At 43.1% G+C, this 262,213-nt stretch overlaps 4 protein-coding genes across 5 annotated transcripts in view; 2 read left to right on the forward strand and 2 right to left on the reverse strand.

Annotated features, from left to right (window-relative positions):
- Positions 1-119,185: 119,185 nt before the first annotated feature.
- LOC104841408 (urea transporter 2-like) lies at positions 119,186-154,787 on the forward strand. Its single transcript, XM_010583075.1, has 18 exons — positions 119,186-119,351; positions 121,650-121,839; positions 122,324-122,452; positions 124,919-125,111; positions 125,547-125,694; positions 127,248-127,382; positions 128,380-128,429; positions 129,863-130,123; positions 130,177-130,305; positions 145,431-145,544; positions 147,801-147,963; positions 148,672-148,861; positions 149,213-149,341; positions 150,447-150,639; positions 151,957-152,104; positions 152,716-152,850; positions 153,809-153,858; positions 154,548-154,787. The coding sequence occupies exons 1-18, from the start codon at positions 119,186-119,188 to the stop codon at positions 154,722-154,724; spliced, it is 2,700 nt and encodes an 899-aa protein (XP_010581377.1). The 3' UTR covers positions 154,725-154,787.
- A 21,857-nt stretch (positions 154,788-176,644) lies between these two features.
- Positions 176,645-180,143, forward strand: SIGLEC15 (sialic acid binding Ig-like lectin 15; the record flags this gene model as incomplete). The annotated part of the gene is made up of 2 exons (XM_010583076.1): positions 176,645-177,068; positions 179,176-180,143. Coding segments are annotated over 2 exons (810 nt in total), but the record flags the coding sequence as incomplete, so codon positions are not given.
- Positions 180,144-185,240: 5,097 nt separating this feature from the next.
- On the reverse strand, positions 185,241-243,429 carry EPG5 (ectopic P-granules autophagy protein 5 homolog (C. elegans)). Its single transcript, XM_010582968.1, has 44 exons — positions 243,342-243,429; positions 238,948-239,886; positions 236,892-237,135; positions 235,902-236,038; positions 235,210-235,317; positions 234,095-234,168; positions 231,578-231,686; positions 230,929-231,043; positions 230,163-230,313; positions 229,000-229,155; positions 228,490-228,647; positions 225,016-225,170; positions 224,293-224,433; positions 223,920-224,084; positions 222,575-222,697; positions 220,726-220,985; positions 218,939-219,079; positions 218,082-218,226; positions 217,048-217,245; positions 216,413-216,523; positions 215,505-215,624; positions 213,714-213,880; positions 213,286-213,513; positions 211,304-211,427; positions 210,263-210,404; positions 210,012-210,183; positions 208,891-209,053; positions 208,160-208,302; positions 206,432-206,588; positions 204,663-204,857; positions 203,391-203,604; positions 202,441-202,601; positions 202,114-202,321; positions 201,369-201,444; positions 200,406-200,509; positions 199,332-199,507; positions 198,414-198,599; positions 195,381-195,590; positions 195,102-195,246; positions 192,693-192,935; positions 191,678-191,897; positions 189,971-190,186; positions 188,883-188,997; positions 185,241-187,786 (listed from the first exon to the last, which is right to left on the reverse strand). The coding sequence occupies exons 1-44, from the start codon at positions 243,393-243,395 to the stop codon at positions 187,604-187,606; spliced, it is 7,752 nt and encodes a 2,583-aa protein (XP_010581270.1). The 5' UTR covers positions 243,396-243,429; the 3' UTR covers positions 185,241-187,603.
- Positions 243,430-246,746: 3,317 nt separating this feature from the next.
- PSTPIP2 (proline-serine-threonine phosphatase interacting protein 2) overlaps positions 246,747-262,213 on the reverse strand; it is a 20,562-nt gene continuing 5,095 nt past the window's right edge. Inside the window, exons 2-15 of one of the 2 annotated variants that reach the window (XM_010582972.1) lie at positions 259,341-259,441; positions 257,053-257,130; positions 256,083-256,117; positions 254,381-254,487; positions 252,666-252,728; positions 252,104-252,202; positions 251,864-251,909; positions 251,424-251,503; positions 249,765-249,863; positions 249,138-249,234; positions 248,775-248,856; positions 247,691-247,725; positions 247,102-247,159; positions 246,747-246,904 (exon numbers count right to left, since the gene is read on the reverse strand). In XM_010582972.1, coding sequence (XP_010581274.1) covers positions 247,110-247,159; positions 247,691-247,725; positions 248,775-248,856; positions 249,138-249,234; positions 249,765-249,863; positions 251,424-251,503; positions 251,864-251,909; positions 252,104-252,202; positions 252,666-252,728; positions 254,381-254,487; positions 256,083-256,117; positions 257,053-257,130; positions 259,341-259,441 — 972 coding nt within the window. In that variant the 3' untranslated portion in view covers positions 246,747-246,904; positions 247,102-247,109. Of the gene's footprint in view, positions 246,905-247,024; positions 247,160-247,690; positions 247,726-248,774; positions 248,857-249,137; positions 249,235-249,764; positions 249,864-251,423; positions 251,504-251,863; positions 251,910-252,103; positions 252,203-252,665; positions 252,729-254,380; positions 254,488-256,082; positions 256,118-257,052; positions 257,131-259,340; positions 259,442-262,213 lie in introns of those variants that run through there. The other variant, XM_010582971.1, reaches the window with a different exon arrangement.

The raw sequence follows: 262,213 nt of genomic DNA on the forward strand, positions 1-262,213 counted from the left end.
TGTGTTAGATTTACATATAAAGAATATATCCACAGTGCAGGTCTGCTGGCATAGGGACATCTAATCCTGTTCTTCACTGGTGAAAGAAGTTCAGGTCACTGTGTCCCTTGGAGACTTGGTGAAGAGCATCGCAGAGAACAACATTGGTGATGAATGGATAGAGTGATGGTGTAATTAAATCTGACATATGTTGTTATAAATCAAAACTGACAGAAGTCCCAGAATTATTTTAGAAAGATCTGTGCAGGCTGGAATGTCCAAGTCTTTCAAGCAAAACATAAAACCAAAATCCTGACCCTTCTTGTCTTTAATGAGCTTACAACCATATTTTAAATAACTGAGCTGAGCATGTGAGGACTGAGGGCAAAGCATTTCTTGATCGAGGGCAGCAAGATACACATTAAAAAGAGTGGGTAGATCGAGGTTTTCCCTCCCCTAAGGATGCAATATAAAGCTTTCATCTAAAAAGTGACTCTCATCATTAGGTGTATAAAGCTGGCACCTGAACTTATTTCTCTGCTCCCAGCAACAAGATAAGAGGATGCTGATCAGATCGTTCAAAAATATATATCTTTAAAAAAAAAAAAAAAAAAAAAAGGGAAAAAAAAAACCCCACCCCTTCCAGAACTTTTATGTCAAGAAGATGGAAAATCTGGAGACCCTGTGAAATCTGTTAGGGACTTTGCTGATGTCGCTGGTTCTCCGTGGAAGCTGTTCACATTCTGTGCTGAAAACTGGGAGAATAAAATTCATAGGCAGGCAGGCTGTCTAGAAGTCAGATCATGACCTCCTTCCTGCCCTGATTTCCCCACAGTTTTGATTGGAAATAGGATTATGCAGTGCTTCCTGCTCTGAGGGGAGGGTGGGATTAGGTGACCTCCAGAGGTCCCTTCCACAAAATTACTGCAAGATTCCACGATTCCCTCCTAAACAGTTGTGTAATAGCAAGAAGCATCCATCATACTTGGCCATAATTCAGTTTATGCTTTTTTTTCCTAGCAAAGATTGAACTAAAGAATGATACAATTTTGCAATTAAAATAAGAAGCTTTAATTAAATTGTGTTCTCTCCTTTCTCCTGAGACTACACATTCTTTGAGTTTCCACTGACAATATTTCACACTGATACACCACAGGGATTTATTCTTAGAATTTTTTTTATTCTAGTTCTAAATGCTCCATGAGAAGAAAGGAGCGGCTTCAAAGTGAGCTTTTCTATGTTTCCTGAAGTTTTAATCTACTGAGATTTCCAGTCACTTATTAGCTATATGAGATGAAAACAGGAAAGCCTAATGGCAAGATTTATAAAATCAACCCAACATTGACTTGCAGAAAATTAGTAGTCCATAAACCAAGAGAACTTCATCAGAATGCATATGCTTTCCTTTAGCCATTTCCCCTATTTTTCCACGATGACCAGAAATGCTACAGTATCTTCTTGTTTTTAATTACATTTTTGCTGACAAAACAAGGCAGTGGTTTACAAACATTGTCTCTCTCCAGTTAAGTCATGAAGACCTATCCTGTCACTTTTCTCTAACGAACCGATCGTCTTCCTGAGTTGGCAAGAGCTGAACATTTTTTACCAGGCCTGCATGTGTAACTGCCTTACAAAGTACTTAGGATTGGGTATCAGTCAAAACAAGCATATGTGAAAATTTACCATTTTAGCAGATGGAGTCAGAACAGCTCACTTGCATACAGTAAAAGCCTTAATATTTCCACAGCTGGCAAGTTTCCTGTGGTCTAAAGGATTGGAGCTTTTGCTTTTTGAGACAGAAGAGCTAAATCAAGCTTTAATTCAGAAAACATTTTGTGTTTAAAATCTCAAGATGCTTTAGAGCTCTTCCCCCCACCCCAGAAGACAAAACCAAAAGCTTAGGCTATTTGGGGGGAAAGTGTAGCTTTCCTCCTCTGCCCCATCCATCCTGAAGTGAAAGCAGTGATATGGTAAAAGTTCAGTTTTGGCTTCTGCACCTTTTTTTTTTACGATCAGGCTTTTCTTGATGCTGCTCTTTGGCCAGAGATCTCACCTCTTGCCTCTCCTGGCCAATATAAGTGTGTCAACAGAAGTCTACAGTACAGAGATCAACTTCTGAATTTTATTGTGTTGCTTCTGTGAAGTCCAGTGTAACAGGAGAGTGTGTTATGAAACCAGCCATTAATATTACACAGTTATGAGTCACTTAATACACACTGATTTTGTCAAGAGCAAAAACCCTTTCTTGGAAACACTTTCTGTTGGAAAAAGTTAACTATTTCTGATAGCAAGTTCTTAGACTAGAATTGTCTTGTCCAAGAGGAAGTCAAAATCCTTTTATAACACAATGTAAGTTAAAGCTCATATTTGTTCACACATTATGGGGCTGCACTAGTTTCAAAGGACATTAGAAAGGAAGGGCTAATGCTTCTCCCACTCTGCATGGTTTGCTGTAGGCACCGACATGAGGTTTAGAACTGTGGGCTTTGAATTTTTGCCCTGGCACAGAGGTGGATGAAGAATGGACAAATCCTGTTCAGAACCAGAAAGAATAAAGTCCTGAAAATTTGTCCCATATCTGTGTTTTAGCTACAGACCACCATGTCTCCTTAAACTATAAGGTTCAGTTTTCCTTCAGAAAGTTGCCAACTCCATGCTGAAGAAGTCAAATCTCATGTTTTCTTCCCAATGGGACCTTCCTTTAAAGCAGAAAAATACTGAAATTGAGAAAGTTGCCTTGAAACGGATCTGTCACTATCCAGTCCCCTCTATTTGAGTACGAGTCTTGGGTTCTGGTCCCAACAGTTACCACAATGATGTTTTTCCTGCTACAAAAAAAAGCCGAATCATGTTTGCCCACCTTTTATGGCTGCTAGAGCTAGGTGTTGTTCAGAGGGTGCTTTGACACTTCCAGCCATATGTTTAATTATCCAAAAGCAGTATTTCAAAGCAAAATGGCTTTCAGTTGTCCATCTTCCCTGTTTTCTGCTGGCTGCTGTTGTACTGCTGTTATGCCGTGTAAAATCTCTGGTTATACTGCTCTCTGGCTAAATAAAAAAGATTTGTCCCACTGACTGTATGTTGAAACTACAGTTGTAAGATCACTTGACTAAAGTCTAGCCATATTCTGGCAAATAAGCGACCGGGTTTCACAGACGCTATCCATGTATACGCTCACATTCTAGATATGGTAGTTAATACTTCTTAAATATAGTAACCAGAGAAAACCCCACCTGGATTTTTGTGTTTGCTTTATACAGTCCTGAAGTGTTTTGTCTAATGCACTGGGTACATTACACCATCTATGCAAGTGGACAGTTTTGGCCCTCTGTATAGATAGCAGCTTGTGAAAGCTTTGGAAATATCAATCACTTCTCTCTACAGCAGTCCAGCTGACATACTTACTGGGACTCACGATGTGAAGATTCAAGGCTCCCAATGGACTCAAACCTTGCTTCTTTACTATCACGGCCATCTAAATCATGGTGATTGCATGGTCCCAGCTACACAGGGAAGATGGTGCCTTTCATCCCAAATTGCATGGATGTAAATGAACCAAGCATTCAGATCTGTTGTGTCACGTCTGCTTCATCTTCAGTATTCATACTGTACTTTTTTTTTTTTTGCCACTCTTTTCCATTTAATTGTGGGACATTAAAAACAAAACCACAAAATCAAATTGATTTTAAATTTGTTCTTAGCAAAAGGAGGCTGAAATAAAAAAACTGAAGATCTGAGCCCTTGCTGAGCACAGTCCCTGCTAAACCAGGACCACCTGCCTTCATCCTAGATTCACTCTGGCCACTCCTGCTTTCCCACCACCTCTTGCTAATAGCGTTAGATATCAGACACCTTCTTAAATTTCCACAGATCTCCTGTTTCTTTTCTTTAAAGAAAGCACCCATTGATGCAGACAGCATTTTTCCCTCTGGCTAGATTACACAGGACGCAATGGTGAACCTCCAGAGAGCACTGGCTTGACGGGGAGCTGGTTCCTCATACAATATTTTAACAGAGAAACATGCAAGGAAAAAAAAAAAAAAAGGACAGTTATCCTGTGTAATGAAAGCTCAATGATTTAAAAAGCAGCAGTGTGTGCGTGAGGGAAGGAAGGGAGGCTGGGGGATGGGATGGCAGATTTCACTTGCCAGACCAGGGGTAACAAAAAATTATCCTGATCCAATAGAGCATGTGAAAGGATATTACCAGGGTATGAAAAAATTCTTTCGGGGGGACAGAATTTATTTTTTCTGCCCTTTCTCTAAAGCCCTGTTATTTTGCTGTTCTTTGCTTGCATCTGTTAAATGCTGGAATGTCTGCAGGGACGTTTTGAAAAGCTGCACAATGTCAATTAAATTTGCCGAGCAGTATATCTTTTTGGAGTACGTGTGACCTTTTCTGTTTGTCATTTCCTGGGCATCACACCAAGTGATCCTCTTAGGATGCTGGCTTTGTGGAGCAAGCCCACAGCAGCAGGACTGCAGGAACTGCAGGTTTCTGGGACCGCTGCCAACCTCCGGATAATTGCCATCAGCAGGAAAGAGCTAGAAAAGCTTGGCTGAGTCCATCTTTTACAGATAGATTGACCCCTTTCTGCCACTGCAGAATCACAGTCAGAGAGAAACACATATCCAAAAAGAGAGAGAAGGGAGGGGAGGAGGGGGAGAGAGGAATGATTACAGCAGGAAGGCTACATCTGATCTGAACAGGGGAGATTTGGAGGTTACACTCGCTGCTTCACCATCGCCAATATTTTTAACATCTTCTGTTCTAAGGCAGACGAATCTAAGAATGAAGCTTAAATGCTGAGCTCTGTTATAATAAAACCGGTGCTCCTGTGAGAGCAGAGTCAGTGCTCTGAGGGAAGGGTGGGAATTCAATACCTTCGTGCCATACATCTGATGGGAAATAACAATTTGAACATATATGCAGCAAGCAAAAGAGAGAGAATGAATGCATGCTGAAAGCCACTGCAGGTGCTTGGAAAGGAGAGGGGGGACAGCAAAAGGAAGGACAAAGACGCTGCGTGGCCACCGTTCGGTAGCTAAGCTGAGATGCTTTGAAAAACAGGGAGAGCCACAACTGCACCGTATGAAAACTGGGAGTGGAAAGCAGTGCCCTTAATATATCCAGGTCCAGCAAGTGGCTGAGGGGGGTAGGTGGTGGTGACACGACCAGGCAGTGATTTCAGCAACCAAGACTTCAGATGCATCGCTTCCTCCGCATGCTCACCCACCTCAGAACTACCCGTGGGGGTCAGCTTTGGTGCTGCTAGCGAATACCAGCAGTGACCACAGCGCAGGAGCCCACGAGCTCTGCGTGGGAATTTCCAGGCGGGTGCTGGGTTCCCCACCTGAGAAGATCTCGGTAGAGCTGGGTCAAGCAATGGCTAAAGTCCGGCTGAAGTATCAAGCCTGCCTTAAGCAATCCCAAACCGTGAGGTCCAAGCCCAGTTCTAACTCCACTTGGGAATGGAAAGAGGGGAATGGGTTAAAAAGGTGAACAGTTGTCCCTTCACTGCAGTTGTGTGTCCTCCTAGGTAGGGGCACTGCAATTCTGCCACCTCGCCTCTCCTGGAGGAAAATCCTTCCATCGCTCACTGAAGTGGAGTTGTCATGCAGAAAAGAGCATGTCTGAGCCACAAAAATGTATAAAAGTATGTGCGAGCTGTGAAAATCAAGATCTCTCTGGAAAATAAAGCTTCTGGGGCAGAATCTCTCTGCTGTGTGTTTAGGTCAGTACAGCCTCTATTAATATTAAGATATTTGATGCTATAAAGGACATAACACCCAAATTCATTCACTAGCAATGCTTCTTTTTCTCTTTTTTCACGCATGATCTATCTCTCAGTTGCCAACATAAATAATACTTGGGTTACAGTAATGTCCTGTGGCTCCAGACTGGGAGAGCTTCAATGCATAAGGTGCTGAGCAAACATGTATGGAGGCATAATCCTGTCAAATGTTATCCAGGTCATATAATCTGTAGCTATATTCCTCCCTCTAGAGAACACACTCAGCTTGGCAAATGCTTGGCCTGCTTCTGTATGTGACACTCAATGTCAGTGAGTGACATCTCTCAGATGATACTTTATTGGTAGAGCAGGTGTGGGTGGTGAGGACTATATTTATAAAGCAGAGGTCTAAAAATGGCTTCGCAAGCCTCTGTGCCTAACAGGTCTCAATCATTTCCAGATCAGATTTGATTCTTTCACAAGATCTTTCTCCCCTTCCTCCGCTGCTCACAAACTCTTACCAGAATGAGAAAGCCAAGGGGTGCTTCCCCAGATTACCAGCAGAAAAGCCACACAAACTGGGATACAAAATCCGTATCATTCATATGAAAGAAGATGTGCATGTCAGAGGAGTTTCCAAAGCCATACATTACGGGGAATTTTTTTTTTTACAGAAAAGAATGCAAATTCCCTGTAAGGTTAGCATTGCAGCAGCTACTATCTGTCATAGCCCCAAAGTTACTGTAGACGAGGGCAGATGAACACATCACCATGAACTAAGCAACAGTGCATTTATGGCATGTCACCCATTCTGTGGTATCTCTTCTTATACGTAACCAGTCCTGAGGAAAATGTGAGATAACCTGCTCCTGGACTAGCATGAGTAAGAGCATGTGTGTGGTGCTCTCCAGAGGATAACTGGACTACCCTGGGGTCACTTGTCGGTTTGCCCTTGTCCTGCCACATTTTTACTGATAAGCCCCCAAAGCTGTTGAAGCTGTCTGCCACTCTAAGCAATAAGGATGGTTCTGAGAGCCAGAGGGTAATTTAGGGCTGTTCGAATAATGTCCAACCACCAGCGCACCATCTGCAATGTTTGGGAATTGATGGCTGCCCTTAAAACTGCACTTCTGTATGAAGATCCTTCCAACTATTAAGATTCAACAGCATGTTCAGAGGTTAAGTATGGGTTTACACAGAGGACATCCTAGACAAGGCAGAAAAGCAGTTTAGGCATTTTATTTTGTGCCCAGGATGCAAGTTTGAATTTTTTCTGGAGGTAGCCTCCATTTGATCCTCCTGTGGATACGTGCTGGGTGCAAGAGAAGGTGATGAGATGCTGGTCTGCTGGCCACAAAAACTGGTGCTCTCTGCTCAAGTTAACTTGAAAAGCTTTGCCAGACCTCAGCTTGTAATATGCTATTCAATTACACTTTCCACGTGCTGCTTAGAGTAATCCTAGTCTGAGTGTGGTCCCTGGTAAATATACGAGAACAAACTTTAAATTTAAGATGTCTGGAAACCCATTTGTTTATTCCTTGGAAATTAAACAAGTGGGGTTTTTTAATAAATATACGTTAAGAAATTATATATTGTGGCCGGAGGTCCTGTCACCATCAACAAAGTCATTCACTCCTGTGGGCAACATGTAAAAAGGAAAACACCTCTATATTTCATTTTGTTTCCATTTGTCACCTCCATTTACAACGGAGGCATGTAAATTATTTGAATAGTCTCACTGAAATCAGGAGGACGACTCATGGGCTTTACCAAGTCACCCTCCAACACCAGATGCTGGAAGACACAGTGTTGGTAGCTGTTGGCAGCTGACCTGAAGAAGTTAAGCTTAGCAGTGAATGGAGCCCCCAGGCTCTGCAGCTCAGCTTCGTTTCCTCTTTTTAGCACAAAATATTTTAAAAGAAACTGAGACCAACAGCTTTTCCCAAGCCAACAAAAACAAAAACGCTTGCAAGCAGGTGAGGTGCAGCATGCCTGCTTAACTCCAGGCTGCTCTGCCAGGGAATCGGGGGGACGGATGGTGGATCGACAGCAATGGAAAGGTGGGCGCAGGGCAATGACACCATGGCTGAGATTCAAACCTGGAGCAACAAAGCATCCATGAGAACGATTGCAATTGTCGACAGTGGAGAAATGGAATTTGTGTTTTTCAAATGCAGCCTAGCTCCTTAAAATAAAACAAAAAATGTCACACACAGGCAAATCCCTCAGTTCTTTTAGCTACCTGGCCAGTGAATAGCTGCCCATGAGCCTGCTATATAATGATATAAACCCCGCAGCTCAGGCAAGATCCCCTGGATGGGTTTGATTAAGGACTAGTGCATCTTTATGAAAGTGAGTCAGCTGGACACAGATGTTTTCATTCTTTGGTGTTGTAGAAGCAAAAGTCTCTCCCCTCCCTTCTCTTTCTGCCTCCTCCAATCTTCAGCTACATTTTTAATACTTTTTTTCATCTCATTTTATTTGTGCGTATTAAAGGGACCTGCTGTAGACTCCTAAACTGGGGGGAGAAGAAAGAGAGGAAATGCCAACACATCAGTCCACATACAGGCAAGCCGCTTACAAACTTGCTCATAAATAAACTACTCTCAGAAAACTTCCCTCCTCGGTGGAAATCCGAGGCTCACCCACTTAAATCCTTTCCAAAAGCAATGCAGTTTGCACTGCATTCTGCTTATGTTAACAAATTTAGGTTGTCCCAGGCCAAGAAAGAGGAAAAAAAAAAAACCTTACAGCCCTTCAGAGAAAGTGCCCCTCTTGGAGCTCCCTTAATGTCAAGAAAGGGGGACCCAGTCTAGAGGCACTTGAGTTACACTCTGCTGCAGCAGGCAAGTCTGGCATAGAGTAGACCCCTGAGACAGTGAAAAGTCACCTGGGACTGTTTTCTTTTTAAAATTATTTAGGAGAAAAAGTGTATGTGTGTGTGTGTGTGTGTCTTCTCCCCACAATTCTCTGGCAGGTTCCTCTCTGCAAGACCATCCAGACAAGCACCATCAACCTACCCTACAGCCCCTCCTGCTCTGGTCCTCTTCCAGATAGGACATTCTCCCAAGCTGGTTTCTGCTGACACACCCAACCTACCTGAGATACTGAATCACCCCCAGTGATTCTGCTTTAGTGCTGTTTTTGCATCGAATTCCCCATAGTCACTTGTGCAGATCCTCCAGTGCTATCATGTGCTCTCATAACTCCTCCGGCATGCAGGATGACAAGTCACTCACCCTTTTTCATCCAAATTCCTGCTTACTGCTCACTCTGTCATTATTTGTTTCACCAAAGGAAGGAAATGAAAGATCATCCTATTGTTTCCACTGTCCTAAACCTCCCTTCGGCCTCTCCATCTTTTCTTAAAATTTCTTATATTGTTGGGTCTAAAATGAGAAAGCTTTGGATTTCTCCCACACAGTAGAAAAGACACTCCCAAAACCAACACAAAAAAAGAAATCTACAGTAGTACTGACTTCCACTCCATTGATTTTCAGGTGCTTCTTCTTGAGCACCTTTGTACAGCCCAACTACTCAAAACATCGAGTACTCCGTATTCTGCAGAGTGCCTTGCAGACCTGGCATGTTGGTAGTCCCAGAGCTGGGGCACCCGACATCACCAGTTACTTTGCAAGAGCTACACCAGTAGCAATGATACCCATATACCTTCCCTTTCCAGCATACAGTTTCCCTCTTTGGGCAAACGGTTGTTTCAATTTTAAGCTCAAATCTGGTGCTGAGCTGTATGTGTGAGCGGAGCATCATTTATGGGTTTGGATCCTGCATGTTTTGAGATAGAGCTGCATGGACGTGCAGGAATACAGGGTGCTATGATGGATTGCATCTGGCATATTTTCTTATTGTAAGTTACGGTCATGAAGAGTTGTTCCTGGGAAGCAAAAAAAGCAAGCTGCTTATTCACATTTTTCCCAGTTGCTGCAGAAATAGAAATCTGGGAGGCAGGAGAGGCTGTGGTCTCCCTAAGGAGCTCAGAGCATGTTCATCTGTGAGATCTGTAGTGCAAGGGAGGGATGCAAAACACCCAGCAAGAAGGAGGTCTGCAGAAAAAAACAGGTCTAGGCAGAACACCAGGCTTCAGATGTGAAGAACAGGAAAAGGCTTGTCCTAGGGTCTGGCAGGGCTGACGCAGAATTTGTCACCACTCAGGAGGCCACTAAGGGTGACTGGATTGAGGAAAATACCACCCATGCGTGACAATTTGTTAAAGAGCTCTGTTGTTAGGAAGAAAAATTATTATGAAGAAGAGTTATAAGATGTGTGACCTATTCCCACAACTATCTACATCCTTTTCCTCATGCCACCACTTGTGTCTGATGTTGGGATCAAAATATCGTCACAGCCCCGTACACACACAAGTTATCCATAGCTCCGACTCGAGTCACTCAGTCGCTGTTAACTCCCTGGAAACTCTTGAGAAGAGACCTATTGGTGCCCAGGAAACTTTTGGTGGGTTTACATTGAGCTTCAAGGTTACAAGAAAACCAGAAATCAAGCAAGTCGTTTGTGACTTCGCAGCATAAGTGTCACACGGGAAATATCCTATTCTCGCCTCTGTTTTGGGGTGCCTTTTTTTTCTCTTTTAAATAAGACAGACACAAATAAGTTATCATTTTATTCCTTCTTTTCAAGGGAACTTGGCTGATGAGAACTGAATTAATTTACAAAATAGTGAAATGTTTCTTTCTCACTCATCCTGGGCTAGGTGTGAAGCTCTTACCTTCTAGTTCTCAGCTACCAGGTACCTCCTTTTCTCACGCAATAAATGAACAAACAAAAAACCTACCTGTTACCTCTCTCCCCTTTGAATTTCTCTGCAATTTAGGAGAGGCAAATAATGACCTACTGCAAAAGCGGGAAATAAATTATAGCCAAAATGCTAAAAGCAAAATATTTCTCCTCTAAACATGTTGTTTTTTACTTTGTATGTCTTGGCAGCCTAACCTTCTGAAAACACCCACCTGAATTCTCTGCACTCAACAGAGCAGCCCAAGGATAAACCCTCCAGTAAATCCTGTGTGACTGAAGCTATAGGAGCCTGACTGTGAGTAAAAACATTTTAAATATGATTGCTATACCTGTTAGTAACCAAAGAGCTCTTTTAGAGCAAATAATTTCCTTGGAAACATCTGAATCCAATCATCGAAGCCTGGGAGCCCACGTCTATGTAATACCACTGCTCTCATCTCCACATTGTCCGTCCCCTGCCTCAAAAGAAAAGACTTTACCCTGTCCATCTATCATTTAAATGGTAATGAGCTAAATGAATTCCACCTCACTTCTGAGCTTCAGAGTAAGCTTGGGTTTATTTATTCATTTAAACGCACGGGAACAAGTTTGACATTGCTGAACGTGCCCCAGATTTATGGAAAATAAAACTGTACTAATCTAGTGCGTTTATTAGCTTTTCTGTCGGATGCCTCCATGAGTATCCAGAGATGTGAGTTTGCCCTACAGTTCTGTTCGGACTGGAACAGCATCTCCTGAAATGTAAATGTTATCTTAAGGTCATATGCTGATGAAAACCACTGTTTTGCCAAACTCTAATTTCTTGGTCATTTGACAAAGCAGCTGCTGTGCAGTTATATGGCACAAAGAAAGCTATTAAAGATGGATGAGTTACATGTTTGATTTGGCATATATTAAACTGCTTCTGAAGATAAAAATTAAGATAGATGATTATTTTTCTTGATTTAACTGAATAAATAAAAGACCTCTCACAAATATACATACAGGAATGATACTTCTAAATGAAATTGTTCATCTATACCTTATGTAATCTTCTGAGTGCTTCTGTGAATGCATTTTAAAGGACAAAACAAATATCCTAATGTCTGATATAATTAATTTGTAGCATCATAGAATGGTATTGAGAAAATTTCCTGATTTGGAGGAGAATGCAGAGATTAGACAATTGTATATGTCGTGACAGTAAGCTGTGCAGCTGATGTACATTAACGAAAATAAAAATTACAAGGTTTAGGTAATCAACAGCTGGTGTCAGCTGGTACGGTACCACATCAGTGCCTCCAAGGTCTGTGAAGATTATTTTTTACCATCTGGAGGATATCTAGCATTGGCCAATGTCAGAAGTACAATACTGGAGGCTGCTGCCGCTGCTTTGGCAACCCAGTACGAATGCTCACTTGTACAAGTGGGGAACATACAGTGTGGAGTCAAGAAAGACGATAATATGACATATTTTAGGAGGTGGTGCTGTCATAGCTAGTCGTTCAAGGCTTTTTCAGTATGTGAGAAAGCTCTGACAGGGAAATCATGCTGCAGGGATGTAAGTTTGGGGTTACATGAAGCTCCATGTCCAGAAAGAGCTGGAGTGTTGGAGTTGTAGCAGGATTTGGTTTCCACGTTTGAGCTCTGAGAAGTTCTAGAAGCAGAGATGTTCCTGGGAGCTCAACCTCTGGTGATGGGTGGAGAAGGAAGGGTTGCCCAGCACATCGTTTGACCTTCATCTTGCAAGAAGAAAGGTCAATTATTCTCCAAAACATATCAGCAGTGTTTTCTCTCACTAAAAGTTCCTCTAGTTCAGGAATACTTTTGGTACTTTGCAACAAAGAATTAAAAAACCCTAGAGTTTGGGATTTCTGTGGCCTCTTCTTTTCTGTTTTCTTTTCCTCCCTTTTTAGTTACGAAGTTCAGAGAGGTTTCAAGTGAGGAAGATAATTTAGCATTAGGATAAGAATTTGCTTATGCAGTACATGCAGCAGTCATTTACACATTAACCCTCACATAGCCAGGGAGGTAGGAAAGTTGTCCCAGTGAGAAATAAGCATGAATAATAATGAAGGACTGGCATTCAGATAAGAAATCCAACTCAGAAAGAGTGAAATTCATCAATATTCAAGACAATGAAAGTTATGTTTCTCTAAAACTTTTTCTAGTAGGCTGGCAAGGGATCTCCCTCTCCTGCTGACAACTTTGATAGGTCACATCTCAAAACTTAGTTTCCAGATCAAGATCTGGGATCAAAAAAGCCTTCTGGATGTATTTTAAATAGGAGGGAAATGTGAATCTTGTGTTTAGTCATTGCACCATACATTTCAGGGGTGTGTGGTCCATGCAGCCAGCTGCAGGCAAGGAGGGATTTCCCTGCTTTGGGACAAAAGAGACTTTTTCTGCTAGGGATTGTGTGGGACTTCATTTTTTCTCATAGAAGCCTGCCCTGTTTTGTTGTGAAAGCCACTAGTCTACTAAAAGACCTCAGAAATAGCAACACACCTTGCTCTGTGCCTCAGTTTCCTAAAACAGGATTGTTTACCTTCCTTATAAACCACTTTTTTGTTTACCAATGAAAGCTATTTATTAATATCTTGCAGCTCCAGCTGTCAGCCCAGCCAGTTGACCTGCTGCAGTCTCCATGGGATGGGAACTGTGTTGCACTGCATTGCCTCCGCGCATTGCCTGGTGCAGCAGTTCTTTATGTCAGTAGAGACCTCTACCACGATGAGAACATATTGCACTTTGTGTGTGTCTTAGAAAATTCAATTCACATGCTGAGGTTTCCTGCTCTTGCAATTTACTTCTTTGAATTAGCTAAGATACCTCCCTATGACACATAATTCTTGTGAAACTTGTTAGCTCTCTTTAAAATAAGTAAATAAATAAGTAAGCAGGCTGGAATTCATTACTGAAATCGAGTAACAGCCCAGCAGAAAATTCAACAATAAAATATCCGTGTCGTAAAACATCAATATTTGCAATAAACCATGAGCTGAGAGAAGGCATGGTAAAATAGCTTCTTCCACTCATGAAATACCACATCCTCATGACAAAAACACAGCAAGACACAAACTGAGCTAAAAGGGAATTACCAGTGCTGCAAGGTACCTGCACAGCACCATGTCCTTGCTTAATGGAATTTCTCCTTGGGCAGAGCACATTCCTTCCCCAGAGCTCGAAGTATGAAAAGGAGAGATCATAAAAGGAGCCCAGTAATGCAGTAAGGCTTATGTGCATCTACTCTGTGTACAAAGTCTTTATGCCACCCTCGTGGTCCCAAAACGTCCACTTAACATCCAGCTGACATTTAGGTGTAAAAACAAGTGATATGGCACTCCTTGTCCTAGCTGCTTGGACCTAATTGCTCTGTCCCTCCAGTATTTACACCCTGGTTATGTTTCCATTGCTATATAGGGCTCTGTTCTTCACCATCACTAAGATGCAGGGATTTTAAGGCCAAAGGATCATCTTGCTTAGATCACCTATGTCACAGGTTATTATGTTTCACCCAGCTGCCCCCAAGATTGATCCCAGTAATTGATGTTCAGTGAAAATTCTCTTCCAGAGAGACAGCCAGCTTTGATTTGCAGGAAGGGTGAAATGGAGAACCCTCCACTTTCCTTAGCAGTTTGTTCTGGCTTGTAATCCTCCTCAGCAAAAAGTTAATCTCATTCTAAATCACACTGGTCCCTCTCGTGCTTTCCTCTGTCTGATTAAAGAGCCTTTTTCCACATGGGTTCTTCTCTCCACACAAATATTTCTCCAGTAGTCAAATTACCTCTCCATCTTCTCCTTGTCCAAGTAAGCAGGATGAGTTTGAAAAGTCTCTTGTTCTCAGGAATTTTCTCCTGCCCTTGTCTGGCTCTTTTCTGAGATTTCTCCTTTTTTTTTTTTTTTTCTCTTTTCATTCTTGAAAGCAAGCAAACGGGGATGCATGCAGTATTACCATCTCACTCACCCTGATTTTGTATGCAGGTGCAGGGCTGCAATCAGATTCTACTGAAGTGGGAATACATATATAAGAACGAACTGTGACTTTTAACACTAAAGACCCTGAAGTACAGCATACGGAGTATTTAATGCAATACATATAGCATATATACATACAGATAAATACCTATAGATTTAGATGCATCTTGACTCTGCAGACAGTAATAGAAGTAACTATTCTGTAGTAGTGTGAGTTGTGCCTTCAGGTGACAAATGCCAGTAAGGGAAACACAGGTGGAAAGAAGTCAGAAGTGGGATGTGTCAGAAACAAGAAATGAATCAGGGTCTTGCATAGGCAGGAGAGTGTAATAAGCATGGCCTCTAATAACAAGTTAGGTAGATTTGCTTGCCTTATCTAGATTGAAATTAGTGTTCAGCTATTAGTGGAGACCTCCTGCCCTGAACTCATGGTCAGAGGTTTCTGTCTGCTCCAAGATCTTTGCTGAAAATTTGGTCTCTGGATCACAGGCACTTAAGTAAAACTCCGTTCCATGCAGGCTGGGCTTCTTAGTATTACCTATTGCAGAGACTTCAATTCTTTGTAAATTGTGTCATCTGTATCTTCTAAGCAATATCATTCATACTCACCCATTTAGGAATTCATCATGTCATATTTATATCACGTTCCTCGTTTGCTGACTATATCATTTAGTCAAAATTAAAATACTTTCAGAGGTATTGCTGTGAAGGCACAGCTTCTTTGGCTTGAGCTCCTTAGTTCTCATTTCCCAGCTCTTGCCTGGAGAACAACACAGCACTACTCCTGATGATGGGAGGCTGAAAGCTACCCCTCGGACCAAGGTCAGCCCCCTCTGCTGGGACATCCCTCCTGCCGTTCGCAGCAGTCGTCCCTCTCCAGTCAGGCATCGCTCCGTGTCCTGGAACAACCAGGAATGCTGAGTGTCTCAGCACAACGTGAAGCTCAGGTTGAGTTACTCACCCATCATGACCTCTCCCGTATAAACATCCCTCACATTCCTTGCCTGCAGGAAGGTTGTCCCTTTCCAATGTATGAAATTTGGTAACTATGTGATCGGAACAAAGTATGCATTCTGTGTTTCCGCGTGGACTGCATTGCATTTGGCTGCATTAAAACATGTTTTGCTTGAATAAGCCAAGCTTCACCAGTGATCTTGCTTACACTGTCCCTGCAGTTATTTATACTTCTACCAATCTTCATCAGCTGCAAATTCTGTCAGTGGTGACTTTATATCTAATTCTAGATTACTGATGAATACATCTGGTAGCCCGAAGCATGGGACTGATTCTGTGGAGACACTGCTCAGAATGCCCCTAGTTGATGATGATTTATCTGAATTTTCAGACCTGTCATTTATCCTTTTGTCAGCTGATATCATTCTATGTGGCTTTTTTTTCCCCTTGCCTTCCCTTGCCTTTTCCTTTGAAAACTAAAACTGTGATATTCAGCAATGTTCTTTTCTATATCAGCTTGCTGGCAGCTCTGTTAGGAGTAGTGGGTTCTTATCCATGGGAAAGCATGTGACTATGTTGAGCCACAATGTAAATTGAAAGGTAGAGGCCATTTCCTATGTTCTGACATAAATACAATCCATGAGAATAAAATGTAAATACAGGAGTATATATAAGCTAGTTCATAAAAACTTGTCGGTTTTTTACAAGTTTTGGATATACATTGCAGATAGGTTTGGGGCTTATGTTTGTTTTATTTTTTAGTACTGTTCTTAAATAAATGGATTGGTTCCGTCTATGCGTTTTGCTTTAGCAGTGTGGCGTTAAACACATCCAAAATGTTTCAGTCAAGTAAAAAGATTTACTTTGTCCAAAAAAACCCCAACCCACAGAACTGTAGAAACAGCCAGGCATTGTAGCCATTCCCCAAATAGGGTGTTAGGATTTGGCTATAAACCTAATCTGTTTAATATGGTTTGGGTTTATGCAGTAGGTCATGGTGGTTAATGTTTAGTGAGCTGAAACAAGAATGGAAGAAAACAATAATGGAGAAGCTTGGTTTTAAAAAACAACTCTTCATAGATGGCTATAAGGGGGATGATTGGACTCATGGTGTGTATCACACATATTTTGGCTAAGCTGGGCTTTGAAAGCCTTTCAGCTGAGATAAGCATGATCATCCGAGCAGAGCTTTTTAGCTCAAAACACTCCTAATGTTGGACTATTGGCATGAGGTGGTGACAGCTGCAGAAGACAGAGGGGGAGAAAGCTGTAGCATTATGTCTTTGTTATGGAGAACAGCAGCACAGGAGATGCAACATTGCCTAAATTAGTCTTGTGTGATTTGGGGATGGGGGTCACGATGGCGTGGTCCAATTCTGACCATGAGTCCTCAGCACTGGCACCCCTCCCTCTCCTCTTACCTGCTGCCTACCAGCAGTTTTTTACCATTTCAGGGCCAGGACAGCCAGGGTCCTGTCTCCACCATGCCAAGACACCAGCTTTGGACCCTGAAAGCATGACAGTCAGGGCAATATGGTGATATGAGTAGACTAATTAACCCCAGGGCACTAATTAGCCGAGATGCAGCTGCTGGTTCTGGAGCTAGCTTGGTTATTCTCTCTACCAATCTCCAAAGGGTCCATATGTAGACAGGTCCTAGAAAACAGTGCACCAGTTTTTGTCCTGTTCATAAAGCCTCTAAGGGCATTCAGCCTTATTAGTCCTCCTCCAGACAGCCCATAGAAGCCTTCTTTGTAGTCTTAATGTAGAAATAATGGTCTTTTATAGACACCCCTGCAGGCTTGGTCATGGGGGAGAACCCAAACCATCCTCCCCATATAAAATGCAGAGAAGACGATGTGACCCAAATGGTGATAAATATGCCTGCAAACCAATCTGGCGTAATTCTCCTAAGATTTCGTGTGCCCGTCTGTCACCACATCGACCGCTCTGTTCTCATGTGCCTTCGAACAACCCAACGTTTGTGTGCGGTGGCCAGGGGACAATCTGCTCCCAGATACTGCCTTGAGCTTTGGCCCCGACTTCGTGGGACCCTCCAGGAGGTCCTACGGTGGGAAAGGGGCTGAACGGTGAGGGTGGGATCAACCTCGCTAGGCTGGGTTTGAGCTGGGCTGAACTCCAGCCAGCTCTCAGATTTAGGGATAAGTTGGGAGAGGTTGAAAAAAAGAGTCTTGTGAACTCAATGCATAAAATTTGGGAGGAACAACAACTGTGAAATTCCATTTTAAGTTACTTTCAGAGCAAACTGGCTACCAAAGAAACAGTGTTCTTATATTCCGATGTCACCTCCATGCAAACGCTTTTCCACAGACTGTTTTCTGCTGGAGGGAGGACCTCAGGGGAAAACACCTGAGAAAGTGCAAGAATCACTTTCTCTGACTCCATCTTCTGCATTGGCACTTATGTGCTAAATTCCCTCTAAGCACAGCAGAATTGTTTTCAAGGCTCTGGAGAAAAACATCATTTTTAAGACAATCAGTGCCTGCTCATCACAGCCTCTTCAAATGTGCTTTTCATCTGGCACCTGGAACACCTAAGAGGGAGGTGGGTAATTTCAAATAATATCTGTAGTTAATGGTCTAACAAAGCCCTGATGCGCTAGACCTGAGATAACATCTCAGGACCTGAATTTTTTGAGGTACAGATGCATGTTGAGTCCCACAAGTGTCTGGGCTATTATTTTTACTAACAAGCCTCATCATCCCCTTGACATGGTGCAAGCATGAACTGGTTTCCCCTCTTTGGTTTGTCGTGAGGCCTCCTTCCACTTTAGAAATTGCTTGGAGAGCTGTTACTAAAAAGCAGCACCCTACCAGTGGTGAGGACATGGCTCCCACCTCCTTCAAATCCCCTTTCTACCTTCCCTTCCTTATTCGCTCTGACAGCATTTGACTGTGTCAAAAGCCCAAGTTTTAGCTACACAATTTCCTTTCCCCTTGAATATTTCAGTGGAGGAACAGCTTTGCTGTTATAAAGACGTGCAGTTTAGTCTTCAAGTCATTGAGGAATATCATCGGCATCTCAGCTGCGGCATCCCCCCTCCGAGCCAGCAGCAATGTGTTGGAGAGGCTGTTAGCCCATCATATGTTCCTTGATGTTCTGGGCTCGTTCTCTCAGGGGAACCCATTAGCATTTACACTTGGAGGCAGTTCTCTCCTCCCCCGTTAATAATTATCCAGGGAGGGGGTAATTAAAATAGGTTCTGAGGCTATGAAGGACCTCTGTCCGCTTTCCCTACTTATGGAGCCAAATGAGAACTTTAATGTAGATTTGGAGATAACTCCTGAAGGGTTTTGCACCTTTGCCATGTTCTTGTTGTCATTAAGTGTGATCTAATCCTCCATTTCATTTCATTAACCTGAACAGGGGCAAATTTTGAAATGTGACTGCAGCACAGCACCAGTAAAATTCCCCTAGACACCCAAGAAAGCTCTATTAGTATAAAATGGATAATTTCACAGGGATGGACAAGAACACAGGAATTAAGGACTGGTTAGCACAGATTTCCTGTGTGATTCTATCCAAATCACTGAGTTTCTGTATCTTGATTTTTATCACATAAAATAAAAAGGCTTCTTTCATCTAGCCTCTGAATTAGTGAGATTTTCAGAAGGCATATGGCTTCTTCCAGTGCATTTGTCCCGTGCTGCAAGCAGCCGATAGCAGCACCAAGAAAACCACCTCTAAAACCTAGCCCTGTTGTCTGTGCAAGGCAGGAATACATGCAGGCTAATGAGCTGGACGAGACGTATTTCAGCAAGACTCCCTGGATTGAGAGCCATCAATGGCACTGCTCATAATTGCATGGTGTGAGTATGCCCGCAGTGATCTCTGCTGATGGCCTCTCGACACTCTTGCAAAATAATACTAGTAGTCAGTGTTACTAGTACATGAGCATTGCAGCAAAAGGTATAGGCAGTCTCGTGAAATTTTAGGCAGAATTTATTTCAGTGCGTGCTCCAAGAGCTTCACGGTCTGTCCTCTCCTAATCTGATCTGAGATGACTTGCGCTGGGTTTGTACTACCAATTGCTCTCTCAGAGAGTGCCTGGGATCCGCAATGGGAGCGAGGGGACACAGGCAATGCACTGTGCACAGCCTGGCCCCTGGATTGGAAATCTTTGGCCTGTCTCCCTTAACAGCTGTCATTCAATTTGCCTTAAAAAAGAAGAGCAGATGAAGCAATGGAAAATAAATATGCCTCCCATTTTTCAAATCTTGATGTTTTTTAACTAAACCTTATATTATTCATATGCTGTATATTTTATTACTGTTAGTTTCAAAGCTGTTGGAAACCACAGATCAGTTCCTCAACCACAATGTCTTTATTATGCGTACATAAATCATGCATGGAAGGGCCCTGACAGTTGACGACATAAACTCTCAGGAAGCAAAGCCCCTAAGCCATGTAAAAAATGTATGTCACGGGCGAAGAAGTATGTCATCTCTATTTCCTTTTTATGGATATTCTTGTCTTGTCATTATCAAGGAAGATTTTTTTTTTCTTCCCTTTATTTCCTATTTAAATGTAGTTAGCGCTGAGGTAATTTGCAATGGTGTTTCAATGAGACAAATGGAGTACACTTCCCCACATCTGCCTGCATCTTCAAGGATGAGTGTGTTGTAATTATACTGTTCCAGTTTCATTAACAGCTCTGCTGTACCCAATATGGTTCATAAGTATTCTGGTGAAATGCAGGACAAAGTTCATTGAATTGACAGGAGCATCTGGGTGATATTGGACTCATGTAAATTACATTAGAATTGGGTTGTTTTGAAGTCATAGGTTGGTTGCAAGAGTTGGTCAGAATATTTTTAGTAGGAAAAACTAAAAGCCAAGGATTCCTCATTGTTCTAAGCTGAAAATGAGAAAAAAGATGCTCAAAAGTGGAAATGCTCAGCTAAGAATGGCAAAAAAAATAAAAGCGGTTGAATTTGCAGTTGACATTTTCAGTTTCTCAGTCAAAGGTGTTTTTCTGTTCATTTGCTTGATTCTTTGTTCAGGGCAGCAGTTCAGCGAATTTGCCTCTTTAAGAAAAAAAATATGTTTTTGATGAAAAGTTTTGCTTAGTCATAAGCAGCAAATTGTAGCAGATAAAAACCGAAGTAAATCTTTTGGTCGGAAAGTAAAGAATAACCATCCAAACAGGAAATTGGAGAAAATGTGCCTAACAGAGCACTGGACAATGAATATTTCTCTGTATATTGTGGGCTAACTCTGTGACAGACCAAAAAATAATTGACTCATTCCTGCTACACACATGCATACATTGAGCTTTCAGAAGCAGGGCACTGCAGACAGACTGGTGAGCCCTCATTTCATCACCTGAAGAGCAGTGAACATCTAACAGCTACCCGCCCTTTTTGCTATATTTACTGAAGTTAGACGTGCAAATCAGCCTAGTTCTTGTCCTGCGTGTTGTCACTGTCTGGTGAAAAGGGACCTCTGAACTGACTGTGAAAAACAACGCGCTTTTTCCTCAAGCAACGCATCCGCTTTGAGCTGCTCTTCTTGCGCATCCTCCCCTGTTCACATCCATCTTCCAGATTTACTGCTGTGTGATGCCTCCCATTTATTGAGCAACTAAGACTAATTTACTCTAGCTGCAGGATAAGACAGGCACGTACATACACATCAAGAGGGAAAAAAAGCTCATCCTTCCTCCTCCGTTCCCTCTCAACAGCTTGTGACATTGCTGATATCTCCTCCTCAGTTCCTCCTCATTGCTCCAGCGCCCGGTGGTTGTGATGGGGGCTTCATCAGAGCAAACGTCCGCTGGGCTAAATAGCTCTTGTTAGGACACAATTCATCTCATTTCAGGCCTTTACTTCTGATGAAGTCCCTCTTTCTCTGCAGTAGCTCAGCTCTAGACACTTTTGCTCAGAGAAATCCTACCCACCATGTCTCAGCGCACTGGGGAATCCACTTTTTTGCTGGGCGTAACTTGGGGTGCCACTAAAAAGAATCAAGAGCAGCGAGCGAACACCGTGCTGCCTGCTTCCTGAGACAAGCACACACAGAAAGGAACAACAGACATATAATTCTGTCTGGGGGGGAAATTCAGAACCAGCCGAGCTGTTTGTTACTGCTTTTATCCTCTTGCCTATGCAAATTAGTGGGGTTCAGAGCTTAATATAAATGTGTTAAAAGGAAACCTGAAAGGGGGATCTGTTTCATACGCTAGTTCTGCTCTCTTCCTTTGGAAAGACACCTGTGGATACATTTTCATTAATAATTTTGCCCTATCTCTTCTCTGATGTAAATTTACAAGCCAGAAGCAGGAATAATGCCAAATCAAATGTTGCAGGCTGACTGGTAAGATAATGAGCATATGATGCATAAGAAAGAAGAATCCCAAGAAGCAAAGCTCGAAGTACATGTATCTATTTGCGACAGTATTTGGGGGAAGTTTCAATTCACTGAGGATCAGCTGTGTTTGCATTTTGCTCTTTCCTTCTCTCAGTTAGCGAATGTCTCCTAGGAATGCCCTTTTTCCACGAGCTTTCTAACTGATGAAGTAGCTGCAGGAAAGAGGAAAGAAAAGCAACTTAAAAATAGATAAGCTGCTTATCTCTTTAGCTGACTTGAATTTGCTGCTGTGTGGAGGAGGATGCTATCAAAAACAGAAGTTTAGAAGTTCGCAATGCTGGAAAAGTTTCTAGATGTGCATCACCAGTACATAATTCATGCTGCACATTATTCTGTAAGTTGCTTATAAATCACTGTTAGAGATAAGATTAATCCAGGTACGTTGAATTTCATTTTTCAAAAGTTAATCATGGTCTTTAGCTTGAGAAAACAGGGCTTGTGTGATCATGCTTTGTGCCTGTCCAGCCATCTGCCAGTCTCTTTCAATAACCTGTAAACCCACTGATCAACTTTGACAGAAGGCTAGAGGTCTCAATGATATTAAATTCCAGTGTTTTCCATGAAAATCAGTAGCTTTTCTGTTCAGTTTTAGCTGCCAGCTGGCCTTTATGCTTGAGACTACTGGTCACTAATCAGCATATGCATTTCTGAGAGCCACAAGTGCTGCTTTTTGCTAATTGAGACTCAGAGGAAGGATCAGATCGTGTCTACGAGGACAGGAATTGGGGATGTACATGGAGATTGCATCCCCTTGGCAGCACCTGGTGGACAGAAACAGCTCAGAAAGCTGAGGTTATCCCAGTGGGGTGGAAGGAAAAGAGGACACAAATCCAGAAGAAACTGCACTTTCTTAGTTCTTCAGTTCATCCAGCAACTCCTTTTTCCTGAGGCATTTCATTCAAGATCTGTGAATATTAAAGGAAAAATTCCTATTGACTTCTGGGGGGGAATTTCTGGGATCTGATCAGGGCTGGGGAAAGATTTATGAAAACAGCAACCATTCATAAAAGAAGAATTTTGAGAGATGCTCAGTGCTGACATTGTGATTTGGTTTATTGTACAAATGGATGGTTATTTGAAAAAGAGGGCCATCTTTGGACTTCAACAGGAAACAAAATTCTATATTTGAGGCAGATAAGATAGATTCCAGCTTACTGTCACAGCCAAACCTGAATAGCAAATATTGCATTTTAATGATCCTTATTTTAAATGGGGCCTTTGATTTGGTGTCTTTCTGTATTTTTCTATGGTTTTAAAAAAAGAAAATCTGTTTTAGAAGACAAAAGGCCACTTACTGTGCTTTGAATACAGATGAGATCCAACACTAACCTATTGCCTTCCAAGAGCAACTGTACTGTTTGTATGAAGAGTAACACAATCTCTGCCTAAATCTTCCACTTCTGCTTGGCCATTCTCAGTGGTTTTCTTGTAAAACTCCAATTTCTTCTAGCCTTGACAGCAGATCCAGCTCCTCTCGTACGCTGCTGGAAGTGAGCTGAACCAACCTCGCTCCTTCTGACCATGAATCTTGAATTCTTTCCTACACCACTTTACACACTATGGTTACAGCAGTTTCCTGAGAGGCCAAAAAGAGGGATTTGACACCCTCATGGAGGGAAAGGGTTGGGTGTGGATATCCCCTTTGTGCATGAGTGCTGTTGTATGACTGAAGGGTCTCCCTTCTGGTGTTTTAAAAAATGGCAAAAGTCAAAAACCCTGGCCTTGGAGGTAATCTGAGAAAACCCATTGACTCATGCTTCTCAGGGGGGAAAACCAAAGTCATTGTTGATTTCTGGAAATTTATTGGGAGTGAGAAAAAACTTCAGGCATCTGGAAAAATTAAGCATAAAAACCTGAGGTACCGCTGAAATGTGGGGCTAAATAACAGCTGAATCAGCATCGTTATTTTGGATTTAGGTACTTAAAAAATCATACTTGAAGCACCTCCAACTTTTCCCACGCTCTGGCCTTCCTGCTTTATGACAGCAGAGGTAGCTACAGCCCATTTGGTGTGCACCAACCAGCTGCACCAAGGCAGCACACGGGAGCTCCTGGGCTGTAAATCCTCCCTCCTGCTCCTGGGCTTGCTGCACACAACCTTCCTTTTTGAAAAGAGACCACTTGAGTTCCCATACAGCCTTCCAGATCTCATTCTGCTCCATAGCTGGCTGTCTTCTGGTTCTGGACTGGTTTTTTATGCAGGAAGTGTTCATCGCTCTGCTATGATTCATGGGGTTTAAGGTCAGAAGAGACCAACAGGATCACCGAAGTCTGACCTGCTGCCCAGCGCAGACCATACATTTCACCCGGTGATTCTTGCATCTAGCTCAACAAAGCAGGGCTATGAATCTGCGGTATATTTATTGCATGGCAGAGGTTTCAGGGTGATAGTGTTGGCTACTGAAAATCTCTACTCAGCAGGTACACTACTGTGGAGAAAGCTCTCTCCGAGCACTACCCACTGTCCTAGTTATCTCAGATCATAAGCTTTGGTTGCTGTCAATTTGATATGTCTTTAAAAAGAAAGAAGGGTTTGCCGCCCCTCATTAATAATCCGAGCCATAAATTTCTCATCTAGTCTTTATTTTATTTTTACATTTTTGTGTCCTTTGTGTCATGCTGGAGGCTATTGCGTGCACAAAGTCAGGCTCTAAAATAGTATCAGTATTGTTTCCTTTGTGCCAACTTCACTCTGCTTCAAATTTCTTATACTGAAATTTTGGAAATATTAGGGTACCTTAAAATATGAGCCACCTTTTGAGAGAGTTAATTTTTCAAGGTGCTCTCAGTCACGCGCTCTGCTCTTTCTACAGTGTAAATACCCCAGTTCTCTCCTAAAATATTCTTCTGTCTCTACGTTGAAATTTTGTCCTTAAAGAATCCTTGTTCTCACTGCTCAGAAGAGGCACTTGACGTTGGACAAGAGGAATGTTTCAAACCTGTCAGTTCAGACTCAGTGTTGTGCTATTTTGGTGATGCCCAAAGTTGCTATGCCCGAGTGAGTTTATGTCTGCTTCACATCACGGTAACTAGCACATCTCAGAAGATGCAGCCTTGAACAATGCAGGTAACTCTTTGCATGACTGCACTGCAAATGAGCTGTAATTGCAGCTCATGTAAATGCACCCACCGCTTCAAATTAGCTCGTTTGAGTAGCAGGAGCAGAGCAGACAGCGAGCTCACCTTTTGCCCAAAATGCTGGGTGAACCCCTAAGCAATTGATTCGTGTGGATTCAACTAAATCGCAGTGGTAGCAATGTTTTCAACGTCAAGCCAATCCCATTATTCCCACACAAGGTACCATCCCACCTTTGACCATAGTGCGGACATATCTTTTGAACCTGTGAGGGCTCCCTATTTATTTTTTAACAATAACTGTACGGTTGAAAGCATACCCTTTAACTTTGAGGAAGCAGTCATTTTGCTACCGTCAGCTAGAGAAGACCTTTGCTGATCCTTCAGAAAGGTCTCCTACCTGTAGTTGATGTTTTCCTAGTCTAAGCAAGTCATTTGTGACTTAGAAAAGATAACCAAAACACACAAATGGAAACCTACAGGTCTCAAAAGTACCACCTTCTTTAGACTTTCAGCCTGTCCAGGATCCTGAAAGCAGATTCAGAAAGCACAATTCCTATATCTTTTATATCAGGCAATAGGCACCCCAGTCCCATCTTTGTGCTTTCTATAAGAAAACATTTTTGTCTCTTCTGAATGCTCTGTGATATTCCATAAATCCTGCACCATGGGAAGAGTGGGCACTATGTAGCCCAAAAAGACCCTGCCCACTTTCATACATCTACTGGGAACAGTGGTCAGCGGACCGAGGAGATGATTTGTTGAAATTTAGCCACCGAAGAAGCACTGCAAGGAAAACATCAAAAGCAACTGCTTTGTCCCCCCCACCTTCCTCCCCAGCCCAGCTGCAAAGTTTCGCAGGCAGCTGGGGGGCCCGTAAACCAGCTTTCACTTGGAAAACGCTTCAATTCAGGAACAATCAAGGAAAGTGGACTACGAAAGGAAGACATAAACTACAGTCTCACCCTGAGCTGGATATTCTCCATGAGCTGGCTCCACCCAGCCTGTGGCAATGATTCTGGCTCTGCACACACACACACACACAAACACAAAAAAAAAAAAAAAAAAAAAAAGAAAGCCCAGCTCCCAAGCTCAGCCCTTGCACGGGCCGTGTCTGAAGCGTGCTTTTCCTGCGCTTCTCATATAACCACAGCCAGGCATAATGCAAAAGGAAGCAACAGAAATTCTGTGCTGGAGGCTCAGCTCCCCCGATGCTTTCCCCCCCACCAAATCAAAAACCTCTCTGTGGACCTCTGCAGTGCACCTCCAGGCATGGTCAGCACCTAATTGTCCCCGTAGCATCTTAAAACTGATAAAGCAAACTTTGGGCTGGCCACGTGTACCTGTCCACGTGACCACTCATGAGCTTTCTGGGGAGTTTTGTCCCGTTCAGCAAACACCATACACCAACGTTACAAGCCAACCAACAGTGAGTATCTTCCTATAAGGAGTAGCAGAAGCCTGTAGGTGGGAAGTATTTTTTACAGCCAGTTCGTGGTTCACCTGGCAGTTGGATATTGGCCAGCAAGCTACGTTCCCCAAGACCTGTTGCTGCTCCTCTAGTCCTCTATGCCTTTTTCTTTTGCATCAATGGTGTTGATAGGCCTTGTGATGCTCACAGGGTGGTGAGCAGAAATAGGGTGGGAGAGGAGGAAAGGGTAGACATAGTAGCCGGAGAGGAAAAAAGGGGAAAAAAAAGGTCAAGAGAAAGCAGAACTGCCCTATACGCATAAATGAATCAGAAGGATACATGCATTGGGGAAAAAAAGAAGAGGTGGCAAATACTTCAAGGAGAAAACTGGAGGAAAGGAAACATTAAAAAAAGAAAGACAAACACAGCTGGGTGGGGGTTCTTTATAGTTTAATACCAAAAATGTGCAAACAAAGCAATGTAAAGGCTGCCGTGTTATTTGAGTACATAATGGCAGCAGCTGTTGGAAGGAGTCAGGTCCTCACCTGCAGCAAGCGCGCACAGCCCCACTGGAGCAATATGGCCCACATCCCCCAGGAGCCAATTCAGTTACAAAACTGGTACATGATATACAAAGGATTATAAACTTGAGCAGGTGAGGTATTTTCCAAATCCCAGCTGATATTTCTGCCTAGTTGAGCACCAGTCAAAACAGCTTAAAAAAAGAAAAAAAAAAAAAAAGAAAAACCCTGACCTGAAAAAGCATTCTGGTAGAGGGAAGAGTTTGGTTGCACAGCTTGGATGGATAGACCTTGTGTGTAACAAGTAGGTCCCTGTCTTTGCTCATGCTGGGCACAGCAATAAGGTGGTTTTTGAGTTTGGTGAAGTGAGGTAAAATTGGAAGGAGGGCAGGGCAGCTCCAGAGCTTTACATATCCAGAAAAATATGGTTAATTATCATTTTCTGAGAGGAAAAATGTTATCTGGGTTGGATACATACAGATCTGCTTGGATATCTTCATTTTTTCATAAATGAATTTAGACTCTTGGGGGTAAAAGTTTTTTCAGCACTAATAACACACACACATGTGCATTAGCGGATTTCACTTATTTTTTTAAACAAGCTCCTCTTTCCTTACACCATCTGTCTCTTCTTGTATCCTTCGGAAATAGCTTAGCTGGGAAAATAGATGCAGCTTTTCATATGAAACCAGAATTCTTTACATGAGATTTCCTTGACTTTTATAGCCAAATTTTTCTGCCTGGACTCTCAAACTGCCATGTCCTGACATCACCATTAAAAACAAGGAAACTCTGCATAGTTTGCAGATATTCTAGTATCTGTCTGATCTTCTTTTGATTTTACAGTGCAAATCTGATGTCATTTATTGAAATGAATGCCCAAAAGTGCAGCACAGACCTACTGTTTCAAACTCTCAGCAAACTCAGGTAGACTTGGTTGAACTGATGACATCTCTCTGATGCTTTAAAAATAATTTTTTTTTCTGGACCAGGAGAGCTACAGGACTGAGACACTGCCAATTTAATAAGGATTTGGGGAGTCATGTGAGGCTTTTGCTGCCAGATAATCAGGACAACACGAGCTGCATCAGGCAATGTTAAATGAGGAGTGAAAGGCAGCCTGTCCTTAGACTCCCTTCGCCACAAGAAACTTGTTTTGAACTATGGAACAGAGAATTGCCCTTATTTCTTACACCAGCCCAACTTTGAACCCTGCAAAGATAAGCAGCTTATAGCAAGTTAGCAGCACAATTTCAAATCTAAATTTACACTCAGTACAGGTACAATTTAGGTCTGTATTAGCTGTTGGTGACTAACACTACCCCTGTCTCTTGGGCCTGATTTAATGGATATTGAGCAGAGCTCTTCTTACAAAATATATGATAGTTTGCTATGCTAAGCCATTACAGCTTTGTTGCAGGCAATGTCTCGCCAGCTTCAGTGGGCCTTTCTTGGCACAAGGAGGCATACAAGCACTGCCAAAATAGAGAACACCTCTGCCCTTTCTTAAAGTAAAAGCCAAAGTGTTTGGAGGACTGCCACTCATTTAACTAGACTCCCCAATTGCATCATTAATTGCAATTTATGGAATTCATTTATTGCTGGGAGATAGGGACAATAACCTTTCATGGTTGGTTTGTAGTAGAGTATCTCTCCACAATCTGTAACTCTAAGTAAAAGCATCTCCAGAGAAGAATGTAATAGTCCATCCTGTGTTTAACAAACAAACGAAAGCTTAAAGAGCTTAATTCTCAACAGTGTATGAGAACTGAAAAGGAAACTATTGTTTCTGGAGCAGATCAAAGGTTTCAACCATTATTCCAGTATTTTAGTCCTGAAAGTTATTTTCCTGGGGAAATAGCTCTAGGAGTGCTCTGACAGGTCTGTCATGCTGGGGAAGGTACCCAGCAGACCTCCCCAGCTAAGCCTGGATAAACTTTATGAGTAGGTAGATGGCAGATGCTGGCACTGGTGATTCAGTTGCTGGATCTCTTCCACCTGACTCAGTATTGAACCAGTGCCCACATGGATGCCACTGGAGAGGCCATCTCTCAGAAGAGCAGAAAGCCAAGACTACTTTGTCAGTCATTAGAGGTTACCTGGGCACTTTTTGCATCATCAGAGGAATTTATAGGTGTCTGTGCAAAGTAAAGCCTGGGTCGGTACATGGTTTGTTTGAACTGCATTGAGAGGTAATGGGTTTATGATGGTTCCCAGCATGAGGCAAAGCGCTGAAGCCAGGACAAGAAACTCAGTTCTGATGGTACACAAAGGGTGCATAGCATGAAGGAGAAAAAAGATTTTAGGTGTTTTTTCCAAGCTTTCTTACCCTCACCAGGAGTGAGTCCTGGCTCTGTGACACACACTATCCATCGGATTGTAAAGTGCAGCCCATAGCACGCACCAATCTCAGCTCTCCACCACATTTATTCTTGGTTTGCTTCAAACCAGTCTTCTGGGAGCAGAGTAACTTATTTTCACTGCAGGCAGTCAAGGGTCCTGAAAAAAAAAGAAAAAAAAAAGAAAAGGAGAATCAAAGCAACCTAAACCTTTAGGAAGTGGTATTCAGACTGATTTTCCAGCTCCACCATGGGTTTTAAGTACTTGCCACAGTTCGGATTCTGAGTCAGCAGGTTTCAAACCTGCTGAATGGATGATGGCAACAAGTTTGGGGGAGATTCATTAGCAGAATGGTGCTAAAATCCCATGCCACTGTCTCAGCTTCCCCATTTCAAGGTTATTTCTTTTTTAGCTGCTCTTGGCAGTTAGCAGTGTTTTTATTGCTAGGGTCATGTAGTAAGTACAGAGGCATGGAATGATTGCCATGCTACATGGCAGCTTGGCCATGCATTAAAGCTGGTTGTTAATCAAGCTCCTAACAAGACCGTTAGCTCTGTTCTCTCCAATAGGCCAAACATTCATCGAACGAAGGCAGTGTCAAATGAAGACAGTGCCTCAAGTGTCAAGTCTCCGATTTCGACTGTCATATTTATGAGTTGTATTCAAAAAGACATCACTCAAGAGTGTGGTTTGGTTAAAATTTACCTGGTATCTGTTTTTCTGTGAAGTTGATGCTCATGATGCAGGAAAAGAGTGAGATTTAAATGGCTCGCTTCATTTTTCCTCAAAATTTATCTCCACAGATTTTAGAGAAAACTGCAGCTGATAGGAATATCTGTGACTTCACCATGATTTCAGATGAATGGTCCCCCTCTGCAAGCAGAACAGAAAGAAAGACCTAAAGGGATATTTTGCCTTTGAGCATACCCAGAAAAGGGGTCCTACGACTACCTGAGCCACGAGAGTCGAGACCCCAAGTGAGGCCCTAATGCAGTCTCCCCATTTAACTGGCATTTCAGATGCATTTAAAATAGGTTTGATGGCTCAAGCTTAGCTATGGCCTACCGTGACTGGATGGCCCCCAGACCCAAGCAAGCTCCTGCCCTGAAAACCTGCACTTCTCTGAACCAAATTACATTTTAGGTCTGGGGCTGCTCATGAAAGGGACATTCAGTCTGTCTGTATCCATCAGCATAAACATGTCACGAGACTCTCCATGGAAATTCCTCCCGTAGGAGTACAATTCTTTCTCTCTCTTTTATTCTCCTTTTCATTTATCTTCCTTTCCTCCATTCTGTGGATATCACTTGGGCCGGACAAGGAATTAATTCTTCAGTTTGGCTGGAAAAGCAGAAAACACAGACTAAAAGTAACAGAGCTATAAACAAAATAAAGCTGCTCACTTTTTCTCAACAAAACAGAGATATCCCCCAAAGATGCTGTTTCAGCCAGACTGTTTTCAGATGGTTCTACCAGAAGCTCAGAGAACAAAGAGCCAAACTCACAAAACAGCATCAACATCTGTTCCTGGTCCCCTATCTCCCAGCAGCCCGCTCGGGAGCGGGCTGAGTGTGGTGATCTTCTTTGCCCAGGGATCTGCAGGCATTTACCTGGAGACATCTTATTTCAGATCCATTCTGTCTCAGTGACAGGAGAGAGAGGAGTGAAAAGCTTTCACCCTTTAAGGACAGGCTCCTCACCACCAACTCTGCAGCACGCAGGAGGACGAGCGTTCAGGTAGGGCAAGACTGAGGTTAAATGTGTTGCAGTCCTAATTAAATGTCCCCAGAAAAACACCTTCGGGGGTAACTAGAGCATGCACTTCCTCAGTCCTTGACTGAAACCAGCTGAAATTTTTACACTGGTGAAAAGGCATTTCAGCAAGAAAGACACATCACATTACTCGGTGGATGTTGTATTCCCCTTTTAGGCTCAAGACTCTACAATCATTAACTTCTTTGTATCTTTTTCAAAATCTCCTCACTTTCTCCTTCTATCACTGTCTTTTAATATGAACAAAAAATTTTCTTCAGCGATACATTTGGAGGTGGTGACATCTGACTGCAATAGAAAACAACAATTCATACGCAGAGACAAAAAGATGTTTGTAGGGAAATGAAGATAAAGATGAATCTACATCACGCACCAGCTCAGGGAAAATAAAGGGAAAAGCAAACTTATAACAGACCTAGAGCTCATCTACGGCTGTGGTCCTTCATCCTTAGGAATGCCTTCTTGATAACTGGATGCTTTCTCTGTCTTCCTTTATCTTTCTTACTGGATTTCTGTATGCGACAGCATCCACAATAAGCAAGTGGTCACTATTCATGTAGGCATTAATGTGTCCTGCTTCTCTCTGGGTTAATCCACGGTGAATATCGCTAACTTTCTGGGAAAAGAAAAACCACACTTCTTTTACAAAAATAGGGAGACTGCTTTTTACAGTCTTCTTAAGACTGTGCTTAAGACATGGACATTGCAGAAGCTGTAGGACAAATTCCGAATTTGACTACAGCATGTTTATCCATCTCTAATTTTTATTGTTAAACTAATAATGATCTGTGACGAATTAATAAAACATACTAATGGTATGTCAAGACAGTTATTCACCAGATTTTGTGGATTAGCAGTCTGGTGGCCAACAAAGACAGCCTTTCTCAGGAGCACGTCAGAGCTTTTGCTAATTTGATAATGAAGCCTTCAGGGTTCCTGGCTGCGTTTTGAGCTGTCTGGAAGGAGTCAGCTGGTCCCACAGGTTGTATAGCTGTGTTAATAGCTGAGTCGAGACTGAGTCTGTTTGTCTGCATCGCCTTTGACCACTGCGCTTGTATATTGTTATTTTTATCTAACAATCATGCGGCCAAGGGCAGTGTGGGCTCAGACTCACAGTATCATATCTTAAATTCCATTGGAATGAACTAATCCTGCCTAACTTTAGACATCAACAAAATAGATGCTTACATCTGAGCTAGTTCTCTAGACTCCCCAAAAAGGTGTTGGAAAGAAATAACACTTCTGGGACATGATTCATCTTTTCTGCAGTAGGCATCTAAAGCAGGTCAGTTGAATTCTGCCTTACAAGTGTCTATATGTACTAGCTATAAAAGGAGTTGGGAGCTACAGAGCTACCCATGCCTTTGGTACAGGGGTATATTGTAAAAGCTGATGATCGCTTTTGTCTCACCTGAGATGGGGTAACTCACTGAGATGTACGCGCTGAGACCATGCCGTATATGAAGAGACGTTTTAAGTCTCAGGAAAAGGGTATTCACACAGGCATTTATGGCAACACAGCTCACTTGCTCTCAGGCCATTACAACTTGAAGGTGAGTTTGGTTCCTCTGGCCAGTGCAGGGTGAAGACTAAAACATGCATCACTTCTACTCCAAAGAGTCGTCAGAGAGCAGCAGCTGTCTTTCAAGACCAGTGTAGACTAGACCAGCAAAGTGAGCATTCACTAGAGATGAAGGTGTGAAACTGTGGCTAAACAACACCCTCCTGTTCCTCTTGATTTCATCTGAAAATCATACACATTTAACACTTCTAAAAATCACAGCTCAGACTGCTACATTTCGAGAGTTCTAAATCAGGATGTCGTTTCCTTGCAGATTAATTCTTTCTGAATTTTTTTTAAGAAGTTTAGATAAATTTGCAGATGAGATTTTATTGCCACCTATGTAAATGACCTTAGAAAAATAAGCTTGGGTGACCACACTTAAGATAATTCACACCTATAAGGGCTAAACACTGACTCCTAAGTATTGTCTTCCTATGTCTGTTTGCGGTGGAGCATTTTAGGACTTAAGTGAAAAATAACCATCGTGGTTTCATAGTTGGAGATGCTCAAATGGCTTTTCCAGTGAGAGGGCTTCAATTACCAAACTATCTACTCAGCAAGAAGCATTTCACCTCTGGGAGGTGTAAGAGCATGCCAGCTCATGCAAATTCTTCCATACGCCTTCATGGTGCAGAGCTGAGTTACCACATCACCTCTGCTTCTTGAGAGAAGAGCAAGGAGTCTACTCCCCAAAAACCCTACATGATCTCGATCAAAACTGTGCAGTTTGAGTAGCTCTGCCTTATACTATTTGCAAAGGAGTTTAAAATCAAGCCTATTTAAGGTTTTTAGGTACTTATTATAGATTAATTTTGCACAACTGAATCTCTGCTACCCCAGCTCGGTAGGTGTTTACCTCTTTTTCAGTGCTCCCTGATATACCACAGTGTGTTATTACCAGCTGACATTTCACAAAAGCTGTTCTTCCTACTCTGGATTCAGCACTCCCTCTGTGATCAGGTAGTGTTCGGAGATGTTCATATGTGGCTCGACAGTGTTGTACAACATTCAAAATCTTCCCTGAGCTTTTGTTGAGCCTTTTACTGACTTAACCTTTCTCTTAGAAAGGGTAGGGAGGGGCTTATTCTTATGCAATTTGGAGTGCTTTTTTGTTGTTCTAATATTCCAGCTAAATTGCATTCCCATGCAAAGAAAGAGAGAAATATGTATTTTCTTGACTGAAGGGTAAAATCTTTAGCAAAGTTTTGAAATTTCAAGGCAGGGGAACACATTCCCCTTTTTGAGGAGAGACTGTAACAACAGAGATGTAAATATTGTCTGCAAGACCACCATACCAACCCCTACCATTTGTAATCAAAAGGCAATCACTTCTGAGAGGTGCACGGAAAAACCAACAGGACTCTGAGCCCCAGGTGAGGAAATATCCGAGGGTTTGTCAAAACCAGCTTAAGGATTTGATCTGTGTGCTCATACACAAGGTTGACACTGGAGGACCTTTTGTCAACCAGTCAAGCATCCTCCTGAAATATTGCTAAATACAGATATCTACTGAATGGACTGGCAGAGATATCTATTGAATAGATCAGTGGATTGTCAAGTATTTTGTGCACAAAAGCACTAGCTGAAACTTCCAGAAAAGGCTGCCAGTTACCTGCAAGCAGACTTCAGTAGTGATTAGCAGATTTCCTTCTTTTACTTAATTCTACTTCGGTTTAAGCATGCAAGCTGCTGGGTTCTTCCTTCACTGCTACAAAATAAGTTGTTAGAAATTCTACTGACATACCATGTCACGTTACATCAACATCACCATGTAATCATGGGATTACACAGTCTGAGAGAAAAACCTGGTGAGACCGGTGAGGAAATTTGGAAGTGTTTTTCCATGCAGAAGTCAGCCATACTAATTGCAGAGGGAAAAGCATCGTCCTCTTTAAGCAGGCAGATTTCAGTTGCTTTCAAGCCATGGTTTTTCAGTCAAGGGCTCCAAAAAGGTTAGGCAAACTTTACTTAGTAAATTCTTATCACCAGAGGAATTTTTGGAACAAAATGCTTTGTCATCAACAAATGTTAGTTTGATAGAAACAAAATTGTTCAGAGGAACGCATATGGTTTAGATTTTTTTTCTCAAGAGGCATTTCCAATCAATGTGACAGCTACAGAATAGGAGGCTCCTCCCAAGCACCTAAAAACATGGGCTTTGAAATTCTGTGAAGTCCCACGTTATAATCTAAGAGTGAGGTAACTGGCTGTTTTGAGGATAGGTGTCTCCTATTTCCCATGAACTTTTCCAAAGACCTCAATTTGGAATGTAATAGTATTTTTTTTAATATCAGTTTCTTAGTCGAGGAAAAAAATGCTTCCCACGCAACTCTGGTTATATCATCCCAATAGATGTGATTCCCCCGTGCCAAAGAAAGACATTTTAGTCATGGGAGGTTTACACAGTTCAGAGGAAGTGACAAAAATAGAAGTCGCAACCAAAATGTCCTCTGCTCTGTCTGTCTGTCTGTCTGCTGTGTAATCTGAAAAGCCAAAGGGGAGGAGAGATCCCATTTCAGTAGGAGGTTCCAGTCCAGAACATCTGGAAAAATCTGGGGCAAAACAATTCATTTCTCCTTTTTCAGTAAAACATTTAAAACAGAACTTGATCTTTGGCTGGCACAAATCAGTTCAGCCACATTAACCTCACCAGACCTATACTAATCTATACTGACTGAGGGCCATAAGAATATCCCCAATATCTCCTGATGAATTATAATCCTCGGGCTTTAGGAAAAGAGTTTTGGTTAACCCCATATTATGCATGCATTCTCCATTTTGCAAACATTCAACAAAGTTTAGGAAAAAAAATAAAGGTAGAGCAAATCCCATGTGTGAGCTACAGCTTCCCAGCTTGCTGGGAAATTCAGCATGGCTCTTCCAAGCTGTCATTCAAGCAAGGTTGCATGTGTGTTTTGTTTGGTCCAATTCCCAGATGACTTTTGCAAATTGTCCATCAACTCAGCCTCTCCGAGGGTGCCTGTTCATCACTGACGAATTCTTCTTCTTACGTTTGAATTTCACATGGCTCCCATGAGTAGTTTCTAGGCCATGAAGTAGCTTGTTTCCAGCTATGCTGGCTTTGTGCTGAGCCGTGGAGACGAGCAGAAGTTCCCTTTTCCTCTCACAGACATTTCCGTGATAACACACAAATGAAAATCATGTGATTGACTCTTTTCCCCATCTGCATAGTTTTTCCCCCACCATACAGGATCACCATGAAGCTTATTATAGAGAGATGATCTCTGTGAGAAACAACATTTTCCAGCCGTAATATCTTTGAAACAGGCTGTTCTTCGCTGGGTTTGGCCCATTCTCTTCTAGACTTTAAGTAAACAGAAAAAGTATATTACACCCTGTCAATCCTCCACAGTTTATGCAGAACTGTCCAAGTCAGCACAATCTCGCACATCATATTTTTGGGAAGAGCCATCTGTCATAAACAAAACGTGGCCATGTGTGGCTCACTACCGTGCACTACAATGTGGAATCCCGGAGCAGGATTTCTAATGACTCTGGTGCTTCAACCACCAGGTTTTGGGGTGAACAATTGGTGCAGGATGAGGAGCACCCAGTCTCCAGCCAGGAGCTTCAGGTAGCTGGATTTTCCTTTGCCTGTAGTTTACTATGATTATTCATATCTATGCGTAAAATGTAATCTTGCTGACTTAGCATATTTTTTCTACAATTCTTGTAGTTTTCACAGAATTTTAACTCATGATTGAAATTGCAGATTCAGAGTCAGTCATGAGGGTATGCATGGCAAAGGAAGGCATTGGATCAGATTGTAGCTGGACATAGCTGAGGATCTGGACCTAATGCACACAAATTTAAATGTAGTTGGCTTTATCTGTGGCTGTTTCAACCAGCAAATACATATAATTGAGTTGGTACTACAAGTGTCCAGAAATTCAAACTTCTGTGAGTGCTGTGAACAAGCTGAGACCATGTTTGCCCATTGAACTGGAGAAAAAAAATAGAAACTTTTAAAGAGAAACTATCAGAGCACAGGAATTCTGAAAATCCACATGGAGAAGTATTGCTGTGCTATTTTGGAAAAGTAGAAATGCCTCATTGTTATAATGTTGAAAAACACTGTAATGAAATATTGAATATAATACACTATATTAAACTACATGATGAAATCAGTAGATGCTATAAGTCAAAACAAAACAACATGGTAAACTCAAAAATGCATTTTTTGTTTCGTCAAAACTAATCATTTCTACATTAGTGGCACAAATAAGAAAATCAAAGCAATTCGCTGAGACATTTTCCCATAGAAAATGTCATTGAAATAGTCACATTCCTACAAAATATTCGAGTTTCAATGAGCCTTCATTTTAAACATAAAATTGTTCTATCAAAAATGTTTTCACTGGATTTACTCCACATACATCATATGTTATGAAGTTTATATTTCTATTTGATTTTGCTTTTGTATGATGTTCTGAGACAGGTTACTGAAAGAAACTTGTATTAGCAAGCTGTTATAAAGTCAAGGGACAGATTTTTGAGCAGTGTAAATACACAAGACCATACCGGCAGAGTAATTGGCTTTGTGTTTTGAATTATTGTCATATAAAATTTAGCTTCAACACATCTGATATAGATAAAATCCATAGTATTAAAAATATGACATTTGGCATTCCATAGGGCCCACTCTGTATTAAATATGAAGAATCAGCAGGGTGGTTAAGCACATTCTTATTTAGTGTATGAAAAATCTCACCAAAGGCCCTGAGATGATAATTCTAATACCGAAGGCAGTTGTGTGCTTAAGTATCTCACCGAATCATGACCACACACTTTGGGAAGACACAATTGCTGCCCTTCAGGGGTTGACCCAAAGCTTATTGAAGTCAGTGAAAGTTTTCCATTTAGTTCAGAGGTCTTTGGATGAGACCCAAAGAAGACAAATAATGTATGAAAAAGGCAGAGGGGAAAGTTGATATGTATTGCACTTGTTTATTTTATCCTCAGGAATATCTACAGCTGGGATCTACAGATACAATCTCCACATATTTCTTCATCTCTAACAATATTTGTTGCTGATTTCTTGTAAGCTTTTCTGTAGAACAGTGTTGACCACTGGGAATTTAACCATTCCCTTGAACATACCCATCAAGCTCCAGTAACTTAAATAAAGTTGATAGTAACTTAAATCAGCCTTGAGGACGAGCGCATGGATTCAAGTAGCAAAGTCAGTAAACCGGGAGCCGAACGTTCGGTTCAAAGATGTATGAACACAGCGTGGATTTAACACAGGATAAGTGGCAAGGGGTTTAAGGCAGTCGTTCCCAAAACAGAGTAATTCTCTAGAAACACAAAAAATAAAATTTAGTTTGGAACTCAGACCCTCACGCTGAGATCTATTAGGTAATAAAATTGTCTCTCAAGGGAAGTGGCTGGAGCCTCGCTGTTTTGAGACATTAAATGCTTGACCGGAGAGGGCCTCAGAAAGTATGTTGGAGGGAACAATTCTACACTTATAAAGAGAAGCCAGGATTTCCTAATAGATCTCTTGTACCTCTCATATCAGTGATTTAGTGATAAACCTATGCCTGACCTTACCAAGAACACAGGGGGAAGGCAGTAGTTTCACTGTTATCTATCAGGACTAATCAGATTTCTAATCTTTTCTTCTTTTTTTTTTTTTTTTTAACTGCACAGCATTGTGAGGAAAATGAGATTACAATTAAAAAATCTTTTGGATAACTCCTAGTTAGCCATTCCTTTTACTTTGTTTCCTCAGCATAACCCTTTATATCCTACAAGAGGATGCCTTGATCATTTCTATCTGATTGGAAGCTTTGACCATGTAGTGTTTTAACGAGCAGACTTTTAGCATGTGAATATGTATGTTTAATATTGTGGGGAAGGTTTATGGGAAATTAGTAAGAGAGAAGCACATGTTCCATTTTGAAACTTAATTATTGATTAGAGAGATAAGTTTTCCTAGCTACAGTAACTCTCAGAGCTCTGAGTGGTAACAAAATTTACATGTATCTGTCTCACTTTCCAGCCCAAACTGGTCCTGTATTTAACTTAGCAAGTTTCCCTTAGAGAACAGAAATGAACACACATAATTTCTTTTCCCCGACCAGTTTTTGGTAAGAGTTACATCATGTGTTCCTTCTGGGCATTAGAGGGCAACATGTAGAGAAGAAATTCAGGGTCCTGCAATTATGATTGATTGTATGGTGAGTCATTTATGGTTTTGAAGGCAGGCCATTTGAATATATTTACTGAAAGCAAATGACATGGTGAATTTTAATGCAATGTAGAGGAGCCCAGAGCTTTGGACTAATGCCTGTTATTGTTAAAAATTCAATGAGAGAAAGGAAATAAATGAGTAGCCAAGACCAATGTGACCTTTACTAGTATTCAAAAGGAAAAGGGTGCACAAAGTCTGACTACAAAAATGCTCCTGAAACTGGCATGTAGCAAACGCTTATGTCTGCCAACTACAAAACCAGATAGAGCTCAACATGACTGTGGTTTTACACCAGGTTTCTTATTTTGGGGTCGGATGTGGACACTAGAATAAATCCTGGGGGACTGCTTAAGGTCTGCCCTGAAGATTAGCTGCCAGTCTCTGCAGACAGTTATGCATCATCCCACCAACACTGGCGGGACGTGAGCTGGCTTTACAGCAGGGGCTATTTTGGTATGTTGGACCTGGTTCATGACAGTCCGGAGCAGGGACAGCGTAGCAGGATGACTTCTTGAACCTGACTGTATGGATATGGCCAGAAAACCCCAAAGTCACTGCAAAATACTGGACTCACCCACCTGCAGGACTGCAATGGTGAACTCAAATCACCTAAGCACATAAGTACCCTCACTGTAAAAATAGGCCCAGGGAGGGTTTTGTAGTTGGTTTTTGATTGAACTTATGTTTCAATGCACGTGAGCCACTAAATAAGGAGGATTTCTAGGGAAAAACAGAACTCAAATTAGGTTCATCTCCCCGTATGATATAATTAGTGTCTCTATCATACAGGCGTGGGGACTATGAAGAGATCTCTCATGTTGGGAGGTGTTAAACTCCTAGCTGCAACTTTTAAAAATGATTTCTTCTAACTTTCTTTTAGAGGCAGGATTGGAGAGTAAATAGATAGTCGGGCTTTAATGATGCAGCCATCCTTAACTGCTGTCTCACCTGCAGAGAAAGTATCATTCAGAAGGGCACCAGCTCCACTCCAGATAATCACGTCAGAGAACTTGGGCACAGTGAGCAACACCGGAATGTTTAACATTTCTGTATTGCGTTTTGTGGCTGAGGAATGATCAGTACTAGAGTAAGATAAATTACCTCCTTTCTCAACTTCTTGTAGGATCCTGGGGTTTTTAGCATTTATGTAACTCCAAGTCTATAACATTCCCACGCTCAGCCTGATGGTAACAAGATGATGGCTTCAACTTTGGCAGCAGATAACCAAGTGATACTGAGGTGTCTTAAAGATGCTCTTTGACTTTGTATTAAGGCTCAGTAATCTTTGGATGCTGTGCTGTACTTTGGTATGAAGAACTACCAGCTTTTAAATCATTCTAGGGGTTCTCAGGTGCTTAGGGGACATTATTATACTCCATGGAGTAAAATCACACTTCCTAAACCAGTTTCACAGAGATGAGTAGTTTATTTCCAGCAAGCTGCTACATGTGCTTGTCATACTCACTTCCAGTTGTTTAGCCACCGTCATCAACACACACAATTATGCAATCACCATCAAAACATTTTCCTTGCTGACTCTGGCCTTGACTGCAATATATAACACAACACCACGCAGAGGTCCCAACCAAGCTAGTACTGTAGCCAAAAGCATTTGTGCTGTATCAGCTCAGTGATAATTAATCCCGCTGAAAGGCCAGGCTAATTAGCAGGCTACTCAGCCCAGGCCACTGCACGACTCTACTTCCAGGACCTCAGCTGCTGCCTTTGCACGAGGGCAGGAGCCGTGTGGTCAAGACGTACCCCATAGTGGGAGCTCGCTCAGGTTTCTTCAGTGCAGGTGAGCCCCAAACACTTACGCCTTGGATGGTTTCCACTCTTCCCACTGGCTAAATATTAGTGTGGAGGAGTCTTTCTAGCGAGATGAACTTTACTTTTGAATCTACGCAGGAAGCATAACCTGATTTTCCCAAATGGCCATCAGAAGGCAAATCCCTGAAGAGTAACATGACCAGGGTGGAAGGCAACAACACGAAGCACCCGTTGGCACCCAACGGCTAATGGGTATCCAGCCCGGGGCAGGACATGCCACCTTTCCAGCTTCTGCTTCGTTTTATTTGAAGGCATTTTACCAGGGGCTTGATGCAACTATAGGCTTGTATTTGAGTTATCCTCCTGGGGCCGGCAGACACGAAGCCAGCCTTATGGGAGACTTGACTGATTTTGGCATCTGGAGACCAGACATGAAACCCCTCAGTGTCTAAAACAACACTAAGGTGCTTGTGGTTGAGCAACTGAACCCCATCACAGATGGCCATAAGGCTACCAGCACAGTGGGCCAGTTTAATGGTTTTTTCAGGTCTGTGTTAAAAATGACAGTAATTAGTTACCAGTAGAAAATCCCAAACAAAAAGACTTTTGCTGTGAAAACAGAAATGCTGACAGCATTTGAAAGTTAGAATTCAATGAATCGGCAGTCATTGATTCTCGGTGCACAGTGGGATTCATCTCCCCCATTTTAGCTGTCTACAATTCATAGTCTTGCTGAAGCTTTTTTCTAGGTTTCCTAAATGGAGAGAGAGACAGAGAGAGAAGCACCTCCAGGAAATGATTCATCTTCTCCTAAGATAGATGTCTGTAATATGTGGGATGAATCACAGTTGAAAGGGGATTATCTTTCTTCTTTGGCATAAAGGGGAACTAGATGACCTGCTGAAACCTGCTGAAGTACACAGTCCCACCATGAGGGACTTCAGCTGTGTTTTCTAGCTAAAGCCTGAAAAAATATGGGACTGCAAAAACTGGCTAAAGGACCAATTGTGGATTAATTCTCATTTCTGAGCTAACTCTCAAGCAGACGGTGGTTTTGGTGGGAGCAGATATAGGCCAACAAGGGCTGCTTTTGAAAAAATATCCTTCACAATGGCCTGACTTTAGGGAAGAAAACCCTCACTGAAGCCTGTTGGGGCTGCTGACAGTTCAGCACCTGTTTTTTTTTAAAAAAGCAATCATTTATCTGGATGGCTAAATACACACTTAGCAGTGCAGCTTTGGCCACCTTTATTCAGAGACATCAGCCAGTGCTACGAGGTTGGCAAAGAAAATTAACATGAGCATCTCTGTTCACTCCAGGGGTAACAGGAGGGAGAGAAAGATGCCCACCTCCAGAGCAGCAATAGATGCCAAACTGGAAGGCTTCCAGCTCAGTGGCATGCAAGAAATATAATACATGATTTCAATGCAAGCATTTGGGTTTATTTGGGGAATCAATTAACAATAAGTGCATACACCCATTTACAAAATGGTAGTCTACCAGACACATACACACACAAGTTGTAATTGAAAACTGAAATAACACCAGGAGGAATAATCATTAAAGCAAAACAAAAAACATCTCCAAAAAGCCAAGAATAATATTTAATAAAATAAAATAATTCATCCATCTGCAGTTATATCCTCAAGGGGAGGCCACAGACTAACAAGCAAACAAATCTAGATAGAAATGAAAATAATGTTGTGAAGGCAATGGAAGGAACAAGGGAGAGATTTCTTTGCAGATTAGCTGCTTATGAACCAAAAGTATTTCAATTTGATCACTTGTTTGTAGATATGTTTATCAGAGGATGGGGAATTCCATCATATGTTCCTACCATCCTGAAGAATAATTATTCTTCTCCTCTTCAGACATTTTACTACCACTATTTATTGGCACAGCCACAGAATTCAGGAGCTCTCGTCAAAGGTACCAGCTGAGGTCTCAAGAGCCTCCTTTCTTTCCTTAAACCATAGGAATCCCAAAGGTTAATCAAATGGGGTTCTCTTCATCTTTGCTGTGAATGTGTACCATCTGAGGGACCTAGGTACCAAAGAGCCACTGAAAAGCACCTAATGGGCACCTAACACCCTCAGAGAAGTCGGACGCCCTACAGACCTTGAGATGTGTTGGTCTCTAACTCAGTTCCCTTAATATTACCTTGTATGCTGGGGTTTATAGTCTTTAATTACAGATTTTCAAATAAATTAAAAAAAAAAGGGAGGAAAAAGCAATTCTGTCTTCTGTAAATCTGGCCATACGCTACATAGCCAAATAGGCCTCAGTGGATGAAGTCTCAGGGGGCCTATAATTAAGGCAGTGTTTTTGTGGGAGATGTTTATTGACTATCAACCACTGCACTTCCATTAACTGCTTGCAGGTAGGCTAGCCTGCAAAACAGCCAGTACACTACAGCTTCCTGCTTTTGTTTGGATCTTTTTCCTTTTCCCAAGAATGCCATTCATAGAAATTAAACTTCTGTTCTTATTGAAATGCATATAACCTGCAGGAGATATGATTTTTTTCCATACCATATGAGTCAGAAATGGAAAAGATTTGCTAAGATATAGGAAGACCGGAGCTGGATCCAATTAGCAATGCTTTTAATCCAGTATCCTTCCTCCAAGCGTTCCTCAGAGGAAGACACAAGAATCCCCTTTGAGCAACTATGGACTAATTTTGCCATATAAGCCTGTCAGCAGTTAATGATTGTATACCCTAAAGTATGAGTTTACATTACATTGTATTTCCATTACACATCTATCCTCTGTGAGATAACTCAGAGTATTCCCAACTATATCTTCCTCCTGCTAAATTGCATGCCCAGTAATACTTTATAGTAGTCAGTTCCAGAGATCAATTAAGCACTGTAGGAGAAAAAAGTCTTTGTTTACAATAATGAAAAATGTTTCTCCCTATAGACCAGTATCTGACTCACTGTGTCCTTATCAGGCCTTTGCCACGGTCTGTCGTCTAACGCTTCAACTCCATGGCTGTACTTAAACTCACCAACGTACCTCACCGCCATCCCTGCGTAACTTTGTCATCTCCAAACCATGCCTTTCCTTTCCTACAGTCCACTGCTTTCTTATAAGACACATTAAATTAATTCATCTCTTGCCAAACCCTTCTTGAACCTTATCCCATTAGAAGCCATCTACTTGCTCTTTGGTAGCTTACACAGCTCCCGGTCACAAATGAGGGGTGAGTGAGGGATGTCCTAAGGTGGTCTGTCCGTCTGTCCTTTATCACGTCACCCTTTGGGCAGTGTGCAAAGAAGAGTGGAGCTAGGCACACAGAGTTTCAAATTGTTTCACATGTTTTAACCAACTTATTTGACCACTAACAAGTTCCTAAAAGTAGAGTTTTCCTCCTGCTGTAACAGCATATGACAGGTATTGCATAGCCCTGACTTGCTTCCCCTTGCAATTAATCTCTGTTGACTGGTGGTTTAATTCTAGGTGTTAATCTTTTTAATTCCTCATTCCCCCCCTCTCTCAGATCTTTCTGTGATTTTTCTGTCTCTCCAGTCATGTATCACTCCATCTTGGTAAGCAGTTGCAGTCTTGATGGCTCATCTGATTGCTCAGAGCTGGTCCCAGTTAATCCCCACGTAGTCAGAGCAGGGGGTTGGAAGCTTTTTTAGTAATCCTTGGCAAAGCCTACAGGGACTGGGAAAAGCTTAGGGTGTAGGACATTGCTTGACAGGGTCACTGTAGGCATGGCAGGGGAAGAACCAATGCTAAGGAGAGATGCAGCTAGCATGCTATCTGGGAAGACAGCTCAAAAAAAAAGAGTGAAAACATGGCACCAGCTTTGATAATGCTGAGGAAAGCAAGAGACAATGTGAAGGGTCGTTCACAGCCTGAAGGTTAATCTTCTTAAAAAGACCTTGGACTGCAGCTGGAAAGCCCCACAGCCTTGCCTTGCCTTGCTTTCCTTTTCCCACTCTTTCAGGCTCTTGTGGTCCAGCGGTGAATGCCTGCTGAGAGACAGTTCTCTCCACCAAGGTTGTCCAGGCTGATGCATCCCACTCAGGCTTTCCAAACACACTTTGTTTTTATTACATCCACCAGTTCATTTGGAGCTGGGTCTCGAGCCAACAAGACCTCCGTGTGCCAACTGGCCAAACTACCTCGGTCTTGTTTGAAGTGATGGTCACTACCTGATGTTCATAGCCACTCTTAGCACTTGCTCCTGTTGGAAATCCAGGCACCATGCATTTCTGTGTCATATCAAGACTCTCAATACAGGAAACACATCAACTGAACAATCCCAGGATCATAGTGTACCTTCGCATTTTTTGGCTTTTCCCCATGTAGTGACAGATCAGAGGTCTTCATGCCTGAAAAGCACAAGCCGCCCTTCCTTCATCCCTTCCAATGGATGGCACCAACTTGCAGAAATTGTATTATTTTCCTCTAAAGCCAGATGTGATTCATTTTGCAATATGTAGATGAGTACAGTTCATGCATCTGTGCCTGACCCAGACACCTTATGGAGTCCTCACCTTCAAGAGTGAGTGATAGCTATGCTTAGTGTAAAGTCCTTTAGCTGTATCCTAGGTATCTATTTTAGGAAGACATGGATAGTATGTTTAAAGTGCTTTTGTCACTACTAACAGTAAAGAGAACTCATGGTGAGTAAGTCCTCCATAGAAATTTACATTTAGACTGCCACCATAGGTGGACAACCTACATTTTGTACTACTGAACCTTGCCAGATTTCTATGACTTACAATTTTCTATTGCATTGATAGTGTCCTCTAACTTCATGTCACCAGCAGATTTCATCAGTCTACTCCTCCTCTGTGTACATATTAAATCAGTTCAGTGAGATGAGAAAATCCACCAGCAGCTTCCCTCCATGTGAACAATCAACCTCTCACTGAGACTCGATGCAATTTCCCATGCAGCCAGTTTTATCAGTCATCTGTCGGTTCCTGCATCTCCTCTTTAATGAATAAATTGTTACATGGCAACATGCAAAATGCTTGAATGCAGCTGAGGCTTTTATTTTTAAAGGACTTTATTCTAAGACGAGAGGATAACAACTCTCTGTTCCTCCAGGTAGCTACAACGCAGCAGTATTCATTGTCTGCAGAGCTGTTTCATATAAAGAGGCAATTGATTATGTGTGTTTAACAGATGCCTTGTGATATCAATCCCATCCATGCATGTGTTTTATCTTCTATTTTTTTTTTTCCTGTTGCATGATTCTTGGCTCTGTTTCACTGTACTGTAAGCATGCTCATATCACGGCAAACAAAAATGGTATCAGCAGGAGTGACAGTTGCACCTTGAGATCATCAGGACTGAAGCACATACCACTGAGGCCACCTGGTGTACAGAGCAGAGCTGCAGTCCACTCTGCCTGCTCCTTCAGCTTAGCCTATCGAAGATAATTAAACCAAAAAAAAAGAAAAAAAAAACTCACTGTGTTTAGTAAGAGCCTAGTTTGACTCCTCAAAGGCAGAGCTGAGGCTAGCTGTCCTTGCTCTGCAAAGGAATGTGTGTGGTTACACCGATGAGCCTGTCACAAATGAGTGATTTAGATCACTTAGAGAATCACCATCAAAGGTATTAGCAGAAGTGATTGTAATGTGAATTTGTAAAAGTGCGACTTAGCAAAGTTCGATGGCAAGGTTCACTCTATTACTTACTACATGGAAGAAACATACAAAGGGAAATTGAGTTCGAATGGATTTAGAATGATCTACACAGAGACCAGAGATGCAAATGGGTAAAGGAGACCTTCCCATTGAGACATGAGGTTCAGAGTGGACCCCCTTCCTTTCTAAACTCCTGATGGAGCTTAGGTGCAGCTAGATCCAATCTTAGTCCCAGACTTGGTCAATGGTTTATGCCTAGTGGAAGGGATACAAAGGGTAAGGATAAACCTCTCGTTGAGTTACTACACCAATTTGTCGGGGAATGAGTGATTATGGATCCTACACAACTTTGAGGTAGCAGTAATTCAAGATTTATTAGAACTATGATGGTAAATCACAAGATTAGGTCATATGATTTTTAACGATACTTAATAATCAGCCAATTATCAGAGTGATTTAAAAAAATTTGCTATAATCAACACTATGGAGTTTCCTAAATTGAATCGTGCACACACACATATAAAGAGAGCTTAAGCTATGATCAAGATTTTTCTCTCTTTGCCAACCATAGTAAATGATTGGTACCAAACGTTCTTTAAAACTTCGCGAAACCTAATTGTAGTGAATTATTGACTATTCTCCTTCATCAGCATTTGCCAGCAGATGATCTTTGACCCCTTCTTCTTCGTTAGCATCTATCAGTGGATGATCTTGGAAATCCTTGTGAAATCTACTCTTCAAAATCCTTGCAAAATCTACCCTGAGAGGTGTCCCAACTCAGGGGGAGATACTGGGTCACAGCCTGCTGCGATCCCTGAGAGCTCAAAGGGTCTCACTTAGGATCGCTATTTATAGCATCGTGAGATGATTGACTTTGGTCAGTATATTTCCATTTTGGCCACAATTCTTGCCAGGTAATTCTGGCACCTTCCAGGACAGGCCACCATAGAGGCAGCAGGAGTTCCAGGTATGGTTAGGCAGTGCCTAATTGTCCTAACTCACTGTACCGTAACCAGGACAAAAAAGTACCAGATTGTCCCAACTCCCTGCGCTTGTAGCCAAAACAAGAACACAATGTTGGCTGGTCCTGACGTCGCAACGTCGCCCAAGGGGGCTGCACCACCACGGAGCCTTAAGAGTAAGAGCATTTACTGGTGTGGGAGGGAGTAGACCTATAAAGCACACAGGCCACCACAGCAGAAAAAGCTCATTTTGCAAAATGGGTTGGCTCTGCAGTGCTACCAGCACTGGCTGGCCTAGGGACAGAGCAGGACAAGAGTCAGTGGAGATGGGATCAGCCTTGCTCTTCCTCTTGTGTCCCACGTGTCCTCATTTGAGACATGGAAAAAGCATCCCTTCAGCGTTGGACCCTTGCATGATGTCCACTTCCAGCACCGGTGGATAAATCTGAGTGTCATGTTCTTTTATTTTTCCTCTTTTTTTTTTTTTTCCTTTTTTCCGCCTATCTTGAAAAGCATTTTGTTTGGCCACTTGGGTGTGAGAACAGCCTCAGTAAAGAGAAAACAAACCATGCCATGAAATTAGGATTTGGAATGACTCCAGTGCTGCAAATGAATGAAATGTCACAGGGCTGGTCAAGGGAGAGGAAATGGGCATCAAATATATGAGATTCTCTCTGACTCAAACAAAAAATAGCATAATCAAGTTAGAAATTATTTGAAATATAACCAGAGCCCTTAGAGAAGTAAGCCTGCATAGAAAGTTCATGGAAAAACCATGCAGTCTCCATGAATGTGAAGTAGATTATTTTTGCTAAATCAAAGACAGAGTGCTGTATTTGTCACCCATCTGCTGCAGTTTGGCTTGTACAAAAAATCCTGTCCATACACCTTCCATATGTTAAAAGGTAATTTCGATGTCTGAAAGTTAGTCACAGAGATAAGAGAGAAATGCAGTGTCATCTCCAACCAGGGCACGACTGCTCCCTGCAATACATTCCACAGCAGAGATGGATTTTTTTTTTTTTTTTTTTTTTTTTTTTCAGTGGCCTAAAAGAAACCCAGGAGAAAATCCTGGGCAGGTCTACTAGAAAATATGTTCAGGATTTGCAACTAGGCAAAAAAAAGCATAATAACCAACTTCATTTGGGGGCAACTTGAAGGAATTTGTTCACTCCAAAAATAAATATCTTCTTACGTGCTGAGAGTATTTAGGGATTTTTTTTTATTCAACCTTTTTTTTTCTCCTTTTCACTGTAGTCAATTTTTAAATTAAAAAAAAATGTTTTGAAACAAAAGTCAAAATATTCCTTAAAAAAATACTGACTTGAATTGCTTTGGCATTTCCTGAAATGAAATATTTCACGTGGAAAAGCATTTCAGTGTGAAACACTTTCAAAAATTGTGCTTCTTTTGGATAAAAGAATTTGCTGAAATGGACCCAGATTCATAAACAAGCTCCCCCACAACTCCACATCTTTACTTCCAAGTAATGCTAATTGGGGGATACCAGAAAGTCCCCCATTTATATTGCAACTGCTGCACAGCAAATCTCATTGTTAGGAATTAAATTTCACTTGCATCTCTCTGGCTCGATTTTCTCATTCCCTGAGAATATCTTTACCAATTTTCCAACAGAGGCTCTCTGCTGACACAGCCACTTTCAAGCATCCCAATGCCTACTAGCACAATAGAGGCATAAATGGCTTTTTAGGGGCCAAACACTCAGCAAGTAGACAACACATCAACAACTTTTGCTCCCTCATGATCAGACGCTAGAAAAAAAATTAAACAAGCAAAGAGAGTATCTCCTGCAGTGTCCCATCTGTATGAATTTCGGATACCTTTATACCCTGAGCCTCAGCTAGGGCTAGGTCTGGCCTGGAGGTAATGCTGAGTCTAGATGGGCTATTATTGCGACTGCGCAGCGACAGCCAAGGCAGGTGTGTTTGTGGGTAGAGTTGATTTTTGTGTGTTTGTCATAGTGCATGGCCATTTACTGCAGAAAAGTAATAACTGACCCACCAAAGATAAATGAACCGCAATATCCTAGTCATTATTAAAGGGATTTATACTGTAGAAGCCATCACACATCAGGAAGCAGAATTCAAAATGACAGAATTTAGGTAGAGGAGAAACCGGTTAGACCATCCAAGCAATTCTCTTGCTCTTGTGAGAGTTATTGCCAGAATATTTGCTGATGTTCTGTTTCGCCTGGCTTAAAACCTTTCTTTTCAGGGATTTCAAATTATTCCATACCCCCATAGGTCTCTTTCTCAGAAAATTTTCCTGTAAGGTCTGCCCAAATTTCACATTTTCTCTGTCTTAATTGAATCCTCTTGCTGCTAGCTTTACCCTGGGTATCACGCCAAATAATTGCTGTTCTCTTTCTTTGTTAACAATCTCTTGAAGTTTGGCTTTTCGTAACTCCTCTTAATTGCCTCTTCCACTGTATGCATATAGATATGTTTCTTTTAATTCTGCCTATAAACCCATGCCTCCAGCCTTCTGATCAGAGGAGAGCAACTAAAATGAAGTGATTCTGCTTCTCAACAACTTGCTGGCAATACAGAGCTATTAATCAAATGCAGTTTTCCAGCCACAGTTGAATCATACATAAATGGAGGCAGACGGTGCAGGTCAGAGCTGCAGTGATTTATTTTGGCATACTCACCTATCTTTACACTTCTAGAAATTAGATGTCTAATCTACCTCAGCATATGGCCTTCTTTTAAAAACACATGAGAGGGAGATACAAAGCTCTGGATGTCTTGCAGGCAGCTTTGAGCCATCCTCCAAGGGAAGAACTTTTCTCTCTCCACGTAGGAAAGTTGGAGAAGTCCCTTGGGTACAAGGCAAAGATGCTGACGATTAAGAGTGCGTACATAGGTGTCCACGTGTGAGTTGGATGTCTACATTCCCTGTCAACAGAGGCTTTCTGAGTTTAGTCAATGAAACCTAGAGAGGGATTTAGCTGACCAAGTGTAGGTGTTCTGGAAGAGCAGAACTGGTTTCTGTCATCCCGTCAGTGCGTTACCTGGGTGGTCACTGACTGCAATGGGAGCTGAGATGTACACGGGTGAATTCTTTAATTTCAGAGTTTTACTGTGCAAGCTGAATCCCACCGCAGGCATCTGATTTTCATACTGGGAGAGATGTATCCTCTCCTAACTACTTTTTCAACTTCAGAGACAGAGAAGGGTCTCCTTCTGACTGCGGAAAAGTGCTTTGTTCCAAATGTCAAACAGACCACATGTCCATCTTTATTCCCAGCTTTATAAGTCAAGTTCTTCTCTTGGTATTGTTGTCAAAGGTTGTCCCACGGTGTCAGAGAAAAAACTGAGTTCATTCAGGTGTAACTTAGGGATCCTTATATCTCAAAGGGTTTTCATCTACATTCATCAGGCCGTAAGAACTAAATCTAGGAACTATTTTGTAGAATAAACTTTATTTGAGTTCATTAAGGATTACCTTGTATTGATACTTATCTAACCATTGAGATTATTTCTCTTGGTGACACCATAACACTTGTGTTTCCAGAATGTAAAAAAATCTGATCCTTTAATTAAGGGCTGTATTCAGAGAAAGAAAGGGATAGCTCTTTCTACTTCCTTGCAGTTGCATAAGCCACACTATTAGAGTCCAAGCCTTTTAATGATGGTTGATGGTTTTCTCTCTTGTCTGCTCAACCTGAAACACTTAAATGGCACCTGATTTTCAGAAGATATTCATGTCCTTTCTGCTTAAAATCAGGCTGCTCTGATGAAAGGTGTCATAGAAGTGTCCCTGTATTAGTATTACTTGGCATATTTTGTGGACTTACTCAAACTTTAGCCCAATTTATGACCCCTGAAGAAATAATTGTGTTTTGTAGCCGGGCTCCTGTAAGGTTATGTCAGGTTGTGAGAGGGGAGATCTTCCAACCAGGCAAAGACATTTGAATTGCACAGCCCTGAGGAACAGCCAGCCTTCTCTGTGGAGTGAGGCAATGAAAAGATGGAGTCCCCTCACTGAACAAAAGTAATTTCAAAACTGAGATTTATTATAATCATCAGTATCATCACCTATTGCTACACAGTTTCCCTTAACCTAGTCCAGGCATTGCCATTATTTCAGCTGGAATGAGAGACAGTTGGGTAGCTTTTCTCCTGAGAAACAAGAACGTGTTTATTCAACTAAAATCCCAGAATCTCATAGAGCTGCATTAGGTGCTACCCTAAGGCGTAGACAGTAGAGTTTTTCCTTAATCAGTTCATTGTCCATCTATTGATTTGGGGCTCTTAAGTGTCTGGCTGGCTCCCCCTCATCACAGACCCAGGCTGTGTTGGCTGAGCAGGACCTGTGACGGTGACAGAGCAGAGTTCCACACTGCTCCTGTGAAAGACTCCCATCCAAGGCAGGAGTCAGCAGATGTACATTCATCACGTGTATATAGGTTAATATACAGGAATTGTCTGACCAGCTAACTTTTACCCAATAATTACATGCATCTGTTCCAGCAGTATTTCAAACCAGAACTGCTCCACGGAAAGCAAGAAGGACATCAGTAGCTGAGCAATGCTGCTGTGCAATAAGACCACTGTGGTCTGATCGCTCTCTTGACTGTTTAGTTAAAGGCAAGACTTTGGCAGCTCAGCCTGTTTTTCTTTTACTGGGAAAGAAAGGGAGAGACTCATAGGATCTGTCAAGGTGCATTTATCTCAATAATAAGTCCTCTTAATACTCATCAAAACTCATTCTGTTCTATTCTCTGTCCTATGGGCACTCCGACCCTACTTTGGATTGCAGAGGGAGAGCAGTTTCCTGGGGCTCCTGCAGTTAGGTCAGATGATCCTGTCACAGGAACATTGGTGAGGGCATGCTGGAGACACAATGGACCAAAGCATTCATTTTTGAGAGCAGAAGTTAAAACCCGCAAAGTTTGCCCACCCAGAACATCTTGCCTAACAAATAGCTACAAGGACCATGCTAGCATCATGGATTTATTGCTAAATAACAATAACAACAGCAAAGTTTTCCTTTCCAAGAAAGTCCATCAAGAGGGGAGCCTGTCCGTGTTTGCATGTTCCCTGCTGACAGACCTTTCTCCTCTTATCACTGATTTCTTGTAGCATCAGGAATTATTTTGAAAATCTGGCAGTGATGGGAATTGGCCTGAGGAAGGTAGTTTTGGATTGCTTCCCAGATCCTGATAAGTCATCAGGAGTGTGAGCTGTCGCCCAGGTCACCTGTTCACTTTCTTAAAACAATTTGGTGTAGGCAGACTTCAAAATGTACTGGCTTCCAGCTACAACCACCACATCAGCATCCATTACCTGTATCAGAGCCTCCCATGTAGGGAAGTATGGAGCTCAGCATTTTTGTTTCATAGGAGTGTTGAGTGAAGTTGTTGAACTGAGTTGAGTTGAGTTGAGTTGAGTTGAGTTGAGCTGAGCTGAGCTGTGTTGTTTTGTTTTCCTCCTTGCCTGGCACTGAAACCCAACCGTTTCTCTTGGAGCATCTGGCTATGATGCCCCAGTCTGAAATCCAGGACTTTCTGCAGCATGGAAGTTGCTACCTTTCAGAGACAACTCAGCAAGAGTCAACAAACAGGCCATCAGGGCAGTGCCCATGGTCCCTGAGTCCACCTCCTTGTAGTCTCTCAAAATGTGTGTCTTAAAGCCAACACATTGCTGCAAGCAAACCCATAACAAAGTGAAACAGAGTGGATTTAGTGGACTTTGGGCAAAGGCAGCAAACCATCCTCGTCTTGACCAGGACTCCCAAAAGGTTCTCTTGTCTCCAGCTTGCTAGAAGATGCCCAAAACTGATATATACTTTCGGAATAATCAGCTTGGGTTTTTGACTGTGTTAACTGTGTCAGCCTCCTAAGTAATAATACCTCTGTGGAGCTTGGTTCTCAGCCCGTGCTTCCTCTGGGAGTACATTCTCACAGCTCTTTCCAATGCTGCAGCTAGACAATATCATGCCCATTATCAGTAAAAAGTAATAGATATAGAGCCTGGTCTTAGAGAGGAGCATTACGATCATCTAGTCTGACTACCTTTGTAACTTCCATTGCAAGTCCCACTTAAGTTATAACATCTCCGTCTAAATCCAAATATTTTTAGGGATGGAGAAGCCACTGTAGCCTCACATAAAGTGTTCCTGCTTTCATGGTTACAAATTCGACCATTTTTCTTCCTAACCTAAACTTGTATAATTTCAGCTTCTGATCAGGTGACTTTAAGAGTGAAAAAGGTTGACTATTAAACTACCAGGTGACTCCTCCACTACAGGCATCTCTTAACCTTTTCCTAGGTAAATGGCTGGATGTTCTTAAACCCACTACAGTACAAATAATAAATAATAGCCCAACTATTATAATTCGGATTTGCCACTGCTTTGATTTGCCTGAGACTCTATAAGTTCATGTACATTCTAAAGAGAAAACCAAAATAGAAGATAAGTCCATATTAAGCAGAAACCTAAATAACTTAAATTCTCAAAGCCTTTTTCATTAGCATTTAAAGCAGTACCTGGAAATGAGGCCATTTATTTGCATCTCAGATTTCATTTATCAGGTCTATCCTGTAGGCATTGCTAGTTCTGATTCCTTAAATTAAGGCAAATACTGGCCATTATGTTCGATGTTAAAGAATGACCAAACTGATGGTCTGTCAGATTCCTAGACATTAAATAAGCATGCATAAGGTACACAGAGCTTTGTAGAAAGTCATAGACATGCATCATACCTGGACATGTTTGACTCCGTAGCCACACACCAGATTATAAATGCATTGGCAGCCTTCAAAAAAACCTCTGTATCCATAGCAAAGTTTCTTAACTCTCTTTCTACCACACCCCAACTGAGATTCAAGTCCACTGATGTCGGTCTGCTTAGGACACAGGAACTTATTTGGACACATGCCTTTTCCTAAACATCATTAGATGGGAATGTTCTTGGTTGGTGTTTTGTTTTGTTTATTTCTTTTGGAGACAAATAGGTCAAAGCATTCAGTTTAGGAAAAACAAGCCCATCCTGCAAAGTCAGTAAGTACTGGAGATTGATGCTGATGTTCTTCAAGTGCTGGAATTCATTTTGCAGAGTTTGTCACTTTTCTAATTGAAAAAGCTGTCTCTGCAACATTTAGCAACTAAAAATATCGAGTGATGAAGCACAAGGAGGGGAAAAAAAATAAAAAGCCAAGCACTCAGCAGCAGACATCTGCCACCCTGAGTTCCAGGCCTTACAGCAAGGACACTGAGAGATGGAGCACTGAGGCATTCCCATCAGCACATCTCCAGGAGCAATGCATCCTGCAGTGGGACGTGCATTTTTTCAACAAAGAAAAACAAGCAAAATCTTATAATCAGCGAATGACTGTAGGTGTGTGAATAAAGATTTTCTTAGCACCGACATTAATTCTGCATCTAAATGACAGGCAGCTAGATGCAAGACTGCAGATCTTAAATAAAGATAGGTTCAGCCTCAGAAACTGAATTCTGCCTCTGTGCGTTCTCCCTCCCGCTCTGTCTCTTGTTTTGTGGCAAAATTTCTGGGCAAACAAATCTGGGAACCAAGTTCTCAATTCACCTCTGCAGAACAAGAAAAATCAGGTTCCAGATCTTCAAAAGTTACCCTGAAAACCAGCTGAAGTCACAAAATTAAGTTAGTGATTATTTTTTTCACTACTGGGTTTGGGGGGGGGGAGGTCTTGCATTTATTTATTTGGTTGGTTGGTTTGGGGTTTTTTTGGTGCTTGTGTGTGTGTGTAAAATGGATCTGCTGAATGAAAGCTTCAGCATCAATATTTCTCATTGAGAAAAATTCTACTTGAATTAGCACGTGGACATGAACACAAGCTTCCCAAACCTCAGGGCTAAGGATCTGCTAGGTACTCTGAGTTCTTTTTTACACCCATTACTGTTATGACAAATTTGGAAATCTGTCCAATTCATTCTGATGTAGGATTGCCAAAAATTTCTGAAACTCAGTATTTCTTATGAAACAAAATTCTTACCTTCTGGTGAAGTTGGTAGTCAAGAAACAAGTAAGTTTCTCATTTCCCTCACTGAGAAAATTCAATAACTTAGCAATGAAAACTACATTTAAAGAATCTTTAAACTTCAGCTGCTGCCAAATATATTCCAGCATACAAAAGCAACAAAAATTGTGTTTGCCTCTGTCTGATCTGATTGTCCATTGTACTTTGCACACAGAATAGAAATAATTCCTGCATCCACAAATTTTTAATGCCACCCTAACTTTAACCATGTAAAAGCTGGGGCTTAATCTAAACTATATGAGCTCTTCTTGTAGTAGGTGTAGAGAAAGACCGTCCAGAGAACCACACAGAGCATGTGGGACAGTTGTCCAAGATGAATAATACCATTAACCAGAAGATGCTTCTCTGTTACCTATAACTTAGACAACATTAAAACATCTACATTTTGTATGACTAAACTGAGGCCACAGAAATCCTACTCTTTGGATCTCAAATTGCTCTTAGCAGTTTTTGTAAGCTGGCACTGTATTTCGATGGGTTTCAAAGTGAGAAATGTAACTGTGATGCTTCACCAGTATCAACACCAAAGCACAAAATGCTGACTACGAAGAAGACCTTGGCAGCATTTCTGTAAACAGATACTTGAATACATGGAGAAGCAAAGGAAATTGAAGGCTAAAAGGAGCTGTGTTTATCTCCCGACATTAATGATCTAAGACAGGATGACCCCAAAATTTCCAGATATATTTGTAATAGATAACAAACTCAGAGACCTCATACACAGAAAAAGGCATCATTCCTGAACTGTAGGTAGAAATTGGAGCTGAGGACATTGCATCCAATGGAAAAGCAATATAGCTGAAATGCACTGATGTAATCATTCTGCCCAGTCAAAGGGGATAGCACTGCAATACCAGGCACACTTCAGGAAAATTTCAGTTCTGTAGAAATTTAAGAAAATACATTATCCCCGTAAGGCTTCACTTAAGATTTGCCTCCGTCCCAGCCACCGCCACCGAGTTCAAGAACTTAGAACATCTCCTTCATCTTACCTTGTCCTGTGCAATTTCACCCAAAGACACCTTAGTGTCACCTCACACACAAAAAACAATCCCTGCAAAATTTTCCAAGAGGATTTAGAGGCAGAGAAGCCCACATAGCATCATTAATCACAAGGATATAAAAGCATTACAATATAGAAGCCCCTTTCTACCTCTGCTAACCCTGGCCAGGCTCTTTAGCCCAATTCAAATGATGCCTCTTCTCATTACTGTAAATAATGATAATAAAGCCTCCTTTCTCCTCAAATATCTGAATTTTGACCAAAATTCCCAAATTTGTCTGAAAAACACAAGAATGTCCAAGGTGCTTTCTGCACTATCTCTTTTCTTCCCTTGTCCGGTGCCACTGGGGTCCTGACCCTGCACTATGTCCCTCTAACCTGACCCAATACACCATCCCGTTTGTACACTCCCTGTCCCTCAGCTCATGCTATGGCATGCTCCCTTCAACAGAGCAACTTGGTTCCATTTTTCCCAGCAGCATCTCCTGCCACAGAAGATCCTGCCTGGCCTCCAAAGCCCTGGATGAACCATTGATCTGATCCAGTGGGACTGTGCGTTAGGGTAGTCTTTATAGAGCAATATAGCACCTGCCACAGGAATGCTTTGCCTTTCCACCATCAAAGTTGAATTTGGCAAACAAAGTCAGTCTAACTACACAGTGGTTAGCTCTGCATTTACTTTAACCTCCTTAAAGAGATAACTTCCTACAGCATGTGTCAGCCACTGCTCATTACCTGCTGATAAGAAAGGCTGGGAATGGTTGAGGAAAAGGACACCATAATGAAAAAGAAGGAGAGTAGGAAACAAGTCAGCATGGAAATCTGCATGCCTGGGACTTTGGCCACAAAACTAATATTTTCCCTTCATCCTCCCTGTCACTACTAATATTTTGTTTCCTTAACTTTTTCCCTCCGCTATGCTCACTAAAATTAGACAATAGCAGAAAGTTTGATGCAAACCGAGCAATTCATCCCTCAGAAAACAACCTGACAGGTAGATTGGCAAGAGCAGGGTCTGCACAGGGCTGGATCCATGGTCCCGTTTGCCTGCACCCACTGCCGCTCCCAGCACGAGTTCCCAGCCTCAAACAAGCCAGCGCTGCTCCCAGTCCAGGGCTTGCTCCGAGGTTTTGCTGGGAGCAGCGTGGCTTGGCTCAGCGCTCGCTCCTGTGATCTACAGCCAGCACCATCGCTCGCCTGAGGATCCAGGCTGGAAAAGAGCGTAGGAGTTGTCACACGGGATCAATCTAATGGTCCATCAAGCCAACCCTTGGTTTCTGAAAGCAGTTGTTAATAGGTGCTTCAGAGGAACTGCAACAGGCTGCCACAGAGTTGTCTGCCCACAGGGGAGGTTTTCCAATCCCAGGTAGTGGTGGGCTGGCTTGTGCCCTGCAATGTGGAAGCTTAACATCCTCTCTAAGAGAGAAAATGTCCCAGATCCTCACCCAGGCTGGCCTGGGCTCCACAATTCCTTTGAATCCACAGGGTTTGTGTCCGAATTGAGAGCACCCCCTTCAATCCAGTTGCAAACGTTCCCACCACACATGTAAACCTCAGACGCCTGCTGGGTAGAGCAAATAACGCATTGCACACAATGACACATTGCTGTCACTCTTGGCTTCGGTTTATTTTTCTGATTCCTGATGGCCACGAGCTACACATTGGTGAGCCCTGTTGTATGCTTTGGTGGGTCTTTCCAATCTATTGGCAAGAACGATAGCTTGAATTTCACAGGTTAATCCTGTGTTAGGTACAACAAATCCCTTACATGCATTTGAAAATGTGCTGTCTTCACAATGCATCACCTTTCCCCTGTTCCCCTGACTACAAGAAAACAGCTAATCCTAAGTTCCTACAAGAAATCACAATAAAAGCAAAAGACCCCAAACGTTCTCAAACCTCACAGAAGACTCAGACCCCAGTTTTAGCCCACTTTTGGGCATAAAAGTGAGGGAAAAGTTATATTTTCTCCTCTCTAGTGTATCTAATCCACGGCAGAGATGCCATCACAGAATTTGCTTGTATTATTTTCAATGTGGACATCAGATTCATCTCCTGAAGTTTATGATGGCATCCTAGCAAAGCAAATGCCCCTGCTGTTTCTGGAAATCAATGACACTGCCATTAAAATATGTAATAGAAAACAGCATCAAGAAACCTGCAGACTTGGCAGCACTGCCAGTGCTGTACAGAGCCCCAAAAACTAACAATGGCCATGGCTTTGAAATACTGCTGATTCCTCCATTTCCCATTTCCCCCCGTCCCAGTGGTATCATTTGAAATACATTACAGCTGAAAGACTTTGGGATGTTTTAATTACATGTGACTAAAACTTGCTGTTGCTAGAATTAGTGCGCCTATGTTTACGATTTATAGGTCTCTGTTTCGACACTAGTGAGGTCATAAATAACATGAAATGGGCCCTTTAGTATTAGAAAATTCAGCGCTCCTCTCTAAGCCTTGACACACACACACACATACACACACTCCGAAACCCTCTTACGGCTTGTGGCGAGCATGGTATGAAATACAATACAACGGCACGGGGTGGGGGATAGGGGCATGGTCATAAATAATTTATCTGTAGAGTATGAACGTTGAACTTTTGGGCAAGGACTTCCCGTTGTTTCACTGAGGTGGGAGGACTCACTGCGCTGTGGGTTGATGTGGATGTTTAATGGGTGATTATTTCTGTAGCACATGGACTCCACTCATACCTATATCTCAGTCAAGCGTATTACAGGGACCTCTTATTTCAAATGTGCTGATGTCGACGGTATGTTGGATGAGGAAGCATGCATGCGGTATGGGGTCACACAAGGTAATGGAGAACTGGCTCCCCGGCTCTATTCCCAACTTGCATCCCTCTGGCAAAGGGGCTTGGGAAAAAAAAAAAAAAAATGTAGGCTTATTCTTCAAATCGCTGAATTCTGGGGAGGATTTCACACCATGGGTGGTCTTCAGTGCTGGAGTATCCACACCACCACTAAACTCAGCTGATCTATAGGGACAGGATGGGAAAAAAAGCCTGACCTAGCTCAGGATAGAGGTACGTGAGCTGTGTCTCAGGCATGATTTTATCTCTGCAGACAGGTGGTCTGGGATTACTGTCAGGAAAGTGCTTTCAGATCTTTCCATTACGGGCCCTAGAGAACGACAAGGTTTTGACATGAGAAGAGCAACACTGAGAAAGTACACTTTTGAAAATATTTATGTGAATTTTGCTTTTTTTATGCTTTTAGGGGAGATGATAAACAGTTTATATTCTGACTCTCACTGTTCTCTCATTTGTTACCTAAGTAATTTCTGCATGTGGAAGTCTTTATGTGGTTCCTGGGAATCTCATTTTAACAATTTAGTGTCTGGAATGCAAACTTTAAATGGACATTTTTATCTTGACACCCAGCTTTTCCCAAGCTATTGTTTCTGTTCACCAGTGAGCATGAGTTTGAAAATAAGGTGTGAGAACCTGACTAATGAATCCAGCATTTTATTTCGCTGTTTGTAATATTTTCTATTATTTTCTAGAATTGTTGGTACATTTGCTTATTATATAAAAAGGGCTCCTATTAAAACAACAATGAAAAAAGACAAAAAGACACTCATGAATGTTCCACTTGCAAGAGGGAATAATAATTTAGCTAGTAGGGCTGAACAGGTGACTGCAAAAGAATTGGTTTTAACACAAATTAGTCTCAGAGCAGCCAAAAATTTGAGGCACAGGGCTAATTCAGACAAGGAAGTCCAAGGAGATGCAGTCTCTTTCTTGTACTGCTTTTGTAGAAAATATGGACTTTTCAGGAAAATGACAAACCCAAAAATATTGCAGCCAAAAAAAGCAAGCTATAACAGAGAGTTTTGGTTTTTCCTGCTCCCATTCTCTTGGAAAGGCCATGATATCTGTTTCACTTATGTCTTCCCCATTCCTTTTTGCTCCCTTCATGGTGAAACCTGTATTGGGGCAGTCTCTGGCCAAGATGCAGTGTGAAATAGTAGGTGATAGAGGAAAATAAGAGTATAAGGAAACAGAAATACCTTCATGAAAGCACATTCTAGTCTCAATGTTTCTGGGGTTCTGCGTATGGTTTGGAAGGAAAAGACCATTTTTTTCTGCAGAAAGCAAGCATCAAAACACCAATAATCACTGACAGAAAAAAAAAAGGTTAAAAATGTGCTGTGTAGCCCTCAAGTACATATTTGAACCCTATTTGCAACACACAATACATAACACTATACATGCATTAACACCAGATTGTAGTAAATTCTGCCACGTGATATAGATAGAATCATAGAATAGTTTGGGTTGGAAGGAACCTTTAAATGTCATCTAGTCCAACTCCCCTGCAGTGAGCAGGGACATCTTCCACTAGATCAGGTTGCTCAGAGTCCCGTCCAACCTGACCTGAAACATTTCCAGGGATGGGACATCTACCACCTCTTTGGGCAACCTGTTCTACTACCCTCATTGTAAAAAAACTTTACCCTTATATCTAGTCTAAATCTGCCCTCTATTAGTTTAAAATCATAACCCCTTGTCCTATCACTACAGGAGCCTTCTTTTCTCCAGGCAGAACAACCCCAACTCTCTCAGCCTGTCCTCCTAGGAGAGGTGCTCCAGCCCCCGATCATCTTCATGGCCCTTCTCTGGACTCACTCCAACAGGTCCGTGTTCTTCTTATGCTGAGGACCCCAGAATTGGATGCAGTACTGCAGGTGGGGTCTCACCAGAGCAGAGTAGAGGGGCAGAATCCCCTCCCTCGACCTGCTGGCCACGCTTCTTTGGATGCAGCCCAGGACACGGTTGGGTCTCTGAGCTGCAAGAACACATCACTGGCTCGTGTCCAGCTTTTCATCCACCAGTACCCCCAAGTCCTTCTCAGCAGAGCTGTTCTCAATCCCCCAGCCTGTATTGATGCCGGGGGTTGCCCCAAAACATGTGCAGGACCTTGCACTTGGCTTTGTTGAACCTCACAAGGTTCACATGGGCCCACTTCTCGAGCTCGTCCAGATCCCCCTGGATGGTGTCGTCTGCATGTTTTACTGACCCTTGAAAACTTTAGACTGTCCCACAGCTTTTTCCTTGGCCTTAGTCACAGTTTCTTTTTGATATTCCCATGTGCAGTACCCCTACTATCATGATTACAAACTCTGTCTAGAAGGGACGTTTGAGACTATCTATTTATTTGAGTACTTTTGTCATCTACAAGCCAGTCCTACTTGTAGCTTGCACCAGCTGTATTTATTTAAGATTTTCTTTTATAAACTCCTTAATAAAAACCCACAGCAGTGTCAGAGTAGTTTTGCACTGTGAAATTGATCCCTAGTGGGATTATAATTTATATTTTTAAACTGAAACCCATTGTCTGAGTCATAAATTTTTTGACTATGGAAATCCGTGCAGGTTTTATGATTGCAGATGTTATTCTTAACTTCACTTTTTCCTTCCTTTTAATCTAAAATACTGTATTTTTTAAAAAATGAAAATAGCAAGAATAACACAGAAACGTCAAGGGTGTCTTTACACCTAGAGGCAATAGTTTACCGAGTTTGTTAAAATACAAGCAAGGGGAAGAGAAAAGATAAACCAAAAGTGATCTTGGAGAAACTCGACAAGGTCACTGGAAATGTGGACTGAGTTCCCGACTCAGCCACGTCCCCCTTGTGTTACCTGAGATAATTCACTAGCTGTAGGTCAAGGAAGCAGTTAAATAAGTTTTACATACATGCTCAGGGTCCACAGACTCTAACAGAACTTAAACAAGTATTCACCCACTTCCTGAGATATAAGCTGTTTCCTGAATCAGGAAGTATCTTAGCTCCTTATCTCAACCAGGAATGTAATAACATTGCTTCCTCTTATCCTTTATTTATCTTATTTGTCTGCATTGTAAAGTCCTCAGCAAAGGTCATTTCTTAGATGCATTTGTACAACACCCAAAATACTGGGACCTGTAATATCAGCAGTATATTCAGGATAATTAAACATTTCTTGCAAAGGCATGGTAAAGAGAGGGATTTGAGGAAATGTGAAAAATATTATGTTGGCATGAGCTGTGCAGAGGGAGATTCGTGCTGAAACGGGAACAGGGATTTGGGGAACAGACAAGAAGTCAAAGCAGTGTTAGGTGAGGGCAGAGTGCAGGAAGAAAGAAAGGAAGAAAGAGGATTATGGAGACAGAATGAACAAATGTACAGACACCCTTGCAAAACACGGCAGTGGGAGGGTTGAACAGCACCCATGTCAGGTGAAGGCAATAGACTCTGTAGTGTTCTTTGTGCTCGTGAAAAAAAGTACACGGCCCTTGCTAGGACAAGGTAGCGTATTAAGGCTTCAGTTCATCAAAACCAGCTTCCAGCTATATCTCCCACGCTGCTCCCTACCTCATTTCTAACATGTCCCTTATCTCCATCACCCTTTTCTTTCCACCTCTATCCCACCCACAAGAACTATTCTGCAGATTTGTGCTGGAGCCTCAGGCAGTGATTTTGACTCAGCCACAACCACCAGACTTGCAACAGTCACAGCTGAATTAATGTCCTAGAGAAAAACCTGGCAATAACACAGGAAGGCATCTGTGTGCATGAGAAGGCCATGATTCAGAGGGAGTAATAGGCAAACGTACAGTCCAACTGACTTTATAGGTAGTTTTTTACGTTAGTAGAGACATAGCACTTGGTACAAACGTCCAACTTCTCAGCAATAACAGTATCATGCCACGAGGAAGAATCAAAACTTGGGCACGGTCTCAAGACGGATTTTGCTGCTGTCAAGGTCACATGAAAGACTCTACCCAAGGCTATGAAAGGTTTCTAAATTTAAAACAGACCCACTTACCATGGTAGGCAATTGAAACTGTTTATCCACTTTGAACAGATAGAGTTACCTAATCCTTCTATGATTAGAGGCTAGTGAAGTTAAGTTAATTCTGTTTCTGCAGGCACTGCTGCCTTTGATGAAAGCAGCTCATCTCGAGGAATGGCCTGCTGGTGTGATGGCGAAACAAATAGTTTTGTCCTTTTGAGCTAAGGAAAAAAATTTACTATTGATTTTGGCTTAAGAGTGGTAAGTGCTTTCTTTACGAATCTCATCATGGCTAGAGGGCTATTATTTTGGGCATTAGCCTCACATACCTCGCTGTGGAAGGCTGTTGCAATACAGCATCTTGCAGGCATTTATAGAGTGGATCCCTAGGTCTCTCCAGTTTTTGGTTTTCCAGCTGGGAAAAGAGGGCGGAGTATATGAAACAGCCTCTCTACTGGCACAGAGTTTAATAGGCTCAACAGCCTACAGATATTGATTATTTTGGGAGAAAGGTCAAGAGAACACAAGAGCCTTGCTGTTTTTCTACCTACGACTGGAGGTTGGTTTATCACAAAAGACCACACCACCATTGTCTAAACTCCCCTTTAAAACCAACAGCCTCTCAGGGCTTTCAGGCTGATTACAAAGGGTAACAGTCGTTTTCTACAGCAGCGTGCAAGTTGAAAAGGACGGAGGCAGCGAGCCTGGAGAGGCCCTACAGATTGGCAAGGCTAGTACAATAGTGCTGCAGTGAGCAGTGCTGGGAGTATGATCAGAAATGCAGGCTGAGGAGGTGGAAAAGCAGCAGAGGAATTGCTATGATGGTGCAGCACACTTTGAAGATCAGCTTTGGAAAGACCAGGTCTTGAAAATGGTCCTTCCACTCAGACAGACACCCTGCACTTTGCAAAAATGAAGAGCGCTTGAGCAAGTAATAAATCTCCATCTCTTGAGGCCACCTAAGGGGCACAAATTTTTTCTGGGTTTTTTTTTCTGTGTCAGCCTTCTGCATAACTGGAACTAAATCATTTAACTTGTCTTTTTAGGTGAGAGTAAAAAAAAAAATACTCTCCTTATAGCCATTAGTTGCATTAATTGAGTAGAAGATATGGGGAAATCCCCTATAGAGAAGAGCAGCTCTATACAAGTACAGTATGGCATATCCTGAGACCAGGTCTGAAAACTGAAAGTAGAGCAAGGCAAAAAACTTTTTTTTCTTTTTTTCCACAAGAAAAAAAAAGTTGAATTTAAAAAAGAAAAATCCTGGATGTAGGCTTTAAAAAAATGCCCTTGCTTGAGCAGTTTCCAAGAAAACCCAAAAAGAAAATTATCTCAGGTTGATGTTTCAAAACAAAGCGATGTTTTCTTTTAAAATGTGGGGGATTTTTATTGAAAAGAAAAAATGACAGTTTAGGTTGTACTGTAACACAGTATTTCATCTTGTTTTGAAATGATCACTCAAAACAATTTTTTCCTTTTGAATTTCTCACCGGCAACGTTTTGTGTGTGCATGTATGTGTAGCTGACATTCTCTTGCCAAAAATTAGGTTTGACAAAACTGTGGGTTTTGGCAGAAACTCTTTCCTCCTGAAATTTCAATAAGCCTTAACTTTAAGAAATTAATACCTTTAAACAGAAGGGAGAGTAGAAAACCAAGAGATTCTGGGCTAGACACCGGGATAGCAGAGGTCAGCTGGAGAGCAGAGTAAAAAAAATCCATCGTCAGAAAGGCTCACTGCTGAAAAAAAGCCGTTGATGAACTGTGCGTCAACGAGTATCTTCAGCTATGAACCTTGGTCACATGTGAATGTCTGCGTGTGGGAGGGTTGTGAATGAAGGACTGTTCATGAACGCACAATAAATTAATGTTGTTGATGAATTTTTACCAGGGAGCACATACAGGCGTGGTTATAACAAAACTTTATAACAAAAGATCGTTATTCCTTTTCCCATGCCCAGCTACAAGTGCTTTCCCACCTACCAAAAATGCCATGGTAAGAAAGGCACTTTCTTTTCTCTAGAAAGTGGCAAGTGCTGCCTACAGGGCTGCTCTGGCCAGTGACTTCCACCTACTGTGAGAAAAGACTGCTGAAGCTGCATTATCAGGCTGATAATGTCACATGCAGACAGGCTATTATTTATGTAACAGGGCTCACCATAAAATCCAACAGAAAGTCAAACAAAAGCCTCCTGTTCATCATACTGGGCTCCAAATCAGGCATCCAGCCATGATCAACGCTTGCTGAAGTTGTCAGAGATGCTGCACTAGTCAGTGATTTAACAGCTGGAGGAGCCGCTTTAGCATCAGCACCAGCAAACAGGAGGTGCCCACCCTGCCTACCCCTAGGCACCAACCCTTGGTGTCCTGAAGAAGTTTCTGGGGGAATCCTCCACTTTTTCCTATCTATGAAACTTAGCTTGGGCTGTAGGTGCTCACCTTCACAGGTCTGAAATGTAAAAGTCACCCTGGCTGGTCACCCTACTTACTGGAAGCACTCCAAAGGACACCACCTCTAATCTTAAATCTAATGATTCAGAACCTCTCTTTCACCACTGACTATGGATCAAGATGAACCAAAGATGAACAGCTCAGATGGAGACCTCTACCTTTTAGACTTCCAAGTTAGGCAATACTAATTCCCTTAGGTTCCCTCAGTGTGGTACCTAAAGTAGCTTAAGAAAATTATATAACTATCCCACTATAAAGTTAATCAAAAATCTGTAGACCAAATAGGGAGAAGTGTCTGTCCATAAAATACAGGCAGAGGGGTTCATGTGGTATCTTACAACACAACAGGCAAAGGAGAGGAGGTGATTCTGAAGAAGATTGTAGGAGGGTCATGTACTATTCAGCTGTCTGCAATGAGTGTCTCTCTGCCTCAGTTCCCCTGCTGCAAGCAACATCCTCCCCTCATCCACTGTGACCATCTTGTTCTCATAACAAAGTCAACAAAGTGCTTGAACAGGCTTATCAGCCTTAGAAGTGTATGGCTCCTGTCCTGCTAGCTCAGTGCACAGGCGGTGTGATATTGCATCAGCCTGAAATAATACCTCATAGAAATATCCCATGCAAAGACAGAGGCATTTGTGGAAAAATCTTAATTATCTTCTCTCCCGCTCTCATTAGACCATGCAATACCATTCCATCGGCACTTGTTCATTGGAACATGGCCTGCTTCCCTGAACGAGAACAGGGCACGGAGCTACAAGTGTCACAGTCAACGTCCTAAAGTGCAAAGGGAGTAGAGTCCTTCCCATCAAGTCACTACACATTCATGCACTTCTTACACAAACATACACACACAGACCCATCCAGAGGCATTATCATCACTCAGACAACGCATCTCCCATCATCCTCTTATTTTCCTAAATCCTTTCATTATATTCAATATATTATGTGCTAACAAGAGGCTAACTTTTCCCTTACCAAATGTGAGACCCTAATAAGAGAATGAAACTCACTTCCCTGTTGGTACAAGAACATTCTTCCAATGCACAAACAAGTCAAGGCTTCAAAACAGAATATTGTAGATATAGGCTCCTACTTGGACATGATTTTCACATGCGTCTTGCACCCAGTAATTCCTACACGGACAGGGCTTGCCATATGCTCATCAGGTTTACAAAGCTAACCAGCTTTTGTTAGGGAAGCAAATAAGGATTTAGGAGCCTAATTTTCACCTACCTTTTTCCTAATTGTAGTTCTGACACTCAAGCTATATAATTACATTGTATTACTAAGCCATTTCATTCAGCTAGCAAAGTATCCAGCTGTATATTCATCAGGAGTGATCATGGGGACAGCCTACACAAACATTACACCTACATGATACAGAAAGCACCTTGCATTATCACAAGGCTCCCTGTTGACAACACACGGCTTGTTTCTACAGCCAGTGGCTGACAGGTACCATCTACACAGAGCCGCAATGCCTGGGAAAAGCATAGGTGAGTTTTGGCCATGATGTCCAACTCATTGCTCAGTTCCTTGTTAGTGGGAGGTGAAAACCCTGGACCGCAGAAAATTGTTAGTGAGTTACTGTCCAGAACTGAGCTGCAGCTTAAATAAACCTGTAGTAAGACTTTCATGTATTGGTAGAAAATAGTTTATGAGCTATACATTCATGGGACGCACCGCTGTAGACTTAGCCAATGGAGTAGTTTTCAACATGTGATCTCTAGGGCATATAGGAACCACACGTAAGGAAGAGGCAAAAGAAAAGCTAACCAAGGAAAGAAATTCAGTACTCAAAAGCTTAACTTTGCAAGATAGCAACCCACATCTTCACTAAGAAAAAAAGTAAGGTGGAAAAAGTTGAACATCACTGGCAAATTCAGCAAAACTGACTCAAGAATGACTATTTGCTATCATCAAGCATAAGGAACTACTCCACAAAAAGCCATGGGAACCACCTACACTGTGTCCTTAGGAACTACAGGTGAGATTCCTGATCATGCACGCAGGCATACGACTGTGTACAGCAATACAGTAACACTGAGTTAGACCCGCCGTAGCTTGGTGGACATGCAAGGAAGCATTCATTTTTCCAGGCTGATGCTGCACCAGCATATATCTACTTCAGGAGGTATTCCATTCAAGTCTACCAGATTGTCCAGGAGAGGCCTCAAAGAGGTCAGCTCTGCAAACCTCCTTTCAGCAAAAAAAGTAAAATACATATCTCTTTATTAAAAAATGTGGACTCACCTGACCAGAGTTTTCAGGTTGAGGCTCTTCTGCTCTGGGTCCTGGCAGTGTTCTGGTTCTCCACACTTTATATTGCTATGGAAGGAAGCCAAATTCTGAATTCAGCTGCTAAAAGGAAAGCAGAGTTTTTGAGTACGACACTAAGGTGGTAAGCGTGGTTGGAAGTGTAACTCTACATTTTTAATCTCCAGGAACATGGGCCATGGTCAAGCTTTGAAACAGAGTGCAGAGTAGTCTGTACAGAGAGCTGGTAGAGGTTGTTTATTGGGTCCACAGGCTTGTGAGTAGCGGAGCAAGGTGTTACATGATAGATTTTTAAAATCTGTCCTGCCTGTGTCAGGAATTTTTTTTATTATTTTTGAAGACTGCTAAAGCACTTGTTATGCTGGTTGGGCTGTTATTATTCACTCTGAGGCTGTAAGTGATGTCTTCTGCTGGTCTTCTTGCATAAAACTGTATCTCAGCCAAGAATCATAAGGATGTGTAAGTAAAAAGGGAGAAAACTGCACTGGAACTATATAAACACCTATTTAAAAATTACATTGTTAAAATAACAAAAATACAGGACCAAATTCAGTTCTAGCAGTGTGTACATATCTCTACTGATATCAATGAAATTGAGGCCATTAACACCAGAAGAACATGTGATCCATAACTATAAGTTCTGGTCACACCAGAACAGTTCCAGGAGGCAAATGTTTTACTTGGTAAAAGAATATGTGGTATCTGATTACGAATCCAAATTCAAAACATGAGATTGCCATATCCATGATATGTAAGCTTGCAAGGCATCCGCAGAGTATTCAAATATATAATTCACAAAAAATGAACGTTATCCAAGAAACAGGTACTCAATACTACTCAAAAACAACACAACAGATTAATTTACAAAGATTGCATTTCTTTGTCACTTTCTTGACCTTTAAAGTAAAGCCTAATTCCAATTAGTTCAGTTATAAAGTCCATAACTCTTGTAGGTACTGCAGTGTGCAACACATTATCATTTTACAATGTTCTCCCTGATTTGCAGCACAAAACATGCACTCCTTATGGGAATTTGTTGGCAGGCATTTAGGGCAGCTGGAAGTGATCATGAAGTGCAATTACTGTCTGTGCATATCCACATCTGGAAAACAGTTCTTTGCAGATTTTAAAATAGCCCTAATGAAGAATGGAACCTTGTACTTGAATAGATGGAAAGGGTGAAGGGGTCTCAACGCCAAATTTGTTAGAGAGCTAGAATGAAAAGAACACACTGTACAGAAATAGAAAATAATTAATGGAAAATTAATTATTGTCAGAAATGTTTGCAATCATTCTTCATGGAGGGAGAAATATCATTCTTGGGCAGGGGTGAAGGGAAGTTCTCCATTAAATAAAAGATTTAACATTTACCATTAAAGATTTAACAGTGATGATATTGGCCAAGCGAAGTATGTTAGGTGATATTATCTTTAACACGTAATCTCACGAAGTCTCGTGGCCAGGGAGACACCAGTTGGCGTAAGACATGCTACGAGGTTTACTGAAAAAGGTCTAGGGGCAAAATGGAGGCAACCCAAGAAATACCAGCGTTATCGTTAAGAGGTTGCAACAACGGGTTCCTTGTGATGGGAGCTGCGACGTGACATGCTGGGTCCAGTCCTTTCATTGCCTCGGAGAATCTCCTGTGTGTACACTCGAATAAACTTCACAGTATTTATTACTAGATCTCTGTGATCGTGGCCAGACTGGCCACGTTTCTTGTCGCTTTAGGATGACGGAGAGCTGAGGATGGTCACTTCGTAACATGCTGCAGGTATCTGTAAAGTAACGTGGTCTGGAAATGTCCCCAGTTCAGCCACGGTGGGCTCAATTATTCTCACAATATTGATGTCTCTCAACTTGAGCTAAAAGCAGTGGATGCTGCTGCTCCTCAGCACATCCAAAAATTGGGCAAATTAAACATAAAGTATGCAAAGCAGAACATACAGTAATTAAGACACACATCTTGCACATTTAAATGTATTCCAAAATCTCTTTAAAATTGGTTTAATTCTTAATCTTAGTTTACAGAACTACCTAAAGCTTTCTCTTTCGCTCCTCCCTAGAACATGTAATCCCTTTTTCTCCTTTATGCAATCGATACTCAGGTTTTAATCCTTCCCCATGCACGCTTTGGGATGAGGCATTAAGCTACAGTTCTGACCACTTACAGCCGTTACTCCGCTCCGTCTCGCATGCGGGAAATCATCCCGCCAGCCGAAATCTGCCGTAAAGTTTCTCTGCATTCCTCCCTCCCCATGTTCAGCTATTGATGCTGCTGAACAGCTTCTGCTTTCTGCCCTGCATGTAGGCGCACCATTTTGTCCGAGTCTAATAAACTGGATGTGCAATTTGCAAGATTTATTTTGACTCCTTCCAGTTGAAACAATCTTTAATGAATGCACGTGGGCACTTCAGGCTCCCCCCTTTTTTCTCGGAAGACCTGTCTAAATCAATGAGTTTCACTCATTTCAGCAGAAGCTGGATCGTGTCCTACGTGAGCGTTTCTATACTTAGAATATTAATTGCTTTTAACAGACCTAAGCCAAACTACACAAGTAGTTAACACAAATATAAACAGACCTCTACCAACATTAAAGATCATAATGACAAAGATTTTGCAACCGTGCTAAGAGGTCTCCTGGTTGTTTGGTTTGGTTTTTTTTTTCCCTGAGGGAGGAAAACTAAAGCAACAAAGCTTTTGAGGGGGATGGTGAAAAAGCCAAGGCTAGCGCAGCCAGAACGGCTCAGGTGGGAATAGTGAATTTCCTCTGTCTTGAACTAATCCCGCTACCCAAACAGGAGCAAGCCAGACGGGTCACCACAGAGGATGCTACGTTAACTACATTACAAGCGCACACCACGGCCGACGCACCGCCCGGAGCAAGGACTGCCCCCAGATTTCCACACCGGCTACAACCTCCAGCCGGCTTTTCTGCGCAGTGGGGAACAAAAAAAAAAAAAAAAGGAAAAGCATACGCTCTTTCTCTGGCAGGTTGTGAATTTGTTCGTCCCCCTGAGCCTGCGAGGCTGGCTAACCTCCGTGCTCCCGAGGCATGGGCAGGACCTCGCCTGTAAAGCAGAGTGCGCGTTGGCAGCGCTGGGCGACGGGTTTTTCTGCCGGAGCGGCTCTCCGAGATACTCTTTACGCAGCCAGATTTCATCAGAACAAAGCCGACGCTAATGCAAGGCTAGGTCCCTCTAATGATGTTTTATTATGAGTAAACAGTGGGCTAAGCACAGCCGTATTAAGTGGATTTTTCATTCTTTATTTGAGAAGGAACCCTTGGGAGCATCTGTCCCTACATTAGCATCACAGCAAGCAGGGGGTTTCACCCGGTAATTCCTGCAGCAAGCCAGTAATTTCTGGTAGAAGCTCAGGAAACGCTTTGTGAGCTTTTCTTGCAATGTTCCTGAAGCTACCTATTGTCCTGGGAATATCTGCCTCAAAATGACCCAGCCAGCTTCCCTGGGCATTGCATGCACAGGGCACCCTCGCCCTCTCCACCAGCTCAAGGGGACCCAGGAGGGAGAACAACTAAAATCTGCATTCATGGTCTGCCTGCTGTGGGTAAAGTCTGCTCTCAGGTACATCTCAGGCAAAGGAGCATTTTTTTCTTATTTTTAATTTTTTTTTTTAACCACAGCAAGACCTAGAGTCAGTCAACAGATGCACGAATGAAAAGCATCTCCCTTGAAGGATTCACAATATAAGAATACAGAAAATGATAAGCAAAGTATTACTGTCAATAGCTTCATGCATGCATTTTCTCTGGAAGTAGCTTCACATTAGAAAATTGGTGCTTCAGTGTAGCCTAACTTGTAATTAACACTAGCTTCTTTTCCACAGAAATTTAATTTCTTTTATACTAGAAACACTACCATCACAAAAAGGCAAATATTTTCGACTAAAGGAGAATTGTTGTGAAGGTCTCAGGGGTGAATTTTACTGCCCACAGTCCCATTCTCACCTGGAAGCTGGACTCACCACCAAGACTACATCTCCCCTAACACTTCACTATCTGAGATTTCCCAAATGTTCAACTTCCCTTCAATAAGAAGAGAAACCATGATGTATTACAGAAGATTTAGCAGTAAACTGCAACTTCCCTGTGGCACAATATTCAAAATATTTTGGGGACTGAATTCATTTAAAATGAGATGTTAGGTGGAAAATCATAATAAAACTGAAATCCTTCCTCTGCACCCCCACCCCGGAAAGTTATGCAGCAAGAAATTTCTGTCCAAAGTTAGTTTTCCCACTTCTCAGATGGAAAGAAAAGCATAGGGAAAGTAGATGCATTTTCCAACAAATACATACTGAGCCTGTGACAAGGTATAAACTCAACATCAACACATCATGCCTAGCACTACACAGATTTCTCTCTGCTGGAAGCAGGAGTACAATTACACATAGGCCTCCAGACAGCTGGCCTGCAGTAGGAATTTTTCAACACTTTGAATCTGAGATAGATGAGAAAAAGAAAAAACATCTATGCCACAAACCTGGTGGGAGAAGTTTTGCCTACGGGAGATGATGAATATTCAAATCACAGCTTCCATGAGATACCATAGCACCCTAGTCAAATAGTTTGAAACAAAATCCTTCCTCAACTGTTTTGGGTCTGGTCCACAATTCAAAGTGTTTCGGTTCAAAACAACAAAAATAAAAAATACAATTTAATTTTCCCCTAATTAAAATACAATACTTGAGCAAATCATTATTTTTTTTCTCAACTCCCTCTCTTTTCCAAATCCAATGTTCAGTGCAATTTGCATTCTCTGTCTTCATCTTCCAAACTAGGAACTTTAGCCATATGCAGGTTAAAAGATTTGCCTAAGGGCATCCCTCATGCCATTAGTCCTAATTAAGTATCTCACTCATGCTCACACTGCCTCCCCTCTCCCGTCCTGTGGCAGGGAGTCCCATAGTTTATCCTTGCACTGACAGAGAAAGACTCGCACTAACGAATACAGCCTGACAAATGCTTGAGGAGAAATTTAGCTATTGTATCAAATACTTTGCCTTCTTGTACAGAAGGTGTAAACACTAATAAATTGGCAGTCATGAAATTAATCATGACTGTAAATTACCGATGTACTTAACTCCTTCTACCAAATGTATCCTGAACAATCAGTAAGAGGAAAATGTATTTGGAGATAAGGAAAACCTCATAAAAATAGTAAATTAAATCAGGGAGCTCAGGGAAGTCTGGAACAAATATATCGGTAGGTCCATGTGATAAGCAGCAGTTGATAAAAGAGTTCTAGTTTTTTGCGGTGGTCCCTAGTGCACAGTGACCAGTATTTCTCATGAGTCACAGGATCAGAGCTGAGCTGGAAACAGAGTGAAAGTAATCAAACACATTAAGAAAAACAATATTGTGTATTATCCCCATTTTAGGTGCTGGGCAGGGATCTAGTGCAGTGTATGAACAACTCAGGGGTAACAATCAAAAGCCATGGGCTCATTACAAGCGTTAAAAGCTGTCACGTAGGGAATAAGTGTCTCCTAATCATAAGAGTAATACTCAGCACTTTGCATGTTCAAAGGCACCTTGAGAAGTGGCAGAAGGGTCTGTGTTGGTACCCATGTTTTTCTACTTTTTTTCCCTACTCTTTGACTACTGCCAGCTTGGAGGTCTTTCATCCTTGTGCCTGTGTCGGCCATCCCTGAGGACCAAATCCTGCTCTGGCTCATTGGGGAAGGAGACCTGGACACAGGCAGTGCTGACAGCTCAAGGAAAGCAGACCCCTGTGGAAGAAAACTCATTTTCCTGGAGCTCTGGGGCTCTTTTTCTTTCTCCATGAAAGGATGGGAGAGTGATGTCAAGGGACTTCGGATCCAGCCCTTCAAGCACTGTGAAGCAGCCAAGGAGTCCAGCCAAAGCTACACAACGTTCCCCAAATGCTGTCCCTTCCTAATTCTGCTTTTGAAGTGATTTGCTTACAGTATCTCTGGCTTCCTTCTCCCCACCTGCCACTCAATCAGAGCGAAATGTCAAATGTCTTTGCCATCAGCCATGCCAGGCATGCTATAAAAAGCAGCTGTCTTCCTGACAAACTGTGCTCTCTGAAAGTCCTGTCTTCAACTTTACTGTAATTTGCAGTCTTCCTTTAATTTTATTTTTAACACTCTCTCTCCCCAGCAATCTGTTTGTCTCCCTGCGATTGCTCCGTGGCAAGGGCATCCCAAAGGAGCACACTCCCCTCTCCACAACGCCCTGCGGGAGCAAAGACAGGGGGGAATATCTAAATCCCTGCGGACCCAGGGATAAACCGAGCAGTACAATCATCCCGTGGTCTGCTTCAATCGTCCTGGGAGGGAGATGCTCACAGAGGGACTCTTCGGTGACAGGTCCCATCCGCATCCACGCTCCAATACGCTTGAGGCATGGCCCGAGGCATCCTCACACCCCGCGTTTCCCCGTGGGCACTGCCACCGTGAGCAAGCATCACAAGTCAGAGCAGGTTTGGAGTTGCCCACGGTGACTTTGGGGACCAGTTCCGAGCAGGGTTTTAGCCCAGCGCGGTCATCTAACTTGGTACCTGCAATGCAGTCCTCTCCTGCACGCGGGCGTGTTTCTCATTTGATGCTGAGGCTTGTGGGCAGACAAATGCTGGGGTTGAAAGGCTGCGAGCAGAAAAAAGCCGTCGACTTTCTGACAGAAAATTGCATGTTCTGTACTGTTTTCCAGAGAAGTAGCGTTGTGGGGATTTATAATGCGTCTGCCTATTTCCAAAATTACTTTGTTGAAAAAGGATTTTTTTTTTAGAGCAAAAGGGTAGGTTTGCTCCTTCCTTTCCCACTGTAAAAAGTTTCCAGCTGGCTACGCTGGGGCCGCTCAGCATTTCGTCTCCCCCCCCAGCACAGAGGGGCGCAGCCAGATCCCACTCTGCCCACCATCCCCAGCCCAAGCACTACCAGTGCACGCACTCCCCCAGTTGCTGCTGTTTCTGGATTTAGCACCCTTCAACCCGCTTCTTTCTAAACCATCAGGAGCTGAAGTAGGAGACAAAAGTGCTTTTTTTCGCGTGGAGTTAGCTTAGGAACCCCCCACCGTTCCTCCCTTCTCCTCCTGTGATCACCCAGTCCCATCTTCATCCCCACAGAGTCTTCACCAGTGAGTCCACCTGTGATGTCTCCTGCAAGACATCGCTGTCAGCACCAGTGAATTTTGCAGCAAACATAGCATTTTAGCCTCCCCTGTGAATCTAGCCCATCCTGCTTGCTTTGAACTCCCAGTTCAATTCTGAAAAGGGACTTTTCAGAGAAAATGACCATATTGACTCCCATGCTTCTCTGACCCCTATGACATCCACTCTTCTGTGTTGCTGAGCAGGAAAGGTATTTTTAGCCTGGCTGTCAGCCCCACAAATAGTGCAGAATTCAGACTTTGGTCCTCCTGTCTCGCTCGTTGCCACCAATAAAAAATTTTTGCAACCAGAAGCACGCTCACAGTGTGAAGTTTTAGCCACGAGAGAGTCCAGCCCTTATTCCCAGGGACATGTCAGCTCTGCAGTGATACCAAGCAAAATGCGGCAAACCTGCCTTTGTTTGCACACGAGAAGATATGACTGAAATACAAAACCATGTATATAACACACTGATCAAACAGGACTAGCAGCAAAAAGGAGTCACTTCTAATTCTTCCTTTACAGGATTAGCTCTGTCAAGTTTCCCAGTGTTTCTACACGTAGAAAAGTATTGAAACTCCAGGGTGGATCCAACTTTTAGAAATAGTTGATGATGGAGTTTATTCAAAATACTGCTGAGGCAAGTCCATACTTGGGTGACATGCTCTCAGAGGATTTCTTTCTGATATGGGATATTAAAAGTACATGTGGAGTCAAGAAAATTTACTATATGCTGAGAGTTTGGTATGCCAGACAGGCTTTACCAGTTGATTTCAGCTGCATCTTTGCCACGTGAACTTCGCCTACTGTCTCTCCTGCCTTGTTAATTCCTACAGTCACTTGCAGAGACTTCATTGGGAAACTCAGTTGACTCAGATAATAATAGAGTGTCCTGATGTGGATGCAAAATTAATCTCATTTAAAACTGAGTGTCTGCCCAAAAGCTTGAGAAAGCCCAGTTCAGCAGAGTCTGTAAGCAGATGCTTAAATTCATCCCTATTAAGCACAACGCATTAGTGCTTCCCTAAAGATTTTGCAGATTTGGGGCTCCTGCCTAGTTTGTAAATGGTGAGTGGCTTTAATTTTAGTGTGCCAAAGGAGTTCGAAAGCAATTTAATTTTCGTAATGAGAATCTTTCCACCAACAAAAGACAAGTGGTTCTAAGTAGGTCTTTTTGCTGTCTATTTAAATTAGATTAAATAAGATTATGGTATTATTAGCATTATTAGGGTTATTACTAGGAAATTACTATTCACAGCACTTTTATTGTCATATTCTACAAGAAGGAAAGCAAATCTATTAAAATGATTGAACATCAATACGTAAGCTCTTAATAATCCAATGGTATCAATGAGTTCATCTTTTAGACTCAGTTGCAAAAGTCATCGTTTGCTAGTTAATATCCAAGTGTTCATTAGAAGAGATTCTCTGAGACTCAGCAGCTCTCTAATGATGATACATAGTCATTACATTTCAGTCAACCTATTCTTAGTACACCCATTGAATGGCATCTAGTTGTTGCTATTTTATTATTATAATTGGCATGTAACAATGATAGCATGACCCAGGCCATCACATCAGACTTTTATCTTGTCACACATTTTAAACCACACCAGTGAGATGTGGTTAGTACTCCAACTGGGATTTTTAAGGCAGATGGACATGCTGCATAGAGTTGATGGGTGCCTTGCATTGCTCTTTGCTCCAGCTCAGGGCTGAACTGTAAGTCCAGTAGGTCCCAGACAGCACAGTGTATGTCAGAATATAGTAATACAGTATATATAGTGTGTGTGTATATATATATACTATATAATATATAGAATATAGTAATAGTATATATCAGAAGAGAAGTAATAGCTCTGCACATGTTTGCTGTCTATGAACTACTTGTTGGGAAATCTTAAATTTGCAGTTCGCACTCCATAGGTGTAGTCTGATGATGATGGTAACCATCATAGAAAAAGTCTGATGTGTAAATGTTTGAAGTTAAGCATGCGCTTAATCGTTGATAGGCTGAACTCTGAAAATAGCATTTTATCTTCTTCTTGCCCCTTGACTTATTCTGTTCTCATGCAGCACAGGACGGGAGGTCATTTCTTTTGGGACAGGGATTGTCAGGGAAAGGAAAGACCTGAACTGTGCTGACTTCATTTGGACAACTTGAATTCAGGGGGTAGTCTTTCACAATTACTCAGCTTTTTCTGCTCATACTGAAATCAGTGGCAAGACATCCTTGGACTTCAGCAGTCATGGAGCTGTTTAAAAATAATTGTGAGTTTTCCAGGATATTTCCAGAAATAGTGGGAATCAATTTTTACCTTTTTTAACTTGGTATTCTCACAGAATTTTACACTGATTAAACTTTTGCACCTTTGAAAAACTGTAAGCGTTCAGATTTTGTGCTTGCATACATCCATTTCACATACTCATGTTGTCCCTTGCTACCCAGACAGTGACACGTAGACAAGCTGCAATGGCAGTCTCATTCCACACGTTCAGATATTCTAGCTTCAGACAACACGTATCTGATATTGCATCTGGGACTAGATAGGAGGTATCTCTTTTTTCCAAGTTAACATCCTCCATTACGTTAAATCAATGTGAATACAATAGAGATCCTTAGAAATCACTCTATTTATTCCTGCATAAAACTAGTCAGGTATCCTAATAAAGCTCCAGCAAAGGTGGTTTCCACACTTCAAGAAGAACAGTGACTTTGCACCTGCCTCAAAGTTTAGGCTATTTAGATCCTATATTTAAATTGCAGTTGTTGTTGTACACATTTAAACTGTGATATCACTTTGAGCGACATCCATGGGCCAAAAACCCCCTATCATCAGTTCAGTTTTGGCTAGAATTTAGATGGAGAACTTCAGGTTGGCAAAGAGGCTCCTAGGAGAAGGATTTCAGTATATATTTACTACAGACCACATGCTTCTGTGCTTTGCTGAACAGGGGTGGATTTAAACAGTTAAATTCTTTGTTGAATGGGTGTTAGCTAAGTGAGAATGGCTGCAGCTAGATAGGACCAGTTGTGGACCTAAGGGAGAAAGAAGTGCACAACTTTGTTTCTCAAATCCTCTGAACTGCTTCAGAACCATTTCTAGAGATTACTTTTCTCCCATTTATCCTGCAGGAGTGCTTACGGCATGATGACTTAAACAGTAAAGTACCCTCAGCTCATACACTCCAGCCATAAACTGGTGGTTTCTATCCTGTCTTTGCAATCTTTTTAGTGCCTATCCTGTCTTTGCAAAGAAATAATCCATCCATATTTTAGAGAAGTGAGATATCCATTTAATCTACGTGTGTGATAGCTGGTGGTAGACAGGGAACATCTGTTCTTCACAAGAGAGATCATGACGGGGGCATCTGTGTGTTGCCATTTGCAAGCAGCCCCACCACCATTTGCATTACGCTCCCTGGGCTTGGCTGCAGCACCTTCGGGACCGGCCATAGGGCAACCCCACTACTGAGGTATTTCCAAAGGAAATACCGATGGCACCTGCCATTCAGAGCCAACAGGGTTAGCAGTCTCCCCTACTGTGGCTGGATATTGCATGCCTGTCCAGATCCTTCTCCTCTACCGCATCTCCTCCTTCAGTTCAGCCACTGGTCTTATTTGGGCAGACAAGATGTTCTGGGGTCTTTCTTATGACCTTCATCGCCTCCCAGGAATTGTACAGAGGAGGAGCACTGACATTCCAGTCCCTACAAAGCTGCCATTTCTAGAGCTGGTAGCATGATGAAACAATGCGTGATATTATGGTTTGTGCATGAAAGACTACTATGTGTCAGAAAGGCTCAACCCTGATTTGACACATGAGAAAGCGATTAGGGAAACAAGAGAAGCCAAATGTCTCAAGAAGAAAGATGAAAAACTGTGGGATCTGGCTAATTCCAGAGGCAACACCACTTATGTTATTACTTGATGCCAGTAGTTACAAAAATAGTAACTATGCTCCTTAGCCCACAGTGATTCTCTCAGACTGGCTGAGAACAGCCACATCACTAGCAGCAAAATTGTTGCATGTGTCTAGAATAAAATCCCTACAAGGAATGCAAGAGATATCACAAGTAGGTCGCTACTCAACCACGTGCGTGTCCTAGGGGGCAGTGACATGTTGATAAGGGTGAGACTGCCTTGCCGGGACCATATTCTGGCAAACAGAAAAAGATGCAAGCCGTTGAGTGCAGAAGAGTGCAGTTGGCTTCAGGACTGATGTGGAAGCTGATATCATCTCAGAGAAGTGATAAAGGTTTGCCATGGCTCATCTGCTCCCCACTGGGAAGAAACAGTTGTCAGTGAGAAACGCCCAAGGAAAATGTTTGAATGCTGAGCACACAACTGCAGAATGAGGTGACACCTATGTAGGAACAGATTTATATAGTCAAAGATGCTGGATTCTCATCACTGAGCTGTCAGGCAAGCAAAGACCAATGCCAAGAATAGAGGATAACCGAGATCCATGTCCAAGCTATGAAGTTGAATCCAATCCAAGATGCCCTACGGCTGTTTAACTAACTAGGAAAACTTAAACAATCCCCCACAGTCAGTCTCAATCTTCTGCACTCATAATACCTCAACAGTTCCTCTTGCCATGATAAAGGCTGTCAAGAAACAAATCCACAATATCTGCAAGGAAGTTTTTGAGCCAGTCAGTAATCATTTGTATCCATGTCTTCGAACTCAGCAAGAATGCGGGGTGGGAATATGCCGTTATATGCACGTTCCAGCTGCAAAATATTAAAATCTTCTACAAACGTCATGACCTAACTCATGATTTTGGCAGCTACCACTCTCTCAGGGATCATCTACTTATGTCAGATTCCTTACTTCATTTAAGAGACATGTTTTCAAACAACTGTCACATGCAATTTCCTCTGCACCTGAGATTTTTCTTCCAAGGATGAGCCAACTGCAGTAGCCTGGTGAGGTGGGACACTGACCCCATGTGTACCTCTACTGCAGTTATTTGCAAGAGCAGGACAAATCCTTGAGCAGAGACGGTTCTTATGCCAGCAGCTGTGAGGAGAGCAGGACTGAGACCATTTGTAGAATTGGATATTGCCTTAAGTTTTAGCCTGTTAGGGGCACTTTTATCCAATGCTGGCTGGCTTCTGATAACGCCGGAGTTATTTAGTGTGTATCACCTCTAATAAAAAGAATGGCAATCTGAAGAATAAAAACAGGGGAGGACTGGGAAGACCATGGTGAGGTGAAGTGAACATGTCTGATGTACAGACTTTTTTTATCCACCTTTAATATTAAGGATGATGATGGGCCGCTGGGGTCATTCATCATAAATCACCCCTCCACAGTTTCACCTGGAGGTGTAGAGCTGTTTCCTAGGTGTGATAAGATTTCTATCAAAATACCCTTGGGTGGGCTAAGACAATCAATTGTAAACCCCAAAATGAGAAAGCCATTTCTTAAGAAAATTGAGAAAAATTTTCTTCCAAAACAAAAAAACCCAAACAAAACAAACAAAAAAACCCAAAAACCTTCTTATATATGCATAAACAGCTTGCTTTGTGCTAACAAGTCCAGCTTAATACTTCTCCTAGTCAAAAGTGATGTATATATTAGTGCTGTTACATATAGCAATTAGAAACCCCCTGACATTCTGTTCTTTCTGCTCCTTCCCCCTCTCCAGTATTCAAAAGATTTCAGCTCCTAAAAACACTCACCCTCATATCCCATTCCCCTTCATGTCAGCATCAGCCAAGTTGCCCTCTTCCTTACCTTCTTTAAGTGTTCAAAGGTAATTTTAAAGAACACCTCATTTAGCTTTCATTTTACTGAGATTCAGCCTGCCCATAAATCAGAGCTGAAGGGGAACTGGAGAGGGTCTCAGCTAATCAAAGCTCCAATCTCTAAAATGTTTAAATATAAATCAAAATAGTTGAAGGCTCTCCAAAGCTTCAATTTTCTTTGAAAGCCCTAGTTCTTATTTTTGCTGTGCTTAGCTCTCAATTTCATCCTCATCCCTTGAAGGTATTTTTCGAAGTATTTTTAGTCGTTTTCTCCAAGACATTGAGCTGCCTGGTTCAAGAATTATATTAAATTTTGACCTGTGAGTGAGTTACTATTGCTCCCAAGTAGGAGTGCTTTGTCCAAATTAAGGTTTTAGGGTTCAGCTCCTAAATTGAAGTTTACTAATGAGTTTAAAGCTAAAAATGTTCCTAGAATCTATTGAAAACATGACTTTGATCATCCATTCCATATTGCAGTCAGTACTACATGCTCCATATGTCAGAAATGATAAAATGTTCTTGCCTCCCTCTTTTGCCTCAGAAGTCTGGAAGTCTGCTAAATTAATCTGCTTACCTGTCTTTACCGCATCTTATAGTTCTGGAATGCAATATGGGTTAGGAAAGTTAAGAATATAAGCTTATTTCTCTCTCTTCCTCCCTTCCCCCCTTCCTGTGTTAAAGTTATTGCGAGAAAGGAAAAAATTACACATTGTAAAAGATATTTTTATCCTTGGGTTTAATCATTCAAGCATGTGAGTTTATCTAAAAAGTTCTCATTGAAAAACCAATCCTTTCATTCTTCTCAATACATGGAGCATCAGCATGTCATATTAGTGCATTTCATTCTGCTAAAATAACCAGTCTTTCAGAAACCTTCCCTGTAAGAAGTAAAAATGGGAAATGTGCAGCATATGAATATTTGGGCATTTGTCTGGGGGTGTGGTGCACATACTCAACTATCCACGTGTGAAGGAGTTTCTGCGCAAAAATGCAGTATCTATTAACAGATGATGTACACATAGTTTGTATTTGATGTATTTACAGCAGGTACACAAGGTTATGTAAATCAGGATTTAAGAATATGTCTTGTAGCGCACCAGAATGATGCCTCCCCTATCTAAGATGGCTATTTTAGGGGATATTATGCTTAGAATGGCTCTTCAGTGAGTGGGGTGACCTTTTCAGATCTCCCTTCTAGATGTCTGAGTTAGGCAGATGAACCTCAACAAAATTACTGAGATATGTGCAAGGCTTGGTAGATTGTTGGCCAAAATTTTGCGCACAATATTCATTTTTGCTTACTTTCATTGTGAAACAGATTTCTCTAGATTGGACTTAAACAGAATTTTGAAGCTGGATTGGTTTCAACTGCCTCACAAAATAAGAAATTTGGGGGAAAATGTTTTTATCATTCAGAAAGTGCACTTTCTACCAACGAAATATTTGACGGATCTTTAGCTGCGTGTGAGTAAGGCTCTCTCCAAACTCTGTTTTGTCCCTATATAAAATAAGCAAGCAGAGTAGAAATCCAGGACACTATCAAACTGAATGGGTCAGTGCTCCCCGGAAGCAACAGCTATATTGGAAGGGAAAGGGAAAGGGGAAAGGGAAAGGTAAAAGGAAAAGGAAAAGGAAAAAGAGGAAAAAAGAAAAAGAAAAAGAAAAAGAAAAAGAAAAAGACAAAGAAAAAGAAAAAGAAAAAGAAAAAGAAAAAGAAAAAGAAAAAGAAAAAGAGAAAAAGAAGAGCTATTTCACTCCCATATCTCTAAATATAATAGAATGAAAAATAGTGTATCCTTAGGCTGACAATCAACTTTACCCTTAAAAGAAATTAATTACAAAGACCTCTTAAAATATTTTGCCTGACCTCATAGGTAGCTCTCACTTTTCTCTTTCTGGAGGAGGCAAGTTCCAAAATGTATCATTTCTCAGTGGCTGTCTTCCTTCTATGTGTGAACAGCTTCCCAGAAAATAATGAAAAAATTGCTTCCTAGCAAATGAAATATTCTGCTTCACATTCTTTTGTCTTTCACATTATTATCATCCAACACAAAACTGGGAAAAAACAAAACAGAGAAGCATCAAATAAATCAATATAGACTTTTTTGGACCTTGCTTTGATACCCTTCTCAAACAAAATCTCGCTAATATTAAGCAACTGTTGCAAAGTATTAGCACTTGGATGAAGCCATTTCCACAGGTGAGAAATCATTCTGCTAGACTTTTCTGAACAGCTAAAATGCAAAGGAGAAAGAAAATGCATTTTTTAAACAATTCCAACCTAAAGTCTGGCACAATGCATGTACACACACAATGCATACATAAGCAAAAAATTGTAACTTGAAAATATGGAACAAAACAGTTATCCATATTCATAAGAACCAGGTACACAGAAAAAGAATATAAAGTAAAGAGCAATATTGCCAAAATAAAGGAGGAGTTTAAAGTCTCCAAGGCTGTATTTAGTCTGGAAATGAGGAGAGCGTTTGTACACGCAAAGCAAATTAGGTCTTAGGATGTCCATCATGGCAAAAGGAAGGAGAGGGGAGAAACTGAAGCTGCTTTTGACATGATACTCAGTGAGCTTCTGAGCAGAGTGATGTGACTCGGGACCTGCAGTAGTGGGGAATTGGGCTTAGTGACTCGGTTTCTGCTTCTCTAGGACTCCACAGGACTGCAGAAAGCCATGCCCATCCTACACAAAACCACTGCAGTGCCATTGGAAATCTCTTTGGAAAACCGAGCGCTGAAGGAAAAGCAGCAAAAATTGGGTCCTTTCCTTCAATAAGGAAAGGTCATTTCCTTTCTTTCATGCTGTGAGCCTGCCTGACAGCTAGCCATACTGCAAGCGTCACTTGCCAATGTGCAAATGAATGACCATATAAATATTACTAATCAATGGCAGGTATCAAAACTGTAATTTTCTCAGGACTTTGTAGGACCTAGGTAAACCACAAATCAGACACGGATCTGCTGACAGATGGACAATACAGACCATTGTATTGCTCTTACACAAGGACCTGTGGCATGAGAATATATTAATTTTTAATGGAAAATGTTATTCTTTATGGTCAGCTCTTTCAGCAGAATCATTTATCAAGACTGACATCAACCAGATATGCTGTACATTGCTAAGGATTCATGTTAGAGTGGAGATGGGGGGGGAAGGGGGAGATCTAGTATTTACGAATGGCACGGTTTTTAAACCACCACTACTTAGAATCAAGTGCAATTACAGTGTATTTAAATGAGTATTAAAGTATTTGTATTGCCAGTTTGCAAATTCAGCATCTTGAGAAGCCCGAATGGATTTTCATGTAATTATTGTCATTAACGCAAAGGAGTAAATGCTCAGCAGAGAGTCTGCTTTAAAAAAAAAGGAAGTGCTTAAATGTATCATTAAATGGCACCTTCATGCTTAATTCCTCATGTGATCTTCTAAAATATACACCTCGTAACTGCTGAGTACCTCGGTGACATAGCACAACCTTCCTGTCTGCATAGCATTAGGGAAGCTATATTTGAGGTCTTCTGAGAAGTTTCTCTTAGGAAGGTGACATTGAGAAATTTTCTTTCCCTGCAGTCCTATTTATCTGATTTTCTTCCTAACAGAGTCATGCCTGTTTTTTTTCTACAAGCACTATGCCCAAAAAGCATTGCTGCATGTTCTTAATCTCACAACTGTCACAAGTTTCCCTAATTGTTAGTCCTTTCTGCTAGAAATCACAGGTATTGTGTGTTCTGCACCAAATTTTAGTCAAAATCGCCCATAGTTCTCCAGTTCTTGTTAGGTTTGCATATGCTGTGGGAGACATGAGTTTTAGCAGCTGGTCACTAATAGATACTAGAAATAGCTCGTAATCCTAGACTGAAAAATGAAGAGATGCTGTCATCCTTGGCAGCACCAGGAAGAGTGCCTGAGTTTGACTCCATCAGCGTGTGGCCTCAGATAGCTCCTCAACCCTCCGTTTTCCGACGGCGAAATGGGGATAGTAGTACTTATTTTTGCAAAATGTTCTCATCATCCTTCAGTGAAAGACGATTTGAAAGTTCAAATCGCTGATCAATTCCAAAAGTAGCATGTGGTGCCTTATCACAGAAAACCTGCAATCTATCCCTTAAAAATAGACAGCATGAGACCACGAATGGTATAGGACTGTCCTTATCACTAGTTGGGGTTTGGAACAAGGTAGACTTTGGGTAACTCAGTAGGACGAAGGGACAGCAGGGGTTTTCAGCATTGGCTGAAACAACAGAAAAAGTGGTAAAACAAACCACAGAAAAAAAAGATTACATTAGCCTGGCTTTAATGAAGATCCAATTTTAGGCTGGAAAGTCTGTCAGGAATCTTGTCTCTACGTAACAAACCTCTGCCTCAAGGCGAACATTGAATAGTTACTAGTAACAACAAGCAATGTGACATTCAGTTCTCTTTTAGAGATTGCAAACATTTGCCCAGGATAAAATTATTTATTCTGCTCAACTAATAATGACTTTAACCAATATTCTGAGCAAGAAACTGCTTTCACCAAACCGTCTCAGTTGCCTTCATTCATATTCTCAGTACTTGCCCCATTGCCACACGAGGAATATTTTCTCATGATTGCCACGAGCAGGTCCTTGCTCCACCCGGATCTAATACATGCTCTCAAACTGACGCATGAACTCAATTTCAACTGCTACAAGAGCAACTCCAAACTCAGAAATGTCAGTGTGTCGAGCTGGGCTTTGCTTTATAAACATTCCTTTGTTAATGAAATTGGAAAAGTTCAGAGAAGGAATTTTCCATGAGTAATCATTCCTCACGTAAACACTACTTAAAAGTCCCTTTCCTCAAATTCGCTTTGACAGCTGCTTGGGAAATAATAACAATAAAAAAAAAATCTTAGTCTTATTGTTATATCAACAGAAGGAACATCTGCAGGTTCAAGCATTGGAACCCAAATTTCTGGGTCTTCGTCCAACATGATGCTCTCTGTTCCTTTGTGGATGGAGTACACCCACCCAGTTAGGGGACAAAACTCAGGCTGAGGGTCCGCTTCTGGAGACCACCGCTTTCAGAGGATGCCAAGGAAACTCTGATGCCATTAGCAAAAGGGAAACAGCCAGACTTTGTGGCATCTGTGTATTTCCCAGATCTTCAAAGTCTTTTTCTTTCCTCGCTGCCATCCACAAGCTGATTCCACCTACTGCCTCTTATCTTAGAAATAGATTGCCATCTCTTGGGGAAAGAAGGCTGGATCTTCGTTATATGTTTCTACGGCACCCTGTGAAACGGTGATGGGATCTCCAGGGATTTCTGAAGTACGGATAATGAATCTGACAGACTACGCTATGGAGGGGCTGTCAATCAGCAGTGAGCTATTCACATCCCCTCTGTCAGGCTCCCATCACTCCACCACGAGCTGTTACCAGGATTTCGGTAGCTAGAACAGAGTCGAAACAGCCCAGGGCAGGTGGTGCAACCCGGGCCAGCTCTCGGCACAGGCAAAGGACGTAGTCGCCTGGGGCAGGTTATTGCTGCAAGGGGGCTGGAGGAGAAGGAAAGACAGGGACAAAAAATAGCTACGGCCCTGCAGCCTTTGCACATCGGAAAAATTCAGTAGAAGGTGGCAACTCCAAGCTGCAGGTCCTGCCTGCACCTCGGACGCTTCCCAGAGCTCTTCCACCCCCAGCTTTCCTGCCCTGCCTTCATCCCTCTCCTGATAACGGTGGCCTGGGACAAACACTCACCCGGCTTCGGTCTTTGGAGGCGTTGAGAGATTGATGGAGGTGATCCTCTAATTTTAGGCTCATAGCCTGAAGACCATTGAGGACATACAGAGAGGCACCAGAGCTGTGGGTACCTACAGGTTCCCCCTGCAGCCGCATCTGTCCTGCCAAATTGCCTTGTAAAATCGATCCTGAACCAAAGAACACAGGATGTGTGAAAAAAATAAGTCAGTGAGAGGTTGCTGTAATGCTGTAGTTTTTTGAGAGATAGGATAGCAAGTGCAAATCATACTACAGAATAGAGAGAAAATCAAATAAACAAAAAAAAAACCTCAGAAGTTTAAGGAGCAATGTAGGGTAGAAGTGCGTGTTGACAAATGATAGTGTCAACAATTCTTGAGAATTCTCCATGTCATGTGCACAGACACCATGAGAACTAGTGGGTGAAAAAGGCTGAGAAATGGTACTGTGCACTGCCGTCCGCATCAGAAAACCCATGTGCTGCTTGAACCAGGTATGTTTAAACTGGGTGTTGAAGAATTGTGAATTATGCAGAAAACCAATGCTTGTTTCCCTGAACTACAGCCATAACACAAAGGCTTTCCAAGAGGTAAATGTTTCTATTGTGATGAGTGATCTTTAAGGCTGTAGTTACATCCCCCTCACCTTTAAAAATAATGTTAAAGTGATGTAATTTGTTAGCACTGCCTTGTGCTGGCTCCTTTGATTTCAACACTATAAGTTCTTTGCTTGTCACTGGTACTGGCCACAACAAGAACTGGTTAAACTCTGTGAAAATCAAGAGCAGAAATAATGAAGGGTAGAGTTGGGTTTTGCAACGCACCTAGGACACATGGAGATTTGAGGTCCTGTTCCCAGGAAGAATGACCTGTTTAAAATCACAACAGTAGTGTTACCCATCACTTCTGAATCTTCAATTAGTGTGGACAAGGCAAAAAGAGAAAAACAAATCTCACTAGGTTTTGATTAGACTTTGTCTTGGGATGATATATTCAAAGCCTCCCACCATTTCTCCAGGTAAGAAAGAGGACCTGTGAGAGGGAAAAAGAGCTTGCGTCATTGGTGTTTCTTTCTTTCTTTAGCATAAAGAAAACTGGGGTTTTGGAAGAGCTTATTTTTTATTTTTACTTTGGCAATATAGTTTCTGTCTAGGCTGAAGGACTGTCTGATAACAGACCGTCTACTAAAATGAAGAAGAGTAAGATAAGAAAAAGCAGAGTAGCTGAAAGGGGAACTTTTGTTAACTGTTTATTTAACATCAGTGCTTAAACTTGAGTCTTCAGAAAACCTGTGTTAAAATTTAAATACTGGCACTTGAATTGATTCACACGGTCTTTGTGAAACAGCTCAAAGATTCTACACTAAAAGTCTCAGCAAGAACAAGCAGCAAAATACTAGAAGTGAAAACGTAAAAGCCTTTTGGTGAGCTTTTGTTCATCAAAAGCAAGCACAAGAATTTAGAAAACTTGTTGGAGGAAGAGGGACAATTGTTGAAAATCCTTGGCAGGTTACCTTTAAATGCGCCTTCCCCTATAGGTCATAAATCATACAGAGGAGAGAAGCCAAGTTGCATCTCTTTATAAGATAGAAAAGAGTGTAAAGATTTCCATAAATAGCCATTTTCTGCATTAAAATCTGCCTGTGGAGAATATTTCTATCCTGGTTTCCAAAGAAAATAAGGACTTACCCAATCCAAGTTGTATGTGTATCAGCTCATCTCTTTGTGTCCCCCTGACAACTTTTGAACCTGTTTCAACAAAATCTGTTAGAATTGTGCAGGTTTCATGAAAATTTACAGCCTGGGAGGACACAGGGACTTGATTAGTTGCACCAGCCAGAATAATACAGGCTCCAGTTACCCTTTATCAGACACTGGAGAATCCATGTTGGGGAGAGACATTATTCATATCACAACTATGGGAAAAGCTTAAGTTGGCACTGTTGTTTAACCAGAAAGTTCAAGCCCGAGACACACATTCACAAGAAACATGGTTTCATTAATTCTGCTGCTCATGGAACAACTCGTTCCCACTAACATCTTTTGTTGAAGATACTAGCAAAGATGACACTTCTTCCATTAACACTGTAGTTTCCAGTACTCATCAACTGATGACACTGTCGATAACAAAACAAGCCTTTTAAAGACTTTTTTATGCTGGTGGCTCTTCGGGACCATCTATGCAAACAAACTCCTTACACAAGCATTTCTCTGTTTCATTCTGTTGAAATATGAGTGGTGAGCGTGTGGGTCAGCTACAATTCAGAGCTCCTCTGAGAGTGGTCTGGGTGTCTTGTAGAAGCAGGGGGAGCGGGATCAAGGTGTCTGGCTTTGTGTTGACTCTGAATGATCTTTTAGAAGCCCAGCAGGAAGGATCTACTTTCTGTTCACCAGCTGGGGATGGACCCACCACACCATCAGTGCCCACAGTAGTTCCAGTGACTGGGTCATTTACACCATGGGTCCTTGGGGCTAATCACAGCTCTCTTACACCTAGACGAGGTGTTGGTATGTTGCCGTATACATACGTCACCTTATACTTATTGATAACTCCTGTTCTACGTCACCTTATACTTACTGATCACTCCTCCTCTATGGCCTTCCAGGATTTCAGGCTCCTGTATTTCCTTGGTTTAGGAAGACGTGACCAGGAGCCATCTCCATGTCCCAGCACACTGCAGGCTGAAATAGGCTCTACTCTGCAATTGCAAGAGGATGAGATCCCCCCACATTCCCCTAATGAGTTCAGGCTCCCTGAGTGTATGTGTGTGCACTCCTTTCTGTCCATGAAAGTCTCTCATCTGAGTACGCTGGTTACCTCTCTCCAAGGACAGATACTTTCATTCAGGCTGGAAACTCACCTACTTTGCAGAGAAGGCACAGTTTCTTGCCAGCTGCCTTTCGAAGCAGTTGCTCGGTTGCGCAGGGGAAGCACAACCAACCATGCAGATGCGTTGGAGGACACCCTGGCAGCACCCCAGGTGGCAGATCCTCGCCGCGTCTTTGCAGTGCTGTGCACGTATCCAGGCTATAGTAAACCACTCAATCCACCCTGTCATCCAGACGCTTCTAAGGATGGCTTTCAGGATGTTGTAAAGAGCGATTACTTCTCCAAATGACAATCTATTTAGTTCATTGCAGGATAGATGCAAAGGTCATAGAATCAGAGAATCATAGAATCATTTAGGTTGGAAAAGACCTTCAAGATCATCGAGTCCAACCATTAACCATGCCCACTAAACCATGTCCTGAAGATGGGGTGGTATAAGAGCTATACTCTAAGCAAAAAGCCACCCAGGGCACCGGTGGTGGTTTGGCTATCACCAAATCCTCACTACAATTGCTTCGTAGAGTAAGCAGGGTTGCACATACTCACAGATGAAATTGCCTGTGGTAGCATAGCTTCTGCTTGGGACCCTCTCTCGGCATGGTTTAACCTCTAAAAGGTTAGGCAGGGCACGGGTATCAAGGCTATTTCCTTCAGCCCTGACTCTGTGAATGGTCTAAAATACAGCCTTGCAGGAGAAAGAGCTTCACCCTGTCCAGTCAGTCCCTGGGGGGCTGCATGTGGTCCCACTTGGTGGGCACTAGCAGTGAGAGATCCCAGTTTGGTTTTGATTTTTTGAGGAAAGGGCATGTCTAACGAAGGTGCTCCGAGCGCTAATGTGAATATAAATAGCGTAATACTGTAACCAAGCCCCCTGCCTTTCCTTCAAAGAACCAATTATCAGAAAATTCAAGATTCAACTTAAATTACAAAATGCAAGTATTGGTTGATTTTGAGCTAGTTGCTGTGAGTTAAAAATCATGTTAAAAAATCCTTATAATTTGGAAATACATTTCATTTGCCCTTGCATGATGGCAGCCATGGAAATTTTGCTCAGATTTTCCAAGGTGATTCACTTTCTGGCTTCTAACAAACATGCTTAATGCCAGGTGCCAAAAATTTCTGCAACAAGCATTCTGGGCTAAAATGGAAGTTCCAGTCCCAACAGTAACTTTAATTGTTCATGCTACTGCATTTCTATTTTGGGTCTTTTTAAGAATACCTCACAAGAAATAGATCTTTTGGTAGATATCTTCAGTACATTTTCAAACTCTTAGAGGAAATATCAATGATGCCGTTTTGATTTTGAAGGTTGTCGTGGGACTTGAACTTCACAGCTGTTCAAGATGTCCTGCTTTTTCCTATTAATTCTTTCCAACACTGCAGCACAGAGGCAATGCTCACAACATTTTTAACATCTTTTTAATGATTCTTAATTTTTCTTAAAACAATTTGATCAAAGGTCCTGATTTTTGGAATACGCTAGCTATCGTCCTCCTGAAACTGATTTGTAAATTGGAAGTCCAAACACTGAGGCGCATAAAAACGTCCAATGTCTTTTGTATCGCTGGTGGATCTGAAGGGCAAAAATCCGCTAATGCTGGTGATGAAGCAGAGACAATCAAAGCAGGTGAACTCTGGTCTGTGCACGAACGCAGACTAACTCCCTCTAGAGAGAGGAGCAGTTTTGCCACTTCACTTCCCAGTAAGTATGAGAGGGCTGAAGAGCTCTGTGGGCTCTCTTTACGGATTCCATGCCATGTGCACTTGGCTTATTAATTAAAACATATTCTTTACTGTTTTCAATACATTGAATTGAACGTGTCTAATGAATATCCAGCTGCACTTTTCCTTCTTTATACATAATAATTTAGAATCATAAATTGCACTCGTTCCAACCCAGGAACATTTTGCCCTTTATATGGCTGCTGGTGATAATGTATCAGACAGCAATAATGATGCTTGATTTTCATAAGCTGCACTAAATGGGAAGTGCTCAGAGCTACATGTTTTGATTAGCAGACTAAGCAAACCATGACATGAGATCCCTTATTTACGTGGAATACTAAGGCTTCTTTCACAAAGTGATTTATTTAGCCAGAGGCACAGTTTAAGTGTACCCAACCTGCCTTAACTGAGATCTAGATCATCTCAAGGTGGACACCTCTGACGCACAAAGCACTTGAATGATTGTCTAATCTAAGCTAGATATGCAAAATTGTATGCTAAAATTCATTCTGTAGGTGCTTTACCAAGAAAAGTAAAGGTTTTTTAATGCTGTATGTGTAGAAGTTGAATCAAATGCGGATTATACTCTGGAGAGGCCTATAGACAGAGACAACATACTTTCTCCCAGATGAAAATTTCTATGCCTTCCATTCCTTTTCTAATGCTCCTCCACCTTTCTCTGCAGCGGTCTTGTGTCCTTCACGCCCTCCCTTCACTATACAGCTACACTTCTGTCATTTCACAAGTGCAATCCCTTCCTACTACACCAAAAAAAGCAAACAAACTCATATGTACATTCACTTGTGTGCTCTGCGTTGTTCCTTCAGCTCCACCTATTGACCTCCTAAAAAAATGAGTGCTTGGGGCAGCAAGTCTCCTCCATCTGTCTTGAGCACATTGTGCAGCCTTGTACATGCACACAGGTGACCCATTCCCCTGACGAGGCTGTACTTTAGCAGGTTGAGGGACATGACTAATCTCTGTGGGTTCAGGACAGCTGATCAGACAAGCTGTACTCTACCACGTTGAAATGGAAATTATTCTTTGGATTGTGGCAGAAACCTGTGCTTTAGTTAAGAAAATTTGAATACGAGCCAACCCAAAGGAAGAATAACTATCATTACCATCATTACCAGATGGTCGGGTTTCAAGTCTGACACAAAGCCTACTAAGTCAGTGGAGGCAATCAGGATAAACTATAGAGAAGTGAAGAAACCAAGAGGAAAACCTGATGCACTGAGCCATGAAAGAAGGATAGTAAACAGCAAGCTAGCAGAGTTGGGAAGTCTGGAAGATGAGCAATGGTCTCAATTTGTTTCTCTCCCCTGCTGTTTGGGATAATTTTTGTCCCTCTCTTCATTGTGAAAGGCATCTGTGGGCCAACGGACACTAATCACAGTTCTGTAAAACGTCAAATTGTGAAGCTCTTTTCTGTCACCCTTGCAAAGCTCTAAGTGGAGGAGGTACATGGGGAAGAGCAGAGCTAGACAGTGGGGGAGCAGCTGCCAGGCATCTAACAACCTGCCACAAGGTCCTCTTCACCTCTTCAACCGAGCTTCATGCAAAGTGCAACCACACTTCAGTGTCTTTCCCTGGGACAAGCATAGCTGGTAGGTCCCACAGACCTTGTAGATCTGGTATCTCCATGGTTGTCCCTTCTTGGAGGTCAGGATTTCTGGCTCTGGAAGAGCTGGTCCAGGACTTGAGGTGGACAGAAGAGCAGCCTCACACAGGGCAGCGAACACTGGGCCAGGCCACGTGAAACCTGAGCTCTCATTTGGCTCGAACTCACTCCTGGTGTTTGACCTCGGTTGAAAAAACACTTTCTCACTTTAGGTCTGTCCTACCAATCTTTCACATTTAGCTTTTCTAAGCTCCCATTTAAGGGTGTGTGTCAGATAATCCCCATCTTACCTGGAGCTGCATGCACCCAAGTAAACGATAGCGAATAAGGACACAATGCCACAACTTCCAGCAATGTTACGTCATACCAGTCCACACTGGGGAAGTCACTTATGGCTCAGCGGTCAGCTGGAGCTGGGGGTGGCGGTGGGGGACTTCAGGAAGCTGCTCTGAAACACTGAAATGATTCATATATTTAATAGCTTCTTGATCTCTGGTTGGAAGGAACTTGTGAAGTGTTAAATAACATTATGAAACAAGGACTTGGAAACCTCTCGCCAGCAATATATTTGGTTTAAGGTTGGTTTGGTAAGTGGCCCAAACTACTGGATGTGCCTCTATAAGCATGACTGGAGATGACTCTGAGTGCTGACTGCATTCAGAGATGCACTCGCAGCTCTGCAGATCTCCAAGCAATATCTGAACCCTCCCAGCCTCCAAATTGATGCTGGCAGTCACGGAGAAATGGGCATTTCCATCACCTCTGGTAGAAATATCTTGACAACAGCCTCTCCATATCTTGGCATTTCTGGTTCCAGAAACTAGAGACGGAAGGGGAGGGGGACAGTAGAGGTATTTTATTTCTGCGACTTTAATGAAAGGTTTGGTTGGAGACATCCAACACAGCCAGAGACTGAGCAACATATCCATCTTGGGGACTGATGGGCAACATTATAGCTTTTATCTTCTCTCCTATGCAGCTGAAGTTTATAAAGTAACTTGGCAAACCTTTCTGGAGATAACGTGTCACCTGGACAGTTTACAGCCTTGCTTCTGCTCTGCAGCACCTAAAGCGGGAAAGGAGGTGGCCAAGTTCATCTCCATGTAACTCAGCTGGGCTGAGGGGAGTTAGCACAGGGAATGAACCTGGCTTGCAGTTTGCTGTATCTGCTATGAGTTACGAGATCTGATAGGATGCGATCCAGCTCAAGGCTTTGCAGTAACATAGGCAAAAAGTGCATATAGGCATCTCAGGAATGAGGGGCAGAGCCAAGACAGAAAGTCTTGCAGGGGAAACCCTGGAGAACTGGATTTGCAGCTCCTCCTGCTGCCACAAGAATTGACTAGCGTTCCCATGAGGGCTTGACATCTCCCAGGAGAACATACCATCCCAGACACCCCAGTCTCTCCCCAGCAGCAGTGGCAGCAGCCAGAGAGTCTGGCAAAAGCTAAATAGACAGGGACCAACGCCACGCTGCCATCTGACCACTTACTATCATGCCCACAAAGCATGCTGTTTCCAGCCATTTATTTGCTTTGTATCTGGCCCTGTAGTGCCTGCAGCTTGAAACCGTTATGCCTTTGCTCACCGCTTCCCTGCTTTGAATCGCTCCGTCAGCATGTAGCTGCAGGAGCTGCATTTTATGTCGAGCTGCCGCAGTCAATAAAGGAGACACGTCCACACCCTGGGCTCTTTGACGGAGACTTTTGCTCATTCCCGCAGTAGTTTTTTTGGATCTGGCATAAAAGCGGTTCCAACTGAAAGGCTTGTTTGAGTGGGAGAAGGCGCAGGAGATGCTCAGACTGCTGGAGGGAGCGTGGGCTGAGGACACGCAACGTCTTCTGTCTAGGAGAGGTAGCCCAGGAGAGAGCAGCACTCCTGAACGTTGTGCTCAGGCTAGAAGACGTGGCTTCGTCTGCGCGGAAAGCCTGCCAAGGCAACGCTCAGGCACCTGAAGTCAAAAACACCAGATAAGGCTCGTCATTTTAAATAGGTATGGGGGGTGAGGGGGGTGGTCCCAGGGCACTCTGCAAGGAAATAAAACCACGCAGCCTGCACGGTTGGTTGAGGTCCAAAACCGCACTGCCTCTTTATACATGAGTCATGAGTCTGTGGACTTGTTCCATGGCCCCACACTATTTCTGTATCGTTTCACACACATTTAGGAAACCAGTGCATAATCCATACAGCTGTATATTTGCACTGTAAATTTACAGGCTGGTTCGTTATCGCCCCCCTTCCACACACACACACACGTACATATATTCATACACAGTCTATGCCAAGGCTGCGAAACCAATTCACAAACACTGCCTAAAATTAACATACAAAATTTTATCCTCTATCCTCAAGTTTCTGCAGTATGACAGACAACTGGCCCTTGGGTCAAGTACAACACAGGGACAGAAACGGTTTAGATTTTCATGCAGAAATGCGCTATGAGGGGTTTTTTTGGGGGGGGAACACAGCCCATACTCGAGGAAGCTGCTATCAGAAAGATGTCCAAAACAACCAGTCATCTCACTAACCTCCAATCCTTATTATTCCCCTTCCCCCACCATCCCCAAGTTATTATCTGTTTACCACATTTTTAAACCATAACAAAGAAAACAGAATAAAACCAGTAGCCCTCTTTACAGCTAGGAGGACAAAAATGTTCAGCTCCCCGGTGGGAAAACTGGTTCTTTCTTTCTTCCTTTCTTTCTTTCTAATTTTAAACTTCACTTAAGGTTCAGTGATTGAACAAAAGCAGACAAAAAATATTGCAGTTATCTGACGTACAGAAGTGTAACACGAAGTCTGCTCATTATGGATAATATTTATGGCAGATCATAACATTAAATTACAACTCAGCCGCCTCAGCCAGAAATTTGTAACACCACACATGTGCTTCTAATTAAGGGCTTTTGAAGTTGCCCTGGATATTTATTTTCAAGGGATTTAGTGCACAGAACGATTAAAGTTTGCTCTTGTTAGGAGTTCTGCAATCTAAAAAAAAAATAAGAGAGATTGCAAATGGATCTCAAACTAACATATACATTCATTTTTGCATGAGTGTATAGGTGCACATCTGTTTATATATAACTATAAAAAAATAAAAATGTGTGTGTTAACATAGATAAAATAATATATTAAAAAGAGGGAGACAAAGAGCCCTTTGTTTCAAATGTGGTCCGAGTCCAAAATTTGTGACCGTAATTTTGTTTATAGGAAATCCTTTATAATGCTAGTTTAGTGTTTCCATATGGAATTCTCATAGGACTCTTTCCCCCCCCCCCCTCCCTTTTTTATTTGGATAAGGCAAGAGAAAAGTGAATGTACATTCCAAAGATGCATAGTCATTCCGGATCAAATTCAATGGATTCTGGCAAGAGTTGAAAAACACAGATGCAGTGTTTTAGGTCTCCTGCTGTGCAGCCTCCAGCCGTGAGTGTCTGGTTGAAGCACTTTGTAAAATCATGAAAACCCTATTAAATTCATGAAATATGATATACTGCATTTTCGAGCTAACTTTCCATTGAACTGTCCATGAAGATGGAATTCGGCTGGCCTGCTTATACAGTGAGTGTGCACAAACACACAAACACACACACGCCCCTGCGCGCACACCAACAGATACAACCGGGAGCTGCTGCAATCATTCCAACGGGTCTTTTCCTCCACTTCTACAGCCGAATCTTCCTCTCTAAACCACCAGAACCTGGATCAAAGCTCAGGAGACGTTTCCCATCAAGCCTGCTCTACCTTTTGCACCGCCCAGCTCCCCCAAGGACCTCTGTACAATTAAAATGCTGAAGAGGTCCCGACGTTTAGGCGAAGGGAAGCCAGCCTCCGACACAGCTGCCCCTCTTCCAACTTAAAACAAAATCACTTGCTAGCAAACTACACAACTGAAAGCGGTCTGATATTCTTACTTCATTTCCTATTGGGTTTCACATAATAAAACCATCGTATGTTTAGGCTTGGGTTTCTTTTCTCCTTTTTTAAATGAAAAAAGTGAGAGCGGTTCCCTGAGGAGAATGGTCTTGCTGTTAAAAATGTCCTCGAGACACAGGCAATTGCAGCCCCTCGCATGCCTGTCAGTGAGAAAAGTATGTATTTTAGTAAAGCTAGCCTGCCCTCGCTTACTTATGTCTAGGCACCCACTTGGTTGAAAGTTGTAATACGTTTAATAAAATGCGCATGTACGTGAGCTCGCTATACAATTGTGTGAGGTTTTCTCTACCTCCGTGTAAGGCAGATGGAGCTCTCCCATAAAATATGTTGTACTTCCAATTGTGTCTTTTATTCAAGGATCTGTAGGTACTTTAGAAACACTGAAATTCATAAATGTTTGGGCCAGAAGGGACATTTCAGCATTCAGCCCATGTCATACAGACTGTAAATTTCATTCCGTAGCTGCTGTATTGAACATAGTAATGTTGACTTCCAGTTTTGAGATGAAGACTTCAAGAGAAGAGGAATCCACTGCTTTCCCTGGTAGTTTGCTCCAACAGCTAATCAGCCCTCTGTAAAAAACATTACCACCAATAAATAACCCATGAGGTTTAAGATAAGATTGCTAACGGTAAGATTTTAAGTTGTATATTTGTGATTAACACTACGGGAGTCTTAACTCCAGCCTTTTTGAGCAAAAATTAGGATAATGTCCTTCCTTTTCTCTCCATGATCTCTACCAAGTTCTGCTCCACCACATCCACAGATAACGTTTAGGATTTTATGCAGAAATGCATGGTGGTGATACTTAAATATCTCTTCATACTTTTGGTATGATCTTTCCCATTCCTGTTGTGTAAGTTTTCTGTCAGTTAAGGTTCGATGCTTATTAAGTGGGTTCACATCTTTTGATGAAAGGTCTTACTGCAAGCACTGAAGCAATTCAAAACTGGAAGTTGCTTTGCAAAAGAAATATCCAGAAGTTTGCTCATTTACTTAAAAATCCCAGATCTCTTTGGACTGGAAACAAAGGCTTAAATTTCAGGACCACAGTGCATGTTTGACACATTTTCTGGCCTCAGATATGCCAAAACAGAGACAATAGGCTGTCTGCTATTTCCCATTCAAAATAAGAAGGGCAAAGGAATGCCACAAGTCCCTTAGGTACTCACTTTTTTTTTTTGTAAATAGCGTTTTGAACTTGAGCTTGTTGCAACACTGTTGTTTGCATAAGGGTTAGATGTGAATTCTCTTAGGTTGTGATCAGATGAATTACCTTCTGCAGCTGCCTGTGTGCCTACATTGACTGAAAAGGAAGTCTAGTGCCTCTCATTCAGATCTCCATGTCTTTTCAGACATTTATTTTGGGTGAGAATCCCATTTTTTCCTTAAGAAAACATATTGAAATGAAGACGATTGCCTAAGTGTTACTACAGCTGTGATTGTCTAAGAACATGAACAAAAATAGAGATAGCAGAGATAAGACCTTCTTTTTTGTTAATTAGAGGTTACAGGGTGGTATATTTCTGTATCATGTGCCACCAATGTCAAGGATTCAGCTAAGTTACTTTACATGTCTTTAAATGTTATCGATATTACGATTCATAATACAATACTCTGTGGTCTTCCAATTTCCTTTAAAACACTGAATCATACATTTGCAGATGCCAAAGGAACATTAATTAATGAGGTTTATGTTAACAGACGTCTTGAGAGGATTAACGTGCAAAAATTAGATAACTAAGTGCATGCCAGTTAGGCTTAAAGTGCAACTCCTGCTGTGTTGTCTGAAAATTTTATGCAGAATAGCACCTGTATTCTCCATAGTGCAACAAAATAATGGGGGACTTATTAAGCTTTACTAATTTGATATATAAAGTGACAGCTACAAGATGCATATATTCACTGCTCTCTGCATTTTGGCAAGGGTGGCTGTTCAAAGGGAACAAACAAAAAATGGTCTGGGAATATTTTACTGGATATCCAGTGAGCAAGATAAGAGAAAAGAAAATCTGGGGATACCCTTGGCTTCTTCCTAACCTACCCACTCCTACCCTGGCCCTTGCTGATAACAGCCATCAACGCAGGGTGCACGACCCTTTTGACAGGGACACACCAGTGGCTACATCCTTGGCAGGGCTCCCTTTGGTGACAGTGACCAACGTGCATCCCTTTGGGTCCCTGTCCTTCCCAAGCCTCCCGAGACAGGAGAGAACATGTCAGGTTCCCAACAGCACTCGTTACCACCTCTGACCAAGATGTCACATCCTACTATGTGGCATAAGCGCTCCCAAATTCCCTGACAGTGTGAGCATACTCTGTCTCAGACCAGAGTCTCATGAGCATGGATTTAGAGATTGCTTCCAGAGACACCATCGAGGTCAGGATCGCAATCCATAGACCTTGCAAAGGTCTCTAACCCTGCTTCTCTTTATTTATACAACAAAATAAACAGAAAGCCCTCATAAAAGAATGGCATTACACACTTCTGTGCCCCAGCTTTCTCCCTATCTCTGCATGGTTTGAACTTGGACTGAAGTCCTTTTGCAAAACCAGGATCCTATTTACCTCTGAAAAGATGATCGCTTGTATCTTCTTCCCATCTCTGAATCTTTCCATCTTCCTTTCAGCAGTCTCATCCTTTCTGTCTGGTTACCCTCTGGTCAGGCCCATCAGATGATCACATTTCTCCTCAGTTACTCACCGATCCAGGACATTTCTTCTTGAGAAGATCCTACTCTTTACTTGACTAGTATTTCCAAGTAAGTAGAAGATCATGAAGCTTTAACAGGTGTTTACAGTCCTTCCTGGGCTGCTTTTTTCTTTTAATTTCAGAACACTACAAAGGCAAAAATAAGGAGAAGTGAACAGTCCTACATTCAGAGCAGAGCACAAGATTTAATAGTACCTACAGTTAGTAATTTAAAAAAAAAAATTACCAAACCACTTCCCTCAGTTGAACTCTTAATTTATTTCACATGGACTATTGGGCTGTCAACAGACCATCCTTCTTTTTGGTCCCCTATCTAGCTTTACATAGCCACATATGGTAACTGACCTTAATACACTTTGACTGTAAACTCTTTGAAGAAGGAATGATATTTGGTTCCATGTTCACGCAGCATCTTGCAGTTCATCCAGCTCCATGATCAACACAGAAAACGTTACCACCGTGCAAATAACACTACCTGGCGAAACACTTATTAGGATTGGCAGCAATGGGCAATGGCTCCATAAATTCTCACTTCCAATAACCACAGCTATTCATTACTTCAAATTCCATTTAAGGAGCTTTTGGACAACAATCTCTCTCCTCCCTCTCCAACAACAATAGGCCTGTTAAAAAGGAACATTGTGCTCATTGCTTAAATGTAATGAAATATTTTGTCCACCACACAAGGAGCTAGACCCTAAAGCCTTCCCTGCTTCCTCAGGCAAAACTCCAGCAAGACAATTCAAAACGACCACATTGTTACTGGCATCCTGCTTAATATGCAGGGGGGGGCAGGGTTTACTCTGCAGTAGCAGGGATGGGCATAGTTCAACAGTTATTTCCTAAAAATCCCATTTAGAAAATTTCTAAGTGGAAATGCCAGTTTATTGAAATATAGTTCCCTGTCCACTTGCAAATCCCAGTGACAAAAAAAAAAAAACAAAAAACACTTCAAATTAATTTGAACATCTCTCTTGCTTGTGGCATTCTATTTTTAGATATAGGATTTGTGTCAGATATTGTATGGCAAGCCTGACTATATTCTCTAGTGTTATTCATATTATTCTTATTATTCATATTGTGTTCCTTACGGAAGCCTTAATCATAAATCCCACTGGTCTAGATGTTGTGCATACCCAACCCAAAAAGATGGTCCTGCTCCAAAATAGTTTTCGGTTGAAACATGAAACAAGAGAAAAGACTGATACAGACAAAAAGATGGGAAAACACAAGCACAATACAAGGCAATACGGGTCAGGTGAATAGGCAAGAGTTCAACGCACCAGGAGCCTGATCGTTACCAAGTGCTACTTTTTCACTGTTCAGACCACTGGGCTAATTTCATTCAGTTCACTTATTTCTAACAAAGCAATTATTCTCCCCACCACCACCCCCCCATTTTCCCAGCGAGCCCGGAGAAGACTGGCAGATAGAACGAGAGAAAATAGGAAGGAACAGATCAATATCATATTTGACAAAGCTCTAGAGCAGCCTTTCCATGGAAACACCCAAGGAGAAACCTCGCTGGTTCTCAGATGCACAAAGATGAGTCTGCATATGAGGTTATAAGATGAATTAGCTGGTGGCATCTCGGAGGTGGACTTGATGACCCAGGACTAGAGGTGTATATATAGTAGGTTTTTTTAGTTTTAGGGCCAAAGGAAAAATACATAGAGATATATTTCATAACACCAACATGATATGAAGAAAATAAAGGTTATTAAAACCATAATCTATACACATCAAAAAAATGTTTCGATGAAGAACAGAGGCCACATATAGCTGAAAAGTACTGGTTAATTTTACGAACAGTATGCACACTTGTATTGAAGATATGCAAGTTAAACTCCTATTTCTGCAAATAGACACACTCTTTACTTGGTTCTTTGAAAGATTCCTAATAAGAATAAGCTTTTACCTCCTTTTTCATCTCTCAGAAGAGTAACTTAACCTGTCCAGAGCTCAGCACTATTCCAGCCAGGCTACTTCTGGCCAAGATATTTCTTGCCATACTATCTAAAGAGATTGCTCCTATGCTTAAAGAGAGCACTTCAGGTAAGATGACATATGCTAAATATATTCTAAGATTATCCTGATTATACTTTCTGTTTAGAAGTTACTCTTTTACATATAACATTTACGCTGCTTACGAAGTACCAAAGACTGGCGTTGCTCTATGTTCCAAATGAAGCCTGCTCTAGAACCAAGAGCAGGACAGAGAGGAGAGGGGCAGGACCACCACGTTTCCCTGACAGGCATCCTTTCAAAAGGAACTCAGACTTGAACGTCTCTTCGGCACACCAGAAAAGTCACCTGTCCCTGGTGAGACATCTCAAACCTCCCGAAGCATTTAGCAGACTCCACAAATAACTGAAAATAACAGAATGAACAAGCCATGATGTCAGTCAACACTTGGCGTTCGTGAAACTATAAAGCAAAGTCATGTAGCCCAAACTCACCTCTTGTGTGAAGAAGGAATCTGACCACCTTATCTTTGCCAATGGTTCAAAGCAATAGAAATTTCAATCCAATATTTAGCTGGGGAAGGAGCTGCAGGTCTTCATGAGCAGAGAAGAGCATGTAAGTGTGGAGGGACTGGAGAGAGATGAAGGGAGAGCCAGTGGCTGTCCCTCATAGCTGACTCATTCCCATCTTCACTGTGAGCTGAGCTCCCACAGGGCTTGCACTGCGTTCCTCTCTTGTCCCAGCCTAACCCTCTTTGGATGTAGTAGCTAGCCAGGATAGAGCGGACTCTGCATCGCCACAAATCCTCATGTTTAGATCAATTATCTGCCTAGGTGTGATGGTACAGCTCAGACAGAAGCTTTGGGCTTTTCCTACTTTGACTAGCTCAAGCCCACTTCAGCTAGACATTGAGAGGACTTTCTCTGGCAATTAAAAAAATATAAATCCCTCCTTTACCAGTGGTACAACAGCCACCAAATGACAGAGTTGTTCATAAACACATGTTCCTCACTCCATTTGTCTCTCTAGCCACTGAATCTCGTTGTGACAGGAGCAATAATAAGTATCCATAGCTGTTTGACCAGGCACAAAATTTTCCTAATGCTGGCACGGGTGACCGTGTTTGGACACATGCCAGCTAAGGCAGTGTTTTCTTTTTCATAGGCCGTGGCCGTCAGGTCACCCCATGACTCCTTTTTGTCCTCTCGTTTTGTCTTCTCATCGCTTCATCTTGCCGGTTTTTGTAAACAGATTTCTCTTGCTCCGTGACAGCACTTTCCACCCCCAGGTCTCACAGCACGTTTGGGAACATGCAGCAGTTGGGGTCCACGGTGATAACCACCGGCTGAAATTCGCACAGCCCCTGAAAAGGCTGTATGTGCTCCAGGGACAAAGGCCCTCATCCAGAACCTACTGAAGTCAAGAGAAAGACTTACGATTAACTTCAGTGGGGTTTACATCTGGCTTGTGAGGATGTGATTTCTAAGGCTGTTGATCTGTTGCCTTTCATGAGCGCTAATTTTACTAATGTATTTTTCAATGCAGTTCAGCTACTGCTTGGATAATTTCAAATCTGCCAAGTCAGATGGATGTGCTGCGCTCCATGGTCCATAAAAATGAAAGGTCAGCTATTAATTGGCTTCAGTTTAAGCTTAGTGACTTCAGAAAAGTCCCTCTCACAGCCACAACATTTAATTTATGGATAGATATATTTGGATCTATTTATTTCAAGAACCAAATTCTCTGGTTTGCAGCCATTGATTTTACAAAAGAGATAATAAAAACATAATGAATGTGGAGATGCAAAAGTGGAAATGACATGGAGAAAGTAATAATCATTAAAATAAAAATATAAACAAGTCTATAAACCAAACCCTCGAGACACTTGCCATGTGCAATGTAACTTTTATACCTCTTACTTCATAATGCATAACTCTCAAAGAAAATTAATTTAATTCTTTTGCTAACCTTACCCAACCCCAATCAAGTAATAGGTAGCAAAAAAAACAATTATATGCACACACAGTAAGCTTTCATTTAGTTCAAGTGGTGATTCAAGTATTTTGATAGCATAATAAAGACCCGAAACTCATTTTACCAGTAGCAACGCTGAAATCCCAGAAACTGTTTTTTACATGAGACTGCTTGGATACTTAAACCCACTTAAGTTTCTCAAACAGGGCTTTTGTGGGACACTTGTCTGTGCCGACCTCTCTAAATTTCATCAGGTACTTTAGCCATGATTCAGAAATAAGCCATAAATACAGGAGCGGTCTTGCAGAATGGACAGGGATTATGGCCAAAGTATGCTCCCAGACCAATAGCTGCTAACGATGGAGAGAAAGGCGTATGGATCCCAGTCTAAGCTGGCAGAGAGGAAAGGATTGCCCCTCATCAGCCCACTCCCGGTGGGATTGCCCACGGGAGAAGGTTTAGCTATGGCAGCTCATACAACGAGCCCGACCCTACGGCTCGATGTGATGATGTCCCAGAGCAGAATCCTTGTTGGGACATCCAACGGGCACCGTGAGGGGATTGCCGGGACAGAGGCAAAGGGTTGAAAAGCTCCTTAATCCCTCAGCTCCCTCTCTGAGGTCCCGTCCCGAGCTCCCAGCAGTGTGTTTGCTGCTTCACTGCAGAGGGAAGAACTGAATCACGGAGATATCGAAATGGGTAGGTCGAAGTTGGAACGTTTGGTCCTTACGTCTACCCAGAGATGTACGGCTTGATTTTCCCTGTTGGGAAGCCTTCCTGCCTCCTGCTGCCTTCAACAGACCTCAGACTGCACACACACACAGATTAGGAAATCACACTGACTGTTAAGATGTGTGATTACAGATATTTCCATAATCACAGGTAAACCTGACAGCCTTCAATGGTCCCACTCTCAGGCCCCCCACCTGTAAAACAGAAAACAAGGCACTTCACACACCTTTCCAAGTCTAGGACAGGGCTATTTCTAGAGCCGACTGAGGCCTTAGGCAATGGAAGAGCCATGATCAGAAAGTCCAGAAATAAAAGAAGGTATACACTGCAGAAAATATTAAGAGGCTTTCAGAAGCAGGGAAAGTAGCTCTGTACTAATAAATCCCTGAAGGTTTTGCTGCCCTTGAGTTCAGTGACACGGCTGAGATATCCGCAGTCATATAAAGATTGCAATTCTGTAAGCAGCTTTGTTGATTGCTAAAGGCAAGACCTACAAACCGATCATTATCATGATTCATATCAATTAGTTTTTAAAACTGACGAAAAGCCAAAAGCTTCAGCTCAGTAGGTGGCCTGTTCCAGTAGCAGAGCCGCAGAGGACCACAGAGCAATCCACGTGTCCTCTGACTTCACCGGGGCCTGAACGGGGACTTAAAATCTTTGAGTCACAGGCAAACCCTGGAGCTTCGGACAGATCCTGAGCTTCGAGCAGCTCTGTGGGTCCCAGAGTCCTCAGGCACCCACATTTCTGCAGGCAAGCATCAACTGAATGCAAGCGTGCTAACATCATTCTTCCCTCCATCTCCCTCGTTTTCAGCTCAGTTAACAAACAAGGCATTCTTCCATCTTTGGCTGGAAAGCCACGTAGCAGAAGTATTTTCTGAGCAGGTCTTATCCTAGGACAACAGCAGGCAGCAGCCAGCTGTCAGCAGAGCTGGAGCAGCTCGTCCAGCTGCAACTCGTTGCCTGTGCCCCGGGACGGGAGTCAGGGAGAGGCAGCTGCCAGGTTGGATGAATATTTTGGCAGGCTGAACGCAATCCGCAGGACGAACATTTCTGCTTGAGAAGGATTCTTGCTTGCCCTCTGCCTTGTGCATGTCCATCCTCCGACAAGTCAAAGGTCTCTTTCCCCAAGTCATCGCCTGGCTGCGTGTCTCAGGACAGTAAGCTCCGGTGTAAGTCAAGGTATTTACAAGGCACAGCAATGCCCAAAGTCCCCTCACACCATCCCATGTATCTGGCTATAAATGACTGCTGAACTTCAAAACTAATTCCCTTTTCCAGATTCTCGGCTTCTGAAGCATTTACAACTTTAAATACTTATCTCTCCCATTACCTCAACCAACTTGTTGATATGTCAAATGAGGAACATGTTGGCAAATTGGCTGCAAATGTTTCTTCTCCTTCCCCTACCATGTCCAAAACATACAGATTACACCATCCTGAACTCACATAAACTCCCAACTGTGTTTATTTCGGAGCTGTAAAGCTGATTTGACTGTTCGAATTGGTACAAGGAAATAGAAACAAATCACTTCACAGCCTCCAAGTTGGCTTCTGCTGCCCAAACATCTTTCTTTGTGCCTCAGGCCTCAACAATTCTCCACCAAATGGGTCTGAGCACAAGCCGTGCAGTTGAATTACTTCTCACACATGTCTTTTAGGGCTTTTCACACTCAGATCTTTTTTTTTTTTTCCCATTTGATTTCTAAATATCTGATTTTCTTTAATCATTCACATACTTACTAAGGACCTTGCCAATGTCCACTTAAACCAAATGATGCCTTCTTGAATGGTACTGGGTCAGGCCAAACAAAAAGCTATCTTACAACTTTTTCCTATAGTATAATCTATAGTGAGAACTATGTGAATAACTGATTTTTTTGTTTTAATGCTTGAACTGAAAAACTAAGAAAAAAAATTAGAATTGGATGAGTCTTAAGCTGTTTCATTTTTCTCAAAGGAATGAAAACAAGCACAAAAACACAATAAATGTTTTATTGCGGTATTTTTCTCCTTTGAAAAATTATCGCTGAATTTAGCTAAACTAGGCTTTAAAACATCCAGACTGTAACTCTTTGATTTTCCCTCCCTGCATTTGATCTTTTTTTATTTTCTTCTGACAAAGTACTCTGCTAAATACAGCTGTTATTGCTAGATGTGGAGTGACCTGAAACTGCTTTTTTAGCAATAAAATGCATCTTTCTCTCAAAAATTATTCTTCTATATCCAGAGAGAGAGAGATCTAACCTTTTCCTTTCTTATAGCACAAAACAAAGTGATAAATTACTCTTTCATTAATTTGGGGGGGGCAAGATGGTCTAAAATCTTTACTAAAATCTCTCTGGTACCTTCTAAGGTAGCTTTGGCTTTATCATCCCTAATGGCAAAAGGGGAAGGGACAGGGACAAAAACTCACAGCACCCTGCCTGGAAAGCAGGATTTACTCATGATGGGGTATGGGGATCAGCCATGGGATTTTGCTTATACTGTAGCCATGGAAAACATAAACCATGGCTCTGAGATGACATCACAGCTGATATCAAGGGCGACATTATTTATAGTGTGTTTCTTTCATTGACTGTGTCACCATAGCTTTTCAGGTCTTCCTAGAAACACAGAAAATCCCAGAGCAGCCTCGTGGAGAGGTATTTTGGTCCATAACAAGGACCGCCGGGTGCATCTTGACCCCAAGTCTACCCCCGACTTTGGCTCCAGATGAGGCGTTCAGACTAAGGGATTCAAAGCAAGTGGAAGCAGCCCTCGGCTCTTCTCTTTGCAGCTGGCAAACCTCAGTCAAACTCCTGGCTTTCCGATTCAACTTTTTTTGACCCTCCGAACTAATCCCAACCTTTGCACTGGATTTAGTACAACTGGCAAATTTATACCGTAAGCCTCGTTATGCATCCTTTAGTCTCATAAACCCTAGATTACCCAAGCACTGGCCATTGAGAAGGCACTCAAGGCCATACAAGCCTAAGAGCACGGCATTTAAATAAGCTGACGCTAGTCAGATGTTTCCTCCACATAACTGGAAGCCTTCATTGAAACAAAATGTTGCATTTTGAGCATTACAGTAGAACCTAGCGCTAAACCTAACCTTGGCGATAGATAAGGCATATTACTCTGAGTGAAAATTTAACTGTGAATAAAACAAGCTGATGCAAACTCTGTATTTTCCTTCACCAACATGCCAAAGTTCAGCTGTAAGCTTGGGTCTGCAATGCGTCTTTCAAGTCCCGTAAAAGTAACTTGAGCAATAATATAGGGAATGAGAAAGGGATAAAGCACCACCAGAAACTTGAGCTTAAGGTATTCAAATAAAGTGATATCAATGTTCTCCATCACAGAACTTGCAAATTTGAAAATAACTGTAGCTCTGTAGTCACCAGTTTCATAGAGGCTATCCCTAGTCTAAGCCCAGCCTACGCCAAGAATACATATTGAGCAAAAATTCAGAATAACGCAACCAAATCAACTGAGAGAAGCACACAGCTTTCCTCCACAGGGTCAACAAAATTCAACCCTAACCATCATTCTGCAGCAATTCTTTTCGTGATCATAACCCCACCTGAACACTAGCTTCTTATATGCTCACACTGCTAACCAAAAATTAGGAATACAGCATTTTTTTTTTTAAAAAGGTAGAAATCGTGAACATCAATAGTTTTAAAATTTAAAAAAAAAACTTTAACAAATAGATTTAAATTTTAAATTCCCAAGACCTGTCTCCGTGTTCTTCCAAATCACTTCTGTACCTGTAACTAACTTTAAACCTCAGGCAATACACGCTGCTCAGCCTAAAGGTGAGCCCCAAACTGGCTCACTCACCAAGCTGTGAGAGTGAACCCAGTGTTATTCACACACACAGGATGAAATTGGGGATACATCACACAGAGACACCAATACCACATTTCCACCTCTTTCTACTTGAATAACTAAATGTGAATTGCAGAAACTGGCTATGACTTTGGCTCTGCTTCCCTGTTTCACAGACCCTAACTCCAAACTAACTCCCACTCCCTCCGTCCCTTTCCTCTGGATGAGTTGAACATTGACCTAATCCTGGCTCTCCAATCTTTCTTCTCTGGAAGCCCAACCTGGAAACATCTCCAATCCTTGGCTGGGCTATTTACAGTACTCACACTTACAAATGAAATGCGGAAGGAGGTCTGGCAAAATGTTCTTTCTTTTTTCTCTCCCTTCCCTTTCTTAACAAGCATCACTGTTTCAGCTAAAATATATGGTGGCACAGACCTTAGTCTCATTTATCCCTTGTACCATAGGCACTAACACCACTCCTAATGTTAGCTATGGACTAGGCATCCACTGGCCCCAGCTCCCACCACAGCCAAGAGAAACTGGTAAAAAATGCCCTCTGCATGAAAAATAAATCAATAAACTGGGACGTGCTGTGTTGAATTTCATAAATCTTAACCCTGACCCTATTTCTAAGTCCATAACTCAGTCAGGCTCCAGAAAACAAGAGGCAGATTCCGGTGTTAGTTGAAGTCCTTGACCAGGAGCATGTTGGGAACCAAAAGATAATATCACCTGCATCCGTGGGGAAGGCTGAACCTCAGACAACACTTGATGCAACTCAAGGCAGCCTCAGCATGAGCCAGCAATGTCCCCATTGCCCACCAAACGCACAGGGCACGTTTATATCATGGTGCCCAGAGTGGATCAACTGGGAAAGATCCTTTACCTAAGACCTTAAATATGACAGACCCTTAGGTATTGTCTATCCAGGTCTAGGCAGTGCAGGAAGGCACAAAGAACCAAGAAATTGGGCTGGGATGCAGCCATCAGAGAAAGGGAGGTGTAAGTTCTAAGAAAGGAAACAAGTCCCAACGTGAACAGAGCCACCACAGCTCCAGCTTGTGTTAGAGCTTGGTGGTGCTCACCGAAGCTACAAGAGGTCTGCTGAGCTGTGCAACACAGCCTCCAGCGTGAACACGTCCTAGGGATCCCCCCAAAATGAATCCTGCCCAACCCATAAGCATGCCAGGAGAATGCACAATTGCACACTTGTCCTTTCACCTTTCAGTATTAGGGATGGGAGGTTAGCCCAGTACCTCGCAGTGCCTTTCAGAAAAGGTCCTCACAAAATATCTTCTGGCCCTCCCAGGGAACAATTTCCCTGGCGTTTCTGCTGGGAGAGCAAAAATTTCCTTTGCCTCCCTGCACAAATTCCCCATTTAATAGCTTTGCCACAGCAGTCAGAGTTCCCGGACCACGTGCCCCCACTCATATTAGAATTCGGATTAAACTAATTTGTGCATGTCATCTGACCCTCTTAGTCCTCAAATTTAATTTAAAAACTTTTTGAATTTCTGATAAGTAATACCCTCTTCTAATTAGAAACATTATTTAATCAAGTTTCACGTGCTTTCAACCTTATTAGATTCTTGTCACAACTCTGTGTATGATTTGAGCATCCTGCTTGAACACAAACATATTGGCCACCAAAATATGCCAGAGATGTCTTCTGATGGCAGGAGGTATTTGAAGTTTCAGTTATATGATATTACAGTTCTCACAGCACAGTAACAAAGCACCAGAGGGGAAAAATGTAGCCACAAACCCAAGAAATTCGCAGAAACGTGGAAATCTCAGGAGAGGGCGATTTTTCTCCTGAAAATCTTTAGTGCTACTCAGCTTCTAATGTTCTGGTTTTCCATTTTGAAACCACACTTTGTTTTATCTGTAACTTGGTATTGCAGATATGTGATATTGCATTTTTTTTTAAGATTAAAGGAAGACTAAGTATTTTGAAAGATCCAAATTTAAAAAATAATAGCCGTTTTAAACTTTTCTTGTTAGAGATTTTTGTAAAGGACGAGGGCTGTTCTGCACACCGTTTCAAAATCCTCCACAAAATAGCACTCCAGTCCTTCATGAAGCTCTCGGGCTATAGATATATGCCTTGTAATGCAGATGTGACATCCAGATGTAGTCACGAGGGGCAGGTGGTGCAGACCTGCCCTGGGACGTGCACCGATTCGGTAGCATGCAGCAACCTCGCTCGCTCCTGCAGTAAACAAGCCCCGACTTGCAACCAGTACCAGAAACAGCTTTTACGTACAACAGCACGAATCCAGAGCAGCTCCACCGAGGTTGATGGATATGACCCTTCTCTCACTTAGATTAGCATTATTCTATTAACTACAGCAGAATAAAACCTGAGATGAAAACCAGACTCCATCAAGTAAATTCTGGGCTTGAGCTGCTGCAAGAAAAGGAAACCCAGGCCATGAGCGCTGCCAGGGTCTGCCAGGAGTCTCAGCAGCTACAGAGTTGGTATCTCTGCTTCTTCCATCTTAAAGTCTGACGAAAAGGTCATTAAGTCAGGGGGAATCCCTTTTTGCATTTCCAAAATGGCATAAGGCCATTTCTCCAGTGGGCAAGTGCCATTCGTCTGGCGCACGAGCACCGAGATTGCGACGCGGGTGCAGACACAAAACGCCCGTATCCTGCAACGTGCCCTACTTTTTCATTTTATTCTAGTCAGTAAGTCCCAGTGCTGTTAGAAACTTGGGAAATTTGGCCTGTCGTCTATAATCTTTTGAAGTGCAAACTTCAGGCTCGTGCAGAACAGAGAGCAGAAGTGATGTCTGTATTTTCAGGTGAGCAAAGCTGCAGACTTCAAAGGTTCAGTATTAAGTCTGTGAAGCTTCTTAAAGATTGTCACCTGAGTTTCTCAAAAGCTGGCTGAAAATGCATCCGTACATCCAGATAAACGTGTTCTTTGATCTGAGTGATAAAAACAACTGTTTTTCTACATGTAAACTCCTTTTTTGTAAATGTTTATGAACTGTGGGAAATTATGTCTCTGCCAGAATTTAAAATAAAGTGATTCAATGGGTTTGCTTTACATTTACCATTCATTATGCTCACTAACATTGCAGGAATCCCAATGGAGTTTTCAAGGAAGGTTCACAGTGTTGTAGTTACCAGGGAAACACACGATAAATTGTTGCTATCTAAAAAAGAAAATCCCCATTAACTTTCTATTAAAGAGCAAGCAATGTGAACTATATGGAGAAATGCCTTTACAGTTACCCTATTAAAGTGCTGTATGTTTTGTTTCAAGATTTAACCAAATATTGGCCAAGCTCTGACATTTTTATTCATTGCGAACAGCACCTAGCACTTTACAGTCTGTGGTTTACCGTGCATTGTTAAAGACAGTCCAGTATTCAGCTGGGTCAGCCCAGGAATAGCAGACACCGTGTGATCGTTACTGCAGTTAAAACCTTTACAGGCAAAGCTTTGTTAAGCTAAGCTAGCAAAACTGGCAATGTATTTCACACCGAAATGAAGGGGTTTTGCCAAACCCCCATGGCTTGTACAGGGGACCCAATCCCAGAAGAAGAGTTCACGGGTTGAGCAACCAAATAGCTCTGCATAGCATAGACAAGGTTTCTTAGTGTACGTCTACATTAGGTTTTTGGACTTGGAGCACGGAGACAGGAATGCTCCAACCCTACCTTGGTGCTCCAGGGGGCGAGACCACCACATGGCATCACCTAAGCAGCCACATGGAGAAACTAGAAAAATTCCTTGTTCAAAGCCCTCTTTGACCTCTTGCAGATCAGGTGGGCAGTTTAAGAAGTAATCATCATCTTCAACCACCACCTCTCAGAGGGAGCTGATGTCCCCACTGTCTTTTGGTCAGTCCCTAGCCTTTGGGACTGACCACAAGAGCTGCTCCAACCTTACTGCAACACAAATACACTGCCTAAAAGCACCTTCAGCAGAAGCTAAATTAAATTCTCCCACACTAAAGTGTCCTAAAAGCACGTTTCCTTCCCTGTCCTCTCTTTCACACCCATCAGTTTCGGTATCTCAGTCAGGCAGAAGGTAACTTCCAACAAAGAACAGTAATTTCTCTAGCTGCTCCAACCTGATTCACATTTGACTGCCCATGTCTGTCACACTCATGCCTTACAGAGTAAGTGTCTGAATCACTATAGTGAGCAAAAAGGATTATTCTCATTTAAGAGGTCACCTCTGAATCGATGAGAGACGTTCAGTAGCTGACTTCCCCAAGTTTCCACTGTGAATTAATAAGAAAGCAGACATATTGTCCAGTTTCTTGCTGTATTATTGCCACCTTGCTACTCTCTGGATTAAAGGAATCATTAATTTCATTGGAGCTCATGTTAGGACATCTAAGCTCTGTATGACAGGAGAGCATCTTTAAAAATATTTCTGGCAAATGGAGGCAGCGCTGTGGGTCAGGTGAACGTAGAAATTAATTTTTCCCTCCTGATGAGACACAGCAGTGACTGGCTCTGAAAGTGAAGACATACAGCTCACAGTCAATGTGAAGGAGAAAGTCAGAAGGTCATGTCAAACTGAAAGTGGAGAAGATGGCTGGAATGAGGGTCAAGACCAGAAGGACAGATGGTTCTGTGCTAAAGGAGAATTGATATGACGAGAGCTTAGGTGAAGGTTATAGCTTCTTGGTTGAATAGGAAAATCAGGTTTCAAAAGACATCACACAGAAAGAACCTGCAAGATTTTTGACACAGCCTGGATGTGAGGCTCTAGACCAAACTGAAAGAGCAGCGAGAGCTGCAGGGGAGTCGGGGTGACGGCAGAGAGAAACAGGAGAGAAGGTGGGAAAGGGAAGACACGGTGAGCCCAGGAGCACTACTGGCAGGGCTTTTCCTTGGAATATCCGTGGACCCATTCCTGCTCCAGGTCAGACAGGGTGACCATCTGAAAATGGCTCACACCTCTTCTGTCCCTTCTCTTGTAAAAAAAAGGCTGGTCCTGCTGATGGTCACATCTCTGAGGCCATAACACTCTAGGGGACGGAGGGAAATTGGGTTCTCTCTGAAGGCAGGGCACAGGTCCCACCTCACTTCTCGGCTCCCAGGTCACCTTGCTGGTTCCTCTGAACACCCAACGCCCAGAGCATTGTAAAAGAGATGAGGCACTACTTCAGTTAGATGTTTGACATCATGCAGCTTCGCACTGTGGATTTAGACTTAGCTTTAAATCAGTGTCACCAAGACCCAAAATGATGGAACGAAGGTCTTATTTTAGTCAGCTGGACTAAAAAGTTGACCTGTTTTCTTTTTCCTCTCCTTATTTTTACTTTTACTAGTCTATTTCTTAAATCCATTCCTAAAACAAGCAAACCTTTCTTGTTTCCATTTGCAAAGGGTTTTTTTAAAAGAGAGAAAAAGAGAGAGAGAGAGACACACACACAGACACACAAAGCCAAAAAGAAACAGAGAATCCAAGTGGAGAGGTATGTGTTATTGGACAAGTGTTTAATTTATGGAATTTGGCTGGCAGAACAAGAGTTTGAATTGTACTTCAATAAGTGGAGCTCTTAGAATAAATGTGGCTTGTAAAGTTGTTTTACAGTCTGCTTTGCTGAGCAGCCAACACCTCATGGAAACCTTTGAAAAACATTCTGTTTAGAAGCGATGGTTTTTATATTTCATATTTTCTCTATTTGTTTTCCCCTCTGGTTTTATAACTGAAACCATATGCAGGAAAACAGGATTTTTGTGTCTTAAAATATCTACCTGGTCTGACTACTTTTATTATATAAAAAAAAGAACAGTTAGCATTTTGAAAATTCTTCATCTATTAGGCACTTGGTTCAAACATTAAGGTGTCCTTGTTTGATACTCCAGTCAGCTACAGATTTCCTGAATGACCTTGGGAGAGTCACTTAGCTGAGATTCATCACCCCTCCCCCTACATATATGCAGTGCAGCTGTGTGTATCTGAGCTGTCTGTCTTTCCCATTATAGACAGCAAATGCAACAGAGTTTAGGACATGATTCATCTGTGTAGGATGGGCGGAGATGAATCATGCTCTAGATCCATATATTGACCAGCTCTTCACTGGAAGTCAAGGCAAGCTCCTCAGATACAGACACTCGCACTGGAGATACCCACAGTCAGACTCATGAGCTCCATCTTAGCCTCTCTGTGCCACTAAAAGGATGAGACAGACCCCTCTGGAAGGAAAGCCATCCCATCCCAAGGATGATGTCTGACACACCTGGGTGAATTGCCCAGAGATGATACCGATCGGTCTATGTTGACCATAGAGAGTGCCAAAACTATAGGCCTTTAAATGGCTACAGGGAGTCAAGAGGAACCCCTCTCTACAGACATCATTCAGGAGACCCATGGTAAGGAAGTCAAACCCTCCTTCTCCACAGTTACATACACACACGTGCGTACGTACATACGTACAATCCATATACAAATGGTATCAGCACAACTTCTACCCAAGACAGTAGGACAATCCATTAAATAAACTATGTCCCTCCATTTGGCAGATTGGGAGATACTGCTGCAACAGAGAGAAAAGAAGAAGTAGTGAAGAAAAGTATTGCCTTGGAGCAAAGCGAAGTATTGCATTACGTACTACACAGACTGGGAAAGGAAGACACAGAAAGGCTCCAAGACCACATCGTAAAAGCCAAGTATCTAAATAAGGACGTAAGAGTCATATTTAGCCCCATAAGTTAAACTATCCTGATTACTAACTATTGCATGGTAATTGTGTTTGTACAGATACGACAGAGCTGCTCTGGAACGTGCCTTCATTTAACGCATGTGATAGGAAACAAGTTTACTTGAGCATTCTTTTCCTTTTGGGTGGATTATTTTTTTTATTTTTTTTTTTTACTTTAAAGGTCTGTGGCTAAGTGTTTCATACCTAGTCTCTGCAAATGTGTTGCATTCAACCTCAGTGACTGTTCTGAAATGCCTTGCTTTGTTCATTTGTTTTCGATGTCACAGGTTGCTCCCTGGTAGAGCTTTGCTTGGTAAAGTCATTACGACTCAGCCAAGCATTCTGTCACCATCCCAAAGTTTTGCCCTCTAGCTGTGCACTGTATTTATTTTCTATTTCTTTACGGTTTCTTATGAGAGCAATGTGCTTTTACAAACTGTTTCTTTCAAAGGCCCTTGTGAGGCCATGTCCCTTGAAGTCAACACTTTTCTGATCACCTCTATGCTTTCAGTGTGGAGGAGGAAAGAGCGATTGCCCAGGCTTGGCTTCAGGTATCTTAGCATAAGGCTAAGCTCCCGACACAAACAGCAGCCCTGTAGAAAAGCTGGCTCCAGTGTTACACATCACCCATCACCCTGGTCATGCACCATCACGCTGTTCACAGCCCACTTGTGTCTGTTTTTTTTCGTGGGGCCACCAGATCACTGCAGGCTCTGTGATGGTGCTACACTGTGAACGTTTTCGCTAGCAGCACGAGGCAAAGAGAAACACAGTGCTTATTCTGAGAGGCTTAAAAATACAAGGCTATCAGCATCCTGCCCCTCAAAAGTATTCCACAACAGCTGTCTGTTTGGGAATGAGCAGGCACAGGTAAGTCTAGAGATAAGCCCTAACACCGGGCATTACCCTCAAGTCTGATAAATGTTCATAAAAAGCAGGACAGCTCATTACCACACTGATGAATCAGTATTTGCTGATAAAAGGCTCTTTTCTCAAGGAATTCCCCATCAGCCCCAGGTATACCATAAGTGATTCAGGCTCTCATTAGCCCTAATTAGCTAATTGTTCAAATGATTTCTCTATTATACATGGAGCCTGTGTCACTGAGCACAAGCTTATCGACTGACAGGTGCTCACTGCAAAGAAATGTTTTTTTCCAGGGCGATGCTCCTGCAGGGATCACCGTGCCCATCACAGCCCTCCAGGATTTTCTCTAGCTGCTGCAACCCCTTGGGCCACTCTGCTTCAAAGCCCCACAGTTCACTGCTGCAGAACTGTAGAGGATTTCAGCATCCCCATATCTCTGTTTTGCACTACTCCTTTCCCCCAAAAATTGGTAATTTTTCAGCTGTCTCTTCCAGTCATGTCCCAGGTTGCCCTTCCTTCTGAGGTGGGTGAGTGTGCTCCCTTCCAAGCAGAGATTTAGTTCCCTTCTGATCCGTAGGGAGACAGCAAACAGGAATCACAGGAAGAGACTGTAATTTTTCTTAGCCCCAGAGCTTTGATGCCCTTCTTGATGCAGATTACAGGCCTGTTACAGATGGCTCAGTGATTTAAAGCACTAGCCTGGGACTCCAGATCCCGGTTCCATAAACTTCGAGGTTGACCTTGGCAAAATCTCTTAGGCTGGAATTTCTCTTGCCTGAAAATAGCCCTTTAAAAACTCAGCAACCAGGCTCCCTCTGCAGCCAGTGGAAAGGGAGAGACAGACACCCTTTTTTTTTTCACATCTCAGATAAGTATGTAAGAAAAGGGACATCAATCACTCTCTGGAGATACTAGCCTCTCTCTCTATTGACTGCAAAGGGCTCTCATATGACTACTTTGCACTGAACCCCTAATGGTTAAATTATGTGAGCATGGACAAGAATTTTAAAAATATACAGGTCCCACGTCTCAATTTCAGAGGGAATTGAGCAGTGCAATCTTGTAAATACAGGCTTTAGAAGCTCTGCAGTGATGCTTCTGCTTTGTAAAACCCCACAGTAATTTTTTCCTGGTGAGGTTTAAAATGAACGTGAGATTTTCAGGTGCTGTGAAGACATAGACGCAACCACTCAGCATTTATTCTCCCTGCTGGTAACAGCTGCACTTGCTTGCTGGTGGTGGATATTGTTGACAGCAAAGGGGACACTAACCTTTCTTTACTGATGCTTCCCCAAGACTTCAAGTTCTTAAGAGATGCTCCCGTCTCCTTTACGTGGATTCACTGCAGCTGTCTGAGCCCACCTCAATCTTTTGAAACTCTTTGGAGAAGTCTTCTGGAAGGAATATGAGCAAATAAACAAAATAGGCAATGTTGAATATCTCTGATACCAGCCATATCTGCTAACTCTGAATATTAAGCTCTGGTGGGAAAGCAACCTCTGTGACAGCCAGGTGCTAGCCTGGCACCACTCTGGAGTCTCTTCTCTGCTTGTGCTGTTGACCTCAGACCCTGTGTCCCTCCCCAAAAAACATTGGGTGTTTGACTGGAGCACCCAGGTTGAGCTGTTAATGGGAAGAATGGGAACTTTCAGAGGGCAGTTCTGAGCTGAAATAGGTTGACTTCCATCTGAAGGTGCTCAAAGCTACACTGACTACCAGGAAGCCCAGGGCAACAATGCATCTTACACAGCCTAGTGTTTATGGGATGTATTCAGGCACAAATACCTGGTTTTCCAGTAAGACCTGGCCTCTTTCTACCTCAGAGGGATGCAAATTCCCTCAGCCTAGAAGACACGTAGGAGGAGAAAGAGGACTCCTGCTCAGTGTTCCCTACACCAATGTCCTCCTGGCTGGCCACAAGGAACTAACCAAAAATGACAGTCACCAAGGCTGTCTTAAGCTGAAACCGGGGATTGGACCCAGCTTCTGGCCAGAATCAGATTACCAATAGCAAAAAAAAAGAAGAGGGACAATAAACCCATGTCCTCCTTCTTCTTTTGCTCCTTGCTTGTTCCTGCACTGAGTGTAGCTGGGCAGAACCTGGGAACCTCCTTTCTCATGAGCCCAGAAGCAAGGTTTTGGGGGTGTCTATTCCTTGCACAAGCACATTTATTGCTTTAGACTACTCAATACCTTCTATAATCCTCCTCCCCCCCTTAGGATCAAGCAAAGTGAGGGATGCTTAGGTTTAGTTTTTACAGTAACACTTAACAACATCGCTTGCCAGTACATCCAGCCCCAGGTCATCACATCCAGCCCTGAAGGTCATCACAAAGACTCATAGAATCATTCATCACAAAGACTCTTAGAATCATTCATCACAAAGACTCTTAGAATCATAGAATTGTTTAGTTTGGAAAAGACCTTTAAGATCATCAAGTCCAACCATCAACGCAACACCACCGTGCCCACTAAACCACTAACCATGTCCTGAAGTGCCACGTCTACGTGTTTTTTGAACACCTCCGGGGATGGTGACTCCACCGCTTCCCTGGGCAGCCTGTTCCAACGTCTGACAACCCTTTCAGTACAGAATTTTTTTTCTAATATCCAATCTAAACCTCCCCTGGTGCAACTTGAGGCCATTTCATCTCATCCTATCACTAGTTACTCGGTAGAAGAGACCGGTACCCACCTCCCTACAACCTCCTTGCTGCCGTAGGGACGAGCTGCCGGCAGAGAGAGCCAAAGCACTAGACAACAGGCTCTGCACGATGCATTTGCAGGGCTTGCACTTAGCGTTGTGCTGCCAGGGGTGAGGGAAAAAAAAAAAAAAAACCAACATCTTTTGATGTTCAAGGATGCTCTTCTCAGGGCATTCCGAGCCACAGATATTTTTGCTAGCTGCCTGTCAGTGTTTGTCCCTGCAAAACAGCCTTCCCTCCAGCCAAGCATCCCTTTCCAGCCTGCTAAAGGCTTTAATACTAACAGCCAGCCTGTTTGAGCTACCAAAAAACAGGCTCCCACCAGAAGGTGGTGCCCATATTCCACAAAACAGGGGGCAAGCACTTCACAACACTGTCCACTTCTGGGCAACACCTAGAAACCCAGCCACAGGTCTCAAAAAAAAAAATCACTAGAGCAAAACCACAGACCAGCCGATGCCAGACTCCCTCAGAAAGCAGGGTGGCATTTTTGCAGATGTAACCTGCAGTGTAGCTCACTAGGGTGTGATGCAGTGTATATGCTCCTTATATCTTAATGGACTTTTTAATGAACAGAGCCCTGCAACTGTAATTGCGAGATGAATAAACCCATACTCCTGCTGGATATTCACCTCCTAACTAAAGAGCACACAGCCCTGAGCCAAGGTGCTTATCTTTGTCTAAAGCCACATGTGGATCCTGATTTCTGCGCAGTACTTTGATGCTACCCCAGTTTGCTCTTGGTCTATCAAAGGCAGATGTGGAATGAGGAGCATGGAAAGGCCATAGATTTGCTGGGATATACGAAGGCACCAGCTCAAAACATCAAAAGGGATACAGGCTTTAGCCTCTCCTCTAGTATTTTTGTGTCTCCTGCTGTCTGCTACTGTACTGGCAATTTGCATTTCTTCCCTCTAGCTCGCTACTAGCTAGACATCAGCAGTGTCCCTCCTCAGTTGCTGCAACAGCAGCTATACTTGGCCAAGCAGCACTGGTCAGCATGCAGGTACTTGGCAAATGTTATGTCCAACCCTGTCCAACCAGCAGCTTGTCACACGCTGCAGCAGGAGCTGGAGTGAGGGTGGGATGCTTCAGGGCACCTATGCCACCTCCCTTTTTGCCCCTACAGCTCTGTGCCACAGCTTCGTGACAGCAGTGGGTCCTCATCCCTGAGAGGAGAAACCACTGCCCTGGGCAGCAGCCCACACCGCTCTCAGCAGTGGTTCAGGCAGGTCCCTTCTCCATGAAACATTCCATCTTTGAAAAAGGATATCACCATGGGGCTTTAAAATACAGCAGAAAGTTGCCAGGGCACAACCCAAAAGGTTTTCTAACACGAGGGCTTTATGATTTACAGTTAACGCTTCTCACCACCCAAAAGAGATGGAGCTTGGAGAGATCGTTGTGGCCGAACGTCCCGGCGAGAGGCAGTTGTATGCGGAGCAGAAGCCAAGAGCCCAGGACCTGCTGGGGAGAAGCAGAAATCGCATCCACCAAGTTTTCGAATATCTCACAGGAGAAATGAAAGAATATGGAGCGTGGATGAAAAGTGAGCGGAGGGATGTGCTTGGGGCTCTCTGGCTAGAAAGAGCGAGCTGGGAACATCTGTATTGCCAACAGTACTTTCAGTGCTGGGGCATGAGATGAGGGGCCATTTCATCCCTGAGTGAGAGCAGAGGTGGCATGGTCCAAGCTCATTGCAAACTTCTGGTCTTTTCACCCAAATCATTTTACCCTCGGGAAGGGGATCTCACTGCGTCCTCTTGCCATTACCATGGCTGCAGGCATAATTCAGCACAGGCAAAACACATCTTTTACACTTAATCAGTTATGTGTCATTAGCATCACGTTCCTTATAGCGGTGCCCAGAATCACACAACAGGGCTGGGGATTTAGTCTTGTTTGTAAAGTGCTTTAGATTAGCGACTGTCTCCTCGTCCGCGTGTGGGCTGACGACGGGGACTTGACTCTTGATTGTGTGGGCAAAGGCTCTTGTATTACCAGCCTTGGGGGAGCAATAAGCACTGTGGCTGTTATGTTGCTATAAAATACAAAGCAAGTACTGATCTCAAAGGTTTACTGTCCAGACAGGAACAATACACGAGCAGATGGTCCACGTTACCTGGAATTATTAGGGATCTGGGGCTTTGAGAGGCTTTGTAAGACTGTGGGTCCTCTGTCAAGGCTAGGTTCATTAGCAGTACAACTCCAGCAACAGGAGAGAAATAAGATACGGCCATGTACAGCCAGGCTGTGCAGTGGCTATCGTTGGTGGAGGACGTGAGCTGAGGTGTCTCCAGCCAGGGAGCTCAGCAGGCTGGCAGTGTGGTCCCCAGCTGCAGGGGATCATCTCCTCCTGCTTTGTCTTTACTCTAGTGGTCCATGTTTTCTTATTCAAGGTCCTGAAAAGCTTTGGCTGCTGCCCACCGGTTATATTTCAATACTTACAGTTAATACTTGTGTCTAAAGCCAAGAGCATTGCTGATATATTTCATAGCTCAACGCCAAATATTAGTAATCATTATTCCAGAAAAGCCTGATTATTTTTCTCTAAGGAACTCATTCGTCCCTGACTGGAACTGCCTGGCTCCCCAACAATGCACAGCCTGAGGGATGTTCATGATGCCATCCCTCAACTTGCACTCCAGCCTCTTGGGAGGGCTCTCCCAGGGATGCTGAAGAGATGCAGAGTGGTACTTGGCCCTTCAGAGATCCTCTATTTAAGCTACTCTCATCAGAAAGCAAAACCTGAGCCTTGACTGTAAATACAACACAGGGAAGGAGAGGGCGAGAGGGGAGGTTTTAGGAATATGTCATTGCCCAGATTCAAAAAGTAGTCTGGCACTTTATGCTGTGTCTAATTAACAATTTAAACTAAATGAATTAATTTTAAATACTTAAGAAGTCAAAAGCTGCATATACATACTGTACGTGTAAGCAGCCCCTCTTTCTCATTTCGTCTCCTTGCATCATGCTGAATAATGCATAGCAGTACAGAAACGGTTACACCTTTCCCAGAAACGTGGCAGAAAAAAAGACCTGAAGTCAATTTGCAGCAGAAGAGCCAGAGGCAAAAAGTTATTGCAGTGCTACAAGACCCTCCTCTCCCCATGGAGATCGCTAGGAGCACTGCACATAGATGCCCTCAGAGAGGTTGCCCTCAGCCCCACACACATCCCACCTCCCCCCTGCACTCACCTGAGGTACCCCAACTTGGTGCCCGTTTGCTCTGTCCGAGTTCAACAGTCTTCTCTAAAGAGCAATGGCTCTTTGTCCTTTGGAAATGCCTCTTTCCCCTCGAGTACAGTCCAAGCTATAATAACTATTCTCTTAATTTAACTTCTTCAGTTCCCAAAGTACTTTTTTAGACACCTTTGACAGTTTGACCCCATCTCCTATAGATAGTATACCTCCACGTTCTGGGTCCCTGAAACAGCAAAAGTTTTCCTTTTCATCTTTCCCTATCCACGTACAAACTAGTTTCAGTCTTTGCCTAAGTTGCTCTCTGCATCTGAATAATACACCAAAAAGGGACTATCTTCTCATTAAATTTATAGCAGAATCTTAAGCATCCTACCATGCAAGAAAGACTATTCTTTGACCACCATAAATAAACCACTTTTTTATTAATCCCTCCATGAACTTTATAGCAGTGCCCAGTCCATCCCTATTAGCTTTTCAAGTGCCAGATGCAAAATATGCTCAGACAGCAATAAATCAGAGACCAGTTTTACAGTCCCGGTGACACATCGCCTCAGTTCTGTGGCCAGAAAGCGACTTGTAGGAGATGAGTGTGCTTTGCTGAAATGATGCCTTATTGCCAATGTTGTTATTTGGTCTCCTCCAGATAAGCCCCTAATGGTTCAGCTGGTGGACTGGATCTTGCGAGGCACCTCTCAGGTGATGCTTGTCAACAACCCTCTCAGCGGACTCATTATTTTAGTGGGGCTTTTCATCCAGAGCCCCTGGTGCCTGCTCACAGGCTGTACTGGCACAACCGTGTCGACATTAACTGCGCTGGCCCTCAGTCAGGACAGGTAGGTGGTACCTCATGTTCGGGCACTTAATAAAAATTGATCGTTATGATATCGGAAACCCTCTGATGGGTCATAGCCCCGCATCTGAGTGCATTAGAGACAGCAGATTGGCTTTCCTTATGGGTGGTTTGGAAGCAGTTAGGTGAGGACGGAGCTGTGGTCAAGAAAGAGCTGGCCTGGCCCCATAGTCAGCTGTCTTTTTGAGAGCAAACTTTTATCTCTCTTGGATAGCCATTGTCACAACCACACAGGTCCTTTGGGTCCCAAGGACCCCCCCAGATCATCATCATCCAACAATCTCCAAACTCTCCCCTTCCGCACACCAGTGCAATGCAATACAGCAGCAACCTCACCGCTTGTTCATCCCTCCCTTACGTTCCCTTCACCAGGAGCAGGACACTTATAAATTGAATTTCAGTGGGTCTCTGTGACAGGCCACCTTCAGCACAGCTTGCTACCTTGCAAACATTTCTTTCCATCACAGATCAGCCATTGCAGCTGGGCTGCACGGCTATAACGGGATCTTGGTGGGACTCCTTATGGCCGTCTTCTCTGACAAAGGCGATTACTTCTGGTGGCTTCTTCCTCCCGTGGCAGTTATATCAATGGCCTGGTAAGTGCCACTTTCTCCTCCTAGGGACAGTTCTCAGAGAATGAGGAGTCCTGCTACATACAGCTTAAAACACATTGCCCAGTCCCCTACACCAGCAGCTCCAGCCACGGTGGCACTGGAAAGAGATATCCATTGAGGCACAGAGCTTGCGAGGCACGTCGGTAGGAGGTTGAGTGCGCAAGCACTGATTATAGCACACAGACAAAGCAGCAGCCCCGATTCAACGCTCTGCGAATGGCCCTCATCAGCAGGACTCATTCAGGGGGGACGTCATCATGCCCAGCACCGCGACGGTTCTTCCTCAGCCAGGCGCTGAACTGATCCGGTGCTCTCCCTCGGGCTGAATTCAATATTCCCCTTCTCAGATATGCAACCAGTCGTGAGCGAAATTAATTCCTCCAAGTATCTCCAAATGCCAGACAGCGTCTTTTCAGGATTAAATTTACCATTTCTAAATATGGACCCTAACAGCACTGCAGAATCTATTTAACAGCCTTAACTGAAATTAATTCAAGAGTCACATTTTAATCACTCTTAGTGATAAGATGCAAGTCATTATTGCATTTCACTGCTTTTAAGATCAGCTCTTTTTCATATTTTATTTCTTTAGTCACTCTCAGCAAAGGTCATTTTGCAACAACCTCTCAAAACCCAGGACATGTTGCAAGAATGTTTAGTTTGTCTTGTCTGCCAGAATTCCTTGGGGCCTTTTGTTTAAACTTTTCTTCGTTCTTTTAGTTCACAAGACTTGAGGGTAGAGCTGAAAGATTTTTAAATTAGACATTTCAGTGATTTTTTCAACTGATACTTTGAATTTCAGCTTTAGAAGTCAGCATTTCTTTAATTGTTTCCTTTTTTTCTGACAAGATATATAACTGGCAGAAGCTTTGTATTTCAGCACAGAAATTAGGACACCGTTTGCACTGAAGTGCTGATTTTTTTTCCTACAGCTACAAGCAAGGAAATCTGTAAACTGCTCTGGGAACCAAATTTGTCATAAAAGAATAGGCTTCATCTGAGATTATACAAGGAAAACGAAGCATTTTTTTCACTGATAGTATCTACACAACAGGACAGAAGATGTTGCTTTTGAAATGCCACATAGTTTGGGTGGGGTTCCTTTATTAGAACCAGCTTAATGACCTTCTAGGACTCAAATGCAGCTTCTTGAAAAATTCAAGTCTTTAAACTGAATTTTTGTAAACTGTGCGATGTCCACTGCTACTTGGAGGTTGACCATAAGAGCTCACTTATATCAGAAAAGCTCAGCTGGAAGCAGCAGAACACAGGCCATTTCTATCAAGGACAGGACCTGGCCATTCACTCTCTTCCACAACCCTTGTGGGCCCCATAAAAAACAGATATTATCTTGCCAATATGCTCCCACAAAGTCATTCATGCAGGACACTCACTTTAAGTGGAAATAAGGCAGTCTGGAAATGTCCCGAGGAAAGCAGATCTGGCGAAGTTTATATCCCAGGTTCTACAGCCAAGAACTTTGGGAAAAGTCATGGTATCTCAAGGTTTGCAGGCTTTTTAGTGTTCATTCTCTAAATATTTTGAGGGTCACCCCAAATACTTTACGTGCTAAATATACTCAATCATGTTTCTTAAGAACTAAGCTCAGTTTTCAGAAAATGCCGTATGATTTTGGGTGGTACCTGGGCAGCACACAGCAACATCAGTCTCATTGACATAAGTAGGAACATTAACCAAGGTCTGGGTCATGCCTGGCACAACACCCCTCACACCTCTGTTAGAGTGGTCACTTCGTCTTACACTCTGTCAGGCTCCATATGTCCTAAGGAGTCCTCATTCCCCCAAAATAGTGTCTAACACAGTAAATATTTTCCATCTTTCTTAATGGAAGATTTTCCATCCTCTTTGATCACCTCTTCTGCTTTATTTCTTTTCCAGAACCATCTTCTGATATCCTTTATGCTATTTAAATAAATAAATTAAAAAGCAAATTAGGTAATTTCCAGCTTCCTCTTGCCTCCTCAAGACAGCAGCTTTTTCAAACCATCTAAACTTCTCCACAGTTCTTCATGTGGCATTCCCAAAATTTGCTCTTCTCTTTCTTGTTAGATTTTTCTACCAAATAAGAAGCCAGATTACCTTTCTCCATCTGTGCCTAAATGCTGTGCTGGATGCATTTCTTCACTGATTCCCTGAGCTCAGCAGAGCTAGCAGAGCGCTTGCACACTAGCCACCTCTCCTGAGAGAAGGATGCGGAGTTTATACCATCCCGTGAATGGATGTGATAGTTGTTGCAAAAAGATGAACAGCATTCTGCAACTATTAGCCTGATGCAGACTAATATATTAAGGTATTCAATACCTGATGTTTTGAAAAGGAATGGCATTGGCTTGCATATACCAGAGCTTGTGACCAAAGTGGTAGATCTGTTTCACCACTATAATTGTTATGAACAAGTTATACTTGTGTCTCTTCTCCTGTTCTCAGTCCAATCCTGTCCAGTGCTTTGGGATCCATCTTCAGTAAATGGGACCTTCCTGTTTTCACCCTGCCCTTCAATATTGTGGTGACTTTGTACTTGGCAGCCACAGGACACTACAACCCCTTCTTCCCTACAACCCTCATCAAGCCTGTAGCTTCAGTCCCCAATATCACCTGGTCTGCAATCAATGTGCCATTGGTAAGCTTCACACGAACAAGTTTATGTTATCTTATTAAAAAGGTGAGCATGAAGGCATTCAGTTCTGGATAGCAATTATTTCACATGGGGCAGAATGGCTATGTGATATGTACAGCCAGGAATGTTACCGTTTTTCTCCCCCACTAAAGTCACACCCCCACACCCCCCCAAAAAAAAGAAAACAATCCCCAACACCCCATCCACCATACTACCATCCCAAAAGAAATAAAAGTCCATCTTGGACTGATAAAGTTCAACCCAAACAGTGAACTAACTCTGGTTTGAAGGGCATGAGTGCCCACATTTACCCAGCAGTCCAACTCAGAGCCAGGGTTCCTTCCTTTCCTTTTCAACCAATAGCTTGGACAAAATAACTGCCATGTCCTTCTAAGTACAAAGATAAAATAACATGCCCTTTTCTACCGGCTGCTGCAGCTCTTGCAATCCATCCCAGCTGGCATTGGTCAAGTGTATGGTTGTGAAAACCCCTGGACTGGAGGCATCATCCTTGTTGCTTTACTTATCTCCTCCCCACTTATTTGTTTACATGCTGCAATTGGATCGACAGTGGGGATGTTTGCAGGTAAGAAATATTTACCAGTCATTTTTGTAACTATGGTATCTTGACCCAAGCCGTCATATGACTCTGGACTTTACAGTTGCATGGGCTTGGATGTACTTAGGACAACACTCTCATTTTTGAAACCATCTCTAAATTTGGAACATCTTACTAAAGGTCACACAACATAGTGAAGGCAAGAACAGAAGCAAATTTTCTTTAAGCTTCAAATTTGTTACTGGATTTTTAACTCAGGCAGGTGGTTTATTCTACCTTGCTTAACCCTCCTGCCATTGGATGTGATGAATCCCATGGAGATGATTATAAAGAAACCTAGATAAATAGTCCCAGAACTGATCTTTTGCCACCACAAGTGTTTTAAATTACCACCACAAGCAGATGTCTGCCTCAGAGCTGATCAGTCAATGAAAAGAAACAGACTTTTCTAGGATGCAGTTCACTTTATCCTGCTGCAGATTTGTAAAAATAGCTAAATGAACGCCACTCAAAATGGCCTGACTCCCCACTAACCGGAGAAACAATCTTAAGAGAGATGAATCTGACCCTTGAAGTTAAACAAGATTAATGCCACTTATGTGACCGATTGTAATAAAAAAAAAAATATGGTGGAATAAGTGTAGTCTGAGACAACAACCTTGGAAAAGGCACAGTCACCCAACAATAAGTTCTCTGTGCTCTGAAGCACTTTGTACAAGATGTGAGCTGCTTTCTATTTGTGTTTTTAAACAAAACTACCCACAATTTGTATGGCTAAGAGCATTTGGCAAGTTTTGTACAGGTCTGACATTTAATCTACAAGAGAAAGGTCAGAGGAAAGTATCTGGGGATAAGCATGGCGATGAAACAGAAGACAAATGAGGATATTATAGCAGGAAAATGTATTAATCTTAAGAGTGACATGAAGGTGGCCTGTGCACTACATATTGTGCTCTCCTTTTTACTGGTAATCCTGAAGCCTATGAGAAATCCTGCAGAAGTCCCTGTGAGGTGAGATTTGGAGCAGACCCTCAGCTCCCATCCCAGTGGACAATTTGCACAGCACTGATGGAGCAACCACCTCTAGTAACTAGACAACATCTAGCAAAGGTCACTAGGAAGAGATGGAAAACTTTGCTTACTCCCACAAAAGACACTCAGCTGTGCCTCTGATATTCAAGATCAGGGTATGTATGAGGTTTAAACAGTACGTGCGAGCACAGCTTTCTGCAAGGACACTCAGGTGAGAAGGTCCTCCTACGTTCTGGCTGGATCCTTCATCTCGTTAGCTGGGGAACTAACTACAACACACTGAAGTGCATATGCCAACAGTTTTGCCCTAAAGAAATGTTTGAGACTGGGCCAAGTTCCAACCCTAGGGGCATCATCAGAGCTGCGAAATAATGAGCTTCATTCATTTGATTTCATCCTTTTTCTGCATGTCCACGTTACGCAAGCGCAAATGCAGTTAAATTTGTCTAGATGTCATTGGGAAGAGATGATGGATTCCCAGCAAGTGACGGGTCCTCCTGCAGATACCTCTCCTACCTGACCTCACAGCCTTGCCTTTTGTCTTGCAGCGCTGAGCATTGCATCACCCTTTGACAGCATCTACCTTGGCTTACACAATTACAACTGCGCGCTCGCCTGCATTGCGATCGGGGGCATGTTCTACGCCCTGACCTGGCAGACTCATTTGCTGTCACTTGCCTGTGGTATGTATCTTTTACAAAAAGGGAAGACAAAAATTCATGCAGCCAGGCAGTCTATGAGTAGTACAGGGTTTAGAGTCAACTACCGCTCTGCTGCAAAACTAGGTACTACACACGAGCTGTTTCTGTGATGGCATGAGTTGAGCTTGGACGTGCAAGCTGCAACTGCAGAGAGAAGGGCCTTTAGGCCCCGATAACTTAAAAACATCTGGAGACGGTGGAAGTACCATTTGTGAAAGGAGCACAAGCTATGCCATGAGCAGAAGTTTAACAAATTAGCAACTCAACAGATTCACAGAAGCAGCCTTTTTGTAACTATATATATCATTAGAGGAAGTGTGCCATGAGAAAAGAGCTGTTGCACAAGGTCAATTTAAAATCCGTCTACCCAAAGACCCCCATCTCCAACAGCAGCCAAACCCAGACTCTATGGGAAGAGTTTAAGAACGGCGTAGCATATATAAAATTCCCATGAAGATTCACCCAGCCTCCAACCATTTGCATTTCCATAGTTTTCTGTCCTGAGCATGGTTTCTGGATTGCTCAGTAGTTTTCCCTTCCTTGACTTTGCCCTTGGGTGCCTTATCTCCTGCTTTGCCACCTCGGACATCCTGGGGCCAGGAGGGTCACTGCTAACTGCTTGTGGTTTGAAGCCAAAGGAAGGGCGCTGGTGGAGAATTTCTGTAATCCCCCACTGCACACAGCTCAGGTTGTGCCAATTGATAAAAGAAATACCACCATCAGCTACTCTTGACAAAACCACGTTCTTCATTCACCAGCCATCTCTACAGAGCAGGTAGGACCAAATGTAGTCCACGTGGCCAGAGGCAGCACTGGGGCATTTTAACTAATTGTTGAATTTTAACACTAATCCTCACATCATGTAGCTGGCAGGATATATCACAGTGCCTTTGGACAGTATTACTATTTCTGATAACTTCTTTAGAGAGATGAGCAAGACTTTCCTCACCTTGAGTTGTCTTTGGTCTTCTTTTCTCAGCATTATTTTGTGCCTACTCCGGAGCAGCTCTTGCTAATGCCCTATCTGTGGTAAGTTTGGGGTTTGTTTTTTTTCTTTTTTTGTGGGATTGTTTGCTTGTTTGTTTTAACTGTATTTTGATTTGTAATGATACAATACTAAGGAAATGCCCCAAAAATCTCCATCAGTTTTGACAGCACTGAAGAGAGAAAGTAGTAGCCAGTGGCAGGTCTTGTACAAATTCTGTGTCAGTTGAATTGTGCCCTTGCAGACTCTATAGCTGATAATAAGATTTCAAAGGCCTTTCGAGCATGTTATCCACAGTGGGATTGTGCATGTCTATGTGAATTCCAGCAACAGCATATGGTTTGAGATGCAATACTTAGTTGCAGGCAATATTTTTGAACAATTCCCCATGGTCTAAATTTTTACTTACTTCTTCCAAGGTCATTCTCCCACCCTACCCACAGATACTATTTAAGTTTGATCTGGATATGAGAACTAAAATGCGGAGGAGACTGTTCTCTTAAATACAAAATCATCATATCTGGACAGATCAAGAATGAGGTGAAGCCAGAAATGCCAAGCTTTGTTTCTTCCTTAAGATCTGAGGGATTAAAGCAAAACCATACTTCTAATAAAATTGATTTAGTAACTTAAAAGAAAAAATATTTAGAACTAGCAGCTTCGTGCATTAAATGTATTCATCTGGCATCCACTCAGTACCATGTAGATCCCTGCAGATGGGTTGCTTTGTTAAGCACACCTGCTTTTGGGATGCATCAGAAAAAAGGACATCTACTTTTTCTCCCTGTAATCTTGTTTTTGGCAGACCCCAAGTCAGGTCAAGAGATGGGGATCACAGAGCAGGACTGTGGGTTGGATGCAATGCCAGTAAACGTGGGCACTGAGGATGGTGAATACGTGTGAACAGTACTCTCAGTACATGATATCTTAAAGTACAGTGAGGGTAGGATTTGGCTCATTTATTAGAGAATTTAAATGCCTATGTGTGAGCTGGGTGTGTTGGCTTTCATTACAGTCAGCAGAGCTCTGGAGCCTGATTCAGTTGCTTCAATATTGCTGCCAGGTACCATTCAGCACCAACAGCAGCATCTCCAAAAGGACTGAGGTCCCCAGTGCAGGATGCCTTACGTAGCCCCATACATTTCAGATAAACTAGATACCTCTGTGTGAGCAGCTGAATTGACATTTTGTAGCCGAGGAGCTTCCCAGACCTCCAGTGCCCAGCAGAAACCTAGCTCACGTGTAGCCCCTACCACATAGCCACCTGCATCTGGGCATCCTCCTCTGGATCCGAATTGGGGATCCTGTATGGGGGGGGGTCAGGAAGCCACTTTCTATTTCACACTGTCCTCAGGGTAAGGACAGGCTCTCCCAGCTTCTCAAATGCAAGAGTTTAGCAACGGGCAGACGTAAGCAAAGGGAACATGCAAAGAGAGGTACCAAAAGGCACGTGTCTGTCTGTCCTTTCCCCTTCCAGCTTGGGCTGCCACTCTGCACCTGGCCTTTTTGCTTCTCCGCACTTCTCTTTTTGCTGATAAATTCAGACAACCCAGCCATCCACAAAATTCCCCTCTGCAAAGTCACCTACCCAGAAGCCAACCGGATCTACTACCTGAGAATGAAGAGAAGAGCATCAGAGAGCCGGAGAGAAGAGCAGAAACGAAAGGAGCAGAAACCCTCCAGTGACTCAAAAATAAGCACAGGAGGCACCCCCCTGTGCACCCCCAAAAACCGCCACGCTTACTGATTTCAAATGTCCACAAGAGTATGGGTTTGGGGCGTTTTTTTCAGATGCCAGCCAAGTACACTACAGCCACAAACACCACCTTCGATAGCTGTCTGCAGGCTGGGGATTCGGCATCCCATGCTCCGGAGGAAAGACGATTTGCCCTTGAGCTAAGCTTTCCAAAAAGGACTCAGGTAACATAATAATGGCTGCCTTATCAATCCACAGGCTGTTAACTTCAAAGTCACCTCTTATCAATAATAATTATAAGAATAGGCAGAAGAACATTAAAGCTGACAAGAGGCTGTATTTAATTTCAGACATACAATTTAACAAAATAAATATGCTGAGAAGGCCTTGGTATCTAACAACAATAAATAATGTAAGAACTACATCAAGAGCTGCACTTCAAATTAAGAACATGTATATTTGAAAGTGGAATAAACAGACTGATCTCTTCCTTTCTTGTGTCAATGTCTAACCCTCTTAATCCCTTTAACAGCTACAACATACACAGGTAAATATTCTTACAAAGTGCATACTATTTTTGGTGCCATCTCCTGACTCCTCATTAAGTGCCAAGACAATGAAGGTATGAATATATATGCTTTAATCAGACTAGAAAAGTGACTAGCTAGCAATGATCAAACATTTTTCTTTTCCTTGCATAATTTTCTGTCTTACAAATAGAAGATCTCTCTCCTGCTGAATGCAGGATAGCAGGTCTGAATCCCTACGTGCATCCAGTGGGAAATAGGAAAACTTCATGTAAAAGAATGAGATAAACGTCTACTGCAGCTGGCAGTTACTGCAGCTCTTTCTCTGCCTTTCCTAGGGGAGCAGTTCCCTTGCATCACGTCACGAGCAATGAACAAGTCAAAGGCTCCCCTTGATGTTTCTTGGGTGTCAGACTGGGATCTTCACATGGGTCTTCAGTGTCTCATGAGAAACCTCATGAGGCATCACCAGTTAGTCACGGGAAGCTGAGAACCCTCTTGCTGATGTTCTCCCTGGGGGTTGGTTTCTAAGATACATAAGGTGCAAGGAGGACACCGCCACTTGATGCCTCCTCCAAGTCCTTCAGGGGCCAATTGCCCAAAAGAGGACTTTTCTTGCGAACCTTTTCCAAAAAAACAAGCCTGACAGAAAGTCTTCCTCATTCTAAAGTCATTTCACATGATCAGTTTAAAAATCACAGACCCAAAGGACTTGAAGATTTAAAATCCAAAGAGACTATGCAACCAAAAACATTCAGATCAGATGCTGTCCTTTCTGCTTCTGCTGTTTTGCAGATTCATTTGAGGGTCTTTGAGCAGGTGGGAGCCCAGCTCTAACCCAGCACTTGGACCTTTTTAAAAAAGGTGAGCCTGGGTGCTGCTTCTGGGACTGTTTGTGTCTTTATAACCAGAAGACCAGCAACACAAGCAGCTGCCAGCCCCTCTAAATATCCCCTAGAAGCAGCATCCAGGACTGAATTCAGCCTGGGAGACAAAACCTGTGCCATAAAAGTATGTTCAGATGCTTTTTAAACAGGTTAGGCCATTTCAAGGACTTTGGTAAAACTTAGGTCCTCCTTCCCCCCCTCTCTGGATGACAACAGATTTGAGATTCCACCTGGCAAGACAGCCTCACGCATGCAGATAATTCCAAATTTCCATAGCCAAGATCACCCTATTACTGAAAATTTAGGGATCGAGGGAGCTTTGTAGCCACTATAACCTGGTCCACCAACCTCAGACGAGCACCTGTGTTATACCTCTGTCCCATTTTAGACCTCAGGCTAACCTCTGAACCTGACCTTACAAATGCCCTTCAGGAAAGCACCGAGGGAATGAGCTGGCATTCCCACATGCCACAAGTCTTGAAGATTAATAAAAGACCAAGAATCCCAGCAGTCTGCCTGACTTGTTAGCCGTGAGAGTTTTGTTGGCCCAGGGCAAACTAAGAGGGATGGGACTGACCACAGCTCGATATTTGACCTATGTCTATTAGAGGGAGGAAGATCTGCAACTGCAGATGTGCAACTGCAGATGTGCAACTGCAGATGTGCAGCAAATGCACTAGAGTGCGTCAAAACCTCCCACGCAAATCCCAGCAGCCTCCCGGAGATGCTGAGCTCTGACAAGCAGCAGGAGCCCAGGGGCACAGGTGTATTTCTGTAACACAAGAGCAAGGGATGAAAAGCGCTAATTTAGGAGAAACAGATGGTTGGCAAAAAAAAAAACAACCTGGGACCCAGGCACTGGACAAAGACAGTGAAGCCTTTAAGCTATCACAGAGGACTGCTGCAAATGGATCTACAATCTCGGCCAGTGTTAAATGATATTTGTAGGCTGCATGTGCAGCTGCTTATTCCTGCATGGTGACTCCAGAAAAAGCAAAGACACCATCACGAAAGGTGTCAGCAGGCAGGGAAGAAAGCAGAGAGCCACAGGAGAACAAGCTGCCCTTTGAGCCACGATGCCAGCAAACCACTGCTGGTAGAAAAGCAACCTCGTATGGTCACTACAGGCTGCAAGATCAGGGATATCCCAGTGTTACTGCTGCTGTAGAGAAAACAAAGGCAGAATGACAGATGAGGTGATACATAGCTGTCTGAACACCTTCCCTCTGCAGCAGTCAATGAAATTATAAGCATGTGCAAACTAGCAGGACCCATTTATAGAGTCATGGAATGGTTTGGGTTGGTAGGGACCTCTAAAGGTCATCTCGTCCAACCCCCTGCCATGAGCAGGGACATCTTCCACTAGATCAGGTTGCTCAGAGCCCCGTCAAACCTGTCCTGGAATGTTCCCAGGGATGGGACATCTACCACCTCTCTGGGCAACATCTTACAGTGCCTCACCGCCCTCATCGTAAAACATTTCCTCCTTATACCTAGCCGTCTGCTCTGCACAGTTTAATTTAGCTCACACACAGCATTAGAGAAAGATTTGAATAATAGCAACATAAAGTTACAAAAATACTGCTAGAACCATGTTTTTTTAAGAAAAACCTCAACTGCGGTTAGTTATGCCAAGCATATTATTTTTTTTCTTAAAATTAAGAGTGAAGTCCAAGCACAATATGGCTATTGGAAAGAATTTGTCATGTAAGAGCCACTATAGACATTAATTCCTCAGCCACAAGTAAATCCATCCTGAAATCAATTAGTAAAGCAATTCTAGAGCTGAAGCCATCCATAAAAAATAGGGTATAAACAGCTTTATTAAGTCTCTAGCTAATCAAAAGATTTGAGTAACTATAGCCAGTACTAATAATTCTTGAAAACAGGCAAGACAAATCAAGTGTCTCCTGGAAGGGAGCAGGAGACAATAAAAGCACCAACAAAAGTTATCAATGGTAGCCCAACAGCCTGTGCTCTATTGAGTTCTATAAAAAACTTTCATTAAGTGAAATAAAATGTACAGTTTTCAATGGGACTAATCATTTTGAGACAGTTCCAGAGATCTAACATAAAACAAATATGCCCATAAAAAAAAAAAAAAAAAGCCTAAAACCTAAAGCTTCTTCTGTAGGTAGAGCAGTCACTCCATCCAGCTCACTTCCACAGAAAATTAAATAATTTTTCCTGTACAAATCAATGCCTGGCCTAGCGGTAGCATATATAAAAACAACCTCCTGAAAATTTGCCTGCAAAAACTGAACAGCAGCAGCAAATGGGAGCGGACTAAGAAACACAAAGGGATTGCAAGAGACCTCCCCAGTGAACAGAGAAGACCATCTATTCTAACTGGAGTCCAATGTAAAAACTGTACCTATACTATGCGGTTCTAAGTAAAATGCTTACTTTATTGCTCCAAATGTCATTTTTCTTACTCTTCTATTTGCTCCATACCCCCTAAAAGAAAAAAAAAAACAACTTTTCTCTTTGAGAGGATGTTCCCAGCTCTTCTCCCATAGACATAGATGCTTCTGTTGATAAGATCAGTCACAGAACCTCTTACAAAAAAAGCTGAGACGAGTGCTTTAGATGTCCTGGCTTGGATATTGATGACTGCAGAATGACTAACCTGTTAATCACTCTTCATGAACAATTAGCAAAGCTGCACTGAGGGAATGTGGAGGGCAGGGATTTGCCTTCTCAGTGGACATTATTTGCAGCAGAGGTAAGAGCCACGCTGCCATCCACACTGGAGCATCCTAGTTGCTGAAGCGTGATGTTTACCTCCTGATTCCTTCATCTGATGACCTTTTTTGAGACCCAGCAACCCCCCCACGTAGTACTGGGGTCCAGAGCAGACCGAAACAGCAGCACAGAGGGAGACCACCATAGGACATGGTGAAACCTCTCAGCCCAGGGAGAATACCCAAAGCTCTAGGGCTGGAGAACCCACTTCTGTGCTTTCAAACAGTGATGAGGAGAAGCGGCTGCAGTGTCGCATGGGAAGAAAAAGCCAGGCAAAATGTGATGGGTTAAAGTCTGGTGCCACTGAGCAGGTTTCCTTGTTGGTCTCCATTCTCAAGCTGCCAGAGCTGCTCTGCAGCAGAGCCTGGGCCCTTCTCTCCCTGCTCCATCCAACGCTGCTGTGAGCTTAAAATAAATATTGTCATTTTTTCAGCCCTTCTGCAACATCAACGCCTCTTCTTTCCATACCTGCAACTACAGGTCGGTGCAAATAGGAGCGTGAAGTTGTCAGACACAGGGAGAGCAGGGATCCCCCCCCAGCCCTTAGGCAGCATCCCAGCAGCCACCAGTAAATGTCAGAAAGGGCTTTATGCTCCAGAGGGGCACTCCGGCAACACGGGGGCCTCACTACAAGCCGAAAAGTCCCAAACTCTACAACATACCCAAATAAGGTAAGTCCCTACAATTTCCAGCTGCTGGGAAGTTGTTCTGTGCTTTGTCCATGCCAGATATCTCCAGTCTGCAATGACAGTCGTATTCCCCAACGCTGCGGGGCTGACTCATTTTTTTGTTGATCGCATTTGCCAGGGTTACAGAATTACCACCGCTCTGAGGGTGAGATCTGTTTGCCAAACACTGTCCCCTCACCCCCCCTTCAACAGAAGGGTGTGTTTTAATTTGGAAGATGGAAGGAGTTCAAACAGGAAACAAACCCTTGATTGCAGTTGATTTTACAGTTCTCAGGAGGTCTTTTACAAGCTCCTGCAGCTGTTGCCACAGCTGGAATTCACACATCCCAGTGGTGGGATGAGAAGACTGGGGATAGCTCTGTGGGAAGCAAAGGTTTCTTCCACCACATTTTCCCTGGGAATGAGTTTGGGCACCTCCGACTCCAGCTCAGCAGCTCCTGAGCACACTCAGTTACCTTCGTGCATTTAGTAGCTTAAGCTGCCATGGAGCCGCTTCATTACATCCTTCTCCAGGGACAGCCCTTTGCATAGACAGTTGAGGCAGACCCAAATCCGTGCTCCCCAAATGTGCAGCTTCACTCAGCACAGCAGGGTTAAAGCACCAAGTCCATGCAGGAGCCCTTCCAAAAACATCCATCTACCTCACCCACCCAAAATGCCCAGGGGTTCAGGCTGCTTAGCGCATCTCAGCAGCTGCAAATCAAATTGTGCTGCGCACTGAATTGCACCAGGCAAAGACAGAGAGACAGAAATATCTTCGACTCGTGCAGCTGGGGATGATCTGGAGTCTTTTTTCCCCTCGCTGCACGGCACCCCAGCCTGTACCTGACCTCGCTCCTCCACACTTCCCTCATTTCAACCAAGTGCTGACAGCTCTGTTGCCCTGTCATCCACAAATCTCCGCTCTGCAAAACCACTCCACCAGAAACCAGGCAGCGACTTTCTGGCTGTGGAGAAAACCAGAAAGGCAAAGATGATAACAAAATATCAGCCAGCGATGGTTTCTTACTGTAGCCGAGTGAGTTTATTTCACTTGTGTAAATTAAACCCTGTTTAGGGCATTTTCCATTCCCAGAAATTGAATTATCCAACACATATGACTTTTTTTTCTTTTGTCTACGACAAAATGTGCATCTTTACTGCAAATGGATTTATGTTTGCTTGTGTGTGTGTGCGTGAAAATGCTGCTCTGTAGCACTCCTTGCAAAATTCCATAAGCATCTACAGCCAGTGTAACTCTACCTCTATCCATTGCACTGATTATTAATTTTCAGTTGTTCCTACTGTCTGCTGGTTCGTTTCTGGATGCTACTGGTCCTCTTTCTCTTGTTGATCAGAGCTGCAACCCATGCCACGTACAGCACCTTCCACTTCTATTAAGAACTACTTGGCAAGAAAATAGTAAACACCAGGATTTATATGCTGAAAGGGTTTCTTGTTGGAACTGTTATGGTATTCCGCTCTTTGCTGAGGCCTAACACATTCATCTCCTACAACTACATGTTTGTGAGAATGGATTATTTCCTTAAAAGCAGGCATGTCCTGGGTGAGACTCACACCCCTACCATCAGGGCAAAGGAAGGGGAAAGGGAGTGAAACTTTATCAAGCTGAGATTAGATGCAGGGAAGTTAAGTGAACTGACTCTGAAATCGCAAAAGTGGATGAAGCAGCAGAAAACCACCTTGCCTTGTGTCCTAAAAATGAGGCAAGTCTGGCCAGCTTTGTCATCCTTACGGGGATCCTGCTGTCTTGAGGTAGCTTTGGAAAATAAGCCTCTGGATTTGGGCTTTTTCCTGGAGCCAGGAGAACAGGAGAGGGGTTTAAAGCTGAAATTTAGAATTGTTTGAGTTGCAATGTCCTCTCCAGTCCTGAAATACATCGATACAGTTAACCTCAGGCTTCCAGAACCCTCTAGTATTTCAGGATGTTTCAATATGGCTGATCCAGTCTACAATGCTACAGATCGCCAGAAAAACAAGCAGCCCTGAGGTTCAGACTCTTGGCATGGGGCAGAGAGCTTTTCTCACTACCAGCTCCTGGGTCCCAGGGCAAAGAAACAAACAGGATCATACCAAGAGCCAGACAGAACTGAAACTCCATCTTCCAGAACAGATGCACACAACAGGGAGAGAAAAGAGCATCTGAAGCTCTCTGAAGCTGAAGACAACCGTATGAGAGGCCAGTGTCTTCCTGCACCTTATCTTGGGAGCCAGTTTGCCATAGTAAGCCGTCGGAGCTAGGATCATGATGATGAGAGGAACAATTTCCAACGGAGGTCCCATAGGTGCTTGCAACTCAATCTCATTTCCACAGGCATCCAGGCCAGCCTAGAGAAATGCCCATTGCTGATAAGAGAAGTGATGGTGCTGCTCAGAAACAAAGCAGGGAACACAAAACCAAACAAGGGGAACCAGCCAGATGAATGCACTTGGTTTCTCTTTGACCTGTATTGCATTGAGACATACGACTACCTGACCTTTCTCGGGCTCTCAGAGACATTTTCTGTGGTGGACACCACGGCCACCTCAATGCTAGTGAATGGAGTGGTGCCTGGCCACAGCTCATCATCACCTAGATGCTGAACCACCAGTGCACTCCTTGGCATGTGTTGGCCTTGGCCAACTAGCTCACTTCCAAGCAATTCTTCACTCCCACTAGCACCAATGTTTTAAACAAATACCTTGAAAAATCTGCAACTAAAAGAGATGAGTCATTTGCTAACCCAGCACTCCCATATTCCAAGCACTAGCCTATAGGAAGAGAGTCTGAACCTCTGCCTAAAGTTGGCATCTATTTTCCATGACAGCGTAGAGCTTTTTTACACCCTACTCTAGCCATAAGACATCTGCAACCCGCTCTTCACAAATTCCTGGCCCACTCCTATCCTGGGAGACAGAGACTATTGCTTTTAATCAGTAAGTAGGTTTCCAGATAGCACTTATGCACTCTTGCATATGGATTGAGAAGGCGAGTCCTGAGATCATGTCAAGCTGGACAGAAAGGGCAGAGGGTCTCCAGAGCAGGTGGGCAGAGGAGGGAAGTGACGTGTGTTCATTAGAACTGTTTATTTTGGGAGCCTACATCAGCAGCAGTATCCAGAGCCTTACAGAAGCTCAGAGCATGGGGAGTTTTGACAGTGCCGGGCCAGAGAACTGCTGTTTATGAGCCCTCGAAAAAAATAGACCTGAATCGTTGCTCTGATTTCCCAGCTGCACATGGGGCTGTGCTGGAGACAAACCACGAGAGGGAGCTGGACACCAGAGCCAGGCAGAGCTCCTCTCCAGCCATCCCCATAGCCACTTACCAAAAGCCATCCAGTTGTCACACAGAGGAATGTCAAATAGCAACTTTCTCTAGAGAATTTTTACAGGTCAAAATGAAGGGATAGAAGGTGCCCATACCAGCTTGGCTTTTGGTCCACTCTGTATAAACCCAAAACTATTTCCCTCAGCAAACAAGTGCAAGATTGTGACAGACCCCCTTGGTGCTCTGTGCTGAAACAGATTTTTCCACTCTGCATTTGCTCATAAAAACAAGACGGTGAAAAGCAACGTGGCCACAGACATTGATGGGAACAGACTTGCTGATGTTGCTCCTCCAAGCACCCTGCTTCTGGGCTGAGCCTCAATACACCGTCTGGTTATCTCCCCCTCCTGCCGTACCTCCGTTTCCACTGCTGCCTCTCCACAGCCCTCCAGAGAAACCACAGATTGGGAAAAATTCTGGAAGTGAAACAGTGGGTTCGGTCCTAGTCAGCCTTACAGCAGGAGGCTAGACCAGATGAGTTGCAGAGGTCCCTTACCCTGCTGGAGCTGTTTTGGAGCATCATCTGGTTTTGACACTGTCTGCCATAATATACTCACACAGAAGTTAATGAACTATGGGCTAGATAAGGGGACAGCAAGTTGGATTGAAAACTGGCTGAATGGTTGGGCTCAAAGGGTTGTAATCAGTGGCACAAATTCCAGCTAGAGGCCAGTAATTAGTGGTGTAACCCAGGGGTTATACTGGGGCCCAAACTGTTTAACATCTTAACTAATGATCAGGGTGATGGGGTAGAGTGCACTTTCAGCAAATTTGGGGAAGATACAAAACTGGGAATAGTGTCTGATACACCAGAGGGTCGTGCTACTATCCAGAGGGTCCTCAACAGGCTGGAAAAAAAACCGGCTGACAAGAACCTCATGAAATTCAACAAGGAGACCTGCAAAGTCCTGCATCTGGGGAGGAACAATTCCACGCACCAGTACATGCTGGGGGCCACCCAGCTGCAAAGCAGCTCAGCAGAAAAGGCCCTGGGAATCCTGGTGGACACCAAGGTGACCACGATCCAGCAATGTGCCCTTGCAGCAGGGAAGGCCAAGAGCTTCCTTGGCTGCACCAGGAGGACCTTTGCCAGCAGGTTGAAGAAGGTGATCCTTCCCTTTTACTCAGCACTGGTGAGACACATCTGGGCTATAGCATCCAGTTTGGGGCTCCCTGGTACAGGAGAGACAGGGACATACTGAGCAAGTCCAGCAAAGGGCCACAAAGATGGTTAAGGGATTGGAGCGCCTGTCATACAAGCAGAGACCGACACAGCTGGGAGCGTTCAGCCTGGAGAAGCGAAGGCTCAGGGGATCTTATCCATGTGTACAAGTGTCTGGTGGGGGAGAGTAAAGAAGGCAGAGCCAGACTTTTGTCAGTGGTGCCCAGTGATGGGAGCTCAGCTGCCTGGAGTGATTTGGCCCGCAATGAGGGATGACAAGGAACCCACAAACTTTGGCCCAACCTAGCAAAGGCAGACCAGGACTTGAGTTTTAGCAATCTGACAAGCTCCATATGTGGATTTACGTCATTTTAGAGTACCTGTTGGAGTCCAAGAGCTGATGCAGCTCCCTGTGCAGACCTAATCCCTGCAGTGCAACCTGAGCCGAGGAGCACAGCCAAAACCAGCAGTATAATGGCAATCTGCTATCAAGTGGTTTTCAATGCCCCTCTTGAAGGCCACTGAGCCTTGAGAGAGGTGTGGAGACAGAGCATGAGAAACTGGATCAGGGCCATTAGAGTCTTTTCTGGCAGAGCTGATGAATTCAAGCACTCTACCCAGCTAACACAACTAGACAGCTCCTGCCTGGCGAGCTAAGACAGGCAGGAATCATTCAGGCATTTCTCTGGGACAGCTCAGGTACTAAGTCTGGTTGGGATCCAACCACCAACCCCTCTTCTGACCATGTCAACCACTGGGCTCAGTCCAAGGGGCGTTCTCAGAGCCGCCTTCCCACCGAGCACGGCAGGCAGAAGAAACACATCAACCAGCTTCATGGGCAGAGAGCTGATGGGTTAAGCCGTAGATTCAGCCCTCCTAAATCACACAGGACTTATTGCCAGACACCAACCCTAACTGCCTTGTCCTCAGCACCAACTGGTCTTCACACGTGCCTAAAACCAAGAGGCAACTCGCTGGTCACCTGTAAGTGTTCCCTGCCTGCTCAGTTTGCACATCATCACGTGGTTACCCAGAGCTCGTGGCCCGCTCCCAGACGGATGGTACCCAACAGCTACAGAACCGGCACATCTTGATCCTTTGGACGAGGAACGGCCTATGCTGTTTTAGTCTTCCCACCTTGAATCCCAAAGCCCAAAAGACAGGAGTAGTTACCTACGCCCTTGAGTGCCCAGCACTGGAGGCTAGTGATGGGCACCTGGCTTGGCATCGACTGAATCACACCTAGGAGGTTTTCTATCATTCCCACCCTCCTGCACCAGTCCTACAGGGAATTTCAGTCCTCAGGCAACCAGCAGTGCTTTGGCCGTCTAAGGCACACAGCCGCGGGCAGATGTTCCCGCACTTGACTCCAGCACCCCATCTGTGATCTGGCCCAGACCTATTCAGAAGGTAATTGTTAGAAATTTAGGGATTCCCTAAGGCAGTTGCTGCAGTAGTCAAACCCTCCCCGTAGCTGGCTGCACCTATGATCCGGTGAAGCCATGACATGGTATTGGAGATCATCACTGCTCTGCTTCTAGTTCACAGAGCAGGCTGCTGCCAGGGACTTCATTCCCACGTAGGCATCAGCAGACTCTGACCCCGTTACTCATTAACCAGCTCTGACAATCTAAACAAAGCATCGCTCCGAGACATCCATCACGGACCTGCAAGCCAGTGGCTTTTTTTTTGTGAATCCCCTCCAATGTGTCCACAACCTCATTAAAGTGCCAGACTTGGACAGGGGGGTCCCAAATCTGGTTTTGTGGAGGAAAGAGCCACCCCACCGCTCCACAGAAGGAGGCAGCACAGCCCGACAGCGAATCCTGCCTGCCCCCTGCACTGCATCTCTTTCACAGAAAGCAGAAAAGATGCTGTTTTAAACGACTTGAGGCCAGGCCTGAGCATCCTCAAAACATGAGAGATGTGAAGTCTAAAACTTAATCCGATCAGATTCCCTATGAGGATCTCCCATCCAACTTACCCAATGCATTTCCCTTCTTTTGAGATGCAAGGATTTGTTTTACCAGTGAGAAAGCAAAGGCAGTCCAAGAAGAAATTAACAGTAAAGGGAAAAAAATTTACCACGCTGGAGCAAAGCAGCTTCCCCTGCAAAATTTAACGTAATGTGTACTACTGGGTGTAAAGTCAGGGGATGGCAGTGTCTGGCTTGCTCACAACGTCTGGTGCCTGTTTGATTATAGGAAGCCTTGCTCACTCAGCGATGCTAAGCTGACAACCGCTATCAGATACCCTACTCTTAGGCGTGGAAAAAACAAATCCAGTCTCCTGTTAAAAACATCTCCATCAAAAGAGAGGCACCCTGGGAAGGAACACAGTGAGAATAACGTCACTCCAGCTCATGGAGATGCTAAGGCTGTTTCCACAGGGCTGGAGGAAGCAAAGTCATAAAGCTAGATGGGTTTTGGTTCAACAACAAACCATTCGCTCCAGCACTCGGGTGAAGTTGCACTCTAAGCCGTCACTGTCAAGAAGTCCTAAAGTGAATTAAACTGTGGTTTAAATTAGCCTAACGGGTTCCTTTAAGTTCACTAGCTTTTTCTCTGCCCTTTCTCCTGTAATTCACCCCCTCAAGACTTCCCTCTCCAGCCTCTTCTCCACCTTTCACGGTGATTTCAGAGCCTTATAAACCCCTCAAATATGCCACGCTTCTGATATTCCAGATTCCTCCAGCGAGCCAGGGAGGCCAGGTTAAAAAAAAGAAAGAAAAATACCCCTTGAATTTCTCAAATAACTGATAAAAAGCAATTAAACAACGGAAGGTCACCAGGTCCTTCGCTCTGGTGTGTTAATAGAATAGTGCCTCCAAAAATTACCCAGAAACAGGAAAACTCAACAGGCTGCTGATACACGACACGCTGTGATGCACACTCCCAGGTCAGCGTTTTGCGAGGGAAGGATGCTGACCTGTCTTGGGTAAGGAGAATAACGCTGGAGAGGTCGAGCTCAGGTATATCGAGAGTCTGGTTTGAAGCCTTGAGTCTTTTTAAGTGGTGGAGGAGGAGAAAGGACAGAGTTAAAGGAGAGTTAGTTTAAAAAAAAGACAAAAAAAAAAAGCAGCAGGGAAGAGGACATTTGGAGAGGCTGTTGGCAAGAGACCAAGGACAGAGCAAGAGGAAAGGTGGAGAATTCAAGAGGGAAACTTCTTAACATTTGCTTGGAGCTCACTAAGTGGGAGGAGAAACAAACTAATTAGTAATATCAGGACAGGAGCCATGCTGGGCTATATAAGCTGGTAGGGCATTTTCTTTTTCCCACTCTCTTAGCCCTGCTTTCCTTCTGTCCTAGCCAGCAAAGCAACAGCCACCCCTGAACTCATCAGAGAGGTAAGAGCACTCTCTTTGTTCCTTTGAATGCACAGCAATAAACATGCACCCTGTTACTGACTGACTGTCTTACCTGGATCTTTCTTCTTCCCCAAAACACCTAACAAACAGCATTTCAACAGTCCTCCTGAGTCAGAGCAGCTAAAGCTCAAGAGGAGCACAGAGGTTAGCGAATGTCACAAGAATTTCAATTATTGAGAATTTTCTAGCAGGGTGAGGATTTATTAGTACTGCTTAGCCCAGTTGGCTGAACCTTTAAGGAAAAAAAAAAAAACAACAACAACAAACAACTGGAACTCTTTAACATCTCCTTTTACTGCCTTTCCATTCTGCAAAATGAAAAATGCCCAAATAGTAATAATATACAGTTAATGTGATAGTATCTCTGGATTTCTCTGTCCCCGAGAGACAGATCTCTGAAAATTGAATTGCGAATGGGCTTAATGAATATTTGAATCTGAGGGATAAGCTTTCTTTTGAACTAATGCTTTGAAAAGTATCTTCTATTGGAAAACCTGAACTTTTTTTTCAGTGAGGGTCAAGTGCATTATAATCTCTCTGTGCTGGGGAGTGTGCTTGTGCGTGCGTGTGTTCCTATACATAACACAACACTACATTTATCCAGCTTTATTAAAGCCCTGGTAACATTACACAGGCTATGCTGGAATCAGAGTTGCTGAGAATCTGGCCCTTTCCTCCTATTGTACTTGGATGCAGGAATTCCTCTAAAAACATGCTGCACACAGAGCTGGCTGCCCGCACGCTTCACAGCAACAATTTGGAGAATGCAAGATACAATGACTGCAATTGTGCAGTAGCAGTTCCTTGGACAAAGAAATACCACACGGTAATTTAAATCCTCTTGATTTACAGAGTAACTTGAATTTTGTCAGGGAGAGAGGAAAATTCCAGAAAGAAGAGAATGTGTTAGATAACTTTGCTGCATTTTTAGAGATAAAAGCCCCAAACCTAGCAACGCAGGCACCAGCTTGGAATTAACTATTACCTGGGAGTATTAAAACAATTAGCCAAATAAAAGCCTCTGCTCCTTTCCCAGCTGCAAGCACAGCACCAGTCTTACCGTGCATAACACATACTGAATGTGTGACCGGGCTTGTCTCCATTTCAGCACGTGAATAAAAAAAGTATTTGCAGGCCAGATGTTGCAGGAGTGCAGCACCAGCACGGAGCCTGCTTCGCTGCAGCTTTAACGAGGCATTACTGAGATGCCGTAGGTATGGCGTGACATGGAAGAAGTGTACACAAGTGGAAGAGAAATTGATTTAGGGAGACATGAAGTTGCATAACATCAGTACTTTGCTACAGGACATTTATTAACTCTGAAAAGATGATTAAAAAAACAATAGATTAGCTTCTTGGCCCTGAGGTGATTTCATTTCCATGCAAGAGAAACATCTTTTTTTTTCTTTTCTATTCTCACGGATTCCATTTCATAGCTGATACAAAAGTATTTAGATAATTCTAGCTGCAAAACTTTCCTTTCTGCTTACACGAGCATTCTTAGCGAGGATGGCAGAAAGATATTATCCAACAGCACAAAGATATCTAGGCAAGGAGAGACAGCAAACATCTGAAATCACTGGGGAAAAGCAGCAGCGCCCCAAATCTAGCTCTCACTTTCCACGGTACACCATGGGAAAATAGTTTTAAATAGTTCCTCTGCACTTGCAGCAAGTCAGTCCTTGCACCACAGAGATGAAAATCGCATTCAGACTCCCTCTGCCTGGGTCCTGCTGCTGCTCCTGTATCACACCAGTTACACACCAGCATCAGGAGCCCACACTGGTTTTCCTACCAAATGCACGTCTGGAGCACTGCTCCAGAGCATACATGAGATCAGGAGGTGCACTTCAAGCCGTGTGTCTGAGAGCAGGACTTACACAGTCTTTAGTTCAGAATCTGAGATCAAAAAACACTTTCCCAGACTAACAGAAATAAGGAATGAAAAAATTTTTACAAAATCCTTTCTCCCCACAGAAGCCAAGCAGTCTGTTCCAGCAGAATAGTCCTTTCACAATTATTTCCATTTCCCTCCTTCATCCACTAAGAAAGAAAGCCCACCTTGACTGAAAACTGCATGTTAACATAACTTTAATAGCAGATCTTCACAAGACTTAAAATTCTCTGAACATCTCCATGTGTTCTGTCCTTTCTTAAAACGGCTGCTATCACCTACCCCCTAAAACAAGGTAATGTGTTAGCAGATCTTTAATCTGAGCATATACGGCAGCTATCACTTCTTACAACGCCAAAAATTATTAAAATTGCCCCAAAAATTCTCTGCTGGTGCTGGTTTCCAGGTGGTTCACTGCTCCTTTATACTTTCTTTGGACAAGTAAGTAGAAGTAGAGCAAGTCCTCCATGCTCTGCATTTCTGGATGGATGGGAAAATTCCCATGCCGGTGGCGACAGCCGAATCAGCGCACGCAGGAGGCAGCCCTCACGCGGCACCTGCGATGTCATTTGGGGTGGCAGCGAAGCCAACGGGGCTGGATCTGGGTCTTTACGGTGTCACAAAGTCCTCATCTGAAACCAAGAGTGCTCTTGGCCTCCCCATTGCATACCGGGCTGCTTTGCGGGTGATGGGGGTGTTTTGTAATGATTTCCTTCTCCTATGTAAGCTGATAGGAAAGATGAACTGAAGTTCATGTGATTCCCCTCTAGAGAGACACATCACTTGATGGACAGGGACATAGTGAACATGAGTTTGACCACCGGCCAGAAGGTGCCTGTGATCGCCCCCCAGGCACTCCGATTTTGAATATTCTGGAAGAACAGGTATGCAGGGCATTGACACAGCCTTCGTCGGGGGTGAAGTTCAAGCCAGGTTGGTGGAAATGCCTCACCTGGCCTTTTTGCCATGCCAAGTGCATCGATCTGACTTCATTTCTGCCCGTGAAAACCCAGAGCAAAGGAGTTCTCCAGACTTGCATGGTGCAGTACTGCCTCACACAGCTGCCGTGCCAGCAGCACAGCCCATGCACTGCCAAATAGTGTTGGGAGCAGACAAAAGGTTTCACATCTCACAGGGATTTACAGCGTGTAATTATTACATATCCCAGAGTAAAAATTACCTTGCACAAGAAAGAAGTGAAATTCCACCTGGGTACTCACCACGGGCAAAGTCTTTTCCCGTTCATTCTGGTCCTGATTCAGCACTGGACTCGCATTGCTTCACTGGCAAGTTAAATACGCACTTACGTGCCTTCCTACGGCAAAGCGACTCAAAGTTCTGATGAATTAGGGCTTCCAATCTGACCCGTTTTCTTCTCCACCATGTGAGCGGGCCAGACAGTGACTCTGATACTTCTTCACGTGCCCATTACATCCCACGCTGCAGAACGTCTCCAGGCTCCTGCGGTGCAAACAGCTCCTCACTCCGCATGCGGGGAAACATATTGGGCGTGCTAGCACGGGACACAAAACATCGCTCTGTAAATGCAACAGCCCTTGACTTTACGGATTAGCAACAGAGAAAGCCTAAGTTACCTAAAGAGGAAGATTCTATAAATTGAAAATGTAAATGCAGTTTCACCAAATGAAGAGCATTTGTCTTGGCTGGAAATTTTGATTTAACTGAAAGTGCATCCAATTCACTTATTCCATTATTTCAGAATAAAATATGAGAAAAGCGAAGGTTAATGAATCAAGGTAATGAATTATAACTGAGCCAGGAAAAAGCCTTCCAGCACCAAGACACCATCCCTAGCAATACTCTCATCCTTTTCTTTTCTTCCTCCTCTAGTTAAGCTCCTTGCCTTCGTGTCCTACACAAAGTCAAATTCAACACTCTTCTACTTACTGGTCCTGTCTTCAGGTTCTTTCAGGTGGAACCTATCCTTGCATTAGGTGGGTCCTCCCAGAAGGCAGAAAATGTCTGTTTATTATTTGTGCAAATATTTACTACTTCCGAAATGTCACCAACAGCCCTCCAATAAACACACAGTAAGAAACTGGCCAGGACGTACATTAACCAGCCATTCCCCTACACAGACTCAGAGCTGTTTAACAACATGTCTGGGTCTGCAAGTGTAACACCCAAGGATGAGGCTGCTTTAGCTTAAGTACTCAGCACCTGTATTTCTGAAGCATGGATTCTCTTCCCCAGCCGCCAAGAAGGCTTTTACCAAAGTTGCAAGTGAGTCAAGGACTAACTCCAACACTTTTGTGTTTGTATCATCCTATTTAGACTATTAACTCCCAACCTAAATCCTTTAGTTCTTGCACAAGCTGCTACTCACGGGTGAGACCTGAAGCAGCTCTGGTTCTGTATTCGCTCAACAACTTACCTTGTCTTGTGTTTTCTTTGTCTTGACAATTACCAAGAATTAGTTCTACTCTTCAGAAAACTGAGTACGCTCCAGGGAAAGGTTTGGCTGGTTTTAATTTGCTGACTTCATATTGAGAATTGGCCCTTAGACAAATAACGAATTGGCTATAGGACATGAGAAATGTTGAACTGATCCCAATAGGTGACAGGATAGAGATCTATAAACCTAACTCTAGGTAACTATTATTGATAGCTGATGGATAAAATCAAACTGGAAATATGGGTTAAGCAGCAGAGGAAACGTAATCACTGAAGCAGCTTCCTAGATGTGCTGGATCTCTAATAAGTTGAATCTTGAGGTGAGCTTCAACTTCTGTGAAGCCAGTGTCCTTTAATGCCACCTTGCTCTTCTTGAAGTCACCCTTTAAATCAAGAGCTGCTTGATTTCTAGAAAACATGGTATAGCTGAGCAGAGTGTTAAAATAACGTAAAATACTATGACACAAGGCTCAGTGGTTCCTTGTGGTGTTCAAATCTATGACTGCATGAAAGTCTGGAAGGACAGCGCAGGGTCCCAAAAGCACATGAAGAGGGAATGTGCTCATGGAGACATGAGAATCAGGTGTTCAGAGTAAGGATTTTCCTCTTTCTGGCTCCAAAATAACACATGGTGAGCAAAAATATGTGGTAGAGAGAATAAACAGGGATCAGTAAGAGGCATTGTAATGATCTGTCTTTTCTTTTTCCCTTGAATTTTGCCAAAGGGTCAGAACATCAACATGGAAAACAGTGTTGATGTCAAGATAGAAACCAAAGGGGAAAGAAAGCCAATAAAGCAGAATCCACTGAGCAAAGCTGGGAAGAGAGTCTGCAGAGCTGTTGGGTACATCACCGGAGACATGAAGGAATTTGGAGCCTGGCTAAAAGGTAAAGCTACTTCATCATGACTAATTAGGGAATTCCAAAGAAGGATTGCATCAAAGGAGTAATAACTAACATCTCAGTAATGTGATTCAAGTTAGAGTAGTACAGAAACTACCTCTGCCCTGATTTATTTCCATTTTGTAGTGAAAAAAATCAGCTTTGTGCAGAGATCCACATACTGCTTAAATCTTGAGGATGACCGAGATGACATTTACCTCCCAACACGCCATGTACGAAGCGAATTTAGTCCCACAGAACACAGCCTAGGATGGTTATTTTGTGCTCTGCCATTCTTCATAATGCTCCCTGTCCTTTCAGCTGAGCAGTTTCTGTCAAGCCTAATGCCACTGTGAAGTTAAATCACACATAGGTAGGTGTGTTTGGTCCCCATAATAAATCAGCAATGGGATACACACACGATTTGCCATCTGAGGCACAGGCATCATAAATTAGCTGGTTCATATGAATCCGGTCCAGGGTACTCTGGCAACCACACTGTTCATCTCAGCTTTCCAGCTGTAAGACTTCAGCATAGACCATAATAAATCCCAGTCAGGTTTTACAGTCTTGTTGATTTATGGCTTCAGTCGTGCTGCCAAGTTCCACTGCCAAAATTCTTCCTGAGTTTTGAAAAAAACATCCCGAATCAGTACCATCTGTGTATTTGGGGGGGGGGGGGGGCAGTTTATTATTTAATTTGATCTCTTCCAGATAAACCTCTCATGATCCAGTTTATTGACTGGGTGCTGCGTGGGATATCCCAGGTGATGTTTGTCAACAATCCCCTCAGCGGGCTTATCGTAGTTGCTGGCTTCCTGGTGCAGAACCCATGGTGGACGCTCACAGGCTGTTTAGGAACAGTTGTCTCAACTTTAACAGCACTTATTCTGGGTCAGGACAGGTAAGACCATCCTTTTCTCCTTCAAAACCAGACTGTCACTTCAGTGCTGACTTATGTGTTAAACAAGCGGCGTGGATGAGGAGCACGTATCTAGCCTTCACCGGCTATGTATCTGGTCTGGTAGGACCAGACAGATCTTCCCACCAGCTGCATCTGGTGCAAAGAGACACTTAGACGTAACTGCAGAAGGAGTAGTTGCTGAGAGGACGTGGGACTCAAGTAAATTGAAGGTCGGTGCAGGAACCTTGGCAGGTCGTCATCAGAGTCACAACTGCATGGGGAGGGAGGGGGTGATGGGAGCAAAGCACCCCCAGGGGAGAAAATTTCAAGATAGTTGTTTTCTTCACACAGATCAGCCATAGCAGCAGGTCTGTACGGCTATAACGGGGTCTTGGTGGGATTGCTCATGGCCGTCTTCTCTGCTAAGGGAAACTACCACTGGTGGCTTCTACTGCCAGTAGCGCTGGTGTCCATGACGTGGTAAGTCGGATGGCTCCTCTGCTTCTTATTCCAGTCCCAGTGTCCCCACACGGAGACTGAGCTGTTGTATTTTTATGCACTATGCCGACTGCAACACAAAAGAAACACAACTGGCACATACGTGCTACTAAATCTGTATCATTGTTTGCATTTTTAAACTCAGATGTAATCCAGAAACAATAAAACACCCGCATAATCACAAATAAACCCAATGGGGAAAAGGAAAATCGATGGCTGATCATGTGTAATTCAATGCCCCAAATGTTAGCCATATTGCTGCCATGAGTCAATTCATTTTTGTTTCAAGAGAAACATTATTTTCACCATTCCCCACCACCAACCACAAGTGTTTCATCTATTTAAGCTGCCATATAAAAATGTCACGAAAATTTACTTCTCCAAGCACAGAAGCTGTTCAGTGGTCCCAAGACATGACGGTTGATGCTAATGAAAACAAACAACTAATAATACTTTACTTATATATATGACACCATAATCTGCTAGGTATTTGGACAGTGAAAATTTTGAAAGCTGGCCTTTGGTCCCCAAATGTCTAGCTGGAGATTGCTAAACCACACAAATCATCTGTCTGCCTGGAGTTCATGTGGTATTATACTCACTTTAATACGCATATATTTGATATCAGCCTTTACTTCTAATGACCCTGATCCATAAGAATGAACAAGGACACACAGCCTTCTTCGCAATTCACTCAGACCTGACACGGGTGTCCTAAATTCAATCCACTTCACGTACTAAAAGGAAAAAAAGTAAACACTGAGACTGAGCTGGGAAGTAACTCCATTAAATCACTGGATCCTCCATATGAATGGAGGATCTTGGCTCCTTCATGGAGCCAAATTCACCACATATTGCGTAACCTGACAGGAATCTGTACATTGCTAACTGTCCTGGGAAGGGCAGGAAATTTACCGGGTGACCTAGCATATCTCTGATTTTATCAGAAACACTGAGGAAATTAAACAGCTTTTTTTAAAAAAATAGAGTGAATTTCCTGCAGTTGGTTTTTTTTGTTGGGTTTTGTGGTTTGGTTTTTTTTCCTAGCTGACAAGCTCCTAGTGTGACCATTTTGTTCTTCTTTCAGCCCTGTTTTCACCAGCGCTTTAGGCTCAGTCTTCTGTAAGTGGGATCTGCCTGTTTTCACCTTGCCTTTCAACTTGGCCTTGACCCTCTATCTGGCTGCATCAGGACCCCATAACCTCTTCTTCCCTACAACCGTCATTCAGTCTGCAACAGCAACACCAAACATCACCTGGACGAATGCCAAAATGCCAATGGTAAGGTGTCCTGAAGATAACAACCTTCTCGATTTACAAAGAAAACCACTATAGAATCATATTATCTTCCTTTCCGTTACTGCATTATGGCCTGGCAATACAAAATTGCATTTATAAGATAACTATTATCCAAAACGTAAAGGTTTACTCCAGGAATTGACATTTTTGATAGCTTGAAAATATGAATCTTTTTGGTATTATCTGCTATCTTTCATTTACAGTTGGATCTAAACTGTAATCTTCAAAGTGCCTCTAGAATCTAATTACCTATTACTGTGCGTATACTGATCAGCACCCCATAGATAAGGTTGTGCTGAGACTACCAGTTCACTCACAGGTTAATTTTAGTTTTCCACGTAAAGAGTGCTGCGTTTTTTAAATTGCATCTTTCTGATTAGAAATAAGCAAGCAGATATTACTATGGAAGAATGGCTACAAATTTGGGTGCAGGCACATGTTCACATATTTTTAGTTAAGATTCAAGTGGGACCTTTAAAAAAAATAAAATTATTTTCCTGCATAGCATGGTAAACAACATAGATACTGGAGTAATAGCTTTCCCCTAAGGCTCAGTGGGCTCTTTTGAGGGGTTCCCTGGGAGTTATTAAGAAAAAGAAGTTAATTGATACTAAATAGCAATCCATATGAGTGAACATTTCTCAGAAAACATTTCCCGTGGCACATAATTTTATGAGGACCATAAATGGGCTGTTCCATGTGGAGGAACACAACATTTTGAGAAGTGTTTCAAAACCATCTCTAAGTTGCGACCAAGTTGGGCTCTGTCCCACCAACCCAGCAACTTTTACACATTCATATTCCTAGTGAATCCCAAGGGAGTTTCAGGTATAAAAGTAGAAGGGGGATACAGCCTAACCCAAGTCTTGTAATTCTGGCCAAGACATTATTGGCCATTTCATCCTTGGATCTGCCCACTCAGAGCCAAATATCTTCTCAAAGTCATCATCATCAACAGCATGCAAAAATGGTCATGTCAGCAGCATGTGTAAAGATGATGAGCAAACCCTTTCACAAAAGACATTTGCATTTGATATTAGAGCAAAAACCTGGCAGAGGAGCTCATGGCTAAGGAACAAGGCGTGACTCATTTTCATCAAAGGGGAAAACCCTGTGGAAATGCCCTGCTGTCTCCTGAGAATTGTCCAAACTTTCCACTGACAGTCCAGGAAGAGACACTGCATCTAACAAATGCCGAACACGAACCTGACCAAGAAAAATAGGTTTAAAAAAAAAAATTATGAAACCAATAACAAATTGTCTTTTTTTTTTTTTTTTTTTTTTTTTTAATTCCTGCAGCTCCTGCAATCCATTCCAGTCGGGGTGGGTCAGGTTTATGGCTGCGATAACCCCTGGACTGGAGGAATTTTCCTGATTGCTTTATTTATCTCTTCTCCACTCATTTGTCTGCATGCAGCAATTGGATCAGCAGTAGGGATGCTGGCAGGTAAGGACTTGACTTGTGTTGCAGATTTATATAAAAACATGGAGAATAAAAGAGGAACCGCAATGAGTGGAGCACTTACAGTCACAAATGTTTCTTCCATTGGAGAATGACTGCTTAAAAAAATATATATACATACAATTCTGTTTTAAGAATTCTTTTGTTTGACTTCCCCATTCTCTTACCTCATTTCATGATGGTGGAAATCTTCAGAAGAAAGAAGCCTACTTTTGGCTGAAATGAATTTTTATTATTAAATACTTCATTTCTGGGTATATTCTGACAGGTTTAGGAGTGGCTTAATAAAAGTCATAGCCATCAGTCTGAATGTGCAGGCCTCAAGGATACATTTAAGGTTCACACGTATGCTCGTTCACTCATACATCTTTTGCTGAAATCACACGGCCGAATTCAGCTCTACAGCAGCAGGGAAATTCTGCCCTGATTGCATTAGATTAAAGCGGCCTTAGCCTTAGACCATAGCAACACAACTACAAATAGGAATTCCATGTACGTATGCAGGCTAGAGCCCTTAAAAAGCTGGATTCATGCCATTTCTCAGCTGCTTTTTTCTCTTTAGCCAAGGAATGACACATCTTTGACTTATTTTCCAGCGCTGAGTCTAGCAACACCTTTTAGCAAAATCTACTCGGGCTTGTGGGGTTACAACAGCTCCCTCTCGTGCGTTGCGATCGGAGGCATGTTCTACGCTTTCACCTGGCAGACACATTTGCTGGCAATTGCCTGCGGTACGTACCCTATGGATTTTCACTATTACCACGCTTCCTTTTGAAGTGAGACGAGATGCATTTATACTGGAGGTGGGCTGAAGCCAAATGGCCACCTCTAGACAGGCAGATGGACTTCGGCGAGACTGACAAACGATTGAGCTGGATGGTGGAGCCATTGCTCTAACGCACCCTGACAAAATAAAAGGAGCGCTTTCACTTTCAGCCAAGAGTTGCGTTCAAAACAAGAGGCGCAATCAGTGGATGCTGATTGACTAAGGTCTTTGAAATGAGATGCTTGGGTTTGAGGCATTAATTGTGTTCGTTCAACGTTGCTGGATGAATCATATTGTTTTTTCCAATCACAGATACCAGCTCAAATTCCTTCTTCGGAGGAGGACGTATCTAAACTTTGAGAAAACTGGAGCTCAAGATGAGTCCGCACCTATAGTTAGACAGTACAGTTTCCTCAGCCTACTGAAAGGGATACCAAAGGCATGAGCTAGGCAACACAGAATGATTGAAGAATTATTTATAAGGCAATTCCATATGAAATTTCAATATCACAGTGAGCTGGGAGTGAAACTATTGCTCATTCAGTGCTCATATAAAAAAGATTTAGCTTTGTATCTCATTGACCCACCTTCTAGCCCTAGAGGCAGGAGAGATGGGGGTGGAAGGCTTATTTTCCTATTTAACCCCATCCATCAAGCTACATACTTTCCATGTCAGTGCATTTTTCAAAAGGCTCTGTTTCCATAGTCTCATTTTTCATCACTCCAGTTCTTTTTTTGTTTCGCCCTTTCCATGAGCTCCAGGTTGGAGGGGACACAGTGCAAAGGAAAAAGCTTTAAGAGGGGGCTGTCCAGGCATGGTTGTAAACATTGGTTGAGCTACACAAGGCAGTGGGAGAGATGTTTTGCCATTGCTGGTCTCCTCCGTGAGCAACCAAAATCACCAGGAACTTTCTTTTTCACAGCGCTCTTCAGTGCCTACCTGGGAGCAACAGTGACTAACATGTTGTCTGTGGTAAGTAGTGTATTAGCTAAGGTCTTTTTTCCTCAAAGACAGATTTGAACATTTTGTACATTTGGGCATTTTCCTGGCTTGTGAGGCAGAACACCAAGACTCAGAGAACAATTCAGCCAAAGGCAGAACGGGTCTGGGAGAGGGGACATGGTCTGCCCAGGGGTTGGTGTGGTTCCCACTGGAACAGGCGACTTTGATCACCACTTTTCATCCTCAGAGCTTGCATGAACTGCCACAGCTCAGCCCTCAACACCTCTGAGATAATTACATGTCTATACTTTGTGCCTGAAGTGATTGAGAAAAGGGCCCTCCACACATGTAAAGAAATCTCAAATTTGGTTTAATTGCTTTGCCCAAGTGCCAAAAGACACTCAGTACAACAGCCCAGGAAAAAGCTGAATGCTTCTGGTATCCACTCCTCTCTTATCTCCATCCAAGACCACTGCAGATGCACAAAGAGAAGGCAGCCTTCTCACCAGAGCTGGTGGATGTTGCAGGTTAATGCACTATGTCAAGCTCTCATAAAGAAATTCTGCCTCCCCAGGGAGAGACTCCATGCAAAACCAAGTCAAGACTTCCCTGAGAAAGCTTGTTCCAAGCTACCTGGCTCTGGGTTTTGTTCAAGGGCTGGGGGATCGAATGAAAGACAGACATACAGTAAATAGGTTGTTTTGTATTTTCCTTTGCAGTTTGGGGTGCCATCAGGAACCTGGTCTTTTTGCTTGTCTGCGCTGACCTTCCTGTTAATAAGCACAAACAACTCTGCCATCTACAAGCTGCCACTCTCCAAAGTCACCTATCCAGAAGCCAACCGAGCTTATTACCTGAAGATGAAGAAACATCAGAGGTCTTGCTGTGAGGTATAAAGACCCAAGAAGAAAGATACTTTGCAGATTTTAAGGCAAGAGTGCAAGGTGTTTCCCCCAAAAAACATGATTTGTGTGCTACAAAGTCAAAAGATCAAAAAAAAAAAAAAAATTACCACCTTATGAGTGGAGAGACTTTTTCCACCACATTCCTTTGTGCTATCCTGATTAGATAGAACTGTGCTGTGCTGGAAGGACCTTTCCCAAGACCAATCTGTAATGATTCAAACGCACATATGTCTGAAAAGACACTTCAATTTTAAGCAGTGGGGAAATGACTTAGAAGTTGAAAAGAAAAATCAGTCTGTGAAATCAAAGTCACAGCAATCGGACGTAAAGCAATAAAGAGCAGAGCATCTCTCAGCATCTGATGGGACTCCTAATTAATGGCTAAAACCAGCTTATGACAGCAATAGGATATGTCTTAGAGAGCTTCATAGTAGCAGAGAAGTGGAATAAAGAGTACCCTTTGCTAAGTAGAAAATAGATGGTGAAGAATTCTACCTGGAGGATCTCTCAAGCCCAGTGGAGAGAGATGTGCGTTAGCAATCATCACACACAAGATGGACACAGATAAATTGCAGGCAGTGTTGCTAACACTTGCAAGACTTGTGGTAAAAATCACAATAATGGCAGGGAGGGGCTGTCTATCAGCCCCAGCTTTTGGATGTTTTAGTTTGCACTAGGCTGGAATATTTCCTGAAATAAATGTTTCAGGCCTACCCAGCTGCAGAAAAAAGTCTGCAAACCCAAGGCCAAGAAAGCAAATACCAGTGCAAAGAATCTTTTTCTAAAAAGGAAAAAAAAAAAAGTAATAAGATTAATGATTTTATGTTAATCTCATGATTTTTCTTGATACTTCAACTAGGTCATGTGTTAGCAAAGGAGGGGACAGCAGCAAAGTCATTGCTGCCCCTTTCCTATGCAATAAAATGGCTCTGTTCAGCCTGTGCACAAGCAGAACTAATGTGAGCTGATCTTCTTGACCTCTCTCCCTACACTGTCACCCTCGCCCCACAAATGTCAAGCAGCAAGTTCGTCTCCTGCTGAAGTTGCTGCTCTGCCATCTCCCTCCATGCCACGATGGAAAGAGGATGGTTGGAGGACTGGTGGACGTAGCAGAGGTCTACAGCAGACCAGCCTTGTGCCACCTTCTGCACAGGCTCCTGGGGTCTGCAGGTAGGGAAGGAGGAAGGTGACCTTGTACCCAACACTGCTGGTCACTGCCTGGCTCATCAAGATACTTCATCTCATGATGAAGCTGACATCTTCACCAAAAATACTCCATACGCTCCGGTCCTTCACTTGGCATTAGCCTACGTGCAGTAACGTTGCTTCTGGGAAAGCAGATCAAAACCTGTTCCTCTTGTAGCAGAGGAAACAAAAAGTAGCCTGCGAATAGTGCTACTGCTGATTTTTGAGGTTGGGAAAAACACATGCCTTCTTGCAAATGTCAAAAAGATCTGAGTGAAAAATATTTGAGATGAACTGCTGGCAGTATTTTCTGGTGAAGTGTTAGGTTTTCAGATGTTTGACAGTATTTCTGTATGACTGACACTCCAGAGATCACTTGTAAAAGTGTACCATTTCCTGTGTTTTACTTGGTAAATAGCTACATAATATTGTGTGGAGTTAATTTTTAAAACAAATACTCATGCCTTTTTGAGTTTGGTATAAGTTTTCCTCTATTTATCATCACTAGCCTCTTCCAAAGACAGATTATCTCTTAAGTAGTCTAGAAGACGTTGGAAAATAAAATTATGAAATGAGTGTATGGGGGATGCTTTGGAAACTTCTAACTTCTGCTCTTTGTACTTATGGCATTTTGCTGCATCGATACCTTCTTAAATGTGCAAATTGCTTCTGTACAGGAGGAACGATCAGCCAAAGGCACAGTGTTGTGCCTGCAGAGCTACAGGCAGAGCTGGAAACCTCCTCGAGACCAGATGAAGACTCATTCCTAGGGGAGATGCTGGACAGGCCCCCAGACTGGGATTAGATAAGGTCATGTTCTGTCCAGAGGATGCACCTCTCCATTTGTCAAACTAGACAAACAGAAAAGGATATCTTTTGGTGTCTGAACTGACATCTCCCCTCCCAGAACCGTGTGTGCCCCAGAGAGGTAAACCTACAAAGGTTTTACTCTTATGCTTTCACTCTTATGTCAAAATCTGCACTTGGGTAGGAGTACACACTTTATGACCAGTGTAAATCAGCAGATTTCCTCCAACTGGTGCTATTTCAGCTTGCTGTTGCTGAGCAACAGGGACATTTTGGCAGTACCATAAAGAAACCATATGCACAGAACAGAGAAACAACAAAAGATGAAGGCCACGTCTCAGCCATTAGAAAGACTTTGCACGTCATTCAGAATTAATTCTCCATTTTACGCTATCCAGAGAATTCATTCTTCCCATCACCCCATGCAAAATAACAGTTATTTGGCAATATGACATGTGTATCAGTCAGAATATGCATATCATGCTTTTTCCCATTATCATTCATAATGCAGTCTTTGCTAACAGGACTAATTTATCTTATTATTGAAACTGTTCCTTTTTCTTTTTTTTTTTCCCCCCTTTACATCAAATAGGTTCTATTCAAGTCACAATTTTTTTTCAAGCACTCTTTTTGCATTCTTGTTTCTGATACACAGGTGATACCAGACTCACAAGAAACATTTATGCTGGGCAGGAGTTTTGGGGCTCTTTCCTAGACTACTACTCTCCCAGAGCCAGCATAACATAGCAAAAGAGATGTCACTGCATTTAACATTTCTAAAAAAAAAAAAAAAAAAAAACCCAAACCCCCCAAAAACCCGCAATGCCAAACCACTTGAAAACATTTGCTTGGAATCAGGTTTCATCCAAAAGTCCAACTCAACTGAACTGCCTCACTGCCATTTCCTAAGCCACTCTCATTCCTTCTGACTGATGTGCATAATTCTCTCCAATACTCCCATGGAGTTCCACGTCAAGCAACTCCCCCAGTCTCTACCATTTGACACTGGCACATCTCCTGCCACCAGTATCCTCCGCTGTGGTTCAGCTGCCCACTAGCCCAGGGTGCAGCCACACACCTCCCAGTCCCGCACGGGTTTGTTATTGGTGGTACGAAGAGCGAAAGCATGAATGCCAACTTAAGACAAGAAATTGTAGGATGCTGAGCAAGGACCAGCAGATATTTTTCACCAGAGCCCGCTTCTCTCCCTTCCCAAACCAGCGTTGCTTTCTCACGGAGCCCAGGGCATGCTGGCAACACCAGCAGTGGTAGGTTCCAAGACGTGGGCTAGAGCCCTCATTTCCCCTTCCCCCAGCAAACCAGTATGTGGGCGAGTGCGGAAAAGGCCAATATTTAGGCAGGCAGTGAAGATGCTACACCCTTGGTGATGCTGAACTGGGAGGAGGAAACTTTCAGCCCAGATTACCTGAAGACCAGACCCAAGAGTCGGTTGCAGAAGCAGGACCAAAAGCAGGAGGTATGAGTTTTATTTAGATGCTCAAATGTGGGGACGTGCAACAATACAAACTCCTTTATCTTATCCTCCAGGATTCTTGAGGGTTTTGTTCGGTTTTACCACGTTGTACATGAAATATAAACAGTACAAAGAATGCTCGTGTTGATAATTATCTAATCTTTTGAATCTTGACATTTAGTATAAAGGGTAGAATTGACACAGAATTTGGCCATAGCTAGGAATAATTCACTTGCTAAGAAAGATGCTAGCCATGAGGAAGCAGGGCTGTGCATTCAAAAGAAATACTTGATTATTTCCCCCTCCCTCAGAGTCTAAGCATTGCAAAGACCAGTATAGCAAGTGAATTGTCAGACACAGATGAACTCCTTCCTGATGTTCTGTCTTTGTCTTGCCATGGAAACCTGCCTTCGGGCGGTAAGGCCTTTTTGGTTACCAGCAGTTCAGCTTACTCAAGATTTTGAATGAGATGGGAAACAGCGTGACACTCCAAACAAATACACCCCAGTGACTGAAGACCCTCACTCTGCTTATTCTCAAAGGCACAGGTAGACCAAGGTCAATAATTTGCCACACATAGAAACGGGAAGTGTTTAAACAGGAGTCGGCAGCCTTAAGATTTCATAGATCTGGGCCAGAAAACTTGGGCTTAGGTCCCCAAAGGCTACGTACGTGCTGGTAAAGGAACAGGATCAGGTGCTGGTAGAGGAACAGGATCAGGTGCCGGCACACAGACACCCACCCTGCTCGACTGAGCATACATGCCCTGGCACAGTCCCAGCCTTTGACAACCAGCATCCCTCAGGCAGTGCCTAGAGACAGCTCAGCAGGCAGCGTGGACCTCTCTTGGCTCTTCAGCTAACATTTAAAGACATTTCACTTGCAAACAGGCTCTGAAGGTTAAATCACCTACCTTGAGCTTGAGCCCTCCTGACTTGCTATTGCATTGCAACGCAAAGCAAACCAACTTTGCTTCGTAGCATTCCGGCACTTTTGATCAGCGAGAGCCCCTTTCATACCGAACCCTTTGCAAGTGCAGCCTCCTGGTTTAGCAGGGGTTTAGCTCCTGCACCATAGGGTTGCTGCCCACCCTGCCTCCAGTGTCAGGGCCAAAGATGTCCTTGGCACACACACGAGGGGAAGACCACAGGAGACAGCGGCGTTGAAGCCCTGCCCTTTGCCTGACACAGAAGCACTCGCCTTGGGGTAGAAAAAACAGAAAGAAAGAGGGAGAGGGAACACGAGTAACTCTACAACCTGGTGGTTCTGGGCATCACCCAAGGGTATTGCTGAAGAAGGATGCCAGCAAGGACCAGCAAAAGGGAGGCTGAAAGGGCAAACGTGTGACAGAGTAGCTCCTGTTGCTTCACACGCTACGGCAAGAGCCTCAGAGACTGGGGCAACGAGATCCAGTCTGAGGCTGGATGAAATCCTGCCCACGATACCAGTATTTCAAACTGCCCTAGGGAGCGACGCCACTTGAAAGCTGGCCCCAAAAGCGGAGTATATTCAACCGCCATGAGAAGGATTTCTCACAACAAATTCAAACGCTTAGAAGTGAGCAATGAAATCAATGTGCAATCAAACAGAAGTACCTGTGTGGGAAAATATGGCTCAGCTGTACAGCATCAGAGCAATTGCTTCCACTTTTAGGCCTATTGAGGTCAATGAGATTATTTTTTTGAGTAAAATAAAACTGCATGCGCACATGATTGCAAAATTGGGAGTTCAAATGCAAACACTTCCTAGGAAAATCTCTGTTTTCCTTTCTTTGGCCTCCCATGAAAATATATAGAATTGAAAATGGATGGGAACCATTGGCTTGGAAAACTGACAAACTACAAATCCCCTCACTTTAGATTAAACATTCTTGAATCAGTCATCAGTTTAATCGGATAAGGCTGAGATCAGTGGAAGGTTAAGGATCAGATTTTCTCATTAGTATAATTAAAGAAGTAATACTAGGAAAAGCATGCCCCTAGCATGGCGCACTGGGAAGGAAAAGAAGGAATTTTTTCAATTGGAATTTTCCAGCAAACAGTGCTGGTGCCTCAGCCATAAAGCAGCTATAAAACACATTGTAGTATATGGTTTTGGTGGCGAGGATGTGATACTCTATAAGAAAATCGGCCACCCTGGGCTACATTGCTGCACAAAGGATTTGCTACAGGTGAAGGCGCTACTCATAGCACTAACCTGTACTGACGATGCTCTCGTACCACATGGGTTTAGCAAAGTGTAGGACAACCCAGCAGTGTAGTTTTCAACTTTACAGAAAATCCGTGGATGGTATCCTAACAATATATTTTATTTATTTATTTATTTTAAAGCAAATTAAATTAAGGGTCACATGTCTATCTTTGAACTTTCTTTTCTATTAAAGAGGCCATTCTAATAATCTCATGCTACCTTCTCTTTCCTATTTTGCTGCTTATGAGACACAAAAAAGAGTAGGCTATTTAAAGAGATAACAAAACTTGAAAACAGCTTCTAAGAAACAGAGAGGGAAGTTACAAATTGATGTGAGTAGAAGTACTCACAGTAGAAGAGGACCTCCCCGGTCCCTTCCTGCACTGTCATTGCAAGCTGTGCTGGAATTCACTTTCATACACAGAGTGGGAAGTTCTGCCCTGCTGGCAGGTTATGTTCTGCATGTCTATTGCAGAGGTTGCAATGTCTGTGAAAGGCTCTACACATGCCAATCAAATGTGCAAGGCAAGAAAATTACACCTGTCTAGAAAAAAAGAACATGGAAGAGCAGATACATCCCTAGATTTCAGGGAAAATGGTTCAGGACACCAGTGAGCTACAAATTTAACAGCCTGACTATCATTAAGGATCTGTGCATAAAGCTCTAGGACTTATACCTAGAAAAATCAGGATGGGAACATGATGTACTGAACACCCGCCATAAGAATCCAACGCATGTGTCTCTGAGTACACACATACTGGACAAACCCTCTGCGTTTTAATCTCTCACCTCTCAAAGGAAGATGTATCAAACTCTTCTTCAACTTGCCTTGCCTGTCTTTACCCTTTAGATTTCTCTGTGATCAGGCAACGCTTGTCTCCTGCTGCGCTCTCTGTGATAACAGTGCCTGGTACTCACCAAACGCTGTCCCAGTAAGGCCCAGATATGCCCTGTTTGACTTCAGAGACTCTTGTTGAAATGTCAAACTTTGGAGTCTGGTAGCTACAAACTCTTCATACGATTCATGGAGAGAGAGAGAAAGAGATTCAAGGTAGAGAGCAGTAATTCCATGATAATCCAACCCTTTCTGAAATAGCTAGCTAAGGAGGAGCAGCTTATCTTTCTCTGTTGACCACAGAAGGTGCTGAGGGTAATTAGACAACCACTTCAGTGACAACCAAGTTAGATGGGACAAATCTGGTACCTGTATTCAGCACCATACCACAAAGATATATACTGCCCTTATCTACCTTGTTGTATGCTCTAATTATCTCACGTTATGTATTCACTTGAACAGAGACTGGAAGTCTCTACCCTACTGTGTCATGAAGACTGCTGAGAAAACGTGAAACAACTTAGTAGCCTAATTCTAGATGGTAGCTCAAGGAATGGGCAAAGGCTCTGAGGGACTTATGCCACATCTTCCCCCCAAAGCCTTCGTACTGGGTAGTGCAGGAAGGTCCCTGCCCACCACGATGCTCTTTTGGTTCCCTGGTCATGCCAGTGAATCACGAGCAAAGCACTTGGAGGCTAAAAGGTGAACCAGTGAGGATCCCAGCATTTCTGCCCTTCTGGGAACTAAGCCTTCATATGATAAATAGCAGCACAATCTAGAGAGTTAGATCCCATGGAGGAGAGCAGAACCCATTTAGTTTTGTTTCAGGTTGCGATTCTGAACCCTGGTTTCTCACACAAGGAAAGAGAGAGGGAGATGGAAAGACACGTTACTTTGGAGAAAGCACGAATGTCATTTCTAAATGGAAAATGCCTATTCTGCCTATAAAACTGAGAGTGGGTCTTTATGACTTTTCAAAAAACAGAATGGAATTACACAAAATATGACATTTTCTGGGGTTTAACTTTTCATGGGAGAAACAAACACAACATTGATTTGTTTGTGTTGAGATGCTAAAACACGAACAGGACCCTCAGCAAGCAGTCAAGGGGCATCTGTCTAAGGCCTCTTCACTGCTAGTCTATAGAATGCTGTCACCTCACCTGCCAGCCTTAGCGAGCCGGTCATTCATTTCACTAGCCATCTGGATGCTGAACACCTTTTATGGGGGTAAAAAAGGCAGATGAGGTTTTGTTAGTGATGACAACCAGACCACGTAAGTAGTAGCTTGTGTTATGTCTGTGTCCCCTGACCTAAACCTTCTCTCGTCTGCGGGACGAGAAAATCAGAAAACTTCCTGTATCTGGCATTGCTATATATTTTTCATTACACATTCCCAGCTCATCCCAATCTTCCCTTTTCTCACTGTTGTTTTCCTCTACTCACACGACAGAGAAGACATACAGCAAGTGGCAGCATCTGACAGCAAACGGAGGATCCTCAGCCACCTCCTGCTGCCAGAAACATCCTGGCTTTACTCTCCGCCAGAGGAAGATACAACTCTTCCCTACGTTCACACACTCCCTGCATACAAAGCAGCAGTTTTCACCTGAATAGGAAGATCCAGAATGATAACGCCCTTGACACATCTCTGATTCGCTTCAGCATAACCCAACAGATCACTTATCTTCAACTTACCCTTATCTAAGCTGCGGAGGTGATTCAACCCTACCTACGCACAGAATATCTTCAAAATACAAACTGTCCCTCCCTGGAGAGAGAAATCCCACTTAACAGCGAGCGGTGTGTGGTGGTGACTTAGCAACAAGACGCATCCCTGTGTGTAACTTTTCTGCCAGGCACTGTAAGCAGCTAGCAAGCTTCCTACGTGTAATGAACCCAAGTTTTATCCAAGAGACAAGGAACACAGCAATAATTTGGAAGAACTATAAGTCGTAAAAAAAAAAAAAAAATACCCTAAGGGGATATTGAACTTCTGTCCTTCTCCCCAAGAAACCCCTTCCCTTTTCAGCCATCCCACCATGAACGGCTCTTCGAGCTTTCGCTCCCTTTTCCATTTCCCCATTCCTGGTTTGCTCACAGTGTGTTGTTGGTGATGGACATGGTCACCAACCTCTCTGGGGAAGTGTTCTAGCTTCTCCAGCACCACCAAACACTTTGAATTCACTAACCCTTGAATATCTTTAGCCACAACACCCTCCAGTTGCTACCAGAGCTTGTTCTGGCGTTCTCTGCACCATGAGCAAGACCCTCGCTGGAGTTCACTCAACCCTTGCTGCCCTCAGCAGCTTGTTGGAAAGTACATACCATTCATTTCTCTCCTGAAACACCTAAAGGCACAGGATTTCATCTCTGTGGGGTGGAGAATGACGAAAGACATGACCTCGCAAGAGAGTCCACAGCACCGGAGACTCGCTCTGTCCAGGTACAAGAGCAGCATTCCCAGAGGGCAAGGACAGCAACAAAACTACCACAGAGGCATTCAGTAAAGGTTTCATGCGGGCACATTACATACTATTTGATCACCCTTCATCCACACGATAGAGAAAACACTGTTTGATTACATTAGTTCAACTGGAAAAGACCAATAAAGGATTCAGGAAAGACAGCATCCACGCAGCAGTGCAGCAGACAGACCAGCCCATCCAAAACATAGTGGGGATTTTACATAAAGCAGCATGAGATTCCATTTAGCCAAAACATGAGTGATACAGCTTTGGGATGAATTTGCCACGTTATAATTTTTTCTTTTACTAAGCCAAAGCTGAAAGCTGATACAAAGCAGAGAGAGAAGAACTAGATTAGTTTTGAAAGGGCAAATGCTGGCTAACATACCAAACGATAGATGTTGTGAACTGAAAGTTGTGCTGGGGACTGAGAGCAGAATAGCAGGAACAGAGCAGAAAAGGAGATCTATCCTTATCCCTGAGATGTCTGCAGATGTGCTGAAAAGCAGTGGAGGAGTGTCACAGAAATAAGTTACATCAAATGTGCTTGAGAAACGGGCTTAGTTAGATCAAGACATCCAGACTTTCTCCACTGAATACCAAAAGCTTTTTTCTTTAGTACAAAAATGTTTATTGGTTTATATTTTGCCTGCAACAAAAATTCCAGAAGAAAATCTTTCCCCGGACTGATACCTCCTGGAAGGTGAAGTTGTCTCTCATCTTCAGTAGAAGCAAGGCTCAGGAGCAGCAGGAGCCAAAGAAGGAATTACACAAGAGGGATGCAATCTGCATCGCTCCAGGCTAAACTCTGCTGGGATCTTGTGGAATGGTCCTTCACAGCAAGTCAAATCACCCATCAGCTCCTTTCCAGTATAGCTGAAAAATCACAGCTGTAAGTATTTCACTGGCTCCCAGGGCGGCAATTCTGCAAACAAGCAGAAATCCACACAACTCGCATAAACCAGCCAGGCAAAACCAGTGCCACCCTTCAAGCTAGAGCACATGGCAGGCCAAGGACTTTTGAAGCCTACGATACCAGAGGAGGAATATCAGCAAGAATGCCGTGCGGGAAAGGCACATTATCCTTACAACAACCCTTCTCCCAGAGGCAGCCGCTAACCTGTACGTTGCGGATTTACGTAATAAAGCTAAGGAGGTAACAGAGGTCCCATTTGCGACGTGACCTATAATCACGCCAGCAAGTTTTGCACGTTCATTTGTTCCATTGTCCTTTCAAAGAATGATGGCTATTTGTAAGACTTGCAGAAACCTGTGCTTTTAGATGAAGCCGCGAGCAAGCAACAAAAGAAATGCACCCAAACAGCTCTGACTTCATGGGGTTGTTCGTGTGCTCCTCAAATACACATAGCCAGATTTCTCCTGATCATGGGAGAGGTAACCACATTCCGGTGCTGGAGAAGACAGCTGCTTACAGACACGCCACAAAGCCATCCAGGATTTCAGTTCTTCTGGGAAGCCATCCAAAAGGATTCAAAGGATAACTGAGAATCGTTTATACACTCAGAGAAAAAGGGCCAAAGCCCTGATTATTCAAAATAATCAAGCCTGACAGGCAAATGAGTGATTGTACCTCAGAGGATGCACATGTCTCTTCTTCCTTCCCTTGCTAAATCATGGGCTTATCTTTCTGCAGTGTGATTACTTGTAACGAAGTAATGCCTCTTGCCTACAAGTACTTGGCTCTGTTTCATCAACATGGGCTAGACCAAAACCTGTCTGTGTGACAACGCTGGAAGAGGTTGCCCAGAGAGGTGGTGGATGCCCCATCCCTGGGAACATTCCAGGTCAGGTTGGACGGGGCTCTGAGCAACCTGATCTAGTGGAAGATGTCCCTGCTCATGGCAGGGGAGTTGGACGAGATGACCTATAAAGGTGCCTTCCAACCCAAACCATTCGATGATTCTATGACAAAGTCACCTGCAGTCTACTCCTTGAAAGCCTACCTGTAGATGGCCTTAGTCACCCAGCTCCCTAACAGAAAGAAAAACCTCCTTTCCCCTCTTACTGCTGGAAACTACAACATGGGCAACCTAGGGTCATGTATTTTTAACTCTTTAGGTACTTAAGGACATGCTGCAACAAGGCACAGCGATTTTCAAACACATCAAGGTAAGTTCACACCCAACCCAACTGACTGTGGAAACCCCAGGAAGAGTTTGCCTTCGAGGACTGCAGAGCCTCTCTAGTTAACTTCGCTAAGGTCTCTGAGGACGTCACATGAGAAGCAGAGATTTGTGAGAAACCTGCCTGCCCCGCGTGCCAAGAAGTGCCATTAACTGCTCATTCCATTCATTATGTTCACTCCTAACCAGCATGTTCCCCTCCCCAGCTGCTTTACCCAATTCCCAGCTTTAGACTACCAGTATTTTATTTACCCTGCAACATGACCAAATTTCATCTTGCTGATGGCCTGGCTCTATCCTACTATGCTTTAAGGCAATCTCTTTGCAAAAGGGACCATGACCGAAGCTCACAATCCATAAAGGGGGTTCAAGATTGGAGAGGAGACAAATGACTGTATAGAAATGTCCACCTCACGGAAGGGCCATCCTCCCCTCATCTCCCAAGCTCTGCTGTTCTCTGACACTGCAGCAGCATCTCTGCCCAACCCCAAGTTGCATCTCTTCTTCACCCCACTTTCCCACCATGCTTCCTCAGTTTCCCCCACTTTGGCACCTCTGTGTCAAGCACCTGCCCTCCTCTGGTGCCACTTCACTTTCTAATCTTGCCTGGACAGGAACGCTGAGCTTTCAACAAGGTCCTGCCAGCGAGGCAACAGCCACCTGCACACGTGGTTGTGAGCAGGCTGTATTAAGTGATGTAAATTGATCTATTGTTTGCTTCAACCCCGTGTGTGGTGAGAACTGATAAGAACAATGCACTCCCCATAACACTTCTCCTCCATATCATCAGCCTCCGATCTTAATCCCAGGAGTCAATGTCATAATCCATCACTGTTAATGAGTGTGAGCTCCCCTAGGTGGGGCCTTATCTCACTTGGTATCTGAAGGGCCACATGAGGTTATGGCAATAGTGCAATTGAGTAAAGGTGGAAATTAAGTAAAGTGGAAAGTGGCTCTTTGGGAACACTTCTATGTTATCAGAGACCAGAGGAAGCAAAAGTAAATGCCTTTATATGCTACAACTCACATGTCTCTTCCTGGCATTTCCATCACTGGGACCTTCCAACCCAGCAGATCCCAGTACAAACAACACAGAAAGAGAAACTGCCAGCCTTGGGCACCTACCAACACAGACAGGCACCAGTGTTGCTTGAAGGCAGGATTGAGTGTGCTGGAGAAGTGCTGAAAACAGTTTGCCATCTATTGCCACTCAATGTTCCATTTACTACCAGAAATGTTCCCTAAGGTGAAGGTGAAGAGTAAACACATGGGCAGTAATACTTTATCAGTATGTCCTATTCAGCCCTGTTGCCTGCATCGATCAAAATATCACACCCATTGAGTGAACTGAATGCCAGAAGAACAATCCCAAAGAAGATAAAACAGCGACACAATCCCATCTTCAACCTGCCTTCTGGGGAACCCCTGCCATAGAGAGCAGAAATGACTCCTTCTCCTGACTCTTCCAAGGGCAGGTCACTCCATCAGGGCAAGGAAAGTTGCTGCCTTCATCTCATCTAACTCCTGTCCCAGCTTGAAAGGGGCCAACCTTGCGCTGACAGGCTCTGCCAAGAATTCAAGGAAAGGTCTCCTCTTTCGATAGTACCTACAGTGCCTGCCCTTCATACAGGTCACGAGCTACCTGCAAAAATTATTTGCAGCGGTCCCCTTAAAGGCAAAAGTGTCTACAATGCCCTTAAAATACGCTTGCCTCCGCCTATGACTCAGCTGCAGATTTAAACTGCAATGTAGACAATCCTGGGACAATCAGGTCAAGGCTGTCAAAGAATATTGCCTCTGGACACAGTTCATTGGAAAGAGCGATCACTCAGCCTTGCCTCATTTATTACCTCAAGAGCTTGGTTTCACGTCTGCAACTCGCCTTTCCTCCCACGCTTGCCCAGTGTGGCTGGGCAGGGGCTACAAGAGCTGTGCCTTCCCTCGCTCCCTCTGACCACACACGGTAACTCGGTACCTAGGTCAAATCCAAATTTTGGAATTCAGTTCAGGAGCAAATGGATGAAAACAATCTATGTTATACTAGAAGTTATATACCAGGTCAGATTAGATTGTGCAGTGGTCTCCTCTGGCCAGTCAACCCACCCTTGAAAGCTATCACCTTCAAACACATGTCGGGCCACATTTAAGAGCAAGCATGATGGCGAGATACCCATGCAGGATGGAAAACCTGTGGTTGACACTTATAGGTGGGTGAGCTGAGGAGCAGTCGAAGCACTTCTGGAGCTGCACAGCAGCAGAATGGAGGAGAAATTCAGCTGAAGTCTGCCAGTGAGCAAGGGGAAATGGCTGAACAGCCCAGGCCTTAATCACATTTCAGATGCATGACAGCTTGGGACAGCAAGGTTAAAACAAAAATAAATTAAAAAAAAAAAACAAATAACAACAACAAAAAACAAACCAACGACAACATCGTCACGGTTACATTTTGCATTTGGATCAATGAAACACTATAGGCTATCAGACATTAGGAAGGACAAAGGACAACAGAATGGTACGTTTCTCAGAGAAGGTGCCACAATAAACTTCACTCTAGAGAGGTTGGGTACAGGACCTCAGGCAAGGAAGCCTACGAGTAAAATCAAGAGGTAGAGAGGTATTCTCTAGAGGCACATCCTAGAAAGGTACGTTTCTCTTCATTGCCGCAGATCTAAGTCTAAGTGCTTTTGAATCTGCTTTGAGTCTGCAAAGTGAGACAGCACAGAGGTGGTGGGGACAAGAGCTCAGACCATGCATCAGTCCCATTGCTTCACTGGCCAAGAGTGTTGTGTCAAGGGAAAGTTCAGGACCTGCTTCAAATATAGTGTGGACTGATGGATATAACCCGCTCACGCTCCTTCCCAAGCTGCAGCTCTCATCCCAGAGAAGGGCTATGAAATCTACAGCTAAAGGAGCATAAATCTCTTAAATCGCCAGCTGCGCTCATTCAGCAGGGAAAGACAGAGCACATAAATCTCTCACTTTCAGTAGGAAGGGTAGGCAGCGACTTCTTTTCTGGTGGCATTTTAAGAGCCTTTAATCAGACACGTCATTCGGATTAGGCTAAAGGAGAGGTTTAGTGTCTCTTTTTTGCCAGCTGGCTCATCCCCTCGCTCAGGCTAATCCCAGCGTCACACAGAGACCAGACCTTTAGCACTTATTTGGGTGACAGGATGACCAGGGTAGGGGAGGACAGTCAGTGGTTGGTAACTTCACGTGGGTCCGAGCAGCATTGGGTTCAGTCCTAAAACTTTTTATTGCTATTATTAAAGCAAGTCCATATATATCCCTGGTGAGCCAAAGGTCTTTTAGGGTTGCCGTTCTGAACGGCCACATCAGGCGTTTAAGGGCAAAGCAGTGATTAAATCAGGGGTATCTACACTGTTGGTTAAGCTTAGGACCAAGTTTAGTGCTGAGAAGAGACAACCCCACTCTGCAAGCCTATAGTAAACAGTTGCCTTATCCTGAGCTCTAGTGCTGCCTGGAGAAGCACCGGCATTATCATGGCCCCAGGTTCATTCTCTCAAAGGCTTTGAGCTTCCTTGGTACAGGGCAAAGTTGAGCACAGCATGTCACTGCCTGTCTGCAGGTGTTCCAAACGCAGTTCTTCATGGTCCTAGCTTTTGAACTAGGCTTTGAACCGGCAGCAGTAGGGACAGAAACACACAGGTCTGGGAAATCAGACCCGTTCTTCATCTCAATACACGGATGTGACTGCAGAAGTCAACAGACGACAACTTACCAGAGAGACGCTTCCTATTTCTTCTTCCATCCACGATGCTCTGCCCATAATAAGATGCAAGCTATGGTTTTCATACAGTAATTGCCCATGAGGAGAAAATTACCCAAATACGCATTTAACTTTCTTTAGCTGATGTTCACCAGAGGCAACAAGGACTCACCAGCACCCCTGGTGCTCCTCCATCAATTCGCCGCTGCGGCTTTGGTGATGGAACAGCTCAAGACCTTGCAGTGATGATAGGGCCAGCAGGTGAGTTTCTTAGGTCAGGAGCATTTGTAAGGGGCTGAGCAAACACTACAGGCAAGCGACTGAACCTGTAGACTTTCAAAATGGATCAGCAGGAGCTTGACGCAGTGACCTTGTTCTGCAGCACCACTCAATGACAAGAAGCAGGATCAGTGTCTTCTACAATAACGGTGCCTGGCTTTGACACCCTCCATCCCTCCCCACCCCTTCTACTTTCCTTCCACTGTAGGTATACCTGTTAATTTTTTTCTCCCTCTAGCTTGGTGACGATGAAGTGGACGCACAGGGCAGATCATCAGCCCACAGCAGCTCCCCGAGAAGGGGAGCATGGCTCGGCTTTCTCCTGCTCAGCTGGCAGAGCTCAGGCAGAGGGAAAATTCCTCTGGCCTCCCAGCTACTTCACAGACCCAATCCCTTCAGGGAACAGTGCCAGATTTGACAAAACATAAGGCTTTTGCGTCGAACGTGTGCAGATTGGCACACTTGGAGGACTAGGGGCAGGACTTACACATGCCACTGAAATAATTGAAGTAGAAAACCTTGGAGCTGAAACTAAGACCCAAAGGAGGGAGGAAGAACAACCAGCTTCACTCTAGTCCTTGAATAAGCGGGTGCATTGTCAGCACAGGTACAGCCACGCAGAAAAGCTCATCGTTCAGGTCCTCAGCGACAAACCTGGGACCAGGAGGCGTGAGCTCTGCCGTGCTCATCTCCAGCTACGTGTCGCAACCTGGATGCACATCAACCCCCCCCAGGACCAGACAGATGCACAGGTCACACCAGTTTAACACGGTGGTCAGTGGAGAAGCGTGCAAGGTGGCATGGAGCAGCTTCTGACAAGTCCAAAGGGCTCTGCTAATAAGTCGCTGCCTGCCAACGTACGTGGTGCAAGGGGTATCGCCGAACGGAGGGCACATCTGCTAAGAAATCATCCTGGCATGCTTCTGGGTTGCCCTGCAAGTTTTGCCAACCATCCGTCACAAAACACGGCGGGAGTTTCTCAGGGAGTTAGGAGAGATGAACGTTCTACAAGAGGCTAACCTTTAGGAGAAGCCAGCCACCTGGGAAAAGCTAAAAGGAGCTGGGAAACACTGCCGGCCCTGTAAAACATTCACATTTCTTTACTTTCTCCATCAGATCACACTTTTACATTGCAGCCTATATGGTACGGTACGTAACTCCGTACAGTGCCACTAATGCAGTCAAAGCAACACCCAGACACCATACATCTCTCTACTTTCTCGGTGCCTCATGAGGCCATCACCCGGTTTCAGGGCAGACAGAGGAGGCAAAATCCAGGGAGGAAAAGCTGACTTTGGCTCTCGCTGAAGGCAGTTTGATTTAGTTGGTACCATCTTCCAAAGGTAACCTTCAAAACCCCAGGACTGCTATTCATCGGACCAGACGCAGCCATGAAGGTGATGGGGATGCGAGATACTCCCCTTCAGCTGCCAAAGAGCACGGCATGAAGTGGCCATACCGTTGGCAGGATGGGCAGATAACTCCCCATCTTTAGCTGAAAATTTGCCACTGGCCTATATTTGATTGCTACTTACTTGTATTTGCAGGTTCCTCTAGTTTTTATTTACAGGTTCTTTTTATTTAAATGGGTTCATCCATTTTCCGAGTAGGAAAACCCGCAAGTTTCCACTCCCCTCTCTTTCTCCAGATTCCATGTATTTTCATAGCACAAGAAAGCACCAGAAACTGGTGCGTCTCTGGAACCAGATCTGTGATTGTTGCTTCTGTACAAGCACTGAGGGAAGATATTAGTAAAGTAACATAACAACTGCTGTCATTACCTACAGCCCTTAAAAAAAAGATTTACCAGGAGGAAAACCAGTATCTGATGAATATGGAAGACCTCCTGGTTTTGGTGTTGGACCAGAAGCAGCTTCCCTTACAAAAACCTTAGATACTACTTAAGCACAGAACTGGGAAAAAAGATCACAGATAACAGAGTCTGTGGATCATATAGCCATGGATGTTTTTGTTTACAAAATTTTTTGGCTGATTCAAATAGTTTGTAAACATTTACAGCTATACGTTTTCAACTTGGTATTTTAAACATTAAAATGCTTCATTGCAAATAGCTATCTCATGGTCTGAAAAGAAAATCAGTCCAAAGATAAAACTCAAAGGTTTCATACTTCTGCACTGACTTACCAGATATTTGTCTAGGAGACGCTGGAGTAAAACATTAAAGAGGGGGAGGTTCATACTAAGTATTAATGGCAGCTATTCTTTTCATAATCATTTATGCTTCACTGTAACAACATGTTTTTGGCATAGATTTCACTTTAATCTTTTACTTCAATCCATTGAGCCCCACTGTGCCATGAGTGGTGAAAAGATAGTCACAACACCAAAAAGTTTATATCACAAATAGATAAAATCAAACAGTATATGGAGGAAAATGAGGATGGTGCACAGAACAAGCACATAACGCAGATGGGACAAGGATACAGGTCTCTTGTTCACTGTTCCACCACCCATACCCTCAGGTTTCTCTGCTGACAATGGCACATATTACTCTTTACAGCTACTAAGGACAGTTTGCAGAGTAGTTACAGCACTGGGTCCTGATCCTCCTGCTTGAGGAGGACACGCATAGGGACTGAGCAGGGCTCTAAGTCATTAGTTGAAATAATACCACCTTCTGCTGAGTAGCAACAGGTCCGAGCCACCGTAAATAACAGCTAGGTACTCTCAAAGCCTCCTCCAAAAAGTCTGGGAAAAGAAAAATCCCTCCCTTCACAGACACTCTAACTTTGATCAGAACAGAGAAAGGGTTCAGAAAGCAACAAACACACTTAATACTACCAAATCTCCAAGTCCCTCTTCTAGGAGCTTTTGCACAACAAGTTAAGAAAGGAACATACGTGGAGAGTTTAAGAAGAGGTGAGGAGCAAAGGGGAACCCTGCTATCTCTGCTGGAAGAAGGCGCTGGCTCTTGGCACAGCAAAAGCGGCAGCAGAGACTCAGCAGCATCTTCTAATATCGGGTCTGGGAGGTCTCCAGCGGCTGAACACCCACCGTTGCCTACAGCGGGAATCATGTGGGTGCTGCTGTCCCCGTCCCCAAAGAGGAGGGAGGCAGCGGGACCCTACAGCAAGCGTAGCTGCCGAAATGGGAAGAGGGAGTCGGACATCAGCCCTCCCTCCGGTCCGAAGCAAAAGCAGCGAACCTCAAGCTAAGACCTGATGGGGAATACACGCACCAAGGTTAAACTTAAGACTGTCATGGGATCGCCGTATGGGAGGTGATGTGGAGGGGAGCACAGTCAGCTCTCCACAAGCCCCGAGCTCCGCAGATTAGCAAACCGCACAGAAAGCTTGCTAAAGCTAAACCCAGAAGGAAAGAGCGAGCGTTTGCGCAAGGATTCTGGGCAAAAGCTGGAGCTCGGCTGATGTCAACCGCAGGTTAATGACAAGGAGGAGAACAACTCGCGACTCATCAGGGTCACGGGAGTCCGGACAGAGCAGGGTACCAGCGGACACCAGAGCGCTCTTCCACCGCTGAACCTTGGCACAAGTGCTCAGATTATTTCCAAAGAGGAAGGGTTTGGTTTGGGTTTTTGGTTTTTTTAACACCTAGGGATGACAACAACCTGTGAGCATAAGGGGTAAAAGCACAGTCAGCTTGCAGGCTCCAGGTTCAGGAGAAAGAACTGCCTCAAGCCAAGAGAGCAAGGGTCTTGTTTACCACCTCCTTAAACAGATTGTAAGGATTTCCCCCAGACTGGTGAGTTGGTAGCACTTGAAAGCCGTCCCCTCTTGCCCCATCACACACACGGAGTGGGTGTTTGCAGCCTCAGTCTGCAGTCCCCTTCCTTTAGCTGGAAAATGGTAATACTCCGATTCCCTCTGGTGTATTTTTCACATGACTGACCACAAAACTATTAATATCTGAATCCAGAGCTGGTTCAGCTTGACAACTCATTCCCTCCAGGGAGAGGAAAACCACAACTTCTTCCAACCCTGGAAAAAACATTTTGTGACTGCAAGACCAGCAGCTCAGATGTAAGAGAGACGGTTCTGGTTTGCTGATACACCTCAGTGGAGAACGTCAACCAGCATGAGAGAGTTCGGCTTGTTTCTTCTGTGCCTCCTTCGCATCTCCAGAAAGGGTGAGTTCTGAGCTTGCTACGAATCCCTGTCTGATCAGGGCTTTTCTCTGTGCTCTGGTCAAAGTAGCCCGGGACTTGCCTGGTATAATAAACTCTCCAAGAATTGCACCATCCCTTGCATTGCTTAAAAGGATCCTGAAATTCCAGGTGCATGTGAGAATACTGGAAAAACTCAAAGGTTTGACTCTGCAGTTGTCAGAGAGGTCTTTGGTTGGGTTTGGTGGTTTGTTGGGGTTTTTTTGTTGGGTTTTTTTTTTTTCTTTTTTAACCTGTGTAAGGAATTCATCTAACTTTTCCTGTGCATTTTCAGTTGGATGCAGCATTTCCATCACCACCCAGAAATGCTATTTCACATTCCTAGGAGTTATTATGCAACAAACACAATTTGCTCCAGTTCCACTGAGCACTTAAACTCATGTTTATCTTCAAGTATGCACTTAAGTTCCATTAAACTCAATGGGATTTACTTAGATATACTGTCAAACTGTTTGCTAAAGCAAGGCTAGTGTCTGTGGTGGTCTCCAGCTCTCGGTCTTGTTGTCTTCATGATCTTTCCATTGACAACCAACAGGTCCACTGACCTGACAACTGCTTTGGGGAGTTACCTCGTGTAAGGTGTGTAGGCTATTTACCTATGACCTTCCCTGTTTCTTGTGAAAGCTTTAATTCCAGGAACAAATGGGAGGCTGGATATTAGCAGGAGAGGAAGCCACGGAAGACCTACCATGCTGAAGCTTTAAGGTTAAATTATACACAAGATGCTGACAACTCTCTCCACTCATAACCTAGGCAAACTGTGTTTCCATAGAAATGGGTGGAGCTGGTAACATTAGAAGCACTTATTTTTAACATTATTTCTCATGTGGAGGGCACGGGGATGTTTATGTGCTAAAAAGAATGTTATTTGCTTAAGATTAGGAAAAAAAAATGCAAACCAAAAAGGTGGCAGAGAAAAGCAAATCATACTCAAAAGCACATGATCTGCAGTTCTCCAAAAGTAAGGGTCACAGTGACATGCTGTAAAATAACCAAAATAACATGAAATAAACTAGAAAGCAATAGCATTTTCTGTTTTCACTGCCAGGTCCTTGTGCTCAAAGTCCACGAGCTTCCTAGAGGTCCTGTGGCCGCATAGCCTTGTATATTAGATTACCCAGGCTGCAAAAGGTATTCGTATCATTATAATGAATGACAAGGCAGCCTGACTTCAAATCTCGGTAATCAAAATACTGGCTTGGCACTGACTCCAGATAAATAACTTAATGGCAGGGAACCGGTCCTACGTTGGCCTTTGTCCATTGTGCAGCGCACAATAGATTAACACAAACTGCACCGCCACTGAGGTATCCGTCAAATATTATGGAGAACAGATATATGAACAAGCAACAAATCTTATCTTAGAGCTTACACGAGTAACCCAACAGCTGAATACCTGCAGACCACAGTGAAGCCAGCTAGACCAGGAATGGATGACAATTACCTACAGGATGCCTTTACATTTTTTGCAGTTTTTCTCAGCTATTGAGGGGAAAGCGTTGATTTAATGAAGCCATCAAGTGAGTTTCATAAGACAGGAACATAGCCACAGACATTCCTGAAGCCACAATCTGCTGCTACAGCTGTTGCAATTAGCAAGACAGTGAATAGATACACATAGCTATATGGAAAGCATTGCTTAGCAGGTGCTGTTTGTTGATGCTGTTGGTTCCTGGGGAAGAGGAATGGATGAGACATTGAATTTTCCCTATATATTTCAAAGGTAGGGAGCGTCCATTCAGGTGAAGGCTGTTTTCATCACTGGACAAAAATGATCAGACTGGCTCTGATGGCAGCAAGGTTCAGCTCCCCAGACCGCGCTAGGATTTACTGTGACCTAATTTGGCCAAGACAGCAAAATCCCAACCAACGTTTGTGACATCCTAGCTGGAAAACTCAGGATTTCCCTTTCTGGGATGCCAGGACAAGGCCTGTCTGGGAAGATCCTGGCAGCCAGAGTCTGTGCAGTGATGCTCTGCTAACAGGGAGATGCTTTCTGTACTGCCAAGTCCTGTCCTACGGCAGGAGCTGATACAGAGAACTTGCCTTTTCTCACCAGCCTGTGTAAAATGATCTTCAAGTCTTTGTTCAGATCCTGTCACAGCTTAGGAGTAAGATGCTACTTTGTGATGATCGCAGCACTGATCATTAGAAACATCAGCTGTTATTCCCTTCCCCAGGGGTAATGCAACCAAGTGATCAGCGTAACAAATACTGCAACGTAGGAGTGTGTGTGTGCATGCACTCAAACTCAGTGCCTAAAGCCACCAGATTTCTCAATACATGTAAAACTTCTATTTTTAGTGGGGTTTTTTTGTTGGTTTTTTTTTTTTAAAGAAAAAAGTAAGCTGTTCCTCCAAGTACATAAATGTCCATTAACTGCAAAAGACTGTTACACAACTTCAGGAGCTATTGTTCACTCGACAAACAAGAGGCCTGCTTAGGAATTAAATCACTTTCAACATGAGCTAGTCAGTCCCTGGAGCTCTGGTGCAGACCGGTACCAAATCCAGCCACAGTAACTGGGCTGCACAATCATCTGCAAGTCCTCAGCAAGAACATCGAGCAGCACAGGGCCCACCACGAGAACGCAGCATCCGTTTTGTGACCAACAACGGAGCAGATTCAGGAAGGATGCCCAATTTACCTCTTAAACACTCCGGATAACTCAGTGTCGATATCTCTTTTTGCTTCTAGGTGTGCAGTCCAATGGCTGGTCTGTTCATGTTCCATCTGACGTTACTGGTGAGCTTGGGAAGATGGTTATCCTGCCCTGTACTTTCACGCACCCCTACAAAACATTTGACCGGACCCTCACGGCCATTTGGAGGATCAAGGAACCTTACAATGGCACGATAGTTTTCAAGTGCATTAGCCAGAGCACCAGCGAGCTCTGTAAGACTGCCATCAGCTACAAAAACAAATACAAACTGCTTGGCAACCCCCGGCACAAGGACCTTTCCATCAGGATTGACAATCTGACCTGGAGCGACAGCGAGAGATACTTCTGTCGGGTGGAGTTGTCCGGAGATATCCACGACAAGTATGAAAGCAGGAATGGGATAAAGCTGCACTTGATTGGTAAGAGGGCATGAGAGCCAAAGCCACCCCGTAGGGAAGTGAGAGCCACAAGATGTGGAAATCAATGAGATGGTAACAGAAGTTGACCTGAGATGGTCTTCCAAAGGGTTGGCTTTTCCAGCTCTGCGGACAGTTTATAACATTTGGGCAGGGAATAATCATTGCCTTCCGCAGCCTTCCAGTACAAGGCGAGGAGCACAACACGGGGAAGGGAAGAGGAACAAAACTGGTAAGGAAATAGCAAGGCTCCGGCTGCTGGGGTAAGAGCCAGCCAAATCCTGGGCATCCCACTTTGTCCCTGCAGCACAGGATCTGTGCAGGCAGCAGAGAGGCAAGCTGGGGTCAGCAGCCCATGGGGTGGGGAAAAAAGCATCCTCTTCATCAGAATCTAAACGCGAGAGCCTGGGCGCCGAGCACATGTTAGCAAATATAAGCACAAGAAGTGGGATTGGAAAGACAAGATACCTGGCACCCACGTGCCACAGGTCCAAAATCCTCTGCAGCAGGAAACATTAAGTACAAACAGCCTGAAAAACCAGCTCGTATCAACAAACGTCAAATGCTAATCCCGTGTCCCGGGGTGTGCTCACAGATCAAGGGAGCACTGAGACCCGGGAACAGCATCAGACCTTACCTGTGGGTGCAAAGCTGCCATGAGTTGGATGATTTTCCTTGCAAAGTGAAACTGCCTTACGCCTGCTGTGCACTGTGGGCGTCCAGATAGGACCAGAGGATGAGTTCGGTTACTTCTTGGGAAGTTCTGCGTAATCAAGGCTCTCCTTCACTTGGAGCAGCTCCTAAACACCCTCACACACAGCATGACCAAGGCAGGACGGCAGCAAGATCCGTCTCTCATTTGGGGAATGGACCCTGATAGTATGAATGGGAGGGATTAAATAATGCTTAAAAGGTTATTTTTTAAACACCAAACCACACAGACACATGACACACGACTAACACAGCTAGCTTTCTTATGGATCAGTCCTCCAGCCTCAAACTCCTCCTGCATTACATAGACAAGGGGGAAGACGTGCTGTAGGTGGTTGCAAGCTATATATTTGTTGTCTAGTCTGACCAAAAATTAAATCAATATTGAACTCCTGCTTTTCCTCCGTGAGGACACTCATTTAGTTCCCTTCAGTTTTCACAGTGCCTTTAGGAACCAAACACATTAAATGGGTCAACAGGCCCAAGAGGGGAGGATCGATGGGCAACACAAGCTTGGTCGTATCATCTACGCCTCCTTAGCAGACTAAACCAAAGATGACATGTTCAATACCGCATGTCTTAACATTCTGCATCCCCAAAATGATCTTTACCACTGTTCATGCAGTCACACAATCCCATATGCTACAAATCCAGGACACAAAATTAGTGGCCCTACCTTGGTATCGGTGTACTACGCCAAAGCAACCAGGAACCTACACCAGTTATTGGGTGGTCACTACAGGGTTGGAGAAATGCATCAAAAATAGGTTGTAGCAAGGAGTGTAAATGTTTCCCGACAATAATTTGCCAAACCTGGCAAGTCTCAGGCACCAAGCAAAGGGCTCGCACAAACGGATCCAGCCACAGGTGTTCTGGAGGTCAGAGACCAAAGGAACAGCCATGAGACACTTGCAGGAGAGCACCGTGGTTGCCTCATCCCCAACCACGTGCAAAAGCAGCCGGTCACCAGCTGCACCCGTGCCTACGTCGTGGACAGTACTGGGCTGCGATTCATGGTGCAACCGCAGAAAGCAGCCCTTCTTCATGGATGATTTACAGCACAGCGCCTCTGCCTTCTGCCACCGTGGAAGGTCACAACAGTTGAAGTTGACCGAAGTTCAGAAAAAATAGCATTACAGGGATAAAACACAAATAGAGTACACATCCTCGCACCCAGGCTTTGCTGGGTGAATCCCTTTGTTCCTCTATCCAACAGAGGCAGGGTGGGGAAATCAAGGGAAAGAAAGTGCCGAGAAAAAAACGAGGACGGGGAGGTTTGATCCCAGCGTTACCCTGATATAGCATGCCGAGGGTCCACCAAGACTTCGTTCCAGGTGTTTTGCGTTAGACCTGCCTTTGAAACCTGACCGCTTTCCCTCCCCTGTTGTGATTTCTGCAGCTGCCCCCAGGATCATTAACATCACCGTCAGCTCCAACGGGGATCGCACCTTCCAGGCACGCTGCACTGCCGAGGGGGAACCGGCGCCCGCTCTGACCTGGACCGGACCACCCTACAGCAACATCACCTCCATCACCAGCATGAACCATCGCGTCACTAAGGAGCTCCAGTACCTGACCCACGATGGAAAATATACCTGTATTGCTGTCAACACCCATGGGAGAGCAGAAGGGGCTGTGTACTTCTATAAATTCAAAGCATCCAACAGCTCCTTCTTCCTGATCCTGATCTTTGTGCCGCTCGGAATTAAAGTGCTTATTTTACTGGTGATACTGAGCTTCACCGTTTTCTCGAGAGGAGGTACGTATTGCTGTTTCCCTTGGTAGTCTTCCTCCATCAGACTTGGTAACCAGATGGGAGAGAAAGTCAGGCAAGAGGGGTTGGGTTTGTTTGGGTTTGGGTTTTTTTTTAATGATTTCATGATTTTCCACCCTAGGAGAAGGACATTTCTAATGGGAAATCTAAGAACAAGTAAGAGGGACCTCCTGGCTGGCCGAGTCACAGCCCGCGGACAGGAGGTCTCCTTCGGGAAGGGATCTTTGAAAAGACAGAGGGAGCAGGAGTTTCCCTACCTGAGGAGAAAGGTTAATAAACTAACAGATGGGCAATTAGCAGAGAACCCACCGCCTACGCAACCAGATTTTTAATTTTTTTTTTCTTGAAGCAGACTAATTACTACCTCTTCCTCTGTAGCCCATGGGCAGGATTTACCTTCGCTGCATCCCACACAACAGTTTAATCTCCTGGGGTGGGCATCATCATTTTACAAACCGCCCCTCGTGGTCTCCCGGGCCTCGCTACCCAGGTGGTCCCCGTCATTAGTGAAATCCCACCTCCCAACCGCACCAAGGCCATGGGAGCAGGGAAAGCCCAGCTCGTAGGAGATGAAAATCAGCTCACGGGCCGAGGGATGAAGCCCCAAGAAGCCCTGAGGCCGCTGGCCCCCCTGTGCCCCCCACCCCTGCTGTGTGACAGCGTGGGCAGGAGGGGACCAGGAGGGACTCCGAGGTTCTGCCTCTCAGGCTGGACAAAATATCACATCGCCACAACTCAATCTGTAGAGACAGTCCAACGTCAACCCTTTGCGAAAGCCACCGCTTGTCTCAAAACCGTAGAAGCATCGAGGCCAACCAGGAACGCTTTGCTCCTTATATTCCAGTGCCTAATTCCCACTCCCACAACACGCCTGACAGAAGGTCTTCTCCCTAGTCGCTGGAGTGTCACAACCACACTCCAGCACAGCTCCCCGACACCTCGAGGTCAATCCTGGCTCCCCAGCTCACTCTGACCCCATTGCTAACCCACGTCTGCCTTCTCACTTCACAGGTCCCTCCTCCGCTCCATCCAGCCTGGCCCGGTAAGGATGTCTTGCCTTCTACTCAATGTTATCCAGCAACAGGGTAGAGATGGCTAAGGAGAGAAACGCAACGTGTCCTTGGTCTTGGCAACAACCTTCTGGCCTGAGAGCAGGCTCCTGGGACAAGGACAGGGTTGGGGTGATGGCCAAGCGAGCCGGTGTGAGGGACCAAGGCTTGGGCACTGCTGGGAGGAGGCTCTGGTTTGGGTACAGCTGAGAAGAGACCCCACTGGTGTGAGGACAAGGGACAGTACGTTGGAGAGACCACGGCACACGGATGCTGCGGCAGCAAAGGGCTAGCAGAAGTTTAGGTGAGCATGGTAGGAAGCCACGTTAAACTAGCAAAAGAACCACCCAACCGAGGGAACAGACCGGGATGGGGTCTGTGCCAGGCTGAGGAATGATGAACGAGAGGGGGGGAACCGTGCGACAGAAACCTTCCCCTCCCTCTGCACCCCAGTCTCTAATGGGGGGAAAAAAAAAAAAGGTCCACGCCAAAGCTGATGAGACCTGTCAAGTGTGGAAGAGGTAGGGAGATGCAAAATGGCCCACCTCAGAGTCAGGTCAGGTGGGGCAGGGCCCAATTCTTTGGCTGGCATCCATACCGCGCTCCCACAGTACCTTTGGCATTTCCCACTACCCAGCACAACGCCGTCCTTGGACACTCCCGACAGCTGTGGTGGCCAAGCCAGGAAGGGATGAGGGGGAAAAAAAAAAACAAAACCAAAAACCAACGAACTAAAATGCAAAAACAACCCTTAGGCTAAACCTAAAGGAGCTGTATATCTGAGGTCAGCATAATTACATCAGCCTGGGGCCGCTCCCTTCCAACCCGAGTTACCCCTATGTGATGTCTCCTTCCCTCCCCTTACCCAAGACAGACGGGCATTTCAGCAGGACAGTCAAGTGTACAGCATCAGGACACAGCCAAAGGGGCAACAGGGAATTTAACCCTACAGTTAAATTTGGAATAATTATTTTCAAAAGCATCGTTTTGCTGCTTTAACAGTGTCTAAACCATACTGCACCCTCAATTACATTTGTATAGGTACGTACATAGGTGCAAGCTTAAAAACCAAGCTCTTCCACGCCCTGCAAGAGCAGATCCTCTCAGGAGAAGTTTGTCACAACCTCCCGAGGCTCTGAGCAGCAGAACAGTTAATGCTAACGGTGTAGGAGATCATTCTGGATGCTTTAAGATGTAAAACATTAGATGCAAACACTTCAAAACTACCTGCTGCAGAAGGGAGGACCCGTATTGCAGACGCTTAACTCTGACACTCCTTAACTACTAGCTGAAGCCACTTATAAAGTCTAGAACAACTAGAAACGTGTCTTCACCTTATTCCCTTCTTCTACCGCCAGGTCACAGCCGCAAGACTCCACCTATGAGAATTTTGACCGCAGACACGGCAGCGGCCAGACTTTGCCGAGAGAAAGAACAGCCTCCAGACGCAGTTGAGGACCTGCACTGTCTCATCCACACCCGCCTGCACAGTTCGAATTCCTGTCCGCTCTCTGCAAGGGTTCCTTTTCCCAGCGAACATAAGACTGACGTTGACTGATGCGCAGAAGGTCGAACAGGCCTTGCACGTGCGTGACTTCCATCCCTGCTGCTGCTTACAAGCAAGAGAAGCCCTTAAAGGGAAAACAGAAGAAAGAAAAGAGAAAACAAAGAGGGATGGAGCTGGAAGAGCAGAAGAGGATCGACACAGGATGTCAGTTCTAACCAACCTGTGTGTTTTTAGCCCTTATCAGATAGTGCTTAGCAAGCAGAGAACAGTCCACCATTTTCTCACATCTTTTTGCTTTGGTATTTTTCAAAAGTTACCTCAAAAAGCAGTTTTCACCACTCCACTTGTCAAAACACATGCAGCTTCCAAAAGCCAGCAAGTGAGCTATTTTCATGTTTCAAATACCTGCTGTGAAAAACACACTACTGGAATCTCTGCTGGTTTGGTTTTATTATTATTCCTTAAATTGCAGAAGAGTCTATTTAAGAGTTTGGAGGAAATCTTAAGTTTCAAGAGGAGCCCAAGCAAAAAGGAAAAGAGGTTTTCCAGAAGACAGTAGAGCTGAAAGCAAGACATGCAAAGTGTAGTCTGTATTGTAACTCTACTGCAGCTCCTAGTGCCCATGTGCACACACAAGCAGAATCTCAGAGCTTTTTGATAAATACGCTGTGAAAATGTTTCAATAAACCAAATGGGCTTTTTTTTTTTAAAGAAAAAAAGCCCCCCAAAATTATTTCTAAACAGTTTCCATCTCTGTATTACATGAAAAAGGTCCTTTAAGGCCTGACTGCTCATTTCAAATTCTTCTGCAATGAAGTCGCTACTACAAAGTCTCTGGCCATCCACAGACAAGTCTCTAACCCAACTGGGAACGTGCTCCAAGACCAGGTGAATAGACCCAGCTTATGGTACAGGATGATGCAAGTCAACCTGGCGTCTTGGTCAGGCAAAGGTCCAGGAGAGGGCTGTGAAGAACGATGGGTTGGCATAGAAGAGGAGAAGAAAGAATGAAAAGCAAAGAAGCGACAAGAACCTACTTTCAGGTTTCTATCACTGGATTCAATGCTCCGTGCAATCATTCCAGTGCAGCAGCTCCAAAACTCTTCCCTTAACGATCCTGCTTCTGGTAACAACCACCACTGGCTGGAAGCCCGAGCTGCTGCTGAATTACCATCAAGCCTGTGGTCCTGCTTGCAAGCTCACCCCCAGCCTGGGAATTAGTATTTTAAAGTTCAGCTCTTCATAACATCTGTGCTGGGAAAGTAAAGCGCAAGTTTAAATGACTTGGCCAGGATAACAAGGGGGGGAAAAAAAAAAAAGGGGAAGAAAATAAATGCAAGGAAATACTTGAACCTGATCTTTTCAATCCCAGTTTAAAATCCCAGCAGTGGCAAAGCCAGGTTTAATACAAATAGAAAGAGATGCAAAGATGAAAAGGAAGTAATAGCAGACAGTGTAGTCATGGACAGGTAAGCTCAGTTTCACAGGTGTCACAGGAGGAAAGAGACATCAATAATATTAACCGGACAAACCGAATTGAATTTCTGAGCCCTTATGATTTATAGACATATATAAGAGTAATGAGAACCCATTTCTACCTTTCTAAGGGATTGAAGCTTGGCTTACAGGATTCTTCTCTTGAAAACTACTACTCTAACGCAATTAGTTTGGGTCCAAATAGAAGCATCAGACCTCGTGCCCCAAAACCACCCGGGATGCACTGAGTGTGCCCTGTTGCGTGTTGTCAGCGCCCTGCACTCGGAGCGCTGCCAGCAAACACATGCCACGAAATTGCTGCAGCAATTTAGATGCAAGGAAACTCATGGATCAGCGCTGTTTGACTTTTACTTTACTTGGTTTCCAGAGCACAGTCCACGTTAGTGCAACAAATGGGAGAACAAGGAGGTCCAGGTACAGGAACCCATCACACCCCTGGACACCAGGAAAGGGTCAGAAATGAGTTTGCCTGAATCCTGTCCCTCTCCCCAGTAAGGGACCTCTTTAACCCATCCAAACCCCTACAAGATTGAGGATGAGCCACCTGAGAGCTTACAGGTCAGCATTAGCAGGCCAGCAAACACAGGTGATGGTGTGGTGGGTGTCCACTGCAGACCACCCGCCCGGGCAGTACATAAGGAAGAAACCCCACGTTGACAGGCCCTGGTCCTCACAGGGGACTCAAACCAGTATATACTGGAGGGACAAAACACAGCACATGCCAGGAGGTTTCTAGTACTGACCTCATTTGGCCTAACAAGTGTGTTCCAGTTCCTCCCCTTTGCCCCCCACTCTCCCAGTTTATACATAATCAGGGTTTGGGAGGATTTGGCCATTGCTCTGTTGAGCACTTTAGTTTCCAGAGTAAACGATACCAACTCCCAGCACCACAGTGCCACAGCCCCTGTGGGATGCTGTAGAGGCAGCCTGCATAGGAAGCACTGTCTGCACATTTCATGCATCTTGCTGCTCAACTTCTGGTTCTCCGTTCCACTAACTTAATGCCACATTCAGCTGTTATGTTCATTTCCCTATTTGACCTTATTTTCTTAATAAATACTTAAGCTGCAAACCACAGGCAACAATTCATCCCAGTGCAACAACTGCTGTGCAAGTCAAACATTCGAAAAGCCACAGATACTCATTCTCCAACTAAACTGCATGAATTGTCCAAAAGGCACACTTTCCACTGCAATCTATAATGCTAGAAACACCACAAAACTCAGTTTTCCTTCTGAGATTGCCTGGTTCCATTTATGATGTGAACAAGAACACTGCAGTTTAGGGTAGCAGGGAGGGTAGTAGATGCTGGGAACGTGAAAGTCTTTCCAGTAAAACCAGAAGAAACAAAAAGTCAATCTGTTGGGCACCACTCGGAGAATAATCCAAGCTCTGGAGTTCACATTTGCGACAGAGAACTGCCAGTGGATCTGTTAGTTCATAAAACTGTTCCCCTGTATCTGAGGAAAGCACAGGTTCAGACTGCCACCGCTAGCATGCTCACCAAGAAGCCAGAAGATTGGTGACACGTAGAGCAAAAGCTGTAGCTTACAGTGAGTTCTCCCTATTTCTTAGGACCTACCATAGTATGATACAGAGAGGACTTTAACCACGACAAAACGCATCGTCTTCCTCACAATTACTAGATCGAGAAATGGGAAAAAAGTCAACAGCATCACTTCTATTACATTTTAAGCAGTAAATTATTAAAGAAGCTGTTTCAATGGTCAAGACAAATGGACGTGATGATGGCATCAATGGTGTTTGCTGACAGCGGTAACCCCAGCCTGGTCCAACCCTGCCTACCAGCAAAGCCCTGAGCAAGAATGTTGTACCACCAGCACTGGAGGCATAGTTTTCTCCTACTTCCCTCCACACTACCAGCTTTCCCCTCATTTGGGATAAATACCAAATTCCACAGTCTGGATCAGTTGTTAGCGCTGAAAGAACAGAACCAGTGCATCACCCTACATTATCACAGAGTTTTGGGGGATTTTGCCAGGACAAAGAAACACTATTTCTGCTACTAAATAAATGAGCTTTCTTCCTGGGCTCTGAGCACAAAACCAGGCTGTTGTGTCACACACGTGTTAAATCCAGGATGTTAAACAGAAGAGTCTCCAGACCTCCATCAACTGAGCAACTGCGTGGCATTCCCCCATCACACTTTCCTCTCCAAGAACAATTACCTATTACCTGATGTGGATTCTTCCAGCAAGTTGAAAATATCATGGTGTTTGTCACAAATTACTTGGGTTTTCATTTTTATTTTGCATGGTCTTTGCAGACATAGCATGTTATAAATACAACATTTGTAAAAACTCAACAGCTGAAACAATATCTCATTTTAAAAGTGCATGTCAAACACACATATATATGACTTTTTCACATTTTTATGCAACTGATCAATAACATAGAATCTAATAAACCCAGTGCTTTTAAGTCTTTGGGGGGGGAAAAAGCAGCAGAATGTATTCTTCCAGACATGAATTTTCCAAAAGAGTCTGTTAAAAAACATGCTGCATCAATACCTGGTTAGTATACAGAGAGATGTACATATGTATATATATTTATAGGCTCGCAGATAGAGCAAAGAACTCTAAGACCACATTAGGATGAAGGTGATCTAATGACCCAGCTGGCACAGTTAGCAGAATCTGTCAAGAAGAAAAAGGTGATTTGTTCTCCAGCACCAGAACCACAGTTAAGAGCAACACTTCAAAGCATTATTGACCAGACAGTAGGTAGCACATCTCCTTCCTCTAGTGACCAGACCCAATGTTTTCACATGTAACCATGTTCTAAACAGAAAGGCACAATTAATGGAAGAAGAGAAGTGATCATTGTTCCTTCATAGAGGTGTACAGACTGGGACCGCAGGATCTTGGGCCACCTCAAACGTATCGGTGATAAAAGGGACATTAGAGAAGCAACTGGGGAAACTCGCCTTCTGCTTTCCCTGAACAAAAGTGCATCTTATGGTCAGACAAGGCAACAAAACCAGGGATCATTCAGCTGAGACAATACATTTACAGGCTCGTGGTTCATGCTTTGGCAATAGAATTCTAACAAGTGATCACCAAATTTAATACAAGGTAAATACCTTTTCACAGTGTCATCTAAAATCCTGTCGTGTCATGCCCAGCTAGGCAGAAAAGAATATAATTAAGTGGTGGGTGTCCACTTGTTAAATCAGTATTTCCTAAACAACAAAAGTTTCAGAACTAAGGAATCCTATCCAACATGATCATAACTGGCTATGTCCCTCCCAGACACTGGGGATCCAGAAAATCCATCTCTGGATTTAAATCACCTGACTCGGGTAGAAGTTACTTGCATTTAATCAAGCAATATGGATACAGACTAGCTAATATTTAGAAAATAGGGAAAACCAAAGTTCTTTAGTTCAAACTTTAGTTTGTATTTACAGAAGTGAGAGAAGATTTTTAGGTTTACCTTTCTACTACAGATTTCTGTGGGATAGCAAAAAAAAAGGTCAAAATTTAAACCACTATCTTGCCAAATACAGGGATTTCACAAGTCTCCAGACACACACTCACGTAAGATTCAGAGGTATCCTGGTTAAGAACGTCAAAACCTCTTTTACACACAATCCTCCACTCACTTTGAACTGGCCTGAGTAATGACACGTTGGAAAAAGAAAAAAAAGGCACAAAGCAAAAACTTAAGGTGTTACAGGATGAGCTTTGCTGTCTAATGATTTGTACACCTATCCTCAGGTATCTCCTCTCAGATACGCACCATACACAGGGAGATACTCAGGTGTTTTCAGTCAACAAAACTAAGCAATTCCACAGGCCTACTAATAAAAAGAAAAGAAAGAAAATTTTAAGAGGAGAAAACTTGCCAGTGTGCAGTTCCCATTCACACTTCTGACTTAAAGTGGAACTCTGAAGGTAAAAATTACTTGTGCAATAACAACATTATATGTAAACCAGAGCAATCAACATTGCATGATGATTCTGTGAGCTCAGTGCTGCTATCGTATGCTGTCCAAATAATGCACTTCTGGGTACAGAGTGTTAATAAGGAGAGCCAAGAGATTATTGCCATCTCGAAGACAATGTTCTGGATGCTTGATGAACTGAGAAGACTGGGAGAGCTGCTCTTGATAATCCATATATTGTTTGTTTGATGCCATAGATTCAAGAGCATTCAGTGCCTATAGATACAAGGGAAAATTCTGTTAGCTGTGCGTACTTTGGTCCATAACAAACTGCTTCATGAGCCATCATATGCACAATTCCACTAGAAGATCCTTATCTCTTAGAGAACCCAGAGTATTTGGAACAAAACATTTGTAAAATACAATCACATAACAGTGCTTCAAGTCAACTCGTATTTTTCAAGCTGTTCTCTCTCTGACAGCAACTGTTCTATCAAGGCTTGCTAGGATTCTGTAACTCAAATATCATAAAATATTTACTTCATGAACTCAAGACATAGTTTCAAGTGAATTACACTGAACTACAAACTGTGACACACTTGAACTATTCACTTCAGGTTGTTCTTATGAACATCTTGGTTTTCATAAAAGTATTCCCATGCACTTAGCAAAACAATAACATGGTCAGTGCACATGCTGAAGAAGGAATGTTTATTTGTCATAGGGCTTTTAAGCCCTGATCTCACATAAACAAATGTTAGCGTGAATGTAGCCCTTCTTTATCACTGAACAGCACTGCAACCACAGCAGCACTGTTTTTTCCTCTTTGTTTTAAATTCCTTCTACCTGCTATGTTCCAAAGTTTCTGAACTCAGGGTTTACAGACATAAGTTCATCTGCACCTTTTTAGTGTATCAGATTAGATACTGATGCCCTCATACTCATACAGAACGCTGTATAGACAGTTTTACCTAGGATCACTTTAGGTTAGGGCTCAGGCACACAGTCCTGCTACCAGAGTTCAGCAAACTGACATTATCATCTGGCCTATGCTGCACCTGGCCTTGTCTCTGGCAAATTCCAACATGGTGTTTTGATGTATAGCAAAATAGTACACAGGTTTGTGATACAACCCCTTCCCTGAGAAGACAAGTGAGAGCAACAAGCTATTTCGGAAATTCAGAATTTAGAGCCAGGTGTAAAGCAGAAGTAAAAAAAGATTGAGGGCATTCAGCGCCGAATAAAATCAACAAGCTAAGAGCAGGATTTAGCTCGAAAAAATGCTTGCAGCGACTTTTATAAGCTTCACCCCACAAGCTGAGCAAGCATGCAAAGAGGGCATGTCAACAAGCCAGCAATTGGCACACACTACCTGCTGGGCCTTCTGCGACAGCTTTGGCTCTGACCCCGCTTTCAGGCGGACTTGACTCTCTGCAGGAATCTGCACCAAGAGGAAGGCGGACAAACTGCGGGCAACCACCCGAAACCTTGCGTAGGGAAAAGGACAGAGAGAGAAGGTGATACCAAATTTGCAAGTCCTTGACAGCGGATAAACTGGAAGTTCTATCCTATGAGATCTCTCTGATGAGGAACATAGTAAAGGCTTTAGAGGATCTTTTTCAATGCATTAGAAAAAAATAAATCACTTTAATATATACATAACAGGATGTCATACATACTAGAGGATAATATAATACCATACGTATGAAATGTTACATCTGTTCCAAGCTTAGCTGAAGCTTTGAGGTCACATCTGAAATACTCCTTCATTTCACAGCCTTTGAAACAGTCTCATCGCCCAAATCAAAGGGCGAGTTGAACAAGACTAAGATTTCAGAGCAATTTCAACAGGATTGCATCCCAGAAGGTCTTTATAAACACAAAGTTATGTTTAAGTACTGTGTTGAATTAGTGTTCCACAAACATTTACATATTTTTTCTTGGCATTCTTTCCATGGTGAACTTGATTTTAATACCTAACAACCAAACTTGGTGTCTCTCTTTAGAAGGTAAAATGAGTAACAAGCAAGCAAATACTTCTTTGAGCTACTCTTAACATTTCCAATCCCTCAAGGTCAAGACGGAAAAGGCAACATGCATATAATCATACAAGATTCTCGTGAGGTTAACTGGAACAGTCTTCTACAGACCAGATGAAAGTATCTTCCTCTAACAAACAGTCTCCCTACAAACTTTGCTGGAGATGGACATTAAGCCAGAACCACAAGTGCATTTTCTTTCCTTTTCCACCACAAACTTTGCAGAAGTTCATATTCACTTCTTAACCAGATTAAAACACTTGCTACATTTTTTCTGTGATGGGCTCAAACGACTTTACAAATTTGGACAGCATGGATTCAGAACATCTTTTGACATTGCACTGTGCAGTCTGGACCTAGGCTGCAGCTTTTTTAACATGATGACTCCAACCAATTAATTTGCCACACCTTCAACCCTTACCTGGGTGACAAAGGAGACCTCCTGCCTAGACCAATAGCACCAAGTATTCCAGAAGTCAGTCTCTCTTCAGCCAGCTGACTCTGCCTTCCCTGGATCGACAGCAGTGTCCGAATGACAGATTCGATCAGAACGGTGTCATCTTGCTCCATCTGAATCAAGGATAACTGCATGGCTTTATGCCACCAAAGAAACAGCTTTGCCTCTTCCTTCACTGAGCTTTAGGTGAGATTTAAAGAATAAAATAAAAGAAAATATAATTACAAAAAAGAGCCAGATGCATAGGTTAAGAAGTTTGTGTCTCTCCTCATTAGGTCCATGAAGAATTCAGGTGGTTTATTAATGAGAGCTAATCTTACTATACGAGGATAGCATAACTATACTACCCCACCAGTTATTATACCGCTGTAACTGCTGTTGTTCTGGATTTGATCCAGACACCAGCTACCAGGTTTTAAGGGCCTATAAGAGTACAAAAAACAATGCTTCCTTTTAAGCTTTACAACCTAGAATAAATGATATTGCAGCCATAACTGGATTTAAACTTGTCTAAGACTTGGTATAAAAGGAATGAAGCTGTATCTCTACTCTTTTTTTTTTTTTCCTCTTCACTTACCAATGCAACACTTTAGGAAGCACTAGCTGTTGTTTCCACAACAATTTAGACTTTTAATATGATCTTCTAGAAAAGGAAACGTTGAAGTTTTTCATTGAGCAAAGCACAAAGTGAAGTTCCCCCTATGATATTTTTAATCTTCCCCCAAACATTTTGCAGCTTAAGTTAACAAGCTCAGATTTTCCACATAAAGCATCAGCACGAGTTTCCTGCATCAGACTATCCTCACATTACTCCACCCAGTCATTTCCCATCCCAGGCACCCTCAGCTTTGATGTTTAGAGCAAGGTTTAATTTGCTGCGTATGGTGGCTTTGCTGTCTCCTTCACACTTTGGCAATCGAATTACTATGGTACCTACAACAGTGAAAATATTCTTTGAATTTCAAGAAACAGTGGGAATGTACATTTTCCAAAAATGTTCTTTCACAGCAAACACAAACATTATGAACATTAACATGGAAAAATATTCACCGCGTTTGCTAAATTCTGGCAATTTCAACAGCTACTGTAAATACAGCTGTTACATACTTTAGGTAAAAAGTATTATCATTTTAATCCCAAAGCTATCCATCCTTTTCCCCCGGAACCCTGTTATCTAGTAAGCTGTTTTATAGCAATACAGGCCCCTAACTCTGGGCACCCCACCAAATCCACTGGGTTCAGATTTGGTTCACAGCTGCTGAACGCCAGGTGTCTCAGTGTCAAACTCAGTATTTAGCACATAACTTATCCCACCTAGTGGACATTCTGGAGAGTGGAACCCACAGTGATTTAGGGTTTGCTTAAAGTAGTTTTAACTGAACACAAATCCAGGCTGCCATTGAAATCAAGCTTCTCTGACTGAAAACTGACCAAAACTGCACCAGAAGTGTTCAAGTGAATAAAATTCCTTCTTCTGTTTAACCACAACTACTATTAGTGTTGGCACTGTTGTTGAGCAGACTCCTTAACAGTGGATATAGAAAGATCAGCCATTTCATCCAGCAGCCTGGTGAAATGAACCTAATTAACTTGGCCACCTAATTATACCAGCTATACAACTACAGCCTTATTTAAAAGTCAAAGTATATTCAGAAGCCTTGAGTTTCGTACCTTGGGTACACTTGCTCCAGCCATTTGTTGATGGTTAGCAGGATTTTCATTTCATTGGTAAGAGTTTGGTCAGTGTTTAGGCATTGCAGCAGGTAGACATACAGGGTCAAGTAGCTTCCTAAAGACAGACACTCCTGCAGGAATTCTTCCATGGTTAGCTCAGGAACTTGGAGGGAGGCAAGTATAGGGCCCCAGCCTAAATCCTGGTGGTGAGGAAAATCTATAAAGAAAACAAAAGGACAGAACAAATTGCATGTGAGAAAGCAGTACTTGGTAAAACTTAAGAACTGGAACTACTTCACTGTGTTCCTGTAAGTTACAGAATTTGGGCTGGTTTAGCTGTTTTCCAGGTAATCAGTTTGTCATGCAACTCTAATGGAGAGAAAAGAAAAACTCCACTATCATAGGGCACCTCCTAGAGGTAAAGGAGAGATATTTTCCCAGCATTCAGTCAGGATTAAATTTGAAAATTTTAGTGATGGAATTTTAAATATTTCCTTCAGGCGTACTGAAATCTGATCACACAGAATGTGGAAGAAATTGAAATGTAGTTCCACAAGGAATACGTAAACAGAGAAGGAAAAAAAAAAAACCACAAACAAAACCCACACCAAAAAACCCCCCACAGCACAGAATTTCAGAGTTTTACCAATCAAGAATATTTTTTTCTTAAGTTAGCCCACAGAACACTAGAGGAGGGGACAAATACCTGTTTTGTTCTCTTGAGATGGTTCTTTTTTTAAACAGTTGCAAAAGAGCAAATCGTTTTTCACAGAGACAGGTAGAGTTGTTAAGAAAATACACAGTTAGAGCAGTTGAAAAACCCAAACCACAGTGCCCTAACTTTTCTACAACTAGTTACTACAGCACATATACGTGTGACAGTTGGGAGCCATTAGATACAAAGAAAGGAGCTCTGATTACAGATTAAAACCCAGTTCCAGTACTGGGCAGCAGGAAGCTATAGGGATTCCAGACTATTTGTATTTAATGGGCATCCAAGACAGACTCCTACCTTCATTGAAGTAAGCAGTGATACAGGCTTCTGTCGTCTCTGCCATGTGTCGCACAGAGGCCAGGCTCCGACACGCTGCTGTGAGAAGAGGCATTGCTAACAACCCGTGCACTTTGCTGTCAATCCACTTTCGTAAGCTCCCCCGTAGCGACTCAGCTGTTGTAACGCTAGAATTGTTCATCATCATCAGCGTTTCTGTAAAGAGACTGCTGAGGGCCATATGACGTGTTTGCAGATCCATATCTGAAAGTCAGAAATAAGAGAGCCATTTCAGTAAAGAGACACTAGAACCCAAATTCAACTTCACCACTGAACGCTTTCTGTAGATACTGGGAAAAGCCTGTTGCTCATTACACATCTCAATTCCTTGTCTGTACTTATGAAGCTGCAGTAAGACTCCCATTCCTCGCAGTCTCTTCCCTTGATGTGATAGTTCATCATTCGTTAAACAGAGAGACAGCTGATAAGACTGTACAGCAGAGCACATTGCAGCCCATCTTTCACCTACAGTCTCTTACCTTGACTACAGTGCAAATAAATTAAATGATAAAGCCCATTTACAGTCTCCAAGAAAACTTGGGTATTAAAACACAGTCTAAAGCACAGCTTAGAGTGAAACAATCAAGATTATAGGTGATTCAATTTGAAATATGACCGAGACGAGCCCCAGAATGTTGCAATCCCCTCACGCATTTCCAGGATTCTAGATTTCCTGATAAACCCAGTGTTCTGCCCCAGAATATTTTTTGAAACCATCTCTTGGCATTGCCTGAACATGTTATCACAGGCCACCTGTAACAGTACCCTTGAAGCACAAATGCTTCCTGCGCTTGGCTCTTAAAAGTCTAACTACAGAGCACGTATTGATGAAAAAAGCCACTATTGTTACAAAACTTTTCAAACAACATCTGGCATTGTAGAAGGAAAAATTTCAACTGGTTATAAAGAAAAGTTGCGCACAAAGAAGGATTAATCACTGGAAAAACATCGCCCAAAGGGGTTGAGACCTCCACACTTGCAAATATTTGGGAGCTCACTGGACAAAGCCCTGAACAACCTGATTTAACTTTGAAGCTAGCCCTGGTTTGAGGAGGAGGTTGGACTACAGGCCTCCAAAAGCCCTTCCAAACTAAGCTATTCTGTCTGTATCTACCTACTAAGAAAAAAAAAAAGGGGGCGGGGGGGGAGAGGGCAAAAATAAAAGCCCCAAAAGTCATCTGTCACGGCACAGCTCTCCAGTAAGGTAAAAATCTCTTATCCCAGACGATAAGACGATAAAGACGATGCCAGGAGGTTAACCAACTTGCCTACGGTCACAATGAGTTTTACAGCCAAGTCCCACAGGCTGCAGACCACCGAGTGGGACCACCACCAGACACCAGAGCCCACCAGATCCTCTGGGACAAGCCCTGGCACACTGCCCGCATGAGAAGTCCAGCTTTCTCCTCTTCAGCTGTTGTCAACAGAAGGTGCTGCTTGCAAAAACTTCTGCCAGCCCCCTCCAAACCTCGCAGAGAAGCTAAACCTGATACCACCACCTTTCTGCCACTCTGCATCAGTGATCCTCGGGCATGAGCAACACGGAGCATCCTCTCTTTCAGCCTTTTAACACATACAAGTGTGCACAGGGGTTCACGAAACAGAGTTGCTCCTCTGATACTGGAGCTCCTGTCTCCTCCAAAATTTCTCAGCCACAAGGAGCAACAACAGGCAAGCCTTCATGTCTCCTCAAGATGCAAAGAGTTTTACTGACTACGGGGCTGTCCTACAGAGCTTCCCCAAGTAGCAACACAAATACTGAGGCACAGTTATGACTCTCACAGATTTTCAGACACTTTCTGTTCACTCTTGCTAGCACACCTCTGTGACTCATAGACAGGAAGAGACATGACTCCTGACAAGTATTTCTGTGTAGTACAGCAAGAAGACTGATTTCACCTGCAGTTTTAGTTTGAGAGAGGAAGCTCAGGATGATACTAGACTAAAAATGAGATCAATATAAATGCTGTGGGTGTGGATACACCATACTACTAGTATACATCAACATAATTCCCCTACTTCAATACAGTCAGTTTTCCCAAATGCACAACAGTTTAGAACCATTTCTTAGAACCCAATCCCTCAGGACCAAGAGAGTGTATTTGTGTCATCAGTTTTACTCACAACATAACCCCTGTTTTTTCTGTTGGTTCTGTCACTCTTGACAGGTCTACAGGGTAGTGTTCATATTTTTGTTTTGCACTAATATACCACCTATACATACATCGCCAAAGCAACATGCCCTGCTGCCCGTAAGGGAGACATTATAGTAATGCAAGTAATTACATAGTCACAGATGTTCAACAATCCACGCAGCAGAATAAGGATCTTGACTGCTTTAAAGTAATTTGCCGCTTCTTTAACACAAACCTGGCGGATTAAAGATGACTATATCATCTAGCAACTTGGACATCTCTTGTTCCAAAACTGCAAGAGTAATCTTTCCGCTTTGTTCTAAGGTGCTGAGAAATTGAACCACCTGGCGAATATATGCTCGGCACTTCAGTGTTGCATCCTGGTAATCAAAATTAAAATAAATTAGAAAAAAAATCACGCCTAGTACTCTTTCCACACTCCATAATATACAAAAGCAGAACATTGCAAATGACAAGAACAGCTCAGAGACACTGCAAAACCAGTGCAACTTACAAGGTGGATGTGACTATCCGAAGATGAACCAAAGCCTGCTGAGATTTTCAGGAGCTTCACTATCAGTTCAGCCGCAGTATCCTTAGCAAGGATAACAGAGGGAGGGTAGTGACTGTTGCAGTAGCTGATGATGCTTTGATAAGACGAAATGCCCACAAGCTGCCAAGGAAGGGAGCTGGTCTGTCCAAGAAGATTGATGAGTGGCGATTCCTGAAGATTTAAAGACATCAGTCTAAACTCCACCTTCTTTGCCATTTTAAATTAATATTCACGGTACTCAATATTGGAAGGAAGCCAAGACTCCAAAATTTGGAGATGGAGCAGAAATAGATGACCACTGGGAGTCTGGCTGAAAAGCAACTCCTCATTCAAGCAACATGTGTATGTCATCTCTAGCATTTACACAACAGTACTTAAACTGCTGCAGCAGCTCTAACTATGCAAAAAAGTCAGTGAGAGACATTAAAATTTGACATGTAAACACAAAGACAGCTAGAAAGAAATGGAGACCTACAAGGTAAAGTTGCTTCAGTAGAGGTTTAAAAAAGGCATTAAAAAAATTATGAAAAAAAAAAATTAATCTAAGTTCACAGTTGAACCAGGTACAGAAGCCTGGTCCCTCGATTTTCCATTCAGTAAATCATCGAGTAACCTGGGGGACTCCTCAAGTGCTTATTCTCGTAAATACCATCCTGAACAGTACGGGAGCCTACAGTATCCACAGCTCACACAGGCAGTGCAAGTATGTAGATGGTAAAGTCTCTCTGTCTACAAGCAGCAGAGAGTCTATCCTCAGCTACTGCCATCCTCCTCCCACAGGTTCGTATACATCTGCAATACAAAAGGGCCCGCCTGGACACTGAGAAACACCAAATTATTACATGTTCTAGAAAGAACAAATACTGTAATTGTGTTGACATCCAACACAACCTAAAGACTTTAAGGATCCAGAACTGACCCAAATTAGACTACATCAACAAGAACGTGACACTGGTACATCAAGTACTTCTCAAGTTGCTCATGCACTGGAACACAGGGCTGAGAAAGTTTGAGATTGAGGTCAAGGTGTCACAGGAACGTTCTGGGAGGTAAAAAACAAGTGATGGCGGCTGTCAGTTTAACACATTGCTGGAGGCTAGGAGGGAATTCCTGAGGCTGACTCATACAATGTGCAAACAGGTATCTTTCCAAGCTTGAGAAGTTTCAGATAAGCAAATACATTCAGGTCAAAGCACGTGAACTCCGGCAATTTTCCAAAACTGGAATACAACGTTGATCAAAGGCTGCTGGTGACAGCTTGACACAGCATCTCCTAATGCCTCAGAGGAAATGGAAAATGGAAGATGCTGCAAGTGGGAGAAAGCTAGCAGATGTGAAATGGGACTTCTTGAAGATTACCCAGCCCCTCTGGAAGAGTCCTCCAGAAGCAATGGGCTGAACAAGACCATGCTAGATTTACCCACACAGAGCTCTCAGCAAAAGCAGGGTTTGGAAAGTTCATCCTAACACCTAGTGTTCTCTTTCCTATTCTAACAATTCAGAAATACTGGAATGCGACTATAAATGGGAAAAGCCCTGAGAAATCAGAGATGATCAAATCCCCCTTCAGAGTAAGGCAACAAGAAAACTCAACCTATGATTCAACAGATGAAGTAATCTGTCCCCAGTAATTCACCAGAAGCAGACATATATCTGCTTATAGATATATATTAAAAATATATCTGGTCTTCAAGATGTTGTTAGACCATTGTGACTTGTCATCACATCATATGTAGTTAGGAGGGGAGCAATTTATGGTAAGAAATACATGTTCGCAAAAGCAGTTCTGAGTAAGTACTGAACAACACTTATAAATAACTCCTGAGAAAACATGTTCAAGTAGACGACTAAATATTTTCCTTTTAGACAGCTATGAAAAACACTACACTCAGATCAAGTGCTGCTCCTAACCTCACAGGGACTAATCCCATTGCTGAGCTGTGCTTAACACAACCAACTGGATGTGTGACCAGTACTGAAGGTCAGGTTGGAAAACATCACAAACATGCACAGTAAGACACAGAGCCAGGCATAAGGTTTTCATAAATGGAATTTGCATAAAATTCCTGACCATCCCTCCACAGATTCATGTTTGCCACTCAGAAAAAGAAGCAAGGAACAGCAGAGATTTACATGACTGACCGTGACAGAATAAATGTGACTCAGTGAGCCTCCCAATTCTTCTCACGGCATCACAGGTGCTACAGACACGAACACCACAGTCCAAGCTGCTCCTGCACCCACATCAGCAGACTGCCTGAATCAAACCGGGCAGACACTAGACACTATTTTCACTCGGACTGTCAGAAAAAGCTTCACCTTAAGTTATACATAATATTGTGCGTGCATATATATATGCACGCACAATACATATGCATCTATGTATAGGTGCACATAACATATACATATATATGCACATGTATTATAGGTGCATATGTAAATTCTTGCTAATACTACCTCTACTTTGCATGTGCTTATAACTAAGGGTCTCCAAAACCAGGCAAGAAAAAAGGAAATGGACATTTTAATTAAGGGATGACCTAAGAGACAAGAAAGCTATACAGTACAGCATCCCATACTTGAACGGAAAGAAATACGACTGCACAGTAGCTTTATACAATAACAATAATTTTTTGAACACTAATGAAAGTAGCATACATATTTGTTCTTTCCAAAACCCAGAGTATCACTTTGTAACTCCAGGAAACTGTATTTATTTGCTTACTCTTTGCAACACTACTGGATCACAGCACATACAGAAGCTTCTTAAAATGAACAGCAGCTCTTCTTTTTTCACACAAGTTATACAAAATGCCTCACATAAGGAATTAGTCTTGGCCATCTCTGGAATACAGTTTGGGTATTTTATTTATGCAAAAAACACTTCCAAGTTAATCATTCTGCAAGTGAGAAAGAAGTCACATCCTGTGCCCTTGCCAGCAAAAGATTATTCTTCTTTTAAGACAGACAGGTATGAACTTTTCCAAAAATTACCTCTTTGCCTGCAAGTTGTTCCTCTTTTGCCAACAGGACCATCATATACAGCAAACAGACAATCATATTGTGAGTCTGAGGATGAGGGTTGGGATTCCAGGCATCAGAGAGGACACTGACCCAGTTTATTTCACATAAAACATAACCCAAGAATAAGAAACAACTCTTGGGGCTGCCTCTTTCAATCTAGGAAGGAAAAAGATAAAAAGACAGGCACATAAAACAATGTAAGATGTAAACACTTTCATACTTGTCAGCTCCTTAGCCAACTATAAACCTACAGCAGCATTTTAGCTCAGCAGAAGAGTAGATAGATGCCACTTCTCCATCATTTTGCTCCCCCCACCAGAAGAGTTGCACATATAACTTTCTAAGCCTCTCAAACAACCAGTACAGAATACCAAGCTACTGCAAACCAGAAAAAAAATAATCTATTTTTAGCACTCTTAGCTGCATGATTGCATCCATTTCTTTTCACTCTAAGAGAAACTAAGAAACTCTAAGCCTGTTTAGAACTCCAAGAAGAACTCATCCCAAACAGATAAGCAGTAAAACCTGAGGCATTTCCACACCTATCTGCAGCTCTACATTGTCTCAGACAACTTGGAAGTAAGAACAACATGGCAATAGTAAAATATATTAACTCCAACTAAATACATATTAAATATATATGTAATACTTGGGACATTCAGATAGAGCGATGACAGATTACAAAGACTGCCAGCTTTACACCTCTCCACAACTTTGTCTAAGACTCAGTAGCACTCCTTCACAAAAATCAATCATAAAATGAGCAGCTGTGAATGCTACAAACAAACTTCAAAAGCTTACTTGCCAAAAGAACTGTCTCCAGCTCTCCAGTTATTTTCAAGGGCAACACCGATCATAAACTTAATTCAACAGATGCTGTGTACTCACTTTAAAGAACTCTTCCATAAGCACCTGGTCTGGATGCATTTCCTTCCATGGAAGCCTTCTGAACTCAGTATGGAAAGTATAGAGAATAAACTCTGGCATTTTGGGAGCTGTGCAACATTCACAGTAATGCATTAGATGTAACCAGAGAGGCCCATGGTGGCTTGGCAACAGCTTATCTAGATTCAAAGATAATGGCTGAATTAACAACAGCAAAAATTCAGGGAAAGCTTGATTATAGAAGGAAGTCCAATTCTGAAGATGAAAAAACATACATGCAATTTACGCTAAAATGTATTTGTCAAAAAAAAAAAAGCACATTAACCTTTTAGATTTTTTTCTCCAAATCAACAAGTGGGGAAGCTTATGATTTCATGCCCTTCCTCGATCTTTTGAAGAGTTGCTGGACAATAATCTGAAGTTATAAAATACTCCTTCTGTGTAGAACTTCATTGCTTTTATGTTGGGTTCTTTTGGTTTTTTTTAAAAAGATCTTATGTATCTCGAATTTTATAAAACACACATTAATGTTATTTTTAATTATTTATTTTTACTTTGAATCTAGCTCATCCCTACAAGTTGTTAAGAGGTATTGTGAAATTAATTTTCTTCCATTCCTACATCTAACTACACATTAGGCACAATAAGCAATGCTAAATAGGAGCTCAGAATGATCAGTTCTGGAAATTACATTATCCCCAAGAATAGCTTTCGAGACACATGTATTGGTCATTGTGACATGCTACTGCGTATGTTGTATGGGAACAACCTACAGACCTGGAATGAAGTCATACACTTCTCATGACAGCTCATTTTGTTTTGCTTTCCTTCACATTAACTTTGTTAACTGACAGATAACGCATTTATCAATCACATTATCTACCCTTGCCAAGGAAAAAAGCTGTCTTTTAAGGATGAAATAAAGAAATGCTCCTGGTACCACTGCAGTGATCATCTTGGTTAAAAAGTTCATAACAAACAAAATCCCCTCACGTCCCACATCTCAGTCAAAAATCTTTTTTTGGTCTGATAGAACAGAAAGTGCCACTACATTAAAATAGCATGGACTTCACCCACCTTTAAAGCTCTCGTGCAAAAGCTTGACGCAATCTGTAAACAAACAGACCACGGTGGATGCTACAGGAGTGTCGCTCTCTAACCAAGGGTAGCAGGGCTGGTTACTTAAAAAAAGAAGTAGTGAAGCAACACAAATTTCAGTGCTGAGTTACCAGACCATAAACAGATCATAAACACTAAAGCATTTTAAATATTCTAAAGCATAGTAAATCAATATAGTACAGGTATCAGCAGTTCTCTCAAACTCAGCTCTCCGACCTTAGAACAGGTACATACTTAATATCACACTGAGGATCCACGACACCCCTGAGTAAGCACAGATTACTTGTTTGATGCTTCATAACTGAATTAAAGACCAAAACACAGGAATTTCTGAATGACAGCACATACTACCTGCAGTCAGCCTTCCAACCAAGTGCTAAAGATGCGCTCACAACTCAAAAAGCTTTTGGTTTTGGAAGACAGTAAAATTTAAATGTGTAATACTACAAATAACTGTCCATGTGAAGACAGAGGTATACAAGACAGTAGATCATCATAGGACTGATTTAGACTGAAGTTTCTTTACATACCACTGGCATTTGGGGTTGTAGTTGTTTGGCTTTTTTGTTTTGTTTTAAACTAAGGCATTATAGATATTGTGGAATCTAAAAAAAAGGAATCTAAAATTCAAATTTCAGTGTTTTGAGAACTGATTACAATCCGTATTTTTCTCATAACCAAGCTCTGGTCAGGAAGCAGAGATATTTCTTGTATCTAAAATAATTATTCAATCCAAGCCTTGGAAAATTTGAATTAGTTCCATAATTATTACGGATATGACACAAGTAACAGCTATTTAAATGGAAGGTCACAATACAGTCATGATTTAGAAAAAAACAGGTTAACAATGAAAGCCATTCTTATAGTGCTGAAGTCCTTACTTTAGCAAAAATTCATTTAATGTTAAAATGCAATATATACCTTGCATCTTCCTTATCCAAGACCAGTATCCATGGTTTAAAGAGTCCAGCAATGACTGAATACAAGGACTGCAATGCTAGAAGAAAACAAAACAAAGAAGTTGCTTTTTTTCCTTCAAATCAGCAGCAGTGAACATATTACACTTTTCTAAACTTGAATACAGCGTCCTTTGCTTAGTCCAACATTTAATCAGTTCTTCCTCATCAAATAAAAATTTAAAATACAATATGCTTATTAGTAACTCTCATTAACAATATGGTGGTTGTAACAACAGTCATAAACATTTTGCATTGCTTAGATGTTTTATTAATATCACTTTAACACATCTGAAATTGTGGGGGTAATGATGATTCACACTTTAAACCTGCATATACTAAAATGGGTTTTGGCGATTTTCTCCAAATCAAAATCACACCGTGATGAAATCCAGTAGTCCCTCATTGCCAAACCTCTGCTCAGTGCAAAAGACTGTATTTTTCTTTGAAGACAGTATGATCTCTTCATAAAATAATTTTAAAGCAAGCTAAAATATAAACAAGCTTCCTCCAGCAAGCATAAAGATAAAGCATAAAGTCTCACATGGCCATGAAGTAGCATCGACATTTCCCATCTGTATTTTAATGTTCCCATCATCATACAAATGCAGATTAAGAAGATTCTACTGTATGTTTAAATGGTCTTTAACAGAGGAAATTAGAGAAACTGAGTGCCTGTTCTTAAGTAATTTGCTTTTAAGACACATTACCTGCTAGAATTCTGTTACTGCCAACAGGCTCTTGGGCTAAATTGGCAACTTCGGTGTCAATAAGTCGTTTAGTAAGATACTCCAGAAATTTATTCACTTCAGCCACATAAGGACTCCATTTTGAAAACAGGCCAAAAGTCCTGAAGTCCATCGAAGCCAGTCGGAGTTTGCGGAAAGATGTGGAAAGCCATTCTATTGTCTCTCTAACCTGTAAAAAGAAGGAAACTATTAATCAGCTACAGAAAGACTGCACAGCAGTGTTATTTGTCACTGGTAGACATCTGTTTCGGCTGGAAAACATAATAGATCAACCAAAGAGGCACCCACCTGTTCTGCAGAGAGGAGAATTTTTGCAGCATCCCGCGATACAGGACTTTCAGTAGAATCACTTTTCTTGAAGCTTCCCTGTTCAGTCACTGATGAACCGCATCCCAAAGCTTCAAGTGATGCCTTCCAACAGTCAGGGCTTAGAAGCTGCTCTGATGAGCCTTAGAAGAAAGAGAAGAGAATACATTTGTGAAAATCAGGAGAAGGATATTAGTCCCTTTCTCAGTACAAGTCAGATGAGGTTGAAATTAGAGCTCCCTACTACATAAAAAAATTAGGTAAGGCAGGAGTTTAAAAGCCCCAAGTTAATGGTGAGAGAAACCTCCAATTCCCAAAGATAAGTAATTTAACATTCCTTTTTGGCATCTACATGCTCTCTTCTTAGAGAGCTTCCCAGGCACTTAGTACATCCCTGGCTACAAACACATATTAAGAGACAGTTGTTGCCTCAGCACATATGGTTTGACAGAAAGGAAGTACTTTCGTTCTCATTTTAGAGGCACATCAGTTTATAGGTAGCATCTAATGTGAACCAGGACATTTTCAGCAGATTTCAGTATCAATCCCAAGTCTCCATAATTCCAGTTCTCAGTTTGACATTAAATGGTGCTCAAGAACAAGGATGCTGCATTAGAGACTGTGGCATAATTATAATTAAGTGCTTCCATTAATAGAAACCTCTCCTCCATCCTTCTCCTGAAGGATGAAAATCTGTTGTCACTGACGCATGTACTTCCATCTGCAGAAGAGTGTTTCTTTCTAGTAGAGCTAAAATACATCTAACAAAAATATATTGCATAGCATGCACGTAAAAGTGCATACAGAAACTTAAGAAAGTTTAAGTCATTCTGTATTTGTTGCTATTTAACTCTACCGCATGCAGTTCATATTTTTAAGCCAGAAGAGTTCTGTACAAAAGGCTTAGTGTATGCACCAATTCAGATACTCACTTTGCACAAACAATCTTAGGAAATCACTATAGTGATCAGGGAACTGATACTGGAGAAGGTTAGTCCAATGCTTGCAGAAGATATTAAATGGCATCAAAATATCTTCTTCAGGTTCAAGGCCACATGCATTGAGAGCCAAGTGAATAGACTCCAGAAGATTGGTACGTTCAGATAGAGGTGGCTTAGCAACACTTAACCATTGCGTAAGGTCAAACTAGAACAGAGGACAGGAAGCATTTGTAAGTAGAAGCTTTAACAGCCACAACACCTTTAGGAGAAGGGAGAAATTGTCAGGAGAAAAAAAAAAAATCCTGAAGTTTTTATATATTTAAGAAAAACCTAATAAATTTGCACCTCATTAGCGCAAACTCAAAACCAAGATAATAGTCTCCAAAGGTTGATTTAGTACATTGCAGAAGTCCCTGAATTTATAAATCAACCCTTGGCAGGGGTTCTCAGATTCATAAATATGTGTGTCAATTTCCAAGCTTCAGTACCACTCCCAAACAAACACTTAGAAGCATTAGACTGGGCTAATCTCCATAGTCCACAAATTTTCAGGTGGAGGCACAAAGCTTTGTAGCCTCTGGGCCATCTGTTCAGACCTAGGTCAGCAAGGACAACGTTCATCATTGCCACTAAGGACAGCTCAGAGTCATGTTCAAAACAGACTGACTGCTATTCACAGCTGTCGAACCCTGTCCATATCAAAGCCTAATAGTAATTTCTCCACTGACAATACAGGTAGACAGTATCATGCAGCTCTGAAACAAGAGATGTGCAAATCACTCGCTCTTACCTAACTCTGTATGTTTTAAGATAGGCAGGAAGGACATTGGTGCCAAACAGAAGTGGAAGACTCAGACACTGTTCCAAATTTTTCTTTTGTTTTGATTTTTAAGATACCTGGAATTCACTGGCTATTTTGATGAATGTCTCTGCAGAGATATCAGGCAGAAGAAGCCATCGAGAACCTGCTTTAATTTCAATAGTAAGAGTGCACTGAAGAGTAAGCCCTAGGAAGCACATACTGATACTATCTGGGCTAGGAAAGGGTAGTTTAAGCTTCCTATTTGCTTTTGTCTCCAGCCCCTCTTGAGCTTAAATACAACACATACCATTCAGGCTGAGCAACACAGATCTATAGAACCTGTCAATGTTATTTTAAAGTACCAGATTTGCACCTCTTTCTTCCTTAGCCTAAAGTCAGGGTCTTTAGGAAAAGAATACCCACAAAAGCAACCCACAAAACAGACGCAAGGAGTACTTTACCTTTGTCAGAAGCATGAAGACAACATCACTGTTATCCTCACTCAGGAAGGCCACTACTTTTTCATATAAAGTCACAAATTCATTGGGAGAGGCAACAGGAGTGAAGTAGGGAGAAAGGAGAGTACAGAGCCTTCGATTCTGCAGGATTGTCTGGAGGAGACGTTTGCATTCTGACTTGGTCCCACTGATGAACACCTGAGGAAATTGGGAATGATGAGAAAAATGGCCCAGTATGATTCTATTAGAAAACTGACCTCTTAAAGCTTTTTGTCGAGACAAGTACAATTTTGGTCCTTTTCTAAAAGGAAAGTTTTCTCAAAAATGACAGACTGTACAAGATCAACATCAACTAAATACTGCTGTTCCACAAGATATAATGTAAAATAAACATGTTTCCCAAGCATGCTTAAGAACAGCGCTTGCGATCACACATGTTGTCTAAAAATACCTAGAAATACAATTTTTCTGATGGGATAGCAAAAGAAAACGAACCCAGATTTCAGCAGCCCTGCCTGATATTAGAAAAAAATGTAAACAGAACTATGGCTATCAAGAACTTTTCAGCACTTCAGCTGTTAGAGGTGCTCAAGGACAGCTGCACATGGGAACAAACTGTATCTAAGAGATGAAAATAAATATCTGAACCCAAAGCAGAGGCTAATGTTTTTTCTCAGAGCTCCCACATAATGCATTCCCCATGGCAAACACTACCAACAGCAACAAGCACTTATGTTCTCTACCAGTAAACTTCTGGCTAGCTCTCTACACAAAGAATACTTAAAGGCTGTAGAAGAGGGGTGTCTAAATACAGAGGTTGACAAGATATACATCAGCTAGAAAAAGCGATCAGTAATAGCAAAACATATGCCAAAACACTCTTTTATGCTCTGGAAGTACCCAAATTTCAGTTACCTGCCCAAAAATCCAGCCTACCTTAGCATTTAACTAACACAGTGAGCATTTATTAGCAGGCATCTCAGAGCTACAGTTTTTATTTTGCTTATATACAAGCTTAGACTCTCCTAAAGACTGTGTATATTTGCCCTGGTTTCAGCTAGGATAGAGTTAATTGTCTTCCTAGTAGCTGGTACAGTGCTATGTTTTGAGTTCAGTATGAGAAGAATGTTGATAACACACTGATGTTTTCAGTTGTTGCTAAGTAATGTTTAGTTTAAAGTCAAGGATTTTTCAGCTTCTCATGCCCAGCCAGTGAGAAAGCTGGAGGGGCACAAGAAGTTGGGAGGGGGGACAGCTAGGGCAGCTGACCCAAACTGGCCAATAGGGTATTCCATACCATGTGGCGTCATGCCCAGTATATAAACTGGGGGCAGTGGGAGCGGGGGATCGCCACTTGGGGACTAACTGGGTGTCGATCGGTGGGTGGTGAGCAATTGCACTGTGCATTAGTTGTGCATCCCAATCCTTTTATTATTACTGCTGTCATTTTATTAGTGTTATCATTATCATTATTAGTTTCTTCTTTTCTGTTCTATTAAACCATTCCTATCTTAACCCACGGGTTTTGCTTCTTTTCCCGATTTTCTCCCCCATCCCACTGGGTGGGGGGGCAGGTGAGTCAGCAGCTGCGTGATGCTTAGTTGCTGGCTGGTGTTAAACCACAACAATATTACACAATTAATTGAAAAGAACAGTTGAAAGGGATAGAAGGTTAGAAGTTAATTTTCAGGCTTCTGAATGTTTTAGACCACCAATATCAACAGGCAATTGAAATAAGCATTAGGCATCCAAAAATCAGAGGATAGACTCACTTGGCCTAGAATCTCAACGCAGGACGTGAAGAACTGCCTTGTGGGAGGATTGCGTTGAGTTTCATCACACACATATTCCACTAACATAAAAAATAAACTAATTCCAACTTTCTTAATTGCAGGCATAGGCTGCACCTTGTAGATATTTATTAAGGCCCTGAAAAAAAAAAAAAAAAGCAGAGTAAATTTACACATGGAAAATAATATGCGACAATAAAGAAAGGTTTCTTGCCAATATATAGCCTTGAGATGGATATTTCTGGCTCACATGATCATCAAGCATGGGTTCACAGAATCACAGCATCGTTGAGGATCTCTGGACCAAACCCGCCCTACTCAAGCAGGGCCACCTACAGCTGGTTGCCCAGGACTATGTCCAGATGGCTTTTGAGCATCTCCAAGGATGGAGACTCCACAACCTCTCTGGGCACCCTGTGTCATCCCTCACAGTAAAAAAGTGTTTCCTGATGTTCAGAGGGAACCTCCTGTGTCTCTGTGCGCATTGCCTCTGGTCCTGTCACTGGGCACCCTTGAAAAGAGCCTGGCTCCATCTCGTTTGCACCCTCCCTTCAGGTATTTCTACACATCGATGAGAAACCCCTGAGCCTTCTCATATCCAGGCTGAACAGTCCCAGGTTTAGCTCAAGTCATTTTGCTGCCTGAAACGGGTACCTCCAAACCTTAGAAAGTCTCCATAATCAGAGTCAAAAAGCGATCATCAAAAGATTTTTCACAGCATAGTTCCAACAGATTATTTCTCCCTCAAATCATGTGTTCAGCATGTTCTTAGGCCGTCTCAACTACATTTGTACTGCAAGAAAATTTACCTCATTTTACTTAACAGGCTCAGCAATAACAGAATTAAAACAGAATCAATCTTTTTTTTGTGCATTGCCAAGTACATGTTTTATTGAGCTCAAACCCCCATCTTCACTGAGTCTGAATTTAAACATCTGAAAAACATTCAATTCAACAGCTCTAAATCCCAAGAACTAGCTCATCCAGAGTTTTTCAAATTAATGATCAAGAATGAACGTGTAGAAATAGTAACCAAATATTTTTACTTGTACAGTGAGTACACTCTGTAGGAAACCAACTACACTAAAAGAATCCCAGCAGAAATCTAGAAGATTGAGAAGAACGGTGTTGCAAAACTGGACCTCTGGGATGAACTCTAAAAGGTCTTCAAGAGGAAGAGGGTCTTGGACTAGTCCATTTATTCACACAGACCCCAAAAAGTACTATCATATAATCCTCTTCCACTGCACGGTTTTGTTTCACACATTGAAAACCTACCTCAAATCATAGCTCTCTACTAAAGAGCTACGTCCTGTACTATAACAGGGAAAAACCTACAGAGATATTAAAAGCATAGTTTAGCCTATGGCTGAGACAGCTGTGGTACAAGTTTGCCACTTCCTAAAGTTTAACATAGCATCCCTGTCATCCTGTTTTGCAGGGTTAGAAGGGCTATTCTAATATACAGTACAATAAACTGAAGTAGAAAACAATACTGTGTGCCCTGTTGAGGCTGAATGACCTTCTGATGATACAGTTATTCCTTTAGAGGTCTATGTCACAAACATACACGTCTCGGGATTCCAGCTCCGTTGTTGACCCAAGCTGACAAGCATTACAAAAAACACAAACAGGTTCCACATTTTAACTCTAACATATAAAAAAGAAATACAAAACATCACTACCTAAAACAGTGTCTGAACAACCTACGTTATAAAATTTTCCACATGTACTGCTGCTTCCACAACACCCAGAGAAGGTGGCTTCGTAGCTTCTGCCTGCAGTTGTCTCACTTCTTTACGCAAAGCATGAAGCTGCTGGTTCACTGCTTCATTTTTATGTTTCCCTTCAAACTAAATGACAAAAAGACACATTCATTTCAGAGTAATTCTAAAATTCTTCTATGTTGCACCTATTGGTAAAAATGAAGCAGAACCCAGTAAGAAAATTCAGAATATAGATGGTTTTCCCCGAGAGCTTTGAGCAGATTTACTATATCATGCCCAAGCACACATCCTTGGTCACGTTCCTATTTGATTATCACACAGTAATTTAATTCACATCTTTTACGTAAGACTTTTAATCCACAGGGACTGAAACTTAGAGGGGAATCAAGAAATTCATGTACCAAGCAACATGGGAATATTTCTATAAAAATTTTCATGCTTCTATTCCTATCAGTGAGCATATTCATACATCCACACATTGGGAAGCAGTTTAGAATAGATGCTATGAGCAAAACAAACTTTATGTGACAAGTTATTCTTCAGCCTTTGATCTGCATCTCCTTTTGAGCATTACATACTAGTTATTTCAGGTAACTATTATATGTGTATGGATTTATTTAGTCAGCTGCTACCATTCTTGTAACCATTCAGCCATTTCACTTTCATTATCCATGTCCAACAGCCCTGAAATAGAAGTGATGCCATGTCTCCAACCTGGATGGTTAGAAGAGCTGCTCCCTGACAGCCTTTATTTGAAGTTCCCCGGCACTCCAAATGGAGGGTGATCTGCTCTTCCCGATTGACATACAGCTTAGGTACCGCGTCCAATATTTCACTATTAAGAGCAACATGCTGAGATTCCCAGAGAGCTGCAATTCTGAAAAGCATTCATTAATAAAGTTAGCAAAACCTTTACTGAAAACAGTAATGCTAAGAATTTATAAGCAAGAGATGAGACGTCAATTTAATGTGCTGTAAAAAAAACTTGTGACACTTTCCTAGAAAACATAAAAGGCTATTAAATGAAATTGAGTTAAAACTTCAAAGTAGTAGCACTTCAAAGTACTAAAGAAATAGGTTTATAACTACAAAACTACTCAAGTCTGCGTGAATTTTTTAATTATTCTATATGACAACCTGGAAGGAAATCAAATAGATCACCCTCTGTAGGAAATGCAATTTTCCACCAGACAAAAAAAGCTGGACTGTGGGATGATTCTGTCATCAGAAAAAAGCCCACTTAAAATTGCTGCTGGAATTGTTTAGACACATCCTCTCTTGGGCTTAGCAAGTTTTGGTTTGGTTTATAATATCGTTATTAAATGACTACATTGGGTGAGAACAGCTATAGATTCATCAACTGTGTTTGCAAATAATTCAGCTGGATTCTCTTAGTAGGAATATTAAAAACAGAAAGTCTCTCTCACTCACAAAGCTAATAGTTCCAGAAATCAGATTTCTCTCTTAGGGGCTCCAGTACTTCGTATTGCAGCTACTACATTAGTGCGAAAGAGTTAACTAACTTACTGTCAACAAATCTAGGCTAAAGGGAGGCTTCATTTTAAGAAGCATGCCAAATGAGAAAAGAAACTGTAGAAGTTAGATGTTAGCTAATGTAATGTCAGTCATTAGATAAGACTTGTGTAGTCTTATCTTAGTTAAAGGAGTGAAATAACAACATGATAACCAAGAAGGAAAAAAAAAAAACGCGACAAGAAGCAGAAGCCAAGTACTGACAGCCTTGTGCCAACACCACAAATGAGGCTGCTGCAAAGGGCACCTGAAGACACTGCTAGACGTGCTAGTGAGGCAGAAGGAAAACAGCTATGTCTTACTTGGCATGTCGCTGCAAGATGTTAAGGTCCATGCGCATGAGCTGAATTGCTTCTTTCTGACTTACTAGACTGGCAGAGGAAATAACTGGCACAGGAGCTTTCATCGTCTGGAGCGGAAGAGGGGGCTTGGGAGTATCAAACTTCTTCAAATTATTCATTATCCTCTCTTTGGCTAGAAAAGAAACCAGGGCTTCAACATACTTAATAATTCTTTCTGACCCAGTTTCATTAACAATATTCTTAACTCTTACCTGATAAAGGGTTGATGAAATCTGTTTGACCTGCAGAAACACAAGTTGTATGTGATTCAAGCTGAACTTGCAGCCAAAGGTTTAGAGCTTCCTGAAACTCATGGCGTATGAGTTCAACATTGACATACTCCATCCACAAATCCTAAAGCACAAAAGAATTAAATTAGCATTCCCATTTTGGCCAGTACCATATACTGTGCATCCATCCAGTAGCTGGGTAACTAAAATAAGTACATAAAACTAGACCCTGCAGTTTTAAACCATAGGAAAATTATTATTATTGGGGGGGGGGGGATCTATATTGAAGAAAAAAGCTGCAGAATTTTTATCACATATACAGATAAGCCACTGAAAAGCATTTGTGACACTTAGAGAAGAAATCAGACAAGCACACATGGTATAATTTCTAACAAATAAGAGAAAGGGTACAGATTATTAAAACTTTGTTCCTAAAGAAGAAACACAGAGGAAACCAAGACAGTCTAAAACATCATGGCATGATTTAACTGTAATCAGGCTAAAGCAGGACTGCAGGAATGGAAAAAAAAAAACGGAGGCGGCATGCCCTTCCAAAAATCTCCCCCCTCAGATGTTTTTTTAATTATACTAACTCTTTAGGTTTACTGGACAGAATAATATACACTTCCCGCTCGCTAATTTATATTTGAACCTGACATATTACAGACTACCGATATGAGCAGATTTTGACTTCCAATATTCTGTCACTTAGAGTTCCAATTTCAATAATTCTCTAAAACCGTCTTAGAAAATAAAAAGAATTACAGAACAGTACAGAATAAGAACTGTGGTCTCATTAAGATAGGCAAGAAATCTATTCATGAGTCCTCGCTCAAACATAAAGGAAGGCAGTTTGGGATAGCACAGGATTTTTACGAAAAAAGTTAGAGCTGTGAAGGTATCATACATGCTGTATGTATATTAAAGACCAGTGATACCAAGTCTCTCGCTACTTTGGAGGACCCATTTTAATGAGTGAAGTGAATCTGGGATCCCAGATTGGCAGTGTCATTAGCACTTCACCTGTTGATTCTGCATGACTTTAGCAAGTCTATGTGCATCATATTGCTTCGGTAAAGAAGGAATGTATGTGTCTCCTTTCTGGAAACTCTCTTCTTCCAACCACAAAACAAAAACATTACAAAGCCTGAGGAAAAAAAAAAAAAAAGGAAAAAGTAAATCAATGTGAACTTTAATTCTATGCACAGCACGTATTACACAGCAGTCTCATTCTGGGGTTTAGCGTTAAGGCAACGAATAATGCTACAAGGTGACATGGCTCAAAACGTAGGTGTTTCAGATGTTTTGTGATTAGTTTACCAAGTGTCAGTTCAAAGACCAGCAGTGAAAAGAAGCTATTTAGAAAAATATGAAGGGCAATAACAAAGATTAACAGGACAAATTTTGAAATGGAAAACATTTATGCAAATTAGCACATGAGCCAGGACTGGAATAGTCTCTTATATCAGGGAACCTCATCCACAATCCCATTTGAAAGACCAAAGTCAAAACAGCACATTTGAGCAAGTTTGGCTTCTCACCCCAAGACTTCTCTAGAATGCCCACTCCAAAAGGTCACACCTGAGTTGAATTACATCTTTCAATTTATTTTCAGAGTCAAATTCACAGCTAGTTTATTCACATTTCCTCCTCTGCTAACAATGTATTTTAACATAAATATACCTCTTTCTTCAACTGGCATCATTCTACTGAGTGGTACCCTTTTTATAACCATACCATCCAAGCTTTCCTGACAAGGAAGAACTAGAATGCCATTAAATCTTCACACTGTGGGATCAAATATCATTAGCAAACTCCTGTTTTCTATATCACTGTCATTGGTGAAAAAAATGGAAGTAGTCTAGTTCCAAGAATCAGTCTTTATGAACTCTACCAATATTTTCCCTCCTGTCTAGGGGGTCATTAAACATCCTGAGCATAAGATTTCCTTAGCTGTAGAGCAGTCTGGTTTTATGTTGGAGTAGGGAACTCCTCTGAAATGAAAGACTGAAAATATTAATGAAGTTACACCCAGTGAGCATCTCTGGATTATTTTTCACAAATGACCAAGGAGGATTTATGATCTCCCTTGTTTGTTTTTACAGTACCTACTGATTGCTGGGGGCAGAGCAGGGGGGACCACTTAAAAGCAGCTCAGATCCCATATGCCCAAACCCCCTGAACAAGGGACTCCTTCCAAATAATCCTTTCAACTAGTTTCTGGGAATATTCAGATACTGTAATACTGCAAATATTTCTTAAGGTAGACTTCTCAGACCAAAAGCCTCTGTGTAACAGAACCACGGACTTCTGAACAGCATAGCTACAGTTTCAGTGTGCATGAGGTACGTAGCTCTCAGAAGTTACCACCCCTTACAAAAGTGAGCGTTCATCAGCTGAGTCGCAGTAAGTGACCATGCCCACCTCCTTAGTCTACTCTAACACAAGAAGAGAGTCTTCTGCTAAGGTTTTGGTTAAGCACACATATCACTTTCCAGCTGGCACATAACACACTTGTCGCAGCTCAACTTTAGCATGCTAACTGGGTAAACTGCACTAACTGAAACGTGTTGAAGTCCCCAGTAAATTCCCTGATGAAGTAATCTTATTCAGACATAAATTTAGGCCCTGGTCTGTGACAAACAGATGTATGCACACAAAGTAGCATTTTACATTTATAGCTAGTGACGTACATACCAGTAGCAGATACGTCTACACAGCAAATATTTTACCAGCATGGGGATATCATTAATTAAAAACACAAAGCTCTCCCCTAAGGCAGATGTTTTATTTTTAGTAGTAAAATCAGCCCCCTCTCAAACAAAACAAGTTATATCAACAGAGGAACGGATTTGACCACAACTATACATATACCAAGTGCCCGCAGTACATCTAGGTCAGCCAAGGGTCACATCCCTTAACGCCTCCCACAGCTAAGCCTGTGCTCTAGTAGTCGCTCAGGTGGTCGCATTGAGTAAGATTGAACTGGGCAGGCTTTTTTTTACCTGACAAGTTCCTTATGCAGTTCTGGTGAAGTCAGGTAATCTGCTGAGCAGCTTGCCTTCTCCGGTGATCCGTCACTGCCCTCTGCAGGACTCTCTACTCTTAGTGCTTTACTGGCAGCATGGTGGAAGTCTGCTACCTCTATTAGCCGCTGCTTCATTTCATTTAGTAAGTTAACATGAGCTGCGCTCTGGAAAAAACGTCTTCCAATACAGCCATCTACAGGTAATCTAAAAACGAACAAAGAAAGGACAACAAACTCTTGTTGCAAGTATCAAATCAGCATCTCTGCAAATAAATTGACTCTTTAAAGAAGCTGCTGGTACCCACTGCTTTCAGGTGCAGTCTTAGTGTGAGGCATTTAATCTCACTTGCAGTGCAAACTTATTAGTGCTTGCTAATCTGCTAGAGCCCTTATGATCAGACTCACCCATATTGTGGTCCTGGTCGGTGAAGGTAAAGGAGGAAGAATTTCTGCCAGATTAGCGGCATGAGAGGGTGGTCAGCAGGGGTAGCAAGGGCTTGGTGAGCCCAGCGGTAAATCAGGAGCCTCTGAAGGGATGGTACGATGGGCAGCTTCAGCTGGGTCTGTGCTTTCTGCAAAAAGAACATTTTCAGATGAGTGTTCTGCTGTGGTTCCCTGTAACAGGCTGTCACAGGTTAACTTAACAGATTAACACAGCATGAAAACTCAGCAATTACAGAGGAGAAAACTTTGGAAATATTCACACATCTGTTACAGGTCTTAGAGGAAGAGCTGCCCTGCTCAGCTATGTTGGACAGCTGTTAGAGAACAATGCTACACCTCTGATGCTTAAAAACAAACAATAAATAGCATGATGGCTCTGTGGTGCCAAGCCAACATATGAGCCATTGGTGTTAAATACAGTTACTGTTCTTCCTCACAGAAGTAGAAGTTCCTAGTTTAGACTTCCATAAGACTGGTGATGTTAGAGAACAAAGCAGCAATAGTGAAGCACAGGGCACATTCCAACTGGTAAAAATAACAGTCTTAAGCCACATGAGGACGCAGAGTCCTACAGTGTGCCACTTTTAGCTTTTTCCAGACTACATTCCATACAGGCCTATTGAAAATCTAAAACAAAATAAAACTAATGTGAAGAAAGAATACAGAAGGAAACAAACAAAAAAAATCTTCTTTCTGCAAAAGCAGAACGAAGGCAAAGCAACGTATGAGCAGCAGCACTCCCTATTAGCAAATTGGAACGCTACTCCACGGACCCATTAAATCATTAAGAAGTCAAACACCAAGCTCCCACAGACTGTGCCTGAGGCAGGGGAATGGGAGGCTTTTCTGAGTTCCCAAGTCTTAGTGCAGACCCTGGCACTACCTCATCCCACACACTAGACCTTGGGAACCCTCAGCACCCTTTTCCACACACTACCCACATACTATCTCACTGTTTTCTAGCTAAATCGAGACATGCAAGCCCAGGGGCTAATGTTCTCCAGACTAGTCTCCAAGGATGAAAGACATGTATTAGTCTGGACATAGCCCAAGCAAACCTATTTTCATAGAGCTTCTAGACTACCTTCTTCATTAAAACACACTGAAAAAGTTGAGATGAAGGATGGGCCAAAAGTTACACTTCAAGACTGGACAGCTTTGGTTTCCACTTGCTTCATTCCAGAATTTCTAACTGAATTTGGGCAAAGAACCTGGAAAATGCTGCAACGTGGCTTAAAGCACACCTGACTAAGTGCCTTGTTAAGGGAAAGACCTAAATAGTTCTGAAAGTCTTGGAAAATAATTCAGCAAATACAGAGAAAAGCAAAGCCCAGACTTCTGCAAAATTCAGAATATCTGAGAAATGCTCTTTGAAATATAGACACGTTTTGCCACCTGTAAAATAAGAGTATCTGCACTCCCCATCTCAGTGGTATAGAATAAATCCACTGAAGATCATAAGGCATTCAGATAACCCAGAAAATCATGCAAGAGCACTAATTAGTGACTGAAGTTTTCTGTAAATAATGTTATATTAAAAAACAGATACTTGCATGGTAGTTTTTAAGTGTTCAACTCAAAATGTAAAAGCAAACTTCCCTGAGATTTATTTTCCCCTGGAAAGCCAGATAAAGCATTAGTTATGCTTTTATCCTGATAAGAAAAAGTATGTAAGATAAAAACTGAACAATGCAAGGGAACACTTTTCTCCAGCAGTTCTCGCTCATAAAAGTGGATGAACAGTTCTCTCACCTTCAAAGCTTGATCAGGAGTTAAAGCATTAATAACCAACTCCCCCTCAACAACTCTGCGAAGCTGTGAATCTTCTTCAAATATTGACTCCATATTTAACACCATCCATGAAAACCAGACCTGTACAACACAGTAGTAACAGAAATATTAATTAACAAAATGGCAGGGGTAGGATCAGGAAGCTTGCTGTTTTCTTAAGAGGAACACATTTTTGCCAGAAACTCATTACAAAGTTGCAAAAGCAGTAACAATATCTGAACAAGAAAACTGAAAATCAGTTTCCTCCTTATCTACACTCAAACTTTCCCTGTGTATTTTGTACAATCTTGAGAAAGAAGGGGGAAACCAGGGACAACTGACAGAATTATCCAGAGAGTTCTGGAGAAAACAACCTACTCAAATGCAGTAAAATAAGATCTCCTCTCTCCCACCTGCACTACACATTTCATTTGGGGTACTGCAGGTTTTTTTTCTTTTTGCTTGAATAAGGAACTTGCTTAAGCAGAGAGAAAGCAACTAGTATTCAAAATATTTAACAGATAAAGACTGATTAACAGAAAAGTCAGGCTTTACGTATTTTCTGTCATTAAATATATCGAGAACAATTGAAGATTAAAAGAAATCTTAACTAATAAATCCTATTATATGGATTCTTGGACACAAATCAGACAAACTCTCTCTGTGCAAAATGTCCATGTTCCCTTTAGTGTAATAAACCCACAGTATTCTCTTAGGCTAAATTAGGATTTTATCGCAAGAAAACTCACAAATACTGGGATAGGAAGAACGAGGGAACAAGAAAAAAATCTGCAAAAACCTGTGAAAGAAGAAAAAACAAACCCCAAACCCTAGACACCTGAATATTGCTTATCCCAGGGTTGTTCATAGAACACCATCATACCACTTACCTGAGAGGAATTAGCATTGCCCTCAACAAAGGAAGGTGTCACATTGCCTGCCACAATCCAGCTAACAAGCGAAGACAGCAGACCTTTGTCACAATGATAGCCCAAAGCATTCTGCACGGAAACAGAAAACATTGGGGTTTTTATTGTAAGCAACCTAACAGATGATTTACAAGCTACAGACTTGTCACTCTACCTTCATCCAGGTTCCTTTCTGCCTCACATTGCTACTTCCCAACCTTAGCTCAGCCAGTCACCACCGAAACGCCTGCTTGTACTTCATGCCTTTCTCAGTGAAAATATTGTTACAGTGACAGTGTTTGTTTTTTCAGTGTCTATTTTTGTTCTAAATGCACTATTGAACATTTGAAATGCAAAGATCACAAACTAAAATAATATGATAGAACTCCTATGAATGAACCTGTGTTCCAAATGGTTTTAATTATTATTATGCTTAAAATATCAGGTTTCATTAATCTTGACCTACTCAGAAACAAATCAGATAACCCCATTATCACTTATCATCATGACTGTTGTTGTTGCATTTCAGAAAAATATATTCATATTAAAATTAGAATGAGCAACACATGAACTGACCATTTACTCAATAGCTACACCGGTACACCACAGCTATTTACCTTGTGTTGTTGGTAAAGCAGCTTTTGTACACAGTCCTCTTGACTGTACTGAAAGGCAGCTTTACATAAGTCATCCAACAAGAAGAGTGTTGCCCGGTCCCTGTGCCACAGCTGCTGGCTGGTGAGGACCTGAACCCAGAACTCCAGTACTGCAGCTGGCCCCACTCCATTTGGCTGGTCACTTAGGAAAATGTGAGTCTGCCCAATTAAAGGGTAAAATTATTCAAGAGATTGCAGCTTCAATTAAAGCTTAAGAAATTATTGAAGAACTGTTTAAATTGCATAAGGCTGTGGGCCTATCCTTAAAATAAGTAGTTTACAACGATGCTCTCGATGCTTATGTAAAAACAGCTTTGCATCTTCTATCTTCAAATTTCTGCAGATTCTGCAGCCTGGAGAGCTGCAGATTGTACCAAAAACAGACCAATATCATCAAAAACAGACACAAAAGCCATAAGTGGGATCCCTGTGACCTGCAGGCATAATGGCACCTATTTCTGAAGTGTAACCTGCTGTTCCTGCAAAAGGACTTCCCAGAGCATGTCCATTTCCCTCTCTAACTTAGTGGACCTTGGCTCTTGACCTCCCTGCACTTCAAAAAAATACTGTTCCCTAACACAGGAACATTTTTTCATACCACAGCCATAAATTAATGGTCAAAAGCAAAGCTTTCAAACATTAATATATCTGCTGCATTCCTCAACTAACACAAGCAAGAAAGTAGGGCTGCATATTACAGTCCCTTTTTAGGCAGTTTTGACCTGGTATTAGAAAATGTGCTTTCCAGGAAGTCTGGAAGGCACATATTGTTGTCATGTCCAGTGTCACATGCATTGCCAGATTTAGGCAAGTTTAAGCAGAAGTATTTCAGGAAACCAAACTCAACTATTTCTGCTTGATGCAGGGTACTCCGTGGCTGCACAACTGCCAGATTCAGTATCCTTTCTAACCTTCAACACTAACTCAGTCAAAAAAGCCAACCTGTTTTTCAATCTCCCCGAGATTATTTTATTTTTTTTAAATAATCTTCTTACCTGTATCATACTACTGAGCAGCTTAACATTTTCTCCATAGCTCACACTTGTCAAGTGCTGTGTTACTTTATGGGTAACCTGCTGGGTCATGCCTTGGGGGACTCCACTATCCAGATGAAGGAATAGTTGGATGTAAGATAAAAACCTAGGGATGTCAACAAATTAAATTAATTCTAAAATTTCTCCTACTGCATAATATACAGAAAACCTGCTTCTAGAGAATTTAAAACCAGCTCAACAGCACTAGTGACACCCACATACAAGGACTCTGATTCACAACCATGCTACAGATTTAACCATATCATAGGCACAGTATGAGCCGTTCATGGCAGACTGTAATTCAATGCAGCTCATCAGGACTGAATAAAGTTCCTGATCCACATCAGCATCCAAATCTAGCCCAGGAACCGTTTGGGACACTGCCAGGTGGTCCAAGCCAAAAGCACCCCAGGGACCACATTACTAAAGGACCAGGACAGACAGCTGAGGTCCAGCACTTGAGAACACTCCCAGTTGTTGCTCAACTTACCAAGAGTGACACAGTTAAACAGTATTGCTGCTTGTCTTTCTCATTCACCTGAATACAACAGTTACTTGTAAATACAGCTGTCTGAAGGCCCCTTCTGCAGTGCAGCAGCAGCAGCAACGACTGTACACGTGATGTCAGTAGGACACGCTTCTACAACTACCTCCTCAACCACAGTCAGTGTCAAAAAGTAACTCGGCAAACAAACCAGATGTACTTCCCCATCATCTGCGTCACATTCTCACCAGATGCAAAACCCAGAATGAAGTCTGATAAGATTAACTTCCATTGTTCTTTATCAATAAACATATTAGGAACGTATAATGCTTACTGTTCATTCTTCAGGAGATAATACTGGCAAGAGTAAAATAAGGGTAAAATTTTATCCAGTACATGGACTACTGTTCTCAGATATCTAGACTGGATGAGTACAGCCAGAAGAGGGATCCCTTCAGCACAGAACTTCTCAATGCTGTAAAAAAGAGAGAGAGAGAGAGAGAAACATATTGACTATCAGCAGAAAGGGAGACAAAGTGTTGATATTTTTTTTGTGAACTGAGATGTAAAGACATTCGTATCCTTACACTTGATCTTTGAAATCCTAAACAGCTAAATCCACAGGTTTTTCTTCAGCTATAGGAGTCATTCAATTGCTGACAGATTTGGTATTTCCTGCCCTTCTGGGGAGGTTGTGTTCTGTCCTCCAAAAATCACTGGAGATGGGGGTCTTCAGCCATGAAGCCTCAATCAATTTAAAGCTCAGTGTTCTTGCCTAACCTAACCAACCAGGCTCTCCCTCCAGGCAAAGAAAGAACCTACAGAGGGAGCTTCATATTATCTAGCTTTGACATCTCCTCAGCATGGATGATGCTCTGGACATCTTTCTTCACTACCTATAGATGGAGCTCAGAGGGTTTCCTTAAAGTAGGTACTTAGGTGGTTGCAGTCAGCTGAATCCTACTCTTACTGTCCAGAAAACTCACTAGCATCAACTTATTTGGTACTTTGCTCTGCATCAAGTTTTGCTAACCGAGGAGGGTTGCACATTAGGAAAAGATGTAAAACATTAATCCTATGTCTACTCTGAGATCATGAAAATGAAATATTATATTAAGTCACTAGCATACAGTACAGCACTTTGTTTCTTAACATAACTGGCCTTGAACTTTTGCATGTGATAAATATCAGTGTTATTGTTTAGACAGGAGAAGGATGTCAAATGGTTCTTCACAAGGCCAAAGCGGGGGCAGGGGGGGAAACCAACACAGGAGTAAAGAGGTTCCTTGTTTTTTGTTCCATGCTCAAAAGACATGTAAACATTTCCATTCTCAAACCAGTATACCTTCACATCAGTCTCAAATTACTCCAGTGCTTTGAAGACGCGCTTATGTATCTATGGCATAACCTCAGCATCAAGTAATGGCTTGGGGAAGGAGAAGAAAGCCAAGACAATTTCTCTTTAAAGAGTAAAGCAGTATTATATGCAGAAAACAAGTTAGTGAAAATTTTGAATAGAGTAAGAGATAATTAAAGAGATCACAGATTCAGGGAAAACAGACCTGGGAGAGATTAACCTACCCGTGGGTCTATACCTTAATCAACTAGTACATTTGATTATGTCCAAAGCTTACCTACAAACCAGCTGAAAGCACTGGAAAAGACTGTTGGAACACAGTCAGGGCTAGGAGGTTCAGTATCAAGGTCATAAAGGTCTCTATCATTACCAGCATAAGTGGGGGTTTTTTTTCTCTTCACTATTTTCTGAATGGTCTACTTCAGCCCTGCTAAAAAAATTACCTGTAGGACAACCCTTTCAGTAAGTGTGGTTAAAAGTTATTCTTGTCCATAGCAATCATGCTAACCCCTCAGTTGCAATACTATTTCTAATGACTATTCTGACCCTAACACGCAGAAGGCAAAAAATAGTATTAGCAATATAAAGGAAATGGCACATTGTTCAAAACTACAGTCCCCAAAAGACTGCTCAGTCCCTTGCATCTGACGTCTTTTATTCTTTAAACGTGCATAAAGATGTTAATAGCCCTCAGTTCATCATTAGGTAGGCTGCTCAGTCACTGGGGCCATGCAACCAAGACAAACACGAAAAAGCACGCTTACCTGTGACCTAGCGTGGTCATTGCCAGCGCCAGATAACAGCCGATAGGGATGCTTGCTTTGACAGCCTTCAGGAGGGGGTGAAGCGTGACCAACTCTGTCATGTCGAGCACTCTGTCAGACACAGGGACTGCAGGCCAGCCGTGCTGCATGCCACAGTCATTTCTGTGAAGCTTTAACCTCAAAACCAAACCCCACGCCCACTGATTAAAGGAAGTCTCCGGTGTTTCTCCGTAACGAACAATGCTGGCTAAGTAGGAGACCTGGAACAAAGCAGCAGGAACAGGAATGAGAGGAAGCACAGCCATATTACAGCATATATGGCACTAGTCTAGGACTTGGGTCAGCTTGTATGAGTTTCCTCTTCTGTCACAATACCGTGACACAAGATCAGAGCAGCAGCAGTTAGTTTTCAGACACACCACATAGCACCACCAATTAAATTTGTCTGAAATCTCTGTTTCTATGGCCTTGATTTCCACAACCCTCTCCCCCCGCACCCATCCCTTTTGGTGAAGGCTATCAACCTATACTTGTTTGGCTAAAGTTTTCCAAACTAGATATTGGTCTCAAATTAAATTTTATTTTTACTATTTAAAAAAAACCCACACACAAAAAACCCCACACACAACCTTCAGTAATGTTTAAGACTGCTAGTGAAAGGAATACAAAAGATATATATGTACAAAAAAACATCTGTCAAAAAAAGTCTAAAACCTGGTAGCCTCTCCTTAGAAAGAACTCTGTAACGTGGACAGGCAGAGTCTCTGCGTCATGTACATGTGTCCATTATCATAAAAACCCTGTCCAGATCAGAAGGAATTACAAATCTTTGGGAAAAACTATTATACATGCTCTGACCAGTGTAAATTGCAGAGCTGGGAGTCAGTGCAGATATTTCATTCTCTCCAAGTGGGGCTACAAGAATCTAAGCATTATTTTCTCTCAAATTCCAGTTACAAGCTCACGCAAGTCAGGACAGATTCACCAATAAAAGTGGTAACCAAGGCTGAAATATGCTTAAAAAGATAACTCATCTAGCTGGCACAAGACAACAAACCATGATTTAAGAAGTGCAGAGAAGCAAGTCAGAAAAGAGCAGAGACAATAAGGAACATTCAAAGTGGGGGAAGAAAAGACTGGGGAAAAAAAGCACAGAGCAGGAGGGGAGGAGAAAGCACTGTACAAGAAATACTGAGAAGACAAAGCACAACACAATGCTAAAAGCTCTGAATAAATAAATAGAGGCATCTTGGACTGAATATCCAAAAAAGGCATTTTTAACCTTGATCTTTCTATCCTTCCATTCCCCTTCTGTAACTTGGAGCTATACCTTCCTCAGTCACCAGTGTGCTGTAAAATCAATGTAATAAATGTTTGTACAGTGTTCACATAACACAGCACCGATCACTACTGAAAAGCTCCTAAAATCTTGAGTCTTTAAATAAGGTAAGACTAAGAGCTGGAGGCACAGGAAGGATGTCTCTTATGTTCACCAGTAATAGTAACTAGCCTTTGATTAAGCAAGTACTGGCCAACTCTGCGTGAGTAAAGGATGCTTTGCAAGAACAGTTTGCAACTATCCAACTAGAGGCTAGATAATAATGCAAACCTGCAAGGGGACAAATTTTAAATTTCTATTTCTCATATAGATGTTCAACATAAGTCTAACAGTATCTTCAAATAGGTTTGTGGGTGCAGCAAAAACACTGAGTTGGTATATTATGATGTTCTAGTAGTATCAAGATAGTATAGCTTTTACAAAGAAAAAAGAAAACAAGGTCTTGGCCTGAAGTTTATCCTATCTATCACTATCAATAATCTATTCCCTGTAATTCTGAAGAAGGAATACCTGTTTTATGCTTTCAGAAAGCAGCCCAGCATATGGTTTCTGGGAGAGATATTTCTGATACGCTTCCAGGACCATCAATGCAACTTCAGAATGGACAGCTGGATCCAGATGAAGAGCATCCTGCTAAAAACAGAATTGCACAACAACTTTGCCTCATTTAAAAGGTCTCTACAACTGTATCATTCAGCTGCACTACAGAGAAATAAATCTTAAACTGAAGAGCCAGAAAGAGATTAAGTATTGTCATACCAAGGCAAAATCTTGGCCAGTGAGAAAAATCTCAGGCCAACATTGAAGAATAATGAGCTCACACTGGGCAATACAAAGCTCGACAGCTAGATTATTTCCAGAAAAAAAAGGACCATAATCACTTCTCATGTGCATTTGGTGGATTTATAGAAATTAATCAAAAAAAACATAGATGGCATTTTAAATTACATAGTACAGACACTGGAAATCTTTCCTTTAAAAAACAAAACAAAACCAAAAAAGGTATCATGGTCTTTTTGCATCAAAACACAGTAATTCCTCTTATCAATTGCCACATTAAAGAACTATTGTCTCCTGTATCAAATGGTACAGACATGACACTGTTATTGCACAGCAAAGACCTCACAGTTAGTTTTCCCCACCATTCCTTTGTTTTCATGTTTCATCAAGAAACAGGGAGAAAAAGGTAACGCAATCTTCATGTACAAGTATCAGCACAGTCAAAAGAAGAGTTCAGTATGATCAAACGCACGGATTACAATGCTAAAATGGATCACTGAACGCAGGCAACAGGATTTTTTCCCCAATCTATTTCTGTTTCTCTCTGAAAAAACATTCACCCTCAGTTGGTTCCTGAACTGATGGAACTCCTGGAGTAACCCATTCTATGGAATATTTTCCAACCATTTAAATAATGCTGAGGGCTTTGAAATCTCTAATTTCAATCGTTAGTTTTCTGGCACTGTGAAAACCATACCTGGATATCAGCCCACAAACTAGAGTCACATCCGTCTCATACACACTTCTTGGAAGATTCTTCTATTTCTGCAGCCAGAGATATCTTAATCAAGTCACTCACAAAATTGTCCTGTCAGCTGTTTCCTCTAGAGAGGAAACTCCTGCTTAAATATCTCTTTTAATCTCAGCTGCAGACTACAAGAAAGCAACACAATCAAATCCTCAGGCAGAATGCTGCAAAATTACTGTGAAAGTCCCATCCTATGCCATCAAGTGTACAGCCATCATATAAAAGCATGTAATTAACTGTCTTCAAATTCTGTTATAGCCCCAGGTTGAGCAACACTTTTACTCTGCAAAACTGACCAAGTTCAGACCTCCTGTTTTTAATACATACATGCTCACCGAATCCCCAGTTTAGCCCTTCCAAGATAATGCAGGCTAGTTTGTTCTCCACTGTTGTTAGACTGTAATTTAGTAACCAGTCACGAATCAGTGCTATCTCAGACGAAGAAGGCTTCCACAGGTACAACGGCAGTTCTTTAAACAGATATAAAGAAACCTTTGAGGGCAAAAGAGAAAAAAGGTTAATCAGTAGTCAGTATGGAACAATAATCAGCATTATGCCCTTCTATCTTAAAGAGTGATACGATCAAAAAAACCATGGACAGGTCTTTAACAGAATCCACTCATACCAAGCCATATCTTGTAACACAGTCTGGTATGGCCTCTAGTTTTAACTGCTTTAAGTGATGGATGTTGGCACTTACCATCCCAACTTTCTCAATGGTCTCTTTAACTCGATCCAGCAGCACTGAAATAATCTGTGTGTGAATGCTGGCAATTGCTCCCAAGAGTTCTCGACCAACTTTTGAAAATGTCTCTCTTGTGGAAAGACTAACATAAGACAGCTGAGAAGATGAGCAGAGAGAAGTTACTGTTTATGGCTGACCTTCACTGACTGCAATAAAACGTCTTCTGAAAAATACAGAACTAAATTGCTCTTGGTGATCCTGGACAAAGTTGATAAATACCAATACTAAAACTGAAACTGATTGTCCTAGAAAATAAGGAAATTATAACGTCACAAAGTGCAAAACTAAACATAGGAACACCACCACCACAGACACACACTAAAAACAAAACAAACAAACAAAACCCACAAAAAAATTGCTACACACCACAACAGGAAAAAACACCACACAAGGAATTTCAGAGCTACAAGTTAGATCCGTGTGATAAAAATTAAGCAAAACAAAGATATTTTTGTTCATTTGTTTCATTCTGGCTTGGTTTACAGAAAGGCTGTTCTTCTCCCAGAAGAACATGCACTTCAGGATATTTCAATTCAGTACTAGATTATAAACCTCAGAAGTAGTGCTTTCTTAGTTCCATGGTAGAACAAACTATAGCAGCCCTGAAAGTTTCACACCTTCCACTGTTAGGAAAAGAGCATTCATTCTTTTCCTGAATGGACCAGTAATATTACTCACCTCGTATATCTCCAGAACAATGATTTTGATAAAATCCTCATCAACATCAGCCCGTTTGGTTTGTGCCATCTGAGCAAATGTGGTGAGCAGACAAATTTCTTCTGAGCAGTTCATTGATTTGAGATACTTTTCAAAATTTTCAAGGTGCTCTGGATCTAGAAGAGAGTCACATGCAAGCAACATGATAAAAGAACTGTTACAGGACATACATCATCAATATTTATACATTTATTGACAATCCAATCCCAGAGAAGGAATCGGTGAGAACAGAATTATCATCACTGGGTTAGTATTCTCTCTTCAGAAGTGGCTGGTATTGGCTGCTTTAAAATAAGGTGCAAGAAACACCATAATATGCAGTGAGTCCATATGATTCAGTAAATATGCTAGTAATTCATAATTCATAATGAAAACTAAAAATGCTTCAAGAACAGCTGGAATTCAATTTTTAATATTATTTTAACTATGTAATGTTAACCATCCACAGGAAGAATTGCTTGAATCTTTTTGCTTTTTAAAAATGTTATCATGGTTTGAGCTGCCATTATATATTGGAGCAATTAATTCCACAGATTAAGTCCAAATTATATGAAAGAATTCCAATTTTAATCAGCACACAGTCAAGAGAAGATTAAAACTAAGCCCATCAAGCACAGCAGAGAGGTTTCGATCAAGTTGAGAGATTGCTCATTCCGCATACCATGATCTCAAGCAGCAATTAAAGTGGGGAGATCATTCTATGCCGACTACAAATAAAAATACTTCAAGCATCCAGCCCTGGGCCTAGATTATGTCCAAGAGTTAATAGGAAAGGTTGGTTTCAGTTTCTCGAACTCAATACAAGAAAATTACTGAATGTACTTGTTTGGAAAAAATGTCTGAAAACAGAGAACTGAAGTTGCACAGGACAGGAAGGATAAGAGATGCTTTCACTTGAATTCAAGGCAGGTTTCCTCTTTAAACCCAATAGTGAGATGTTGCCAAATGCAAATAAACATTTCATTCCTCGGGGTGGGGGACAACAGGAAGGGAAGGGTACAACAAAAACCTGAACAGGAGTTTAAAATTATTTTTATTTCTTCCAAATAACTTTAAATAAACTCTGTGCAGCAAAACAAGCACTGAAAGCTGCATTTGAGCTGTAAAATTGTTTGGAGAGTGGTGTGCTTCCTCTGAAGCATAACATGCCAGAAAACAGTTTACAGTGATCTTACCGTACCAGTTGAATATACTGAAAAAGCACTCATTGTGGCACTCAACTACTTAATCTGCACAGGCACGTGCTCAGCAGGCTTGTGATTAAACACTTCCACTTATGTTACATTCTATTTTAAGGGCTTTCAAGAATTTTGCAACTGTACTTCAACCTGAGAAGGTCAGACTTGTACAGCCAAAACATCTCATGAACAGTGTGCTAGAGAATTGGGTAATTTAAGTAAAGAGCTTTCCATCTACCAAGACAAACTACACTCCTGATAGATACAATAGACATGTCTCATCCATTTATCTCCCTTTCCTAATGCTACCTTTTATCCTTATAGCAGAAGTTACAGAGCACTGTGTTTATTGTTGTTGTTTTGGGATTTTTTTAAGCTAACACAGAAGGACAAAAATAAATAAAAAAAAGACTATGCCATTGCTATATATAAAGAATTATATATATTATATAAAGAAAAAGCAGAATTACTCACAGCATGGAGAAGGGGTTTATATCTGGTAGCTTTCATAGTCCAGAGGTTATCCTAGTAAGTGCAGCTCCATCACTGCACTCCATTTTATCATTCTCTTTCTACCTATCCCTTAAAAGCAACTATGGTCCCACCTCCATATATGCAAGCCTAAAGCTTCCATCAATTACCAAGGCTTGCTACCCCTTGTAGATTCACCACTCTTAACATTTCTCAAACTTAATCTGGGAAGGGAAATCAATAAAAATGGTTCTCTCCCAGGAGAATGTTAATGCCATGGTCTTTTAGGGTATGAATTACAGGAAATTAAGTCTGCATTATATTGGTAAGTGTCAGTCAAAAGAAGCTACTTCAGAAGATTAGATGGATTTCACTGAAAGAACCATTGATATTCCCTGTCTAGACATTTGTGAAAAATAGTATTGTGCTGACATAACCCATCGAGGAGAATGAAGAGGATAAAAATATCCTGCGTCAGCATACCAGGGACTTCAAAACATAGAAGTTAGCTAGAAGCAAAACAAAGGCTGAACAAAAAAAAAAAAAAAAACCAACCACACACCACCACACAAAAAATCCCCACACACCAGAACACCAGTGTTTGTTGCTGTCAGAGCTGCAACCCACTACATCATATTACATTCTCTTTGTTTGAGATGCAGTAAAAATTTCTTGCAAAAACAAAAATAAAGAAGTCCTACTGAAACAGTGTAACCGTTACTGTTTTGGCTGGCAAGTGCTAATCAGATCAGCACTTCATGAAGTGTACACAGCTACAGCCTTGATATCCCTCTTCCACTCCACATTGCCTTAAATGTTAGCTGAGCTTGCACACAGTTAAGATACTCAGTAACCTCTTAAGATCGACATTTTCTTCTGCTTCTCCATCAAAAGACTTGGTTGATGTGGTAACTGCTGTCTGGGCTACCAGCTAGCTGGAAAGTAAAACTGACAGTGTTATTTGCTCTCCCTGAAGACAGCAAATAGGCTGTGAAGTAGGGAGTTACTGCTTTGTTTACCTGTCTCCCTGTCAATCAAGTCCTGAAATATTTTCCATGAAGGCAGCAACAAAGGGGAAGTAGCATTCCAGCTGGCTTCTAAATAACTCCACTACAGCTGAAGCCACCACAATCACTGCGGAGATGAACACAGGACAGGAGTCAAGGGGAAATAGAAAGAAAAGGTGTCATACAGGACAAGAAAAGCATCAAAAGAAGGCTTGAGATAATGGAAACATCTGTAGTTGTGGAAGATAAGCAGATCTCCTACAATGTAAGTTACTGAAGCCAAAACTAGCAAGATGCGGGAGCGGGGCGGGGGAGAAGAGGACTGGGGTATTTATAGAACTATCAACAGTCAACAGCTCACACAAAAAAAAAAAAAAAAAAAAAAAAACCCCACCGAACCCTAAGTGATACAAAATTCTGTATTTGAGGATTTAAATCTTACTTTCTAAATACTATAGAAGGCCAAGATGGGACCTGATATGAGGATACACAAGATGTACCTACTGCATGGTGCTCTTGCAGCTCTCTGAAGCAGCCAGTAGCAGCCACTATCGGAAAGAAAACTAAAAGGACAGTAGATCTGACAATGCCTGTTAAAATGAGATTTTGGTCAAACAAGTACTGGAAGACCATGAATTGCCCAAGACACTTATAAGGCCTCTGGACGAGTCATGGTGCTGAGGGTGTATTTAACAATGCAGCATGTGAAGAACTAAACCCATAGCTGATGCAGCAGTAGCTGGATCGATTAGAATTGGTTCCGAGTGTAGAAATTCTACCTTTAAGTCTTTGTTTGCAGTCAGCAGGTTGCAGAGTAGAGCAGAGCTTTTCCAGGTGCTCGCTCTCCGCACAGTGCATGACAAAGAAGAGCCTCCAAAGCATATTACTGGATAAGGTTCCATAAGGCATCTCGGACATGAACAACCAGACTCCCAACCTGTTGGATTTGAAGAGGCAGACAGTTTCACCCTGATAAATCCCAACATTTGAAAAGGGGACATACACCCACACCTCTGCCATGTAACAGAATTAGGAATGTGAGGATGTATCTTAGCATCTCAAATTCTGAGTTAACCTCATTCTGAATTGAACAAGTCCTCAGAACTTCTGTCAGAGGCTAGAATTCAAGACATAATTCCTCCCCATCCTGATGCTACCAATGTGCTGAAAAATCCTGCATATTGCAGTCTTGTTTAAACCATTAAGTATTTAAAGCTATTCCAAATCCCAGTTTCAAATATCTGACTCCTCCAAGACAAAGCCAGTATCAACCACATGGGACCGCCTACCTTTTTGCCTTCAGAACATGTAGAACAGCTCTGAAAAACAATTCATCAAACTCCAATTGCAATTTTTCCACAGAGTAGGGATGCGTTACTGATCCATACTGTCTATTGCCGCTAACGTATTGGGCCCAGTGGTCACTCACATGACAAAGTGTCATCCTACACAGCAGAACAAACAAGTCAAAGAAGGATCATTAAGTACATCATCACCATATAAAAACACAGACAAGTGCAACTAGATCAGAGTCTAGTCACAAGAGACATGTTCAATCCTTTGTCCTCTGGTTTCCAGAGATTTCCACATAAATAGCATTTCCCTCCCCTCTTCAGACAGGGTTAGTCTAAAATTCCTGTGTTATCCTTCCTTGGTTTTGCAAGCAAACAATGCATAATATTCTGTTATACCCAATTAGTTTGTGTATGAACTTTGGAGCCTTAAGGTAATCCTGAATGATTATGATGATGAAATGAAGAAATGGCAGTACATGCAAAAAAATCATACAGGAATAATTATACCAAGAAAGTTACTGCTCTAATAACACAAAGGAAAATGTGGATTTTGTTTCTGACTTAACTGTATCCACCCCTTGAAAACACACTCATAGAAGCCATATAAAGTGACTGCTATGGATTTAAAAATAAAGAGCAACTTTTAGGTTTCAATTACATTTGCTTACTGCAACAATGACAATTTTCAAGGAGCAAATTAAAAACCCTAAAACAATTCTGGATAACAATGGAAAGAAAGCAGTAACAATGGTTATAAATAGGGGCGATTTGAGAAACTGTTTGTCGGATTTCAGTGACTTTCCAAGACAAGCCTGAGCACATCCCTGATGAACACCAGGCTGGATTCCCACAGCTCACCCGGCTCCTTTGTACCCACAGCATTTAGATTTTGCAATACCCACTTCACAGGCAGCTTTAGAGTTAAGGACCTTGGAATTTCAGATTCCCAGATTGGCTAACCCTAAACTGACCAACTCTCAGAGCAAAATCTACCCAAGAACCGTTTGGGTTTTTTGGTTTGGTTTGGTTGTTTTGGTTGTCGGGGTTTGGGTTTTGGTGGTTGTTTTTTGGTGTTTTCATTTTTTTGCAGCTCTGAACTTTAAACCAGACTGTATGAAAAAAGATTTAATCATATCACAGAGAAAATATTCTCTTACTTGATCAGCTGACCAATTCGCTTCACAAACTGTCGGTACCGTGCTCTGTTAAATGTTTCTAACCCCGCAGACAGAAGTTCCACTAACGAGTTTGCAAAAGCAAAAATCTTCATCATCTCCTGGGGAGTTGTTTTTTCAGGAAAATAAGCACCTAAGACCAAGACAGAAAAATACATCTCAAAAAAAATGTGTGAACTCTGGATTTTTTAAGTAACTTTATAAGCACTCAAAACAACAATTCATCATATAACTGGCAAACAGTTCATTGTTTGCCAGCTATATAGTGAACTGAAATTTATGTTTTGTTTATGAAATGTACAATAAATACCTGTTAAGTATGAAAGTACAAATAAACTATGCAAGCTATAAGACCTCTAGGAAGCAATTACCTTCATGTACTTGTCCAGAGATTTAGCAAAATAAAGAATGAATAAATAATTGGAGAAAAATCACAGTAATGTTACAGCTAAGAGGCAAAGGGGAAAACTTAGTCCTGAAAGCACATCTGTGAGTGTAACTACTAAGCAGATCAAAACTAAGGGAAAGGACTAACATTTTGCATGCTTGTATTGCTCTAAGTTTTTAAGGTATCCCATACGCATGGCATACACTTCCATCTCATCTATTTAGTCTGTGAGCTGTTGCGCAAGTTCATTATTACTTCACTGAGAGACTCTAATGCAGTAGCATTCTTGGCAGTTTTAGTCATTAATATAATTAGCGTAAGCAAAATGAAGAACAATTCTTCAGCAGCAGATTTATTTACCTCCAGACTTAAATCCAAGGAACTGCTGAAAGAGTTCATGAAACGGAAACTGTGACAACAGGGCAATCAAGTCATCTTCCAAGAGCAGAATCCAGCTTGTTTCAGGATCCTCATCCTATAGACAAATACAGTCGCTTTTAGTAGCTTTACAATAAAACACACGGTAAAAGGGCCTCACTACTGTACTAATTACAGTTTGCTTTTAAGAGGAGACCAAAGAAATTGCAAATGAACTCTCCTTCACACGCACACACAAGCTCCTAAATTCCTCTTCTGTGTGTGTTTCTACATAAAAGCCCTCATCAGCTAGGAAACAGAACTAGAGGCAATGATATGTTAGTCCAACCCACCTTCTGAAGGTAAGCACCTATTCAAACGTATGCCTGCTTCCATGCTCCTTCTGCATGCAATAGCTCAAACATTTATATGCTATCTGTTAATACTCATTCCTGGAAGCTCCACTATCTACAGTTATATCACAGAGCTAAAAGGAGAGTAAAATAGATCAAAGTTTCAAATGATGCTTTTTAACTGGATAAGTCAGCTTTTCTTCCTCCATTTCACAAAAAAAACCAAAAAAACAATGAAATAAGCTTGAGCAAAAGCATAAAGGGAAAAAAAGAAAAAAAAAAGAAGTCATTTGCTGTACCTCTTCACCTCCTTCATCTACCAGGGTCCAGTTTCCAGATTCTTTCCCAGATGAAGAGGAACTTTTCCTTTCACTTGGTTTCATATGGCACATGAAGTCCACCCGATTTCTGATTTAAAGTGCAAAAACAAGTATACAAAAAATTAGAAAATTAAAAATTCTGAATTAAGTCATCTTTTAGTAAAGAGAAAATATTAAGAGAACAGATACAAGAACAAGAAATGAACAAGTATGTCAGAAAGCTGCCTGGCAGAAAAGGACCTGGGGGTGTTGGTCGACAGGCAGCTGAGTATGAGCCAGCAGTGTGCCCAGGTGGCCAAGAAGGCCAACGGCATCCTGGCTTGTATCAGAAATGGTGTGGCCAGCAGGACTAGGGAAGGGATTGTTCCCCTGCACTCAGCACTGGTGAGGCTGCACCTCGAGTCCTGTGTTCAGTTTTGGGCCCCTCACTACAGGAAAGACATGGAGGTGCTGGAGCGTGTCCAGAGAAGGGCAACGAAGCTGGTGAAGGGTCTGGAGCACAAGTCTCATGAGGAGCAGCTGAGGGAACTGGGGTTGTTTAGTCTGGAGAAAAGGAGGCTGAGGGGAGACCTCATTGCCCTCTACAGCTACCTGAAAGGAGGTTGTAGTGAGGTGGGTACTGGTCTCTTCTATCAAGTAACTAGTGATAGGACAAGAGGAAATGGCCTCTAGTTGTGCTAGGGGAGGTTTAGATTGGATATTAGGAAAAATATCTTCACTGAAAGGGTTGTCAGGCATTGGACCAGGCTGCCCAGGGAAGTGGTGGAGTCACCATCCCTGGAGGTATTTAAAAGACGTGTAGATGTGGTGCTTAGGGACATGGCTTAGTGGTCGGCTTGGCAGTGCTAGGTTAACGGTTGGACTCGATGATCTTAAAGGTCTTTTCCAATCTAAATGACCCTATGATTCTAAATGATGCTACGATAACCTGATATCCTCCAAGACTCACACCAATCTGCTGTATTCTGTAAATAATCTTCCAAGCAATTTTCTGAACAATGTAAATGGCTATCAGCCCTGTATAGCAAGCATATTTAAATATGCAAGAAATAACACTATTCTTGCCCATGTGTAAGAAAAATCCTTTTAAAAAAAAAAAAAGGATATCGTATTTCAGAAGAGGTACTCTACAACAACCATTTAAGGCTATCATCTGGTGAGTCAACAACAAACAGGACAAGCACAAGCCAGCTCCACTATACAACTTTCGTAGCTGCACTAGCTGGACACCACATCAATGTTAGTAAGACTGGTCTTACTACCACAACTAAAGACCTTCCAGGAAAGAGTTGCCTCAAATCAACCCAGCTCCCATTCCATGTAGTAGACCACCTCAAGTCTGGGATACTAGTTTTCGGGCTCTATATACTGTACAAATCCTTAGTTGTTCAGACGTACCAGCAAGTTAAACAAATGTGCAGAAAGGTTATACAAAAAGTTAAAATCATAACATCCAACTTCCTTCTAACTTGAACTGTACTGCCAGAACTCTGCACACAGTGCCACAAAACTCTGGAATAATTATCACCCTTCTGAACACCTTCAACTTATACTCTGATAATACCAGTCTATTACAAATTAAATACAAGTTTTAAGACACTGATTTCACAAACCAAATTCAGAATTCAAATTTGTTCCTGACACGGAGCAACTGTAACAGACAAGTCTCAGCTCTTTTACCAGTAAGTACACCCATTGTGGAGGCTCTGCATTCTTGTATCAACAGTTGAGAGCATCACTCCAGACACCTTAAGGTAGACCTTGTTCAAAACACAAGCATCAAAATGCGTTGGCAGTATGCACGCCCTGAGGATACACTTGTCTCCCCAGGCAGCTCTAGACTGGAAATGTGAAAACAAAGCCCTTAAAAATAATAGCCTCCAATAAACAGGACTCCCACTTAACTCAGGGTCAGAATATCAACGCCACAATGACAACCCTAAATACCAGCAGTTTGATTCTTTGACATTAAAATTTGGGCAGCTGGGAGGCAAGTTATATATTTTATCTGAAGCACATAACAGTTTTCACTAATGACTGACTTCATCAACTAGCTTCTCCAAGCACCAGGTATTCCTTCTAGATTAAAAAAAGGATGAAAAATCAGTTAAGAAGCCCAACCAGCATACACACCAACTTAGCAAACCCTTTACTCAAGGGCTTCTGTTGAGGAGACAGTATAATGAACAGGCCATCATGCAAGGCAAGAACTCTATATTTCAGAAGTCACAGTAACAAAACATGTCAGTCTTCACAAGCTACTTGACAGCTGAAAGCAAGCTGCATCATACTGTGCACAGTCGGAGAATGTACTGCCAAGGCTGTATTTTAAGATGAATGAGTAAAAACAGTTTGAATTAAACTGTGAATGTCTTTCTTGTGCCTGCTTTTATAACTTTGCCTGCAACGAACTCCGAGTTTCACAAGCAGATCATGTGTCATGTTTCCTACTCTTAAATAATCAGAACATATTTATAAAATCATATTGATACTTACTTGACAGGAGACATAAGCAAGGCAAGAGATTGCATGAAATGAAAGACACCTGATGGGTTATCCAAGACTTTGATCTGAAATTAAATGCAAAAATCTAAGTAAATCCAAACAAGTAAAACAAAGGGCAAATTAGTTTTAGTAAAGAAATTTAAATTCTGAGCTTTACGTTTTTCACAAGCTTTTTGTTGATACTAAAAGGTATCCATAAAAGACAGTACCCACACCCTGGAGAAAGTATTACTATGGCAAAAGACTGGGAGTTGTCCAAAAGAATTACTTATAAAGGAGAAAAAAAAAACCAAAACACATCAAAAGCTCCACAAAAAAGGCAACTTCTCTGTTTCACACATACTTCTGGACACCAGCAGGAATTGGGATGTTAAGCACTGGGGAAGTTAGGATCCTACCATGTTAGGTTAACGGTTCGACTCAATCTTAAGGGTCTTTTTCAGCCTAAATGATTCTATTATTCTATTCTATCCTTTCATTTCCTTGCTTGCCTTTCCCTTGTTAGTGTAATTGCAATCTTTTTCCTATGGCTAGATTTCCAACATCTTCCCCTCTTGAGGGGCAAAAATGTTCTTTGCAAGAATGCCCTGGTGGCTTTGGATATTTGCGCTCCCTCTGATCTGTACAAAGTGAACTCTTTCCCTTGCCCTTGAAATTACCTAACTAATAAACTTTACAGTGAAACCAGTCCCATTTCAATGTGCAGGATATAAAAATCTGTTCTTCCTCATCCCTTATACATCACAGAGCTGCCTCCAATCTCACTCGTCTCATACACAGCTGCTGCTTCAAGTCTAAATATTCTTTCCATTTCTTGGACAGCACTCCAAACCTTCTGTTGCATGAGGCCTTCCGAGATGCACCGCAAGTCCCCGACTCCCTTTCATGGAGTGTCTCCAGACAAGAATGAGAAGTGTGTTTCCCTGTAAACCTGCTCACAGTTGGGCTAACATGGGTAAATACATCCCCTCACAAACCCTTCACTGTTACCATGATTCCACACACCTGGAAAGGCGGTGTCAGTCATGAGCGATTGACTAGGCACAAGACACTGTCCTACCCACTCCACTCCAACTTTCTGACAATAAAGAATTAAACATTCACACCTGAATGAATGGACAAGCCCATTCACTGATCCCAGCTGGACATCGAAGGATGTGGTTGAAGAGGAAGAGATGGTCACCTGGACAGCCAATTCTTTGCAACACAGACACCTAAAGGGAAGTATATCGGAATCTTGTAAACAATTTCAAGGTTCATTCCTTTATAGTCTTGCTAACTAGAGTAATACTGGTTTTTTGTTTCTCCTCCCACGCTTTCTAACAAACCTCAATTTTCAGAGCAAGTTACAGGAGAAAAATATTTAAAAGTCTGTTTGCTTGGCTTATGAGCCACAAACCATTTTCTCTGGTGTACAAACATGAATTACTTTACAATCGCATTAAAACCAAATTTATTTAGAAATCAGCAAGAATAGAAGTTTCTCAAAAATGACAAGTCTGAATAGTTTTAATTTCAAAATAAGTAAAAGCATAATGAATATTGAATATTAAGTCTACTCTGAGCAGTGTTGGCTGCTCATGGGCCAGTCCTCATTAATGCTGCTGACCTCCACTGACTTCATCAGCCAAGGGAATTCATTATAAAGATTCACTAACAGATTCTGTTGCTCAAGCAGAACAAACTCCCCAAAAATTGCATGTGGGACAATAAGAGAAACAGTAACACTTTCAGAAACTACCCCCAAATTCATCCATTGTGTTGGATCAAACAGATATATCCATGCTTACTCCCTCACCAGTCTCTGCAGCCACATGAGAAGGTCACTCTGAAATTGAGGATCTTCAATAACTCTGCGAGTGAAACTGAAAAGGACGCTGATACATTCCTTCAAGTGGCCCAAGTCTGAAGAAAGATTTTCTGATTGCTTTGAAACTGTAAATCAAAACCAGAATTAAGGAGTTTTGACAAGCAGCTCTCAGAGTGGTAACATAAGTAGTGGTTCTGAAGCGATACAGAAAACTTGCTCTATCTATCTATACATACCAAGACGTTTCAACACAGTTGCTTGCTAAATCCGACAGAGAAGTAGAGTACTTTATGTAGAGTACTTTATTTCATCTTATAATTTAGCACTGGACATTAATTACAAGAAGAATATACTATGGTTGCTCTCACAAAAGGCCTTCCCTCAACACAAACTTTGTAAGAACCACCATTTACTATGCATATAAACAATCTGGGAGGCGGAGGGCAAAGGGAGGAGGACTAGGAAGGATAAACACCCGGGGTGGGAGGGGAAGGAATACTTCAGCTAAAAGATTATATTGGCACAAACCCAAGTAAGTAATATACCTAGGATGAAAATCAAAAAGATTTCTCAGTATTAGAGCTGCAAGATTTCAAATGGCCTTCCAAGAGGAAGTAAAGCAGGAAAAATATCCAGCTGGTTTTAGAATTATGCATACTCAATTTGGAAAAGGGACTATATTGTATGTTGCCTTTGACAACAAAAGATTGGAGTCCGGGTTTCCCAGCCCACCCAGTGTTCCTCTACAGTAATCAGTGGCAGTATGTAACTTAGAATAAGGTAATCCTGCATTCAGCTTCCACTCTCCAGGTGAATAAGGCAAGAGAATTGGAGTTTCTCCCGGGAGATCAGCAGGTTTTAATATCAGAGGAGAAACACACCAGTATACAAATTCCACCACAAGACTCCAAAACTGCAGGTGAACAAGGCATTTGGCACCCTGAACAGCACGGGGAGCAGTCCAGACCAGCAACACACCTTGTTCTTGCTGCTGAAGAGCCACTGATCTCAGCAGGGACGAGCTGCTGAGCAACCTGTAGACATACGACTCCACTTGCAAGCGGGACAACACTGAAGTGTACGAGTGCAGCGCCAGTGTCTGATGCACATGCTCTGCTTTGGCTTCAAACAGCTTTTTCAGTTCCCCCAGCACACTTTCATTCAGCTCCACTGTCTGGTAGCGATGGTGACCTGTCACTTTGCACTGATCTGCACAGACACCCTGAAAAGAAAGCAATTATTTTATTGAAGTGGCTTTGTCATTTTGTTGGGTCAAGTGTGCTTACAGAAATTAACCTTGACATAACCCTCCCCTCAACAGATTTCAGAGCCTTCATAAAAGGGGCCACTTAACAGGTGGAAAAGACAAACATGTCAGAACATCCTACATACGTTTTAGAGCTGGTGATTACTGAAGATTCATATCCCTTACTTCTGAAAAAATTACTCTACAAACCCTCAATAACTCAGATTTAGAAATAGACATGAAGTGACTTGCCTGTATCACTGACAGATGTGAACAAAATCAGGTCTCTCTATTCCCAGTGAGTGCAACTGCTTCTCGGTTTATAGATTTCCATAAATATTTGGGTCTGCTATTTTAAAGCTAAAATATGCACTGAAACAACATAAATATTTTTCTAAGCTCCCAGAACTGAATATTTATACCAATTCCCCATTGTACATTTAAAATTTTCAGAAATGAACTGTACTCTAACTTTTTTCCTCAAACTGGAATTAAAAGCTGAGGCCAGTCTTCCTCTGTCCTATCTCTAATCCTTCAGCACAAGAAAACCACAATACGCAACATTCCTGTTATTCTTCTATGCAACCAGGAAACATGCTTCAGAGCCAGCACTTTGGAAGCTTAGCTTGAAGTTATCCCTGTGTTTCCTAAGTTAGTAGAAGAAGAATTTTAAATTGGCATAAAACAATTATTCTGACACAATAAATACATAATGAATCAGGATAGAACAAAGCAAGCAGCAAGCTTAGCCAACTGTATGATGCCCAGTGGGGGTGTAAGAGTGAAGCCAAAATTGCTTTCAGCATAGAAAGCGATCAACACAAAAGAGTCCAGTGAGGTTCAGCGTTATACCCTAATAAAAAGGAAAAGATTCAAATCTGTTCAGTGAATGTCTCTCAACATCTCAGCTCTGAGGAACTGCACAGGAGAGGCACTGCACTCACAGAGACAACAGTGAAGCCACCACATACATAAGTACTTAGCACCCTTGGGCAACTTTGATGGTGTGTTGGCTATGAACAGCATCAGAGCGCCAGAACAATTTTATTCACTTCCACTGTAATGTTCAGCTCCAAAAACAAGTTACACAGAATGAGTGTGGGGAAAGATTTTTCTGATGTGTGCACCAGAGAGCTCTCCAGACCCTTCTGGTTTGCAGACAGAAATGCTACAGAATACCACGACCACCCTGGAAGTAGCTAAAACCACAGCTACATTTATGGAGCAACTGTTACTGAAAGTGGATGGACCTCACACGCCCTTTGCTTTGAGCAACAGGGTCACCCACAAGCATGACTCAAGCTCCTCTGCAGCTGCCACCTCTGAAAGCAGGACAGTCAGGAATGACGTCAATGAAAACTGTCACTACAGGCAGCAGGCCAGATGGGACATCACGGCTACAGTCATTCTGACGTCCTACTCCACCACGTATCCCCTGCATCTACCCGAAGCATTGTGCCACAAACTTCACCTAACACTACAGGCAGAACTGGCTGTACACAGCTCATTCTGACTGACTACACACAAGTCTGACTCCCAAGAGATCACTAACAGAGATCCTAGTACCCTACATTCATCAGAGTTTAAAAATCAAACAACAAACTGTCTTAAGTCTCAACAGAACGATACTCTGAAGTACTGGGGGTTAGTGGAGAGACAGGAAGCAAAGGCAATCATCTCTTTTTAAAACAACAGAGCTTAAATACAATAAACTTGACAGCAAGTAAAATTAAGGTCTGGAATCACATCCAGATAGTTTGGGTTCAAAAGTAGCTTCAGCAACAGCACCTGCACAGTTTTCTGTTCTTCTTTAAAAGTCCATAATCTCCCCTTAACATTTTGGCAGTCTGTCATCATAGCCTGCAGCTCTGCCTCGGCCAGCAAAAGCTGCTTCCTGCAGCGCATGTAGTTCAGGAGCAGTTCATAAAATTCGTGCCTGTCCTGATGAGCAACGCTTTCGAATTCCTCTGCGTAGGAGTCAACATTTTCCAACCATGAACACGGCTCAAAAATTTTCAGCTGTTCTCTGGTAAATGGCACCAGTTCTGGTTCAGTTGGGAGCTCTGGATACAACCTTTCACTGTGCGACAGCGGTTTAACTGCTATTATGGTTGGTCTCTCATATGACAATTCAGCTGACAAGTTTGGATAAACTGGTTTCAATCCCGATCGCTGAACACGTGTTTTGGATTTCTCAGATTGCTGCAAGATACTAGGAGGAGGCTTCTCTGACAAACAGACAAGAGGATTTTTATCACCTTGTACGTTTTCAGTTACTTTGTCCTGTACAAAGCCCACTACTGTCCGAGAGCCAGCAGCACTAGAATGAAATGTACTACTCGATAAATCAGAGTTTCCTGATCCGCTAGCAACCACCTCCACAGGGCTGTGAGGTTTGTCCAACTTGCTTTTTCCACTCTTCTCAACACCGCCCCTGCATTCCTCATGGGAATGATCAGCTTTGAACTCTTCTGCATTTGTGGGAGGCTCCAGAGTCACTGTCGAAGATCCTTCATTTGCTGAAGACAAAGTACTCTGGGAGATGTCGCACACATCTTTTATAGTTTTTCCATCCTCTACTTCATCACTGAGACAAATTTCTGTAAATTCTCCAGGACGTTCCACTTGCACTTTACTGGCTTGAGAAGACACTTCTGCCACAGGAGGGAGGAAGACATCATCAGACTCTTGTATGTGGGTTTCCTCACTACTTTTTTTCTTTTTTTCCTAGGGAAAAATAAAAAATTAACAGTGTCATTACCAAGTGAATCTACCCCCCTTGCATCCCCAAACCCCACCATCACCAAAACTAGAATTTGTCAACATCACAACTCCAAAAGCCCCTCTTAACACATTAATTTTCATAACATTAGATGTAAAAACAAATGTACCGAACAGATCCTTGTTCTTTAGCTGCCCTTTGAAGAGTGCCTATCAGTGTCTATTTTCTTGGTCATCTCTTGAACAATGCTTCAACATTTCTATGTAAAAAGCTATAAATATCACAGGACAGAATGTTTCATTAACATATAAAATAACCAAAATAACAGGACCCTGACCTCTAAAAACAGCCACTAGATTTCAACATATTGCAAAAAAAAGTTACTCTGCAATTCATCTTAAGTTTTACAGCAATATTTTAATGAATGGAAAATTATCTTTACAAAAGTAATTTCAGAACAAAGAAAGTCTGGAATGCACCCCCTAATTACATTATAAAACTATCACAACATCTGTACATTTACTGAAATACCTATTTTCAATAGGTATTACACACTAGAGGTGTAGAAGAACTTAGCAGTGACATTGAAATTGTAAACTGATTATCCACTTTTAAATTAAGATCAGTTTGGGGGTAAACAGTTCCCATAAACCTAGTTTAAGGTATAGATTAGCCTCCTTCCCAAAGCACTGCATGGGAAATAACGTTGCACAGGAAATCAACAAGATTTTGTCAATTTGTAAATCATTTGCCAATTTGTAAAACAAGAAATTGGCAAAGTGTTTTGCCAATTTGTAAATTGTTTGTGTGTACCTACCAGTTTATTAGGAGCGAAACTGACAAGAGTTAGGTTACAATGCTCCAGTTTTGGATGACCCAGATAATATAAAAAAGAACACAGATGAAATTAGGAAAAGCTCTCAATATTCCTGCGTGACTGGGGAAAAGATGATAGTTTCAGAAATTTGCTGACAGTATCACATATACTTTCACTAAACTTCTGACATGACTTTGCCTTATGACAAGGCATACAAGAAAACAGCTCAAATCAAGGCCCTAACTACCTTCTACCTGAAGCCTAATTTTACTTCAAACATATGCTCACAGCTCCCTTACAACACAGCAATACACTGGCTTTGCTTACAGATTGTGTTTTCCAGTATATTAAATCCTGTAAACACTTCTGATCACGAAACAGTTCTGACACACTCCAAGACTAGCTAAAGCTACAGGTGAGAGGTTAAAAACAGATCAGCACAATTCTTTAAACTAGGACTTGATGTTATAATAAACATCTCCAGACAATTAACTCAAAGTCAGTCCTTTCCACAGGACACTATATCACTAGATCATATTTTTGACAGTGTACTAATCCACATACTTTACAAACACATACTGGTCCTTTCGTCTCTAGAATCTCAAAGTTCCCTCTTGCAGTCCTCATACAGAAGAAACTCCCTTTATCTCTCAGTAGCATTCTGTATTCCTCACAAATGCTACTGTTAGATAAAATAGTTGTTTTTAAAATTTATAAAGTGCCTTTCAGTTCTCACTTTCCAAGGCAAAAAACGCCATAATCGTTAACAGGGATTTCATCTGAGAAAGGATGAGAGAAATCAGGTTCTGAATTAACATGAAAGCAAAATCTGCTCTTCTCTCTTCTGAGGTTTAGCCTTTAAATCAAAGATGACACCTGCTCCTTAGCCTTGCCCCATGCCTAACCATTCTCCCCTCCTAGCATATCAGTGAATGACACCTCAAGCTCTAAGGACACCTACCATTTCTCAGCAAACATCTCTGGAGTAACTAAGTGCTACCCACCGAGATGGACACACATACAGGTTCACCTTCACCAGTTCCAGGTTCACTGGTTTTGCCACCAAACTGTGTTTGAATCGGTCTGGTGTTACTGGTGCTGGACAAGCTTAACTTTGGGGCTACTATTTTCAGAAAGCCCTGGGCTCCATTCCACTACTTGGCAGCCCCACAGCTGAGCCAGCCTTTGTCTCAGCTCACAAGAATTTCAGCTTTTCAAAGGATTATGGCTGTTTCTGAGACATGGGGAACTTAATGTGACTGAGGCCCAAACTGCATCCTCAAATACCCTTGCCTATTAACAGAGCTGAGCATAGTAATAGCAACAAAAATATCAGGAATGGGTCATGTGTAACACTGAAGAATTCTGGATTCTCACACGTGACACTGCCAGTAAATTATTTCACAGTGAATTACACCTGGAAGGGATGGCCAAACGCAGCAGCTGCAGGAGTCACCATATACATCCTTAATGAACTACCAGCGTCATCTGTGACTCACTGCCTTTCTGCAGGGAACTGATTCTCTTCAGCAGCAGTCTTAAGATTTGACTGCCTTGCACATGCTATGGGGCTGAATCAAAACAAAAACAATTACACACTTACTCTTCTGGGATTGCTTTTCCCTCCAAACTTTACTTGCCTGGAGTTCAGGAATCACAGCCACTGACACTTAGATCTAACCCTTATTTTACAAAACAATGGTCAATTAATGCATTAATTTTGTTTTCACAAGGCTTTGACAGCCATAACTTCAATACCTTTGCTCTATATGGTGCAGTTTACAACATAAAAGAGGTTAAGCAATTAAGGGAAAGGTTTCTATTTAGACTCAACTCTGAGGCAAGATATTTTGGTTCGGATCATTTCCACAAACTACTGAAATTCCGCGTAGCACAGCTACAAGGGAAATAAAGCCTTCAGAAAGCTGTCAGTACTAACATCATGAAGGAGGAACATACTCACAACAGGATTAAAACCTAGGAAGAGCGACGCTTAACAACTGCAGTACCAACAAAGAACACTGTCGTCTGCTATACATGGCCTCATGTTTTGAGCATTTCAAAGCCAAACCATTCCGTATGAGATGTAGCAAGACCGCCATCCCATATTGTACTAAAACACTGCTAAAGGCCAATAAGCTCTACTGCTCTATAGCTTCAACACAGATGCAGCTCCAGCTGCCTCGCTGCGCACAGCTATTGGAGAAGGCCACGCGCTATAGGAATAAAAAGCTTGTTTACACCCTTTTACAACACAGAAACTATCACACCCTTCACCTGGCTGCCAACTAGGTCTTCTTACGTCGCTTCAAGAAAGCGCAGACGTTCAGAAATCTTTTTAGAAAAGTGTGCCCACCCCGGCCCCCAGCTCTAACAGCTTCCAGCAGAAGAGGACGGCCATAAACACCGCCCAGAGCAGCCACCCTTCCCGCCGCTTTAAAACAAAACCAAACAAGCAAAAAAAAAGAGTAACACAAATAGGAGCCTGATCCCTTGACCAAAGTCCCAGGGCGCCCGGAGCCGCCACAAACGAAAGGCGGCGGTGACAGACCCGCCGCTGGGCCGAGGCCCCCCGGCCCCGGGAGGGGGGAACGACACCCTGGGGATCTCCCCGGCCGCCCCCCGGCCCCGGCCCACCCCTACCTTGGGTCTGCTCTTGGCTCGGGCCTTGCGGGGAACCCTCACGGCCTCCGCCATGGCCCCCGCCCGCTGCGGCGCTGCCCGGGCGACTGGGGGCGGTGGCGGAAGGGGCGGGACTGTAGCTACTCCCTCCCGGCCGCTCGCGGCCAATCAGCAGCGGGGCAGCTACGGGAGGGACGGAGGGACACGCCGAGTCGCGGTGCGTCACCTCCTCCACAGGGGCCTGGGAGGAGGCCGGGCTCTCCCATAAGGATCTATGGGGAGGCCAGGCTCCCCCATAGGGGCCTGGCAGGAGGCCAGGCTCCCCTATAAGGATCTATGGCCAGGCGGCCAGGCTCCCCTATAAGGATCTATGGGGAGGCCAGGCTCCTCCATAGGGGCCTGGCAGGAGGCCAGGCTCTCCCATAAGGATCTATGGGGAGGCCAGACTGCTGCTAGAGGGAATGTGGGGTGAGAAGCCAAGCCCCTACTATTGAGGATGGGGAGTGTATGGTCTCTTCTGCCTGCGCCATGGCAGGACCTGGAGGTGCCACTGGAGCAGGGCAGCCTGTCCTGAGGCACCTCCAGGTGCAGCGGAGCTGCTGGCTCAGCCCGGGGGTCCAGGCAGCACTGTCCCTTCTGATCCCTGCCCTGGAACCCAGGTGGCCCCAGGGAGCCGCGACTGGGGGCAAGTCCAAGCCCCACTGGGAGCAGAAGTGACTTCTCCCAGTCCCCAGACGGACAAGCCCCTGCAGAGCTCAGGCCCACCTTGCAGAAGACATCGTAGCCAAGAACAGGCACCGTCCACTCTGCTGAACTCTGTACTTAGAGCTTGAGAAGCCCACGTGTTAGTAATGTAATCTGTAATTTGTAATACGTGTGAAAAAGGTAAACTACGTGGGTCAAGGCAGGGATGCACTGATCCTGACCAGGAGCCCATTGCACGTTCAGGAGCCAGTGACCCCCTCAGCAGGCACAGGGCTTTGCTGTGCTGCACAAGCCCCTTGGCTGCAGGATGTGCTCAACCAGTTCATGGTAACTGGGGGGCCTGCGGGCAGCTCCCACCTGGTACTGGCCCTTAGTCCATCTGCCTGGCCCTGCCTGTATCTGGAAATACAGCGAGAAGTTTTCACGTGAACTTCTGTTATGAATAGAGTTGTTTTCTTGTGATAATTTGTGTATTAGCTCACAGGACCAAAAAGGGAGAGCTCCATCCGACCCTGCCCTAAGGCAGGGTGCCCAGCATCTGAAGGGACGTAAGATTTACTCGCTATCTGTATGCTTCTTCTTATTCTATCTTATTAAAGCAGTTGTCTTATTAAGGCATTTGTTGTCTCTCTCTCCCAGGGGGGCACCCTGGGGAGGGAAGGCAGGAGCTGCGCAGCTGGTTATCAGGGTCTGTAGGGATGCCAGGCAATTCTAGAGGGGTCTGGGAGGAGGCCAGACCCTTCTACAGACATCTCTGAGGAAGCCCAACCTCACTATAAGGGCCCAGGAGAAGGCTAGGCTCCTCCCCAGGGGCCTGGGAGGAGGGCAAAGTCTTCTGCACCGCTTGGAAGATAACCAGGCAAGGGAAGATGCTGAAGATAAAAACCCATTTCAGTGCTCATGGGCACACAGAGTTGCTTCCCAGTAGCTCCATGTCTGGACACTCTGCTTCCAGGCCAGGGTTTGCTTGGCTTTAGGTCTATTCAAACAGTTGGTGTATTCAGGACCAGCACCTCTGTTTTGGGATTACTTCTGTGCAACTAGTGAATGTGCAAGCCAAGTTTCAGCCTCACCGGGGACTTCAGCATCCAGAAAAGCCTAACACCATTTATTGTGCTCAGTCAGCTGAAAAATCCCAATAAAGAAACCATGCAATGTATTGTAGAGTAGATACTTTTCCAGGGGAAACAGCCCTACACGGTCTGTAGTTCATGGCTAATCACAAGTACTTGTCCTCATGCCAGCCTTCCTCGGGGTGTTCTCTCCCACAGCTGTCTTGGTACTGAGCAAGTACTGAAATAAAGGCTGAGCAAGGTTATGCTGTTATACGCTTCCTTCCAGGAGAGGCAATTCACACCACCCGAACATCCCAGGGTGCTTTGAAGGTGTACCAGCCCCAGCCCCGACAGAAAGTGAATGTGACAACCTTTAAAAAAAGCACATCCAGCACACAAGTCTCAAAACTTATTTTTAAAATACGTATTTAAAGAACTAAGACTACAGCAGGCTCCTTCAGAAGAATATTTGTACATTTGGTCTTTCAGAAATAAAATAGGACAACTGATTCCTTGACATAGGCACTTTGCACAGTTCATTATAATGCAGCAGGGCAGATGTTAATGCTCACTGTGATCTTCTCCGCACAAAGAAATTCAGTAAAAGCCCCGGGAACCGGTGGGCTTAGGCACACACTGAAGTCATACAGATTCAACTTGAAGAACATTACACAACTAGCAACTCCTGTTACTCCAAAGTTAGTCACCTGGGACCAGGTTTAGACAGCGAAACTGTGCCCTGGTCTCCATGTCCTATGTCCCTGTGTCCAGTGTCATAAGGCACTGAGGAGCTGTTAAGCAACACTGCACGCAGGGATTTCAGAGAGACCAACAGCCCTGAGGCATGTGAGCTTCCGAATCAAGGCCATAATCGTATATACACTAACAAGAAGGGCATGAATTTTGAGGAGACTGGTCAGAAAAGGAGTTGCATGGCTCCAGCCCAACATTAGTAACTAAGTTTGTTTATAGTGTTGCATGGTCAGAACAAATCCAAAGTTTTGGGACTCCCAGAAGTTAATCAAATGGGGTTCTCCAGGGCCTACCAGGGACAAGCTATACCATGAACCTAAAAAACTGGAAGCCCCTCATTGGAGAGGTGGTTGGCGGAGCTGACCGACTTCCCTCCTATCCTCGACAACGCTGTAGGGTGCAGCACGTCCCAGCATGTTTGTGGCAGCACAGCCTCTCGCTAGGTAGCTGCGCTGTGGACTGCTGCACCAGGCAAGATCCAAATCAGCTCCCAGTATCGGCGCTTGAGCCTGGAGCACATCTACAGCTAAGCCAGACAGATGGTGTAACCATTGGTGCTCCTCTAAGTAAGCTCCCTGGGAGACAAAATTAAAACCTAAATTACAAGTTTCATTACCATTAATGAAAGACTTTAGAAACAGGCAAAAGTGTAACCTGAGATCTGAGTGGGATACATGTGGCCTGAACACAAGCCAGCATGCCCAAAGCATCGCGCACCGCTCCCCGCGGCACATGGGACTTCTTAGTTATCTGGAGAGTGGCAGGCTCCAGCCTCTCCCAGATGGCTGCACTTTAGAAGAACTTCAAAAATTTCTTCTGACACAGATCACCCCTGTGTCTGGGTCGATTGCTTATATTCCCCCAAGTGTCAAGATGGGATATCCATCCAAGGAGTCTGCTGATCAAAGGCACAGATTTTAATAGGCACTTTCTGAATGTACAAATAATCATCAGAGTCCCCAAATACTTTCTTAAAATGGAGATGCGCTTCAGCTCTGTGTGGCTGGGAATAACTGGAAACAACACCGCTGCCACGCTGGCCAGACCAACAGTGTCTTCTTCCTAGAGAACCTACAGAACAGGATCAACAGCGTCTAAACCACAGCTCCAGCTCAGACAAGCGATGGGAGGGCTGACATGATCATCACTCCCAGTCAGTCACTTCAAAATGTCATCCCTTAACCAGTGGCCTTTCTTTCTCCACTGTCCCTCCTCAGTGTAGCTGCATCTCATACTACATCCTTTCTTCATCAAGTGTGAGTACTTACTGTGGCTATTAGTGATGTATCAAGCTGTAGCCATCAACTGTGGCGTAATCGGGCTCACCTGAAACACAAAGCACAAAAAAATTAGGTCTGCTCATGAGAGTGCTCATTACAAGACTTTACACAAGACAGAAACACCACGCGCTGGCCACCCATGTTAAAGGGACGGGAGGCAAGGGTGAATGAGACTCAAAGAGATGACTTGATTTGCCAAAGAGCCAAAGCAGGACCTCATTTTACCAAGCCCTGCTGCAGTATCCCATCACTGGAGAGGCACTGGGAATGATATAGCTCATGCTGCTGAAGCAGAGAATGGCAAACTGCAAAGACTGGTGGGATCCCACGCTTAGACATCCTTCAGCTTCAAAAATGCCTACAACGCAGGGCTTTAATCAGAACTTCTCCTGGGTGACACCTTGCCTCCAAAGTCAGCGCCCACCTTCCCAGCATCTTTCAGCGGGGACCAGAATTACAGCAGGAGCTTCACCTAAAGCAATCCCTTCAGAGAGCTAAAGCTCATGACCTGACGGGGAAGAGCAAGAGCAGAGAGATCCTCTGTGGGACCAGAAGCCCCATAAAGCAAGTAACTCACCTGGAGCGCTGGCCGGGGTGGGTAGAGGTCCCCTCCTGCACAGAAGAAAACACAGAGCTGAGGATCTGCATGGCCATGGGACTCCCATTGCCCTGGCTCTACGCTCCTAAGATGCCCACCAAGAGCTGGCAGGAGGGCAAGAGGTTTGGCCAGCCTGGGCTTTATGGAGACCCGGTACCAAGGCATGTCATGGTGGGTTCACCACCAATAGCCAGCTTGGCAAACACAGGAATTGAAGCTGATACAGTGGGTGAGAGGAAAAAGTAGCCAAAAAGCGCTAAGTTGGGGAAACATTCACAAGTGAGCCTCAGGGCATGACTTTTTAGATGCCTTTGCCCAGAGTGAGACATCAGGAAGCCATAATTGCACATGACTCCTCTCCCAGTGTAACAGCCAAAGCGGCACACTCATCTTTAGCAATAGTCTTTAATAGCCCTGAATCCTCATCTGCTCGCCGGCAGAAGCATCTTTCACCCTGTCCTCCCTGCCCAGCTTCTGTCCTGGGGGAGTCAATTCAGCTTTGCTGTTCCTCCCTCTACCCACGCACACTTTTAACTGATTCATCTCTCCTCAGATAGACAGACCACATGGAGAATCATGCAAGAAAGCCCTCCTGGTATCAAAGGCTGCTGTAGAAGGGAGTTCAGATAGTTCCCAGAGACAGTAAGACATGAAAATCACTATTCCACAGGCTGCCTTGCTTTTCTGCTGTCTGAGCACCACAGCCCCTCACCTCCATGCAAAGGACTTCTGGAATAGGCTTGGTACAAGAAAAAATGAGCAAACCCTCACCTCAAGCACTGTCACAATAAGATTCCCTGCCATGAGAAGGGAGAAATGACCCCAAAAGGGGGAGCAAAAACCTCTGACTGGGCTTGAGGGGGTCCTTGAATAGCTTATAGTAGGCAGCACACTGGCATAATTCCTGCTGTGAAAAGTGATGGACTACATAGCGTGGGAAATATTTTCCTCTAATACTCACAGGTCAAGCCTCCAATAGACTGAAAGTAACAAAATACGCTTTTTTTGGCAGGAGAGCATAATTTGCAATAGCAATTGCTATTGTACATGTTATACGCCTTACCTTGATATAGGTACAGGAACCGGACTTCTCACAGGAGTTGCATTTCTCTGTGTATTATAGTAGTTTTCATAAACAACAGGAGCTAGGAAGAGTTAACAGTAGTAAAGTACAGACCTTTTATAAGCATAAACTACTTGTCAACACCAACAGTCAGCTGCTAAGTCTTTCCTCTCTCTGGGAAAGTGCCTGATCTTCAGGGGCTGGTGATAAGTGGCAGAGACTACTGCTGCATGCCAGTTAATGAAAGGAGGAATGTTGCAAAATCAATGGGTTTGCATCCAAAATGATGCTGATCAGAGCAGCAGCTCTATGAGGAGTACAAGGAAGTCAGCACTACTTTGTGAGATTGTACTGAGCTCTTACCTGGGGCCAAACTTCCAGTTTTGCGTAAATTTACAAAAAAATCAATATCCTTCTCAATGCTGCACAGTTCTAAACTCTTGCGGATTTCCTCATATTTCTGCCAAAGGGAAAGAAAAAGCATTTCTATACATCAGGTCAAAAACCAAGAGGGTTTTTTCCAATGATTTATCACACATGGGGTGAAAGTCCAATGTTCACCAAGGACACAAGCTTCAATGGCCAGGGAATCATAGACTCATTGAATGGTTTAGGTTGGAAGGGACTTTTAAAGGTCATCTAGTCCAACCCCCCTGCCACGAGCAGGGACATCTTCCACTAGATCAGGTTGCTCAGAGCCCCGACCAACCTGACCTGGAATGTTCCCAGGGATGGGGCATCCACCACCTCTTTGGGCAACCTCTTCCAGTGTTTCACCACCCTCAAAAAATGTGGGAATCACAGAGGGAACCTCATCTGCAAGAGCTCTGGCCAAAACTTTCTGCCTGCACACTCATGTTGGTGTCTGGTGGCCCATCAAAGGCCACAGCCCAACTCAGACATAACACAGCTCAGTGCACAGGAAAGCAAATCGGGCTCTGCTTTCCAAACAGAAAAATGAAGGTATGGAGAAACCTTCATGTGACGTACCTCATCATTCTGGACACAGTCCTGGGAGAGCTGGTTGACATGAAGCCAGAGGGCGTTGCGGAAGTAGTTGATCCGCTCGCACTCCTGAGTCTCAAAGAACTGAAACGACACAGACAAAACGGCCCTAACATCTTTAAAACGAGAGCAAATCTCTTTTATCCTGATCGTTTCTCATCCCCAAGTGCCACCTCAAAGACGACTATCCTCAGCGAGGAGCAGGTGGTTTTGGTCTTCTGCAGGAAACGTGGAAACTACGAGTCCTCCAGCTCATCCAGAGGAGAAATCATCCCTCTATGCAACCAGGTATTTCAAAGATGAGTGTTAAGCTCTGGAAGGTCTGCAGGACTGATGTGGAAGGGGTCGCTCGGCACACCGCTACCTCTGGGGAGACCAAGCCAGCTTCCTAAAGGCAGTGCATGTTCCCTAGGTACCCCACGGTCCTGCGGTCCCAGCTCACTTCCCTCCCACAGGTACAGAGCAATAAAAAAGCACTGGGGATGTATGAAAGAAGAGGTGCATTGACTGGTTGGTCTTCTCCCTCTTTCCTGCCCAGCCCTTTTCCAAGCAAGTTTAAACCCAAGTAATTTGAAATCTGCTGTCTGGTGTACCTCAATTTCACGTGCCTTTACACATTTCCATGAAAGATAACCTTTCATCCCAAGTGTAAGTATACACTAGTTATCAGTTATGACCTTTGCAACACACCGAGGGGAAAACCTCCAAGTGATCCATCTGTGGAAGTGAAACTACTGCTTCCCACACCCCACCATCAGAGAGGTTTTTGGAGACCCCAGACCTCAAAAGCACACCAGCACTGAGACACCAACGCACACCACACAAAACAGACAGCAAATTCCATTTTAAAAGGAAAAAGTAAAATAGAGCCCTGAGGAGAGATAGCTTGGGAAGGGATTGGCACGACTGGGAATGGGAAGACCTTTTGCAAGCTTGCAGCAGACCTGGGATAAAACCTGCATCTCTGTAGTCCCTGTCCATCCCTTGGTCACAGATCACAGGCCAGCAGCAAAGCAGCTGCACTGTCCTCTCGCCACCAGCTCTGGACTTCCCCAGCAGGTGCTAGAAATCCTTGCTAGACCATTTTGCTATGAGACAGTCTGCTTTAGGCTGAGCTAACCACTCAGAGGGGTTCCCTCACTACCACGCGGTCCGTGAGATACAAGGTGAAGGGCTCCTGGTGCATGGAGATGGCTTCAACCAGCCTGTGTCCCCAGCCTGCCACCAGCCTCTGCTGCAAAGTCATTTAAAGTCTTTCAGAGTTTCAGAGTCTGCTGGGTGCAGCTATAGCACATATTGGCCTTGAGTCGCCGGGCGTGCAGAGGTGACCATGACTGTGACTGTTCAAGATGATGGCCACACCAAACGTGCAGGAAGGTAATGGGCAAGAATGTCACTACTTAATGCACTGACTCTGTCAATTTTAAAAGGCGTTGGAAGAAAAAAAATTAAAAAAAGAGTAGAAACCTCGAACTAGTGGGACATTGAATCCAGAAGCCAAGCATGAGACACACGCAGGGTTGGCTGCAACACCTGCCAGAGGAATACAGAGAAGGCAAACCTGCACCGTCCCTGATCACCACAGCAAGGGGACAGACATCCAGAGGACCACACTGCCACATGAAGGCCTTTTAGGGCATTTACCTCGCAAGCTTTGATGTGTTCTTTCTGCCATTCTTCCCGGATCTTCTCCAGTGTGGTAACGCTCTGCTGGTAACTCCTGTCTGTGAGAGAAATCACACTGTCATCTGATTAACATTAATTAAAAAACCCCTTCACTAGAAGGTAATATGTGAAACCTGAAAAGGCTGGGATGGCTGGGAGAAAGGAGCAGTAATGCTTGAGCTTGGCTATGGGTGGGCACAGCAAGGGGACGCAGATTTGGGCAGCAAGGCGGAGGGTTGTGCCATGGGAGCAGCCTTGGTGGGGCCATGCAGGCTTCTCCAGGGCAGGAACCCACCTCCGGTATCTTGGGCACGTGTTTTTGAGGATCTGTGCCTGACCCAAGAGCTGGAGCTCACCTGAGAGCCATGCCCCACGAAACGCTCCCCTCGCCCTCCAAACGCCACCATTTCCACACTCACCAGAGTCCTCCAGAGCCGATTTTGTCTGAGCCAGCTTCAGGAACAGCTGCCAAAAATGGGAGAGAAAAGAATGGTAGAGGAGAGCCCTGGCGCATCAACAACGGCACTGCAGCCCAACCAGGGAACATCACCAGCCCTCCCGTCTCACCCCAAAGCAGGGAAAAGAGGCATGGGGCAGGAAAGCTGCGAGAAGAGACACCCCTTTCTCCCCCTGCCCCACGGCCACCCCTCTCTCCGTACCTTCTCCTGCTGCTTCTGTGTCACCAGGTTTGCGTTGCGATGCACAGCCTGTTCCGCCTCGTCCTTATCCCTGCAGCGCTGCTCGTAGAGCCGCTTGGCCTAGGAGAGCCACCGAACAGGGCAGGAGCGTGTCAGCGAGCAACGAGATACAAAATACAGCTCACGCGGGAGGCTTTTGGGGAAAGCACAGACTACGAGTGAGGAGGCAGAGATGCAGGCTGCGGAGCAGGGGACAGCACGCAAGGTCCCGGGTACCCAACTGCTTGGGCAAAACCGACCTCACAAGACAAGCTCCTCTTCACTCAAGATGAAAAGCTCATGGCAATCGAGTCCATGACGTCTAAATCACTCATATCCAACCCTGCACGGCTACTGCCAGCCACATCCCTCGCATACCCTTCAGTTTTGCTGAGCACGCCCTGCACACCACTCACGCAGACACAGTGTAGGGACTTGGAGCAGAGGAGGAAGACCTTCGCGTTTATGTCTGCCCCAGCGCCACGTGTGTGCATGTTAGCAGCATTAACCCATACGGCAAGAAACAGCAGCACGTTTGCTTTACCTCCATGGTCTTCTTGTACTGCAAATTCCTATTTTTGTGAATCGCCTCCATTATCAGCTCTATCTGTGAAAACAACAGACCCAGAGTCAGCATGTCACTGACCATCAACACTCCAGGATGAACTACATGGTTTAGGAAAGGAAAAGGCACGGACCAGATTGAGATGGGTTTATGGACCTTCTTCTACCCAAAGCATGTTCACAAACCCATCCGAGACATTCATCTTTCTATGCTTCTATCTAAGCCTTCACTTGTGTATGCAAAGGAGCTCTACAAATGAAATCCTACCAATACATACTACTCTATCGTCTCCATAGTGTCTGGCAAAATTGAGAAGCCCACTGCCCTCTGCTAGGTTCAAACCAGCCCCTGGTTCTAGCAGTTTTCCCTCATTTTCCAGACAAAGGAATCTCAAGCCAAAAGAAGTTAAAAGGCTTACCAAATTTAGCAGACTGTATGGAGATCATACAGCACTATATTGGGGCTGGTTCTGTTTAATATCTTTATCAATGCTCTGGATGAGAGGATCGAAGGTACCCTCAGTAAGTTTGCAGACAACACCAGGTTGGGCGGGAGCGTGGATCTGCTGGAGGGTAGGGAGGCTCTGCAGAGGGATCTGGACAGGCTGGATCGATGGGCTGAGGCCAATCGTATGAAGTTCAACAAGGCTCAGTGCCAGGTCCTGAACTTGGGTCACAACAACCCCATGCAGCGCTACAGGCTTGGGGAAGAGTGGCTGGAAAGCTGCCTGGTGGAAAAGGACCTGGGGGTGCTGGTCGACAGCCGGCTGAATATGAGCCAGCAGTGTGCCCAGGTGGCCAAGAAGGGCAACAGCATCCTGGCTTGTGTCAGAAATGGTGTGGCCAGCAGGACTAGGGAAGGGATCGTCCCCCCGTACTCAGCACTGGTGAGGCTGCACCTCAAATCCTGTCTTCATTTTTGGGTCCCTCACTATGGGAAAGACACTGAGGTGCTGGAGCGTGTCCAGAGAAGGGCAACGAAGCTGGTGAAGGGTCTGGAGCACAAGTCCTGTGAGGAGCGGCTGAGGGAACTGGGGTTGTTTAGCCTGGAGAAAAGGCGGCTGAGGGGAGACCTTATCGCTCTACAACTACCTGAAAGGAGGTTGGAGCGAGGTGGGGGTCGGTCTCTGCTCCCAAGTAAGAAGTGATAGGATGAGAGGAAACGGCCTCAAGTTGTGCCAGAGGAGGTTTAGATGGGATATTAGGAAAAATTTCTTCACTTGGACCAGGCTGCCCAGGGAAGTGGTGGAGTCACCATCCCTGGAGGTATTTAAAAGACGTGTAGATGTGGTGCTTAGGGACGTGGTTTAGTGGTGAACTTGGCAGTGCTAGGTTAACGGTTGGACTTGATGATCTTAAAGGTCTTTTCCAACCTAAACGATTCTATGATTCTCTATATATATGCTTTAAAAACATTCCTGGCTGAGGCTGGAATCCCTGGAGCTGACCCCCTCCTATCACTGACCCCAAAAAGCACCCAAAGGAGAAGACGCAGCAGCAAGAAGAAGGAAGTCGGAGGTTGCCGCAGGGTTCACCGACACGGTTGCGACACGTAGGAAGGAGCTCAGGACTTCCCGGCAGCAGCAGGCACCAGGGGCACAGAGGGGCATGGTGGGACACACCGCCCGGAGCAGCCCATCGCCAGGGCAGGATTGACACCCTGCGGTGAAGAAGCATGCTCCCGCGGTGCCTGACCTTTTTCCGATGCAGTTTTTGCTTTTCCCTGAAGTCCTCCATTTTCTTTGCTTCCTCCCGAAGGATTTGCGCCAGCTGGATGTGACCTTGTCCCACATTGTCTACTTCTGCAAAGAAAAAAATTTAAAAATATATATATATATTGCTAAAAAGACTCTGTTGCTCAAGTCAGCTGTTGTAGCTGACATCAAACAGACCCCAGATCATACATCCCCTTGCAGAAACATATAAAAGCAGCGGCACTTTTGAAGCAGCCTCCAAGCAGCGCTTGCCTATGTAAGGATCAGTCCTGCTGGGGCCTGCCCTTCAGTTTAGGAAAACTCATATCAAGAGAGGTTGTTCAAACAAGCACAGTCACATCTCCCCCTCACCCAGATGAATTCAGGCACATTTCAACACATCGCAGCCTGAAGGAGCTGTCTGAAGGAAGCATCGCCCCAGGCTAGCACGCAACCAACTTGGGGCACAGAAAAATTAACGCTAAAAAAATCTCAGGCTCATCTTGCTGAAGGTGAGCGGCCACACCATGAACCACCACACCAGCAAGCTCATCTAGGGAGCTAAGCCAAACCGTAGCTCACGATTCAACCCCCAGAGCTGTTTCAAACCCACAGCTATTAATAGTCAGGTGCTGCGAGGGCAGAACCTCGTTAGGGAGGTCCACCAAGGGACGGGACAGCAGATGAACGTGGCTTGGGGCAGAGGGTGGACTCAGCACAGGGTAGCAGTGTTAGGCCTCCAGGTACGGGTGCTGGCTACCTGTACCCCGGCAGGCTGTGACATATGGCAATGAAGGGACAATGTAAGGTGGCCAAAGCGTCATCTTTTAGATGCTCCAATCAGAATCATAGAATCGTTTAGGTTGGAAAAGACCTTTAAGGTCATCCAGTCCAACCATTAACCTAGCACTGCCAAGTCCACCACTAAACCATGTCCCTAAGCACCACATCTACGCATCTTTTAGATACCTCCAGGGATGGTGACTCCACCAATTCTCCAGGCAGCCTGGTCCAATGCTTGACAACCCTTTCGGTGAAGAAATCTTTCCTAATATCCCATCTAAACCTCCCCTGGCGCAACTTGAGGCCATTTACTATTGTCCTATTGCTTGTTATTTGTGAGAAGAGACCAACTCCAACCTCCTTTCAGGTAGTTGTAGAGGGCAATGAGGTCTCCCCTCAGCCTCCTTTTCTCCAGACTAAACAACCCCAGTTCCCTCAGCCGCTCCTCGTAAGACTTGTGCTCCAGACCCTTCACCAGCTTCGTTGCCCATCTCTGGACACGCTCCAGCACCTCAATGTCTGTCTTGTAGTGAGGGACCCAAAACTGAACACAGAATTTGAGGTGCGAATTACTGCATATGCGTGTGAAGAGGGCAAGGCGAGCAAGTCCAACAAACTCCAGATGAGCTTCCCATGCATAGCTTCTGATGTACAACACGAGCACGACCTCTAAGCTGCAGCCCACCCCAAAAGCCCAAGAGATCCCCAAAAGGACACCCTGTGGGTCCACTCTCCCACCCATGCCCTGGAGCACTTGGCCCCAAGCCCCGCTGGGATAAGCTGGGCCAGGAAGACAGCCTGTGCCTGACTACAGCATTGCACAGGTTTAGAGAGAGGTTCCTCTGCTATTTTCTTCCCAAGCAGTTGCCTGCAGGCTTTGGTGTTGCCAAGTGTCCTGACAAACACGAAGAATTACTTACGTTGCTTGAAAACATCCAGGGATCTCTTCAGCGTGCTGAAAAACACAGGCAGATCTTTAAAAAGAGTGGGAAAGCACCGCCAGGCACAGGCATCAGCAGAGCACCCTTCCCAAACCAGGTAGCAAGTCCCTCAATGCCAGCCAAAGCAGCTCGAAGCAGGTTTATTTACCCTCTTTACACCTCCAGCTTTTTCCCTCTCAGCAAGTATAACACAGCTCACTTGGTCTGAGGTCTACTTTTCATCTTCCTGAACATTGGACGCTATTAAAAATTCTGAGTTTCATAACAAGTATTTCATGCAACCTCCTAAAAGTATCATTTCAGACATATGAACACCTTCTACATGGTGCATTGGCCAGTGGCTGGAAACGTAGGGAACTTTTCTCCCTATTAACATTGTACCATAAAGATTTTGGAAACATTTTATGTGACATCTCAGTATAAAACTGTAAATAAATGATCAGAGAATATCAGACCGGGCATGTATAAAATACAGAAACAAAGAAGGAAGCAGATGGTGTCAAGTGTTACTGGGAAAATGGAGACCCACTCACAGAGCCAACCACAGCAGCCACAGCAACGCTGCAGGGTGGTAACATGCTGGGCTTTCAAGATTTGTTTGGTTTGAGTCAAGGAAGTACCTGTACTTCCCTCTGGCCAGAAAAACAAGGTCTCATGATCCTCGACCGTCTGCTGAACCACCAGCCCACATCTCGCCTGAGCATCTGTGGTGCTTTGGTCAGTCTACAGCTGGTGGGAACTTGGTGGAGTCCGACTCATTTTTTGGTGAAGGCCAACCCAACTATGCACCGTTCATTCACAAGACCAATTTCAGATCATCGTCTGGCAGCATCCCAATCACAGTTCAACACTGTTCTATCTCTCACAGCCTCCTTCCTTCTCCTCCTCCCTCATTGCTCCAAGTAAGGACACCCATAAAAGCAAAACACACGCAGGAGTGGGAACTTACTTCAGTTCTGTCTGCCCGCAGGGCTTCTTCTTCGACAAATTAATGAGCTCTTTGCCATATTTTTCTTCTATAATTGCCCTGTTGAGGAGAGAGAGAAATGAGAGGAAGTTCTTATTTCAGAAACTGATATGTGTTTGCAGCAGAGGCCAAAACCCACTCTTAACACCCTCCCTACCTTCTGACCTGCTGCAAACCAACTGTGGACGGTTGGCTGAAGGCAGACTGTTGTTTGCAGTTACCCAACAGCCTTTCTAGTGAAAACGCTTTGTTTTGTTGTGTCTGGGGTCCTGATGCGTTGCCCTCCCCATCTCCCCATGGCCAACGGGTGCAAGGACCACCTCTGCAGGAGATGGAGGACTAAGCAGCCAGTGCAGCTGGTGGCTAAATGCAACCAGGTGAGTCACTCAAGTAGTTTTTAACTCAGTTTCTGATGGGAAAAAGGCTTGTGCAATCACACGTTTTCAGTCCGTCCACACAAAGTACTTTTGAAGGTGCTTTGGCTGATTTAAACCAAATGTGACAGAAGGGAGTCGGCACCTCAAAGACCACTCAGCCACCGTACACGCACCCCAAAGCTCAGCTGGGCTATTTCAGCTTTTCAGGACTTTTTAAAATGAGGCAATAGGTACTCTTTCCTGCCCGTCTGTGGTCCTTAGGGAAAACACCTGAAGAAGAGGCCACATCTTGTAAGGTAACGTAAATAACACCTTTGAGAGATCGTATTGTCCTTCCCTCTTGGAAGAAAGAGGGAGGGGGGAAAGAAAGCTTATGTGTTGCAGCCTAAGAACAACCAGCTCTCTGCAGTTGCTTTGAACTCTGTACAGACAACCAGGGCTGGACTTGCTTGGTCAAATGTAGGGTATCTCCATCTGGGCAAGCCGCCCTAGCTGTCTGCAGTCAGTGGAGAGAAACTAGTACTGCTAGAGGCTTGGATTAGAAGGTCTACTGGGTGAAATAAATAACTTCCTAAAATGCCTGTATCTCTAACACAGATGCAGATGCTGATGCTGTTGATTTTTAGAGTTTGGCAGTTGGGTTCACCCAACTTAACTCTTTAAAAACTTGAAAAGCTTGTAGGGAAATGGAAGAAATAAAGATTATAAATTATTTTTTTTCCTCTGTCTAACAATATTCCCATGAACTTCCTTCTGAGACAAAGCATCAAATCCAACAGGCATGTTCTCCATAGCTGGGACCACGTAACAGCTATGCTGTACATGGAGAACCGGGCCATGTTCAGAGAGGGGTACCAGTAGCAAGTCCAGGTCCAGGCTCTAATCTCCTCCTGGCTAGACACATCGGTGGGAACCTACACCTCCTTCAACAGCAAAGAGGAACAGGGCACAGGGTGTGGAGGAGGCTTTTGGTACTCTCCCCGTTGTCACGGACGAGTGGGACATGGTTCTCAGGGTTCAGCAGATGGTTCCTCGGGCAGCTGGAAAGCCCAAATTTTCCCGGAACGTGGGATTACAGCCTAGACAGATGTAGGTGTATTACACACTTCTAAATGCAGGTTCTCCCCTTTCTTCCTCCCCATTACATTTGCTCCAGGCTGTTTTGTACCAAGTCTTGTATTCAGAGGTTTGTTTTCTCCAGTTCTCAATACCAAAATGACATTAATTCAGGGTTGTTCTGCAGCACTATTCATATTTAGCCATTGATAACCAGGTGAACCATAAAGTCAAAATACATGGCCAGACCATCTCAGTTGTGCCTTTTTAGCCACAGAACCTATACTTAGGTCATATCCTCCAATTAAGAAATGCACTATCTAATGCTACTACTTCTTTTTAACATAAAATCTGTGGGCTGTCCATAATGTACAAAGATAAATTCAGTACAAAGCTGTGCCTCTCCTGTGCCAAGGTCTTCACCTGATCTTCTGCAAGCTGAACTTCATGGGAGAGCGTGTGGCCTGGGCAGGCCACCAACAGCTGCAAACACATCAGTACAGATGTCTGGCAACATGTAAAACTGAATTATTAAGCTGCTTCTGATTCCTCTTTCTTTTTACTAGACAGTTCAAAATATGAGCATCAAGCTCTGGGCACCGTCGCTGCCTCGCAGCTGAGGATTCCTGGGCATGGACTTCATACCACAGCACCAGCTGTGCAAGGAAAGGAAGGTGTAAGAAAACAAGTTCCTCATCAGTCAAAAATCAAAGGTGTTCTAACATAGTGGACAGCTAAACGTGACACAAACCAAACTGGGAATACAAGGAGCAGAAATAGTGCCACCGCCTCACTTCCCAGGTTCAACCCAATCCGTTTTCAGAGGCAGCTCCATACCTTTCCTTCAGAAAGTCTTCAAACTCCTTGCAGTTCTTCCTGCCATCATTCAGATGTTGAATGATGCTGTCGTAGCCAACTGTGCTTGTCAGATCTGTACTCTGAAAACAGAAGAACAGCAGTCATATCCTCATCAGTGCAGTCATTTGCACAAGCAATGGCTCAGCTGGGAGCAAATGGGCAAGTCCGTCTTTATGAAATAAGATTTTTTTTTTTTCTTTTAGGAGTGGGAGAGGCTCCAGAATGAGAACAACGGTGGCAGTCTGGGACAAGGCACTTCCATAAATTTCAGAAAACAGAAGAGCTCAGTCTTACCATATCCTATTTGCTCCCCCCTGACCTAAGTACAGCTGGCCCCACAGCACATGGCATGTCCTCCTAGGAGCTTAGCTGTCAGCTCTAACTTAATGAAATCAAACGCCATAAACCCTCCAAGTCTCTAGATACAGCCCATCTTACTACTGTTCTTCCCAGTTTCTGCAGACATGGAGATGCATCTTGGTTAGGGTTGACTTGCACTGTTCGGGGCATCACCCTCACATCTGGTTGTAGGAGCCTACATCTGGGCTGGAGGTGAATTTATCAGACCTTTCTGCACAGGATGGCTGAGCTGTGGGCTTTTCTCGCTGCCCTCACCGTAAGGTATGGAGGCACCCAACGACTGCTGCTGCAACAGCCTTCTCTTTGGCCTTGCAAAAAGCAACACTGTCCCACACATCAATTCAAAACACCACTGTAAAGATCATTTCCCTAAGTGCCAGGTCGTCCCCCACCACTGCTGTATGCTCTTCAACACATCACACAGGGCTAGCTTCTTCACAAAACATCACAGCCATGGAGAGGTCCTGCCTCCACCACCCACGGGGCCAAGTCCCATCTTCCAACCCAGGGCTCTCAGCCCCACAGTGCACTCACAATTCCCATAGAATTCTGAAAGATCAGTGCTTTCCTTCAAATTACTTCTTAAAAACATATATTGTACTGATGCTTATTAAAAAAAAACCAACAAAAAAGAAAGATACAGGCAGCAATGATGTAGGTGGGCTAGGATGAAGGTTGACTAACTCTCCCCCATTCTTTCCTCATACCCATGCCTGGAATCACCTTATGACAAAAAATGGGGTTTTGCCCTATGACTGTTGAAGATTTACCACCCTGGAGACCACTTAAGAGCAGGGCTGCTAAGTGCTACGATAATACAAAGAGGTGCTCTGACCATGACCTCTCCTTCTCTGGAAGAAGCCTGAAGCGGATGGAGGCAGCTGAGCAGAAGGTGCTACTTGTCGTCTTCTGCAAAGAGGACAAGTCGGTGTTGTACGGAACAGCACATACGGGAGCAAAAAATACAGGGAAAGAGGCTGCAGAAAGGAAGCAATGGTAGGAGCAGTTACGAAACTCAGGGAAAGGAAGGAAAAGCCACAAAGAGTTATTAAGAAGCTTGAAGAGGAATAACGGCAGAACGGAGAGATTCAGGAAATGGTTGGAAGCCAGGGTGAGAGTACACCAAGAACTGGCGTGAAAGCGTGGGCAGCAGAAGGGTGGATTTCTTGGGAGTTCGTACCTGGTGCAAGAAATGAGGAGAAACAGGGCTGCTATTTGTGATAAATGAAGGGTTTAATTATGTGGATTTCCCCTAAGGAGTCAAGGACTTGAATGTCAGTGGCCAGAAAGCAAGAAGTAAAGCGGAGACCTGGTGGAGTGGGACCTGCAGGAAATCCACGGTTATCCCAGATCAGCTTTGCTCCGTCCGTGGCAAGCACGGGAAGAGAGAACCGTGGAGCGGGACCTAAGCAGAAACCAAAACAGCTTCTGTTTCTTTACAAAGGACAAACGTTTCTCCAAAACAGGCTTATTACTGATAAACCCACAACCAGTTCTCAGTTTGTGTCGCGTCTTTGCTAATCGGGTCTGTGAAAAAGGAAACACGCTTGCACTGAAGTCAGTCTTTGTGGCAGTTGCAAAACACAAGAACATCCTAACTTGACTTCCTATCCCCGGTTTCAAAGGAAATAAAATGGAAGCAGAGAACAACTCTCGGTCGCTGCAAGCCCATGCAGGACGGAGCGATCAGACCCACATTGCTGCGTGTCAGGGGGCACCTGAAGGCTCCTGCACCCCACTCTGCTGCCTGGGACACTCGGGATCACTGCGCCAGGCAGAAAAATTGGGAGCATCCATCAAAAATGTGCAGTAAGCTCTTTATTTTATCACTCTTCCTCCTCCAGTAGAAGGATTTAACTCCAGCATGTATATATATCCTAAGCGCCCAAGGCTGGACCAGACCTCACAGTGCAAGGTGTTATATGAAACATGAGAGGTAACAGAGACGGTGGAGATTTCCAAAAAGAGCTGCTTCCAGGCAAGAGGAGCTCCTGGTCCAGAAGGAGCCGGGTAGGGTTGTATGCTGTGAAACCAGCCTTCGCAGCACCCTTCTGGGCAGATGTTGGCACGGGAAGAATAAAAAGGACCAGCACGAGTGCCCGTGGGATGTCCCAAAGGCAGGAAGAGGAAAGGCAACACAGCAAGCCCAGAGCCATGGGCACAGAGGACAAGATGTAAAGACATAATAAACTAAGCCAAAGACGGGTCTGGAGGATGGGGAGTTGCGCCAAGCCTTCCCCAACCAGAAGGATGTAGGAGGACGAGCATCTCTCCTCCCACCCTGCAGCGTGTGGCTGTCCTGGTCCTCCCCACTGGGCAGAGCTCTGACCCCATGTGCTATTTAGAGGACAACCCATGGAAACTACAACCAGATGACTTCAAGGTGACAAAGCAGCAGCTGATGTTTCCCAAGCCCGTGGGCTCAGCAGGACGTGCCCCCTCCCCCCCCCCCACTCCAAACCCCCCCTCCCGATTCTGCTGCAACCCTCCTC

Source organism: Haliaeetus leucocephalus, unplaced genomic scaffold (assembly GCF_000737465.1).
Source record: "Haliaeetus leucocephalus isolate CR32 unplaced genomic scaffold, Haliaeetus_leucocephalus-4.0 Scaffold866, whole genome shotgun sequence".
NCBI classification, from domain to species: Eukaryota; Metazoa; Chordata; class Aves; order Accipitriformes; family Accipitridae; genus Haliaeetus; species Haliaeetus leucocephalus.

Coding starts and splice junctions, on each gene's coding strand:
- LOC104841408 (XM_010583075.1), top strand. CDS start 119,186: ATGGAGCTTGGAGAGATCGTTGTGGCCGAACGTCCCGGCGAGAGGCAG. Junction 128,430..129,862: donor TTGCTAATGCCCTATCTGTG/GTAAGTTTGGGG, acceptor TTCCCCTTCCAG/CTTGGGCTGCCACTCTGCAC. Junction 150,640..151,956: donor CGAATGCCAAAATGCCAATG/GTAAGGTGTCCT, acceptor TAATTCCTGCAG/CTCCTGCAATCCATTCCAGT.
- EPG5 (XM_010582968.1), bottom strand. CDS start 243,395: ATGGCGGAGGCCGTGAGGGTTCCCCGCAAGGCCCGAGCCAAGAGCAGA. Junction 231,044..231,577: donor TAGATGAAGGAGGTGAAGAG/GTACAGCAAATG, acceptor ATTTGTCTATAG/GATGAGGATCCTGAAACAAG. Junction 211,428..213,285: donor CTGCATAAGGAACTTGTCAG/GTAAAAAAAAGC, acceptor TTTTTTCCTCAG/GCTTTGTAATGTTTTTGTTT.